This window comes from Pteropus vampyrus, unplaced genomic scaffold, assembly GCF_000151845.1.
Source record: "Pteropus vampyrus isolate Shadow unplaced genomic scaffold, Pvam_2.0 Scaffold327, whole genome shotgun sequence".
NCBI classification, from domain to species: Eukaryota; Metazoa; Chordata; class Mammalia; order Chiroptera; family Pteropodidae; genus Pteropus; species Pteropus vampyrus.
Genome location: NW_011889108.1, coordinates 156561 through 359135, shown reverse-complemented (window position 1 = coordinate 359135; position 202575 = coordinate 156561). Strand labels below are relative to the sequence as shown.

The window sequence follows — 202575 nt, the reverse complement described above, 5'->3', positions numbered from 1 at the left end:
ATCAGGAACAAGGCAAGGCTTCCACTATCGCCACTGTTATTCAGTTTGACATTGGAGGTCCTAGCGAGTGCAGTCAGACAAGAGAAAGATATAAAAGGCATCCAAATAGGAAACAAAGAAGTCAAGCTGTCACTATTTGCGAATGACGTATTTCTCTATACAGAAAACCCTAAAGACTCCACAAGAACACTACTAGAAACAATAAGCAAATGCAGTAAATTTTCTGTATACAAAAGAACATTCAAAAATCCATAGCATACCTATAATCTAATGATGAAGAGTCAGAAAAAGAAGTAGAAAAAATAATTCATTTTGCAATTACAACAAACAGAATAAAATAGCTAAGAATAAATTTAACGAAACGTGAAGGACCTGGATAATGAAAACTACAAGACCCTATTAAAAGAAATTGAAGAGGATACAAAGAAATGGAAAGATATTTTGTGTTCTTGGATTTGAAGAATCAACATAGTTAAAATGACCTTATAACGTAAAGCATTATACAGATTTAATGCAATCCCCATCAAAATCCCAGCAGCATATTTTAAAGAAATAGAACAAAAAATCATCAGATTTGTATGGAAGCACAAAAGACCCCGAATTGCCAAAGCCATCCTGAAAAAAAAGAATGACGCTAGAGTCATCACTCTGCCCAACTTCAAATTACACTACAAAGAGACAGTAATCAAAACAGCATGGTATTGGAAGCAAAACAGACACACAGACCAGTGGAACAGAATCGACAGTCTCAAAGTAAACCCATATTTATATGGGCAAATAATTTTTGACAAAAAAGCCAAAAACATACAGTGGAGAAAGGAAAACCTCTTCAATAAATGGTGCTGGGAAAACTGGAAAGCCACCTGCAGAAGAATGAAATTAGACTGTTGTCTATCACCACACACCAAAATTAACTCCAAATGAATTAAAGACCAGAATATAAGATCTGAAACAATAAAATGCATAGAAGAAAACATAGGAACAAAACTCAAGGACCTTGAACTTACAGAGGATTTTATGATTTGACCTCAAAGGCAAGGGAAGTAAAAGCAAAAATAAATGAATGGAACTACATCAAATCAAACAGCTTCTGATCAGCAGAAGAAATCGTCAACGAGGTAAAGAGACAACCATCCCAATGAGAAAATATATATGCAAGCAACGCTTCTGATAAGGACCTAATATCCAAAATACACAAAGAACTCATACAACTCAATAACAACAAAAACACAAATGATCCAATCAAAAAATGGGAAGTGGACCTGAACAGATACTTCTCCCTAGATGACATACAAACAGCCAACAAATATATGAAAAGATGCTCAACATTGCTAGCTATTAGGGAAATGCAAATCAAAACCATAATGTGATACCATCTCGCACCTGTTTGAATAGCTATAATCAACAGGACAAGTAATAACAAATGTTGGAGAGGATGTGGAGAAAAAGGAACACTCATACATTGTTGGTGGGACTGCAAATTGGTACAGCCACTGTGGAAAACAGTATGGAGCTTCCTCAAAAAACTAGAATTGATCTACCATATGATCCAGGAATCCCTCTCCTGGGTATTTACCGCAAAGACTTGAAAACTCATATCCAAAAAAATATTTGCATACTGATGTTCACAGCAGCATTATTCACAATGGCCAGGACATGGAAGCAACTGAAGTGTCCTACAATAGATGATTGGCTAAAGAAGCTGTAGTACACATACACAATGAAATATCACTCAGCCATAAGAAGAGTTGAAATACTGCCATTTGTGACTACATGGATGGACCTAGAGATAATCATGCTAAGCAAAATAAGCCAGACAGAAAAAGTTGAAAATCACATATCACTTATATGTGGGATATAAACCTAAAAACAACAAATGAACAGGACAAACAAACAAAGACTCATGGACATGGACAATGGACTAGTGGTTACCAGAGGATAGGGGGTAAGGGAGGAGGGGGTAGGTAGATAGTTATAGAGGGTCAAATATAGAGGTAGAGAAGAGTGAAGTGGGTAAAGGGGATCAAATATATGGTAGCTGAAGGAAATTGGACTTTGGGTGGTAAACGTACAATAGAATATACAGATATCAAATTATAATGTACACCTGAAAATTACGTAATTATATTAACCAATGTTACCCAAATAAACTTAATAAAAATAATAATAACTGACTCAATAAGGTTGAGGTTAAGCCATTTCATTAGGATTGAAAAATATATGAGAAAAAGTCTATAATATGTATATATGCTTATATATACAAAATACCTCTGGAAATTACAAACTAGCTGTTAATAGTAGTTGCCTAAAGAAAGAGGAACTGGGAGGCTGAAAAAGCTATCTGAGCTTTACCTTTTGGCAGTTTCAGTTACCCAGTCAACTGAGGTATAAAAATATTAAATGGAAAATTCTAAAAATAAACAGTTCAGAAATTTTAATCTACTCGCTGTTCTGAGTAGCAAATCTCACATAATCCTGCTCTGTCCAGCATATCCACACTGTATACCCTTCCAGCCCCAATACTGAATCGCTCTCCTATGCACAGTTCCCACTACTTCAGTTGGCTCTGGGACCTGGGGCTCTCCAACCCTGTGGAGCTGGTGTGTCAGGCTTAATACTTGTAGGTGTAGAGGAAGCCCATCCTCCCAAAATCACCCTGGGTTGTAGCTGCATATTGGCGACAGTCAGTCCTCTTTGGACTTTCTGCATGACAGAGCTCCCAGGTGTGTTTTTTGGGAAGAAATCCCTGCTCGCCTTCTTTACTCTGTACAGGCAAGGCAGTCCAGTAACCTGGAGTGCTGTGTTCTGTTTGAATACCATTGTCCACCTTTATCCTTGGTTTTGTTTTCTGAGGTTTCAGTTATCCCAGTTCAACCTTGGTCTGAAAGTATTAAATGAAAAGTTTTAGAAATAAACAATTTATAAGTTTTTAATTGTTAAGAGTAGCATGCTGAAATCTTGTGCTTTCCCACTCTGTCCCACATGGGTTGTGAATCATTCCTTTGTTTAGTATATCCATACTATGTATGCTATCTATCCATTAGTCAGTGGTCCTCTCAGTTATCACATCAACTGTCTGGTATTGCAGTACTTGTGTTCAAGTAACCCTCTTTAACAAATTGTCATGTAATTTTTATTACAGTATATAATTGTTCTATTTTATTATCAGTTGTTAATCTCTTGCTGCATCTAATTTATAATTAAATTTTATCATAGGTATGTATGTACAGGAGAAAACATAATATATGTAGGGTTTGGTACTATCCATGGTTCCAGGCATTCATTGGAACATATCCACCAGGGATAAGGGGCAGACTACTGTATATTATTTTGTATCTTTTAATTTTTGAGCCATAAATGTATTACTGATTGAAAAGATTACGAAAAATTTAAAGAAAAAATTATGTTAAATTTTTTTTGATACATTGACTAGGAGACCATCTTTTCTTCATTCATTGATTCACGTACTTAACAAATATTTATGGAATGCTTATTATATGCTGGGCACTGTCTGGAGGAATAAGAGTTAAGAAACAGGAACTTAAACTCTACAGCACATGTAGGTTGAAGTTTGCACAGCCCCATGAACCTGGATCTTAGGATGACTGACAATGTGGAGTAGAGCCCCTAGGTTTCTGCCAATAAGAAGGGGAGCAATAGTCTTCAATTTGCTTTAGGCCTATGGTGAGGTCTCATTGTTTGAGCACTTTAACTTTATTCTAATTAATATGACACTTCACTAATGTGATCTAATGAATATTTCATTAACCCAAGAGCTGAAACACACACATTCTTCTCAAATATACATGGTAAATTTACAAAAAGTAGCCACAAATGGGGCCGCAAGGCTAGTCTCAACAAATTTCAACAAATGGGTATTACAGAGATTACATTCCTAGATCACAAGGTATTTAAGTGAGAATTTACTGAGTAAAAGGTTAACTTAAAAAATTAATTCAGAGCCCTAGCCCATCCTGCCTCCCTGGCTTGGCATGTGCTATGCCTGTTGCAGGCCCTGTCATTGGATGGGCAGGTGGTAGGAGGGGACACGGAGCGGGCTTGGGTGAACAGAAGGACCGCTCTCACTAGAGCCACAGCTGCTATGATTGGGGACCCACCAGGCCATGGCACCTCAGAACAATTATACTCAGTGCCTGCTAGGTGGCTGGGCAGTGTTCATCATGGGGGTGCTGCTGGTGCTAAGCGCTACTGAAGGCCATCCTGGACTGAGAAGTCTCGACAGGGTCTTCAAGCAGAAGGCCTTCCATGCCTCTGGAAAGCCCCACTACTAAACCAACAGGAAATATCCTTCATGTGCCTTTCAGCCATACAAGTGAATCTTCCAAAAGCACTTCGAAACCATTTGCCACTCCGGTTTACAAAATCTCAAAATATGTTACAGTCACCACCTAGAAACCCATAGCAACATCTAAAATGACAACACCAGGGGTCTCAGCAAATATGACTTTCACCACCTTAAAGTCTACACCCAAAATGACAAGTGTTTCACAAAACGCATCCCAGATGTCAACATCCACAATGACTACAACCCACAGTGGTTCAGTGACATCTGTTTTTTTATCAGTAATAATCACAGTAACTATAAATTCTAAAGAAAATAAAAGATCAAAATTTGATATAGGTAGCTTTGTTGGTGGTAATGCATTAATACTGGGAATTTTAGCCTTTACATTAGATGCAAAATATATTATTCAAGAAGAGCTTTTCAATATAGAATCATTGATGAACATGATGCCATCATTTAAGGAAATCCAAGGACCGATGGAAAGAATATTGATTCAACCATATCAATTAGTTTAAGACAGTATTCTCTTTTTGAAAATCATATAAACAGGCCATGCATATAATGTACAATATAATATAACTGCAAATGCCACAAAGCAGAAATTTTATGAGTAAACCAGATCTTAAGCATAATTTTAGTTTGTGTCCTTTCAGAAAGCATCAATATTTTATATGTTTTAAATCTTAGTACTTGCTTCAGAAACAAAATGCACCCTTTCCGCCCCCCAAAATAAAGAAACAATACTTGGGTTTAGCCCTGTTAGAGAATCACTGGAGAGCCTGTGTTTTTATTAATAACTTCTTCCAAGGTTTCAATGGCAGATGATATAATTTTCCTCCATGTAATTTCAGTAAATTGCAATGTTTAACACGATAATGTTTTAAAGACTTAGTTGTTAGAATTAAGAAGTTAGGTTATTTGCTAGATTATTTGCTACTGTGAGAATATTGTCACCACTGGAAATTGCTTTATTTCATATTTAGCTATTAATTATATATTTAGTGAATATTTTAAGAGATGTAGAGCTGCTTTCAATACCTAGAAATGTTCAGTGTAGTGTAAACACACCTAACTTCTAAAAAAGCCCTTTATATGATTTCCAAAACAACATTTAGAATGCTGTATAGTCAGAACTATAGATTAATGCTCTGTTTCTTAGGCCAAGGATTGTGGACTTCTCCTCAGGCTGCTAAACCTGCAGGATGAAAATGCTGTATTTTCCTGCACTGTCGATTTTACTTGAAAATTTGGAGAAACAGCATTTTAAAACTAAAACACCAATTTATTTTGGAATAAATTTTTATGAAGTTTTAAAACAGGGATTTTAAGACAGGAAACTTCCTGCTACTTCATTTGGATATTCTTCAGACCACTCCTTTTCCTCCTTCACTGAAGAAGAGGCACGTTCAGGTGTATTATGTTAATGGAGAGAAAAAGTACAGTATTGCAGAGACATGAATATTAGCCAACATATTTTGGAATATTTTCAATTTTACAGTTTACATGCCAGCACTCAAAACTCAAGGTCAAGTATTGACAAAAAAAAAAAAAATTAATCACGTTAAATACTGAGATAGTATTTCTATCTTAGATTGGTCAAAGAAAATCACACTAATTTCTAATAGTCTAAAATTGAGTTAATATGTCCTAATAAACATGTACCTTTTGATCACCTTTTGGTTTACAGAGATCATGTATCAAGAATTTTGATATAAAAGTGTCATTTCTACTCACTGTGCATTATAGCCAATTGTTAGGATGAATATAGATGATAAAAATTATCCAAAATATGGATATGATAGGAGGTATGTGGCACATGCAGTGTGAAGAAAATATTATAAAACACATATGTTTACATCAGTTTGCAAAAAGATGTTACTAACTTACCCCTAACTAGTCTTTTAGCTACTGCTTTCATATCTTTGCAAAATATACTTAAGATATATTTTATAGTAATGGTAGCCTTTTAAATTTAAGTTATTTTGGTGGCTCCATAGTGTAGTGGTTAACATGTCTGCTTTACATACAGAAGGTCCTGAGTTCACGCCCCAGGTGGAGCCACAGACCATACCCCAGGTGTGCCAGGACCCCCAAGTGCACCGGATGGGGGGCGGTGCCAGGCCCCAGGGGTACCAAGCCCCGGGGGCGCCAGGCCCCAAGTGCATGCTGAGAACGTGTTGGAGGAGAAACCCCACCTTCAGAGATCCAGTTCTTAAGGGGAAACAGCAACATCCATAGGTAAGGGGTGGAAGTGGTGGCGGGGGTTAGGGGGGGCATATTAAAGAGGAGAAATAAATAAATAAATAAATAAATAAATAAATAAATAAATTTAAGTTATTTTCTCCCCTGCATTCTTGATATTTCAGTGTTTCATATCAGTCAGAACTTTGTAAACAGGCCTGAAATTTTCTTGAGTGCTTGTTTCTTTAGAACTTTGAAGATATAAAACCACTTGTCAAGTACTAAATGTCATTATATGCCTTTAAACTTTCCTGTGCTTTGGATTTGAAATAATTTAGTTATGTCTTGTTTTTGTATATAAATTGTATAATTTGTTACTTTTAAATACTAGTACTTCAATATAGTTTTTTTATGTGCAAAAATTGAGTAAACGGGGATGCAAACAATATTTTGCTTTGAAGCACATTTCCTAAGCATAAATTTATCTTCTCAATTATGTTTACTTAAGTAAATGTTCGATTTTGTTGACATTTCTTGAGAATGTATCTACTTGAAGATAAAAGCAATGCAGATGGATAGCTATATTAGGCAGAATGCAATCAATGATTTTAAAATTTCCTTGGATAATCCATAAAATGAAAAATTCAAATACAGATAAATGAAAGTTGGTAGTATATTACAGTGATAATTTTGTATTTTATAGAAAAAAATTTGAAAGCAAATTTCTCTTTTTCCTTTTTATTATAATGACCAGCTTTTAACATTTCATTGTTACTGAGATCTATTTTCAGAATAAAATTTTGTTTAGAAAAGAATTAATTCAAAAATTTAAAAATACATGTTTAAATAACTCACAGGACAGAAAAACATTGTAATAATGGAATTTAGAAAATGTTTCAAATCGATATTATAAAATTTTAAACTAGCAAAATATGTGGACTAGAGCTAAAGTAGTACATACTTACATAACAGAGGTGTTCAAAACAGCCTGTTCTTGGGGTGGGGGCAAGTAATAAAATTTTAAATTTTCTAGAAATGTTGATTAAAAAAAAAAAAGAGGGCACAAATAAATATTATGACTGAAAGGTAGGTGTTGACCTGGAGAAAGGATATACCTACCACGAAGGGCTCCTGGTGGCTAACTGGGCTCAAATTTACAAACATGGCCTAGCAGCTATTTCTAAATAGGGGCCTCACATGCAAGCCATGCTTGAGGGAGAAGCCTGCACTAAACTTCTACCTGCTCTAAACTGTCTGCCTGCTCTGTGTTCCTGCTGTCTGAGCAAAACTTATAAAAGAGTTCCTGGAATCAAATTTCAAACAATACGTCTGAAACTTTGCCCATCCAATCAGAGCTGCCAAGCTATAGCTCTATTAGCATCTTCATTGACCAATCAGAGCAGCCTCACTCCAACCAATCAGGACAGTGCTTTTGGACCAATCAAACTGTGAGGATTTAGAGTTCTCATTTGCAGGAGGACAAACCAATCTGGGTGGGGGTCTTCTCTCTGTATAAGTCAGTCAGCTCCCCCGTAGCTCAGGAAGAGCACTTTCCCTTGGTACTGAAGACTGTATTTCCATGGCTGGAGCTGAAACACTGAACCAGAGCTGAGCAGGTAGAGTAGAGCATGGCAGAGCTGTCTAGCCAGAGAGGGACCTCCCTCAAGGGCCTTCCACACCTGAGGGCCATCTTGCGGCCATGCTGTTCCACAACTGTGCTGTCATAATTGAGCTATAACACCATTGAGCTGTCTCGCAGCTGTGCTGTATCACAATTGAACTGTTGGCGCTGAATAAAGTTTCCTTCTTCACCAAATCCAAAATTAGGGGTTCCTGTTGGCATTGAATTGGTGCCAATGCCCATCAGTTGACATTACATGGCACCCAATATGGGGCTCTGAAACCTGATTTCCTGACACTGTCCTGAAACCAACACATCTGGTACCTGCGTGAGCCCCTTGTGCTCGAGTTATCATCCCAGCAACTGAGGGTCAGGTAATGTCCCCTTAGATCCAAGATCTCTTATACTTACAAAGTCTTGAAAACTTTGGATTAGATATGGGATCCTCATCTGATGACCTCAGTTCATACATTTAGACTGAGAGGGCCCCTCCATTTGAATCGGCCTTGTTGCCTAGGAGGAATAGCTCTCATTCATGTTTGACACTAGGAAAGGTATCCCCAGTGAAGGCTTTCCTCCATCACATTTAGTACCTAGGGAGGATATCCTCCAGTCGAATTTGGTACTGGGAAGGGTATCCTACAAGTTGGGACTAGGCCTTATCCATAAGGTTTGTGGGGACACTCACGCTAACAGGCACCCCAAAAGATACTTTCTTAAGGAAGGTATGTGTGAGGATGCTCATGCTTAACAGGCACTGGGGAAGGGGGGGACACCAACCATAAAGAGGAGAGCAAAATGGGTAACCCATGCTCTAATACTCACAAGCTAATCAGCCACCTAATGACAGCAGGGAGGACTTTAGCTGTTGCATGTACAAAAATAGCATTCCAGAGAATTGTAATTGGCTAGGCCTCTGGACAAAAATCATGCAAGATCTCAAGCTTTTTTGGTCAAGATAAAGTTTCTGTAAAAACCCAAAGTTTCTCTATTTGTGTGCTCAATTAGAACAAAAAAAAGACTGTTCTTCCCAGAAACAATGGAAAGTCTTTTTTTTTAATTGGTAACTTGAGAGCTCTAAATGAAATCAAAAGGCTACTATTGCCTCCCTTAGGAAAAAATAATTCCAAATTGGGTAAATGCCTTGATAAATTAAAAAAGAAACTGGCATTTATGAAATTGAAACAAACCGGATCATTGGAAAACTTTTCCTCTGACCCTTGCGCTTGCAACTCTAAAGCCAGGTTTACTGGCTTTAAATCCCTCACCGCTGCCTTGTCCACTGCCCTGCCCTGCCTACCTTCTGCATAGAAACAAAGAGCCTAAACACAATGTTAGCAGTCACATCTAGCAACGTATAAAACATGCTTTCTATTGGGAATAAGGAATGATTCAACATTAGAATTTAATTTACCACATTAACAAATTAATGGAGAAAAATCATGTGATCATCTCAATAGATGAAGAAAATTCACAACATAAATTTCAACATGCATTAATGATTTTTAAAATTCTTATAGTAGAAATAGAAGGAAATTCTTAATCTGATAAAGGGCACCTTCATATTTAATGGAAAAATGTTAAGGGTCTCCATGGAGGGGAGGACAGCAAATAAATAGCTATTTAAGGAATTAAACAGAACACCAGTCCCTCTCTACTCTGTGTTAAGCAATCACCCAGAACATCACTCACCTTTGTTATAGTTGCACCCTCTTCTTGTCCCAACTAGATTGTCACTATGGTGCGGGTGGCCACTGTTGGACTGTCCATCAAGAAGCCAAAAGAGACCATGAAATGACCAAATAGGTAGCTAACCTCTTTAGGTAAAGGTAAGATTTTCTTGACATTATTTCATGTGTGAACTCAATTTTGGAAAATGGAAAGCTAGCCATGAGTCCAGAGGGTCTGACTTTTCTGGAGAGCTAAAGAGAAAGGATTTGAATGGGAAGGCAGTATTTTGTGGTTACAGACTTTAGGGAATCAGAGGAAGAAATGAGGGAGATGACTAAAATATTTTATTTGACACATTATCAAGGTCCCCTATGGGTATCTATGGGCAGATTTCTCCCAAAACATATTCTGGGAAAGGATTTGCGTGCAAGTAGTGTATTTGGGAAATGACCCCAGGAAACACCAGTAGAGTGGAAAAGTGAGACAGGGAAGGGGAGAAAGCCAATATAGGTTACCACTCTGGGCAACGAGGGCTCAATTCCACTGCAGAACATGCCAGAGATTGTCTCACTTGTGGAGCAAGGAAGAGAGAGGCAAAGGATCTAGAGTATTCATACCTATCATGGCTAAGGCCTTCCAGGAGCAGCATTACCTCCCTGGCACTTCCAGTTGTGGGCATGCTCAGGCTAAAAGAAAGCTCATGATTCTTAGAGAATCACGGATGGTTGCAGTAGAACAGATATGGGTGAGGGGGCAGAGGTACTATCTGCAACCAGGGCCCTGTGAAGTCCACATTATACTGCTTCATGTAACAGAGATTTGCAGACATACTCCTAGATTGGTGTGAGTAGATGGCAAATCTGAGCAAGCACCTCCATTTTGGGCTTAGTCACATTTGGTAAACTGAGGCAAGTTAGTAACTCATCTACCTCTTCTACAATTTTCTCAAACTCCCCCCCCCCGCCCCCCTAAAAGCAGGGCCAGTCACTCCTCTCTACTGTCAGAACACTTGCGTATTTTCTGGAGCATTTCCACAATAGGTGCCAATTAGCTTCCATCATCTTCCACTTGTAGGACTGATCTGCTGCTTCTGGCTGACTAATAAAAACTGAAGCACCATTATTAATTCATCCATTCCTTCAACAAATATTTACTGAATAGTGTCTTAGTTTGTGTTTCTCTAAAGGCAGACTGAGACGAGATAAGATGCAAGTAGTTTATTTCAGATAGGGGGCCAAGGAAGAAGGGAAACCCAACACAGGGTTTGGGCATGACTGAGCTGTTACCACTGTGGACAACTAAGGCTCAGTCCTGCTCCCATGAAGCATAGAAGGCTGAAGCATTCATCCCCAATTAGTTAAGGGTTGGCTTCCCTGAACTTCCAGGCTGTGCCTTCTCCCAGGGCTTCCAAAGTTCTGTCATCTCACAGTACCCTCATATGGCGCCCACACCTCCTTGGCCAGATGCTGTCTACGGGCAGCCCAGCCTCAAAGAAACTGGGGTTGGGGGGGTTTTGCTCTGGTGGGAAGGAGACATGGAGGAGACATCTGGGCAGCCCCTACCACCAGGATCCTTCAGTAAACTAGGGGTCTGCATCTATAACTAACACAAGTCGGGAGATGGCAAGATTGGTGGCTTCTAGTAAGGGATAGGAAAAATGGGAGTTGAGAATAGGAAAGATTTGATTGCACTGCCTATTTTGTTGTGGTTGCATTTTCTATCATATACCTTTCCAAAAAAGAGGAGGAGGGTGTTAACTTTATATGAGGACGCAAGGAAAATTCAAAAATTCCACAAGCTGGTCAAGGCTGTAAGTTGGGGTGGTAAAACTTCTCAGCCAAGCACAACAAAGGCCTGCTCCACCGCGCCGTGAGGAACCCCTATAAGCTGGAACAGGAGCTGAATCTAGCCGGCGAAGGCTGCACTGGGGCGCTGGAGGCCCACACAGGCCGAGGCCCCAATTCTTGGGCGACTCCAGCCAGGATCATGGTCGGAAGGTACCATCACGCAAACCCAAGAGGAAAGGCCACTGCGCCTGCGCAGCGGGGCCCGCGACGTCCCGCCTCTACGCCGTGCCTGCGCACTGGTCCCACGACGCCGCACCCGGTGGGGGAGCGACGTGCAAGTAGGCGGGGCCCAGGTCCCGGGATGCGCAGGCTGGCTGTTGTCCGTGAGTGGAGTCAGCAGTCTCGCCGGTCCCGACCCGAAAGCGGAGAGGCATCCTCAGTCGCCCGTCCGCTCCCCTGGGAACAGCACCTTCCGTGGGTGGGGCAGAGGGGCCCTTGCAGGGTAAGCGGCGGGCCGGGGGCGCGTGCAGGGCCGGGGGGCCTGCAGGCCTGGAATAAGTGACTGCACGTGGGCCTCCCGGCGCGCTGGTGCGCTGCGTCTGGGAGTCGCGGCCGGAGTGGATGAAGGTCGGGGGCCTCTGGGATGCAGCACCGTGCGTCTGGCAGCTCCCAGGTCTCCAACGACAGCGCCTGAAAGCGGCCTCGGGGTCACTCGCTCACCAGTCTTCCCTCCTGCCAATCTTCCTGTCCCGGCTCCGTTAGTTCTCCCTGGACTCTGGACGTCGCTGACCCATGAGAGGCGCATTCAGTGCTCTGGCAGCTGGGTGAGCCAGGCTGGTCTCTAGCCCCATGGAGCCTAGAGCCCTGCTGCGTCTATTTATTCAGCCAGCATTTGCTGATTCTCTTCCCTGCTCTGTGCCAGGTGCTGCAGCCTTGTGGGCCTCTGGTAATAGGATACAGTATATGTAAAGGTATATTTTTTAATGGGTAGACAAATTTAAAATAGGAGAAGGACAGGCAAGGCCCCTTCCCTCCTGGGCCTCACAGCCCATTTGGGAAACCCAGGGAACAGGTAAGATTATGCCATTCAGATAGTACTGAGGATGTGAGGACAGTTCATTCTGGCGTTGGAGTAGTGACCAGAAGAGCTCATGAGGTGGTCAGGGTGGTTCTGCCTGAGCTGATCTGTGAACCAGGAGTGCTCCAGGCTGCAGGAGGAAGAGGCCATAAGGTGGACAGCTGGACACCAGGCTGGACCCCATTGAGTAGAAAGCATTGGACAGTCCAGGAGAATGGAAGAGGAGGGAGAGATGGGCAGGGCACTGAGGAAAGAAGAGTGATTTTTATTTTAAGTGCAGCTGCAAGCCGTAGAATGGTTTTAAGGGTTGGAGAGAAGTCTGAATTGCTCTGTATATTATTATGGACACAGCCTCCCATCCTGGGTGTTCACGAAAAGGAATCAGTCACCTAAAAATATGTAGGCAGTTCCAAGTGTTCCTCCAGGCACTTACATACCAGGATTATGTGTATGGTACCACATATCCTCCATCCTCTGGAATGCGTGGGAGGTCTTAGCTCTGAGCCCCAGTGAGGGAATCTGAAACTTATAGGAAAGAAGGTCCTTAAGGATAGGTAGATGGTGACTGTGATTACAGGGAGTCTTTGACTCACTGTGTAAGAGCCATGATGTCTTGGGAGCTTTTCCTGTTGGTATGACCAAGTGTGAACAAGGCTCACGAAAAGTCTAGCAAACATAATGAAACAAATCCAGAAATTGTTTTTTGTCCCCCTACTCCTGCCCTCAGAAGGAGCATTTGGCTAACATGATGTGTATTCATCTGCCTCCTGGAACCTCATGTGAAGAACCAGAGAATTGGACAGCCGAGTGAAGAGGTCTGGAAGTACCTCCCTCCCACTGCATCCTATAAAAAGGAAACAACAGGTGGTATTGACATGGCGGAGTTACGTATAGGTTTTGCAAAGAAAAATCCATTTAAACCTACTAGGAGAATAAAAAGTGGTTTGTAATTGTGCTTTAATTTTGAATAGATTTTCAGCATGTGTGGCAGTCATTTACATACCTGGCTGTTATTAGTACTTTAACTGAAAACCTTGAAGTAACTGGCTAACAGATTAGGTGGCCACCATCCAAATCAGATAGAGCTTGTATTTCCAAGAGCCAACCTGCTGTCCCTAGCTCCTAGAAACCTAGCCAAGGGGATGGTGCAGACACCTACCTCCAACACCACTGCTCCATACTGATATTCTCCTCTCTGACTCCTATCTGCCCCTGACAGAGGGGTAGCCCCTGGCAGGAACCAGCTGGGAGCAAGGTTTGCTCAGCCAAAGCTTTCTGTTTGCCTTTGCTCACCCTACATCTTGCCCCACCTGTCAGCTTACTCTTCATTCCTTACAGCCTTGTTCTAGACTCTCTCCTTTAAAGAAAAAAACTAAAGTTGAATTATTTTCCTTGATGAACCTCTAGGGAGGCCTTAACACATTTACACTCTGGTGCCCATGGAAATGTGATTTGCCCCTCCTGCCGGTGTCTTAGCTCTGGACAAACACTTTAACCCACTAGAATGAAATTGACTTTTAGATTTGGCCTCAGGGTCTTGGAGGTGCCCTTGAGCTAGGCTGTTTCTGGTTCTGTGTTCCCGCACAATGTTAAATTTGGATTCTATTTATGTCATCCTGAACTTACTGGTATGTAACTTTAATGGTTGTGTACGTAATTTCATGTGTTTTTTGGTTGTCTAAAGTAGACTTGTATTAATAGGAAAAGTAAAGTGATGAAGCATATTTAAGTGGAAGCTAGAAAATCTTGTCTGTGCCTCACCATGTGCCAGCTGTGTGTTCCCAAGCAGTTCTGTTTACAAACATTCCCAGGGTCTTGGTGGGGTCATATGGAAATAAGTCATTGTATATTGTGTGATATAAGTGCCAGCCTGTGGGCCTCTGGTAATAGAATATAGCATATGTAAAGGTATTTTTTTAATGGGTAGACAAATTTAATAAGTAGCAACCTTTGCCTTGAAATATGATATACCATTTATTAATCTGATCATGTAGATCATAGTTCTTAGATTAATATAGACATGATAAAACTTGATTATGTAAAAGGATTATATAAAACTCTTTCAGTTGTAAGGTGTTAGTATTGCTTTTGTGTCCTCCCTGTTGATCATTGGAAATAACTGCTTTAGAACTTTTTCTATAAATACTTTTTAAATGTTTACTTAGCAATGGAAACTTAGGGTTACAGTAACCTAAGAAAAGGAGGCCTGTGAGAGGGCCAGTTGTGGATGAGTGTTGGCTGCCTGGGGATGGGCAGTCCCCAGGTTGTGTCTTAGCCTCTGCTCATTTCCGAGTCTTCTCTCTGTTGATTTCTTTACTCCTGAGCTCAGCTAACATCTCCTTAATGCAGGTAATTTCCCTGGCCCAACCCCACACCTGTCATCTGTCACAGCACCAATTCAGTTTCTGACTGATGTCCTGCTATCATTTTATTTATTTAGTTATTTTATTTGTTTGTTTGTTTGTTTTCGTGAGTATTGGCCAGTTCTTTTTTTTTTTTAAGTTTATTGGGGTAACATTGGTTAATACAATTATATAATTTTCAGGTGTACGTTATAATTTGACATTTTGTATATTCTGTTGTGTGTTTACCACCCAAAGTCCAGTTTCCGTCAGCTACCATATATTTGATCCCCTTTACCCACTTCACCCTCCCCTTATCCCCCTATATTTGACCCTCTTTACTCCATCTACCTCCCCCTTCCTCCCCCACCCCCTACCCTCTGTTAACCACTAGTCTATAGTCCATGTCCATGAGTCTCTGTTTGTTTGTCTTGTTCATTTGTTGCTTTTAGGCTTATATCCCACATATAAGTGATATGTGATTTTCAACTTTTTCTGTCTGGCTTATTTTGCTTAGCATGATTATTTCAAGGTCCATCTATGTTGTCACAAATGGCAGTATTTCATCTCTTCTTATGGCTGAGTAATATTCCATTGTATATGTGTACCACAGCTTCTTTAGCCAGTCATCTATCGTAGGACACTTCAGTTGCTTCCATGTCCTGGCCACTGTGAATAATGCTGCTGTGAACATCGGTGTGCAAATATCTTTTTGGATATGAGTTTTCAAATCTTTGGTGTAAATACCCAGGAGAGGGATTGCTGGATCATATGGTAGATTAATTCTTAGTTTTTTGAGGAGTTTGATCCTGCTCTCATTTTAAACTTGACATGTAGAAAACCTGGTCACTTTTGCCTCCTGTCAAGCAGCCCCTTCTCAAATGGCGTACTTCTATTGGTGGCCATCACCGAGTCCTGGAGCATCTTCTATGCCTCCATCTTTCTCTGCTGCCTGTTCTGCCTCAGTGAATTGCTAAGCTGTCAGCTAGCCTCCTTCACCCATAGGTATTGACTGAGCAGCTGCTGGGCTCTGGCCTTGTATTAGAGGTAGGAGATTTGAGATAAGTGGCCTAGTCCCTGCTCCAAGAGAAGCATTGTCTAACCAGAAGGAATAGCAGTACTTCACAAATAACTTACTCAGGGAGGGGAAGTGTATAAAACAAGGAGCCGAAAGAAGGAGCCTCCAGCTGCCAGGATTCAGGGCAGCAGTAAACCTCTTGGGTAGGTTTTGCAGAGGTGTAGAAAGAGGACCAAATGAACAGGGTGCTAAAAAGAAACAGCATTTAAGGCAGGAAGAATCTTTGCTGAATGAGGTGTAACTGCTTTGAATTTGATACAATAGGCAGGCCCAGCCCTCTTTATTTTCCTCTCCCTCCACTGCCTTTAGTCCTTTGTCCACAGAACTCATTTATGTTACCTGCTTTGCCTCATTAGAGGTTTTTTTTATAGTGATAAAAATATACATAACATAAAATTTGCCATTTCATCCATTTTTAAGTATACAGTTCAGTGGTATTAAGTACATTAACATTGTTATGCCCATCACCACGATCTATCTCCAGAACTTTTTCATATTCTCAAATTGAATCTCTGTACCCATTAAACAGTTTATCTCCTGCCTTCCCACAGCCCCTGGAACCACTATTCTACTTTCTGTCTGTATGAATTTGACTATTCTAGGTACCTCATATAAGTGGAATATTTGTCCTTGTGCAACTGGCTTATTTCACTTAGCATAGTGACTTTAAGATTCATCTATATTGTAACATATGTCAGAATTTCCTTCCTTTTTAAGGCTGAATAACATATGAATATACTACATTTTCTTTATCCACTTGTCTATGGATGGACATTGAGCTTTTTCCACGGCTCGGCTACTGTGAATAATGCTGCAGTAAATACTAGTGTGCAATAATGTCAAGACCCTGCTTTCAGTTATTTTGGAGATATACCCAGAAATAAGATTGTTGTATCATATAGTAATTCTATTTTTAGTTTTTTGAGGAACTATCATACTGTTTTACATAGTGGTTGCAATATTTTACATTGCTACAAGAGTTCTAATTTCTCCACATCTTTTGCAACATTTGTTATTTACTGTCCCTCCCGCCCCGCCCCCCATGGCTATCCTACTTGTGTGAGATGATGTCATTGTTGTTTTGCATATTTAATGATTAGTGATGTCGAGCATCTTTTCATCTGTTTGTTGGTCATTTGTGTATCTTCTTTAGAGAAATATCTATATAGGTCCTTTTTTAGATCCGTTTGTTTTTTGTTGTTGAGTTTTTAGAGCTCTCTGTATATTTCAGATATTAATCCCTCATCAGATATGTGATTTGCAGATTTTCTCCCATTCTGTGGGTTGCCTTTTCTCACTGTTTTTAGTGTTCTTTGATGCTCAAAGATTTTTAATTTTGATGTAGTCCCCTTTGTCTTTTTTTGCTTTTCTTGCCCGTGCTTTGCTGTCTTATCTAAGAAGTCATTGCCATATTTAATATCATGAAACTTTTCTCCTATGATTTCTTCTAGGAGTTTTATAGTTTTAAGTTTCACATGTAACTATTTAATCCATTTTGAGTTCATTTATGTATATGATGTAAGATAAAGATCCAATTTCATTCTTTTGTATGTAGATATCCAGTTTTCCCAATATCATTTATTAAAGAGACTGTTTTTTCCCCAGTGAATGGTGTTGGTACCCTTGTTGAAGATCATTTGGCCATACACATGAGGGTTTATTTCTGGGCTCTTATTCTACTACATTGGTCTATATGTCTATCTGTATACCGCTACTACAATGCGTTGATTACTGTAGTTTTATAATATGTTTTAAAATCATGAAATGTGAGGCCGCCAACTTTGTTATTCTTTTTCAAGATTGTTTTGGCAGTTTGGGGTCCCTAGAGATTCCATATGACTTTTAGGATGGGTTTTTTTCTATTTCTGCAAAAAAAAGTTGTTGGGATTTTGATAAGATTGCATTGAATCTGTAGATTTCTTTGGATAGTATTGACATCCTAACAATATTAAGTGTTCCAATCCATGAATATGGGATATCTTTTTATTGGACTCTTCTTTAATTTCTTTCAGCAATATTTTGTACTGTTCAGGGTACAAGTCTTTCATGTCCTTGGTTAACTGTATTGCTAAGTATTTTATTCTTCTTGATGCTATTGTAAATGAAATTGTTTGATAATATTGTAAATGGAATTATTTGATGCTATCGTAAATGGAATTGTTTTTTTAATTTTCTTTTTAGGTTATTCATTGTAATACATAGAAACAACCGTGTGTTGATTTTGTGTCCTTGTGACCTTGCTGAATTTGTTTAGTAGTTTTAACAGTTATTTTCCTCCCCCGTGGAATCCTTAGGGTTTCCTGTATATAAGATCTTGTCATCTACAGAGATAATTTTATTTCTTCCTTCCCACTTTAGATGCCTTTTATTTATATTTCTTTTCTAATTGGTCTGGCTAGAACTTCCAATACTATGTTAAATAGAAGTGGTGAAAACACACTTGTTCTCAGTCGTAGAGTAGAAGTTTTTAGTCTTCCCCACTGAGTATGATGTTAGCCATGGATTTTTCTTATATGACCTCTATTATGTTAAGATAGTTTTTTTCTTTTCCTAATTTGTTGGTTGTTTTTACTATGAAAATGTTTTGGATTTTATTAAATGCTTTTCTGCACAAATTGAGATTATCGTAGGGTTTTTTTCTCCCTTATTCTGTTAATGTGGTATATTACCTTGGAAGGTTTTTCATATGTTGAACCATCCTTGCTTTACAGGGATAAATCCCACTTGATCATGGTGTATTATACTTTTACTATGCTGTTGAATTTAGTTTGATATTATTTGTTTAGGATTTGTGCATCAATATTTATAAGGAATATTGGTCTTTATTTCCTCGTAGTGTCTTTGTCTGGCTGTGGTATTAGGGTAATGCTGGCCTCATAGAATGAGTTAAGAAGTAGGTGTTCCTCTTCAATTTTTGGAAAGATTATGAAAAGGATTGTTGTGAATTCTTTAATGTTTGGTAGAATCAGTAGGGAAGCCATCTGGTCCAGGGATTTTCTTTGTTGGGAAGTGTTTGATTACCGATTCAATCCCTTTACTAGCTGTAAGTCTCTTCAGATTTTCTATTTCTTCATGATTCATCTTGGTAGTTTGTGTGTTTCTGAGAATTACTCGAGTTCATCCAGGTTATCCAATTTATTGGCATATAGTTGTTCATAGTACTCTCATAATCATTTTTATTCTATAAGATTAGTAGTAGTGTTTTTTTAATTTCTGATTTTAGTTATTTGAATCTTTTCCTTAGTCAATCTAACTAAAGGTTCATCAGTTATGTTGATATTTTCAAAAAACCAACTTCAGTTCATGGGTTTTTCTATTATTTGTCTATCCCTATTTTTATTTATCTTGCTCTAATTTCTGTTTCCTTCCCTCTAGTTTTGTGTTTAGTTTATTCTTTTTCTAGTTCATTAAGGATAAAGTTCGGTTGTTGGTTTGCGATCTTCTCAATATAAGCTTTACAGTTATAAATTTACCTCTTGGCACTGCTTCACTGCCTCCCAGAAGTTATGGAATATTGTGTTTTCATTTTCACTTATCACAAGATATTTTCTAATTTCTTTTGATTTTTTTGACCCATTTGTTGTTTAATAGTGTGATATTTAATTTCCACATATTTGAGGATTTTCCTTCTGCATTTGATTTCTAGTTTCATTCCATTGTGAATGAAAGAGACTTTGTTTGATTTAATCTTTATAAATTTAAGACATGTTTTGTAGCCTAACATATCATTTGTCCTGTACAGTGTTCCATGTGCACTCGAGAAAAATATGTATTATACTTTTGTTGGGTAGATTGCTCTGTATGTGTCTGTCAGGTCTAGTTGTTCAAATCCTCTGTTTCCTTATTGATCTTCAATATGATTTTTCTGTCCTTTATTGCAAGTGGGATATTGAAGCTCCCCACTATTATTATACGGTCTATTTTTACTTTCTAAATTGTGTTTGCTTCATATATTTAGGATTTGGTGTATATGTTTATAATTGTTTTTTCTTCTTGTTGAATTGGCCCTTTAATCATTACATAATGTCTTTCTTTGTCTTTTATGACAGTTCTAATTTAAAGTCTGTTTTGTCTGATATAATATAGCCATCACTGCTGTCTTTTGGTTACGATATTCATGGAATCTTTTTCCATTCTTTTGTTCTATGTGTGTCCTTATATCTAAAGTGAGTCTCTTGTAGAAGCATAGAGTTGGATCTTGTTTTTTTAGCCCATTCAGCTACTTTTATCTCTTAATTAAGAAGTTTAATCCATTTACGTTTAAATGACTGATGGGGAAAGACTTTTGCCATTTGTTTTCTGTCTGTCCTACAGCTTTTTTGTCCCTTATTTCCTCCATTATTGCTTTCCTTTATGTTCAGTTAATTTTTTGTAGCGACAAATTTGATTCTCTTCTCATTTCCTTTTGTGTATAATAAATAGAGATTTTCTTTGTGGTCACCATGTAACATCCTAAAGTTATAACAATTTATTTAAAATTTGATATCAACTTAACTTGAATCACACATAATAACTCTACTCCTTTACATCTCCCCCTCACTTTGTTTTTGATATCACAGATTACATTGTCGTATATATATTAACATAGACATAATTTTTTAAGTGCATTTATCTTCTAAATCCTGTAGTAAAAGGATAGTTGCAAATCAAATGTACACTAATACTATTTTTTATATTTTTCAATGTATTTAACTTTACTGGAGATCTTTATATTTTCTTATGGCTTTCAATGACTATCTGGCATTGAAGGTCTCTGGTTAGCATTTTTTTATAGAGCAGGACTACTGGTAATGAACTTCCTCAGCTTTTATTTATCTGGGAATGTCTTAATTTCTCATTTTTGAAGGACTGTTTTTGCCGAAACTGGAATTCTCAGTTGATAGAGTTTTTCTTCTCTCAAGCATTTTGAATATATCATCCCACTGCTTTCTGACCTCCAAAGTTTCTTCAGAGAAATTGATTGATAATCTCATTAAGTATTCTTTGTACATGGTGAGTCACTTTTCTCTTGCTGTTCTCAAGAGTCTCTCTTTATCTCTGGCTTTCAACAGCTGATTATAATGTGTCTTAGCATGAATCCCTGGGTTAATCCTACTTGGAGTTCATTGAGTTCGGATTTGTAGATCTGTGTCTTTCCTCAATTGAGAGGAAGTTTTTAGCCATTATTTCTTCAAATAGTCTCTTTGTTCTTTCTCTCTCTCCTCCTTTGGGACTCCCATAATGTGCATATTGGTCTTCTTATGGTATCCCATAAGTCCTTTGGGTTCTTTTCACTTTTCTTCAGACTTTTTCAGTGTCCTTTGTTGAAGTTCACTGATACTTCTGCCTGTTCAAATCTGCTGTTGAACCCCTATAGCAAATTTTTCCATTTGGGTATTGTATTTTTCAGCTCCACAGTTTGTTTGATTTCTTTTTACAATTTGTATGTCTGCTGATATTCTCATCCTATATCTATTTTTCTTCAGGGACAGTTTCTACCACTTTTTCTTTAAATGGGTTATGTTTTCCTGTTTCTTTGTATGCCTTGTAATTTTTTCTTTTTTTATCCTTTTTTTTTTTAATTGGGCATTTGAAAAAATAGCTACTTTTCCCAGTCTTTGCAGACCCACTCTGTGCCATGAAAGAGCTTCACTAATTAGCACATGTCTGAGGTTTAGAGTCAGCATGGGGCAAAGGATTAAACTCTTATCAGGATTTTTTTCTAAGCATGCATCTTCCCTGGGCTTCTGTGTGCACTATTTTCAAGTCCCCCATATACACAGCTGCTTTTAAATGTCTTAATTTCCCAAAGTGTCTCACCTGAACTCCTTGGGTCTTAGATGTTCTATTGTATCTCCCGCCACCCACCCAACCTCTTGCCCCAGGTGTGTGTGAGTCTTTAGTCACCTGTGGCTTTCACAAGAAGTACCCACAGCTCCTTTCCACAACTTCCCGATCTGAGCTCTAAGTCAAGCAAAACAAAGACCTGTCTCCCAGGCAGCCCCAACACAGGTTGGGATGTTTCTAGATGGTCTGCTCTGCTCCTTCCAATTTGAGAGAAAGAACTAGGAATTGGTGCTACTTTCAGATGGTTTCACATGAGAGGGAGTGGGGCAAGGGTGAGTAAACACCACAAAACATCTTGCCATCCAGAACATGACATTTTCTAGATTAAGCATTTGCCTGGTCGATGTAGATCTTTGCCTGTTTTTCAGAAGTCCTATAAAATATTTTAGCCAGTACCAATTTTTTTAAAAAAAAAATTCTATAGGAGAATGAGGGCCTAGAGCTGATGTCCTCTCTCCATTAAAGGATTTTAAATAGGGACTTTTATGTGTGTCTAGTGACATTATGGGAGATAGATGGGGTGGAGGAGTATCCTCTGCTCTTCTAGATTTTGGGTCCTGTGTTCCAGGCTGAGCAGCAGTGGGACAAGACAGGCTAAGTCTTTTCCTTGGGGCTTATGGCTTAGAGGGGACTAATCCTACAGATAGTAGCATCATTAGATTGTAGTGTTGCTAGGTCAGAAATAGGGCGCTCAGAGAGAGTATAACAGGGATGGAGGCTGTTCAAGTTGGGAGCAGTCAGAGAAGATGGGGTCAATGGCATTTTAGAGGCTTAGGGACAAGGATAAGGTTGGTCAGGTTGGCAGACAAGCATTCTGGGAATGCTTAACAGTGTGTACAGAGGGCCTGAGGCAGGGAGAATCTGAGTTCTAGGGACAAGAGGGAGGCACTGGTTTCTTAGAGCACCATGAGCAAGAGCAAGAGAGGTATGAGCTGAAGCTGCACGGGCTGATGGGCCAAGGCTGGGCAGCAGGTTCAATATAATTCTGAGAGCAGTGGGAAGCTACCAGGTGCAGTGAGATCCAAGAGAGGCCCCAAATAAGATAGGAGCAGGAGTTGGGGTGGAAGAGTCTTGGGGAAGGAGGTTTGCTCCTCGGTGCCTCTCAAGAGAGTTTTTCCCACAGCCTTTCATGGCAGCAGATGCTCAGGGGGTGATTTGTCCTGCCCCCTGCCCCAGCTGGAGTTGTGGGCTGCTGGGGAGGTCTCTCCCTTAGGCAGGGCACAGAGGCAGCTGTAGGTTTAGGTTGTGCTGGTCTGACCTCCAGGAGCCTGAGGGCATCCAGGTGTGACTGCAGGGCTAGACCCCAGAAAGGAGGGACCATAGAAGGCTTGGACTCCGTACTCCCCACCAAGGACCCACTTCTGCTTTGTTTCTTCTCCACACAGCCTTGAGGTTGGCATAAAGGCCACCACAGGCTTACCCCCTGTACTGCTAGCCCTGGCCCCCACTTTTACCCTCCTCTCACATTGTCTTCTAGCACTCCTGTCCATCACTGTCCCTAGTTCCAAGGGGACATTACCTCCCACTGCCCTTCTGTAAAGCCAGCATTCAGTATCTGTCTTCTCTGTATCCTATTCTGAGCACATCACACATCTCTTTGTAGCCTGAAACAGCAGCATGAAGCAGCTTTTCCTGTGAGCAGCCCCACCTTACAGATGAGACCAGTCTCATGTGAGGGCATAATTTGCCCACAACCGCACACTGCCGCAGGCATAACCTAAACCCACATCCTGCTCTCAAGCCAGCTCTTTCCTGTTTCCTTCCCACTAGGAGTGTCTTCTGTACTTCCCACAACTGACAGAGAGTAAAAGATGGACAGACAGACATTCCCCAAGAGTAGGAGTGCCCTGAGAAGCAGGCACCTGACTTCCTGTCCTTTGAAACTTCATGTTCCCACATAGCGCCTTGAGCTAGAAGCTGCTAATAAAACTTGAACAAATGCTTCCATTTTGGGGTGCATTGAACCAAAATTAATGGTGCTGAATTAGTTTGTTTTGCTGCTTGGGTATAACTTTTATAGACTTTGAAAGCACATGGTCATTATTTCTATCTTGGCAGGAATATGCTACATGAATAAAAAGCGGTATCTGTTGTGAAATTTCCTGGGAAACAAGCAGCGTTTCTCAGATTTGTCCAGGGCTCTCTGTAGTTCCCAAAGGACAGGATTTTAACACTTTTGAAAAGTAAATTACTATTTGGGAGAAAAAGTGGGAATTGAAAGAACAGATCAGATACAGGTTCCTCTTACCTTGAAAGGTTTTGGGCCACCATTTACACATGACCTTTTGAAATAGAATGAGTCCAAAAGCTGTTTATCTGGAACAGCGCTTAGAGGGAAACGTGCTCAGGCTGTGGGTCTGTGCTCCAGGTCAGCACCTGCAGGACCTACAACCTTGGACAAGTCACCTAGTCTTATAAACCTCAGTTCCTCTTCTGTAAAATGGGGATCACACCTTCCAGAATCATTTTGAGGACCACATGAAGCTTCTGATTCCACAGGAGAAAATGCAGATCAGTTTCTGGTTGAATGTTTTGTCCCTGAGGACAGGAATTTCTGACTTGCTCTGGAACTTCTCAGCGTAATGTGTTTTTCCTGCCTTTCCTCCCTTTCTCCCAGCAGGTGTGGCACAGTCCTCAGCAGACGAAGAAATGAGAAAAATACCAAATAATGGGAACCTCAAGATGACGAAGGTGGCGTATCCCATGGGGCTGTTTGTGTGCCTGTTCATCTACATTGCCTATATCAAGTGGCACTGGGCCTCAGCCACCCAGGCCTTCTTCAGCATCACTGAGGCAGCTGCGGGGGCCAGGAGGGGCCAGCAGGCCCAAGGTCCCTTGGGGACTACTGCACATGGTCACAAGGTTTTCTACGGCATCATGTTTGACGCAGGAAGCACTGGCACCCGAGTGCATGTCTTCCAGTTCACCTGGCAGCCTGGAGGTATTTCAGCAACAGCAGAAAGCCTTGGCCATGTGCTGCTTTTTCTCTGTCTCTCACAGCAGAGCTCTTGGGATCACCTCCCCTTAAAGACGGTGGTTTCTCAGGGTATGGGCTAGACTCCCTGCCTTAGCCTCACATGGGAGTTTCTCAAAAATTCAGTGTCCCAGCAATGCTGGCTCAGTAGGGATTGGGGCCCAGGAATCTCAATTTCCCAGGAGTCCCAGCTTGACCTTACTTGTAATAGCATCTGATGACCACCTGAGGGCAGCTGAGATCCCAATGTGTATTTGGTGGCCTGTTCCCTTGCAACATTCACAGGCAGATTGGGTGGCTAGGACAGTGACTTAGGCCAGAAGTCATGTTGGATGAATTTTAAGGCAGGCAGTAACCCCAGATTCAGGCCAGTGGAGCCAGGAGAATAGGAAAGTGAGATAAATTGCAAAGACCCAGGACCCAAGCTGACACAGAGCTGCCAGTGGGGCCAGGCAGCGAAGGGATTACAGATGCAAGTGGCCTCAGCAGTGAGAGTGGAGCTGGAACCAGAGCCCTGTCAGCTCTGCTTCCCAGGGTAAGGGCTTTGGACAAGAGGGAAGGTGGGCCTTTGGGCATCTTCATTTGTTGGCTTCTCCTGTAGGGAGACCCCCATTACTATCTAGCTCTGCGCTGTTCCTCCTCCCTTTGATCTCCTTTCCTAGCACCTCTTTGTGCCCATTGGCTGTGAAGGTCACCTCTCTAGCCAGTAAGTGTTTTCTGCTGATTGCTCAACAGGCCCACTACTCATGCTGGGGTCCCCCCAATGCCTTATGAGTTTACACCATTCTGTGCATTTAACTGAGCTGGTGGTACTAGACACCTTTAGTAGCTCTCTCCAAAGCCATTGTGGCATATTTTATTTACTTTTTATCTGCTTTATTTTTAAACTTAACTATAATACTTAAATATTTATATGCTGGACCTGTCTACTTCTAAAAATGGTTTCGAAGCTAAGTTTAAGATAACACATGTCAGCATGTAATCCTTTAACAGCCATATTCCAGTGTTTTATCTTTAGAGATAAGTCTTTACAAAAGGTTTTCTTATTTTTCCTCATGGGTCTTCATGTCTGAATTCGACTGGCATCCCTTGGCCACCGTGTGTTCTGAACACTCACCCTGCTGTATGCACATGAGTCCAGCCTCCAAATAATTTAAAACACTCAATTTTTAAGATATATAGAACCCTATAATGCATTCATCCAAAAATCAAGGAAATGACTTTCATATTTGCAATTTGGAATCATCTGCTCTGCTCTTCTGTTTGTTGAATTAGCAGTTATTAACTGACAAATTTAACTTTAAATGGATAGTTTTTGTTTGCTAATTATATCTGAATAAAGTTGATTTTTTTAAAAAAGAAAGTTCTAGCCAAAACATTAGGTATAATATCTTGTTTAGCCCAACTAAAGAGGCAGAATTTAAATGAGAAACATTAAAGGAGCTCCATGTCACTCTGGGATTGGTCTGTTTTCAGATCAGCCTTTAAAGAGTATGGCTACTCCTAGTTGTATAGTTTTGTATATTTATGTACGGATTCATCGTTGTACCTTTTTTAAAACATGTTTTTCTCTTAGAAACTCCCACCTTGACCCATGAAACCTTCAAAGCACTGCAGCCGGGTCTTTCTGCTTATGCTGATGATGTTGAAAAGGTAACCATTTTCCTTCATGTCTATTTGTTCATCACGTTTGTTATCTAACTGTGATTTGTTAAAGCCAGCTTTCTTTCCCTTGAGTACAGTTGGCCATTTTCACAGAAGAGCATTTTTTGATAGTGCTGACCTGGGATATTTCGTACTGTTTAACATGATCAGGAAATGGGGAAACCGGTACAGCACATAAGTATCCCCAGGCCCCTACTCCCTCACACATACACCCTGTCCAACCAGGCCCTTCCCCCAACCAGTAAACATGCCACCAGAATTCTTGATGCATTTCAAAAGCACAAATGCTACAAACTTACAAAAAGCATTATTTGAAAGTTTCATTTTTTTATTGTTTCAGTTACTCTGCAGATGACAAACCTTGACTAAAACAAAAAATCAAAGTAGAAAATGTGTTATGCAAAATTCACAAAACCAAATAAGTATAAAAGAAATTAAACTGTCAAATGATGATTTTTGTAAGTTTATACCATTTGTACTTTTGAAGTCCTGAAAGCTTACAACTGCACCAATCCAGGATACTGTATTTCCTCTAAGGCTCTCATAAAGCTAGTCACTAATATAATTAGCTATAAGTTCCTTTTGGTTCAAACGTGTCTTAAATTAAAAACTAACACATGGTTCTTGCCCACAGATGCATCCTGATCTCAGACAGTGAAGTCATATCCTTGTTTTCCTGTAGTTTGGTTAAAAAAACAAAATCAAAATTAGTGATTCTAGAGTGACCGTAGTTTAAACCTGATTAAATTAGATGTCTTTAGAATGAGCTCTAGGTTTTTTAAAATCGTACTTACTTGCTTCAGAAGGCAGCACACATTCAAGTGGGATAAATTTCAGTGTCCTTAGTTATTTACCTTCAGGAGCAAGTTTGCATGTTTATGAACAAATGCATCTAAATTTTTCTTCTGGCTTTTTTCTTTTACACACAATAGAATACTATGCACATTTTTATTCACTTTGCTTTTGTCGCTAAACAGTATCACTTGGAGATCAAGTACTATCAGGATGTGAAGAGCTTCTTTGATTTTTCTGGCTGGATGGTATTGTAGTTAAGCATGCATATTGAATTTATAGAACCAGTCCCCCTCCTGAAGTACATTTAGGTAATGGCCAATCTTTTCCTCTTAATAGTATAAGAAAGGGTGTAGTATGTCACCTTATGTGCACTTCATTACCCACGTGTGCAAGGACAGTTCTCCAATGAATTCTTAGACTGGGATTTCTGAGTACAAAGAATGTATGTTTTCCCCTTGCACAGACATTGCCAAATTGCCCCCATCACATTGTACCTGTTGACACACCCAGTGATACTTAAGTCTTTACCCATCCCAGCAGACATAGGGCCTTATCCAATTTTTGGTTCTTAAGCATTTCCGAAGGTGAAAATGATTCCTTGATGTAGTTATTCATGGGGTTTTAGCACCATGAGGGACCCCAGTATGCACTCAGTGTGTCCAGGGTAGTTGCGAATCATCTGAGGTCATGAGGGTTTTGGTGGCCAAGCTTGTGGAACAGCAGGAGCCTCTCCCATGTGCTCTTGTTCCACTGCCAAAGACATTTCTCTGTGCTTACTTGGTCCTTGTGCCCAAAACACCTGCCAGTACCACTGGAGTTGCTATTTTCTAGCAATTTGAAAAATTAGGTAAAAACATTTATAAATTATTAAAACCAAAAGTGTGGGGAGAGTATCTTTGACTTTGTATGCCAAGCTTTGACAGATCCTATTTTACTCTGTGTTCACAGAGCACTCCAGGTATTCAGGAATTACTGGACGTTGCTAAACAAGACATTCCTTTTGACTTCTGGAAAGCCACCCCCTTGGTCCTCAAGGCCACAGCCGGCTTACGTCTGTTACCAGGAGAAAAAGCTCAGAATTTGCTACAAAAGGTGATCTTATCCATCTCCTGCTTGGGGGTGGCTTATAGTAATGGAAAATGCTCATATTCAGCCACGTTCAAGCAGTCAAGATGCTAGGTGTATGGGTCCTGAAGAGGAAAACATTAAAGTATTAATAGCTCACCTTTAGGTGGAGGGATTGTGGAAGAATTATAATTTTCTTCCTCATGACATTTAAAGCCATTTATGTTTTCTAGAATGACTCTTTTTATAATAAGAACAACTTTGTTTTAAAAATAACATTGTGCTTTTGAAGGGCTTCCGTCCATCCAAGGACTTTGAATGTGCCAGAGGGCTGTTGGGAACTGAGTTCCTGACCTTCAGCTCAAGCTCGCTTGTTCTCGAAAAACTGCTAGTCCTGCTCTTGGTTTGATACCCAGGTGAAACTACTGAAGAGGCCCCCGAGGACTGGCTCTCATGGGGCCAGGGGGTGTCTCCAGCCCCTAGGGAGGGGCTGCAAGAACCCATCTTTAACAGGTGCTTGGAGGGTTACTTTTCATCGGGCAAGTCAAGGAAACTGTTATAAGCAAAATGGTCCTCCTAACCTTCTCTACTGTTTTAAAGTAGCTGGTAAATGATAAATTGTTGCACATCTATCAAGGTCCCTTAAAAAAATTACCTCTATACACTCAAATCGGATTGTGGGACACAAGTGCAGTTGGGGTGTGCAAATGTACTAAAGTTCCTTGTATCAATACTTGCTTTCAAAAATGGAGAAAAATATATACCCAAACGGAGCTGCTCACTCCCTTCACTTCCCCTCTGCTTGATCATTTCCTGGGAGCAGTGCCCACCAGGCCTTGCCGTAGTCCCACGTCTGAGCTCTGCCTTATAAGCCTTCTGTTCTCTTCATCTTTCATCCTAAAGCAGGGCAGCATTTGTGGGCCCAGCAGAGTCAGTGTACCCCAGAGCTTTTCCAGTCCAGAGTGGCTTAACATGGGGCTCTCCAGGGCAGCATCTACCTCAGCTACCCCAGGGAGTAGATTAACATGATGAAAAGCGCTTGCAGAGGATTAGAAAGCTAAAAACAAAACCAGAACTGTTATACTTTGCAGCACCAGTGGACGCCTCTGTTGTTGTTTGACCTGCTGAAAGCACAGCCTGACTGGGAACTATGAGTTTAGATTCTAAAGGATAAAGACATGTCTCTCTTTACATTTAGGTGAAAGAAGTGTTTAAGGCATCACCTTTCCTTGTAGGGGATGACTGCGTTTCCATCATGAACGGAACAGACGAAGGTAGAGTTCCCAGAAACGCTCTGTGTGGGAAGGCTGTCCCAGCGAGACGGGCTGTGCGCAGGGCTGCGGGAGCATGCTGAGCGCTCTCCCTATCAGATGTGCGGGTGAACAGGGCTGAGTGAATTCCAGTTCACAGTATAACTATCTCACAGGGTCTTCTCGGAGCCCATATTAGATTCTCATCTTGACCCACTCCCAACTTGACACTGATGAAGTTTCTGAAAATAATCATTCTTTTAGTTTTAAGGATATTTAGAATCTGCAGCTGCTACCATGTTTAGAGTGTTGTCGTTGCATTGTCATTCCTGAGACACTTAATATGGTTCCTCATTGGCCTCTGAATTTTAAGTATGATCTTAAGGGTTGGTTTGTATGTAGGGAAGGGAGGGGAACATTTGGTTCTTTTCTGGTCTCTTCCAAAAGAGGAAGTTCATGATAAAGAAGAGATATGACATTTGGCAGAGTATTCTAGTTTTTTAGTATGGTATCTTCTAGAACAATCTGCCAGAAGCCACTGGATGACGTTACGAATAAATCTTTCTGTAGCTGATCTGAAGGCTGGGAATAGTGAGAAGTGGTCACTTTGTGCTCCTGAAACCTGAAAGTAGTCATCTGTGTCCTGTATGTTTACTACATCTGAAGTGATTCAGATGCTGTTTTGTGACTCTCTCGTAGGCATTTCAGCCTGGATCACGGTCAACTTCCTAATAGGTATGTTCACGTCATCATGAAGGCAAACAATTAAGATACCATTCTTGTGAGCAGGAGCCTCATTTTTACTCTTTAAAATACCCCCTTGGGGTTTTGCAGTGTTCTGGCCCAAAGTAGGGTGTTGGAATGGGTGGGTGTGTCCACCGGGCTTGTCAGGGTGAGCACTGAGCTCGTAGCTATAAGGTGCTAGGAAAGGGGTACTTCTCTCCAGTCCTGGAGTGGTTTCTACCAGCACAGCTCCCACCCTTCTCCCGCAGCAACAACCATCAGTGCCCTTGTCTTCTCATTTCCGAAAGAAATAAAACTAATCATGTCTTCAACTATTAAATATGATATGAATGCTAACCACCTTATAATTGAATTCCTCTGCTGTAGGTAGAACAGAGAGAAAAAACATCTGTTCTTGGAAATAGCAACAAGAAATAATTTTTCTTAGATTAACTCAGTGCATGTGGATTTTTGCCCTTGTAACGATGGTAAAGACCAGTGTGGCTGACACAAGTATGAAAAAGAAAGTTTTCTGGCAGAATTTGCTCCTTAGAGAATGGAGAGCCATGTTAGGTAACAACAGATCAGGAGCCTGAACCTCAGGAGAGCTGAGGTGGGGGAAGGCGTGCCTAGGGCATGAAAGAATATCAGAGAAGTCAGAGTCCCTGAGCAGTAGATATGGCAAGCCCAGTATCTCTGCTATAGGTCAGTGTTGTCTTCTTTTTGTTCAAATTAAAGCTACAGCCAGTGGAACCATTGTTCATGTCCCTTAAACATACAGTATGTCTTTACATGGAGAGTTTTAAATAGCTATAGCTATTTCTCTATCTTGTTGTTTCCACTGAAGGGCCTGGCTTCTAACCTCTCCTTACTTTTTCTGCTGTTCTCATCTGTTTACTAACATGACAGTGCTGTGTTGGTTTTTACTTCCTGTGCTCCAGGCAGTTTGAAAACCGCGGGAAGCAGCAGTGTGGGCATGCTGGATTTGGGCGGAGGGTCCACTCAGATCACTTTCCTTCCAAGAGTCCAGGTAACCAACTCCACCCTCCAAGGCCTGTGGGAAGGCTGGTAGACCTGGTAACTCTGGGCCCTTACCGTCAGTTCTTCTCCTGAGGGCCAGACCCACTCACAGTTTAATGCTTCTTAGTTTAATTTTTAACTCTTCCTGGGGAAAAAAAAATAGAAATTTGGTCTGCAGTGGAATGATAAATTAGATACTACCTGGAGCCATTTGGGCCAGGGAATGTGAAGTAGGCCCTCTCCTCCCCTCCCTTGACAGTACCTCACCTACCATTTTATTTTATTTTTTTTTAGTTTTAAATGGAAGAGCACTTAAGAAAATTTACTCGTAATTGTCTTGGTTGGGCCATATTTGTCTATATAGGTAAATGTTACTCATAAGGAAGAGAAACTTGGTTTCTTTCATTTTGGACGTTTTATTTTTTTTCTTGCTCTAATGAAAAGCTAAATGTGACTTAATGAAAAGCTAATTTAATTGAATACATCTGTGAATATCCCTGTTCTTTCAAATGAATTGAGGGAATGGAGGATAGTTTTCCAGAAAGACCAGCAAGAAAGGTAGTAACCCTCATGTTCTTCCCCAGGGCACCCTTCAGACCTCCCCACCTGGCTACCTGACGTCACTGCAGATTTTTAATAGGACCTACAAGCTCTATTCTTACAGGTGTGTCTTCGGGAATGAGGGTGAAGAGATTGACCATCTGGGCATATGGCTCAGCTAGGGCTACTCGGCCTCCTCCTTGCTACTGACTCCTGCCTTGTGTGGTGACTGGAGCATTCGGTCACAGACACACTAGATCCCAGAAACCCCTGTTGTGGACTCACCTAGAGACTTCTTTCCACTGTTCCTTCCTCCTCTTCCCTTCTTTCTCCCTTTTCAGTTTTCCTACAGTAAAATTACATTTCTTCTTTTGTTCTTATTCTTTTCTGTTTTGGGGGAAGTTTTTGAAAAAGTGGGGAAGAGCCCATGGATTGTGCAGGAATTTTCCAGGCCATTTTTTTGCCATGCGGCACCTTCAGTAAATTCTTACTGTGCAGCACACGTGCGCCATTAAGATCAGTGGTGCATTCACCGGTGTTCACAGCTCCTATGCAAGCTCCCGTCAAATAATAGGCCTTCATTTGTTGAACTAATTAGCTGAATGCCCTAACCTCCCCAGAAGGAGCTTCTAGAAGCAGAAAAGCCTGCTGCTTTGCCACAAGTTTCCTCCCTTCCTTTCTCATTTTAGATCCAGGCCAGGTGAATGTACTGAAATCAGAGCTGAGGACGGCAGCTAGCACTTCCTATGGCAGGCCAGCCCCTCACCCAGGCTCTCTTTCCACAGCTACCTGGGGCTCGGATTGATGTCAGCGCGGCTGGCGATTCTCGGTGGTGTAGAGGGGAAACCTGGTGAGTGGAATGCAGTGCTGAGAGCCCTCCTTGCTCAGCAGGCATGAGGAGTCCCTTCAGGTGAGGTGCCCCTTCTCTCTGTGCCTCCATCGTCACAGCAGCTTGCTGGCCCCTGGCCTGCCCTCCCTGCCAGCATGACTCAGGGAGCCCAGGAGGGACGTGTGTGGAAGAATGTGCTCTGGATCTTGTTGGTGGCACCCAGGTGGGGACACAGGCTAATGTGTTTTACCTGTGTACATTATAAGTTATTTTTTTAAAAGAGATACTAGTGAAGTCATTTCTGATACACCAAGCTGGGGGATTTTAGGAACCCGAATAACTGTGTACAGTCATCACCTACATTTGGAGTCTGCTTGTTTTCAAGGATTTGAAGAGAACCTTAATCTTTAATATAGTGCAAGAAGAGGCCACAAGGAGGTGATTCTGAGTTATTGCCATGGGGCTGGGGAACCTGTTCTCTCATTCACAGTGATTCTAGCCTTGTCAGAATGTCCTTCCATCTTCTCTTGCTCTAACATAAAACAGGGGCTTGGCCTTTTCTCCAGACTTAGTGTTGGACTGTAGATGAAGCCTGTGGTCAGGTTATTAAAAGTCTCATTTACTCCCAGGCCTTTTCTGCTCTTTACTGATGGACCTGGCTAAAGAGAAGCCTCCCATTGACCAGCAGTGCACCTGAATTTTTAGGAGATCTTAGAGGAACACTGTGTCCTGATTCAGGTATCAGGGGACACTACTCTGAGGCTGGTATCTCCCTATCTATCCTAATGACATCAGCTAGGGCCCCAAAGGCTTTGACTCATGACTCCCATCCAGACATGAGCATGTGAGCCCACACACATTTCCCTCAATCCTGCCTCTCCCTGCCCCTTCTTCCTGGCCTTTTCCCTAGAAGCCTAGTACTTCTACCCACTTCTTCCAAGATCCTGATTGTTCTGACAGTGTAGGAATATTCAACTGAAATTTTTGTTTTTCATGTATATCCTATTTCTGTTCATTTCTTTCAAATTCTGGTGTTTAACCTCAATAATATCCCTTCTGCTGCAAACCAAAAATACATCCATGTCTCAGAATCACCTGTAATTTTCACTCTGGAGCCAGAAAACACTTATTTAGCCAACAAGAAGAAGGCAAGCACCTGTTTGCCTATCTGTGGCAGGCCTCACAGTCCTATCAGCTTCTGTGCCCTCTCCTCTCAGCAGAGTAGCTGGAGGGCCACTGGTATTCTTGTCAGGCCACACAAGTGCCCGATTGAGACACCAAGAGGACAAATTGTGGCACGGCAGATCACCCACCAAACTGAGTGGTTGCAAACAGCAGTCATTTTATTGTATCTCATGATTCTGTAGGCTTTAGTTGGGTGGTATACTAGGATCTCTAAATGTGGTAGCATTTAGGGTGTTGGGCTATACGTCTGCACCTCGGCACTCCACATGACTTCTTCCCCAGTGGAGCAGCCTGCACTTTTCCCTGGCAGCTCAGAGGAAGAAAGATTGCCTGAAGTCATAGGACTTCATGTCCTGCACATTCCATTAGTGAAAGCAGCAGGCCCAGGCCAGAATCTAGGGCAGGGGACAGGGACCCACTTTTTGGTGGGAGACCAGCACACGCACCCTGAAGGGGTGGTATTGTTGGGCCAGCCTTGAAGGCCAAACACCCCATTTTCTTTACTAAGTATGGGGCCCCAGCTTTTGTGGAGCAGCACAGATTTGTGGCATGGTGGCACTTGGTAGCATCATCCTGACCCAGACTCACTAGCCTATAAAATCGGAGAGTGATGGCTCTCCTCCTATTAGGGTCCTTGTTACAATTCACTGAGCAGCACTTGGCCCTGAAGCCCCTTAGTGAAAGAACTGGGAGTGGCCATGCTTCCAGAGCAGATGAGGCTCTGCTGCAGCCTCAGTGATAAAGGCTTTACCTCCTGCAGCTGACCTAGACTGCTTCCATGAGTTGGATCCCACCTGGCAAAAAGGAATTGTGTTCCCTTAACCATCCAGTGCCTTTAGTACTAGCCTAAAATGCTCTGTGCTATAGACCTCCCCTCAGTGGAATCGTGTGTCTCAGCTACATGCAATGCCCTAGTCTTACAGTGACATTGTGCTTTGCTTTTTTATCTTTTTATTTCAGCAGAGGATGGAAAGGAGTTGGTCAGCCCTTGTTTGTCTCCGAGTTTCAAAGGAGAGTGGGAACATGCCGAAATAACATACAGAATTTCAGGACAGAAAGCAGGTATGGTAGATTTATCCTCCATCAGTGGTTTATAAGGGTTAACAGTGGCAGCCTGCCCTTTACAAGGACCTCTGAAAATCAGGGAGACTGTCACCAAACCTCTTTTACAGGCCCATACTTGTCCATGAAATGGAGGTTCTCTGTAAACTTCATCAGGGCAGAGGTACCCTTGCTAGCCTGCTGGTATCCTTCAGTTCACACAAGGTCTCTGCATAAGGCTTCCTTGTCTGGTAATGAATACTTTCTTCCAAAGGGCCAGATTTCCCAGCAAGTCCCCAGTGAGGAAGGATCTGAACATCCCAAGGCTCTAAGATAATTAGCAAGCCCGTTTCTGAACAAATGGAGAAATGGCTTCTCCTTCTCCTTCCTTCTGCCCATCACCCCATGCTGCCTTCAGGAGGAGAGGCTACTCCAGACTCCAGAGCCCCTGAAGCCTTGTGAAAGGGTCTCACCAGCCTGGCCCTTATCACCCCACGTGATCTTTGTCACTCTGTGCACTTTTATGTCTTCTAAAAGAAATACACGTTGTTCCCAGGATTGACATGTGGGCATGAGGTTTGTCTGCCTTTGGTGACAGAGCTGTTTCTAGTCATACTTCTGATACCAAATATGTGGATTTTTCACACCAACCAGTTCCTCAAACAATTGATTAAGTTATTAGCCATGGGTGATTCAATGACTAATCCCTCACCCCTCCCTGGAGGTTGAGTATGAGTAGTTCCAACCCTCTTATCAGATGGTTGGTTCTTCTAACAACCAGCCCCCACCCATAGCCATCTAGGGACCCACCAAAAGTCACCTCATTAGCATAAACTCATGTCTGCTTGAAAGGGGCTTATTATGAGTAATAGGAGATGCACCTCTCACCCCTATTACTCAAGATCTTATAAGGGATTTAGAAGTTCTGTGTCAGAAACAAGGAGCAAAGACCGAATCTGTTTCATATTATTCAGTGACCATGTAGGTCACTCTGACTCAGCCACTTGAAAACATACTGTGCATCAGGCCCTGTTACAGCCACTGAGCACATAGCAGTGCACAGTGCAGAAAAGATCTGTGCCCAGGTGGAGTGAGAGAAGTCAGGCAGTAAAACACTTGAGAAACTGCTTTGAAAGAAAATAAAATGGAAGGGGAGGAAATGGAAAGGGAGATTGCAGTTTTAGATAAGAACCAGGGAAAGCCTCATGAGGTGATATTTAAGATAAGATATGAAGAGATGCAGAATGAGCCACAGAGATCTAAAGCAGGAGTTCTCTAAGCTTTGGGAGCAGCATATGCAAAGGCCTTGAAGTAGCCATTGTGTTTAAGGAACAAGGAGGAGGTAGTGTGGCTGATCAAACAGAACAGTAGAGGGAAATGAGGTCCAAAGGGCAAGGGCATGGCTCTGTGAGCCACAGAGAGAACTGGATGGGGCTGCCCTTGCATGGTGGAACAGGTTTGGGGGAAGGAAAATGGGAACCTGGGTCCAGGCATGGGCTATAGGACATCCATATCCCTTAATTCTGGGGCCTGTGTTCTTCCAAGCAGGGAGTTAATGGCCAACCCTATGAGCTTGGCAAGCTGCCTGTTAGGCCTCAGTTTCCTCATCTGTGACATAAGGAGAGTGCAGGCCACACTTCCAATGTGGCTGATGAGATGGAGTAAGATGCCACATGTTCAGAGCTCAGCACAGGGCTGACAGAGGGTGAATGTGGGGTAAACAGCACAGACATGAGCCCATTGGACTGTGTCAGAACAGCTGCACAGGGCCCATCTGGAAGCTGTTGTCCTTCAGAGTTGGGGGCCATGCTCTCCAGCCACGTTCATTCTCAGCGTTTCTTTCCCTTGATGTGTGTCAGCAGTGCTATGGCTCCTGAAAGGTGCTATTGATATGTGTGGTACTGGTGAGCACCTGACATGGTGTGGGGTCTACACAGGTTCTGGTCCTGCCTCACTCTCCATGTCAGGGTCTCAAGTCACTGGGGAAGGACCCCAAGGGCTGTGTGGCCTGGGTGCTTGGAGCCCACTAATCACTGGCCCCGCTTTTGCTTTGCCCAGCAGTGAACCTCCACCAGCTGTGTGCCAGCAGAGTGTCGGAAATCCTTCAAAACAAAGTGCACAGAACGGAAGAAGTGAAGGATGTGGATTTTTATGCTTTTTCCTACTATTATGACCTTGCAGCAAATGTTGGCTTTATAGGTAAGAATGGGCTGGGCTAGGAACTTGGGTGTGGACCCCTGGGCAGAGAGCCTGTGTCAGGGAGCAGCTCTGCTGTCAGTCACCTCAGGGCAAGAGAAGTGGACTGACTATGGAGGGCAGATGTCTTGTCATCAAATAGGAAGTAATAAGCCCCCTTTTTAATAAATCAGTTCTTTGAGACCCTTAGCAAAGTTTATATTGTTGGTATAGGAGCAGTCATTCACTGTTGATTCTGTCTTCTGCTCTGAGGCAGGAATGACTCAGGTGTGCGACTCAGACCCTCGCCCTCTTGCCTTGGCCCCTGAGTCTCTGGCTGAGGGAGCCATTTGCAATGCAGCCATGTGGCTGTCCCCAGTTGGCATCCAGGCTGGCTTGGGGAGAGGTCAGCCCACTCCACTGGTTACCCTCAGAAGCACATGGGGTCTGTGTGACTCCTCCACACCCCCGAGTACGGTCAGGGCAGGAGGTGACATTTGCGTTTTCCAAGGCTGGTGGTGTTCAGACCGAGAGTGGAAACTCTTGAAGGTGTGAAGTCACTTTAGTAGGTCATGACCAGAAATTTTGCTAATGAAATACTTGAGACTACCAGAATGCATTGCCTGTGGTAAAGGTAAGAGCATTAATGTAAATAAAAAGATGCCCAGAAGAAACCAATGATGTCAGGTTCTGGCTCCTGGGGACCCAAACCTCCAGCTAAGTCTCCTTTCTGAGCTGCCCACTGTCAGGGCCCAGAGTGGAAGGTAGCCAGTGGAGTTGCAGGGGTGGGAAGAGGCGATCTGAGTGGAAGGGGACCTCTCTCACCCCTCACTCAGGCCCGGGTCCCTCTCTCTGGCACATGGTCTCTGGGGTGCCCCCTGAAGCTAAATCTGTGGCTAATGGGCCTGAGGGGCTCCTTCTGGCTCTGTGAAGCTGAAGCAAGGGCATACTCATGTGCAATTCCTGACCATCCTGCTAGCTCTGGATGTTGCAATGCCTAGGGCCCACCAAACCCCAACTTGGCCTGGCAGCCTGCTGGGGGCCTTACCTTAATATCCCCTCGTCAATCTGAGACTCTTCATCCTGGCCACAGACTGTCCTTTCCCTAGGGGACCAACATCTTCCCAGGTGGCCTCAGGAGATGGTGAGTGTTCAGAAAAGCTCTTTTAACTCGCTCTGTGGTCACACAGGGCTCTGAAAGAACCACTTGGGTTTGCATTCAGAAATAGAATCCACCCTTAATGGTGACATTTGTTGACTGACTTGGCAAACATCCAAAGTCAAGGAGAAGTCAGGAGATTTCCTTTCAACACATTGAATAACTGCCTCATACCATACATAAGTGTGCAGGACACCTGAGGACCCTCTTTTGAATGTGGAGGTTTTGGGGGGCATTTAAGAAACCAGTTGCTGTCCTTGAGAATTTGGGACACAGCTCTTGGTGCCTCCCTCCCCAGGAATGGCACAGAAGCCTGGGGCCCCACCTTCCTGGAGAGCCCCATAAAGGTTCTGCCCATTTGTTCTAAGACCTAACAAACCACTCTTCACTTTTTTTTCCAGAATTTTTTCCCTACATTTAGGAAATTGATACCAGAATATCATTGCTGAACTCAGGGCCACAGCTTTAGGAAACATTTCCAGTTTACTTTTTATAACTTAAAATTAAGAGTTTGCTCTGTCTGGGGTCCAGGGATCCTGGTAAGCTTCCTCTGGGAACCCCCTCTAAAGTCCTTGATGAACTGACCACCCCCTTGTAGTCCTGCATGGAACACTTGCCCACCCCAAGCTGTGTCAGTTACCTCAAAAACCATGGTCAGTACACGTGGGACCACTGCCCTACTTATAACCATGCTTGCAGCCAGCCCTTAAATACAGCCTGCTTCTCCAGGCTCCCCAGGGGTCAGCCTGAGGGCCTCAGTGGCATTAAGACTCCTGCAGTTCTGATATAGACTAGACACTTGGTCTTGCTCCACAGATGCAGAGAAGGGAGGCAGCCTAGTCGTCGGAGACTTTGAGATTGCAGCCAAGTATGGTAAGTGGCAACTGTGCTTACCCAGGTGAGAAGGACCAGGGCATGGGGGCAGGAACACTGTCCCAGCCATAATAGACTGCCGTGGTACTTGTGACTCAGGCAGGCACTGGCACCAGAATTCCTGGGTTTAGTTCCTAATTCTGTCAATCAGATGAGCATTCAGAGGTGTGAGTGTGGAGTTGAGAGTATGCTTGGGGTCACCAGGCTGGACCCAGATCACAGGTTCACCACATCATGTGGCCACAAGCAGTGCAGAGGTAACCTTTGGTGTCCCCAGCTGTAAAGGGTCCTATTTTTAGTTCTTGGGTTATGGGGAATGGACTCCTTTGATTTCATTTTTCCGGATGCCTTTTCACTGTGACTCAGGGAACCCTACAAGTGATTTCCCTTGAAAATATTCCACTAAGTTCACAATTGTCACCCGATCTGAAGAAACCACGGACCCCTGCAAAGCAGAGCCTGGTATGTGAGGGTATATGACATTCCCTTAGGGTGTCAGAGGTGGTTGACCCAGCAGTCCTGGGCCATGCCGCCCTCCTCATCACCTCACACTCAACCCAACCAACCAGGATGTAAAGCGAAGGCTTGTGAATATTCTGTTCTTTGGTTGCTGTTCCCAACTTTAGGTCGAAAGAGTTAACCTTAGTGTGTTTCTCCATAGAATGTCTTTTCTATGGAGATCCCAAAAATGGCTTTGAGCTTCTCATTTTTGGGTTCTTCTCATGGGTGTTTATGACTCTTCAGTAGGAAAAAGTTCTTAGCAGAATTATGGGAAAGCTGTTGGCGGGTTTGGCCATCCCCCTTCAGAATAAGAGTGGATTGTTCTGGATCAGCTTTGTTGCTGTTTTCATTCCCGAGAAAGCCCAAGTCCATGCCTGGGAAAGGTATCCAGGGTCATGGGTGCAGAGATATGGCCTTCTACTTATGACACTGAAATGGGAGGCCTGGCCTGGTGGAGACTGGGCTGGCCTTGAGGCCCTGCCTCTTAATGTGGTCTTGGCAGGTCGCTGTCCTGCTCTGAGCTTCAGGCTTGTTTAAATTAGCAGAGAAGACCTGGGGCCAGCATAGAGCCTGGCTCAGGGTTGCACCTGGAGTGGGTGGAGTTGGGTCTGCAGGCAACACACCTCCAGGGAGCGAACCACCAGGAACCTGACTGGGAACCAGCTGTCTCACCCCCAGTATGCCGGACAGTGGAGAACCAGCCACAGAGCAACCCCTTCATGTGCATGGATCTCACTTATATCAGCTTGCTGCTCCAAAATTTTGGCTTCCCAGAGAACAAAGTGCTGAAGGTAAGGACTCCCCTCTTCAGTGCTCCTGTGCCCTTCATGGCCTGAGGGGCTGGAATGCCACCTCCTGCCTCCCACGTGGTCTCTGGCCTTTCACCCATGTGCCTGGTCCTCTCTGCTCCTTCTGTGTCTTTTCCAGCTGACTCGGAAAATCGACAGTGTTGAGACCAGCTGGGCTCTGGGAGCCATTTTTCATTATATCGACTCCCTGAATAGACAGAAGAGTTGGGCCACGTAGTGGCTGAGCTGCCTGCTGTCCTCAACAACAGTGGCTCTGTCTCTGCAAGAACAGACCCTTTGGGATCCTTTGATGTGTTGGGAGGAGGCCACAACTCGAGCTGAGACTACTCCGCTTCCTTGCAGCCTTGCAGACCTGCCCTTGGACGGGCAGAGGCCTGGAACTTGACTCAGACCCAACACCTCATCGTACCTGCCTCAGCTCCAGGTGGAAAATTAACTAGACAGGGAGAGGACACATGCCAAGGCCAGGACGATGCATTCCCATTGTTCCTATCTTTCCCATCTGCAGGGTTGGGCAGCTATGACATGCATCCCTGTGAATAGAGTCTTGTTTTGTGTCCCCACACCTATCTACCCTCTACCTCCTCCCCCTAGGGCAGACCTTCACCTTCTTCCCAAGAGTCGGTGGGGAGGTTGTGCAGGCTGTCCTGGCTACCCTCAGGGTGAGCTGAGTGGGAATCATCATGCCCTCTGGAGTGGTGGGTCGGGCAGGATGCTGTAAACTCTGGACTTGAAGGTGTTCATTCTTCCTTGGGTGTGGACAGGTGAAGTCATCCAAAGGCCTGTTTCCTCAGTCCTTGGATGGCTCAGGGTTAACTGCCGGAATTGAAACTATGAATAGGAGGAGGGGCTGAGGGAAATACCTCTTTATGGCCCTCATGTGCCCCAGCTCTTCAAGAAAGCCTGAATGTGAGTGTGAACTGTAAAATATTTATGGCTGTGCTGCATGAGTGACGTCTGTCGTGCAGTGCTTGTGTGGCCACTGTGTTCTGAGCCCCAGTATATGTCTTGCTGCTGTGAGCTGTGTACAGCCGAGCAATATAGGAGACACAACCCCCCTCAGGTCAGCTGGCACCGCAGTTCCCAGAACTGCCCTCTTGGAACTGCTTTCTCATGGCTCTTCCCCCTTTAGCTCCACAGGACACTGACTTGGCCCTCCAGTGTCTATGTTGCAGGATCCGTCGAGGGGAGACGTGGGCTGAATGCTGTGCACAGTGTGGTCCCAGATTCACAGTCATCTGTGGTGAATGTACCAATATGCAGGATAAGCCAACCTCATATGTTTCACTCAAAATAAAGGTTTACAAGGATTATTCCTCCTCTGTGATTCCTTTCAGTGAGCTTCAATGATGTTCGTCCACCCAGCACTGGTGGAAAAGCACCTGAGGTCCCTATTTACTAAAGTTTAAACAAAAAACTGCACAAACGGGGTGATAGGTGGTGGCACAATTAATTCCTGTCAGTATATCAAGACCACAAAACACATGGAGGTCCCCATCAGGCCTTCCTGGCATCCCCTGTGCGTGATTAGCCCTGTAGAGGCCCAGGCTGTTCTAGAGTCAGGGCAGAGCCCCTCCTTCCTGGGAGTCTGTTGAAGCAGAGCTTTCCCTCCTGTCAGACTATGACCACAGCACATGCCAGGTAAGTCTTCACACACATCACCAGTGGCATGGTGGTCTTGAGAGAGTGCCAAGCTCCAGGTTGCAGTGTGTTCAGTGAGGACCTGGCTTTAATATATGGGTCAGTCAGAAAGGGGTTTGCATGTCAGGCAAAGATTGGGCGGACTCCTCACCCCAAGTGCTAGGTGCTCACATGTCTCATGCCTCTCTAGGGACCTGATGGGAGGGAGCACAGCGAGGCTACAGCAGGATTAAAGCAGGCATAACTACTGAATAATTACATATGGTAGAGGCCTGTGGGGAGAGAAAAGGCTTCTGCAGAAAAAAAGGATTATCTTGCTCCTTACCTCACAGAGCCTTAAATTTCCAGCGGGCAGAGAAACAGGAGAGGGATCCAAATGGAAGCTTTTGATGTTTGAGAAGCTCTGTGCCTGCTAGACACTCAGATATGGAGGCTTCTACCCTTTTCTGAGTGTCATCTGGTCTGAGTTGGGTAATCATTACTACCCCAACTCCAGAAGGCTAGAGGGGGACCACCAGGACACAAACCACTAACACAATGAGCCAGCTCTCCTCTGCCCAGTGGTTTCCCCAGAATGTAGCCCCTAGAGCAAAGATCTAGAGCTCTGTGTATGACTCAAGTTGGGAAAGACAAAATAGGAGAGATGCTTCCCCCAAGTGAAAAGCCACATTAGAACTAAAGCTTAGAGGCTTTCGCTTGACAAGGGCACAAAAATTAACTTCTCCCCTGCACCTCACCATCCCTGCTTGAGGTCTCCCCAGCCCCTTCCACAATCTGAATTAACTCTGGAGTCAGGGAGTTAAAGATGTATGAAGATAAAAGTGAAAATCGACTTGGTCCATTTATAGATTAGTGATCTCACATCTGAAAAAGTGAACTACTGGAGCATTCCCAAAAGGTTGCCAAATAAGTCATGGAATATTTTTGAACCAGCAAAATATGCAAATCATGTCACTGAGTGCCTTTTCTGTTTATAAAGTATTTTTAAAAAGTAACTGCATGTGTATATCTTAACATGTAAAAGATACAAATCAGGGATACAGTGAGAATTTTGTCCCCATGTGTCCCAGAGGACATGTGCACCTGTGTGCTCTGATCTTTGCACACCCCACACACTATCTCCTGCCCATATGTCCCAAACCTTTCTGTTCCCACTTAGAGCGACCACCCCTGTTGGTGCACAATGAGCTGCCTCGGTCCTGCAGTGCATCCCCATGTCTGGATAACAAGACCTCACAGTGTCAAGTTGTTTCCAGTCCTACATTCACGTGCACAACATTTGTTTTGTCTTAGAAGCATATTTTAATAAGTAATTTAAAATCTATGTTAAACAGCTTAAATTGAATCATGAGATGAATCAATAAAAACTAGAAAATAATGGAATTAAACTGATTCTTACTCCCTCTCTGATATTCAGAATAATCCAACTTGCTTTCTCTTCCATCTTCATGGGGTTGTATCATTAAATAATGAGAAAATAGAAAAAGTGCCAATGACCTCTCCATCTTAGATGGAATCACTGAGGAGACCTTGTCTTGCTTGACTTCTAGGGTCAGATTCTGAGAAATTGTGTGGGGTTGGGGTCTACTTTTTCCTGCCTTAATGAAGAGCAGATGGGACTCTCAAGAATGAGATAAAGTAGTCAAAATGGCAGCCTTACCTATCCAAAGAACTACTACTGTTTTAGGCCGGTGGAGGTAATGAAAACCTTGTGAAGACAGGGGGTCCTTGTGGAAATACAGTCCTTTAAAAAGCTATACTTTTTACAGAAAACAAAGTTTTGAGACTACTAAAAGTTTAGGGAAAGACTTGCTTGAAACACTCCCAAGAGTTTACCCACTGTTTTTATCTGTCACACAGAGCAGAAATAAATTCACCTAGCCAAGATCTATGAAATCACATTTTGAAGTCTCATTGACCTTTTTTTATTGAGGTATAATGATATAAAACATTAGTTTCAAGCATAAAACATAATGATTTGATATTTGTATGTTACAAAATGATCACAAGAAATGTAGCTACCATCAATCCTCATAGTTATTTTTTTCTTGTGATGTGGACTTTTAAGATCTACTCTCGGCAACTTCCAAATATGCAATACAGTATTATTAATTATAGTCCCATGCTATACATTACATCCCCATGACTTATAACTGTAAGTTTGTACTGTATGACCCCCTTTACTTGTCCCCCCACCCCCATCTCTGGCAACCAACAGTCTGTGTTCTGTATTTATGAACGTGTTTTTTGGTTTTTTGTTTTTTCTAAGTTCCACATATAAGTGAGATGATTAAGTATTTGTCTTTCTCTATCTGACTTATTTCCCTTAGTGTAATGTCCTCAAGATGCACCCATATCGTCACAAATGGCAAATTTCATACCTTTTTATGGCTGAATAGTATTCCATTATGTATATATACCACAATTACATACCAATCATCAGTCAGTGGATACATGTTTCCATATCTCAGCTACTGTAAATTATGCTGCAGTGAACATGGGAGTGCATAATTTTTTGAATTCGTGTTTTTTGAATTAGTGTTTTCATTTTCTTTGGATGGATTCCCAGAAGTGGAATTACTGACTCATGCGGCAGTTCTATTTTTAATTTTTTAAGGAAACTCAATACTGTTTTTCATGGTGGCTGTACCAGTTTACATTCCCATTAGCAGTGCACAAGTATCCCCTTTTATACACATCCTCTCCATTACTTATTATTTCTTGTCTTCCTGATAATGGCCATTCTTCAGGTGTGAAGTGATATCTCATGCCTGTTGGCCATTTGTATGTCTTCTATGGAAAAGTGCCTATTCAGATCCTCTGCCCATTTTTTAAATCAGATAGGGTTTGGTTGTTTTGGGTTTGGAGGTTTTGTTTTTGCTATTGAGTTCTGTGAGCTCTTTATATATTTTGAATATTAACCCCTTATCAGATACATGGTTTGCAGATATTTTCTCCTATTTGGTATGTGGTTTCATTGCGTTGATGATTTCCTTTGTCAGGGAAGGAATGTTTAAAATTGTGACCACACTGACTTCCAGTTAAAGTAGTGGAATAGGTCAATGCTGTGCTGGCTTCCTCTCACAACCACATCAAAATTACAACTAAACTACAGAACAGCCATCATTAAGTCTGTTCACTTGAAGTCTAGCTGAATAGAAGTCCTATAACTAAGAATATATAGAAGAAGCCATGTCAAGACTGGTAGGAAGGGTGGAGATGCAGAAGGGTCGATCCCACACCCATGTGTGGTAGTAAAAATTTTGAAGGATATCTCAACTTCAGAGGTCCCCTTAAGAAAGGTTCCCCCTGAAGAGCAATGGGGCTCGGCCCCACATCAGGGTTCCAGTGCCAAGCAGAGAAGACCCCATAACTTCTGGCTTTGAAAACCAGTAGAGATTGTGGCTGAGTGAGACGGACGGGCTGCTGAAGTGCCAGGTGCTTCTCTTAAAGGACCTGTGCACAAACTAACTCACTGATGGATTCACTCGCTCTGAGCTCTAGCACTGGGGGCAGCCCCTCAAAGGTTCCAGGGACATACAGAGAGGAACTGAATTTTTTGGCTTCAGGGTGAGAGCTGGAGGGGCAGCTTTCTCTCAGACAGAAGTACTGGAAGAAGCTATTTTTCCTTTGTTGAGCCCTCTCCCTATCCATCATGCAGACACAGGCGGCCACCGTATCTGAGTCTCCATCATTCTGGCTAACACTGTTCATGCTGCCCTGGTGATTCCCTGAGACCTTGCCTCACCCAATTTCAGGTACACCTAAGTCACTTTTAGCGGCTTTTCCATACAAATGGCCTGTCTTGGCTCATGCAGCAGACTTTCCTAAAGTCTGTCAAAGGTTCACAAACCCCAAAGAAGCAGCATCTGCCTTGGCGTGCCCCATACCTCTTGCTAAGCAGCCCACGCCCGGCACTAGCAGCAGCCAGCCTCAGTTCACAGCTTAGCCTCTCCCAGGTACCTCTAAGCCCAGCACAAATGGCAAACACCTGCAAATCACTTTGTAGCTCATTCCAAGTGGCCCCAGACAGGGCATAGGCAATGGGTGACCTTGACCTGCAAAAGCCGCTTTCCCAAGAGGCCCCAGAACCAACATACCCAATGGCCAGCTTCAGACAACACCAGAAAACCACCCAACCACCTCTACAAAAGACACAACCAAAGGGCAGACCAGGAAGATATTACTGGAATCAAAGGGTTCATTTTATCTGCATGCATCAAACCAAAAGAGACAAGTTTACAGCAAAGAAAGTAGAGGTTTATTTAAGAAATGACACCAAGCCTGGAGACACAGATGAGCTAAAGCTCAAAGATCTGGCTCCCCAAAGGCATCTAGGGGATAGGTTATATAAGGGAAGACTCACATTTGCTGCCTCTAAGAGAGTCACTTCAGATTGAAAGACACACACAGAGTAAAAGTAAAAGGATGAAAAAAACATTTCATGAAAATGGAAACAACAACAAAAACTGGGTTACCAATACTTACACCAGACAAAAGTGACTTTAAAGGCTTTAACAAGAGACAAAGAAGGACCTAGTAATTCCACTTCTGGGTATCTAAAGAAACTCAAAACACTACTTCAAAGGGACATGTACATCCATATGTTCATGGCAGCATTATTTACAATAGCCAAGACATGGAAGCAAATTAAGTGTCCATCAGTAGATGAATGGATAAAGAATAAATGGTATATATGTACAATAGAACTTTACTCAGCCATAAAAAAGAAATGAAATCTTGCCATCTGCAACGACATGGATGGAACTAAAGAGTATTATGCTGAGTAAAATAAGTCAGACAGAAAAAGACATACCATATGATGTCACTTATGTGTGGAACCTAAAGAACAAAATAAACAAAACAAACTCATAGATACAGAGAACATTTTGATGGTTGTCAGCTCCTACCATAGGATGGAGCATATAATATAATAGTTTTGTTTAACCAATGATTTAATCAACACAGCAGCCCATGCAGCAGGTACCGATCATTGCCATTATCCAGCCGAGAAGGTGGGCCTGACAGCTAATGGTCAGTGAGTGAAGAGGTGAAGGGCCCCACCTGGATCCAGGTCTGGAGGCTGTCAAACCCCAAACTATGTGCTATGTGGCCTCCAAAGTTAAAAGTGTCTCCATACAAATTTTTCCTCATCACATCAGGCCTTTCACACAGCTTTTCATCAAAAGCAAGTCTTTCCACTAAAAGAAATCAATCATCACAGTGATAATGATCATTGTAGTATTTAGAAAAATAGCAGTCAAGAGAAATAAAAACTAGCTCTAGGCCTAACTGCCCTTTATCATTTTGACAGCCTGTGATTCTTACTTTTTGGTGTTATCGATTGGTAGATAAAGGTTTCCATGTAGGAGCTTAAGTGTAGCCCTGTTAGTGTCCGTCGGGATTCACACATCTCAGAAGCAGACATTCCCCTATAAGGTGTCCTTTCTTGAGAAGCCTCTCAGAAGGTCAGAAGAGCCTCAGAGCCACATTTCTATGGTATAGAACATAACTTCCAAAGTATGAGATGCTTAACAGATATGGCTGTGTGTTTCTTCCAGACCCACCTGTAGGATAGCTAAGGAGCAAATGGATTTGCAAATAAATATGCCAAAGCTCAGAGGCCTGCAAGGGCTTGTTCTGAAACAATAAGGAGAAATGGGAATATAAACCAGGATTTTTATCTTTCTGAGGATAAAGAGATTTCAAAGGATTTTTTAAATGTCTCTTCATGCATTGGAATATTATTTTGGAATAAAAAGGAAAAAAGTATTGACATATAGTACAACACGATGAACCTTGGAAACATTAGTCTAAGTGAAAGGAGCTAGGCACAAAAGATCTCATTGATGCCTGAGATCTTGACAGGGCAGGAGTTCAGAGGGACCTGGACTTGGAGCTCCAGTAACCAGGTTCTTACTTTATGCTACAAGAAAGAATTCAAGGGCATGATAAATAGCAAGCAGGAAAGTGTAAGTTTTAGTAAAGAGAAAGTATACTCAAGAAAAGTGCTGACAGCTCAGAGAGAGAGTCGGCCCAAGCTGTCTGAATTACGGGCTTTTGTTTTTGTAGGGGTCCGGGTGTCCCAAGGCTCTCCATCTTGCCTCCCAGTCTTGGATTGTTTCTCATGAAACCTGAAGGGAAGGAGGTGGCCCAAGGCCATCAATTTGTCTCTGGACCTTGGCTTGTTTCTCATGCTGGAGTCTCAAGCTGGAAATCAAAACAGGGAGAGGACTGAGTAAGAGACAAGAGAGAATTTCCAGAGCTGTTTCCTGGGGGTGGGGCATCCCTAGACTAACTGTCCTGCCTCAGCATTGCAGGATTCCATTTATGGGAGGTATCCACAACAGACCAGTCCACAGGGACAGCAAGTAGATTGGTGGTTGCCAGAGTGAGAGAGAGAATTGGGAGTGCTAATTAGTCTGGATACAGGGCTTTTAGGGGGTGATGAGAAGGTTCTAAACTTCGATTATGGTGATATTTACAAACTCTGTAAATATACTAAAATCCATTGAATCCTATGTTTTCAGTGAGTACAATAAAGTTATTGTATGTAAGTTATTTCTCAATAAAGCAATTTTAAAAAAGAAGACTGGAATTTCAGGAAAGCAGCAGCCTAAAATGGTAGATTTCCATCTTATCATTTTGTTTCAGTCTGAAAGCTTATGATCCTTTCTTCTTTTTTCAACCCTTAGACTTTTTCAGTCTTGTCATGGTCTCTTCATAGACCTGTGGGCTAAAAGAAGATTCTCTCCATGAGGGAGGGGTCAGGTCTACTCCTTCAGGGGGAACCCCTGGGTCCTACAGATGCCTGACTCATGGAGACTGGCCCTCAGCTGCCTATTGAATAATGAAAAGTTGTCTAAAAGAAAGCAGGAGAACTGAAAACTCTGAGAATGGAGACACTGACTTTTCCTCCTCACCCTCCGAATTTCCTCCTATCTTTCTCAATGGGAGTGTCTGGCCAGGACTCCACCCAAATCAAACAGTGAGGTTAGGGTTTGGGCAAAGCAAATATGCTTTGTGCAAGAAGGCTTCCTTCACTTCCCTCCTAGATGGACTCTTCACACTTGGCTCAGAGCTTCAGTGGAACTCCTCTGAACAAAATGAACCTCAGAAGGGACTTAGTGCTACTTCCTAGAGGCCTAGATTAGCAAAGGCTGCCTATTTGACAGAAGCTATGTCTGGTACTTTAGATCTTTCTGGCTTTTATTTCTGACCTAGTGACTTTTTAAAGAATATTTTTATCAAGGATATAATGTACAACTCTTATGTATACAGTTCAAACAATTTTAACAAATACATACACCGTGGAGCCTGCACACCTATTCTGTCACCCCAGGAAGTCCCTGGACAGTCTCCCCACACTTGGCCCTGGCAACAACTGCTCTGATTTCCATCAGAACACATTGCTTTGCTAGTTCTGGAATTTCAAACAAATGGAATTGTATGTGCTTTTTTGTATCTGGCTTTCAGCTCAGCATAATGTTTGTGAGAATCACCCATGTTGGTGTGCATATTAGTAGTTTATTCATTTTTAATGTTGAGTAGTATTCCATTATTTCAATATATTATTGTTGAGTAGTATTCCATTATTTCAATATATTTATTACGTATCGTTTCAGTATTTTCCTGTTGATAGTCACCTGGGGCTTTAATGACAAGCATTCTGTGAGTGTTCTTGCAAAAGTCTTTTTCATGGACATTATGTTTTTATTTCTCTTGTATGAATACCTAAAAGTGGAATGGCTAGGTCATATGGAGAGTGTATTTTTAACTACAAGAACCTACCAAACTGTTTTCCAACATGGCTTTGCCATTTTACACTCTCATTAATAGCGCCCCACATCCTCACCAACACTTGGTATTGTCAGTTATTATAATGTTAACCATTCAAGCAGTTGAGTGTCAGTACTCCATTGTGGTTTTAACGTGCATATCCTTGATATGATCTAATGGATTTTAAAAGAGACTTCAGAAATTCTCTTGCCCGGCCAGCCACTTTCCTGCTCCCCAATCCACCCTTGCCTGGCATGCTGCACATAGAAGTACTGGGATCTACTTTATTCAGTGTACTCCTGGAGCCTGCAAGTATGAGGCAGTGCTGGGCACACAGGAGCCTCTCCCTGAGGAGTGTGCACTCCGTGCACTCCAGATCGGGACAGCAAACTGTTTCTGTAAAGGGCAGAGAGTAAGTACTATAGGCTTTGCAGACCATATGGTTTCTGCCACAGTGCTCACTCTGTAGTGGAAGCGTGAAAGCAGCGTAGACAAAATGTAAACGTGTGAGTGTGGTTCCAATCACACTTGATTTATGGACACTGAAATTTGAATTTCATATAATTTTTACATATCATTTAAAAATGTAAAAAATATTTCTAGCTTGGGAGCTATACAATAACAGAGGGTGGGCCAGCTTGGGCTGAGGCCTCACTTTGCTGCCCCTGCATCTAAGTGAAGGCAGCCAGCTCAAATGTAGCTCTAAGCCAGCAGTGGGGAGGAACTTCACACCCACTCCTCCACTGAAAGGCTTCCTCTGGTTGAGGGGCAGGGATGCCTCCCACTAAAGAGAGCAGCAGAGGGCCAGAACTAGACTGGCAAGACTGGCTCTGAGTACTTTGCAGCCCCTCACAGCCCCATGGGTCCACAATGCTAGGGCTTCTTCCCTGCCCCTCTCCACCTTTGACAGCCCTCTCACTGACAGCTCTAACCACTCTCTCTTCTGCCTGGTTTCTTTGGAGTTAACATGTCAGAATGCCTATCCACCTTCACCTGCCACCTCCTCAAGTCCCCATTTGCCCAGCCCCTAGCCCGGCCTGAGGATCTGCCAGGGAAGGGCTGAGACTGGCTCAGGAAGCTTGCCTGTTTGGGTGGTAGATTGTAGGGACAGTGCTGGGCTCAGCCCTCCACAGAGGGAGTGCCCAACTTGCGGCCTGTGCAAGATGGTTCTGGAGAGCGTCCAGGAGACAAGAGAGATCATGAAGAAACTACCAAAGCACTCCTGGCCAGAGGACACAAAAGAGCAGCTGAGGATGAACAAAGGGGAGACTAGACCCACAGGGAACAAAATGCTGGAGGACCCGTTCCTGAGAAAATCCTTGGGAGCTTGGAGGAAAAGGCAGGCCCACCAGATCTGTCCATTGGTACCTGCTCTGGGAGATGCCAGGAAGCCACTGACCTAAAGAAGGATGTGGAGCTCTGTGGGGTATAGGGGAGGGCGAGGACACAGGCTAGTCTGGGGTAGAAGATGGTGTAAGGCCATGACTGCCCAATGTAACCCCAGTTAACCCCAGGTCTGTGCCTCCTCCACACCCACAGGAACACCTCACTTGGAGTGGCTCCTAAATGTGCATATGACAAACTTTCACACTTGTACACACCACATTGCAGTAAAGAGCTTTTCCAGACCCTGAGGAGTCACTCGTGCCCCTCCCTGCTCAACTGTATTCACCATTCATTTTCCACTCACATCCTTAGATCTGCCTGTCCTAGAAGCTCATGTAAACTGAATCCTATAGGGTGAGCTCTCCAGTGCCACCTACTCACTAGCATCGCCCATCTGCGTTGTTGGGTGTGGCTGATCATTCTCATGGCTGCAGACCATTCAGCTGTGGAAATGTACCACCAAGTATTTATCCACTCCAGTGCTGATGAGCATTTGCATGGTTTCCAGTTTGGGGTTGTTTTGAATAGGGCTGTTCTGAACATTTTATACATGACTTTTGGTCAGCATACGCATTCATATTTGTGGGGGTATCTTCTTTGTGGTAGAATTGCTGGGTCAGAGGTAAGTGTTTATTTAGCTTTAGTGAATATTGCCAGTTTTTCACAGTAGTTAGTTATATCAACCTGTAAGGACTCTTGATGTAGAACCTACAGAGGCCACCATGAGAACACTGTCAGTGGGAGCAGGACTGAAGCCAAAGACAGGGACCCAAAGACAGTCCTGAAAGACATCAGATGCGATGTCAATGAGTACAGACCTAGGCTTGCTGGTGTGAGTGAGCAAGGGAGACCCTCAGGGCCTGCAGGTAGGAACCAGGTGACTTCAGCTTTGGGAAGGAGGAGGAGCAAAAGGAGAAGCTGAGCTGAGTCCCATGGCAGGAAGAAGAAGAAAAATACTGGCAGGAGTGTGGATCACAAGTGCAGAACCTCGTCGTTGGCTCTACATGTTGAGAAACTCAAATGTATTCATTCATCCAGGAGTGAGCAGACAGCAGGAAATTGTCATGTAGCAAGTCTCAGGAGATACCAGTTAATTAACAGAAAGTATTTGATGTATTTATAGTTTGGCATACCTGATCCCCAAAATGGCATTGGTTGTCCCTAATGGCCCTGGGAGAAGCTCACTGGAAGTCACAGCACAGTCTGGAAACTCCAAGTTTAGAATCTCCAGAAGAGAGGGTTGGAGGGACACTTCCATTTAGCCCCGTTGCCTTGAGGAACTGCCCAGCTCAGGACTCTACAGCAGGGAGTATGGAAAAATATGGGTTCTTTAAAATCTCCTTTTCCAGTAATCTCTCTGTCATTAAAACTTTTGTCCGGTGCTTCTGCTTCAAGGCCTTGCCACTTACTCTGTGGTTCCACACCTGGGTGCTTGTTTAAAATGCAGACTAAGGGCCCACCTGCTGAATCTAAACCTTCTTCTAACAAGACCCACCAGGGGGTTCCTCTGAACTTACATGAAGCACCATCTAAGGGATTTGCTGTAACTGTAACCTAGGTGAAGCTGGGCCTCCTGGAGGCTTGCCCATGCCTGAAAATGCTTCCAAGAAGATAGAAATCTGATTCAAAGAGCCTTAAAGGATAATGGAGCTCTTTACCCTGGTTTTCTTCTGGGATTTTTACATAGCTCATCACACAGAAAGCTTCCTAAAATTCCTCTTTGGCCATCTCTCCATCTGCTTATATCCTGTATATCTTCCCCATCCTGATATCTCTGTGTTGTCTGTGGATATGGAGCATAGTAAGTGGCCCAAGTCATGCACAGCAAGTGTCTGTTGAATGCCAGAAACTTTCAGGTTCTTCTGTCCCCAAGAGCAGGTGTCCGGACCATATGCCTCCTTTTGCAGCCTGAGGGGTGCCTCAGTCTCACCAGCCCCATCCCACAGGAACTGCTGGTCCCACTGCTCCCAGCCCTCCTAGGATTGGAATAGGCACTTCGGTGGCACAGCGAGTAGATTCAAAAAAAGAGAAACTTTTTTTCCAGGGTTACTTCCACAGGTGGCCATTATCGTTCATTTTACATGAATTCAGGCTGTGCAGAGACACAGACTTTCTCACTATGAGTTTAACATATCCCCTGGAGAGATAGGGCGGCGCAGCAAACAGGCCTGCTTTGGGACTGGAACTTTCTGCTTCCTTCTGCTGCCAGGAAGTGTCCACTGAATTACAGAAGCAATACTGAGGAGCCCTGAGGAGTGCTTATTTCCTCACAGCACCTGACCCTGACTGAGCAGGAGATAGCAGGTGCAGGAGTGCACAGTAGACTTGCTCCCCTCACACCTGGCCCTCTGAGCCCTCCAGGCTGAGGGTTTGCCTTGCTCCTTGGATGAAACCATGATCCCCAGGTCACTATGGTACAGCAGAAAGTCCAGTTTAAGGGCCCACCTGCTGAATCTAAACCTTCTTCTAACAAGACCCACCAGGGGGTTCTTCTGAACTTACATGAAACAGCAGAAAGTCCGGTTTAATAACCAACTCCAAGGTAATCATCAAAACAGTTCAATCCTCACCGAAGTGAGGAAATGTTTTTGGCTTGGAGGACAGCATGGTGGTGGCCCTGGGTGGAAGGGAGGGCCTAAGTAAGTTGGCCATAAGGTGGACTTCCCAAGCTAACTCTTGCCACTTGGCTTTAGAACCCACCTCACAATCATTGAACAAGTAGCAGACTGTAGACCCAGCTAAGCATGGGACAGCATCCTACTTGAAAACACCTACAAGCTCTGGTGCACACTGGGAAACTCCTTGGTGCATCTGATAGGGTTCCTCCTACAACAGGTACCTGGGTGCTGGGGTAGAAAGGCTGCCTGTGGCAGAGAGTCCCAGATTTGCACAATAAAAATAAAATAAAATAAAATAAAATAAAATTAAATTAAAAGTACTGGAAATTAGGCAATTGAAATCCTAGATTCGGGGCTTTGGGATTTGTGCTTACAGCAAGCCCTACAGGGAAACTGCCTTAGATAATATCTGCACCTCTATATGCTGGGTCCTAGGTGTCTTTCCTATATTATGATGGTGTATACAGTGTGCTACATTGTATTACTATAAGTAATGTTGTGTCCTTCTCAGTGCATTAAATCAGGAGGCATATAGCATTGGTTTGTCCCTTTACTGGTAATGCTAGGTTGGATCACTTCATGAGGCTGGATTCTCTTTCTGTTGTAAAGTGCCTTTTTCCTTTTAGAACTAATAAGGTAATCTGTGGAGTGGTACTTTGAGATTGTGAATATCCTGTTCCCCTAAAGCCTTTGTCCAATAGTTCTAACATTAACTCCTACATTTACTTGGCATCTTTCTATAGAGAAAAGCTTCTTTCTTTCCTCTCCACCCTGCTTTTATTGCCTTTTATTATCACTCTGGTCTCATGGATTTTTTTTTTTTAATATCAGCGTGTAAAAATACATGTTACTAAGAATATCTGGTTACCTTCCCCAGTCTAGGGAGAGCCCCAATCCCACAATGTCATTCTAGCTAGTGGTCTTCATTCTACTGAGCTTTACAATTACCAACCTCTCAGAAACAATGCTTTTGTTATTTGCCTCCTGGTTCCAGAAAGGCCAGGTCTGTGTTCACTTGCAAATACTTAATTGACCAGCACAGATCAGCCAGCAGCATTGCTGAGATCCCAGACAGTCTTTACTCTAGGCACACGCAGTCTCAGTGATGCTTCTGAGTCACTCTCTTAACCAATATTTATTGAACCCTTATGATCAATGAGACACTCATTAGGTCCTCAAGAAGCTTAAGCCTAGCCCACCAAAAATGTCTGTTTTCCACACCCAATTTCTTTTAGCTCCCACAGCATTTCATTCCACACACAAGACATCTTTCATCTTTGTTTCTGAAGCACATGACTAGCTACAGAGTCTTAAATACCTATGTAAAAGAACTTTAAAGGTAATTTATTATCTCCAACAACACAGAATAGCTCAGTACAATAGTAACTGAACCTGGATCAATATCTATCACTTCTTAGTAAATTAATTTTTTAAAATGATCTCCCCAAAAGAGGAGAAAGAGATTAAAGAGAACCAATCAGTATGTAACAAGGCAGCCTGGCTGAGCTCACAATGAGCCAGGCTGTCAGAAAAACAATTTTTTTCTTGGAGGGCCAAATCTGAGCTCACTTTCTTTTCATGTTGCCTGTTCTGAAGCCATATAGTTTTATTGTTAAAATGGAAAATAAGATCCAGATTCCTCACCAGGGCTGACCTGGCCCCTACACTTGGCTCCCCACCTCCGCTCTGAATCCACCTGCTGGCTGTATAGGGGAGGAAAAAATTCTTCTTTTCTACCTATCTCAAATTCTCCAACTGGGGCACCGTAAATTCGACTGGCCAAGGCAGATTAACAAGAGGAAAACAAACATGCTTGTTGTTGCCCATACACATGGGAGTACCCACAGATGAGAGTAACTCAAACGGGTGGTTAGAACTTGGCTTTATGTATTATCTTAGGCTAAAACAAAGAAAAAGCATTTTGGGGTCTTTTGGGCAGGGAAGGCAAGTTATGAGAAGGTGACCAGGAAAAGCATGGTAAGCAAAGGTCGTTTAGTTTTTTAAACTTATTTTTCAATTATAATTGACATACTATATTACATTAGTTTTAGGTGTACAACAAGACATTTACATACCTTATGAAGTGATCATCCCGATAAGTCTAGTACTCATCTGACACTAAACATAGTTATTACAATATTATTGACTATTAGTAAAGTTTTATATGCAGACTTAAGTTGGGAGAGGCAAACATCTCTACAAATGTAAATTTGCTTTATAAATATAATTTTTCTTTACGAAAGGAAAACTCATATCTTGATTTTAAAGATTTTCCTGCTTCTACTGTTTCTCAATGTCCTATATCAAAATAATTCATATACCAAAGTGGCATTTTCAGGGTGGCAAATTCTGGTAGCCCTCAGGTATTCTCTTTGCTCCACCTACACTGGACTTTCTGTTCTATGAACTGTCCAAATGGGTTCCCAGCTCAGGGCCTTTGCACTTGCGTCTCCCAGATTCATTCATTCATTAATATCTTTAAGCCTCAATTCAAACATCAGCTCCCACTAGCCACTCAGCCTGCTTTTCTTCTTCACAGCACATATAACCAACTCAAAATTATTTATCTGAAAATGGCTGAGGTACTCATGAGCTCACTTATCCGTTCCAGTGATACAGCGGCCAGAGAGAAATGAGGGGACACAATTGTGAAAAGACTCCTCCCTGCTTCAACCACACACATTATGAAGATTCAAGACTGGACTAAATGACATAACAGAGAGGATGATCATGGAGTTCTCAGGAGAAAGAACTTACATCTGCGTAGGAGGATCTTGGAAAATTTCATAAAAGAAGATTAGCCATGAAGGATGGATAGAATGACTTAAATTTTACTTAACCAGGAGTAACAAAAAAAGAACTAAAAGTCAATTTGACTAAGAGAGAACATATAGTTCTTAAATCAGCAACCATTAATAAAGTCTATGGCCTCTAATTTTTCTTACATTTATTCTAATTATAAAATATGTTATAGAAAAAACAGGTAATACAAAAAGTATGAGAAAAATAATAACTCCTCCTGATAATTCTGCCATTCAGCAATAACCAGTGCTTATGTTTTGGTATAAATTTGTGTTTCCAACACAGTTGCCAATTTAAATGAAATAAAATTAAAAACATTACTCTCATTTCTGCATCACATCCTTCTTATTTCTGTCTTTCCATTTATCCTTACTGTACCGTCCTTTACACCTTCCTAGTTAGTTATGAAAATTGTCATTCCCTTTCTAACACAATAGTTTGATATTAACTTTGAGTAAAGAGAAATTGTGGAGGGCTTGTGCAGTGAAGCAGTATGTGGCTTAGGAGCGAATCTTGGTGGTATCCTTTACTAGCTGTGTGAGCTTAGGGAAGCATTTTAACTTTTCTGCAGTTCTGCTTCTGCATCACCAAGTGGGGACATAGGAGGCTATTTGTGGGGGTTAAGAGTTAATACATCTACAGAGCACAGTAAGGATCAATAAACATTAACTCTCCCAATTCTTGCTCATTGTGCTCCATAGCTGGGCAGTCAAACCTTTGCCAGGTTTTAAGTATAACCTATAGCACAGCAGAAAACATCTTTGTACAACTTGCTTTTGTTTTTTGAAACTTTCCTTGAAAACTATGCCCCAAAGTGATACAACCAATCATAGGGCACAATCATTTTTATAACCCTTCTCATGAACTGCCAGATAACTCTCCAAGAGATTGCATTAGTCTGCAGATTCTCTATTCAAGCTGGGCAGCATCACTGAGACCCTCACAGTCCTGCCATTGGTGACAGAAATTTCATCATGCTGGCTTAAATCCTGAGGGAATAGTTAATGCAAGATAGAATTCAAGAGCTGGAGTAGGTGGGTATGTGCAAATGTGGAGCACAGAGGGCATTCCAGGTGTATTGTCTACTGAGAAGTCTGCAGCTGGAAAAGTGTCCAGGTAAGAAGATAACTTTGAAAGTAATGTAGGGAGGAGGCAAGAGAATTAAAAATGTTAATCAAGCCACAATCAGAGACTGCAATAAGCTGATCAGCCCTGCAGCCAGGCCAGGAGGACATCTTCAGAACAGAGGAAGATTTCTGCTGGGTTACTAATAGCCCATTCTCCACACCTGAGAAGGAGAAACAGGAACCGAGAGTCATTCTCTATGACCAAAACTATGGAGAACCTATGGATTACAGGCTAGGAACTGCCAGCAGGCCTTTCACGCTACGTATTCTTACTTTTTCATGCTACATACTCTTCCCCTTCTTCACTGTATGTCAATATCAAAGGAAATGGGTTAACAAAGTCTTTTAGATAATAACACACAGGAATTAAGAATGATATATAAACTGAATTCCCAGAACACTCAGGGTCCCTCTCAGTGCCTTTTCTCTCTGTTCTTCTCATTGTCCCTCTCCCTCTCTGCCTCTGAGAGGAGACTACACTCTGTGGAGTGTTACCCCTTTTCTAATAAACTTTCCTTTTGACTCTAACTTTGGCATGGGTGTTGAATTCTTTCCACACTCTCCGCCAAAGGACCCTCTTCTTCTCTCTGTGCAGGACTTGGTCTCCCCCCAACTTGGAGAAATTTGCCTGTCCTACATCAGAAGCATCACACCAGGAAAACTCCTTGCACCTGGCCTTTGATAACATCTCTTGTGGGCAATTTTGACCTCACTATAAGTTAGGAACCTTGAGGCCCATCAGTCTAAAACCATCGGGGCAAACCTGCGGTCGCACTAATTTGGATTTACTGACCCACTGCAATGAGGGAGCAGGTATGCCGGGGAACAAAGGAAAAGGCTAAGTTCAGGGAAGTGGGGCTCTAGGTGAAACTTATATGAAGCTGTATTCCTACAGGCTCAGAGAGATGCAGGGCTGGGTGCGAAGTGGGCCCTGTTTCCTTGGAACCACCATATTAAGCAGATGTTGGAAGCTCTGCCCAGAAACCCATTCTAAAGCTCAGAATGGAAGGGGCAGCACCTGTCTGAGTGAGGCCAGAGGTGGATGTGTCCTTCTTCTTGATTTAATTTAAAGGGCAAAGTGTCTGAAGGCCAGTGATTTAGGGAACAAGGTTTCTCAATAGATAAAGAAGCAGTGGTTCGTCAGAGGAGGAGTCATTGTGACACTTCAGGGCCACAGCATGCCCTGAGGAAAGCTATCATCTCCTATTCACTACCAGTGTCTGTTAGCCTAGCCTGAGGATCACAGGCAGATTGGCACTTTCTCAGTACAAACTAAGTTTTGCTTTCTTAGGTGGTGTTTTCAGAGCCACCCGGGACCTCAAGATGAATCTGCGCTGCGCCACTAAGTGTTGGTGGCTGCCTTTCAAGTGTGTACTGTTTCCCTTAACGGCCTCACCCCAGCACCCAGAGCACTCCAATCTGGTGCTCCTGGGAAGGGCATGGGACACAGGCCCCAGAAATCCCAAAAGCCGGGGTGGGGGCGTGGCGGGGCAGCGTCTTTTCCTTGTTTGCCCTTGGAGGGATAGGGACAAACAGGACTGCAGCATTGATTTCCAAGTCGTCCAGCTTCTCCAGGCTCCACACACTTCTGCCAGGCTTGGCCATCTTGGAGTCAGCTCTTGGGTGGCCGTGTGCAGGCCACTTCAGCTTATCTATGAAATGGGAAGCCACCGCCAATGTCCAAAGATTAAAGCCACGCCCCGCGGACCCGCCTCTCCGGGAGGCCCCACCCCGCCCCGCCCCCGGCGCAGAGCGCAGGCGCGGCCCGAGCCAGCGGGAGTCGCCGCAGCCCTTGGCTCCAGAACTGCTTCAGCATCCTCGGTGTTCGCGTCTCCTATCTGCTCTCCTTCTCCTCTTCCTTCTCCTCTGCCGGCGCGATGGCTAAGCCGCTAACGGACAGTGAGAAACGGAAGCAGATCAGTGTGCGCGGGATCGCGGGACTGGGCGACGTGGCCGAGGTGCGGAAGAGCTTCAACCGGCACCTGCACTTCACGCTGGTCAAGGACCGCAACGTGGCCACGCCCCGCGACTACTTCTTCGCCCTGGCGCATACCGTGCGCGACCACTTGGTGGGCCGCTGGATCCGCACGCAGCAGCACTACTACGAGCGCGACCCCAAGGTGAGGCGGCTGCCGGAGGCCCGGTGCCCTGCCTGGGTCCCCCCTCTCATCCTCCTGCGCCCGCTGCTTCACCCCGAAAAAGGGTGCCCTGTCTCTTGAGCCACAGGCCCACGAGAAGTGACAGCAAAACGCTGCACGGCGCCCCAGAAAGAGGCACGTTAGGCCCGTGCCTACCGAATGTATCAGTTGAGCACGATCACCCCAGTCCGCCCCCAGTCCGCAGCCCAGCAGTGGCCCATACACCGACCTGTCGCCGAAGAATAGCCTTGGGTGGGGCCTCACCTTTTCGCCTCCCTTCCAGCCGCCGCAGTTCTCTGGGAGTTAGCCAGCTTTGCACAGGCCTGGCCCGGTACTTCCTTCCACGCCAGCCAGGGCGCAGAGCGCGTTCGGGCTGTCTCTATCTGTGGCTTGCAGGCGGGGCCCCAGGGGGTTTGGCCTTAGCCCCCCTCCTCTGTGGGCTGAGCAGCAGCAGAACCCTTGCGCGAGGAGCCTGGCCTTGCAGAGGTCCGTTGCTCCTCGCAATTTCCGAGCCCTGGATCCTGGCGGAATTTTCTGGCCTGTCACTAGCTGTGGCTGCAGAGTCGGGGCTTCCTCCTTCCCCTACCCCCGCCCCCTCCCCCAGCCTTTGTTTTTCTGCACGAGCATGTGGGAGAAAAGGGTACTGGAACCAGGCCTGGGTTCATGTGTTGTTAGGGGGCGAACTCAGTCATCTGCAGGGAATTGTGGGGCTTTTTTTGGCTAAGTAGTGATTAGAAGAAAATCTTTGGAGGTTTCTAAAGCAGGATGGGTTAGAGCTCAGAAAAAAGAGCCCATAAAGAAGTCTCTGTCTTTGAGGTTTCCACATTTTTTTTAAACAGCTTTACTTACCTTAAAGTTCATGGAGGTTAAGTAATTATTACTTTTTATATTTTGCAAAAAATTATGCTTACGGTAGAAAAATACAAAATACATAAAAGTCACTGATAGTCTCCATTACTATCAATTAGTATGTAGATATTTTAACTATCTATGTTAAAATATAGGTGTATGTCTTTTCAGATCTTTTTCTACTCCTAAATATATATACATAGTTCTAAAAAGCATATTTTGTATACAAGTTTGTGGCTTTTCTGTTTCATTCAACATTTGTAACTTTTTCAGCAGCTCCAAATCAGTAAGTATGCTTCTCCAATATCATTGGTAGTTTTCAGTTTGATAGGTATATCATAGGCTTGGCCAGCCCCCTGCTGCCAGGTCTTTCTGTCGTTGTTATACTTGACCATGGATTTTGTCCTTTCTGCTATACTAAGTGTGAAAACTGGCAAGGAAAGGACACACCTGTAGGCCTGAAGTCAGTTTGCAAAGATTTGACTTGCAGTGTACACCTGGGCACTGGGCAGTAGCTTTGTATTTTAGAGGATTTTCATTGGGCATTAAAAAGGTTTAATAATTGCTAAGAGAGATTGCTTTTCCAAACTTATTCTAGGGCACTCTTTTTTCTAAAAGATGGTTAAAAGGACAGGTTTGTTGGAATACCAATTAGGCTTCTTCATATTTAGTATGCAAGACAGTGTAGAAAGAAGTGTTACCAAATGGCTAAAACAGGTTATTGCAACAAAGGATGACTTTGCCAGGGAAACTGGCCAGGAGGCAGTTGCTCCCCCAGAATTCCCTGGTGATGGCAGAGCTCTGCTTCACAACATCATTTTTATTGTCCATGTAGCAGATGACAAGGGTATGGCTTTGACCGCATATTCAAGGACATGTCCTTGGAGCTGGAGCTGGAGCAGGACACACCCCAACACCTTAGGGCTCTGCTTAGAGTTTATATATCTTTAGGTCCTGAAAAGGCCAATGATGGGCTCAAGGATTACAGAAATGACCTTTTACAAACAGAATTAATCTTTCTCACAAACCAGGTTTGCTGATCCTCAGTGAGTGGTCTGAGTTTTGGTTGTCTGCTATGGTGGCTACAAGTAGAAACCTTTTTCTCTTTAAAGAAACCACACAGCCTGTAAATGGAAAGATGTTTGCCTATTCTGGACAGGAAGGCCATTTTAAAAAAGAAAATTAGAATTTAAGTGCTTCAGGCTGGCTAATTCATGTTGAAAATAAGCTCCTCATCTCCCTTTTCTGCCAAAGTTACACGTTTGCATGTAATGGACCTGAAACAAGCCCCACAAGGGTGGGAGTGCAGGAGAGTTGGGCTCCCAATAAAAATCCTGCAGAGGCATACCCGCCAGCCCCAGGAATAGCCTCAAAGACTTGCGCCATCCTACTTCAGACTGGGGTAGACTCCCTATCTATTCTTAATAGCGTGCTTTTATTTATTATTTTTGTCTTTTACACACATCCAAATCCTTATGATTACCGGAGGGAAAATTAGAAACTATAGGTAAGCCAAAAGAAAAAAATTAACTGTAATCTCACCACCTAGTAATAACACTGTAAATGCTACAAACATTTTGTTTATCTTTTTTCTATACAAGTAGAAGTATTTGTTTTTGCTACACTAAATAGTATTGTGCTCTACCTATTGTTTTGTAACTTTTTTAGCACTCTTTATTTGGTAACAGCAGAAACAATTGAAACTCAGGCCTTGGTAGCAGATTTTTCACGCAGCCTGCCAGGCAAATTAGCAAGTAAAAAATCTGACTAAAATTGAGAGGTGTGTGCTTGGTAGGAGGCAGGACCTAGTTCTAAAGACTGTTGAGGAATTCTCTGAAGTGATGGCAAGTTTGAACTCCACTCTAAACTCAGGAATGGAATAGAACTGGATGGTGAGAGATGACTCACATGAGTCAAGTTCTTTTAGTCCTGGCTTTGCAGTTCAGCCTATATGACTTCTGAGCTCTTAACCTTTCTTGGCTTCAGTTTTTCATCTTTAAAATGAGGGGGATCGAGTTAGGTAATCTATTTCTGAGTCCCCTTGCCATTCTAAAGCATGATTTTGTGTTTGCGTATAAAATGTGTCCATTTTATATTGACATTTCATCTTTATCCAAAAAGAATTTCAGAATGCTTAAGCAAGATATAAGACAAAAGCTTCAAATTAATAGAAATATCTCAAAGAGAACATTGGGGCAGAACAGTCAAGGTAGGAAAATAGTTTTAATTCAGGATACAAGGTCAGGAGACAAAATGGAGACATAAGATCAGGCAACCAGAACAAATGGTGGCAGATCATACCCAGTATTAGAATCATGGAATCTCTGTGATAAATTCTACAATGAGTAGGTATGAGATTTCTTCCATGGGTCTTTAAAGCAGATATTGTGCAGTGTGGACAATTGGCCTAACTACATCCCTGTAGTGAGTGGATGGAATAGCCAGTTTACTATGTGATGGGCCAACTGCATTCCTGCAGTGAGTGGGTGGAATAGTCAGTTTACTCTGTAACAGGCCTGCTGCATCCTTGTAGTTAGTAGAAGGAATTTAATATATAATCGACTTCCGAAATCCCTTCAGTGAGTGGATGGAATAGTGAGTTTATTATATACCCTGTCTATCACCCTTGCAGTGAGTGGATGGAATAGTCAGTTTACTATGTTAACAGCCTAGTGTATACTGTGGTGATGGAATGGCATAGCCACTTTACTATGTAACCAATCTACTGCATTCCTGCAGTGAGTGGATGGAATAGCTGGGATACTACGTAACTGGCCTACTATGTTTCTGCAGTGAGTGGGTAGAAGCCAGTTTACTTTGTAACTGGGCTGCTGCATCCCTGCAGTGATTGGATGGAGCAGCCAGTTTACTTTGTAACTGGCCTAGTACATCCTTGCAGTGAGGGTGGAAGAGCCATTTTACTACATGACTGACCTATTGCATCCCTGAATTGAGTGGTTGAAATAGCCAGTTTACTATATAACTGGCATATATCTCCCCTTCAGTGGGTGCATTGAGTAGCCAGTTTACTGTATAACTGGCCTTTATCCCTGCAGTGAAGGATGGACTAGTCAGTTTACTACTTAACGGGCTGCTGCATCCCTGGATGGAATTGTCAGTTTATTATATAACCGACCCATATCATCCCTGCAGTGGGTGGATAGACTAGTCAGTTTAGTATATAATCAGCCTACTTTATCCCTGCAGTGTTTGAAATAATGTTTCCTATGGCTCTTATAAACTTATGGCATAATTTCAATGGTAGATTAATGAAAAAGAGCTCTACCACAGGATCTAAACTGTCTTAAATATTTCTAATAATGTAATTATAGTGAATACAAATAATTTTTTGGTTTGGCTGGACCTGGGAGTTAAAGGAACATAATCTACATCAGTGTTTTATAGTCGTCACTGCCTACAACCCCATTTCGAGATTTTGTTTTAGGTGGTGGTTGGATCAACCACTGGAATCCTGTTAACACACCGATCATTTCAGTGTGTTTCTATGTGTGTGTGTGAAGTTGACCTTGTATCCTGTGGGCTGGCTTCCCTGACAGCAGATAGCTCAGTTATTTTCTCTGGCTAAAAGCTGATGATGGGCAGGTGTTTTGTGTCGTTGATTACCCTGACAGCTTGCCAAGTGGAAGGTGGGTGAAGCCATCCTTAATGAGATTAAGAAACCTCTCAGAGTTTTGTAGAAGACAATATGGCCTCTTTCAGGCTGTAATGGTTAATGTTCTGTTTCAACTTGGCTGGACCAAGGTGTCCAGATAATTGGTTTTCGAGATGATATTAACATTTAAATCAACATACTTTGAATAAAGCAGTTACCCTCCCTAATGTGGGTGGACCTCCAATCAGTTGAAAACCTCAATAGAGCAAAGACTAAACCTCCACCCCTCCCCATCAAGAAGGAATTCTGCCAGCAGACTGCCTCTGGACTCCAAATGTAACTTCCTTGGGTCTCCAGCCTGCCTGCCCACCCCATCAGATTTTGGACTCTGACCTCCACCATGAAGTGAGCCAGTTCCTTAAATCTCTATATACGCATCTTTTTCTCTGGATAACCCTAACACCCAGGTTCTATGGATTGCTGCAAGGACCCTATGTATCTTTATGAAATATTGTAATTTCACTTCTGCATCCCAGCCCTTTTAAAATTATTTTTTAAGACTGTATTTTACATGCTTTCACATTTTAAAAGTTGCAAGAGTAATACATAGAATTCCCACATACCCTTCATTCAGATTCCCCAAACATTAAACATTTTAACACATTTGTTATGTCCTTTTCTATGTATGTGCATAAATAAATACATTTTTTTTCTCTAAACCATTTGAAAGTAAGTTGCAGACTTGATGCTCCTTTACCCCTACAAACTTGTGTGTGCTTCTGCAAATCATGGAGACTCTCTTATAGAACCACAATGCATCATTAAACTTGGGACTTTCACAATGACATGTGCTGTCTATTATCCACAGATATCAGCTTTGCCAGTTATCCACTAATAAATACAAATAAGAAAATTGGGAGAACTTTATAAGTCTTTTCAGATTATACCTAATTTTCTTTTCATTACACAAAGCAAGGCTTTAAGCCCTTTAGAAGTCCACACATTCTAAAACATGAAGCAAATTAACAGCAGACAATAGGTGGCTTTTTGTCTACCTGTGCAGAACTGGGTTCTTAGGATACTGTGAAGAACATAAGAGTTTAGAAAGATAATTGGGTAACAGCAGAGTTTGGTTCACGGTTTTTCAATAGGGCCTTCTGGGGGTAGGAATTATATGTAATTTCAGTTTTGGCTGAGTATCTGTTCTCAGCCTTAAAACCTTGTTTAAAATAAAAAGTGAAAGCTGTTTAAAAAGCTGACTAGTACTAGACAAATCCATACCCCACCCCTGGCCCAGTGGGGACTCAAGTTCTGCACCAAGGCTCCTAGGGGCCTTGACTACATGCAGAAAAGAATTCAAGCATATGCCAGAGTTAGAGACAAATGGTAAGTTTATTAGAGAAGGAATAATGTTCGATAGACAGAATGTAGTCTCTGCTCAGACACAGAGATTGAGAGACAGACCCTGAGTGTTTGAGGAATTCAGTTCACATGTGGTTCTTAGTTTCTATGAATTACAGTTTAAAGACTTTGTTTCCCAATTTCCTTTGACAATATGGGTATGTGGTGTGAAAGGCATGCTACCAGTCTCAGCTTTTGTTTTATAGGTTCCCCATGATCTGGCTGAAGGGAATAAACATTGGGTTAATTTGTGTAGGGTACGACTTAAAGACTGTTTTCCTGTTTTCCCTTCACAGTATGGGTAAATAGTTTGTTGGTAATTCCAGCAGGAATCTTCTTTTGTTCTGTAGGTTCCTCATGATCTGGCCATAGGGCTGATAAGCACCTGTTTTAACATTTAGTCCATTTATGTAGTTCTCATGCCTCTTTCCTACATCACTACCATACTAGTTGCTAGTTGTAAATATCATGACATAGTCCAGATCACATAATAGAAATTGCTTAGGCTCTGGCTTATCTGTCAGTGATAAAGAGACTTCCATGATTGTCCTTGAGGCAGGAGTGGGTAGACATTTTGTGGAGCTCAATAGCATGGAAAGCAGAAGGCAGAGAATTGTAAAAATGTGATGTCAAAGAGTACAAAATAAACTTGTTTTCTGAAGAGCTAAGTGATCTCTAAAATCTCTGAGTTTTAAAATTCTATAGTTTTATTATATTTTACATCTTCCAAATTGACTTTGAGCAAAGAGACCCGTGTTCCAGACCTTGTTACTGCTACCTGAAATGCAAAAGTAAATAATGATCTGTTGAGACAAAACCCCCTAGTTGGGGATGGAAAGCTGAGTTTCTCTGGCACTTAATTCTAAAAGAAAGTGCTTAAATGTGACTTCATAGGTTGGGGTTAGGAGATGTGGTGGGTAATGTTAGCTCAGCATCTTTACACAATACAGTGGTGATTTTTTAAAACTGTTTGTTCTTGCTGTGACCCTCCAAAAAGCACCTTAGACGCAGCAGAGTGCACGCTGTGGAGGTGAGGGTGAGTCTCAGCTGTCTATTAGGTGGAAATACTGTCCCTCCTCCTAGCATTTCTCTCCTTGTTGGGCTGGGAGGGTGGCAGAAGGGAGGTGGCCCCCCCCATGTATTTGGAGAGGCCAGGAGCAGACCAGAGTGGAATAGCAGAATGCTGTGTTCACAGCCTCTGTGTTGGGTCAGTGGTCAGTGTCCCTGCATCATGCCAGGGCCAGCTCTGCCGTGTCCAGTAGAGAGGCAGCAGTCTGCCATGGGATCCCCTCTGTTCCCACTTTGCCACAGTGAGATGACAGCTGGTGTGTTAAGACTGGGGGCACGGAAAGAATCTAATAGACAAGATGAGCATTGCTGCATTTTCCTGGCACAAGATGACACGTCTTTAGCCAGCTCTGCCTGTAGAATCCTGTTCTTCCTCTTGGTGAAAGCAATTGGCCCAATCTTTGTTTTGTTGGCCTGAATGTTGGAAAGTTTTCTTTCCTTTTCCTGCAGGGTATTCAGACCTTTCTGTTTAAGACTCTGAAAATCCTTTTAGGAAAGGGAAAATAAATTGGAGATCTCAGAGTTCAGCTTAATTAATCTCAATGTATAAAGAGCAAAACAAGGCTCTGCCTATTGATATTAAACGCCATTACCACAGTTAGAGTTCATTAATGCCTAAGATATCTTTAGAAGAGTACTTTGTTATGTAATATTTGTGTTTATCTTTTTTTCATCTATTTGTGCTGAAGAGCTTTTATGCTTTTCTGTGATGTCGCCTGTTGGTATGGGATTTGTTTCTAATAAATAAACCTAATTTTAAAAATTAGGGCTGTCTCTAGGCCATTTAACACTTGTTATAGTTGTATTGCCAAGAAGGGACCATTTAAGAAAGATCGATGGCCCACTTCAACACCCCAGGGGGCCGCCCCCCCAGAGCTGCTTGTAGGGAGGTTAAGGGATCCTTATTGTTCTCACGGTGAAGCAGGTGAGTGAGTGATTCTCTGACCAGCACTCCTTGAGCAGGGAGGCCCTATCCAAGGTTGCATAGGTGGCAACTGTGGAGGCCACAGGGGCTGGAGGGGTGGAGAGAGGCTAGGCCTGGACTAGAATGGCCTAGGGCCTGCCGCAGCAGAGTTTGAGGCTACCAAGGGTCTTGCCCTTTGCACGCAAGTTCCCTAGCCTGTGCCTTCAAGTGTTTTTTTTTTTTTCTAGAACTGCCAACTCTCCCTGATTATCTGGCCTGGTGAGGGGACCAATGTTGTCCTGAGTCCAAGCCCAGCCCTGTATTAAACCCTGGGATAGGTGTGGTGTTCTCAGAGAGATGAAGTGACCTAGTTCACCTTGCTGCCTGGGGCCAGGTTCAGGGGATTGGACACCAGTCTGCACAATTCAAAAGTCTGTGCATCTTCTTGTCTGGCTCCTCCAGCAAGCTTTCTTCAGTTTTGTGGTTTTTACTCCAAATCATCTTAAGACAACTGGGGAAAACAAGAGCAATGCATTTGCAGAAACTAAAAACATTCTTAAAACAAATACAAAAACAGCAACAAACAAGGCACAATTCCAGAGTCCAGAGCTCCATCTGAGCAGGCCCGCAGCAGTGCCTGGCTTAGAGCTGACCTAGTGAGTCTTTTCTGAGTGGTGGTGTTTGGGGGCCTGGATGCTGTGGTGCTTCTGTTCTCTTCTTAGTTGAAGGTGCAGCAGGAGGCTGCCCCATGCTATTTACAGAATTAAACAAACAGCTGAACCCTTGACATCTGCACTCAACATGGGAGGAAAATGAAAGAGATTCAAATGTTTTAAGTCTTGGCCCAACATTTTATGCTTCAGTATCCATCCCTTACAAAAAGATAAGCTATTGGAAGAACTTTTTTTTTTCCCATAGTGCTAGTTAAAAGTTAAGAATTTTAGCAGAAAGATCGAACTAACTTTAAAAATACATATTTATAGTTAAAGTCAAAATAAAAACATCTTGATCATATTCCTGACCTTCCAGCTTTTTATGAAACTTCTTGGAGAGAACCCTAAAAGTAGGTGTATATGAGAGAAATGAGCCTTTGCATCTAGGAAAAAGGACATGATTGTGCTCAAAACCTTCACTCACACTCTTCTCAGACTACTGAGTTTTGTTGGACTCAGTGTGTTTTCATACTGGTTACTAAGGCCTGTCTGGAAGGAGGGGAGGTGCAGTGCTATGGAAACCCCATATAATAATAAATCAGTTCAAGTGTAGTGTAAATAAAGCCCAAGCTGATGAAAAGTAAGGAAGATGAAATGGACCATGAGCAGTAGTGACAGCAGTGGTACTTAGAGTGGCTGTGTGGATTTATTCATTACATTGCTATGTGTTTGTGATTTAAAGGGTATTGGAATTTGTATAGTAATTTAGAAGTCATACATGCAAATAAAGTTTTAAAAGGCAAAGACTGAACTCAGTGTGACTTTTTAAATATGTGTGCATGTTCTTTCAATTTGTAGATTTTAATATGTATAGAAAGTTTTCTTAAATTACCTATTAAAATTTTTTTAATGTTTTATTCACTTTCTTTCAGGGACACATATGCAGATGTTAAGTATCTTTTGTATTCATATTGCTATTTTTCTCTTCAATCCTTTTGATGCTTTCCCCCCATTTCGTTCATTTTTTCTCATCAAGTTTTTGCTTTCGGCTTTGCCCTTGTTTTGTATTCAGTGGTGCCTTCATTTCTGTGATGGTTTTAGTTCTTATTTTACTTCTTTCTCATGCTTGGTCAGGTCCTTTCGTTACCTTATCAGTGTTGCTTGGCTTCTTAGATGAATCTGTTTTTACGAATTTCATTTGCCCCTTGGCAAATGCTGGGTGTTCTTTGCATATCCTATTTCCCATCTGTCTTCCTGGTTTTATTTTTAGTTTGTAGATCCTGAGCTCCATCTCTTTGAGTGGAGGGAGTTCTTCCTGAGCCAGCTGTTTGTAGCTGGATAATGGGGCAGGGGCCTGGTATGTGCAGCCTGAAGGAAGCAGACTTTCCCTGGTTTCCAGGTTTGTGTGTGTGTGTGTGTGTGTGTGTGTGTGTTTTACTATGTGCGTGCACACATGTGTGAGTGTACATGAACACATGTGTGAGACTGGGTGTACAAGTGCAAGCATGCATGTGAGCATATGTGATTGCATATGTGTGCACATGAGTGCATGCATGAGTGTATTTTCGTGTGTGTGCACATATATGAGTGTACATATGTGAATATGAAGGGCTTTTCCTTTCCCCATCTTCAGAAAGCAGAGACTTGCAGTGGACAGTTAGCCTTGCCTCCACCCTGCTGGAGGCCTGCTTCTAGTTTAGTTCTACTAGCTTTGACTTTCCACCTCTGTTTTCTTTCTTTCTTTTTTTAACTCTTGTGACTACCCAGTGGTACAGCTTTTATTTTGACTCATGACAAATAATAAATTTTTTAGCTTCTTTTCAATTCTGCAGATTTAAAAAGTCATTAAACATTTTTGAGGTTACTGAAAACTTCCGAATAATGTTTTCACATAATTATGTCTCCACAAAAAATAAAATCAATGTAATTTATATAAGCCATTGTCACCTTTCTATATTCCCATTTTTCTTCAAAAGTAGAAAATTTTAATTCTAAAATTATAGTTCATGAGATTTATACTCATGTATTAAGCAAATATTTAATTTAGTAAAAAAAAATATATATATGTATATGTCTCAAACAAAAACAAAAAATCCATACAATACCATGAGACAGTTTAAACGTTTATGGTGATTACAGATTTGAAATGTATATCAATAAACTCGAAAGATGACATTGTAAAAGGAAAATGATAGTTCTGAAGTAAAAGTGACTGTTCCCCTCATTTCAAAAACAGAATTTTTCTAAAATGTCAAGTAGAAAGGGTAAATACGTATAAAAAAACACTTCACACCTTAACTGAACAAACTTGAAAAAAAATCTTATATACAGAACTAAAAGGAATCCATGTAGATTTTAAAAAATTACAACTATTTTATCCTTTATCTTCTTTATTAAATATATATTTCCTAATATATGTTCCAAAAAGGTAAAGTTTTTAAGATATATAAAGCAAGATAATTTTTATCAGTAATATCTCTTACAGGAGGGGGAACAAAACTGAAGGTACAACCCCACAGAGAAACAAAGCAAACTGTGAAGCAAACAATAATCACAATGTTCTCCAAGTAGAAATGTGTGACTTTAGAATAGCAGGCTGCCTAATTAATCCAAGCAGTGGGGAAAGCAGGATGAGGCAGGAAATAACAACTAGAACTAAACAGAATAAACTGCTAAGGTATTTACCTTATTTTAAGTTTCTCTTTTGACTTCTTACAAAGTGTAAAGGTAAAGAAAGATTACTCATTCCCAATGTAGAGTCAATAAAGAATAAACTGGAAAAACTTACCTTCACTATATGTTCCACTAACATTTTATCTATAAAAATGAGAAGTGTATCCACCTTCGTTTTGTTATAGTCTGTGAGTTTTAGGCAGAAGTGGGCAAAGGTATTTTGTTCCACCGTTTTTACAATTGAATGTATTCTATTTTATATACAACATTTATTTTTCTGTGACCTGTCAAACTTTTGCACTTTTTTTTTTTGGTAACAGCTTTAATGACATAAAATTCACATACAATACAGTTCACTGAAAGTGTACAATTCAGTGGTTTCGGTATAGTCACAGAATTTTGCAACCATCATCACAATCAATTTTAGAACATTTTCATTATTCCCAAAAGAAACCCCACACTTTTCAGCTATCACCCCTAACTCCCTATTCCCTCAGCCCTACTGCTAATCTACTTTCTGTTTCTTTAGAGTTACCTATATTCCATTTAAATGGAATCATGTAATATGTGGTCTTTTGTGATGGGCTTTTTTCATTTAGTGTAATGTTTTCTAGGTTTATTCTTGTAGCATAAAGCAGTATGTGGTTCCTTTTTATGGCAGAATAATATTCCATTGTGTGAATACACCATATTTTATCTATCCATTTATCAAGTAATGGACATTTGAGTTGTTTTTACCTTTTGGCTGTTATGTACAAATTTTTGAATAGACAGAGGTTTTCATTTCTTTTGGGTATATGCCTAGGAGTGGATTGCTGGGCCAAATGGTAACTGTTTAAGAGGAATTGCCAGATTGGTTTCCAAAGTAGCTGCACCATTTTACAATCTTACCAGTAGTGTATGAGGGTTCTGATTTTTCTGATTATAGCCATCCTAGAGGATGTAAAGTGACATCTCACTGTGGTTTTGATTTGCATTTCCCTTATGATTGGTGATGTTATGCATCTTTTCATGTACTTATTGGCAATTTGTATTTTCTTCGAAGAAATGTCTGTTAAGATCCTTTGCCTAATCAAGCATTGGGTTGTCTTTTTATTATTGAATTGTATATATATATTCTAGATAACAAATCTCTTATCACTTATGTGATTTGCAAATATTTTCTCCAATTCTGTGAGTTATCTTTTTTACTTTCTTAATGGTATCAAAAGATTTTAATTTTGATGAAGTCCATTTTGTCTTTTTTTTGTTATTTGCACTTTTGATCAGAAGAAACCATCACCTAATCCAAGGTCATGTAGATTTACTTCTATGTTTTCCTCTAAAAGTTTTATAACTTTGGCTTTTAAATTTGGGTCTTTGATCCATTTGAAATTAATTTTTGTAGTGTGAGGTAGGGGTCCTACCTCATTCTTTTGCATGTAGATAACCATTTGTCTCAACACTATTTGTTAAAGAGACTGTTCTTCCCTCCTGAATTATCTGGGCACCTTATTGAAAAATCATTTGACTGTAAATGTGAAAGTTTATTTCATGACTCTCTGTTCTATTTCTTATGCCATTACAACACAATCTTGATGAATGTTGTTATGAAGGTTTGAGAACAGGAAGTGTGAGTCCTCCAACTTTTTTCTTCTTTTTCAAGATTGTTTTCACTATTCCAGATTTATGCATTTCCATCTGAATATTAGGATCAGCTTGTCAACCTGCAAGAGAGCAAGCTGGAATTTTGACAGGGTTTGTGTTGAATCTGTAGATCTGTTTTGAGAATATTGTGTCTTAACAATGTTAAACTATCCTGTCCACTGACATGGGATGTCTTTCCATTTACTTAGGTCTCTTGCCTATGTGTTTTAAAAGTTGGGAGTCCCTTTCTACCCTGCCCACCCTTTGAGGCTACTACTTGGTTCTGAGGAAAGTGGTTTAAAAGGTGCTGCAGTAAAGTGTGAAGTAATGGTATAAATGCTGCTGTGAAAACCCAGAGGATGCAGCTGCTGAAACAGCTGTTGGCTGGTGGGTGGCCACTGGGTTTTATCATTTCTCAAAATGTTTTGGTCAGCTGCTGGTCAAAATTCTAAACAGGGTATAAAAAAGACACTTTAAGAGCACACTGTATGGAACGTGGGTTTCGAAGCTGATGGTGCAGTGGCAAGGGCCACTCCTGTTTAGTTAGGCTGCCCTCCGTGGGCATTCCAGGTAAGTCCACAGGCTTCAGGAACCCTCCCTATGGTCTAAGAAGAATGAATCTAGGCCTTTTATCTTCCTGCATTCTGCAACCCATAGCAAAATAGATTTATTTAAATTGTGTTTCATAAATTTTAACCCACAGGAAACATAAAACCATAGTTCAGTCAGTACTCTCATCTGAATCTGAGATGTGCACTCTCTCATCATCATGCACGTGTACACTCTCACCAAGTGTGAGCCTGGTTTTGTTTTGTAACTTTTTATTTTGAAGCAATATTATTTGTAAGAGGGTTGCAGAGATAGTGTAGAGTACCCATGTACCCTTCACTAATGTCCTTTCTTTGTCCCTGGATCTAATCCAAGATCCTCATTGCCTTTAGTTGTCATGTCTTTTGAGTCTCCTTCTATCTGCAACGATTTATTGATCTCTTCTTATTCTTCACGACCTTGAAAAATCTGGTGAATACTGGTCAGGCATTTCATAGAATGTCCCTCAATTTGGGTTCATCTGATCTTTTCTCACAATTAGTCTGGGGTTAAGAAGTTTGGGAAAGAATACAGGCAAACTGCCCTTCACCATCACTTGTTATTGGTGAATTAACCTCAATCATTGAGGGAAGGTAGCTTCAGCTGGCTTTCTCCATTGTGACGTTACAGTTTTCCCTTTTCAGATTCTATTTATTAGAAGGGAGTCACTGAGTCTAGCCCACCCTCAAGAGGAGGGGAGTTGAGTGCCAACTCCTAGAGTGAAGTATATCAGAGAATTTTTGGACATTTGTTAAAACCACTGTGGTAATTAATAAATGGGTGGAGAGAGTTGGAGGCTGTGCAGATATCCTGTTAATCCTCGAAGCTCTGCACACTGGTTTCAGTGTTTGGTACTGGCTATTATTATCTGTTGCAGTTATCACTGTGGTGTTCCTGTGGTGAGTTTCTGTTCCTCTTATTTCTTCTACATTTATTAATTGGAATTCTTCTGTAAGGAAGATTTCTCCCTTCCTCCCACTTATTCTTCCCAGGCCTTACTTTTGATGGCACAGCAGGAGTCAGCATGGAGTCCTGTGGGAACAGGACTCTAATCCACTGCCAGGATTGGATCTTGGGTCTGCCACTACCATCCTCACCTATTGGGTGATTATGAGAAGTAAATGTTACCAGGCAAAGGAAGTACATAGAACCCTGCTCGGAGCCCAGTATGTGTGGGTGGTGGTTTTCCTCGTTTATATACAGCTGTCACAGACATCAATCCCTCAAAGCCAGTGAACAGACAGCAGGTAAAACCCAGACTTATACCTGGTAGAATGGATGTGTCCATTCATCCATCCCATCATGTTGACCGTGCTGTTTATTGAATACTCAACATGGATAGAATTTGTTGATACCTGAAAATACCCTGCCTTGCTCCCTTACAGGGCTGTTTTATCCCATGTAGAGATATGCAGAGGTCATTTGCTCAAGAGCACCCAGCTGGAAAGAGGCTGAGCTAAGCTTAGACCTGGCTCTGTCCAGTTCTGTGAATCTCGTTCTCTACCATCAGGCTAGTTTATATCCCCCTGGACATCCAGAAGGGCAGTAACCAAAGGCTCTGCTTTAGAAGGGTCCCCAGTGTGGCTGAGTGGATAAGGACACAAGACCCATACATATGCTGCCCCAAAGAGACACGTCAGATCAAAAGAAACATGCAGACTGAAAGTAAAGAGATGGAAAAAGATATTTTATGCAAATGGAAATGAAAAAGATCTGAGGTAGCAATACTTATATCAGAAAAATAGACTTCCAAACAAAGGCTGTAACAAGAGACAAGGATATTTCATAGTGACGAAGAGAACAATCCAGCAAGAGGATGTAACTCTCGTAAACATTTACACACCCAACATAGGAGTACCTAACTATATAAAGCAGATATTGACTGACATAAAGGGAATGTTGACAGTAACACAGTAATAGTAGGGGACTTTAATACTCTATTGACATCAATGGATAAATTTTCTAGACAGGCTATTAACAAGGAAACGGCAGCCTTAAATGACACATTAGACCATATGGATTTAATTGATATTTTTAGAACATTTTACCGCAGAGAAGCAGAATATAGATTCTATTCAAGTGCACATGAAACGTTTTCCAGGATAGACCACATGTTAGGTCACAAAATAAGTCTCAATAAATTTAAGAAGACTGAACATATCAAACATCTTCTTCAGTGATGTGAAACTAAAAATCAAGTACAAGAAAATACAGCTGAAAAACACACAAACCCATGAAGGCTAAATAACATGCTAGTAAACAATGAATGAGTTAACAAGAGATCAAGTTAGAAATCAAAAGATACCTTGAGACAAATGAAAATGAAAACACAAATGACCAAAAATCTATGGGACACAGCCAAAACAATTCTAAGAGAGAAATTCATAGCAATACAGTTCTACTTTAAGAAACAGGAAAAATCTTACCTTACACCTAAAGGAACTAGAAAAAGAACAAAGCTCAAAGTGAGTAGAAGGAAGGAAATGATAAAGATCAGGGTGGAAATAAATGAAATAGAGTCTAAAAAAAAAAAACAATACAAAAGATCAGTGAAACCAAGAGCTAGTTCTTTGAAAAGATAAACAAAATTGATAAACCTTTAACCAGACTCATCGAGAAAAAGAAGACCCAAATAAATCAGAAATAGAAGTGACAACGGACACCACAGAAATACAAAGGATTATAAGAAAACACTATGAACAATTATATGCCAACAAATTGGACAATCTGGAAGAAATGGATAAATTCCTAGAAACATAGTCTTCCAAAACTGAATCAAGAAGAAATAGAAAATTTAAATAGACCAATAACTACTAGTGAAATCAAATCACTACTCAAAAAACTTCCAAGAGACAAAATTCCTGGACCAGATGGCTTTACAGGTGAATTTACCAAGCATTCAAAGAAGCATTAACACCTATCCTTCTCAAACTGTTCCAAAAATTCAAGAGTAGGGAAGTGTCCCAAGCCCATTTTATGAGGCCAGCATTACCCTGATTCTAAAACCAGTCAAGGAAAGACATTTTGAAAAAAGAGAAAATTATAGGCCAGTAACCCTGATGAACATAGATGCAAAAATTCTCAACAAAATATTAGCAAATGAAATTCAGCAATACATTAAAAAGATCATATACCATGATCGAGGGAGATATATTCCTGTGATACAAGGTTGGTTCAATATCCACAAATCAATTATCGTGATACACTATATTAACAAAATGAAGGATAAAAATTACATGATCAAGTCAATAGATACAGAAAAAACATTTAACAAAATCCAGCATCTATGAGAAAAACTCAGCAAAGTGGGAGTAGAGGGAGCATAACTCAACATTATAATGGTTGTATATGACAGACCCACAGCTAACATCATACTCAGTGGTATAAAGCTAAAAGTGTTTTCCTTAAGATCAGGAAGAAGACAAAGATGTTCACATTCACCACTTTTATTTGACAAGTATTAGAAATCCTAGCCACAGCAGTCAGACAAGAAAAAGAAGTAAAAGGCATTTGAATTGGAAAGGAAGAAGTAAAACTGTCATTATTTGCAGTTGGCATGGTACAGAGAGAATCATGGTAGAGATCAGCGTAATTCCTGTTATAATACCAATGGCATTTTTCACAGAAATAGAATAATTCTAAAGCAATCTTGAGAAAGAAGAGCCAAGTTGGAGGTATCATGCTACCTGATACCTATCAAACTATACTACAAGGCTATAGTAATTAAAACAGCATGGTACTGGCATAAAAACAGACACATAGATCAATGGAACAGAATAGAGAGCCCGGAGATAAATCTGTGCCTATATGGTCAATTATGACAAAGGAGGCAAGAATATACAATGGGTGAAGACAGTCTCTTCAATAATTGGTGTTGAGAAAACTGGAGAGAGACATAGAAATCATGAAACTAGATCACTTATGCCATATACAAGAAAAACTCAAAATGCATTAAAAACTTAAAGGTAAAACTCGAAACCATAATACTAGAAGAAAACATAGATAATAAACTCTTTGACATTGTTCTTAGTAATACATATATTTTGAATATTTCCTTGTGCAAGGAAAATAAAAGAAAAAATAAAAAAATGGGACCACATCAAACTAAAAATCTTTTGTATAACAAAGAAAACCAACAAAACAAAAAGACAACCCACTGAATGGGAGAAGTTACTCACCAATAATACATCTGATAAGGAGCTAATATCCAAAATATATAAAGAACTCAACAGCAAAAGAAAAACAATCTGATTAAAAAATGAGTAGAGGACCTGAATAGATATTTCTCCATAGAGGACATACTGATGGCCAATAGACATGTGAAAGATGTTCAACATCACTAATCATCAGAGAAATGCAAATTAAACCCCAAGGAGATATCGCCTCACACCAATAAACTAACAACAAATATTGGGGAGGATGTGGTGAAAAGGGAACCCTCTTGCACTGGGGATAGGGTTGCAAATTGGTGCAGGCACTGTGGAAAACAGTATGGAGGGTCCTCAAAAATTAGAAATAATGTATGACCCAGCTGTCCTACTTCTGGATATATATCCAAATAAATCCAAAATACTAATTTGAAAAGATATATGCATCCCCGTGTTCATTGCAGCATTATTTACAGTAACCAAGATGTGATAGCAACTTAAGTGTTCATCAATAGATGATGGGATAAAGAAGATGTGGGGTGTGTGTGTGTGTGTGTGTATGTGTGTAATGGAATATCATTCAGCCATAAAAAAGAATGAAATGTTACCATTTGCGACAATGTGGATGGATGTAGAGGGTACTATGCTAAATGAAATAAGTCAGAGAAAGACAAACACCATATGATTTCACTTATACGAGGAATCTAAAAAACAAACAAAACAGAAACAAACTCATAGATACAGAGAATAATCTGATGGTTGCCAGATGGGAGGGGGCTTGGGGGACTGAGTGAAAAGGGTAAAAGGATTCAGAAGTACAAATTGGCAATTACAAAATAGTCATGGGGATGTAAAGTACAGCACATGGAATATAGACAATAATATTGTAATTACTAGGTATGTTGCCAGGTAAGTAATAGACTTATTGGGGAGATCACTTTATAAGTTATATAAATGTCTAACCATTATGTTATATACCTGAATCTAATATAATATTGAATGTCAAAAGTAATTGAAAAAAAGTATAAAAACTATAAAGTCAAAAAAAAAAAAAAAAAGAGGAGGAGGAGGAGAAAGATTCCCCAGTGACATGCTCTTGGAAGGCTGAGGATGGCCAAAGCCCAGTGAAGGGAGTGAGCCCATTTTGGGGTGTGCTGGAAAGTGCAAGTTAACATAGATGAAACCACAAAGTAGGTGTTTTTAGGAATACACTTTTCATCGTCATCTGTGTGTGTGTAGAGATAGAATAAGAGATCTAAGATGGTTTCTTTTGTTCCCTCAGCGCATTTATTATCTTTCCCTGGAGTTCTACATGGGCCGTACACTGCAGAACACGATGGTGAACCTAGGCCTTCAGAATGCTTGTGATGAAGCCATCTATCAGGTATGGGTCCTTGGGGCCACGCTACCAGATATCCTCTCATGATTCACTGAGGTTTTAATCCAGGTTCCTCAGAGGTGAGCACTGGCAGAGATGAGTACTGATGTTAGGATTCACAGCCCTCTAGGACTAAGGAAATGTCTTATGGTGTACCCTATGTGGGATGAGAATGAGTTGGTGGGTGACACTCCTCTATTTCAAGAGAAAGTAAAGACTAGATGGGAAGCTAATACACTGGAGTACAAGGACTGAGTTGCATTGTAATGCTAAGGTTTGGAGGCTTCTAGAAATCATTGTACTCCTCACCTCCACTCCAGGGGCATATTTACCAAGTGGCAGAATTGTTTGGTATTGTCCCATTTCTCTTTGCTTCATTACACTAGTAACTTACCTCTAGTAACTTACCTCTACCCCTAAGATAACCTCTTGTGCTCATCCTAGCCCCTAGTTACAAAATTGCCCTTTTCTCCCTAATCAGAATGGAAACTGCTTTTGCTTAAGTGTTCTTCATTAACAGTTATTCACTTGAAGATCTTTCACAGTTCATTCACAGTTTTAGAGCAGAGCTGGAATCATGTCTGCTTTCTGTTTCTGTCCCCTTTCCCTAAATAGCGCCTTCCCCCTTCACCCAGATGCTTGGTGTAGAATTTCTGGAGTGTGAGTATGTATCACTTCAGCCTTTTGCACGTAGTAGAAGGGTCCCTGCCAGAGCCATCCTACCGGCTAGCACCTTTCAATGTGTTTTGGTTTCGGAGTAGGAGGTACTCAGGGGCTTTCTTGAAGGCGCTTTGTGAGCTTTGCATGGCTGTCAGGCAGCCCAGCATTGTGAGAGATCATGTCTTCCCCTTTAGGACTTAATGAAAGGGAGCATCTGGGGCAGATAGTTTAAGTTCACACAATAAAATTTTGGAACAAAAATTTGACTCCCCTAAACAGGAATCATATGCTCAACATTATCTCAAAATATAGAGGTTATCCTGGTAAGTGATTTGTCATTTCAGCTCCATTTACTGAATATGAGCATTAGAGCATGTTTTCAAGGACTACAGAACATATAATCTCTTAGATCTTGTGTAGATTTTACAGTTATATTAAGCTTTTTTTCCCCCCAAACCATTTTCTCTTTATACAATTCTTACAGATAGTAAAGATTTTAGGGAATGTTTATACCATAAATATGTGATATCTGTTTATATTTTTATTGCAGAAATAATGCGTTAAATATAGAAACTTAGAAAATATAGGGAAGCATGTATCATTTTAAACATTGTACATATTTTTCCTTAAAAGTTGTGTTTCCCTTGCTGTTTAGCTTGTGTTTGAAAAGTTTCCAGGATGATCAAACTCTCAGTGTCTCATTTGCTGGGCCCTTCCTAGTCCTATGTTGGGTGTCAGATGCTTTGGGAACAAAACGGTGATGCAGAGCTGAGATAGGCCTTCTTCTCCATTTGTAATGTAATGTCAAAAATAAAACATGACACAATTGCATCAGACAGGGTTGGAAAGTAATTCTGGGGAGAAGTTTACACTAAAAACTAGAATTTCAAAAGAAGCCACTCTCTCCTGATTGAGCTATCAAGGAGCTAAAAATGTTTTCATTATAGAAAAATTTAAATATATATAAAAATGAGTGACCGTTATAGTGAACTTCTTCCACATACCCATAAGCTGGCTTCCCAGTCATCAAGCCCAACTCATGACCACTCTTGTTTCACTTATACCCCCACCACTCCCAGATTATTTACACAGCATCAGGCAGTATAATATTTTACTTGTAAATATTTCAACAGGTATCTCTAAAAGATAAGGTCATGTTACTATGATCCTTGACATATTGACAGTAATTCTTTAACACCAGTTTTTCAGGCAGTGTACAAATTTCTGATTGCCTTATAATTTTTAAACAATATGTTCAGAAAATAAATTGTATTTGCTTGATATGTCTCTTAAATATCTCTTAATCTATAGACTTCCCTTCTTTTTTATTTTTATGCCTTGTCATTTATTTGTTGAAACTGGGTTTGTTTGGTAGAGTGTCCTGCTGTCTGCATTTGACTGATTGCATCCCCAGCTGGCAGTTAACTTGCTTCTGTGTCCCAAGGATGTCATTCTCACCACTTCTTCTCAACATTGTACTAATGGTGCTAGCCAGGGTATTTCGGCAAGAACATGAAATGAAGCATCCGGATTGGAAAGAAAGAAGGAAAACTATCTCTATTTGCAAATGACATGATCTAGAAAATCCTAAAGAATCCAGTAAAAATATATTAGAACAAATGAATGAGTTCAGCAAGGTTACAGGAAATGTGATCAATATACAGAAATCAACTATTTTGATATACTTGCAATGAATAATCAAAAGATGAAATTAAGAAAACAGTTTCACTTAAAATAGCATGGCAAAGAATAAAATACTTAGGAATAAATTTCCAAAAGAGGTGCAAATTTATATTCTGAAAACTATAAAACATTGTTGAAGAAATTAAAGAAGACCTAAAACTGGAAAGACATCCTGTGTTAATGGTTTAGAAGACTTAATGTTGATAAGATGCCAAACTCCCCAATTTGATCTACAGGTTCAATGCAATCCTCACTAGAATTCCAGTTTGCTTCTTTGCAGAGATTGACAAGCTGATCATAAAATCCAGATGGAAGTGCAACAGACCAGGAACAATTAAAACAGTCTTGAAAAAGAACAAAGTTGAGGACTCATACTTCCCAATTTCAAAACTCACTACAAAGCTACAATCATTAAGACTGTGATACTGGCAGAATATAGACATATAGAGCAATGGAGTAGAGTTCAGAAGTAAACCTTAAAATTTATAGTCAATTAGCTTTTCCTCCAATTTTTTTTTTTTTTTTAGGTGAGGCAACCCTTGATTGACCTCACAGATTGCAAGGACCTTGTCAGCTTACAATCCCTTATTTTATTTTTTATTTTTTACACCTACAGCACCTGGTATTCCTAGGTGGTCTCTCATCCAAGTACTAACCAGGCCTGACCTTGCTTAGCTTCCGAGATCAGATGGGATCGGGCTTGTCCAGCGTAGCAATTTCCTCCAATTTTTAAAAATTATGGTAAAGTATATACAACATAAATTTTACCATCTTAACCATTTTTAAATATACAGTTCAGTGATATTAAATACATTCATATTGTACAACCATCATCACCATCCATTCCTAGGACTTTTTTCATCTTGCAGAATTGAGACTACCCATTAAACACTAACTCCCATTTCTCCCCTCCCCCAGCTACTGACAACCACCATTCTACTTTCTCATACAATATTTGTCTTTTTCTGACTGAATTAATATCTTCAAGTTTTATCCATGTTGTAGCATATGTCAGAATCTCCTTTTTTCTAAGACTGAATAATATTCCATTGTATGTATATACCACATTTTGTTTATCCATTCATCTGTTGATGGACACTTGCATTGCTTCTACTTTTAGCTATTATAAATAGTGCTGTTATGAACAAGAGTGTATGACTGTCTCTAAGATCTTGCTTTCAGTTATTTTGGGTATATACCTAGATGTGGCATTACTAGACCATATGGTAATTCTGTGTAACTTTTTGAGGAACCGCCATACTGTTTTCTGCAGTGGCTGCACAGTTTTACATTCCCACCAACAGTACACAGGGGTTCCAGTTTCTCCACATCCTCTCCAATACTTATTGCTTTCTGGTTTTTGTTTGTTTGTTTGTTTTTGATAGTAGCCATTCTAATGGCAATGAGGTGGTATCATTGTGGTTTTAGTTAGTATTTCTCTAATGATTAGTGACAATGAGCATCTTTTCATGTAATTATTGAACTATTTATATATCTTCTTTTGGAGAAATGCCTGTTTAAGTCTTTTGCCTGTTTATGGATTGGGTTCTTTGTTTTTTTTTGTTGTTGAGTTTTAGGAGTTCTTTATCCTGGATATTAATCCCTTATCAGATAAGTGATTTGCAAATATTTTCTCTCATTCTGTAGGTTGCATTTTTACTCTGTTGTGAGTGTCCTTTGATGTACAAAAGTTTTTAATTTTCGTGAAGTCCAGTTTGTCTATTTTTTCCATTGGTTTTGGTGTTTTATATGGTCAGTTGATTTTTTTTTTAAAGGAAAAGAGTGCCAAGATAATTTATTGGAGAATAGTCTTTTCAGTAAATGGTGCTAGGACATTTGGATATCCATATGCAGATAAATGAAGTTGGAGCCCTACCTCACACTCCATGTAAAAATTAACTAAAAATGGATCAAAGACCTACATGTAAGAGCTAAAATCATAAAACTTTTAGAATATATAGGGGTAAATCTCATAATTTGGCAGTGGATTCTCAGAGATGATACCGAAAGCATAAGCAATAAAGAAAAAATAGATAAATTGGAAAACATTAAAAACTTTTGTACATTAAAAGACATTATGAAGAAAGTGAAGACAACCTATAAATTGGGAGAAAATATTTGTAAATCATAAATCTGATAAGGGCCTAGTATCCAGAATGTGTTAAGAACTCTTATAACTCAACAACAATACCAAAAATACCCAACCAGATAACCCAATTTAATAACGGGCAAAGGACTTGAATAGACCTTTTTTTCCAAATAAGATATACAAATAGCCAACAAGCATATGAAAAAATGTTCAGCATCATTAGTCATCAGGAAAATGCAAATCAAACCATAATTACATACAACTTCGCACCCAATAAAACAGCTATTATCATAAAGATAGAGAACAAGTGTCAGGGAGGATGTGGAGAAATTGGAACCCTCATATACTGTTGTGGGAAGGTAAAATTGTGGAGTCACTTTGGAAAATATTTTTGCAATTACTCAAAAAGTTAAACATAGAATTACTATGTAACCCAGCAATTCTACTCCACAGTTTATATCCTAGAAAAAAAAACACACATTTATGTAAAAAAAAATTATACATGAATGCTCATAGTAGCATTTTTCATAATAGCCAAACAGTGGAAACACAAATGTCCATAAATTAATAAATGGATAAACAAATGTGGTATAGCATGCAATGGGATACTACACAGTGTTAAAAGGAATGAAGAACTGATGCATGCTTCAGCATGGATGAATCTGGAAGACATTATCCTAATTAAAAGAAGCCAGATACAAAAGCCACATACTGTATATTTCCATTTATATAAAATGTCCAGAATAGGTCAGTTTATGGAGACAGAAAGTAGAAAAGTGATTGCCGGGGCTGAGAGAAGGGGGGAATAGGGAGTGACTGCTAATTAGTGTTGGGTTTATTTTGGGGGTGATGAAGTTCTTGCATTAGATAGTGGTGATGGTTGCACAACTTTGTGAATATGGCAAACACATGGAATCGTTCACTTTAAAAAGATGGATTTTATGATACGTGAATTATATCTTAGTAAAGAAAAAACAGGTTGTTAAGAGTGCTCTATCATGTTCTTTTTCTGTCTTCAGTTCAGAAGGTTTTAGATTTTCTGTTAATTGTGCCTCTTTCTAATGCTCTCAGAATCTAAGTAAAATTTGCCCTATCAGGCTGAGGTGTGCCTATAACATTCAAGGTGAAAATGTAAAGGAACAAAACATCTTTCCTGTATTTACTCTTAAACTGTCTTTATTTAGTGTGCTAGACTCTCAGTTGAATAAATGTTTCATGAGTAAGAGTTTCCATTGTCAATAAGTTTGGAAAATGTTATAGTTAAACATGTTTCTTAACTTTGCACTGGTAATGTATTATTGGATAAATCCCCCACATACTCTAGACATTTTTGGTGAAATACACTCTCTGAAATTGCTATGGGAATTAAGTCAATATTTTGAAATCTCACTCTGAATCAGATTGCTATATATGTTAGTACCATTCAGTTTATCCTAGAAAAATAAAACATACATCTATATAAAAAAATTATACATGAACGCTCATAGCAGCATTATTCATAATAGCTTCAACAAGGTTTTAGACTTTCTGTTAATTAGCTAAACCATTTCTTTGTGACTTTTATATTTTTATTTTCTCATGACTTTTCTTCCACTCTTCATAATTTATTAGATTCTCAAAGTATGCTCCAGAGACCCCCAGGTTCCCCAAGACCTTTTCGAGGGGTCTGTTAAAGTCAGAACTATTTTCGTAACACTAAGATGTTGTCTGTTATACTCTTATTCTCTTATTAGTATATGATGGAGGCAGTGTGATGTGTGTTATCTCAACAGATTAAGTATTGAAGCAGAAATTCATTAAAGAGATTTATAAAAATATGAAACACTGCCACTCTTTGTTTTAAAAACACTTTTTATTAAATTGTGTTGTTTATGTTAACTGGTAATGAGTTTTGTCAAGTTTAAGATTAATAGGATAATTATCCATACACCATAATTTAGAGTCCCCAAATCTACATTCTGGAATGGTTTTCAGTTGGATGAAGTAGCTGTGACTTTGTTGCTTTCTCTCTAATTTTTAATATGTCATTTCTGTTTCACAAGATTGTTTGAATATAATTGGGATGCCACAGGAAAGGTGCTTTTAGGTTTGGGTTTAAAAAAATGTCACATAACTGTCCCTAGACCATGCAAAATTAGAGAATTACTAAAACAATTGGTTTTATTTTTAAGATACATATTATAATATGTTGCACTGTAAGTAAATAACCTGGTAGTAAATATCTTTGGCTGTTAAACCATGTCTCATTTTGACTGTAATTCTTAAATAGTCCATTTTGACTGTAATTCTTAAATAGTGTAATTCTTTTAAAATACCTGGAAACTTTTCTTTTTGTGCATTGATTGAATGTCAGATTTGAACATTGGATTTTCAAGACTAAAAGAAAGCAGACACTAACTTTTGATATAAGCTCATGGGATTTAAATATTTTTCCATCTGTTGCTTTAGTGAAAATATTAAAAAATATTAAAATGTTACCTCTGTTTTTATTTACAGTTAGGGTTGGACTTGGAAGAACTGGAGGAAATAGAAGAGGATGCTGGCCTTGGCAATGGAGGCCTGGGGAGGCTGGCAGGTAATCCCAGGCACCTGTCTAGGACAAGCCTTTCCTGACATGGTGCCTTGTCAGTGATCCCATGATGAGGCCAAGGTCAGCTGTGCTCCTGACATTGTTCTGTCAGGGTAAATTGGTCCCCCAGAGTGGATGAGAGAGTGTGTTCCCCAGGTCAAAATCTGCCACCAGCAGGGAAAAAATGCAAGATGTATGTTCTCTTTCATACAAGGGGCACTTGATAATGATCACGAAGACCAGGCTTGCCAAAGTTAGGTGACTGGTCCTGGAGTGGATTCCAATATACCAACCACTCTCCTTGGTCCAAAAGCCAATAACTGGGAGAAAGATAGATAGAAACACACACACACGCGCGCACGCACACACACACATACACACACACACACACGCACACACACACACACACACGCACGTGCTCACACGCACACGCACGTGCTCACACGCACACATACGTGCTCACACGCACACATACACACAGCTTATGCAATTTATTCCTGCTTAATGGTAGTATGCAGATTGTTTTGACATAACAGAGCCATTCCTTTGAGGGATGTTGCTCTTTTGGTCCACCTTATTTAAGAGCATACTCAGGTTTTTTGTTCTGTTTTAAATTATTTTTGCCAGCCTTTTTGAGAAGAGGGAGCTGGGTTAAGAACATGAAAGTGGAAATAACAGTCACAGTGAGATCTGATTTTACTATGCATGTCAGAGTGCTTGGGCACAGTGTTTCTGGAGCAGAGATGAGTCAGGTTTTGTGCTGCCTTCGTAGGGGCCACGGGAGGGTGGGCTTAGGCCCCTACCACATGGCATCACTGCCCCTTTTGAGAGTTATCATTTTGTAAAGGGAGCAAACACATTAAAATTTATCTGGAAGGGAGTATGTGTGTTTGTATTTTTGAATTTTAAATTAAATTCTTCACAAAGTAGAAATGTTAAATACGTTTATCTCAAATAAGACAGTACATGGATCTATTTAAAGAAACAATTGGCAAGGGTTGCCCACTCCTACCTCTTAGAGTGAAAAGCCTGTTTGTGTCCTATGTATCTTACTTTCCAGGGCAGGGCTCCGTTTTAGTGTATGAAAGTCAGATCATATTAGACAGTAAGCTGGAGCTTACTTCCTCAGCAGCCCCACTGCACCCCCAGTGTCCTTGAGACCAAGGGTTTCAGTCCACCCCAGTCTCCTTCACTCTGTCAATCATAAAAACAGAACCTGTTTCCCAAGCTCAAGGGAAGCTCCAGGCCCTTTGGTATCTCACTGGAGTGGCTGCCTAACCCTCCCTATTACCCCAAAGCTGAGGACTGTCAGCCAGGCAGTCCCATGCCCTGACCTTCCAGATGTACTTCCATTCAGGGCATTTTCAGGCCTTTCTCAGTCAAGTTCTGTTGACTTCACTGTCACTTGTCCTGCCACTTCTGTGGTACCTATGGTCTTCCCTGTGGGCTAGTGTGATGGCACTTCCTCCTTGGACCCCTCTGGTTCCACAGATTCCTGTAACCAAGTACATCTGGGCAGCACCAGTCCACTGTAGCTTGATATGTGCTGTGTCCCTCCTACAAGAATGATTTCTTCAAAAAGAAAGCTCAGATCTTACATTTTTGGATCTTCCTCATGCCCATCCCTCAATAAAGGGCCCCACTCCCAGGGGTCTGCGTGTGTTTGGTGAATTGGGCATGGATTCTATTTGCTGGTGTTTTGTATACATTCTTTTCCTTTCCCTCCCCTTTCTTTTTTAATCCACAAGATTAATTAATAAGGCTACTTTCTGGATCTTTATTCAAAACATGTGTTTTTTTCCCCCTCTAAGACATTTTGATTGGAACAAGGGATCAATTTGGTGACATACTACTCCAGCCACCTTCCAGGCTCCCTGGTAGCACTTGGCACTTTGGTATTTGGCATTGTGGACAGTGAAATGTGCATTCCCGGCTCCTATTTCTGTGCCATCTCCACTAACATATAGAGATATTTTATGATATTCCCCTACTATCCAAACAGCTTGGATTTGAAGTAGACCGCGCAGAGTATGGAGAAGCCCTCAGCTTGAGTGAGGTTCTCTAGGAGGAAATTGGCAGTGGGGCCGGTGCATTTAGAGATGCACCGAGTATGGTCATGTTCCCTCTCTTCCCTTCCCATCTTCCCACACTCCCAAATCTTTCCACGTTGGTATCTTCTTGGCATGGCCCTCGGCTCTCAAGCTGAAGGAAGCAAGGGGGAAGTTCAGCTTTCCTTTTTATAAAACCTCAAGCTGACTATAGTTACCACTGAATCACTGATGCCCCTGAGGCCAGCATCCCAGCAACTGCTTAACTTAGGCATTTGGGCCTTTCTTCCAATGGGCCTCAAACATGCTGATCTGCCTTTGGTCAGAAGAGGTTCTTTGTGTTTGGAATTTTCAGCCTGCTTCCTTGACTCGATGGCCACCTTGGGCCTGGCAGCATACGGTTATGGAATCCGCTATGAGTTTGGGATTTTTAACCAGAAGATTGTCAATGGCTGGCAGGTGGGTGAGATTTGGTTCCTTCACTCATTTCTATCTCTTGTTCACACAAGAAAATAAACAAGGGCACTTTCAGTTCAGCTTTTTATACTTTAAACTCCTTTCTGAAGAGACTATATGCCAGTCCTAGGCAAGCAGAGGTGGTACAGGTCATGGTAATCCTATGAGTTTCACGTTTTCTTCATAGTTCAGCGTGGGCCAGCAGACACTGGTCTCCTGTGTGAACTCATTGCAGGTCTAATGAGGTGGGGCCTCGAGCCTGCTGGGCCTTATAGGAGGGGCGGGGTAGGGAGCGGAGCAGCACAACGGTGAGAATACTGAGGACTATGTGCTGGTTTCCTGTTATATCTCACCACAGAGCAGAGTGTAGGTGGCCCTACGGTCAATTGACCTGGAGTAGTTAAAAACAGTTGTAGTTGTTTTTTTCCCACCTTCTGCCTTCTCTCCCTGACACCGGTGACAGGACAGCATCATGTAGGGTTAGAGGCCAGACTTTGCAAAGCAAAGTGGCCCTTAGGAATAGTGAGTCTTGATTCTAGAGCATCAAACCACAGCTATGTAAGGTGGTCAAGACCCCATCAGTGAAAAGTGTAATCTCAAAATGCAGTTTCACTGTCCTCCACTAGGCGAGGTGGTGATTTCTATTCATTTGGTATTTCTAACTGGAAGTCATAGCTATACCACTTAGGTGGAGAATAGTTTTTTTAAATATAATTTGGCACCTAAAAGTTACAGATAAAGCAGGGTCGTGGTTAGAAAAAGTTTTGTGATTTGAGAATAGTATTATCTAAATGAAATCGTGGATGACTGGAGTAGTAGACATGCACTTTATCTTGATTGGGTTTAGGTTACACGGATATGCAATTGTCCAGACTCATCAATGGTATCCTCAGGATTTATGCATTTCACCATATATATATGTATTAACCTAAAATATAAACACATGATGAGCTATCGTTAATGATGTGCATGCCGAAGTGTTCAGAGGAGGAGTGTACAGATTTCTGCAACTTACTTTGAAATGCATCCAAAAATTAATGGATCGGTGTGGATGGATATGCAATAAATCAAGTATAATGTTAACAGTTATAGAACCCGGGTGGTGGATGTGTGCGTGTTCACTGCCAATTATTTTTTAACATTTCTTTATGTTTGAAATGCTCATAATAAAATATTGGCAAAGAAAATTATGGCTACATGTAAAAGAAAACTTAAAATAGATTCGTATCCATTGCTTCATTTATAGAAATACATTCTCTAATCTTAAAAGAAATGCAGCTTTTCTTCAGGTACCTTCTGGATGATTTTATTCATGTGAGTGGGTTTGTCAGATGTATTCCAGCTCTTGTAAACATATGTGTGTTTTTTATTGAAGAAATGATCGAAGATTTTTGTTTTCTATTTTTGAATTTTTTTGTATTTTTCTTTTTATTAAAGCATAGTTAGCATGCAATATTGTATTAGTTTCAGGTGTACAAGTGATTCAACATTATATACCTGGTAATGTGATCACCATGGTAAGTCTAGTAACCATCTGTCACCATGCAAAGTTATTACGATGTTATTGACTATACTCTCTGTGCTGTACATTGTATCCCCATGACTTATTTATATTACAACTGGAGGTTATAAAATAACCTTTATTCCCCTTCACCTTTTCACTCATCTCCCACCCCTCTCCCCTCTGGCAACCATCAGTTTATTCTCTATATCTATGAGTTTCTGGATTTTTTGGGGGGAGGGAGGTTAGATTCCACATTTGAGTGAAATTATATATATTTGTCTTTCTCTGTCTGATTTCACTTAGCATAATATTCTCTAGCTCTATTTATGTTGTTGAAAATGGCAAGATCTCATCCTTATTATTACTGCGTAATATTCCTGTGTGTGTATGTACGTGTGAGATATATATATATATATATATATATATATTTATTCATCTATTGATGGATGCCTAGATTACTTCCATATCTATTGTGAATAATGCTGCAATGAACATAGCTTTTCAAATTAGTGTTTTCATTTTCTTTAGATAGATAGCCAGAAGTAGAATTGCTGGGTTATATGTCCTGTTTTTGATTTTTTAAGGAATCTCCATACCATTTTCCATAGTGGCTGCATCAATTTACACATGTGTTCTTTGATCTATTCTAGCTTGCTTTTTTACAGTTGAGGTAATATGTATGTTTGTAAGTCAAAGTCTGAGTCTCTTTCTTGCCTAATAGGTTCTATTATTATAAGCAGGAAGGGTTTTTGGTGGTGAGTGTTTCTTTGATCACAGACATTTCTTTCTTCTGGTTTTTCATTCCTATACCTCTTGCCATCTTGCAAAACATTTTAAAGATACTCTTAGGATGATGGATGAGTGGTAAACTCAGCTTCCTCCCACCCTGTTTTCATGGGTGCCAGTTCGTTAGAATGGTTTTTAGTTGAGTTTAGGTGGAGCAGAATTAAAGGAGAGCAGTGATTACATAGCAACATGGTGGCTGACAGGGCCACAAGTCAGCCTGCCTGTCAGGGAGAGGGACTCCAGAGGAGAGACCCATTGCCTCTTGTATTTGGGAAGACATTGCTTCTGCAGATGACTCATGGAGCTACTTTACGAGAGATGGCCAGGCTCTGGTGTTGGAGAAAATCATTAATGTACGAGGACATACTGCCAGGAGATCAAAAGGCAGGACTGGTCCTATGATGAATATCTGCCTGCACCAGACCAGAAGTGTCTTGCCAGGAGCACTATGGAGAAGTGCATATTGAAGTAGTCATCTCGGCTACGTCACCTTCCTAAAATCACAACCCAAGTAGTGCTCTCCATTAAAAAAACAAACCTCAAAGTAGCACACATAGGTTTGCTTGTTCAATTTGAAGGAAGAAACTTGATCTCATTTAAATTTTAGGTAATTTGTGATTCTTTATTTATTGCCCTACCAAATGAATTTATTCCATTACTTGTGAACAGAATAAATTTCACAGGGTAATGTGCAAAGCAACTACACCAGTCAAAAGTTAGAGTCTGTGGGACTACTTTTAATTTTATTTGTGGGAGTGGTTTTTGCATATTTACTGATTTTGGGTGCCACTGGGTGCAATTTTTTTGAAAATAAGCAGAAAAGAAGGTGTTTTCCAGTGGAGTGTCCAACCTGCGCACTGCAAGTGCTTCCAGGGAGGCAGCTTGGCCCCTGGTACCTGTGGGTTTGTGATATTATTTTCAAAGCAGTAGGTTTCCTGTGATTGTTTTTTTCTTTTCTTTTCTTTACTTTTAATAATAGCTATTGAGATAGCAAATGGTTTTTAATATATTCACAAAGTTGGGCAGCTATCACCGCTATATTTCCAGAACATTTTCATCACCCCAAAAATAAACCCAGCACCTATTTGCAGTCACTCCTCAGTGCCTGACAACCATCTCTTTCTGACTCTGTGGATTTGGCTGTTCCAGACATTTCATATAAATGGAATCATATAATATGTGGGCTTCTTTGACTCAGCGTAATATTTTCAAGGTTCATTCATGTTGTAGCATGCATAGGACCTCTTTTTATTGCTTTTTATTCCTGAATTCAGGTGATTCCTAATGTTTTCACTTTGATGGATTTTTCTGAATTTTGTTTGTTTCTTTAATAGTCCAAAGTATTAGTTTTCAAACATGTGGCCTTAAATGTGATTGGAAATCTTTGCATTGTAAATAGGCTGCAGTTTTGTTTCAGTGCTGGGTAGTATCATCTTGACAGTGTGGTCAGTGCAGGCCAAGGACGAGGTCAGCCCAGCGCCCAGGACTCTCTCTTCTCTTGAGAACTAACCTTGCTGCCGGTCCCTTTCCAGGTAGAGGAGGCTGATGACTGGCTGCGGTATGGCAACCCCTGGGAGAAGGCCCGGCCTGAGTACATGCTTCCTGTGCACTTTTATGGGAGAGTGGAGCACACCCCTGAGGGTGTGAGGTGGCTGGACACACAGGTACCCACCCCAGCATTTCCCAGGAAGCGTGGGCTGAGCATGGCGACCACTTGGGTATCATCGCCACACTGGCTTGCTTTTGGGAGTAGGAGACATGCACTAGTATGAGCCACCGTAAGCTTCCCCAGAGGACTGAACTGAAGGTAGAAGCCTGGGAGGTTTTCTTCTGCTCATAAATCCAGTTTTTTACATTTTATCAGGAACTGTCCACACAGTGAAAAAGACTGAACAAGAAGCCACACGCTGTAGTTTACCAGGAGCTGTGTTAGGGTGGAGACCAGCAGTTGTTTAATGGCAAGCAAGACAGCATTGTGACAGAAACAAGGGCATTGATCCCCTGGGGGATGGAAACAGCTCCCAGCAGGTGCTCAGTGAACTCCCTCACCACACGCTATTGGTCCCAGGTGTGGCCCACAGCACTCAGTAGTGCCCCAGGTGCAGCTCACCAATTACTCTGAGCCCTCAGAAATATGGGGAAGCTTAGGTGGATGTCCTGGAATGGTGCACAGGCTATCCCTCTCAGCAGGGCCCTGATGGTGGGACCACAGCAAAAGCATGGAGTGCTTGGCAGAACATGGTGCCAGCTATAGTGGGGTGCAGTTGCAGAGAGTCCATTCTGGGCTCAGAGATGGCAGAGAGCATGCATCTTGGTGGTTTTAGAATGCAGAAGGGGTAAAGGAGAGATTTCATGAGAGGAGAATAGTTGCTGTAAGACACAGTCATCTAGTGTTATGGTAGGATAAACAAAAACAGGGTGAGCTGGGAGACTGGGTAGTTGCAGGCATGCAAAAATGAGTCATCCAGATTTTCTGCAATGTAAGTTTTAAAAAGGGTACATGGAGCTAGAGCTAGCTGAAGGCCTATAATGCCATAATAAGTAATATTTAATTTGAAAAAATAAAGAAGGGGTCTGGTTTTCTGAATTCATGTGACTATAGAAGATAAACATGTCAGTGTATGTAAAGAGGTCCGGAGTCTGCGGGGGCCTCCCAGAGTGCATGGGATGAGGGCCTTATCCCCCAGGGCTGGCTATGGAGAACGAAGAGGGGAGTTGGAGATGCTTTGCAGGGCTTGTCACTGGCTTGGACAAGGCCATGGGTGCAAGAGAGCAGGGGACAGGCAGGATGAAGGTTGTGGGGAGTTTGGGAGGGAAAGATGACACTGGGGCTTTAACTTGGTGGTACCCTTACACAGTCCTTTGTGGCTTCCAGGGATGACTTCATCTTGTAAAGCCACACAATTGAACTCGTATGAGTCACACATAAACGTGTCTGAGTGTGAGAAGCCTCATCAGAGGGTCCAAAGGTTGGAAGTGACCTGGAGGCTTATACACTTCTTCCTGTGCTTCCCAAGAGCAAAGCTGATACTTTTGGGCAGATGGGTATTGGGAGGGGGTGTGGCAGCCTCTGTGGGCAGAGAATAGGCTTTATGTTTTCTTTTGGGTATGGAGTGTGCGGGCTGGTTTGATTCCCTTGAGAGTTAGAGATCAAGGTATTCAACAGAAGGAGCCTTGCTGTGAATGTGGGAATGGATGGCAGAAATGGAAATTGTGTATTAGGGGAAATTAGTCGAGTCCTGCAATTGTTCAAGCAGAGTGAGTGAAAAGAGGTGTGGAGGGCAGAGGACGATGACATGGGAGGAATGGCTGCTGAGGGAGCATGAGCCAGGTTAACACATTGGCCCCCCAGCTGAGGTGGGAGTTCTTAAGTCTGTGCCATTACTGAAGCAGGTAAATCTAGAAAGACAGTGTGACCTCTGGAGTGTATTTAGTGACTTGCCTGACAGACCTTAACAGGTGGTCCTAGCTTAGGACATCTGTGAGCTGGGGCTGCAGGTACAGATACGCACTGGGGCAGGGAGAGGATCGAGACTATGGCCTGGTGTAGGGCAGGTTGGGTGTGTTTTAGGGAGAAGGAGAAAAGCCAGAAGAGGGTGAGTAGGTGGCCCCCTGGCAGGGAGGCAGAACACTGCTTCCTGTGAGGCTGATGCTGCCCTGTAAGGCTGGTGAACCCAGGACTGGGGACCATGTCTCTGGCTGACTTTATCCTGACTGTCTCTCCCTTGGCCAGGTGGTGCTGGCCATGCCATATGACACGCCGGTGCCGGGCTACAAGAACAACACTGTCAACACCATGAGGCTGTGGTCCGCCAAGGCCCCCAACGACTTCAAGCTCCACGACTGTGTGTTGCACCCTTTTGTCTCTGTTGGGTGACTTATCCACTTTTGTCCCATCTCTGTGCTCTCATTGCTATGGGCAGAGGGCAGGTTCTTTGTGGTCAGGACACTTCCCAGGGAGGGTCCACTGGCAGGTCCAGCGCTCCAGGCCCTGGGCAGTCAGAAGAAAGTGAGGGGCTTGGGGCCCTGCAGGGCACATGGGCCAATGCGCGTCCAGCATGGCTCTGAGGCGTCTCACATGAGGCAGGCAAAGCGGTAGCTCTGGGGGTACCTTCTGTTCAGACTGCTCAGGGAAGCAAGCACAACACCACAGTATGAGGGCTCATGGGGAGTCTCAGAAGGTGTGCAGGTCCCAACTTGGCCATCTCTGCTCTTAGTTAATGTAGGTGGCTACATCGAGGCAGTCCTTGACAGGAACCTGGCCGAGAACATCTCCAGAGTTCTGTACCCCAACGACAACGTGAGTAGCGCCCGTGGTTGGTTCTTGTCTGCACTGTATCTCTCCAAGTGTAGGCTGGGTCTCTCTACAAGGACCTGTTTGCTGGCCTCATATTTGTCAGGTGAGACCACCTAAGTGATGTCCGGGTGGTTTCGGCTCTTCTAATGCCAATTTCCCAAGAAGTAGGTGACCTATTTGTCAAGTAGGGACAGCAGTCCCTTTTTTGCAGTGACATCTTGAGACATATGACAATTATGCTTTGAAAAGCTCTTAGCAGACCTCCACCTCAAACTAGATAAAAGTAGCAGCCACATTCTCCATTGCCCCTGAATTTAGTGTCTGCTGGCATTTTTGTTGTTGCCAGAGAGCCCTTGAAATTTGCCTGTCTTAGTGGGCCATGTGTTTCTTCATTTTATCAAATATGTACACATAGTAACAAAGGCCATTGGTCCTGCAAGGCTCAGAGTAAAATGCCCCATATGCCCTCCAGAGATTATGAACGGATTCTAAAGCTTCAGGCACAAGGCATTTTTAGAATGAAGTTTGGAGATTGCATTACTGGGTGGCTCTGGTATTCCTGGTGCTCAGCTTCTCACTGTTAAGGGACTAGACCTTCTTGCCCAGTGCCCTCATGCAGGACAATGTGACTTTTTGCTGGCTGCTCTTGTGTGTGCTCCTCCCCTGTCTGATGATTATAAGCAGGTTAGACCACTTTGACCCTCTGTCTATGCCTTGAGCAAGTCATCTGACATCTGGGCCCCCAGGATTGTGGGGGCTGGGGCATTAGCACCATGTTGGCACTCAAGGCTCTCCTTTCATCCACACATACATTTCTGCAATCCCTGGGGCAGGACCCTGCCACCCAAGCCTAGTGCCTTATCCTGGGTCCTGTGTGTGTGTGTGAGGGGGTGGGGGGAGTCCCTGAGGGCCTGTGGTGACTCTAATAGCTGAATTGTTGCAAAAGCTGTCCTGTGTCTGCAGTTTTTTGAGGGGAAGGAGCTCCGCCTGAAGCAGGAGTACTTCGTGGTGGCTGCCACTCTGCAAGACATTATCCGCCGCTTTAAGTCCTCTAAGTTCGGCTGCCGGGACCCAGTGAGAACCTGTTTTGAGTCATTCCCGGACAAGGTTTGTTGATTTGGAGATTGAGCTCAGTGTGGAAGGACATGATTCTCTCAGGCTTGGTTTCTTCCACAAGGCTGGGGCATGGGCAGGAGGGGCATGGGTGGGATATCAGCACCCCCTCATCTTGGTCTCCTTGTTATGGGGTGGTGGTGGGCCCCCTTCTTCCCTAAACAGGGCCACATTGGGCCTCATTAGGAGTCAAGGCAGCAAGGACACTGTAAAAGGCTCCGTGGGCATAGGCGGATGTGTTTGGCAGGCTCAGTTCAATGATATTAAACAAAGTCAACATATCCTAGAGGAGAGGGCCTCAGGCAGTGGGGCCAAGGGTCCTGCAGCTACAGAGCCAGCCCATGGGTTCTCCTGGTCCCTCTCTATGGTCCCTTGGGCCCTGCTCCTGTTCCTTGGCTGGTTTTCAAGCTGGGCCCAGTGCCTGTGTGGTGCTGTCTACTCCCTGCTGTTGGCCCTGTAGACCAGACTCCTTGGCGGGAGGCTGAGGACCCTAGGCCTCCACACACTGACCATGTGAGCCCACTCCATGGGTATGAGGCCATTGAAAATGTCACCCTGTGTGAACTTCAGGTTGCCATTCAACTGAATGACACCCACCCGGCCCTCGCCATCCCTGAGCTCATGCGGATCCTGGTAGATGTGGAGAAAGTGGACTGGGACAAGGTGAGCACTGAGGACAAGGGCGTGGAGTGACTGTTGCCTGCAGATGTAGGTGTAGGGGTGACAGCATCCGCAGCAGAGCTGGGCATATGGAGTGGTGGTGCCCCCTGCAGACCTGGTGTAGGAGTGATAGCACCCTGCAGAGCTGGGCACGTGGGGTGACGATTTTTCCTGCAGAACTGGATACATAGAGGTGATAGTGTCACCTGCAGAACTGGGCACATGGGGGTGATGGTGTCCCCTGCAGAGCTGGGCACAAGGTGTGGCAATACCCCCTGACCTTATTGTCTGTCCCAGCAATGGTTGTGAGTACTGAGCTAGTCCTACAACACTGAGGGAGGCCTCTCCCCTATGACTTTGGCAAAATGGAGGGACATTGTCCCTGAGAAGCCAGGGGCTGTGGGGAGGAGAACAAAGTTGCAAGAGTGGGTCTAGGGTTTCTCTCAAGGGAACTGGGGCACAAGGATACAGAACAGCAATTTTTTGGAAGATAAGAAGAGGATTCTGACACTTTTTAGGGCTTCTCGTCTGTATTTTATCTTGGAAATCATGGTTAAAAAAAAAAACCAGAAGTATTAAGTTTTAAAAAATAAGTTGTTTACATTTTCATAGGTTTGTTTTCTTTAGTTAGTGGTGTATTCTTTACCTAGTCTAATTAAATCAACATGCGAAACCATAAAACAAATATTACCCCACTTATAGAACCCAGAGCTCCTCTGTGGTCCTGGGGTGTACCTGATGGGGCTGGGCAGCCCCACCTGGGTCCTTTCCACTCCTGGCCAGGAAAGGGCAGGGCCACACAGTTTATGAGTGTTCTCCAGACTGTGGTGTGAATCAGTTTAGTGGAAATAAAATAGAAAACTGTTCAGCACTGTGTTTTGTTTACTAGTAAAAAATTGTTTACAAAAAAAGGAAACAGGTGATTCTAGGTAGTAGGGTAAGCTTTATTCGTTTGTGTGTGTGTGCGTGTGTGCGTGTGTGCATGTGTGTGTGTGTGCGTGTGTGCGCGCGCGCTGGTTCAGGATGTAAAATGTATGTGGGTCGTGTCGGGAAAGTTAAGGGTATGGGGCTCATCTGCAGGTTTTGAGGAATGTTCTCCACATACCCTAGAGAGCAGAGGCATGTGGCTGGCTGGGCCCTTTTCTTGAGGTGAATGTCTGCCTTTGATCCTAGACTTTCCCTTTGCTTAGGCATCTGGCAAAAGAGCTACTTGTTTCTAAACAAAGCACACTGAAATGTTCTGTAATATTCCAGGCCTGGGAAATCACAAAGAACACTTGTGCATACACCAACCATACTGTGCTGCCAGAGGCCTTGGAGCGCTGGCCTGTGTCCATGTTTGAGAAACTACTACCACGGCACCTGGAGATCATTTATGCCATTAACCAGAGGCATCTGGACGTGAGCACCAGTCATGTTGGGGTGGGGGCAGGGATGGTAGGCTACACTTGCACCAAGGGGCCATCCTCTGTCCTCCATGTTACTTCTTGAACAGAATAGCCTCTGTGTAGAGGACATTGCGGTCTGCGGGCTGTCACCTGGCAGAGCTGTTGGCTAGTCTGCACACCTAAATCCCTGCTGTGTACATGGGAGTCGTAGATTCAGGTCTTTTTAAAACATCCCTGTTCCTTATTGGGGTTAGGTTTAAGTGTCTGTTCCTGGAATGCCAGAGACCTTTATCCTGAGAGGACAGAGCAGCAACTGGGTGCTTTGGAAATGAAGCCCCATTTGTCTTTGTTACCTGCGGAGAGATTAAGGGTACAAGAACGAGGGGAACTTAGAATTCAGCTGTGATTATAGTTCATTTTTTAACTGTTTAGTGAAAAGGCAGCTATTTCCACTGTCAAAATGTGGTTACACCCCACCTAGGCCAACAGAGACAACATTCTTGTCTTTTCCTTGTAAGTCACATGGCATGACCTTAGCACCGCTGGTCCTCATCTGCTACTGACAGAGCCACTCTGTTGAGTCCTCAGGCCAGGTCCAGGCTTTTCCCTGGGCTGAGGCAGTGTGGAAGGAGTGGCTCACAGAGGTGCGTCCAGGGTACTTGAGTGCAGGTCTAGGGTACAACAGCTCTGGGATTTTCTTGGAGGAAACATAACTTTTCACAGGGAGCCTCTGGGCCACTGTGGGATATCCTGCATTCCTGCTCACAGCTCTCTTTCTTGGCAATAGCATGTGGCTTCCCTGTTTCCTGGAGATGTGGACCGCATGCGGAGGATGTCTGTGATTGAGGAAGGAGACTGCAAGCGGATTAACATGGCCCACCTGTGTGTGATTGGGTCCCATGCTGTCAATGGCGTGGCGAGGATCCACTCAGAGATCGTGAAGCAGTCAGTGTGAGTGGGAAGAGTGTTTGCCCCGAGCCAGGGCGTACCTCCTTTCTGACCCCAGACCTGCTTCTAGGGACTGTTGGCTGCCCATATGCACAGGGGCTGAGGCATATGGAACATGCTCTACACCAGGGGTCCCCAATCCCCAGGCCATGGACTAGTATTGGTCCATGGCCTGTTAGGAACTTGGCCACACAGCAGGAGGTGAGCAGTGGGTGGGCGAGCAAGCGAAGCTTCATCTGTATTTGCAGAGGCCCCCCTGTGTTAGTATCACCGCCTCAACTCCACCTCAGATCATCAGACATTAGATTCTCATAGGAGCACTGGTGTCTGGTGCCAGAAGGGTTGGGGACCACTGCTCTACCATTATTGTGTTGCCCTCGTGGGCAATGGCTGAACTGTCCAAAGCACACCAGCCAGCAGGTGATGTTGGGTTGCTGAGCCTTCTCCTTATCACCAATGGCTACTCTTATTTTCTACATTCTTGATCTGTTCAGGCAGAGCCTCTGCTCCTAGAGCCGTCTGCCACTGGCCCCGTGCCATGAGCACCTCACCTGGGGATATGTGTCCTGACTTAGGTAAGGGGGAAGTTAGGGTGTGGGCTAGAGCTCATCACTGTGAGAATGGAGGAATTCTTAGATCAGATCTTGTGCTTTCCATCCCCTCTTGGTGGGATGTGATTGTGGAGTTCCTTCCATTCCTGTATCTCCGTGAGCGCTAGGCAGGCCTAGACCAGGTCTATCCATGAGGAGGCCTGTGTGTTCCCAGGGCCTGCCCAAGGGCTTTAACCCTACAATAGACTTATCAGTGGAGGATCCCCATTTTACAGATGAGGAAACTGAGCCCTGATTTCTCTACTGTCATGATCACGCTGGTCAAGTCCTGCTACTTATGCAGTGATAGCTAGCCCTGGGGTGCATTAAAAAGCATGTGTTTCATGCCCATGGTTCTGAGAGCATGAAATATGCTGACTGCTCTGTGTTCTTTAGAAAACAAAACAGGAAAACTGAGCTTAGTTTTGGGAGCTTCCAGGAATTTCCTTACAAGGTCCTTCTGTTCTTGCTCACCTTGTTCAGAACACAGCATTTGTGACTGTTGCCTGTTTTCAATGGTTTTAGTTTTAAGGATTTTTATGAGCTGGAGCCAGAGAAGTTCCAGAATAAGACAAATGGCATCACGCCCCGACGGTGGCTGCTACTGTGTAACCCAGGGCTGGCTGACACCATTGTGGAGGTGAGATTGGCTCACTGAGTCAGTGGGGAGCTTTGGGCACAGTTAGAGCCACAGCTACTGCCTGCCTTGTGTCAGAGGGTACAGAGTAGGCAGTAACGTGCTTCTTTGTGTGTGGACCAGGAGTGGCTCCTGGATGAGAGTAGGTGGGGTCCAGCTGCTGCCCTGGGACATGAGAGTGCTGGGCTAGGCTGGACAGTCGGTCAGTGGCCTCTGGGGCCTGTGGAGGACTTCAGAAGCGAAGTCCTGGGCTTTGAGAAGGGCTGAGGTAGGGCCGTCTGACCGAGCGGCAGCCATAGACCCACAGCTAGAGCGATTTTGTGAGCCAGAAACATGGTAGTTGATTGACTTGTTCATATATGCTCACTCAGGACAAAAGGAAATGAGCCTTCGTACATACCAGGAGGTGCGCTAGGCTTGAGGATGCTACTGGGGGTATGGTGTCGGGGGTGAGGACCTGTCATAGGGACGCTGCCTGGGTGGGAAGGCACAGGGGGGCTGAGATTGGCAGAGTGAGTAGAAGGGAGCTGAAGGCAGAGGCGTGGGTGAGAAGACAGGAGGATGTGTCAGAAACGGAGAGAAACATTTCCTTTATGATTCTCCAGAAAATCGGGGAGGGTTTCCTGACCGACCTGAGCCAGCTGAGGAAGCTGCTGCCCTTCGCCAGTGACGAGGCGCTCATCAGAGACGTGGCCAAGGCCAAGCAGGTGGGCCCGTGCGCAGACCGCAGCAACTGGCCCTGCTGCCTCCGACTGGGGGCTGGGCAGCGGCCCTGCCTGTTCCAGGTGTTGGGGCCCAGGAGCTACACAGTCCATCTACTCCACTCAGCTTTTCACATGGGGACCTAGCTGACCTCAGGTCATGCAGCAGGCAGGCAGGCAGGTGGTGGGCAGGTGAGTGTAGACCCTCAAAGTGGCCTTGAGAACACCTTCACCCGAAGTTCCATAGGAAAAGCTTGTCTAGAGGGAAGTGCTAGGAAAGCTGATTTACGTCTGTGCACCCGAGCCTCTCAGCACTGCAGCCAGCCTCGCAGCTCCACAGGCTGGGATCACTGAGACCTTTCAGACCAAATGTGGCAGCCTTGTTGGAGAACGAGGACTGACCCGAGACACCATGTGCTCCCCAACCTGCCTCTGCACCATGCCCAGAAATAGCCCTTCAGTTTTGAAGTGTCTCACTCCTCAGTCATTTCTCTCCTTGACTGCACCCATCTGTCTCCTGGTATGCCACACTCACTGGTTTCCTTTTATTCTGCTTTTCTTATCGTTTGCTTTTCTTCAGGTTTGCTTTTTGGTCTAGTTTTCCGTTTATTTCTGTCAGTGGTGGTGCATATCCACTTTAAAGATCACGCTTTCCCCACCCCCACTTCTCACATGGCCACCACCCCTCAGCCCCTCAGCTCTGGTCTTCCAATCTCCATGTTCTTCCTGTGGGGCAGCAGCGAACATCCTGGGAGCCCCCTCCCTGCCACGTTTCTGACATAGGGACAGAGAGACCTCAGCCCAGGTGGAAAGCTGAGCATTAGTTGGACGCTGGGGAGTTATTGGGATTCGTTCCTGTGAACCGTCCAACTGTCCTTTCCCTTTATTCTCCCCAGGAAAATAAGTTGAAGTTCTCTGCCTTCCTGGAGAAGGAGTACAGGGTGAGAATCAACCCTTCTTCCATGTTCGACGTCCATGTGAAGAGGATCCACGAGTATAAGCGGCAGCTGCTGAACTGCTTGCACATCATCACCCTGTACAACCGTGAGTGCAACTGCTCGCTCTCACTAGCTCGCCCCGGGGCCTTTTCCTCACACATTTGGGAGAAGAGAGGACTGTGTGTGACATCACACATTTATTTTAAGCAATAGTTTTATGTTTTTCTATGTACTCAGTGCCAGAGTACTTACAAAGGAGTGAAAGGTGAGCTCTGTCTCCAGCCTGGTTGGGGTACAGACCTGAGCTACATGAGGCAGGCAAACAGTTAAATGCCTCAGAAGGGGCCTCAGGTAGTCAGCGTGGGGCCCGATGTGAGGGAGCTTCATGAGACTTGAAGGCTAGGCTTTATGTTCAGTTCAGCTTTTATTTTAAATTTACTTGCCATCTTTATTAGACTTGTCTTGAGTTATTTAGAAAGATTTTACTTATTAGAGGCATTTAACATATACTTATAGAAAGCAAAATAGTATGTTAAATTTATATATGTACCTTAAATATTTAAGTAGCATTTAAACATGAGAGCAAATGTGAATCAAAGACCCTCTAAAAGTAAATATGAAGAATTGTCGGGTTTACAAACATAATAATAAAACCTTAAAGGAATAGCTTAATTTTTAAGGTTTTTGTAATATAATAAAGTAAACATTAATTTTGAATACCGAAGGAACCACAGATACTGTTTTCAAAATAGAAAGCTCCTCTTAAGAACATTACAGCGCCTGTTATCAGTAAGGCTCCATCAGGTAGAGGCATCCAGTCCCTTGTGAGATAGTTGAGTAACAGGATAGATAACATTTAGGCTTGAGTGTTTTTGATGCTTCTGACCCCAAACCTTCAGAGAAGGCTGCAGGTGAGGACCCTCCTGTGTGTGGCTGAAAGAGGCACTTCACTACATTTCGCTGGCCAGAAAGTCATTCACAGAGACCTTGTTCAGTTTTATTTGCTATGTTTTCCTTTTGCAGTCATGATTTTCTGTATTTTCTTCATCATTTCCCCAGTGGTATCCCTGAGTCCCCTCCTTGAACACAGTTTATGAACAGCAATGAATCACTGGGTGCCCTTTCCTTCCTCTCTCTGTGGCCTACCTCACGTCAGTAGTCTCTCTGTCACCTCTTGGTATGTGCCTTTGTACTTCATCATGCACTCCTCCTGCTGGGCTTGTCGGCGGTAAATGACACCCTGTGATCCCCAGTTGTTCCAGTGAGGCAGTCAGGGGCTTGTGCTCAGTTCCTCCTCGTTCACCTCCCACTGCCTCTGCGCATGTGCGCATGTGCGTGCAGGTGCTTTCTCCATGGTCAGTCATATGATATTGACACTGCTTTGCCATCCTCATCCTCAACGTGTTTTTGTCTTAGTGTGTGGATGAACACATTCAGTTCTCACCAGTGAAATTGCAAAGCAGTCCTGCTTGGATTAACTAGTTCGTGACGTCTCTCCCATGAACCTCACTCTCTGAGTTTTTCCTTGTTGAGGACAGTCTTTGGCCTTTCAGTATGAAGGATGGTTTGAAGGTGACATTCTCAGTTCATTTTCTTTCCTTGAGCATCTTTTAGATCCCTGTGCTCCTCTGTCTAGAGAGTGGGTTCTGGTGTGTTTTGGTCTCACAAATGAGCTGGTCTCACTGTCTGTGCTAATTTTACTGTCCTGTGTGGATGCTGGCTGCTGTTGGTCAGTTTCCCTGATGCTGAGGGCGCTCTTTGAATATGTCGATTGCTGTCTTGCGTTATTTCATGGAAGTTTTCTTGAGATATGTTTAAAACATTTGTTGGTGCCATTATTTGGGTTTTCTTCTTCTAAGAGTCTGGCGAGGGGGGCGGGAAGGTTTCTTCTACCTACCTCTCCTTGCCTGTCGATTTCTCTCTGAATATTTCTAAAGGTCTTTCCTTTTCTGTTAGGTTCTCTGGTCTTTTTGTTTCCATTCTCTGAGTGTCTGCTATGCCTTCGGTGAGTCTACTCTCTCTCTTAGCTTCTGTAATTAGGTTTTATTTACATGTGGCAGTTTTGCTTTTGTGTTCTGCCAATTCTCACTTCACGTGCTTCCATGTTTTGCCCTCTTCTGAGGTCTTGTATTTTGGCTTTTTGGTCCCCTTTCCACATTGACAGTCATTGTAGGTTGGATGACAGGGAGGTTGGTTCTACTTCCCCCTGTCTGAAGAGAAGCTGTGTTCATGATTATCACTCCTAGATGAGTGAGCTATACTGCCCAGGATGACCATCAGGAGCTGCACGGGACTCCAGGCAGCTGCAGGGTTCCCCGGGGCCTGGTGCCTCTTTGTGGCTGCATCTCCTCTGTATCTTCTGAGACCAGCTGGCTCGGGATGCTCCTCTTCCTGGCTCCCTTGGTTTCTGCCCTGTGGGCCTCTGTCCACCAGGATGTCAGATCCTCTTCCCGCAATTTCCCTATAGGAGAGGTGCTGATGAGGTTGGCCTCCCTAGCCCTTTGAGCCTCCTTCCCTGTCATGCTCATGGCCCCTCTGGGGAGGTCAGCTCCCAAGACCCTTGTATTTGTAGCCCGGTACCCCACCCACCCTCATGACCTGACACTACTTGTTTAATGGTCTAGGGTTCACATGTTTTTCCTCTTTTCTACTTTTGGTGAAAATGTAGTTTGTGTTTTTATTTTTCCCTGTTATTCTGATTTCTGGAAGTGGGAAGATTCAGAAGTAAGGGACAGCCATGTTCCTACTGGAACCTAAAAATCAGATGCTAAAGGTCAGCCACAACTCTATATTGCTTATGACTGGTTCCTGGCTCTCCAGTGAATGATATCTAGGGCTGCCTCTCACCCATGAGTAGATACCTCCCAAACACACTGAAATTGAAAACCAGTGGCCTGGCTAGGACACCCTCAGTTTGCTGAGACTGAAGGTGAGCTGGCCATTGTAGCCTGACCCTCTGTCTGCCCCAGTGCAGGAGAGCTTCAGGAAAGGAGTGGGGGGGAACTTGGGGTCTTGCCTGACACCCTTGAGGACTGACAGTGACATTACCACAATCCTGAAGTCACCTCTTTTTCGAGTGCTCACCATGTGCAAGGGCCTTGAGTACTAGTGACCAGACCCAAACCAGGCTCCTCTGTTGGGCTGTTCTGGAAATAGAGGTGCAGCTTTTCCTGTTAGACTTTGGAAGAGTCTGCTCCTGGTGGCCTTTCTCACCACCCTGGGACATAAGTGCAGAATCTAGGGGCCTCGTCCCTCTTCTGGTGGGTGTGTGGGGCCCAGTGGCTACTACCTACCACCTGTGTCGAGGTTGACCTCTGAGGATACTGGTGTGTAATAGGGCAGGGGATTTTCTGGCTCCAGTTGCCTCACTTGAATCTCTTATTTGTCCTGCAGGAATAAAGAAGGACCCTGCCAAGGCCTTTGTGCCCAGGACTGTCATGATCGGAGGCAAGGTAGAGATGATGTCCTCTTTGCTTGTTATTTGTTCAGAATGCACAAATCACCATGCTTTTCAGCAGTGTCACTGTGTTCTGACTTGGGCACCAGTTGCCCACTGGGCTGGACACTGCAGTAGCTTAGAGCCAGCATTCACACAGAATGCTGGAGGTTTCTTGGCCTCTGGGTGTGACTGTGGGCCAAGTCAGTTTAATTTTCATCAGCTCAGCAATATGAAGGAGCTGGATGTGACCCGCACCTGCTCAGTGCATCAGATTGGGGGTCCCCAGCCTTGAGGGCAGCCCCCCGTGGGCTTGCTGGCCCCTCTATTTGGTGGGGTGGTACCTTTTCTCTGCATAACCACCACCCTTCCACACTGTGCCCAGCTTTTGGTCCTCAGCTTGCACCCCGCCTCCCACTCATGTGTTGAGAGGATGCTGGTCACTGGCTGCTTCGTTGACCAAATGTGAGCCTACCCTAGGCTCAGCCTGGCCTTATTTCATTTTGTTTACAGTAGCATATATTTTACACATACTATTGTGGAGTCTAGCGTATTGCCATCAAGGCATTGGCAGGTCTCACCATCACACTCTGCTGTCTTGGGCTGGTGGCCCAGCCTCTACCACTTTTCCCCAGCAGGCTGGTGTCATTAGAGAGTGTGAATTGCTCTGGGGAGTGTCTTCTTTATGGGGGCCACGGGATGGAGCCAGGCTCCTCTACTCTGATTGGAGCATGTGTGGAGGTGGATGGGAGGTTTGTGCCCCTCATTAAGCTCACCAGCTTTGGACAGCAGCGCCCACCCACGCAGTCTGGTCTCGGGCCCTCACCCAACTCCTGCCATTTCTGGAGCACGTTCTACACATCACCTTGTTTCATGTGTCAGTATTTCAGTGTGTATGTCTTCAAGATATGGACTTTCAAACAATTTTAAAAATTCTAATTATTAAAAATGTCAAGCCTAGAGAAAAGCAGGAAAATCTGTAGAACATCCACTTCTGCTGGGCTGTTCCACAGTGAACCACAGACATTAGGACATTTTACCCCTCAGGACTCCACACGTCCTCACAGTCTTTTCCCCCTAAACTGCAGTACATACAGACTCTTGAACACCACCACACAAGATCATTGTCATACCTAGATATTAGAATTACAAATATATTCAGCAGTTCATTTGAATCAGGACCATGGTTAGGGCTAGCATAATGATTGCTGGCTGTCTTTTAAATCTCTCCATCTGTACGTTTTCTCCATGTCTCTTTTTTTGCACCCTGTAGTTATCTTTGTTATAAAAATTGAGTGGCGTGTTGTCCCCAACTGGCTTTTTCTGACTGTATCCTTCCAGTATGGTACAGTTTGTTCCTTAGTTCTCTGTATTTCTGAAAGTTGGTAGTCAGTTATAACAGTCCTGTTCCTTTTATTTCTGAAAACTGATTAGAATCAGAAAACAAGCTTAAAACTGACAGATTTTTGCACATGATGAGGTGGTCTTCATGGGATGCACTCCATCAGAGCCGAGGGAGAGCAGGTGGGGTGTCGCACTGGGTAGAGTTACAGGTTCTTTTGTCATGAGTCCTGTCTCCCAGATTATATGGAGGACATGTAAGGATCCTATGGCCTCAGTCCCTCTGGAGAGCCACTCCTCACTGATACCAGGGGGCCGCTCTGTGAGGTGTGACCTCAGCATGTCCAGCACCAGGCTCTGACGAACGGTAATGATGCCAGTCCCCAAGCACAGGCGTGTTCATACTGAACCTTCCTCCCCCTTTCTAGGCAGCCCCTGGTTACCACATGGCCAAGATGATCATCAAGCTGGTCACGTCCATCAGTGATGTTGTCAACCACGATCCAATTGTGGGCGACAGGCTCAAAGTGATCTTCCTAGAGAACTACCGAGTGTCGTTGGCCGAAAAAGGTAGCCCCGGGGAGGCTGCATTACATGGGAAAGCCTGCCCTTGCCTGGGTGCAATGTGGATGGTCGTTGCTCGTTAGGGGTTAATTCTGCCCTGGATACCAGGCTCCCCAGCCAAAGGGGTGCCTTGGTCTAGCATTGACAGGCTATGGGGAGCTCTCTATCCATCCTCAAGTGTGGAGAATTACTCTCAGCCTTGGATGTCCTTTGTCTCTGTACTTTCTCACTCCTATCCTGATCTCATTGTCTCTCCCCTTTCCTCTCTCCATGGCCTCTCAGTTTTGCCTTTCTGCTGCTGGGTTTGCTCTTGCTGGCAGGATGCACTTCCACATGGCTTCCCCTTCTCTCCCCCATCCTTCCCACATCCTCATAGGATGCTTCTGCTCATCACCACCCACTCTCAAGAGCATTGCCTGCTTCTCACCTGGGCCAGCACCTGCCTCTTCTGTCCTTTCCAAGGGCAGCTCAGGGCCTGAAGTCTCTCCCTGCTCTATTGAGAGTTCAGTCTGGGGCCACTCCAGCTTGGGGAGTTTTGGGGAGACTCGCCTAGGATGTGTGCTACTGCTTGGAGAAGGTTCTGAAGAAGGTTCTAGAGCCAAATGTGCCTTGGAGCATGCTTTCCTGATCTGGATGGCCCTTTCAAAACTGGTTGCTTTCTGGAGACCCTGGTGGGGAAGTGTCTGTCTAACCTTATGGCAGAAAGCTGAGCCTGAAATTCTGGCACCAAGGAGCAGGCACTTCTGTGATTCAGACAGACCACTTGCTGCTTCCTGTGCTTTGGCTGAGTAAAGATGTGTAGGCTGATGTGTTCCCTCCTCCTGCCAGCTTGGCCGGTTCATCAGAACCATCCCTGTGGTCCCCACTGCCGTGGACCATGTGTGGTTCAGTTGGTGTTGTGGTTAGTCCTTCACTGAGTTTCTAACACGTCTTACAGCCATTGCTGCTTGGAACTGCCCTTACACTGTTATTTGGGGCAGGCTTCTTTATAACCGACCTTTGGGGTGCCCAGTCTGGGGCCTCAGACTTAGGATCAGGGCCCCTACATTCTCCCCCAGCTCTTGGACTTGCTGTGGCAACATGTCCACTGTCACATTTACTGTGTCCCTCTGCGCATGGGGCAGGCCTATATGAAGGCTGAGATGTCTGTGTCTGACATCTGCCCTGACACCTGGGCTTGACCTTTAAGAAGAGCTGGGCTCTGGTCTTGCTGGCTTTGAGTGCCAGCCATTGGGTCAGGGAAGCATCAGCTCCACAGATGAGCTGAGGATGTGGGAGCAGGGATGCCAGGGCAGGTAGGACAGGGAACCGGTGCTCTGCAGAAGGTGCAGGGCTCTCTCTGCATACAGCACAGAGTAACTCCTGTGCATGTTAACACAAGGAAATTGCTGCCCCCCGTTTTTAGTCTTCTGGTTCCATAAGAGTCCAGATTCCTCTTGAAGTGATCTAAAGAGCCTTATGGGCCGGCTTATATAAGACAAAAGTGGTATTGGGATGAATCAGAATGATAACACCAACAGGCCAGGACCAGGGACCCCAGCAGGCTTTGATTGGGTCCTAGTCCCTGGAAGTTTCCAGAACATAGGTCCTTTGCCATCTGCGGGGCTTCTCAGGAGACCCCTCTTGGGCCCTCTGCCTCAGGTCGCCGTGGATCAAGGAGAGCTTTTACAGGGAGCAAAGTGTTTCTTGCTGTCCCATGGCTCATGTTTGAGTAGTTGGTGGCTGACATACCTTCTTGTGTTATCTCCCTCAGTGATCCCTGCTGCTGACCTGTCACAGCAGATCTCCACTGCGGGCACTGAGGCCTCGGGCACAGGCAACATGAAGTTCATGCTCAATGGGGCCCTCACCATCGGCACCATGGATGGTGCCAACGTGGAGATGGCTGAGGAAGCTGGGGCCGAGAACCTCTTCATCTTTGGCCTGCAGGTGGAAGATATCGAGGCCCTAGACCAGAAAGGGTGTGTGCCCCTCCCCATGGCAGCATCCTGCCTAGAGCCCCACGGAGGGCCAAGAAGGGCTCTCAGGCCAGGCTTCTGCTTGCTGGGGTGAATGCCCACCCAGAGAGTGGGGGATGGATGGCTGTGGGCACACTGGCCTTGTCTGCTCACTTCCAGAGCACCAAGTAGGCTGTCCAGGGAGGCCTGTTTGGGCGAGAGCTGGCTGCTCTGTGCTTCTTCATGGTCCAGTCTGAAAGGTCCAGACCAAGCGTTTTCAAAAGAGTGAAAGGCTCTGGTTTCTGAGGGGATCCCTCATGGACAGGGCCCTGAACACTCTTGACTGATTTGGGGATTTGAGACTGGCTCACTGCTGAGATTCCCTGGCCTAATTTCTAAAATAACCTTTTTTTTTCTAGAAATAGTTTTAAATTTACAGAAATGTTGCAAAGACAATACAGAGAATTCCACATATTCTTCCAATATTCCCTGTTGCTTACACCTTACTAATTAGTGTGGAACACTGTCAAAATTAATCAACCAATAGTATTATGCTTTTATTTATTAAAGTCCATACTTTATTTCACCTTTTCCCCATAAATGTCTTATTATTTTCTGTCCCAGGATCTGAGAATCCAAGGCACCCCCTCTGGTCTCTGACAGTTTCTCAACCTTTCCTCATTTTTCATGACCTTGGATACTCTTGAGTCCTGGCCCTGGCCTAATTCTGAGCAATAATTAAAAGAAAAGGTAGTGATGCCTAATTGCCTAAAAGCCCTCAGGGGAGATGGTGAGGCCTCAGGCACCAGATGAATAAAAACAAAATGTTACCCAAGAAGTCAGAACTATGTCCTTATCAACCTGAGAGCATATACCTGCCCTTTTCTACCCACCTCATTTGGGCTCTTTGTGCCCCATCCCTATGTCCTGGGATGTACACATCTGCCAGATTCCTCCCTTTCCCAGACTTCCTGATGGCCATGGACTTGCTGGGTCCACAGAGTTGGGGCCAGGAGTGGGAAGGGCAACAGGGAGGGTGTTGGGGGCAGGGGCAGGAGGGCAGGGTGGAGATGCAGAACACTGTAAGTTCTTAAGGAGCCCTCTCTCATGGGAATATGATGGAGCCATTTGTGTCATTGTGTGTATTCAGGGACTACAGTTCTATAAACAGTAAAGGGAGCAGGTGGGATTTGCACTCATAGCACATCACTCCCCCTCCAGGGCCTAGCAGCCCACATGGCTAGCAGCCGCCTTGCCAGGCCAGCTGGAGCCTGGGGCAGTGCTGGGCCAGGGGTGTGCCCATCGCCTGTCATGAGGCTGCAGCTTGGAGATACTGAGCTGGCAGCTAACTTGACCCACCTCCCCACAGGTACCATGCCCAAGAGTACTATGACCGTCTGCCAGAGCTGAGACAGGCTGTGGACCAGATCAGCAGTGGCTTCTTCTCTCCCAAGGAGCCAGACTGCTTCAAGGATGTTGTCAATATGCTGATGAACCATGACAGGTAGGACTGGCCTCCCTTTGGTCCCTATGTCCCTCCCTACCAACGAGTCAGATAGATGAGTTCGTTGGTGGGCTGAAGCCTGCCTTTGTTGGGAGTGAAATCTTACCTTGGTGAGGCTTGTTCCCACCCTTCCCCAACCTCAGCCCATGGGCAGATCCTGAGGCCATGGACCTGGAGAAGTTCTGCTACGCCCAGGGCCAAAGCTTGCAGTGGCCACTGATGGTGCTTGGTGGGCTCTGGGGGGGGTCTTAGTGGTGGGAATTACCAGCTGCATGGTCTAGCCCCAGGCCCCCAGCACCAGCTGACCACCCGGATTGGTGCAATAAGCAGGAAGTGGTATCACATGGGCTGATTGGAGGTGATTCTTGAGCCCTCTCCAATAAGAGGGGGAGTGTGGACAGGACACAGAAACCTCTGGGAGGCAAGTAGGGGTTGAGTATGACCTTGGAGCAAATGTGGGTTCATAGTGACACAAAGTGGTTAAAATGATGAAAATAACTTATAGCATAAATTGCAGTGTAGTGTTTTATTACAATTAAATTGATACATGAATATAACTCACCTTCAGTTACAGACTTACTAACTTGGAACAGGTTGGCAGTGCCATTTGCCATCTTCACAGTTCTTTGCTCCACTCTGTTGGTAAAAATTGAGTCTGGTGAATGCTGAGAATTGACCCCTGTTCCACTTTCAGTTAGTTGTGTCTGGGTTAGTTTCATCTGTTTCATTTTAATGAATGCTGTCCTCTGGCTTCAGCCAAATCAGATCATAACCACATAGGTGCTGGAGCTGGGAGTTTGGCTCTGGCTGAGGTCTGTGATCAGGGAAAGACTTTTAATAGTTTTATGAATTGTGTTTCTGACTCAATTGTAAACAAAAATGCATTTCTGTATTCATAAATCCTACATTTTTTTTCCAGAACATACTTTTCCTACATCACCAGTTCTCAGCCCAGTTAGACCTGAAAACAGACAGGCACATAGAGCCTGTTTGTTGCCTGCCATTCCTGTCCCCCTCCCACAGGAGGTGAAAGGCAGGAAGCCTCTCAGCTGTGCAGCTCTAACCCATGTGCATGAGGAGAGTGCATTATAAACAGCAGTTTCTTTAAAGGACCATTGGGTTAAAATAAGACTTTTTGAGAAGTGTCCTCAAGACAAAAGTGTTGCTCACAGTGCAGCCTCTGTGGCCAGGTGGGCTCCATCACCCCAGAGCGTGAGGATACAGACAACTGCGGCCTGGTTTCCTGATCTCCTGTCTCCTGTTTCAGGTTCAAGGTTTTTGCAGATTATGAAGCATACATGGCATGCCAGGCCCAGGTGGACCAGCTGTACCAGGTAAGGTTCTCGGGCCCCAGAACTGGTGGAGGTGGCCCTAGTGGGGAAACAGTGAGGCACATCTGCATCCTACTGTCTTGGGCTAGTCTTGGGAGGTCACAGTTCACCTTGTGGCCTAGAGTGGGGTGGCTGGGAGCCTGGCAAGCTGAGCTGCATCCTGGGTTCAAGCCGTCCTGTGCCCGTGCTTCTTTATCATCTTCCACTCAGGGGCTGTCTGTCTTAGCTGTCCCCTTGCTCCTGTCTGCCATGCTGTACCTCATGACTCCTTGGGGCCAGGCTGCTGTTCACCCAAGTTTTCCCTGCAGAGGGGTTGGGGATGGGCTGTGCCCCAGCCTGCAGTCTGACCACCCCATGCAGGTGTGATTAGGGGGACATGGAGGAGTGGGTGCAGAGACTGGTCCAAAATAAGAGATAGGCCTGGTGCGCACACAGAAAGCATGTTTAAGTGAGACCATGAACGATTTGGAAAGGTAAAAGCTTCAGTATTCAGTAGAGGGACTTGTAGCTACCTGTAAGGAGCAGAGTTTCCAAGGCAGGGATGCTGGAGCCAGATCTCTACTTGGTAGTTAAGGACAAGGAGAGAACATGAATCTCAGGCTTCTGTGTGGAGTATATTCCTGGCTGCACATGGCAACCCTGTGAGACTGGTGTCTCATCTTAGTGTGGCCCACAGGGAGTCCACATGGGATCTCATGGGAAGACCCAGGTCCTAAGCTGGGGGAGGTGAAGGAGGTTGGCCCTTGGTGCCTGCTTCCTTCCCCTTTCTGGGATTTCCTGGGTGTCCTACCTGTGCACCCCATGGAGGATGCAGTGGGAGAGGACACTGGTGACAGTGGTGTGACAGTACAGAATCTTGGGTCAAGATAGTTTATTTCCCCAAACTATTTAAGCAGGTTCTTCTTGGATGAGGCCTCAGGGATTTGTGCATCTGATTTGTTGCAAGTTTGGGGCCCCTGTCCTTAGGAAGCTGCTGTCACAGCCTGCACTTGGGGAAACAGCTCCTGATGTTCCCTTCTGAGAAAGAACAGGGTAGGGTGTGGAAAAAGAGTGACTGGTGGGGCTCTGGATGGAACCTTTGCTTCCCTTAAACTGGGCCTCAAGGAGAGTGGCCCTTTCGGGGAGGCCTCTCCAGGTGTGGGTGCTGAGGACAGCTGCCAACCTCTGGGAGGCTCTGGGCAGAAGGAGTCTTCTTGGCCATTTCCAAGAGGAATTGGATCTGCCTGGTGGCAAATACCTGGTGGCATTTCTCTCTTTGTTGTGTGGGCCATACTCTAGTGGGAGATGGAGCATTTTAAGGGCCAGGACCTTCTCAGGTTCCTGGTCTCTTCTGCCTAGTCATTTGGTAGCTTTTCTGGTAGTCGGGGCCCCTCTTCAGTGAGCTATGATGGTCATTTTCTCCTCTTCCATCTAGACTACCCAGAAGGAGAGCTAAGAGTTCATCTGGGAATATCCTCAAGTTCTGGAAGCATAGGCTCTATTGTGCTTGAGGTTACTCAGCATCTTCTTTTCTTTGCAGAATCCCAAGGAGTGGACCAAGAAGGTCATCAAGAACATTGCCTGCTCGGGCAAGTTCTCCAGTGACCGGACCATCACGGAGTACGCCCGGGACATTTGGGGTGTGGAGCCCTGTGACCTGCAGATCCCACCCCCCAACCTCCCCAAAGACTAGGTACTAGCACAGTGGGGACCAGTAGGCTTTTGTTTTCTTGTTGACTGTACCTCATGCCATTTTCTAAGCACTTAGCCAGCAGCCAGTGGTCCCTGCTTTTTTTAGTGCTGTGTTCAGGGTGGGATATGGGGATTATGGTAGTAGTTTAGGATTGAGGAAGTGCAGGGATGGATGGACAAGGAAGGAAAAGTGCTAAGAGTGAGATGCTGCCTGGTCTGTGGTAGGAAAGCAGAGCTCACAGCACTGACTAGCGGGCCCCACAGCTGTAGCCCACCATCCCCACAGAACTGGGGAAGGTGGAGCTGCCTGCTAAGCTCTTCTGAGACCTTACAGACACCTTGTTGGGAGCTTGTTTTAAGTTTTGAACCTCTGGATCCTGGGGTCTGGGCAAATGGCCATGGCAAAGCCTGGAGAAGTGTGTTTCTGCAGCACTTGGGTGGCCCCTCAAGTCCTCCCTGGCCCAGCTCTGCCTCCTAGCATTGCTGGGAGGGTCCAATGCTCCAGATCGTGTCTTTACAGCTGCCCTGGGGATGCTCTGACCCAGGGCTTCTGCACTGATCAGATAAAGGGGCCCCAGGATGACTAAGGGCGACATTGGGGAAGACACCTGTGTCTAGGCTTTAAGGGGCTTTGGTTAGGATAACACTGGCTGACAAAAAGTTAGCTTCACAAGGAAATGAAACTAACTGAAGCTTTTTTTTGTTTTAGCAACTAAAAATTATACTTTTGGAATTTCAAATCAGAGGAAGGAATTCTGGTTTTTTCACCTGGCTGTGGGGGCTTGGGGCAGGGTCGCTGCCTCTGCTGAGGGAGGCTGGATGCCCAGCCCCTGCTGCAGACCTGCACCCTGTGCCCCTGCTCTGTTCTGGAGGGTTCATTTTCTGTCTTACACACAAGGCTGGCCTCCCTTCTCCCTCCTTTTCCACCAGTGCGACAACCTGCTCTGGAAAAGGACTGAGTGGGCCCAGAGGACAGCCCACTTTCCACTCTGCCTGGACAGCAGGCTGGTACCAGGAAGGGCGAGTGAGCTCCTCAGCTGCCCAGAGGGGAGAGCAAGGAGCACCAGGTGGCACCCTTCATCATGGGGTAATTGGCGATGTTGGACAGAAGTGCCCTTCCAGGGGCTCTGCCTCCTTGCATACTGCGTCTGGGCATCACAGGCTCTGCCCTCATCCCTGACTGTTCACAGAATCAGGCCATGAAGGACTTGCTTAAGTACACACTTTACCAAAGCCACTGGGCTCTGTGGTTGCACCCCCAACACCCTCCGCTCTCCAATCCCTTAGGCTGTGTGTGACCGTCACTGTGCCTGCCATTCGCTGTTACTGCCCATTGTTTGAGAAACTGATTAAACCTTCTTGCCCATGCTTGGTTGACCCAGCCTCTGCGTTTCTCTCTGTGCTGGCCTGGGGAGGCCTCAGTGTTTCCCTGGTAATGAAGGGCTGGGCTAAATTATGGCCCATCGTTCTGGGATTGAGGACAGAAAATTCTCTCATCCCAGCTGTTGTGGGGCTTAAGAGTTAGCTCTTCAAAGAATTGTGAAATCTAGCCACTTGGCATTTTTTGCTATTAATTTTATTGGTTCCTTTTCGCACCCATCTTCTGCTACTCACTCTTGGCTCTGGAAGGTAGAATGCCCTAGGGACTAAAATATTTCCTCCCAAATTATATAGCTTGCAAGTTGAATCAAAAACCAGGAGGAACATGAACTTGGGGCTGTAACCTAAAGACACTGAGAACTATGGGACCTTGTAGCACAGTAGACCCCTGCTGGGGGTGGTGACATTGAGATGCTCTCCTGGGGACTGGGGGGCCATGAGATGTGCTCTGGGAATGTAAGCTCCCTGTCCCTATCCTGCAGCTCCCAGGATGCTTAAATGTAACCACTTTACAGCTATTGCCACCTTTTTTTTTTTAAAGGACTGGTCCTGACCACACATTGATTTCGTAACACATCAAAGATGGGCCCTAACCCACATTTTAAGCTTAGTTGCTTGGACCAAGGTTTATAATAAACTAAGAAATCACTAGTTAAGGGCCTTTGGACCTGATTAACTGACAATGACCCAGCAACTTCCTGCTCACTGTTCTCTTTTTATGCTTCTTCTTAAATCAGCCTCTCAGGCACCTATAAAAAAAATTAAAAGTGTGTATTTTTTACTTTAAATCCTATCTCATTCCCCTCCAAAGGGATCTGAAGCAACTCAAATAGATTACAGGTTATAAAGAAAAAAAACAAACAAACGCTGAGACTTGAGCACAGGCAGAGCAGGCAGGTCTGAAGCAGTATGAGCAAGTCACACCCACTTCTTTGGCTGAAATGGTGTGGGAACTTGACTTTGAGCCTCCGTGACAAAGCCAGAAGAGCACGCCAGTCTCATGAAGGCTTCCCAGGCCAGGCAGGCACGTGATGTTTTAGTGTTACTCAGAGCCTCTGACACACAGCAGTTACACAGACAGACACGACTGGGCTGGGCCTGTACAGGTGTCCCAGCTCTGACAGATGTGTAGCCTGGGATGGTGGTGTCTTATAGGCAGTGATCACATTTGAAACACCCATTGACCTCAAGACCAGAGTCTGTTCACATTTCAACCTGTTTTAAGAAAGATATATCTCTCAGATGTGAGAATCACCATAGGCAGCTCTGAAGTGCCTCAGAGAGGTGGTGGTATAAACAGCTTTGGCCTCTGAGCCCCAAGCTCGCCCTAGCTGCTAACACTGACCATAACAACTTGGAGAACAGGCAGGCAGGTATAAGAGTGCCCCTGCTACCCCTAGAAAATTTCCAAGCTTCTGAGACTGATAAGTTCCAGAGCTGTAAGATATGGGGGAGGAAGGCCAGCCTTCTGGAGAGGCTACCCTCTGAGGTGGGACATACCCTTGTACCTATACAGCAGGGCAAGAAAGCCACCTGTGGGGGCAGCTCAAGGACCATTCTTATTAAGCCACAGTTCTCTGAGAGGTTGCTTAATCAGAATGTAAGCCTCTGGCCTGTCACCAGAGCCAGGAGAGGGAAGAAGTGGGGTTGTTAGTGGGTCCTGGGTCCCAGGCTGGAGCACCAGAATTACAGGAAAGGCTGGCTTGACAAAAAGCCAAACAACACAAAGGTCACCACTAGCGAGTAAACGAGGTGATGCTCATTGGCCAGAACTTGAGTGTCCTGTCCTTTCAGTCATCAGGGGTTTATGTTTATCTAGGGTGTGTAGTGAAACCCCAATGCCCATCCATTGACACAGACATAAAATAGGCTTCCTAAGAAGAGATTGAAAGGGTTACCTAAATAGGCCTATATTTTAGGAAAATGCCATCTGCTACATCTGGAGAAGGCCCCTCCCTGGAAGGAGGGAGGAAAGAAAGGCCCACTTCCTTACCCTAATAGTCACCCCTCCTCCCACAAGGCGAGGCTGTGAGAGTGGCCTGGGGCTGTGGGCAGGGCCTGTGTAGGGCTAGAGGCAGCACTGAGAAAGCAACAGACAGACCACCACTAGGATTTTATTAAATAAACGCTCAGGTGAACAGGTGGGTGGAAAGTGGAGGAAGTGCAGATCGTGGGCACCTCCCTCTCTGTGAGTGGTGGGCCTGCCAAGGGAGGCAGGGACACCAAGGAAGGCAAGTGGGGGTGCAGAGGGCAGGAAGGGGCTATGGAACCAACAGAGTCCATTCTGCATGTGCTGGGAAGGGACAGAAGAACCCAAGTCTCCTCACATTCTCATGGGTGGTACCGGATAGCTCAGTGTGGTCCCAAGACTTCATACTTCCTGCCTCATTCTCCATACCCAGCTCAAGAAGTGTGGGATCGACCTGCTGGTTGCTGCCTGCTATGTCACTGTCTTTCCAAGAACTCAGGTTGAGTGGGCAGCAAGAGGGAGAGAGGGCCACATGCCTGCCACTCGCGTTTTCCACAAAGATCTATGCTCCTGGCCACCAGTCTGCCGTGGCCTCCTCTTCCTGCCCTAGATGGCATCCGAGTCCTCTCTCCAGGTGCATCACAGACGCTGGTACCCTTGCTCCACGGTGCTGGGTTGGCTGGAGGAATGGGGAGGAGGGCAAAGGTCTTCATGCTCCTTCAAGCAGTGAGCTCAGTGCTGGTGCTCAGGTTCCGAATTCCCCAGGAATTCCCTAGACCAGAGGACAACCATCAGCCAAATCCGAGCCCAAACCAGAGATCCTGCCTCCCGTAGTTCTCACACAGCAGTCTGAGGACGAGAAGGAGCATGGAGGACCACATTCCCACTCGGAAAACAGTCACTGAGTTAAAGAAGCAAGGGCACCATTGGCATCTCGTAGTCAAATCCTGACACGCAGGAAGAAAGATCAGGTTATGGGCTACTCTTCTTTATTCTAACCTGTAGAGTTATACTCTGGCCCATATTTTCTATAATATGTTCCTTTTATGATGGGGAAAAATTTACAACTCCAGAACAAACCCATACTTTTTCAGCTCACTGTTCCCTCTCAGCAACCCAGGTCCGTGTGGCAAGGAACGGCAACATGCTAAAGAAACGTAGCTTTGCCTCTGGAACTTTCAAGGTAGCCAAAGGAGAAAGGAAGTGTGAAGTAGAATTATACAAGGGATGAAGCATAATGAGGGCCAATTTGAGCACCCCCAGACCCAGCAGGCCCAGGAAGGTGAATTCACAGCCAGGAGCACACCTTCTTCCAAGAAGCAGCTGGGGACAAACAGGCTTGAGGAGCTAGCTGGCCCAGGCCAGAGGGCCCATGTGCATGCTGTGTGTGCAGGGGCAGGACCTGACAGGTATGTGGGAAGGGACCAAGGCCTTACCCACAGTAGCAGGGGAGTGTGTGGAGTGATGAGCCCCTGCATGGGGTGTTTGTGTGGGCCTCCACAACCTGTACCACAGGGAGATCATGGGAACAGTCTAGGAGGGAGGGGCGATAAAACACTCTTCAGCCCCTATGGGTGGAAATGAAAGGCTGCTGAATTATGGTGACTCTTGACCCCACTAGAGCAGCTTTAGCAGCTGAGCCTGCTGTATGTCTGCTCTGAGCTGTTGCCATCCAGGACAACGTCCCTGGTGAGAAGAGAACACCTCACCTTAGTATTCGAGGAAGCTCAGGGCTCTTGTAGATGTACTTGTGCCTGTAGCCGAGGTCTGAGTGAAAGGGAATAAACTGAACTTTGAAGTCTCGGAAGCTCTGAGAGGGTGCAGCAATGTTGTAGAGCTGAGGAGGGAAAGATGGGTCAGTGCTCAGAGATGGGAGCCTTGTGAGTGACCTGCTTGATGTTTTCTTCAACAGAGGCCAGTCAGTGGCTGCTGCTTCTGCAGGGCAGACCATATCCCGCTCTAATAGCACTGCTAGCCCTGCAGTTTGCCATGGCTAGGGCCGGAGGTGCTGGCAGGAATCCGGCTAAGGCTCAGCCCTTAGGCCTGCCGTTGAAGACCCTCTCTATCCCCATGCCTGTCTCTTAGAGCTCCCCATTCCTCAGGGAGCAGCAAAGTGGATGAGCCAGCACCACAAAAAGAGCCACCTGCTAAGAAATGGTGTAGTGGCCTGAGAGACTGGAGAAGCCCTGATGTCTTAGCCTTGGGGGCTGGAATAGGTTATGTGCCTCAGACTTTGCTGTGTGCCTGGGTCAAGGCCAGTCAACAAGCTGGCTCAGTATCTATCCTGCCCTCAGCCCCTCCCTCCTCCTACCCCTGGGATAGCCAGGCAGTGTGCTTAGACCTGCTGGAGGGAAGGGACCTGGTCCTGGTGGATCTATCTGTACCTCGGGCCTATTCTGAGGCAGAAGTAGCACAGTCATCGCTTCCTCCCTGCCATCACCATGGTCAGGTAGTGCTATCTCCTAACCTACACTCGCCTACAAATCTAATCTTGCTTCTCGGGAGCAAAGGGAAAGCAAATTCAGCAAAAGCAAATGCAAAGGTCCCACGACAACACAGTACTCCTCTGACATCGGTCCAATCCTAAAGGCAAGAGAACAAAAGAGAACGATGCTACTGGAACTCTTGCATTGGGGATTGAGGATCCTCATCATTGATGGGTCCTACACTCCAGCCAGTAACTGGCAAGCCCTCCCAGCTAAGTCCCCTACAGTCAGAGTTAGGCCAGGACCTTTGTACAGGGACCTGAGAGACATCTGCTTATTTTTCATGTTTCCTCTATAGATGGCCTTGCTGTCTGGCCCCCCACCCCCTTCCTGCCAATAGCAGGCCCCTCTTCCACCTCTGCCTATGCCCAGCCTGAACATGGGCCTGTTAGATGCCTGCTGGCACCAGGGGCTGCACTGACACCTACCTTTCTGCCAAGCTGGAAGGGCACAACTGGGTCATCCTCAGCGTGCAAGATGAGCAGGGAGCAGGAGATGTGCTTCACACTGTGGGGATGAAAAAGGACTAGACTAAGACCCCAGGGAGATGGCTGGGGCCTCCTAGTCCCCTGGCTGTGCCCTTATCAGGGACTAAGTTCAGGGAGTGTTTCACCATGGTGCTTAACAGCTAAAATTCTTCTGGGCTGCTGTTTAGCAGAGAACTAAAAGTTGATTTCTCAGATGTTTCTATCAACACCTATTCAAAGTGATAGGTATCAATCAAATCTAGAGGTCAATTCATTCACCAAATCTGGCACCTGCATATTTTCTGAAAATTGAAAATGATTATTTTTGCTAGTAGACATATTCTTTAAAAATTACAAAACAATATTTACAAATCGAATAATTTAGGTGAGCCAAGAAACTTACTGAAAATGACTGTTACTAGGAATCCATTGGTAACAAGTCGATACCCTCTAATTTTTCTTTGGTTAAGGTCATTCCTGAATGTTTACAAATGAATTAACATTTTCAATAGGTTCATTCAATCCAAGCCTTCAGCAAACCATATAACACAAGAACAGACCAAGTGTCTCTTGGCTGCCTCACTGAGGTCTCATGGTAAAGCTGGTGGACTCGGCACCCACCTGCTCTTGGCGATTTCATACTGATCTGGGGGCTCTGTATGGGCAGTGCTGGGCAAGCTTGGCACCTGGCAAGACCTGGGCCAGGGGGCTCGTCACCCCAAAGATACTCAGCCTATCTGGAAGTCCACATTTCTGCTAGTGTTGCACAAGCACACACGCTCTTGCCTCATTTTGCTTCTAGGCTGGAGTGTTTCTTGTCACACTTTGAACTGCTCACTTTTCAGATTTCCTACGGTAGGCAGTTTGTCTTACCTGTGTCTGCTCTGGAAGAGGCCTAGTTCACATGCTGTCACCTTGGCAGTATTTGGCAACAGACCTGCCGACCAGGAGGGGCCTCCTTACTTCCAGTGGGGGGAGGGCTGGGCTACATGGGGTGATGTGCTATGGGCCCCCACTGCTCAGCTGGAGAGCAGGACCAAAGGTGGCCTGGGTTGGAGGGCAGGGAACAGCATTCACTGTTGTTGCTGAGAAGGAATCCAGTTTATTCAAGTTCCAAAACAACAATATTTATAAACAAGCATGGTCTTTCGCTTATAATGTTAGGTAAAATTTCAGTTTGTTCTATTTTTTGAACCAAAAACCATAATTAAGGCGAAAAATACTCCATTTTTCTAAATTGTTTCAAACTGCAGATTTTTAAATGTTAACCAAATAGATAAGGATTTTTCCTTTGAAGAAATTAAAACCCATAAAATATATCACAAAGACAATGTCAACAGACTATGAATGTTGTTCAAAGAAAGAGTCTTTAACCAGAATATTTATTTTTGGTTTACTTAATAGAAATATTTTTAATAATAAACTTTGTAACATCTTTTCACAACCAAATATCAATCAAATTGCTGAGGAAAGTCATTTTTGAATGACAGTTACTACTACTACTTTAATACCTATTCAAGAGTTCTGGTTTTGCCGTGCTATTTTAAAATAAAAATGGTATGAACAAAAATACTTTGTTTTCATATAGCTTTAATTCTATAGTCTATTCACACTCCTTTTTCTCTCAGCTGCAGCACTATGCCTACCTTCCCTCTATAAAGATCTATTGCTTAAAGAAGAACCCTAGTCTTCAGAATTCCATTCTACTTGGTCAATGTGACTGAACAGGCTTACGCTGGGGATTCTTGGTGTTTTTCTAAATTGAAAAATTAGGTACTCTACCACAGTACTCACTTTTCATCATTTGCAAATTTAATTCCACTGCTTGTAATGGGATCAAGGAAGAACCAGTCAAATCCAGGGAAATATCGATATATCTGAAGGCAACATGGAAACAATGTACAGAAGCATCAATTAAAATAACCATGTGGAAGGCCAAGGTCAAGGGTTCAGACAGAGGGTGCTAAGTGCCCAGGATATACCCATACTTCTGAGCAAACTGATCTGCAGCCCCACCAGAGCTATGCTGGGGTGCCCCTAGCCCCCTGTGCCCTGACCACAGAGTTTCTATTAGAGAGGCTACCAGACTAGACTGGCTGCAGCAAGGGCTGCTTGCAAACAGGGCTCCCACACCTCAGAGCGGCAGCCAGGATCAGCCTGGAGACCAGACTTCCCACAGATTTCGAGGCCACCACCCCCAGTGAAATGGGGGTCTGTGTGACTTGAGAGAAAAGCAACATCAAAGAAGTAACACTATAGAGGAGTCTTATGTCTGCAACAGAGCAGTGTGAAGTCAGGCTCGGGGCTGACAGAGCTCCCCGAGAAAACACTGCCAGTCAGGAAGCAGTGGAATGAAGGAGGAAGTAACGGCACAGAGAAGCCCCTCTGGGCCAAGCTTGTAAAAGAATAGTCTAAGGCTTTGATTCAGTTAGTGAGGGCCCAACTCATCCTAGAATCCCCATCTGAGTTTACCCAGGGTATGACCCTGATATATGACCGTTAGAGGCTGGCTGCCAAGTACTGTCTATGGGGATGGAGAGTGAGGGTGCCCACTAGCTCACTCCTGAGAAGCAGCTGGGCTGAATCCCACGGGGCAACTGTGCCCGGTGGACAAACCGTGCCACGGGGGCAAGGCCTCCCATGGGTCCTGCTGCCCTAGACAACCCAGCTGTGAATCCGTCCTACCTGGCTGCAAAGTTATAACCTTCCTGGACAGCTCTGGAGTCAGGCTAATGCCTGGAACTAAACAAGGATTAATTTTTAATAACATCTATATTCACTGGAATATTTAAATAATAATTTTTATGATTGTTTTATTTTGTAAGTATTTACTATAATTATTTTTGTAGTAATTATTTTAATGAAAAGTCGTCAATTTTTAATAAGATCTGTACTTGCCACTGAGAACGGATGGCTCTTAGCTTCTTCACGAATATTGGTGAATGGAGATTCCAATATTAGGGCATCTGGAGGTGTCTCTAGGTAAGTAAAACAAACAGAAAAAACAACAGTGAGATGGGCAAAAAGCCCAGATAAAACACATGCTCCAGGGTCCCATGGGGGGGTTTGTGGGAGAGGCAGGCCACCAGACAAGAAAATGGAACCCAGGGTGCTAGACTGGCTGGCCCTCCCACATGATTGGTATCTGGGAAGGGTCCATGCAGGGGACCCTCAGGTGGTCTTGGGTCGCTCTTGAGAATGTCTGCTGAAGCTGCTTATTTGGATCCTGGCCCTTAGTGAGGCTGCGCCAGCTACTCAAAAATCCTTGGGGGAATGCAAGCTTAGATTAGCTGAGGTTTTGTCTGCCCAGGTCCTGGCCTCAATGCTCAACTCAAGGGGCTCCGTGAAGACACCAAGCACAGTCACTGTGCTGCTCACTCGCCAGCACCCACTTCACAGGAGCTCACAGCAGGGAGGGCCTGGAACGCAGTCAGAGCCCAAACACTGCTTGTCTTGAGAGAGCCCAGGACCAGGAGAAGCCCATGCCCACACACCAGGACTCACATGCCACATGAACCCCTACCTCGCTCACAGAGGCGCCGCACCAGATTTGTTGCCACTCTGAAAAAAGAAAAAAACAGTTCAGCTGAATTTCAACAAAAATTACTTTAGATGAGACTGTTCTAAATCCTGCAAAGTGAACAGAGAAGCCATGGGATCTGTGAAGTAATTAGTAGGGTTATAGGGAGGGATTCAGGGGCACAAAGATGCTCCAGGACCATGGGTGGGCCCAGCTGCCCCAACCATCAGCCAACCCTTCCAACAAGGATGGCGATGACAGCCACTCTTCAAGTCTCTGAGATATGTCCTACAGCCTCACCAGGAATAGCCTCCTTTAGGCTACACAGCACTGCCTCTCAGCTCACACTTGCCTGGAGTGGGTGCTGCTGAGACAGAGCAATAGTGGGAATCAGGGCTGCCGCATCAGCTGAGAAGAGGCTGTGGTTTATCTACACAATTCCTGGAGGAGGTAGAATTTGGAGTCTGTCAGGCCTGGGTGCAGTGTGGGTGGGGTGGGGGGGCGGGCAAGGGGAATAGGTGGAGTGTCTCAAGACCACACTGGGGGTCCTATGTGGACAGCCATGGCAGGATGGCCTACTCCTCTTCATCCAAGGCACCTCTCTCCAAGGGCACAAGGTTTACTCTCTCCACATGGGTGGGCCAAGAGTCCCTGTCTCAGACAATGCCTAGTCTGCAGTCCCCAGCCCAACTGTAGCATATGATGCAAGCTGAGCAGCAACAGGAGAAAGGGGATACAGTCACTATACTTAAAGGAAGAGCAGCAGGAAAGGGCAAGGCAGCTGAGGGTCTTGGGGCTCTAGGCACTGACATCAGCAGTTATTTTTAGAAATGCTCTGGTCTCATATCAGCAGAAGCAATTCAGATGGTCCCAAATGAAACATTAAAGTGCTTCCTGTCTTGGCATTGCTGCCTTCCCCAAGTTCTCTGGTAAGCCAAGTATAGGCTTATGTGGCCTAGTTTTTACAAATGTCCCTGGTTTGCAGTGATCAGAGCCCTGGCACTGGGACTTGCTGGACAGCACATGCAGCCCCAAAACAAGGGATGTGTAAGCCCAGGTACATCTTGAACTTGAACCCCATCTGGTATGCTTTGAAGATGTCTCCCCAGGGGTACAATCTTGGGCTGAGGAGAGTCTGCCCATCCTCCCTGTAGAGGGGGAGGTCATTTCCACAGCTGCCTATGTGTGTCTCAAGTGACTTCTTCAGTTGAGGAGTTAAAGTAGTTCAGACCCTTTTTGGGCTCTAGTGGTACTTCATCCCCTGCCCCTATGTAGAGACTGGAGACAAGGCTTGTTGGAATTAATAGTGCCACCGGATCCAGAGGCCATCAGGGTACCCTCAGAAAGCCCAGGATGGAAAGTTGCCCCATGAAAACCTACTCCCCCAAAGGCCAAGTCATGCTGGGAACTCTTACCCAGTGCCTAGGGAGTGGCCCCAAATATACACGGGGTTGTCTCCACTTCTCGCTTTAATCCAGTCAAAAACATGGAGTGCATCATAGGTCATGCCCCGCTCTGATGGCGTGCCTATTGAGTCACCCCAACCTAAGGGAGGGAAGCAAAAGAGGAGGAAGTCAAGCCCAGTTCATGGAACCTCTTGAGGGGCAGGCCCACCCCTACTCTCCTTTTCGACAGATAGGCCCAGGCCCTCAGAAGCAATACAAGTCTCTGCAATCACCACCATCACCATCCACAGCTCCATGCACAGGGTGTCCCAACAAGTCTGCTCCTGCTTCTTCTACCTCCTCATCCAATTATAATCCCCAAACCCAAAGGCCATCACAGGACCTCCCCAGATGAGCAGCAGTGCAGAAGGGGGAAGTGTTGCTGGGACATCAACCTACTCAACACTGGGGGTTTGCTAGTGGCTGGCCCAGGATGAAGGGCCCCGAGCCCAGTCTAGACTCCAGCTGTGGCCTAGCTACAGAAAGGCACAGGGAGTCAGGAAGCAAGGCTCTGGGAAACAGGGTGGGTGACGGAGTGGGTGGGTAGAATTTCAGATGCCAGGGAACTCTGACCCAGAAAGTGAAGGGGCTCTAAGCATCCTGTTTGCCTAACAGAAGAAAGCTAAACATCACTGCCCTCACACTGTGTCCTCTCCAAGGGCCCTTCCACCCAGTCTCCAGGAAAGGTCAAGTGCCCTAGTCATTTTGAGCAGCTCAGCAGTGAGTCATCATCAAGTGATCTGAAAGCACCACAGGCTGAAAAAGAGCAGGTTCTGCTGCATAAGCAAAAACTCAGAGTTAGTGGGCACAATAAGCCACCTCCCCTGAGCATCCCAGATTAGGGAAGGAGTCCTGCAAGAGACAAGGCCAGACTGAGAGGCTCGGGGCACGAGTGGGAGGCAGGGACACAGAGACATGGAGGGACAGAGAGACAGACAGACAGACACACACACACAGAGGCAGAAGAGGCAGAACTTTTGTCTCTTACAGGGCTTAGAAATGCAGAGACTCAATAACAACTGAAAAGAGGAAGTGCTATACTGGATTTCATTTCTTGGTAGAAGCACAGGGAGGTGAACAAGGAAGAAAGCTGTCCCTTCTCATTATCCTGAGGGCTCTAGCGTGCAGTAGGAACAGAAAAACTTTTTAGCATGAAGAAATACATGAATAGCTAAACTACTTGCCAGAACCTCATTTCAGAGTTTTCCCCAACCCAGAACTTTCATCCTGATGGAAGAGTCTTCCATGGAAGAATCATTCCTATAGTAAGCAGAATAATGGCCAGCAAAGAGGTCCAGGTCCTTATCCTTATCTCTAGAACCTGTGAATAGTGGTTGCAGAAGGAAGTGATGCTGCAAATGAGCTCACCTTGAGATGGGAGAGTATCCTGGCTTATCAGTGTGGGCCCAAAGTAAAGACAAGGGCCTTTATAGGTGAGAGAGAAAGACAAAAGTCAAGGTCAGTGAAGCAGATGCAAGGGGCCAAGAGCCAAGGAGTAAAGGCAGCCTCAAGAAGCTGGAAAAGGCAAGGAACTAGATTATCCCACGGAACTTCCTGAAGGAATCAACCCTGCTAACATTTTGATTTTAGCCCAGTGACTCAAGATTTTGGACTTCTGACTTTTAAAACTGCAAGATAATAAATTTGTGTTATTTCAAGACATTAAATTTGTGGTAATTTGTTACAGCAACAAGAGGAAAGTAACACAATATCCAGTCTGAGGATATGGATACCACTGCCCTCCAAGGTCAAGGTAAGCCAGCCAGGCGGCCTTCAGCCTTTGCTCTCTCCAACTGAGGACTGTGGAGGCACACACTTCTCACACAACTGCACAATGCTAATACACAGTATTTTTCTGACTCACTGAGGTAGAATGTTTTAGCTTACATCAAACTGCGGTTCTTTATCTCTTCAATGGGAAGCCCTCTGATTTATGTAAGAAAGAAGAAATATACTGAGGTGGCAAGAACAAGAATCTTTCTTCTCTCTCAGCAGTTCTTTTTCCTGTTTTCATAACTTCAACAAGACAAGCTCTCCTGAGGATCAAATGTGTCCGGTGTCTAGCTGCAGGGAAAGTCTGAGTCCAATAAAGAAAAAAGACAGAATCTTCCACAGTTAAAATGCTGCTGACGAAGGGCACATGCTGGATTCCGGTGCCTCCCTACAAGAGGGACACCTCTAGCATCTGCATGCAGGACACTTATCAAAGACTCTGCCCCCATCCACGACCTTAACACACTTGCAGTTGCCACAGATCAGGCACCTGCTAGCCATGTCTGGGCTTCTCAGAGTGATGCCTGCATACTGCACATTAACTAGAGGGAGTGGGAGGGCTCAGAGATGCACCAAAAGAACCCTCACCTCTATAGTCAAAAGTGACCACGTGGTAACCAAGGGAACTCAGCACCTGTAAAGTGAAAAATAAACATCTGGGCAACAAATCCATTCATTTTCGGTAGAGGGCACCTTGCCCCTTACTAAACCCACCCTGATTTCTGCCTTTATGCCCTGCACACAGGGGGAACTTAATAAAGACTTGTCATCATGTTGCCCTATTCCTGATGGGATCTAATAAAAGCCAATGTCCTCTGTCTCAGCACTCTGGGCAGGATGCCTCTCCTTCAGCTCAGAGCCTCAGAAGAGTGCCTTTGCATTCAGGGGCTCACAAGTGGCCCCATCTGGAGCAGACCATTCAGCAGCTGAGGAGGAGGGACTCTAGGTGCAGAGCCCACATCAGAGGACACTTACGGCAAGCTATCTCAGATTTTAAGCTTCCTTTAATTTTGTGTTATTAAAAAAAAAAATCCCTCTAGACTAGGTGATCTCTCTCATTAAATCTCTACTTACAGTCTCCCTCTTCAGCTGGAGTGTGCCCAGAGCCATGTGTGGAAGGTGCATTACCACATCACCCAAAGTCACTGCCTGGCCTGTGCTCCTTTCTCCTTCTGCCGCCCAAGTGCAGCCTGCTGCATTTCTTTTCAGCTCCTAGTCTCTCTCAGAGCCTACACCCTCCAGAATCACACCTGCTCCTAGTGTAAATCATTCCATGAACAGAAACCTCAACAGGGGACCTACAGTTTTCCGAGCATCCCCTTCCCTGACTTGATCTAATCCGCACACAAAACAGCTCCACAGCCCAGAGCAGCCCACTCAGTATACGACAGCCCACTCAGTATACGACAGAGCAGTGCTCTCACAGTACAGATGTTTCTACACATCTGCTTAAGTCCCCTTCTGCACTGTAGCAAATGCAGATACTCATCTGAGAGGAGGAAGAGGGAGACAGGCATGGTGGTCCCGGACACTGGCAGCAACTGCACACTTCAGGCTCTGAGCCACAAACACTCAATGATGACCAAGCAGAAGGGAAGGTCTGCACACCTGCCTGCGGCCTCCTTTCTCTGGGGACACCTCCTGGGCTTCCACTCATCGGGCCTGGAATCTGATTTAAATGTGACAGGTACCCAATTCCTGAGCCTGCAACTTGGGAATAAACTGTTAGCTCCCTGACCCTTCTGTTCTCTCCATTCTTTTTATATATGAATAATACGTTTACAAACAATTTCAAATGCCTTTTATGTAATCAGCTAATATCTGGCATAAATGCACAATGTCCATTCATCCTGATTTTGGAAACTATCCCTGGAGGCAGCATTGTAGGAAGCACTCCATGGTGGAGTCATCCATAGAGACAGTGTCAGAAAAACTATGATTTAGGATCGAAATTATTAGAAGGCTCCTTCTGTTCATGCTACCTGGAAAGAACACACAGGAAACACCCAGGCACTGCTCCCTCCATCATACACAGTGTAGACACCGCTTGGCCCATCATAGACCATGTGGATACTGCTTTCTCTGTGTGCCATCCTCACCTACCTTGTAAAGTTCCACTCGGTGGTCACCTCCTCTAGATTGTCAGAGAGAAGGAAACAAGAATGGGTGTTAGTGCATCTTCTCAAAGAGGCAGGCCTAGGATCAACACTGGAGCATCTTGGCCCTTAGAGACTCAGTACCCAATCCACACATGGAGGTTGATGGTAGACAGGTGACCTCCTCCTTGGGATACCCTAAGTGGCTCAGAGCTTGCCTCTGGCAGTGCTGTGCCAAGCAAGGAACACTCTTAGCACTTTAGGGGTATTTGTCAATTACTACTTTGCTTTTATTTTTGACTATGTGATGCATACATACAGTACAAAATCCAGAAGACACAAGAGGATACAGAGCACACTAGCCCTGCCCATTCCTGCCCCAGCATCCAGACCCCTCCCTCAGTCTCCTAGTTTCCAGGGACCACCTATAGACAGAAGCAAAGGCACTTCTCTACTTGCAGACACACACCTAAAGGGACCTGTGACACACACCTCTTCTGCCTCTCACTTTTCACTCAATAAATCACAGCCCGCTCTCAGTACACCCTTTATACTAGTGATCGTTTTGCTCATCTCATGGACATTTGGCTCTTTCCCACCTGGTGCTGACTTAAGTTTTGCTACTGTGGCCAGCCTGTTATGTCTTTTAACATATATGCGCCACATGTGTGGGACATGTTCCTATACATGAAACTGCTAGTTGAAGGTGTGCAATTATAATCTTGAGGGCCCTCGCCTTTTACCCAGAATATGTGAGAATGGCCATCACCCAGCCCTTCACCAACAGACTATTGTTTTGGTGGGTATTTTATTAATGAAGCTGAACAGGCTTTCATATATCTGAACTGATTCGCGTGTCCATACTTCTTTGTTCAAGGACCTTTTCACTGTCTATCCAGTTGGTCAGCTATTGCTGTGGACAGACACCAAAGCGGGGACAGGGCAACCTCAGGACAGGAAAGTGTGTCAGCAGGCAGGATCACCCTCTTCAGGCTTCTCAGCTGTTTTCCTTTTTCATAATGAGCATTTTGGCCATTTCGGGTGTGTGTAGGGAGAGGTAAGGTAGAGGGAGGGAGTGTCCTTGGGAGAGACAAGGATGAGATGAAGGAGGGAACCATATAATGCAGACACAAAAATAAAAAGAAATACAAAAGGAAATATTGTACAATGTTTTCCATTATCTTTGAAAGAGTTCATGGTGGTGTTATCTAAATTTTCCAAATTCTCTACCCTGAGAAAAAAGAAGGATTTAGAGCATAACACAAGAGCGACTGTAACCCAGGGGTCTGGATCTCAGGTTGCCTCATGAGTCTTGACAAAGAGCAGGGGCTGGCAAGATCTGCAACACAGACAGTCTCTGGGGCAGTGGGAGGGAGCAGCAAACCTTTCAAAGTCACAATATTCCTTTAAACCTACAGTTATAGGCAGATTTTATCTTTTTTACCATGTGATTGTCATTGCTTAACTGAACCTGATTCACAGTAACCTACAAAATCCTCTCATTTATAGAAAAATGCTACAGAGCTGTTTGTAGTCACTTGCTCTTTGAAAAGAGAAGAGAAACCCTCTGTAACACGTCCCAAAGAAGCAAGCAAGCAGCCAAATACACACATGATTCAGTAGCTAGGCACTCTACACCCTTGGCTCAGAAACCATCTTTTTGGGCCATACTTCCTGAACTTCCTACATGTCCTCTGTGCAGCCCCTCTGCCCAGATATCCACTGTGGCCTGCTTTTCCCTCCAGAAAGGCCCATGCATTTTTCTCCTTGCTGGTTCTGCCTATAAAATGACCACCCCACCAGCCCACCACCATGGCCAAGGTACCAGGAGGTGGCCTTGCCTCCTGCCAGCTCCTTGCTAGCACACTCTCTCTCAGATGACCTATGGCAGCTGCAGCAATAGTGACCTTCCTAGGGATTTCAGGCAATGCTTTCTTCAAAAGATGTACTTCCTCCTTTGCCTCTGCTGGCTATCTCACAGAGACTCTTCTGAGCAAGGCTGACCACATGAGTGGAAGGAGCCTTCTTTAAACCAAGTATGGTAGCTCCAATCTCAATTAGTTTGAAGGACATGCCATCAAAGCCGCTCCTGAAAAGAACCTGGGATAAACCCGGGAAAGGGTTTTTACCTGCTATAGACAGTTGTGCTTCATCATTGGCCCAGCAAGATGCACTGGCACTGCTGGCTTACAGGTGGAAGCAGAGAACTCACCCAAATAACCCTGACCTGACAATATGGTGGGGCCACCTCAGAGGACAAGCCTGTCTATGCACACTCAGCTGGGGTCTCTTTGCTGGCCTCCCTCTGCTTTTAGCCATCCCTCTTTCAATGTCACCCCTGCCCTTTCTCGGCACTTGCTGCCCTTTCCAGGAATTGCTCTTCCTCCTCCAGCAAGGTACGCCTGCCAGAAAGTGCATGCCAACAAGCTTGTAATCCTCGGACAGGACTGACAGACGCTGCTATTGAACAAGAGACAACTTTCCTCGGGGCATGCTGTGGCCCTGAAGGGTCACAATGACCCCTCCTCTGAGGGACCACCATTTCCTTACCCATTGAGAAAACCTGTTTCCTAAATCATGGGACCTCAGACACTTTGCTTTTTAAAATAAGTCAGGAAGAAAGACACATCTCCCTTCAGGCAAGGATCTGGGTCACAATGACAGATGCAGCCTCCTTCATTCTACCCCAGCACAAGCTTCAGATAAGGGGTTTCTGTGCAAAGCTTCCTACATCTGCTTAACATGGTGGTTCCCAAGAAAACAGGGCCTGGGCCCACTTTGCACACAGTCCTGGCTTTGCTCTGAGCCTGTGGGAACACTGCTTCATGTAAGTTTTACTTAAACTCCTTTCCATAAACCCCATAGGAACTTTGTCTTTTCCTCTATTCCCCCTCCTGCTCACTCCCTCATTGCAGAGGGTCAGTAAACCCTACTGGGCTAGGTCACTCCCACCCACAAAGGAGATAGCAGTGCAGGGAGACCATACATGGGCTCTTGTTCCTCACCTGGTACCTGCATTCCCATGCAGGTACAGGATGATAGGGTAACTGGAAGCCAAGGCATCCTCGTACCACATCTGGTCCTTCCCTTGGGCAGTCTTCCACCAGATAGTGGGGACAGTGTGCCTGAAAACAGGAGCAGAAGGAAATGCACAATCACATGATGATGTCCAAGAAACAAATGTGGAGCTGAAGTCACAACTGAGCAGAGAGCAGGAGGACAGGTGTGCTGGAAAGGCAAACTATCCCTATTACCAGAATAAATAACTACGGAATGTTAAGCTGTAGAAATGGCTCTGACAACTTAAGTAGATTTCCAGCCTTGCAAATGGGCCTCCACTGGGCTACAGAGGCTTACACTGGTAGCAGTTACCAGGGGTAGGAGCTGGCTATTTCTCCAGTAGGAACTGGAAGCTCTGTGAGGGATCAGACACCAGGCCTTTACCTGGACTAGCACAGAATGAGCATTTAATAAATACTAGCTGAGCAAACAGCACTTCCTCTTATACATACCCATATTTTTAAGCAGCACACAATTTAAGCCACAGCGTACCTAAGACAGCATTATGCTGTCACATGTGCTAATTTAGCAACAGCGATCTTTGTGAGCTGCACTAGAAGCCTGGCCACCCTGACACCATTTCTAATATAGGGCACATTCCAGAGCCTGCTTGTAAGTCACCCTGGAGCCTGCTCGTAAGTCACTCATGCCTGCAGGAGGAGGTGTCACAGGCCGTCCCACTGTGTGGGTGAGCTCATGCAGCATATTCCACAGCTGAAGACTCAGTCTATGTTGCCAAACCCTTCTTCAAAGAGATGCTCCATTAATCTTAACTCAGGCCACACCAAATACTGTTAATCTACTACGAGGCTCTGAATTAATAAGGTTGTTCTGTAAAATTTATTTAAATTAATTAGCAATAATCCTTAAAATACTACAATAAATGGCCAATTTCTTATTTTCTAGCTCTTAATTTTCGGCACTTCAGTTCTAATGTATCTTTCTGACCTGTTCCAGAGGATCACATTTTGGGTGGTTCTGATCCCTGTAATTATTACTCTCCTACAATTACAAACCTATGGGACTGAAGGTATATTTTAAAGTTACTGGGGGCTGATGTGCTTCCAGTAGCCAGCCTACCCCAAACTTTGGGCACTTGACAAAGGCCCAGGAAGCTCCCAGATAGAGGGGTAGGGACCTATCCCGGGGCTCTCCTCTCTACTGCCAGGTGGACAACTATGCCCACAGACAAGCAGCTGAGAATAAGCTGATGGCCAAGCAAACCCTCAGCTTTCCTCCAAACCTTTGCTGTTACGTGGATCTGATGAGGTACCTGCCAGGTGGAGGCAGCTGGTGAACAGAGCCTACTACTGCCCAAGGGCCCACATCATCCTCACAACAGCACACGACACAGACGTGGGCAGATGCCTACCAGCACAAAGCATGGCTATCACTATCTTGAGACTCGCTATTATTGTCACTAAATACAACTTTCTTGGGTAACTGCTATGAAAGAAGTACTGACTAAACTCCCATGTCTTCAAAGCACACAGACTCTCATTAAGTACCAGGCGGGCCAACCAATTCCCACCAAATGGCCCTAAGCAAAACATGTCAAGCTTCTGACTAAAGATGGAAACGCAAGGTGTCCCGCATGTCACAGCGGTTAGCAAATACTAGATTAAATCAAATTGAAAATGACAAAAGACTCTAGAGTCCCAAGCATCAACTCCTATGAATAAAAATCTTCCTTCTCATTTTATGTTCTTTACCCAGGACCATTATTAGAAATGCCCAAACTTCCTCGCAATCTACACTGGGAAGCTATTCATAGCATTTCATTTAGAAGCTTCTCACATACTCAGTGGTTTTGAGAGACTTTATGGCTACTGAAAAAGAAACCAAGCTAGATTAAGAGGCAGTGATTCAGAGTGATTCTGAGAGAAAAAAGAAAACATCACAGAAAGGTTGGTCAATTTTGATTTAGTTGTTCAAAAACATCCATTTGTTCATGGGGGTGGGGGGAAACATTAAAACATATTCTAGGGACAAAGAAGTCACAGAGCTTAATTCAAATTTAAGGCTATGAAAAGTAAATACTAAGAAGATAGCAAACACCACCATTATCAAATGCCAAAAATGCTGTATGTGAAAAGAAATCAAGCTGTTTTCATTTAGACATTCCTTTCTCTGGAAAGAAATGATATATTTCAAACCTGTGCTCACAATTCTGTGCTTATATTCTTTTTTTTCCTAGCTTTTTCTTTCTCCCTGGAAATAAGGCTTTGTACAAAAAGCAATCTAGTTCACAAGGCTATTTGAAAACCTCAGAATTGTTTGGTGCCATCACATCATGCTCCATTAGGATCGAATTTAGCGGAGCTCTTTGCTTTTGAAATAAAGTGAATAAAGATAAAAATGGACAGGGAACAGTTTCAGAGACTGCTGTCAAGGACAACACTGGCCATGCGAAACAGGGCCCTTCCTGCTTCCTGGAGAGTTCACAGAGTGGGTACCTTGGCTATGAGGCACTTGGCCAAATACTCACCAGACTCCAATGGTTGTATCTTCCTCTGGCTGGAGGTAGTAATTGCAGGTATGATTCAAACCTTGATCCTGTGGTTTTTTCAAGTCAATGAAATAGGGAACCCTCACTGTGGGGGACAAAGAGATGGAAACCAGGATTAATGGGGGTGGATGGACAGACACACGGACACACGGACACGGACACACACACACACACACACACACGGCAGAGGCAAAGCTCTCAAAAAGTGCCAAGTCTTTTCCAACACAATATTTCCAGGTGTGCCAGGGCCCTCCAGCCTCAGGTAAGGTTGTATGCAAGCCTGCTCTGGGACACTGTCATATACCTACAGATCCTCCAGCAAGGGTGAGGTCTGAGTAGAGACTGACCCACCGAAGGTTGTTCATGGTGTGAAAAGATACAAATGAAGAAATGAAAGATCCATGAAAGGCTTGAAGGTCAGCCTGGCCATGAGACAGGCTGGAGATAAGGAGCCAGTGAGGCCTCTAGAAGCAGCTCAGGTAAGCTGTGACTGAAGGCTGGAGCCAGGGTGTTGGTGGGAGGGATGGTGAGAAAGGTGACAGATGGTATGTTCTGGATCTGCAGCCACAGGACTTGACAATCAACTGAATGTGGGTGTGCACCAGTTAAGTGGGATCCTAAAGTTCTGTCACTTAATGTTGTCACTAGTGTTGTCACTTAATGAAGAAAGGATGGCAGAAGATAAGGCATGGGTGCAGGGAAGCGGACGAATCCACAGAACCCATCCAGAGCTGAATACAGTTAAGTGAAGCAATACAGCAGGAACCCTAAATGTAACAAGTGATCTGTCAATAGGGCAGAGTTCTGTGGTGCACCCACACTATGGACAATCCTGTGGTCATCAGACAGAGACTGATTGAGATCCACTGACCGGAGGATTACAGGTAGGTAAGAAGAGCAGGTAAGAAGCAATAAGATCACAGTGTTTGCTGCAAAATCCCATACTGTTATTAAAAAACAAGCAAAGAACATCAACATCAATAACAAAAACATCCATGTGTGGCTTGAAAGAAATACAGAAAGACACAGGCCAGGCTGTTAACGAAAGTGTGTGTGTATGTATGTGTGTGTGTGTGTGTGTGGGGGGGGGTGATGCTTAATATTCCCCTTATATATCACTGAATTTTATTGCTTGTGGTAAACATAATATTCGAAGATATATTCAGTTGAAAACTGAAAAACTTAAAACCCAAAATCCAAAACCTTGAGGTGGAATGTATTCATTTTATAAAATGGCACCTCCCAAAGAATAGTATGGTCCTGACTTCTAGCTGATTCCACCTTCTATATGGAAGCCACACACATCTTTATAGTTTTCTTTGGTGAAGAGAATTATTTCATTAAATAACCTCAAACATCTATGTGGTGTAAAAAGCCAAGTGTGCTCATCTTCCACCCCTGTCCCCTTCCTGAGCTACTCATCAACATCCTGTTCCAGGGCCTTTGCATTTGTTATCCCCTCTCTGCCTGAATGCTCTCTGCCCTACATACCTGCACATCTAGCTGTCACTTCCTGAAATATCACCTTGGCTCAGTACACATTTGCTGAAGAAATGAAATATCCAATTCCTAAGAACATACTCTTTTTCCTCCGAAATTCTCTGAGCAAATATTTCAGACCACATACGGAGACAAATCCTCCCACTAGGGCTGTTGTTCGTACCTCCAGCTTTTTATTCCATCTCATCCCCAAGAAACAGGCTAAATTTTTAAAACTTTAATTATTTTCTCTCAAAAGAAAAATGGCAAAGGAGGTGGCATCGCGTTTCCTGGTGCACCCACCATGCTGGCACCGTGCTGTTCATGCCCTCCCACAGTGCTGCCTATAATCTGCGCACCTTCCCTAAAATAGGCTGGTATCACTGCCCTTTCATAGTTCTTGTTACATCATCAGCTCACATGCGACAGAACTGGAATTTGCACCCAGGCAGCCCGACTCCATGATCTACACTCTTGACTAATCAGACAGGAAGTCAGAAAGGTAATCTCGCTCTAATTCTTGTTGGTATCAAATGCCTTGTTATGGGTTGACTTGTGCTCCCCATCTCCAAAAATACACTGAAGTCCTCAGAATGTGATCTTATTTGGAAATAGGATCTTTACAGAGGTAATCAATCTTAAATGAGGTCATTAGGTAGACTCCAATCCAATGTAACTGGCATCCTTATCAAAAGCCAAGGAACACCATGGATTGCTGGCTACCACCAGAAGCTGAGAAGAGGCAAAGAAGGAGCCCACCCAGAGTCCCAGGAAGCATGACACTGTCGACACTCTTTTCAGACTTCTAGCCTCTAGAACTGGGAGAAAATAGATTTCTGTTGTTTTAAGTCCACCAGTTTGTGGTATTTGTTATTACACCCTGGGACCAAATGTAGCCATGCTATGGAGTTCAGATTTTACTCTGGCCTGTTATACTATAGATCTCTGAGAAGGCTTCTGACCACAGAGAAGGACTGGGAAGGGCTTTTGTATCTTGTGCTGTTTCAGACACAGGCACCTACTTTTGTGGTCTCCATTCTGTGACTTTGTTCCATACTATGGAAGGTGAAGGCTCTAACTGGATATGCCTGTTCCTCATATGACAAATGTGAAGTGAAATGACTTCCTCATTAAAGCTCTGAATATCCAAACTTGGTGCCCGCTGTCAACCCCACACCCAGATTCACTCAATCAATTCTGCTCTTAAGTCTGGAATTACCCACTACTCCTCAGCCCCAGTGCCAAACAGAAGGGCTGAGGGCACTTGGCTTTTGCTGGCTCAGCTTTTAGGCCTTGGCTGGTTCTGTGTCTGGAGAGAAGGCGGCCAGTTATGTACACACTATCTCAGAGCTCAGGACTCCACTCATGAAAAGAGTTTATGAAGATTAGTAGCTAATCCTGAAAGCATCCAAACCCCAGAAATCTAGGAACTGAGAAACCAGTTTCCATATGCCAAGATAGGCTCATTGCACAAAGGTTGTCTTCCAGTTCACTTTTATTTCTGTTTTACAAACAATGGTAAAAAAAAAGGAGGCAGTGAATGTGTCAAGTCCTGCAGATGCTACCCATGAGTCAGTCTTTCCTTCTAGCTAATGGGAGGCCCCTGGTCAGTCCTGGGGTCAGACAGCCCCAGAGAGCAGGCGCCAGAGAAACCACTTGGCCACTAATGGTGTAAGTGAGCAGAAATGCCACAGAGCAAAGGAATGGGATACAGGAGATCCAGGGTGACCTGAGAGGGGTCACAGGAGGGAACACAGCTCACTCCTGCTGGCTAGGAACAGGTGGGCCGAGGCACCTCTGACCTACCATGTAGTCATATCCCTTCGTCCTACTGACTGTGGGATGCTGGCTAGAGCCCACTCTCTGGGCCCCTGCATTATCCACAGGGTTGGAGTGGGAACAGAGCACATGGCCTACTGGCAGCCCACTGTGAGTACAAGTTCCACTTCACACAGAGCTTGACTGTATGACTAAGGAATGCAATACACAGGCCTCCCATGCCAGTGGGTCAGCAAGGCCCATCCAGCTGCGCGGATCTAGACCTCAGGCTTCTCCTTCTTCTCAGTTTGCATTATCTACCCTCTGGCTACATCTACCAATTATAAGCAACCACAATCATCAATGGGCATAATTTAGAAAGGATCCTGCACAAATGATTCTCAGTGAATTAATACATGAATGAAAACAATCTACTCTGTCATCCTTTCTTTAATCAATCTGGAAAATATTTGATAGTGTGAGAGGCTGAAACTACTTAACTGCTTTTCTGATTGCCTGAAGATTTTAAATACTGGGGCTATACCTCATCCCAGTCACTGAGCAAGGAACAGCTCTGAAACTCTGGATGATGTGTAGTACCAACAAGGGGAGGGCTGAGAGGGCTCTCTGGGTTTTATCAAATTCCAATTCCATGATGTGGGCTGTAGGGGTTTCCATAAGAAGAAAAGGGATAGAAAAGAAAGCTATCAGAGGTTAACAGAAACTGCTACAAGGAAGGAGAAAGAGGAGGCTTAAGGATTGTTCTGGCAACTGCTGAGGTTAGTTGGCTGGCCTTTTGCTTTTAATTCAAATGTCTACATAATTAATATGTCTAACCTATTTCCAAAAAGACCCAAGGCAATGTGCAGAGAGGAGAAGTTCATTGCCGGCCTCTGAACCAAAACATTCCTTTTCGCCAGGAGATAGTTCTATATCTGAGGGCAAAAGAACTACTGCAAGTAATGAAAAGCACAAACGTTTATCTTTATTAGTAAGACTCGGACAAAAGATCAGCAGGAAATAAATGACAATCTTAACAATTTACTCAGAATGATTTTCACTTTCTTCTTCATTGCCGTTCAGGGACTTACAGTTAATCGTTTGGTTTTAGAATGATCATGTATTTTTTTTTTTCGTATGAAAATATATTTAAAGTAGAATAATGCCTTAAATCACAGGTGCTAAGCTTCTTCTAAAGCTTATCTAATTTATATATCTGGTTTCAGACAGATTTACTGTGAACTTTAGGATACATTCTTTAACCACGTTTTGAGGCCCAAAAGGTTGTTACACTTCCTTTAATGTCCAAAAAAAAATCCACAGGCTCATGATTCACATCTTGAGGAGACAAGAAAAGAGGTGCCACCCCAGAAGTGTGATGCAAAACTGCCATGTCACTGCAGGGCAGCACTGAAGACCGCCATCTCCTCTGCAGGGAAAAGGGGGCACAGACAATTAACTAAATATCTCCTTTAAAAACACTGTCATAGATGATCCAACTCCCATGCAGCAAACACGTGGAAGAAAGATTTAGGGACCAGCATATCCCTGGAGGGCACGGGGAGGTCCCACTGCCCAAGCCATAGCCCACCTCTTCTGTGCCATGGGGGATGGAATAGGAGAACTCAAAGTTATGCTCCTGTAGAACATCCTGCCATTTCATTAGGAAATCAACAGAGCAAAATCTGTGGGCTGTGTCTAAAGTAGCCCAAATAACTGATCTGAAGAAAGCCAATTTAATTCAAATATTTGCTGGGACTCCACCATGTAGCAGGCCTCACAGAGCAGCATGCCACACACACCAGCTGCCACAAAGGCATCAGCCCAAGGTACCTGGAGGCCTGCAAAGTTGGAAAAGCCACACAGGGTCAATTCTAAGCTCTCTGCTTTCAGGAAATCTGCAGCCCTAAGCTTCATATTTATATGCAAACTCAATCTCTCTTCTGTGCTGGAATGACTATGAACATTTAAGGGACAATAAATGTCAGAAAAACAAAACAAAATTCCCTTGATTTTTAAATTTGTGCTTCTTACAAGTGGCAAAAACTTAGAGATGACAAATTCCTAGGCATTCAGTTATGTTTCTGTTAGAAAAATCAAATGCCTCTTAGTATACTACATGTATTTTACAGTTAATTTAAGAAACCAAATAAAAAACTTATTTTGGATTTATGAAATATTAAATATTGACCTTATAATTGTTGTTCCTCTTCCTACTGTTCCTCTTTAGAACAGAAATTACCTTTTAACCAGTGACCTCCAAGTTTTGGTCAATAAATCAATTATACACTTAACAACCCAAACTTGTATGCCCAGACACCTACAGAGCTGGGAGCACTTGTGTAACTATAGATGAGGGGCTCAGAGCCTTATGACACACCCACTCCCAGTGCCACCCACAGACCATCTGAACACCTCTTGTCTGTCCTCCACTTGGTCTTCAGGCTCTTCCTCCTCCCTCCTCTCTACCAGCTCCCCTGCTACCCCCACAGCATTGGCCCAAGCTTCCCAAGCCTCTAAGCTCCCAAACACATAAGGTTCAAATCTACTCTTTTCAAACCGGCATAGCCAAAGCACATGTACAGAGATCGCCTCATCCGGTTCAAATGCTACCTGTACCCAAGACCATCATTTAGAGAGCGCCATGTTCTACCCTCAAACCGCTAACACCTGCACATATACTCCCAGCCCTCTTAACCTCACCTTGTAGGTGTGAAATGGTGCTCCTTAAAAAAGAAATACTCCCAGGAATCATATACCTTTTATTTCATATGCTTGATACTTCTGCGCCTTTCTCCTCCTACTTGTAAAAAAGTAAATATAAAGCACGAAAAAGAAAGAAACCCACCTTTGGAATATATGAGGTCCAAGATAACTCAAGGAGACTACAACACCTACAAAGCCAGTATATAATTCCACAGAAACCAAAATATGTCAGGCTTTTTTAAGTGAAAAGAAAATCAGATTTTTTAAAAGAAAAAGGCCTAATTACTATTTGTTAAAAGTGGTCATCTTTTCCAAGACAGTTAACTCTCTAGACTGCACAACTGACAAAGAATCTTCTATATAACAGCTTCAGGAGGCTTTCCATTTTGTGAACTTCACCTAAAGAAAACCCCCCACCAAGCAATAGTCATCTGTGTATACGAATGCCAGCCCTGAAAAGCAATGCACTCCTTATAAACAGCCTTTAACTGGGAGGAGGTGCAAGGGAACTTTCTGGGTAAAGAAATGTTCTATCTCTTGATCTGGGTGGTGAGTATATAAATATATAAACCACTGTAAAAATAAACTCTTACTAAAATTAAAGAAAAAATGGACACATGGCACTTACCAAAATTCAAGAAAATCAGTTTGGCCTGTATCCCAGGACATAGTTTGATGAGAAATGGAATGGCAATGTATAACCCCAAAACATAGAGAAGTATCTTCCTCAGTCGGAACCACAGGCCCTTTCGCCTGCAAGAGAAAGGCAATTAACAGGTCAAAGGCAATAGATGAATTTTGCTACAGTTTATTAATAATATTATCAAAATCACTAAGATCCACACATCTTTTCCCACAAGAAAACTGCCAGTAATAAGAATAGTCTAACACCTGCTTTTGTTAATTATTTTAAGTAGTCTTTTAATTTGATCTTAGAACACTACTGTAGAGGTAAAATTTTTTTCCTGCAAGCCAAAGAAACAGTCCTGATGATTTCCTATGCTCATCCTGGGATGAAAACACAGCACAGACATCGGATATTCAGAAAGTGCCCAACCTGATATCACACTATGGCTGCAACTTCATCTCATAAGAGAGTGGCTGCCTGTGGGCCTTGTGATCAATTGCCCTCCTACAAGGCAGCCACTGGCATGTGTTACCCATTAGGTCCTTGAAAAAAGAGCATACATCAGCAGCACCTGCCCAACTAGGTCCTGGGAGGGAACAAGGGACTGAGAACAAGACTGCATGGCCATCACTGCATGTCCTGCCACTTCTGCCCTTGTTGCCCCTGGCCCCTTCTTCAGGCACCTCAGGCCAGGTCATCATCCCAGGGTCTCAAGATGCTCTTCTAATCTCTACCCAGCTCTGAGCCTTCCTCATCCTGTTCCCAATCCCCTTTCAAAAATGTCCTTAGCCCAGAGATTCTTCGTCTTAGACTAAGGGCCTCTCTATAATGAAAAAATTGAGGACCCCAAAGAGCTTCTGTTTATATGTTTATATGTATTACTATTTGTCATAAGAGAAGTTAAAACAAAGAAAATTTGAAAATATCTATTCATGAATCTAATAATAACAATAAACAACCCATTACATTAATATAATTAACATTTGTTATGAAAAGTGATTATATTTTCCAATACAAAAACTTTTAGTGAGAAGAGTGGCATTAATATTTTTACAAATTTCTTTTAGGCAGACAGCTTAAGAGAAGACAGATGGATTCTTGTATTTGTTTTCGCACTCAATCTTGTTGCAATACTATACTATACTATACACATCATGTAGTATCTGGAAGACTCCATAGTGCTCCATGAGAGAATGAGAGTGAAAAAGGCAAATAACATCTTAGTATTATTATGAAAATCATTTTGACCTTACAGACACTCTAAAATGATTTCGTGGACCCTCATAAGCCCCTAGTGCAGTCTTGGGAACTACTATTCTAACTTACCATATCAAGTAAAATCTTAGTGGGACTAGTTATTTCTGGACTATTTCAAAAAAAATTTTTAAGGTAGTTTTAAAAACATACCTGAAACTGCTGATACATGCAATAGAGATGCATTGCAAAGGGAGCTCCCATAAGACTGTCAGCTGATTTCTCAAAAGAAGGCCAGAAGGGCTTGGTACAAAATATTCAATGTGATGAAAACCCAGGATTTACAACCAAGAATTCTTTATCCAGCAAAACTATCATTTAGAGTCGAAAGACAGATAAAGAGCTTCCCAGGCAAAAATAAGCTAAAGGAATTCATCAACTCCAAGATAGTATTACAGAAAATGTTGGAGGGACTTCTTTAAGAAGAAAAAACATGTATTGAAACATGAAGAATGGTAATAACTACATATCCATCAACAAGTACCTCAAATGGAAAAGAATTAAGTGTTCCAACCAAAAGATAGAGTGGCTGAATGGATAAGAAAACAAGACCCCTATATATGCTGCCGACAAGAGACTCACTTCAGATTAAAAGACACACACAGACTGAAAGGAAGGAGATGGAAAAAGATATTGCCTTGATGGACCTAGATGGTAATGTGCTGAATGAAGTAAGTCAGATAAAGACAACTACCACATGATTTCACATGCATGTGGAATCTAAAGAACAAAATAAACAACAACAACAAAAAATAAAAACAAACTCATAGATAAAGAGAATATTTTGAGAGATACTAGATGGGAGGGGGATTGGGGAAACAGTAAAAAAGGGGAAAGGGACTAAGAAGTAAAATGGATAGATATAAAATAGTCATGGAGATATAATAAGTGGCATAAGGAAAATAGTCAGCAATGTTGTAAAAAATGTGTAAGGGGGAAGAGGGGTACTAGATGGGATGACCACTTCGTGAGTTATATAGATCTCAAATCACTATGCTGTAAAACTGAAACATATATTATTGTATGCAAACTATAATTGAAAAAATAAACCTCATTGAATTGTACAATGTAAATATGAACACCTAATTGTCTATTATACTTCAATAAAGCTGGAGGAAAAAAGTTTAGACATAAGAAATGCAAAATTGATTAAGAAATCCAAGAGCTGTTTATTCAAGAAAAAGCAAGAAATAGATTGTTTGGGGCTAGGAAGAGAATATAGAAAATTAAGGATCAGGTAGGTGAGATAACTACAAAAGAAAATTTTTCTTCTTTAATAGAGAATATCATGTACTTTGCTAAACTAATAAAATTTTATAATTCAACAATACACATCATTTTGTAAGAAAATATAAATGGTGAAAATTCACTCAAAGTTTTAGGGGAAAAAATTGAATAAAACCTATATCCAAAGGAGGTACTGGATAAAGCTACCAAAGAATTACATCCCTGAAGGACACTAAGCCCCAAAAGATTGACAGGCATTTCCCCCTAACTTTTAAGAAACAGATAATTATCATATCATACCATCTGTGGCAGAACACGGACAACAAGGCAGAATGTTCAAAGTCAAAGCTGGTTTTAGTATAATGGACAAATAGAATCAATCCAGCACCACACACACCAAGAAAAAACTACCAATGAATTTCAAATATGAATAGAGATACAATAATCCTGAAAGTATAAAAGCAAATTCGGTAGGAATGTAAAATAATGCAGCTACTATGGAAAACAGTTTGGTGGTTCCTCAAAAAGATAAACACAGAATTACCATATGATCCAGTTATTCTAATCCTAAGTAAATATTCAAAAGAATTCAAAGCAGTGATTCAAACAAGATACCTCCAGACAAATGTTCATGGTTGTATTCACAACAGCCAAAAAGTGGAAACAATGAATAAACAAAATGTGACATACACATACAGTGGAATATTATTCAGCCATAAAAATGAAATTCTGATACATGCTACAACATAGATGAACCTTAAAAACATTATGCTGATTGAATAAGCCAGACACAAAAGGCCAAAGACTTAGTGATTTCACTTACATGAGGTACCTTGACTAGGCAAATTCATACAGAAAGAAAGTAAAATATTGTTTACTTTATTTTAAACATAAAATAAAGTAAATTATTTTATTTTTTTAATAAAATAAAATAATTTACTTTTAATTAAGTAAATTAATTAAATTAATTAAAATTTACTTAATTAAAAGGGGGTGGAATGGGAAGAAGGAGTTAATGTTTAATGGAAACAGAGATTGTTTGGAATGACCAAAAAGTTCTAGAAATGAATAGTGGTGATGTTGCACAATGTGAATGTATTTAGTGTCACTGAATTATACACTTAAAAGTGGTTAAATGGTAAAATTTATATTATGTTTTATTCCAATTAAAGAAAAATCAAATTCAGGGAACATAAAAGATTAACATAATATGACCACATACATTTTACCCCAGGAGCATAAGGATCAACCATGGGAGTAGCCAGAGGTTACTAAAGAGGTTAATAAAGTTCAATATGTAGTCCTAATAATAAATACTTAATAAAATAGGAATAGAGGACATTCCCTTAAGATGATAATATTCACACATATCTCAAATCAATAATCAAAACCAAGCAGTACTCAGGGTAAACCACTAGACAGAGATAGGATGTTCACTATCATCAGCATGATTTAACATTATTCTGAAATGTAATTTAAAACAATAAGGCAAGAGAAAATACAAATTATAACTATAAAATTGAAAGAGAAAAAGTAGTTGATAGTTTGTCTATTTAAAAAAAAATCCAAAAGACTCAACTGAAAAACTGTTTAAAATTAATGACTAAGAAAGTGACTACTTGTCAAATAAATTCCATTAGCTTTCCTACATACCAGGATTTACAAATTAAAATATGCTGTGGGAAAAGGTCCATATCACAATAGAAAAAAAATTTTTTAATTCCCCAAAAACCAGCTTAACAAGAAACGAGAAAACTACAGTACTCAAGTCAGGATTATGAAGTAACATTTGGTATAATGATAAAATGCTATGTTCTTTGGTGAAAAGATTTAATATTTCAAGATGTCTTTTCTCTTTTTGATGCTATCGTACATGGAATTGGGTTCTTTTTATTTTTGGACTGTTCATTGCAAATGTGTAGAAATACTATTGATTTTGTATATTGACCCTGTATCCTAAAAACTTGCTTAACTTTGTTTATGAATTCTAATAGTCTTTTAGTAGATTCTTTAGGATTTTCTATATATAAGATTATTTCACCTGCAAATATAGTTTTATATCTTCCCTTCCAATCCAGATGCCTTTTACTTCTTGCCTAACTGCCCTAGCTAGAATCTCCAATAGTTTGAATAGAAGTGGTAAAAATAGACATCCTTGTCTTATTCCTGATATTAGGAGAAACCATTCATTCTCTCATTGTTATGTATGTTAGCTATGAGGTTTTTGTAGATGTCCTTTATCAGGCTAAGGAAGTTCCCTTCTATTCCTAGTTTGAGTGTTTTTATTATGAAAGGGTATTAAATTTTGTCAAATTGTTTTTCTGTATCTATCGAGATGACTGTGTGGTTTTTCTCCTTTATTCTATCAATATGATGTATTTCATTGATTGATTTTTGGATGTTAAACTGACCTCGCATTCCTGAAATAAATCTCATTTGTTCATGGTGTATAGTACTTTTTATATATTTCTGGATTTGGTTTGCAAGTATTTTGTTGAAGATATTTGTACCTATATTTATAAGAGATACTGACTGTAGCTTTGTTTTCTTGTGATGACTTTGGGGATTGAGAAGTGTTTCCTCTTTTTTTTTTTTTTTGGAAGAGTTTGTGAAGAACTGGTATTAATTTTTCTATAAACTTTTGGCAGAATTTACCAGGCATGGGTTTTTCTTTGTATTTTTTTTTTTTAAACTAATTTAATCTCCTTACTTGTTATAGGTCCATTCAGAGTTCCTGTTTCTTAAGTCAGTTTCAGCAGTTTGTGTTTTAGGACTTTGCCCATTTCATCTAAATTATCTAATTTAGTGGCATACAATTGTTTAAAGTATTCTCTTATGATCCTTTTATTTCCGTAAGGTTGGTAGTGATGTCCCAACTTTTATTTCTGATTTTAGTTATTTGCATCTTCTTTCTTTTTCTCTTGGTCAGTCTAGCTAAAGGTTTGTCAATTTTGGTTTTCTTTTCAGAGAACTAACTTTTTGTTTCACTGATTTTCTCTATTGTTTTTCTATTCTTTATTTCATTAATTTCCACTTGACTCTATTATTTCCTTCATCCTACTTATTTTAGATTTAGTTTGTTTTTCTTTTTCCAGTGTTTTAAGGTAGGTTAGCTTTTTGATTTGAGATCTTTTTAAAATATTGGTATTTACAGTTATAAATTTCTAAGTACTGATTTAGCTACATCCCATAAGTTTTGATATGTTGTGTCTTCATTGTTTTCATTCATCTCAAAGCAGTTTCTAACTTCCCTTGTGATTTCTTCCTTGATCTATTTGGTTATAAGGTGCCTATTCTCAAGAAATTAATGACCCTTAATATAGGGGAGGCAGTTTAAATATATGAAACCCTAGTTGCTAGCACTGACATTGGGATGCTGAAAAAAAAATTCACTGAATTGGCTTTAGTATGTACTAAGAGCTAAAACCTTCAGTTTGAATGATTTCAATATGGGGCAGGGCAGAAGAAGGGGAAGACTGGAGAGAAAGCTAGAAGGTAACAGCTGCTCCTGGGGAACAGAAGGAAGTCTTATATAGTGATGCAAACTCAGATGCTACCAGGGACCAAGTAGGTTAATGGAAATACAGGAAGTAGTCTCCTCTCAGATGATAGGAGATCTAAGGCAGATGTTTTCACTTTGAAGTAATCTTTATACCATTTCTGGTGGGTTATCAGTCCCCACAGTGAGGATCCTGAAGCTACTGTGCCCACCCACTAGCAGAGGGCTAGTATGTAGCATAGGTGTAGGGAAGTTGGGCGGGCTTCCATTCCTGAAGTGACTGGCAGTCATGCGAGAACTTGAGGATCAGACTTTTCCCCTTTAAACATGTTTTTGGATAATACTGAACCAGTATTCTTCAATTTCTTTTGTGTTTGGCCCTGGTAAGAATTTTAAAACTGTGTATCTCTTTGCACAACTTCAAACTGACATCTAAGATTTAAGTTTAAATAGTTGCAAAAGACATAATTTTGCTACACAGTAAATACTGATAATTTTAAATATATAACTCTTAAATGTATGCAACAAAATCAAAATACCACAGCGACTTAATACCTACCAGCATCCTTTTGAAAATAGATGAATAAGCCATTTATTAGGTCAGAAAATTTTAGCGGTTTTTCTCCTTAAATTTGTATTCCCATTTTATTTCACAAATAGAATAGTAACCTACTGTAGCATATTTTATGCTTCAAACTATTTGTTGATATTCCTGTCATATCCTATGAACAAAAATATGTATATAAATAGAAATGGAAAAAATTTAAATATCTGCAGAAAATTTTTCTCCCAACAGTGGCATCACTGGGTCTGGCCATTTTTCTTCTCCAACGTGAACTCCTTCCAGCAAGGACCTTGTTTGTCATTTTTGTCCCTGAGAAACTTAACTCAATGCTGCACCTATAATTTGTGCTCAGTGGATCTTTGAACAAAGAATTATGGTCTCATGATTATTAAAGCAGATAAATTATCACAACCATAACCATCTTTTCTGGCTCCCACTGCACTTAAAGAGTTCCACATTTTTTTTTTTCTGTTTCAGTTTGTCTCAAAAACTGGGAAGAAAGTTACTCTGGTTGACAGTCACTTGGCTGTGTATTAGAATCTTCTGGGAAGTTTACAAAATACCAATGCCTGGGCCCTGCCTCCGATATTCTAGTTTTATTGACCTTGAGTGTAATATGGCCATTAGTCTCTATCTCATGACTTCTATTATCTTTAAAAAAGTTATCCACAGTATCTAACAAGTAAACAAACACATTTATTAAATTGATAGGCTAAATGAAGATACTACTAAGAAACAAATTGTATCTCTCAAGTTCAGGATACAGTTTTCTAAAACTGGTTTTTTATTCATTGCAATATCTATACAAAATATTTCTCAAAATTAAAATTAATTTTAATTAAAAAATATGTAGCCTTCAAAATTGGTAATTTTAAATTAGCAGCTCTATCATCCTGTAGTTCTCCCATAACCAAGTATACAGGATAAATTTAAAGAATTTGTAGATGAAAATGAGCTGGTTTTAAAACTGAACTATCACTAAGTAAGACAAAAACAATAATCAAAATAAGTCAGACCTATCATATGTTTTTAATGCTTTTCCCTATTCTAGAGCTGAAAGCAAGCCTCATTTTCTTTCTGGAAAACAGATGCCATTTTTAATATACCTTTAAAGTTAACTCCCAAAGTTTGAACAAGTACCTGTAAATTAAAGAACTCAAAGAGGAAATTTAAAAAAAAAGCAAATTTATAAGCAGAATATGCAACCTTATTTTCTACTTGTTCTAAAACACATGCTTGAGAATATGGTGACTTCTTCCTGCACATTCAGAAGTACACAAATAAAGAGTCCAGAGCGGAAAATACAGCCAAACCAAAGCCTATCCCATCCATCCTCTGTACAGGGTAGGTGGCCACTGGGTCCACTTTACAGCAGGACTGGGAACATTATTTTCTATCCCTAGTAATCAAACCTAGAACTCTTGCTGGAGAATAACTGTGATTTCATGAAGGCTGAGGAAAGAAGCAAGTGGCAGAGGTGTAGAAAAATCAAATTTGTCCTGGGCCTAGAGACCGCAGCTTGCCCACCCAGCCAGCAGCTCCCTGTGTACCTCAGGAGTCACCACCCACTTCACCTTCAGGGTCTTTCCATTTATTTCTGAAGAGCCAAACTCAATGCCAATGGTGCTTTGTGCTCACTTAATACTTCACACCCAGGAAAAACAGGCTGTGTACAAGACATACTATTCACGTGGGAATGAACACAGCCCATCTTTCCTGATGTCTAAGATGAGGACCTTCTTGTATCACACTATTCAAACAGACAGACAGGATCCCAAGTAGCCTGGGGAATGTAGCAATACCACAGAAACCCAGCAGCCAAACTACTGAGTACACAAAATCTAATGCAAGACAGGATTGTATTTCAGAAAAAAAAATTAAGGTTATACAGTATTAGGAAAAAAATTAATTTGTCTGGTCTGCTCAGCTTTTGCCCATCCCTTCCATTTTCTTAGAATGCCAGTGTTCAGACTCCCTCTGGCAGTTCAGAATTAGAAAACTGCCCTAATTGCAAGTCTGTATGTTCTCTTATCTGACTTTGCTTTCTCTTTCATCTCTTTCTTCTGCTTCTGTGCCTTCTAAAGAGATATTCAAATATAATTAAACTGCTTTGAACAATGAAGAGATCTTTTCTAAGAAATCTAAATCATCAAAGACTTTGTACTTGGAACAGGAAATGGAAAAAATAATGGTCTGGTCATTCCCAAAATGCCCTAACCCTCAAATAAATGCTATCACATCCTTGCTAAGCTACAGCTGGATCTTCTGGGTATGATACTGAACCAACCGGTGTAATGAAGTGAATTGTTTTCTATCCTGTCCACCCACAAACTGGAAAACACAATGCAGATGTCAAGACTAGCAGAGATTCACTTTCATTCTCTGCTGTCACATATCAACAAACAGACAAACAAACAAACAAACAGGTAGACAACAAATGAAGATTTTAAAACATATATCCCTGTCCTTGATTTTAAGGGAAATATAGAAAAAAGAATGAGGCTGAGCCTATCAAGCTTAAGGAGAAATGCTGTGACTCTGAACTCAAACTAAGAAAGCTTCCTATCAGATGAAATTGTTACTTCATTTTTATTTTTACCATTTCCTGCTAAAAGAGAAAAACATTTTCTTTGAATGAATTTAAAAGGTATATTTTTAAAAAGATTTTTCAATGCATGTCACCAAATAAAATTTGTCACTTACACTTTAAGGAGTCTATCTTCTTTTTCACTACTTTGACTGTGAAACTAGGGCAATAATATGAAGCAATGATAGGCACATTTGCTAGAGAACAGAAGCCAAAACTAGAGCACGGAAGCCCAAAAGATAATCTTTATTAAGGAAACCTTCAGTAAATGAGGTTGTTTATATAAATGTAGTTCCTGAACTTGGAGCTGAAAAAGAAAAGTATACCTTAAGTGTGTTATCTAGAACTTTTCAGTAAAATAGCATCTGAAAAACTCTAAAGGAAAAACAACATCCAAGGTCAGGCCCCCACAGTAACTCCTGCTTGTTGTCTCTACACCTGAAACTGCTAAGGTTTCACTTTTCAAGCTTCCTCTGAGAGGCAGCTGGCACAAGCGCTCAGAGTCCCCTTAAATTGCCATATATCGATAAACATTCGGTGCTTGTGAGATTCTCTATTCAACTGAAGCCTGTCTGCTTCCATACAGTGGCTTTCCCATGCCTTGATTTGGCACCCAAGGTTTACAACTGTCGAGAACGGGCCACCTTCACTTTCCTAGGGGTGTGATCTCAGCCAGCACGCCCCCTGCTGCCGGGAACATTGTCACCTCTCCATCATCAGGACCAGAGCCTTTCATGTGCCAACCTGGGGACCAACTCTGCTTGCACAGCATCTCCATCAGACTCCCTCAAATGGGCCACAGACGAGAGACACACAACTCAGTAAAAGTGAAGAAGGACCAGAGGCAAGGACCCCCATATTATGAGCTTCACAGCATTTCCAGCTTCACTTCTTCTTACCCTATAGATTACAACCACAGACAAACATAATTTCTTTAATAAAGTTTTTTCTTTTTACCTTGATTCAAGTTAGTTTTGCCCAGATAAAGGCTTTATGACTTGTTTGCTTTCTTCCCCATCCTTGTCTTCTGCCTGCTCTTTAAATCATTAAGCTTTAGGGCATGATTAATTGAGCCTCCAGTCTATAACCATTACGGCACATAGACTTCAATTAAACTTTAGACCAACTGTTTTAGCCAAGATATTGTGTTCTAGCTCTCAGTTCCATCAAGGCAGAAGGTCATGGGATCAGATGGGATGGCGCCATGGCTGATTCCAGAACTAGACATAATGAATGATCAACTACATCAACCCCCCTTTAGTTGTCCAATCAGCAGCACCCATCACCCCAACTCTCTTATGAGTTTCCATGACCAATGATTTTTTTCCCTATATAATCTGTACTCCAGAGATATTGGGGTAGCGATAGCCCACCTGTTCTCCAGGAATTGCAATTCTCTAATGAACACTTATTCTAAATAGCCCGACTCCTGTGTCAGTCTATTGGCTGGACAGCAGGCAGGTAGAAGGAGCTCCAGACTCATTTGCCCTCTAGTAACAAAAGGGCTGGAGCTAAGGGAAAACTGGTGAGAATAAGGAGCAGGCCTTGCTGAGTAGGGAGATGCAGGACTGGTGCCTGCTTCCTCTCTGATTTACAATTTGATAGTGATTTGCTTTTCATCTTACTGTTTCTGGGATAGATGATTCCTCCACCAGGGGAGGGAACAGAGTGCTGGGCAAAAACCCAATCTGGAAATACAGCCCCCTCAGGCAGTTGGGGCCTCAATGTGTGATTCCCTCTAGAGTGAGAACTGGGTGGAGGAAGTGTGCAGCACAGCACTCCCAACCCTAGGCTTCTGTGTGAGAGCAAGGGGCTGAGCTGAGCTCCCAAACCCCTGGGCATACTGACTCCCAGAGCCTGTTTCTTCTGTAATGGCATCTGTGTGAAGGCCGTTCGTTGTGCAGAGTAAATGAACAAGGAAGTGAAATGCTCAGTACTGAGTCTTGCATATGGAGCAGGCAACACTGAACTGAAAGGGCCTCCGCCAGGGCTGGGAGAGAGGCAAACACATCCTGGCTTTGTCCAGCTCTCACTGACACTGGCCCCTTTCTTGGCTAAACTATCCAGCTGAGCTATAATTTCTTGCTCTGGTATCTTAAATTACAATTACTCTTCAACCACATTAGTGCTTTAAAAGCAGTTTGATGCTTTAGAAATGACTCCAGTAATGCCGTGTGCAGCATGAGAAGGGAAGCTAGGCTGCAAGCAGGTGCAGGGCTGCTGTGGGGCTGCCAGCCAACTCAGGGAACTCCACTCAGCCCTGGTAGCTCACTTCAGTCCTGAGGACAATGACACCTCATAGCCAAGTTAAAAGACCTTCCTGGAGAAGATGTGCTTGAACAGCTTCTGCCCAAGGTCCCCCAGGGCATGCCCAAAACTAAGAAAAGGAGGGCTCAGTTTCTGTGCTGCACAAGCGCAGTGCTGCTCCACTGTCATCAGCTACAAATAGCAGAGTCTGTCAGTTCCACAGAACTATGTAGCTTGCCAGTGCCACGTACCAGTTATCTCTTGTTCTCTTTGGGCCCGTGATAGAATGGCACATCCCCTCCCCCTTTAAAGTCAGGGGCAGCCAAGTGACTCAACTTTGGTCAAGGAAACAGAAAAGCAGTGAGTATAAAAGCAGAAGAGATTGTATCACTTCTGGGTGGACATTTCAGGAGCAGTCACTGCTAATGAGATGGAGGACCCACTGGGCTGGCTCCCTGAGTGACCACAACGAGCAGGGCGGAAGCAGGACACGTTATGGGACCAAGAAACACTTCCGTGAGCGGGGGGTTCTGCAGCATGACCTGCTCTACCCTGACCTATACCTGTTTCTTTACCTGAACTGAGGGCCCTCAGGTAAGATTAACAATGTGAAGACCTGAAAGGACTGGGCTGCAGGTCCATACTTCTATCTATCTCTTTGGCGTCTCCATTTGGAGTTCCACAGGTGAGTCAAAAATAATTTGTCTAGTATATGTGCTGCCAAAGTGAGCACCAAAAATAACTTGTCTAAAACCAAATTCTTGATCTTTCATGCTTTCCCACCCCTAAACCTACTTCTCCTCTGAATTTTCCATCTCAGCAAACACAATTTGCCCCAGAAGTCATCCTGACATGCCCTTCCTACACATCATTTTTGTCCCTATCTCCACTTCCAATCCATACCAAGTCTCTAAAACATATTTCAAATCCATCTACCTCTTGTCATTTCAACTGCTGTCTCTCCAGTCCAGGACAGCAGCATGTCTTGCCCAGACCACAGAGCAGTCTCAAACCTTTTTGATTATATGTTTGATTAGTAACATTTTGAAGCAAACCTTCAATACATACTTATTAAATTATACATATGCATAATCGGTCTGTATGTGTATGTTAGTTCATTTCTAAATATGAATATATTCAGAAATCCCACTATTTCCTTCACATATCCCAGTGACTGTGTCTCATATATCCCTGGGTGAACCCACCCTACTTTGGAGACCAATACCTAGGCCTTCTGAAAAAACCTCCTAAATGGACCCCCATCTCAATGCCCACCCACTTGAGAATCTCTAATCTCTGGGGTTCCTTGTGCTGAGAATGGAGTGGAAAAGCCTACCCTGCTGAACTCCGCAGGCCAGGTAACAAGGACAAACCAGATGCCCCAGAACCATGCCATCCAGCCCTCTGAGTTAAGGTCACCCTGAGATTGTCCTGAAACATCTCTTTAAATCATTCTCCTTCCATTGTAACAAAACAAAAACTCATGATGAGGCAATGATCTTGGAATTTATCTCTCGATATAAAGAGCTACAGAGCTACATTGAGATATCTCCTGTTACCAAAACACGTGGCATTAAGTTGACATGTAGAAATACAAATTAAACAACAAAGTTCCATCTTTACTCACATTATTGGCAAAGAATAAGAATACTGACAGACAGTATGAGTAAACACTCTCCTACTGCCAGTGAGACATGCTCTCTGACCAAGCAATTCCACTCTGAAAGACTGATCACAAAGATGCAATCATCCCAGTATGTCAGGAAGGCTCTGCACAAATGTCCCCTCTGTAACATGGTCTGTGAGAGGAAAATGGTATACATTCACAATTGTCATCAAGGGTTACATTTTCATAGCTTTAAACTCTCCCCAATAACAGATAAATGTAGAAAATTTGCATGTTGCAAAAAGGCACTAAAAAGAAAATAAAATCACCTCAAATTATATGATCCTAAACAAGCCACTGTTAGTTAATATACTAGTGTAGTATGTCTTTATAAGTTCTATTATATATTGACTATATCTTATAAAGTTAAGAACTGTGGTTGAGATGGCTAGCAGACCTCCAAGTTTATACTCACCCTTCCCGAGGGTAGAGCTGGTGATGAGAAGTAGCTGCGCAGTTGAGACTACATTTCCAGCCCAACAGGGAGCAGGTGGGGCCATGTAAGTCAGATGATGTATGCCTGATCATTGGTACTGATTTGGTAAAGCAGCTAGTGTTATCCTAACTAATATGAGATTATACTCTATGTGTTCGTTTTTGTTTTTAGCTTATCAACAATTCTTTTAGAAGGTCCTATGTTTACACAGTTCAAAAAAATACAGTCTCACTGCCAATTTGTGTCTATGTGTTCTGTCACCCTAGTGCCCATGTAACCATTTTTATTAGCTACTTACTTATCCTTCCAATATTTCCTTATGCAAATACATGTACATGTTCTCATTCCTTCCTTCTTCTCATACAAAAAGAAGCAAATTATGCATTGCAAACTGTTTTACACCTTGATTTTTTTCTCTCAATAATATATCCAGGCAATTTCACCACATCAATTCACAGCCTTTTTGCAGTTCCATAGCACTTCTTTGGGTTGATATAGCATAGGTTTATTAAACCAGTTTCCTATGGCTGGACATCCATGTTGTTTCCAATAATCAGCGCTAAATTGAATCATTCTGTACATATATAATTTTTTATGTGCAAGTGCTCACAGGATAGTCCTAGAATGGAAACTGTTGGATCTAAGAGATCACTCTCTCAAACCCCTGGTTCCCTGAAAGCCTCACTAACACAGTGGTTGTTGAAGATGCCTCAACATGGCAAACAGATGTCTGCCCATCTGATAGGTGAGAAATAGCATTGTGGTGTAGTTTTAATTTGATTTCTCTAATTATTAATTCGTGTGGTTGACTACCCTTTTACATACTGAAAGATTATGGAATTTTTTCCAATGAATTATACATGTCCTTTGCACATTTTTCATTGGGTTTTGATTTTTTTTTTCAATTCTTAGAAACTCTTTTATCTATTAAAGAAAGTAGCTCCTTATCTATGCCTGAGTTGCAAATATTTTTTCTTTTGTCATTAGTTATGTCACAGATGTTTTTCATGTTTATGAAATCAAATTGACTCTAAAACTTTTAAACTTTGCGTTTAGAATTTCAACTTTGCGTTTAGAAAGGCCTCTTCCATCTCTAGACTATAAAGAATTTCACTCAAGTTTTCTTCTAGTACTTTTTAGTTTCATTTTTACATTTAACTCTTTGATCCATTTGGACTTTGATCCTGGTACAAGATATGAATGCCAATTTATTTTATCCCAGATGGCTACCAGTCATCTCAAGACCTTGTATGGAAAATCTAAATCAATATCTACCCCAACACATTTATGATTCCACCTTTATCCTATATTAAATTCCCAAATGTATTTGGGTAGATTCCTGGAATTTCTGTACTGTCTCATCGGCTTATTACTAAAAGTTATTGCCACACTGCCTACACTGAGCATTGCAGCATGGACTACTCTCCACTCACAACTCTTCTTTCTCCAGAGGCTTCTGGTACATCCACATGCCATGTTTTCATTGAACTTCAGAATCAACTTGTGTAGAACTCAAAACAAACAGGCTGGCATTTGTATTTAGAATTATGTTAAATAATCTAACTTAGGGAGATTAGGCAATTCATGATGTTGAGCTTTCCTATTCAAGAACACTTGTTTCCTTATATTTATTCAAGTTTACTTTTGTGCCCTTCGGGAGTGTTTTAAAGTTTTCCTCTCAACAGATTTTGCATATTTCTTTCTAAGCATCCTTATAAGCATTATTTCAGGTTATTAATTTTTTTGGGTTTCCCCTTCCATTATACCTTGCAACCAGCAGATGTCTGTATATATAAAAGCTATGGATTACAGTATACACAGTATACTTTCTATCTCCCTAACATGAAGTGCATCCACACACTGGATGACATGCAGTTAAGCACAAAGGTTGCATGGCTATGTGGTGACATGGTTGGAGGTAGAAGGACTTACAGTCTTGCAAGGGGGAGGAATTGTTCATGTCTGGGAAGAGGAGTGGGGACAGAGAATTCACATATGCTTCCATACATTAAAATTTTTTACATATATTTCTTTTAAAATAAAAAAGATTTCAAAAATTGGGTGTTGTATTAACATGAACAGGCTACACCATGCTGCAGTAACAAACTGCCACCAAATCCAGTGGCATACTTTACTTTTTATTCTCGCTACATGTCCAGCACAGGTTAGCGGGGGCTTCTACTAATCCTAGTCACTCAGGAACCTGTCAGGAAGCTCCATCACTTTGTGATGTTGGCATCTCCACAAATGGCTTTAGGAAAGAAGGCAAGGAGAACCACACACCTATGAAGTGCTTCTATCTAGAGAGTCACATGTCACATGTCCCTCTTCCCTCAGATCATGATACCATGTTTCACTTCAGTTGGGAAAGGCCCTGAACTGGAAATTCGGTGAGCAGTTGTGATGCGCCCACAGGGTCAAAGAGCTACATGTGTGTGCACAGCATTTACAAAGTTGGTATGAAAGGAATACATGCTGGCACTGCAGAAATCCCTACTTAAATTTATTACAGTACATCTGGACACATTCACCCTTCAATGTGCACGGTCCCTCCTGTTGATGACTTGAGGTCCCCATGATTCACAATGACATATCAGAAAGCCACAGAAGGCTGACAAGACTGGCTTCCCCAAGGCATCTGTAGCAGGTGCACAGACCTTGCCAGCCACTCCAAAGCTTTGACAAGGTGGGAGGTACCAGCCAATGAGGAGGTCCCAGAGGAGGCCACCAACCCCAAGGGAAGGATCTGTGGCAGGGTTCTGACCTCAGAAACCTACACCTCATCACTGTGCTGTACTCACTGTGGTCAGAGAAGGAAAGAAACATCCTAGTTAGCTCACCAGTTTCCCTCAAGTGACACTGGCACAATATTTTAAACCTATATTTCCTTCTTCTAATAGTCAGGATGTATAAGAGAGACAGCCCTACCATAGGTAGGAAAGTATAGTGATTAGAGTGCAGACCCTAGAGCCTGCCCAGCTCTGTCTGATGGCTGTGTGACCTATCTGTGCCTTGGTTTCCTCATCTGTGATATGGAGATAATAGTACCTACGTCATAAAGTAGCTGTAAGCATTTAATAAGTTAAAATATGTTAAATGGTACAAAGTATTCAACATTATTTTTAATTCTTCCTGTGCCTACTTTTATTGACTCTTCCCTTTTTCTTCTTTTCATTTCTTTTTGATTGTTTGCCTCTATCACCCTCCTTTGCTTTGCTTCCTTCCCAACATTAGCAAACACCAACTTGCCAGATGCCATATTGGTGGGGCGGGGGGTCTGGGATACAAGAGATATAGGCTAAACAGGCTACTACTGCTTTACACACTCAGCAAACTCTTGAGGGACCGAGACCTAGAGTGGTAGCCTCAGCTCCTACACACAAAGGTCCCCTTGGGCAACATAGGCATTTAAGTGCGGTGGATCTGTACCAAGCCAATACACCTAAGTGGCAATTATGTACCAGATATTATTGTGACCAGCTCTCATAAGCCCAATCACAACCTGGAGTCAGCAGCAGGCTCAAAGGTCTGATTTCTAAAAATCTAATACTCCATTATAAAATACCTAGCAATCATCTTGACTGCTTCATCTTTAACCCTTTTCATCTCTCTCCAGAAGTAGTTCCTCCGAATCTTCTCCCTCCCCTCCCTGACCCCCAAAAAGAACTGATTCCCAGATTTTTGTATTTCATGTACTGGTAAAATTCTCCACCAAATGGGGACTGACATAATGTTGCCAGTTATTTTACCAAGTAAAGATTTCGAAAACTAGCTAATTTGATTAAAGAACATTTAACACCAGAAAAGATAGAAAGGACATTGTCTCAGGATCCAAACATGTAAATTTACCTTTATGAGAGATTCTTTACACTGTCCATATATTTTAATTTCTCTTCCAGACAGTAAAAATTGAGTCCAAAAATGCCATGGAATCCAAGCCAGTATTTGGCACTCCCACTCCTCAGGAATAGCATCACAGTCTTTCTCTCTCTCTCCCTTCTTCCTCTTTAGCACCTGAGCTCCTATTTTCTGTCCACTTTGGTGTCCAAGAAGGACCTGGCTTCAGGACAAATCTAGTTCCAGAAACCCCCAGATCCCATTTAGGGGTTCTTGGTCCTGTACTCCCCTGTTAATTTTATGGAAGGAGTACTGATGACAGGCTAGAAGTAAAACTGGCTTCATCCTCCTTTAAAGGAGGCCAGGGTAATGACAATATCTTTTTAGCATTTCATGTGGGGTTTTGCCCTTCCTGGTCCAGGTAAGGACAGCTCAGGTCTTGGATTTTCAGTGACGTAACAGACAGATGCACAAATGATAGGAATATATACACTGAAGAAAAGCAATACACTGTCTTTCTATTCTATCAACAAGTACGGAAAGTGATTATTTTTTATTTTCCGTATCCTTAATAAAAATAAGGCCACCTCAATGAATAGATTAACAAAATGTGGTATATACATACAATGGAATATTATTCAGTTGTAAAAAGGGAAGGAAATTCTGACGCACTCTACATAGATGAACCTTGAAGATATTATGCTAAGTAAAATAAGCCAGATACAAAAGGACAAATACTCTATGATTCCACTCATATCAGGTACCAAAGTATTAAATTCACAGAGACAGAAGGTCTAACAGTGGTTATCAGGAGCTAGAGGTGAGTGTAGAGAGTTAGTGTTTAACAAGGATAGAATTTTAGTTTGGGAAAATGAAAAGGATGATTGCACAAGTTAATGCCAGCAAACTATATATTTAAAAAAGGTTAAAATGATAAATCTTGTTATATATATTTTACCACAGTAAAAAACAAATAGTTTTGAATCCTTTACTTTTTAATTGAGGTAAATTACATATAACATTATGTTAGTTTCAGGTGTACAACGTAATGATTCAATATTTGCATATATTTGCAAAGTGATCACAATTTCTAGTTAACATCTGTCACCATAGACATTTGTTTCTCTTATAAATTTTAAGTTTTTAACATACTTTTAGTGTTTTTGTTTTCTTTACTGAAGGTTGGGATGGGGGGATGGGAGCAGAATTCTCACTCTTACAGGTTTCAACACAAAGATAATAGCCTCAGATTGCCTGTATGTGAAGAGAGGGAGTAATTAAATCCAAATGTAATCTTCAGGGATTGTAAGAAGGCAGCTCCTTTTGCATGCCAAATAGACTTCTTAGGTAATGTTAGGTAGCAAACTTATCTTAAGACTGCACAGAAACTTTTAAACCTTAAAGTATTTCTTCAAAAACCTAAAATCCTCAGTATTTTTTACTATAATAATTTTTTATTTTTCAGTTATAGTTGGCATACAATACTAGTTTCAGGTGTACAACATAGTGATCAGACATCTATATAACTCACAAAGTGATCAGTACACCTTTAATACCATACAGTTATTACAATATTATTGGCTATATTCTTTGTTACACTTTCTATCTCCATGACTACTAGTAACTACCAATTTGTACTTCTTAGTCTTCTTTCCCCTTTTCACTGACCCCTGCAAACACCCTCCCATCCAGTAACCCTCAAAATGTTCTCTGTATCTATGAGTTTATTTTGTTCTTTAGATTCCACATATACATGCAGTCATATGGCATTTGTCTTCCCCTATATGACTTACTCCACTCAGCACACTACCCTCTAGGTCCATCATGCAATATCTTTTCCCATCCCATTACTTTTAGTCTGTGAATGTCTTTTAATCTGAAGTGAGTCTCTTGTAGACAGCATACGTAAGGCTCTTGTTTTCTTATCCATTCAGCCACCCTCTGTATTGACTGAAGCACTTAATTCTTTTTCATTTGAAGTACTTAATAGATAGTTAATAGATATGTAGTTATTGCCATCCTTTATTCATATATTGCTATATATTTTTTCTTCTTCTTAAAGAAGCCTCTCCAACATTTCCTGTAATGTTGATTGGTGATGATGAACTTCTTTAGTTTTTCTTGTCTGGGAAGCTCTTTATCTGTCCTTCAACTCTAAAAGATAGCTTTGCTGGATAAAGTAATCTTGGTTGTAGATCCTGGGTTTCCATCATGTCGAATATTAGTTGCCAGTCTTATGGGAGCTCCCTTGTAGGTAACTAACTGCTTTTCTCTTGCTGCTTTTAAGATTCTCTCTTTGTATTTAACATTTTAGTTATGATGTGTCTTGGTGTGGGCTTCTTCGGGTTCATCTTATTTGAGACTCTCTAAGCTTCCTGGGGTTGTATGTCTTTTTCCTTCACCAGGTTAGGGAAGACTTCCATCATTATTTCTTCAAATAGGTTTTCAACTTCTTGCTCTTCTTCTCCTTCTGGTACCCCTATGATGCAAATGTTACAAGTGATGCAATCCCATAGGTTTCTCATATTATCTTCATTATTTTGGATTTTTTTTTCTTGCCATTCTGATTGAGTGTTCTCTGCTACCCCATCTTCTGTATCGGTGATTCGATCCTCTGCTTCCTCCACTCTGTTGAGTCCCTCTAATATACTCTTTATCTCAGATATTGTATTCTTCATTTCTGACTGGTTCTTTTATTATCTCCACCTCCGTTTTGTTTTGTTTTTTTAATAATCTCTTCATTGAAGTTCTGAGTTCATCTACCCTTCCCCTAAGTTCCTTGAGCATCGTTATAACCAGTGTTTTGATCTCTCCAACTGGTATACTGTTTGTCTCCATTTTGGTGAATTCTTTCTGAAGCTCTGTTCTGTTTTTTGAAGTGGGACATGTTTGTCTCCCCATTTTGGCCGCCTCTCTGTGTCTGTTTCTGTGATTCAAGTAGGGCTCCTAAGTCTGCCAGTTTTAGCAGAATGACCTGACCTGAGAGGGGTCCATCTGTAGGCCAAGTTCAGCTGCAGCTTGTGCACCTCTGAGGCCACTTGGTAAGTCACCAAGCAATCCACATATGGCTGCCACCTGTGCTGGGCTTATAGGTGCTTCAAGGAGTCAAGCCCAAAACCTAGGCTGGCTGCCATTAGTGAAGGGTTTGGGGCTGCTTCTTTGGGTTTTGTGAGTCTTCGAGAGATTTTTTTTTTTTAAGCCGAGGCTACCCTTGGTTGACCTCACAGATTGCAAGGACCTTGTCAGCTTACAATCCCTTATTTTTAAAATTTTTTACACCTACAACATCTGGTCTTCCTAGGTGGTCTCCCATCCAAGTACTAACCAGGCCTGACCCTGCTTAGCTTCTGAGATCAGACGAGATTGGGCTTGTTCAGGGTAGCATGGCCATAGACCTTTGAGAAATTTTATTAAAGTTCACAGCAGGAGCCAAGACAGCCCATTTGTATGGAATAAAATCATTGGAAGTGGCTTGTGTGTGTGGGCCTACAAGTTGGGAGAGGTGGAGTCTCAGGGATTCCCCTGGGCAAAGCAACCTGTGTTTTCCAAGTGGATGGCACCTGTGTGAAACAATGGCTTCTACCTACACCTCTATCTGGGAGCAAACTGCCCCCTCCAGCCCTCACCGTGAAGCCCGACAACTCGGCGACTCCTCATATGTCCCTGGTACTCCTCTAGCAGCTGCCCCAGAGCTGGAGTTCAGAACGAGTGAGCCTGTCGGTGAGTAAAGCCAAGTGTGGGCCTTTTAAGAGGAAGGTCTCTGCTTCTCGCAACCCTCTATCTTACTCAGCTGCAACTTTTGCTGGTTTTCATAGCCAGAGGTTGTAAGAACTTCTCTTCCTGGCACTGGAACCCTGAGCCGGGGAGCGCAGTGTGTGGCCAGGACTCCCTGCTCCTCAGGTCGGAGAGAGGCCTCTGTAGTCAACATGGCCCTCCAATTCTTGTGGGACCAGCTGTTTTGCATCTCTTCCCCACCTACCGTTTTGAAGTGACCTGTTATTTTAGGTGATCCAGTTGTAAGGCTTCTGTTCAGCTAGACCTCTGGTGACTCCATGTACTAGCTGCTCTTTAGTTTTATAATTTTGGTGTGGTGGCTAGAGGAAGCATGTACAATCTTTACCTTCTATGCCATCTTGAATCTCTTCTAAAAAAATATTTTTTAAAAGGCTGTCTCATTTGGGAAATTATTATAGCTCCCTTTTCATTTAGTTTGTTCAAGCAGCATTCTTTTGTGTAGCTCTAGAATTGTTTATAAGAGATGTGAATCTCTAAGAAAAGAACTAGGTACCCTTTACCAACTAGAATAAGAAACTACCTGCTCTTCAGTGCTATTTTTACAGGAATAAAAGTATCTGAGAAAATCCTGAAACTTGTAGCAATGCAAAGCAAAATCATTAAGGACTTAACATATATTAGCAATATAGGTAATTTAATCTCTCCAAGAAAAGTATAAAAGCTAGGAAGAAAATTAACATGTAAAATAGATGTCTTCTGCGAATTTCTTAAGTTAATAGAACAAGTAGACAGAAAAAAAAGCGATATACCACTTTATACTTGTACAATGCTGATATGATCTTGTTGAAAACTTAGTACAACTCTGTGAAGCAGGCAGAACAGATAACATGCCCATTACAGAGATATGGAAACTAAGCTCACAGCTATTAAGTAATTTGCTAAGGCCTCAGCTAGGGATGAGCTTATGTCCTGGGCCTCTAAGTTTGGCCCACTCTTCCCATTCCACCAAATTCTCATCGGGAATGAAGGAAACATTGCCAGAAATCCAGAAAAAAAAATTGGAGAATAAAAGCCGGAGAAAAAAACACTTTTTTTCTAAATCCTCAGGTAAAAGCCCTATAATATTTTATTTTTTAAACTGCTTTACTGAAGTATAATTGATGTGAACTGCACATATTTTAAGCGTATAATTTGATAAGTTTTAACATTTGTGAAACCATCAAGATAGTGAACATATTCATCATCCAAATTCCTTCTGTTTTAATTCCTTCCCCCTGCCCCTCTCTGGTTCTCATTCCCCACTCCCAAGCAACCACAGATCTACTTTCTGTTACTACAGATTAGTTTGAATTTGTGAGTTTAAATAAGTAGATTTCTTTTGTCTGGCTTCTTTAACTCAACAAAGTTATTTTGAGATTCATTTTTTCATTCATTGCTGAATGAAAAAAATAGTTTATTTTTCAATAGTTTATTCCTCAACAAAAAGAAAACATTTTAGAATAGTTTTAGTTTCACAGCAAAACTGAGCAAAAGGTACAGAGATTATCATATACCTCTACCCCAAGGACATATAAAACCTCTCCCACTACCAACAATCCTGTACCAGAGTGGTACATTTGAGTTGTTTCCAGATTTTGTCTATTACAGATTAAACCTATTAACATTATTTTCTATTTTGATTTCTGATTTGATCTTTATTATATACTTTTTTTTCTGCTTACTTTGGGTTTAATTTGTTCATTTTTTTTTTTTTTTTAGTTTCTTAATATGGCAGCTGAAGCTATAGGCATTTAGTGCTATAAATTCCCCAAGGATGCTTTAGTGGAGGCATACACGTCTTTATTCTCATTCAGTTCAAACTTTCTAATTTACTCATTGATCAAATTCTTCCTTAATCCATAGTTTATTCAAGTGTTATTCAGTTCTCAAATGTGTTGGGAACTTTCTATTACTGATTTCTCATTTAATTCTCTGTGGTCAGAGAACAGAATTTACATGAGTTAAGTTCTTTTAAATTACTGAGATTTGTTTTATGGCTTAGAATGTTCTATCTGGTAAATGTTCCATACATGCTTCAGGAGAATATCTATCTGCTGTTGTTCCAGGGGCCGTTAATCAAGTTAAGTTGGTGGATAGTATTGGTCAAGTCCTAATCATCTGCCTCCTACTTCTGTGAGTTATTGAAATCTCTGACTATAATTGTAGATATCTTTATTTTCCTTGCAGTTCTATTTTTGCATTATGTATTTTGAAACTCCATCAATTATGTACATAAATGTTTAGGATTGTTATGTCCTCTCGATTAATTCATCCCTTTGTCATTATGACATTATCTTCTTTATCTCTGGTTATATCTTTGCTCTGAAATCTACTTGGTGTGATATTAATATGGCCACACCAGCTACCTTTTGACCAGTGTTATCGCAGTGTGTGTAAGTGTATTTTTACCCATTCTTTTACTATTAACCTTTCTGTGTTATACTTAAAATGTCTTTTTTGGTAGGTATTTAGTTGGCTATTGTTTACCCAATCTGATAATCTCTGCCTTTTAATAGGGTATGTAGACTATCTTGCTATTCGTTTTCTATTTGTTCCATCTTCTTTGTTCCCCTTTTCCTCTTTTTCTGCCTTCCTTTGAGTTAATCAAGCATTTAAAATTCCATTTTATTTCTTTGGTTGGGTTATTAATTTTTTCTAATATTTTAGTGGTTGCTTTGATGTTTATAGTATCCATCTCTATCATAGTTTACTTCCAAGTAAAATTATATCATTTCACATATAAGAACCATACAAGAGTGTACTGCCATTTATTCCCTCCTGGGTTAAATGTATTTGTTGTCAGGAATTTTATATATGAACTTCATGAAGCAGTTATATTAATAAAAATAGCTTATATATATTTTCACGGTCATTTCCAGTGTTCTTCATTTGTGAAGATTCAGATTTTCATCTAATTTTTCTTCTGCCTGAAGGACATTCTTCTTTGCAGTGTGGGTCTACTGGTAATGAATTCTCTCAGCTTTCATATGGGTGAAAACTTCTTTTAAGTCTCTGTGGTAAAGAATTCTAGGTGGACAGTGTTTTGGGGGTGGGGGGAGGGTTGTGTGTGTTGGGTGGCAGGGAGGTCCAGTGCTTGAAAGATGTTGCTCCATCTTGCTTGCTTTTTTTTTTCTGACAAGAAGTCTGCTCTTGCCTGCATCTTTGTTGCTGACATCTTGCTTGCTTTTTTTTTTCTGACAAGAAGTCTGCTCTTGCCTGCATCTTTGTTCCTCCATACATATCTTTTTTTCCTCTGGCTGCTGTTTAAGATTTTTTTCTTTATTACTGGTTTTGAGCAAACTGATTATGATGTGCCTTGATGCAATTTCTTCATTTTGTGTGAGTGTGTGTGTGTGTGTGTGTGTGTGTGTGTGTGTGTGTGTGTGTGTGTGTGTTGGGGGGTGATTCACTGACCTTAGTGAGTTTATAGTTTTCATCAAGCTTGGAAAGTTTCTGACCATTATTTCTTCAACTATTTTCTCTCTCTCTCCTCTGCTTCTTTAGGGATCGAATTATCCACATATTAGGCTGCCTGAAGTTGTTCCACAGCTCAGTGCTGCTTCTGAAAATTTTTTAAATTATTTTTTCTGTGTTTCATGTTGGATCGTTGAATCTTTTCTTCTAGTGTCTAATTTGCCATTAATGCCCTTCAGCGTATCTTTCATATTACACATTGTAGTTTTCATCTTTAGAAGTCTGATTTGGGTAATTTTCCTATCTTCCACGGCTACTCAACTTTTGAACATAGGGAATATAGTTGTAATAACTGTTTCAATGTTCTTCTTTACTAACTCTGGAATTTGTGTCAGTTCTGGGTTGGTTTCCACTGATGGATTATTCTTTGTACTATAGGTCATATTTTTCTGTCTCTTTGAATGCTTGGTGTTATAGACTAAACTGTGTCCTCCCACCCCAAACTCATATGTTAAAGCCCTAACTCCTAGTACTTCAGAATGTGGCTGTATTTAGAGATAGTCTTTGAAGAGGTAAATAAGTTAAAATTTGGTCATTACAGTAAACATACACACAGAGGAAAGACCAAAGATTCAGGAAGAAGATGGCCATCTACAAGCCTAGGCAAGTGGCCTCAGAAGAAACCAATGGTGTCAACGACTTCACCTCAGACTTCTAGCCTCCAAAACTATGAAACAATTTCTGTTGTTTCAGCCATTCAGTCTGTGGTACTTTGTTATGGCAGCCTGAACAAACTAATACATCTGGTAATCTTTGATTTGATGCTAAACATGTGATTTGATGCCTTACTTTTTTGGGTGCTGAATATTTTTATATTCCTATAAATATTATTGAATCTTATTCTAAATTGCAGTTAAGTTACTTGAAAACAGTTTGATTCTTCTGGGTCTCGTTAGGTGGGTCCAGGGCAGTGCTCATTCTAGGAGCCATTACTGAAGCATGATGTTCCTGAGTGTTTTATGCAGTGTCCTGGGAATTATGGTCTTCTTAGAGAGCCCTGGAACTGTCCCATCCAAACCTTACAGAAAGTTCTTTCCCCAGCCTCAGGCAGCTTCCTCATATACATGTGCTGGGCAGTGCTCTGAATATGCAAGGTGGCCCCTCTACAGCTGTCTCTGTGCCTGTCTCCTCTCTGGTCCTCTGTTCTATAAACCATAGGCACATTGGTTTCCCTAGACTCTCAGCTCCTTATCCACAACTCAGGGAGTGTACCAGGCTCCACATCAATTTCCCCCATCCTGTGTTGCTGTGGGGAAACTCTCTCCCTGAAGTAAGCTAGGGTCATCGCAGGGCTCACCTTATTTGCCACCTCTTGGAGATTACTGTCTCTTGTTGCTGCTACCCAGTGTTTTGAAAACTTTTGTTTCATGAATTTTGTCTGTTTTTTGTTGTTTTGATTATTTCAGGGTAAATTTAGTCCCTGTTATTCCATCTTGGCCAGAAGTGGAAGTTCTATACTTTTTAAAATGTATCTATATCAGGTGTTTACTAATTCCTCCATTACTGTAGCCATCAAAATTATTAAGGAAGAGTGTTTTTGGTTTTATGCCATTATATTAACGGATATATTCCATAATATGTATTTTATGTAATATTTTTATATAATATATATTTCATTATATCATATATATGTGTATAGATATATATATTCCATTATAGTATCTCGTTATATTCTCTCAGAAGGTAAAAAGAGTAATGCCAAGATTCATTCCCTGAGACTAAAAGTTAGATTAAATTCTTCTTAGGTTATAACCTTAAGAACAATCTTCAAAATCTTATTTGAACAGCCAGTATTGGGAATATAATTTCACTCAACAGAAATGAAAACTTTAACGCCTTAATAAAATATTCATTAGCAATTCATAAATGTCTCTGTTCCCAGAAGGGGGAAAAAAAACAGAAAATCATAGGGACATTGACATGGTTGAACAGCTCGTGTCCTGCCAGAGACAAGAATGCTTGACCACTATAGTACAGCTCATTTTCAAGTGCTTTACACACAACTGCATTACCTACTGTTAAAAAATAAAAATTCAGCTCAGGACATTTTGAAGACTTATTGGCTTTATTCAGCAATTCATGAATCAGGCACCATCCAATCTAGCAGATAGAAAGGAGCTCTGAGAAGCTGCACAAAATGAGAGATTTTATAGACAGAAGGGAGTGGGAACAATGAAGTTGTACTAGGCAAAAAGGTTGATTGGTTGTTGCAAGGTTACTTTCCTTTAGGGGATGATAGGGGTCTGTCAGGCAGATTACTTGACTGGTTTAAGATTCCATTTCTGGGAGAGCCCAAACTAAGACTCGGTTTGGTGACACAGGGACATTTTGGGCGTGTTGTCTTGTTTTAACACTAGTTTGTTTTATTTTTCTTCATAGCACTGTACTATCCCTTGAAATTTTACTGTATATTTACCTGCTACCTTTTTGCTGTCTCTCTCCTTCATGAGAATGTAAGCTCCATAAGGCTGACTTTTCCAACTCGTGTGTGTGTGTGTGTGTGTGTGTGTGTGTGTGTGTGTGTGTGTGTGTGTTTTAATGCCTACAGCACCTGGTATTCCTAGATGGTCTCCCATTCAAGTACTAACCAGGCCCGACCCTGCTTAGCTTCTGAGATCAGACAAGATAGGGCACGTTCAGGGTGGCATGGCCATAGACAACTCTTGTATTTTAGTCATATCGCACAGTAGGCCCTCAACTAGTTTTTGCTAGATGAATGAAAGAACAAATATGCAACCAATATCCTTGATATCTGCCACAACGTAAACAGTAATTATTCAGGGGAATTCCATCTTCTTAATTATCTTCTCTGTTTTAAATTTTGATTAAGAAATCTTTTTTACTTTCACAATCAGAAAAAAATTAAAATGAGAGAGAAGCAGAGGGAGCCAGAGAGGGTGCCTCAGGGGCCACTTTCACCATGGCAACTGATTCCCCAAGGGTGGCCTCACAACTGGAGATCCCTGCCTTGATCCCTGCAGAACCTCCCTGGAGCTTTCTCTTGAGGCCCTGGGGCTATACTAGCAGGCTCCCAGCTGGCCTACACTTGTGTAACAGTCCCTTCCTTCTGGACCTCTAAGCCAAATATCGAATGTCCTAGAATGGTGGTCTTATTTTCCTTTTTGTAGGTCCTGCTATGACATGCCTTGTTGAAGTGTTCTATATCCCTAAACTCTTGAGTTTTTCTTATATCTACAGATACTTCAGTACTCTAGAGATGTACTGACAGGCTGCATTACATCCTGTAATGAAGTGAGAGCCTAAAATATGAGCTACTCTGAAGATGAATCAGCATAAAATAAAACGTCAGAGCAACAAAGGATGAAAGTGAGATCAGACTAACCATCTCCAGCCATCCCTGTACTTTTTCTCTACTATAGATGTCAAAAAAATATTTGCGCATTAAGAGCTGATGGCTGCCATGCATAAAAATGGATAGCCAACAAACTCCCTGGGAATAGGTACTGTCTTCTTTCATCTTTATGTCCCCAGTGCCTCCTTGCATGGCCTTTGTTGGTATGACAACTGCTTACTGAGTAAATAACTTATGGCCACTTTTGGGTAAAAATGACAAGGTATTTCAGGACCAGAATGGCACAAGTCAGGATAAAAGGGTAGGGAGTCTCTGTCCTTTACACTATAGGAGAAAAAAACGGATGAAGCCATGTATCTCTTTTAGGGCCCTGAACTATAGCACCAAAACGAACTGAACATTTTCCCCTTCCCGTTATGAATAATTCAGTCAATATATCTAAATCTTACATGGCGATCCCACAAGTCTGACAAGAACTGAAAATAATATGACCTTTCTTTTCTTCACCTTAAAGCTCAGGGGAACTTCTCTCAAGCTTCAAGAATAAATTCTAAATTCTAGCATTTCTGAGATGTGCTTGTATTCCTTCATTGATACCCCTTCTCTGCCTTCATCTTTGCAAAATGAAGAGTCTTAAACTTCTGAAACTCCTCACACTGACAGCCACCTACCTACTCTCTCCTTTTTTACTTTCTCAGGACATTTCCATACCTGGTAAACAGATCACAGCTGATTAAAACAACTGAAGTCTACATGTACCATCTCAAGACAAATTCTGTTTAGAAACTTAGCTATTTTGCATATTAGCAAAACCAGAGAGATAAGAATTTTGCCTAGGTCCCCATAATCACTCTATCTTTTTAAAATTTAATTTTATTTATAAATACTTTAAATAATTTTTAATTATAATTAGCATACAATATTAGTTTCAAGTGTACAACAGTGATTAGACATTTATAAAATTTACGAAGTGATCATCCAGATAAATCTAGTACCCATCTGACACCATACATAGTTATTACAATATTACTGACTATATTCCTTATGCTATACTTTACATCCCCATGACTATTTTGTAACTACCAATTTGTACTTCTTAGTCCCTTCCCCTGCCCCCATAATCCCTCTACCTTGACCTCAGTTATGTTGATCCCACCTGCACCTCAAACCCAGCTCTAAACCCTCTCTTCTCACTGGGATGTGTGCTGGAGCTACTGCCTTCCTTCTCAGGCCCTCCAGAAACAGATAGCACTATGCAAAACACACAAAGTTTCTTACACACACAGCAAGTCACATCTGAAGTGACTTCCTGTGAGAAGCATTCTGTCATCAGTTTTTGAAACATTACATGACAGAAAGAAGAGTCCTTGCTAAGCAGTTTGATTGTTCATGTTAATGAGAATTTAGCAAATATGGTAGGAAATGCCTGATCAGATTGAGGACAGAGAGCTAAGACTGGGTCCAGGTAGAGAACTGAAAGGGAAAGACCTGCAGCAATTCCTCTCCCCTTAGCAAGTGACCTTGCTCTGACTTCACAGAGAAAACAGAAGTACCCAGAAGACAACTTCTAGTGCTCCCCCAACAAATCTCTGAACCATCACAGCACCCTTGGCCTGCCTTCCTATCTGAGAACACTTCACTTGACCTTAGGGCACTGGGTCCCATAGACATCACACCCAAAGCACTTGCAGAGCCAGTCAGTCTTTTCCCTACTGGACTGGCCCCATGAACATACCCAGGCCTGTAGCAGCACTGGTCAGAAACTTCCTCCCACTCTAGCTACCTCTTCGTTTCTGCGCCCCTTTATGGTAAAACTCCTTGAAAAAGCTATACTTCTCCCTGCCTCTCCCTTGAGCTACTCCATCAGGCTCTTGCTCCCACCACTCTAATTAACTACACTTGTCACCCACTGATCTGCATGTCACCAAATCCAGTGGCAGATCTTGCTTTCCTCTGCAACAGGCTTTCTTCAAGTGGCTGCCTTGACTCCATCCTCTTAGCTCACTCCCTCCAGGTCTCCTTGGCTTAAGCCTTCTTTTCTCCCAGTCCCTCACCATGCAGGAACCAGCACCCAGCCTGTGACCCCTGTCATGACCCTGAACACCATATTGCCCTAACTCTCCCCTGTACTCCAACTCCTATCTACTCCACTTATGTGTTTAAAAGCACCTCACTATGCCCAAACAAAATTAATTACCTCCTAAAGCACTCTCTCTTCCCACAATCGCTCCATTTCAGCATATAGTAGCTCCACTCTTCTGGCTGCTTAGAGGAGAACTGATGAACCTCCTCTGACTCTCCTAGCTCTTTCATACTGATCATTCAGCAACTCCTGTTGATACCTGCTTCCAATCAGATCCAGAATGCAACACTTCTCACCTCCACAGCTAACCCAAGCCCAAGCCCCCATCATCTGTTGCCTGGATGACTCCTAACTGGTCCCCTGCTCCAACTATCCCTCTAGTCTGTCCTCATCAGAGCAGTCAGTGACATGGTAATGACATATAACATGTCAAGGCATTCCTCTTCTCTAAAGTACCCACCCAGTGGCTTCCATTCATATGTCCCCTATTAGAGGTCTCCTGCCACCCAGATCGTACACACACCACAGCTGCTCCTTATTGGCCCTACTCTTCTCCTCAGGGTCCCGAGTCCTTGAGGTAGCACGTACTTATTTGTTCTTCGTCTGTCTTCCCCGCCAGAATGTAAAGTCCACATGACATAACCTGCATCCATTGCTACAGCCTCAGCACTTAGAAGAGTTACTGTACATGACAGAGACTCAAACTCTGCTAAATGAATACGTGAAAAAAAGTGTTGAATAACCAAAGAGTATTGTTTAAAATGTTCTAATACCAACAGTATTTATGTACAAATTAAGTAATTATGCACAAAAACTGACTAAGAAGACATACTATAAGTTAGGGGGCAAAAAAAAGGATGAGGGGTAAATGTTTCTTAACCTAAGTTAACAGAGCTTTCTCAATATTCCAACTCATAATATTGGTAATAATCATGGGGTGACCATAATCGAAGATGCCGTTGATTGAGTGCTCATTGTGTGCCCAACTCTTTCATACACCTGAGACTTACCTCAATCCTACAGGATATTTTTATCCCCACATCACAGAGGAAGTTACAAACTCAGAAAGTTAAGCAATTCACTTCAAGCCATAGAACCTGAAAACACTCACTTAGGGCTCAGTTATCTAAGCAAGCTTTCCTCTAAAATATCAAATGATACTACAATGGAGACCAAGCTTAAATTATGGGTCTTACTGCTAACGGTACATCTTAGTTAAGGCTTCCTGGCTATCGCTCTTCCCCATGTTGGCACGCACTGTCCTCAATGCCACGCCACAGTTTAGTTCAGGACGAGACAAATGACTTACTCATTCTCCATGCTGAAAGAACTCCCTGGCAAAGCACAAATCCACTGACACCCAAATTCTGTAGGCACCATCTCTGGGTGAAGACTGTTTACTTAATTTGTCAGTTTTCAAGATCATATTACAGTAAAATTTTCCCTATAGACTTCATTTTGGCAAGGGAAATGCTCTAATGGGATAAGGAGGAGGATCATGAGTCTGGAACAACATCCTGTTTTCATCACTGTCAGCATAACCCTGAAAAGATGACCCATCTTCTATACCTCTTTCTAAGGCCATCTCCACGATAGTGTTTAAGGAGCTTTTAATCTACCCAAAAATATCTCCCGCATGTGAGTAGTGTCTGCCCAAAGTTAGAAGACAGACACTCCCTTGAGAAGGGAGAGTACATACTGGCTGAAAGGAACTAGAAAGCAAGCAGAGATACAAGACACAAAGTCCCACGAAAGATGGAGACACAAATAAAGAGCCAAGTACCAGGGTCCTGGGTCCAGGGCGGGAATGGGGCCTTGATAAGATAAACCACAATTAGAAAAAGAAGGCCCCTGCTAAGGCTCCATAATAAAGCCTGCCCCCTTGTTTGTCACAGTCCAGGTGCAGACTGTACTCTGGGGGAGTAGAAAGAGAAGGGGAATGCAAAAGAGCAGACTGTAACTATAAAAGCTAGCTCAGAACACACTCTCATCTTTTCAATGTGTAAAGAAAGGATAAAGAAATGCCATGCAAAGGCTTAAAGGGTGAACTTAATATTCACCCTCAGGAAGGCTGATGTTAAAGGAGAAAGATGTTAACCTCAGCCACCCACCTTTCTGGGTAATGGTGAAGCCATGAGCAGCCCTAGATGAAGTCCCTTCCTTTGGGTTAAGGAGGAAGCAGGGTGATGTCTCAGTTCTTCTGTATTTACATCCGAGGGTCATCAGCTATGACACCTCCCATGTAGCCCACTGATCTCAGTCATCCAGCAGATCTGGCCTGAGAGCTGGAAGTGGAAGAATAAAAGACTAGTTGACTGAAACACACAGACCTGTACATCTCATTACTGCCTTTGTGGGTCCAATTTAGACCACTTAAGACTTTAATGTATATTCCCAAGAACTCCAGGGATACTGAAAAGAACATGAAAGGTCCACAAAAACTATCATTTGCCAAGCCCCTTCTCATACCAGACAACACGCAAAGCAAAATTAATACCTAGTTCCTCCTCTTGTGGAGTGCAGCAGGGTTGATGTATGAGTTAGATAAACATTTACCTTTATAAATGACACTTTAGTCCAGAAGTTAAAAAAAAAAAGCACCTGGATTTTCTTTTATCTTCCAAAGTTGTTGTTTTCATCTGAATTAGTTGCCAATGTTTAAAAAGTTAGAGATCTCACACACACACACACACACACACACACACACACACCCAGCCACTTTTCTAGAAAGACTGGAAGATCCCGCCACCCTGGTCCCACATTCCTGCCAGGCAACAATAGGAGAGAGTGCAGTAGCTGCTGCCTCCTTCAGACAAAACATGTTCTCACATCTCTGGAGTCCTCAGTATCATCCTGGTCTCCCAGAATTAATAAACAAAATATATTTTCTTTGGAAAAAAACTTTTTCTTTGAAAAAAATCCACTCCAATGCATGTGTATTAGATATATCATTGGCTTGATTAAATCAAGAAAAAAACAGGGGGGAAAAAACTATACGCAAAATAAGGAACAAGTCTAGGGAAATAGCTCCATGTACAGAGGAAAAAGCTAGATATAATAAATGGTTTTCTATGAACATATAAATGAGCAAAACTGAACCTACAAAGAGATAACAAATGTAAGAATCTGTAATAGTTATTAAAGTGCTATTTCTAAACAAACAAACAAAAAATAAACAAACAAAAAAAAAAACCAGGCTCAGTTGGTTTTATAGGGGAATCTTATCAAAATTTAAAGAAACAGATCATTTCAAAAGTAAACTGGCTAAAAAAGAGAAAGAGAACTCTTTTAATAAAGCTATAGAAAACACTAAAATAATTTGATAAAGATGGGATTAAAAAAATAAATTACAGACTTAATGGTGTTAAATTAGTAAATAAACTATTAATAAATACGATCTGACTACACGATAACAGAGGTACCACTGATGATTCAATAATGATGATTCAGTAATATAAAGTCCATTATTATAACTGAGGTCAAAGGAAAAAAATCTACGTGATCATTTCAGAGATGCTAAAACAGCATTTGATAAAATTCAACAACCATTTCTGATTAAAAATAAACAAATCGGTAGCAACACACCCCTTGGTAAAATAATTCATGTGGCAAAAACAACTAAAAGCAGTCTCATTAAAGTCAGGAACAAGACAAGAGTACCTAGTATCACCTCTATTATTTAACCTTGTTCTGAACATACAATCCAATCAGAAAAGAGAAACTAGAGACATAAATTAGAAAATAAAGGACAAAATTCTTATTATTTGCAGCCAACATGATGATATACCTGGAAAATCCAAGAGAACCAACTGCAAAAACTACTAGAAACTAAGATTACATAAGTTGCTAATTATAAAATTATTAAATATAACAATAAGAATATATAGGAAAGTATTCTATTTTTAATCAAAACAAAAAAGATAAAACAACAAGGAATAAACTTAAGAAAAGTACAAGATTTTGAAATAAATCAACTTAAAAAAGACATTTCTGAGAAAATTGGGGAGATGTATGTAGACTGGATATTAGATAATATTAAATTATTATAGATAATCAATTGTTAATTTTGATAAATACAATAGCATTAGGGTTATATATATTTCAAAAAGTCCTTATTTGTTCAAGACATATTATGAAATATTTATGGATGAAAACATTTATTTTAAAATAGCCTAGTCCCTCACCCTGAAAAAAAAATAATGGAGAGGAGAAGGGATAGATGATTCAAGATTGGCAAAACATGGAAAACTGTTGAAACAAAGTGATGGATACAAAGAGGTTCATTATATCATCTTCTCTACTTTTGTATATTCGAACATATACACAAGAGAGAGTTAAAAGAAATATGCAAGGAGGACCCAAACAAAAGGGGGTCATGAAAGATAAAAACAATCCCAAAGGTATATAACAGGCTTAAAAAGCATCACAATTAAGAAGTGCAAATTAAAGCTACAAATCAGATGTCATTTTCATCAATTAAACAGAAAAGATCAAAATATCCAATACTATTCAATATTGGAGGAGGCAGCTGACATTGCTGGAGGGAATACAAATCACAACTTCTGTGGAGGGCACTTTGGCACTACCTTTCAAAGTTATAAACACACAGCCTTGGCCTAGCAATTCCACTTCTGGGAATTTATCCTAGATAGTCATTCATTTAACAAGCATTTTCTCTCACCTACTATGTGCCAGGCACTAGAGAACAGAGGTGGAGAAAACAATGTCCCTACTCTCGTGGGGCTTCTATTCTTGTGGAAGAGGAGACAACCCATAAACAAGTCAAGTATGCAGGCAATTACAAGGTCAGGTAAGGGGATCAGTGCAATAAAGAAAAACTAACAGAATAAGGGATTGGGGGTGGCATGGAGGCTATTTTGGATGTAGGAAGGCTTCTCAGAGGAGGCGACATTTGGGCAGAAACCCAGATAAAGGAGAAAACAAAGCAGGAGCATGTACAAAAGAGCATTATACACAATAGGGAAGGAAGCCATTGTATAACACAAATTTGGCCTTTCTGTCCTCTGCTTTTCTTTAATTCCCCTAACAGCCTTTTGCTTATCCAAAGGATATGCGCATCACTGAAATGTCTGTCTCCCATATAAAAATAAAAATAATCAAATCTTTATAGGTCTTCTTTCAAGGAAGGTGTCAGGCCAGCATTGTTTCTCCAAACATTATTGTGCATTACAATTTGATTTCTTTAAAGAATTTCTCAATCTAAGTGTTATGCCAGGCCTGTTAATAAAAGTGCATTAAAGCTAATCATGAGTTTTTAATGCAAATAAACCTTTCCACAGAAAAGAGAACACATTAGTTTCACGAAAAGTATTGACCAGTTGCTAGATAATTTCATACAAAAACAAAAATACTGTCAGTTCCTGACTTTTGGGGAGGATTGTGGGAACCAATGACTTAGAGTCTATAGGTTAATTTCATGATCTTTTAAGAAATGAAATTGAAATTTTGAAGGAGCCATTCAGTTATTTATCCAAATACTCATGTTTTAAATTGAACGATCTTTTAGACAATGTAGTTGATATTTTTAGGGGTTATCTGGATAAATATTTTACACTGAAGTGGCCAGTGTCAATTAAGGGCATTCCAGCTGACCCTAAATAAAATGACTCAGTTACAACATTGAGAATATACTAACTTCTTCCGACGCCATAAAACATCAGGACTTCAAAATTCCAATGAATGATATGTTCTACAAACAGCCAGATAATTAAGAAACCAGCTTATCGAAAGAGAAATTTGCCCGTGTGAAATATACTCCTATTTCTATTTTGAAACCGGCTTTATATAAACGCGTTCATCTACATCTACGCAAAGGGAGCACACAAAATGATTTCCCAACATTACGGAGACTCTCAAGGAGACAACTCCTGTGGACAAATTCCAAGCGTCAGGAGCCACTCGCACAGCAAATGACAGGTTTCTCCCAAACAGCTGTGGATGCGGTGTAGCCTTCCGTTCCCTTGGACACAACAATTCATTTAACCATTCTCCCAAAGGTCTAGCAGTTCTGAGCAGAGAATGCCACTTCTGACAACTAGATACCCCAGAAGAATTTCCGAAGTGAGAAAGGAATACGAGTCAGTTTCCGCACACGCCAACCTAGTGAGAAGGGCGCTGGGTTTTGAGTCCAACGCAGAGAATATCCACCTGGAGCCAGAGCTCTCAGGGTCTGGCGACCGCCCTTCCGCGTTCCACCTCCCCAACCCCACCCTCTATTCTTCCACGCGGGGTTGTGACTTCCCCTCAGCTCCAAGTCCCTAGGAAAGACGCTTCTGCAGTCCGTTACTAAAGGGGCCCCCAATAGCTAACCTGGAAAAGGATAGGGGTACGGGGCTGAGTTCAGAGTGCTGAGTGAGTGGGTGCGGGGGCCAGAAGAGGACACTGGGGGCGTGAGGATGCAGGCAGGAGCGCTCCTGCGGGAGGGCAGGCATCAGGGGAAGGGATGTGGGGATTCAGAGAAAGGGGAGAATCCCGAGGGGAAGGCGTCCGGAGGTTGGAAGAAGATACCAGGGAAATGGAGGATAGGTGTAGGGCGCTCCCTCAGGCAGATAACTTATGGAAGGGTTGGGGGATTTCGGGGCGGCGTGTGGCCTCACCTGCAGGCCAGGTAAGGGGGCACCGCCCCTGCACCGCGCCTCACCTCACCTGCCTAGCGCCCGCTTCATGTCCGCGTCCGCGGCGCTGCGCGTCTCGCCCGGTCCCTTGCCCGCCAGGCACAGTTTCCGCTTCAGGCTGCAGTCGGTGTCCAGCACCGCGGCGGCCGAGCCGGAGGAAGACGAGCCCGAGGCGGCGCAGGGCTCATGCTCCAAGGCGACGGGCTCGGTCCGCTTCCTCATCCCGCGGCCGACACGGCCGGTCGCCAATGGCGCCCGCTGGCCTTGTCCACGCCGCCCTCGCCGCAGTCACCGCCGCTCAGGGAAGACGCCACTGACGGGACCAGCAGTCCGTCACATCCCAGCCCCAGGCCGCGGCAGCTGACTACCGACGTGCGCCAGGGCCGGACCGGCTGCGCTGGCCAATCAGAGCCTGGTTCCCGCCGGCCCCGCCTCCGGCCCACCTACTTCCTGGCTCCACCGGGAACGAGCCTGGCATCCTGGCGCCGACCCGTAGCCATCTTGGAGAAGGGCTTACGTAAGTGTACCGCGTCTTGTCGCGGCTGGGCTGGGCGAAAGAGTCTTGCTGAGCTAGAGACTGGGCGTGGTCCCAGGGGTGGGGCCGCCGCCTCCTGTGTGCTCAGCGTCGTACCCCACGTCTGAACAGAAGAGGATGTTGGCCAGAAAGGGAGCACCCTCTGAGCTGGAGCTGCAGCGTAAAGTTTGCTCCCTCCGCTCCCACCCCAGGTTTTCTGACTTTCTTCTAAGGCTGAGACCCATTCTGGATCATCCCTTGGAAATGTCCTTATAAAGGTCTATAAGAACAAAAAGAAAAAGGTAACGAGTCTCAATTCTTTTGTAATGATTTATAACAATTTTCTCACAAGAACTTTACCTAAAAGAATATGCTTTCCGGTAGCTTTTTTTTAATTTTTGCTTTTGGGCTGAACATTGGAAAACCGAGCTGCATAAACAATTTACTTTTTAAAAACCTGTATTAGATTTTAGATTTTTATAAGGCAGTTAGATCTAGCTGATGAGAAAATCCATTTCGGAGATAAATTCCCACTTGTGAAACAAATTAAATATTAATTCAACCTATACTAACAAGAGAAAAGAAAAAAAGCAGTTTCACAAATTTAGTTTTATAGCTTTGGCTTTCTTTAATATGCTCCCCCCTTTTTTTAACAAACGATCTACAACCAAGAGATTTGCTTACTTATTACAGAGTAACTTGAAATTTCAACATTTGCATTAGTGAAAACTTGGCAACTGATAATTTAAGACCAATTAGAAATGCCTTTAGAAATTCAGTAGCTCCTTATATTAGCGTTGTAATTATACTTAGAAAATGCAAAACAGTATCATTGACCATATTACTGAATATCACAACAAGCATTAATACTTATCCAAATACACTTGAAATTTAAATGGTAAATTCTTAAAGTGATGTAGTAACATACCGGAGGTTGGGAATCCAGCAACTAAACTGTAAAAAATATTTTTTACTCTAACACTGAATATTCTTTAATAGAAAAACAAAAACAAAAACAAAAAAAAAAAGGAAGAAAGGGCTGGAGAGAAGAGAGTAAGGGGTATTGTGGCTTTTTGCTGGTACTAGGCCTTGCCCATACAGTCCTCAACTCTTAGTCTACACAGAGTGGTCTTATCCAGGCTTTAAATACCACCCCACATTGGTAACACCTACATTTGTATCTCTAGACCACACTTCTTCCTTGAACTCTAAACTCCTCTATTTAATGGTCTACTCATCCACTCTGATATCCTACAGGCACCTAAAATTATGTTAAAAGCTGTGCTCCCAACTCTTCTCCCATTCCCAGGTCCAACCATACATAACCTTCCTCACCTCTTGTGAGAATGACAACTCCATCCTTGCAGTTCCTCAGACCAAACGCTGGGGTCATGATTGATTTCTCCCTTCTTATGCCACAGCAGGTCTTGTCAAATCTTTCAAAATCTATCCAAGATCTAACCACTTCTTAACACCTGGACGAAGCTGCCATCATCTCACACTTGGATTATTTTAATAGCCCAAGTGGTCTATATATGCCTCCACTTTTGCCTTTGTCTGCTTATCTCAGCTGCTGCAAATGTCTTTTTAAAAACCCAGGTCCAGTCCTGACACTTTTTTGTTCAAAATACTTCAGTGTCTCCCCATCTCACTGAAAATAAAACCAAAAGCTTATCTTTCATAAGCTTCTCTAGCCTTTGATCTAGTCTCAGCCACCAGCATTTCTATTGCTCACCCTGTTCCAGAGTCACTACCTCCTTGCTGATGCAAGAGGCCCCCAGGGGAGATGTGGGTGGCATGTGTGCCAGCCACCACACATCCCTCCTGGGGGCCTTTGCACTGCATTCTTACCTAGAATTCTCTGCCCACCCTGTAGCCCCATATCCACATGGCTTCCTCCCCACTTTAGGTTGTGCCGCCTTTGAACACTAAAACTCTTAGGCCCTCTCACCATTATTCAATTCACATTATTCTTCTCCGCGCTTTTCTGTTTATCATCACTGTATCTGTCTGTATATTGCTGTTTTCCCACACTAGAACATAGACTGAGAGCAAGGACTATGTTCACTGCTTTATCTTCAGTGTCAAGAACAATGCCTAGTACACAGTAGACACTTCATAAATATTTGCTGAAGGGATAATGAATCATCACAACCCCTCAGAAGTGGGTACTATCGTCCATACTGGACAGGTAAGGAAGTGAATCTCAGGCCTGGGGTTCGAAATTAAAAAGGTTTATGGTAAAGGAAGGTTGTGGATGCTGGTGCCCTTTGGCTCACAATCCTGTAGCATAGTCCACTATAGAATTGTGTATTTAATAAAAACACATAGCTAAATTATATCTTACTGTAGAGTTGAAAAGGAAATGTTGCTCAATGTAAGGATAAGAATCAGGCTTTGGTGGCCATTCCCATGCTCATTTCTCAGATCACACATCCACTATATCTGTTTTTGAGAAAGAGGAACCTAGATTCTAGGTTCAGCTAGAATGAATCCAAGTAATATTGCTTTTTAAAAATTATTTCTTAAAAAAAATAGCCAAGTAAAATGAATTTTCTATAGCAGTAATTTCCATCTTTGATTCTATATGGTTATGAAAATTTCTGTAATCCCGTAAACAAGAATATGACCATGTGAATTTGTGTTAATAGAGGGCATTTTTACCACTCTGTAGACCTTGTGACTATTGCTATTTTACAAATGTTTTTTAAATAACTTTTAAAATCAAAGGTAGTACTGTGGAATTGAAAGCTTAAATACAGAGTCTATGTGACCTTGGGCAAGTTATGAAACTTCTGTGTCCCAATCAGTACCAAGAGTCTTAATAACCACTTTAGGGTTAATTCTGAGAATTAAATGAAACATTTGTCACAGCCCCTATCACACAGGAGATAACCAATAAAAGTTGGTTTCCCTTAATTATAAAACAAAATACCCACACTGCAAAACTAAACAAAGGAAACGCTGTATCTTAACAATGCACACCAAGTTTCTGGGCCTTCTAAACCTCACAATGCGCACCCCTAAACAAAAATGAATGACTCAAATGGTAAAAGGAAGTTTGCGAGATATGCATTCTTCTCAAGCTGTGCTGGGCGCAAAGTTGCTAGGTTTGCGGTCTGGGGACTCGGAAAAGAATCTCTGCTCAGTTTACAGGGTCGCATCGAGGCCCGCCCACTCTCCTCCTGAAGCCGGGCCACCCTACTCCTCTTGTACTGCGTGCAGCACAGAGGAAATGTGTCCCTTTGCCGCTGCCGTAGGCCAGGAGGTCTAATAGCGCGTTCCTATTGGCTGGGCGTGTTTGGCGCCAAAGGCAGAGCGGAGGCGAAGGCGAGGATCGGGAGCTGTGGAACTGGGAACGGCAGGACCCGAGGACGGCGGCTGAGTCCGGCGACCGTTTGGCGTGAGAGCGGGCGGTCGACAGGGCCGCGGGACCGGGGTGTGTCCGTCATGTTATGCGAAAAGGCCATGGAGCTGGTCCGCGAGCTGTACCGTGCGCCGGAAGGGCAGCTGCCAGCCTTCAATGTGAGGAGGGACCGGGTAGACTGGATGGGCATGCTGCGGCCCGGACCTCAGGGCCGGGCCGGGCTGCGGGGCGGAGCGGAGCGGGGCGGAGCCGAGCCCTCGCGGTTTTTCCCTTGCATTTCTCCCGGAGGGTTTGCTTTCTTAATGGTGTCAGTTCCAAAGTCGCGAACCAAGATTTTGGAACGTTGCAGGAGAGTCTGGGAAGAAAAAGAATGTCTCCATGCTTATATCATCCAGCTATTAGGTGCATTTCCTTATATGAATGTATTTCCTTTAGTGTTTCCATGTATAGCTTTATTGCTCTACCTCTGTTTAACCAAACATTTGTTGAGTGCCTGATAAACTAGCATTTGTTGTAAACAGGCAAAAGCTAGGCCTCTGGAGCCAGGCTGAGATTCTGGCCTGTTACATGACTTTAGGTCAGTTACTCAAGCTTTCTGTGTGTTCAGTTTTCTCTCTTGCAAAAATAGGGAAGATAATAATAGTACCCAAGTCTTGGTATAGTGAGGGCTCAGTGAGATGGTGTATGCCAGGTTATCTGAACAATACTTGACATAATGACTAAGTCTTTTTACCAGTGCTGCTGCTATTAATCACTATTATGAGATTTCCTATTTTTCTGTTACTACTACCCCCAGTCAGGGTGGTAAACACGACCTACATTATCTCTTGTCCTCATAATAACACTTTGAGGTTAAAACTGTTTTTCCATTTTTTCCAGCTATGTATGCAGAGACTTGGGGAGATTATCTTGCACATAGTGACAGCCAGTAAGAAGTAGAGCTAAAGATTTAAGCCCTGGTGGTCTGGCTTCAGACTTACACTCTGAATTCTATGCTTGACTACATTCCTTGTCATAGGGCAGCTACTGTGTGGATGCCAGGACATGTTCTGCTGGGATAGGGGCATTAAACAGGTAATAGAATGTAACCTGTAAAGTTATACCAAAGAGGTATAGACAAGGAGCACAAAGGCGAAACTCCATTTGAGCTGGGTTAGAGGTGGGAGGCGTTTGAACCACACCTAGAAGGATGAGGTCACTACTCAGAAGGATGTGACCTGCCAAAGGATATAGCAGATAGCAGAGACACATGATCACATAGAAAGGATGACTGACAGAGTGTGTGTGGAGACTACAAAAGTGGGTTCTAGGTCTAGTAGAGTTTGATATTCACTCATAATATCATAAGGCATTTGGAAGACAAGAGTGATTGGGTCATTTTTTATGTTTTGAAGATATTTATGACAGCACTGTGGGGAATGTGTTGGAGAGAAGAAAGCATGGAGAGATGGTTCTGGGTGGTTATAATGGATCAAGTGAGAGATGGGTATAGTCCAAACTGTGTCTAGCTAATGTAGCCCTGAAATCAGTGTCTGGATTTTAGTGACTTAAAACAAACAAGACTTGTAACTATTAGAACAGGGGTAGAGATGGGATGGGTAAGGAATGAGGGGGTAGGAATCAAGATCTTGGGAGGCTTCTCAGGGAGCTGAGTAAACAACATCAGAATTCAGGAGATGTTTTGGGGAAGGTGATTTTTGAAATTAAGGACACCTGGTTTGAAAATTAGGGCATTTTACAGATGAGGAAGCTGAGCTGAGAGAAATTATGGATCAGGTAATGGCATATCGGAGGCAGAGCCTCACTTTGAACACAGATTTCCTAGATTCCAGTCTGTTATTCTTTCAACTTCAGGACAGTTACCTCCTTTAAAAAGTTAAGAGACAACAGTGAGAATTTCAGTAGCGATGATGGAATGAAGAGATGTGTAGATAAGTGTTGCTTTACTACTTTGGGAGAGCGAGACTAAGAAGTTGTAGAATCACTCCCTCTTAGGTACAAAAAGTTCTCCATCAAACTAAGACATAGTTTGATGGAGAACCTTTTGTACCTTTTGTTGGATTCTTGCCTTTCACTGACAAACCCACCTGCTAGTGAGGTGACTCAGCAGCCCGGAAGACTCAGCCTTCAGAATTTGGACACTGTGACACAGCTGAGCAGGGGCAGACTGAGAATTGATCTGATTGATCAGAGGGCCAGAGGCCTATGACTTGCACAGACTTTCAAGAATCATTCTTTCGAGAGAGGTGATAATCAGTGGGTGTAGAGCAGGGACTCTATCTTGTTCATTCCAGATTCCCTCATGGTTAGGTGCTGTGTTTAGCGACTTGAAATTATTACTCACTTTCTATATGCGGAACTGGTAATAGTTTGAGTTCCTAGGAAAATTATATTGGACTCCAAGGGCCTTACAGCCTGAGGTAGGGGCACAAAACAAGTACAATTCCCACTACAGATTAAAAAAAAATCTAAATCTGAAAGCTTGTGTATTTTTACGAAATTATTTCACACTCGTCTTTTGTATACCTACAGATCTATTAAATGTACAAGAGTTTCAACTATTCCTTAAAATAATATTTGCTGATAAAAAGCATATTTAACTGAGTTCTAATAAATCAAACTTTCCCATGATCTCTTTTTAACCAGCTGTTGAAAGGGAAGATAGAAGTCTTGCTTACATTTTTCATCAGGAAATACATCTATTTTATATTTGAGCTGGGTTAAGGGGTTGATTTTCTAATTGTATAAGTAGTGCCAAAGCATTTTTTGTTAATGCATGTATTTTGGTCCTAAAAATAGAATGAGAAAAGTAAATGGGTTACATATTTTTGGATTGTTGACAGACCTAGTGTGTAATATTTATGAATTTCAGAATTCTAGTCTTTTTATCCCTCCAAGATTATTTTTAAGTTTTTAAAAAATTTGTCCCAAGGTGGATAATAGAAAAACTTCTTTGACCTTTCTATTCTTGCAGTACAACCCAAAACACTGTTCCTTTTTTTTTTTTTTTTTTTGGTAGTAACCTTTTAAGAGCATTTTTCAGTAAATAATAATTTACAGTCATCATACATTGTTGCTTCTGTAGTATTTTTGGTTTTTGTCATCTGTTTTATTGATTTACACATTTTAACAGATTTTCGAGTTTTGACAAATATCATACATCCTTAAAACCAGCATCCCAATCAAGATTTCTGTTGCCCTAAGGATTCCCTTTTTCCTTTTGTAGCTACCTCCCACTTTCAGTCTTAAGTAACCACAGATTTACTTTTCCATGATTACAGATTATATTTGTCTTTTTCACCTATTTCTGGATTCAGTGTGCCAGGAGTTGCAGACTTTTTCTGTAAAGGACTGGTTGCAGTCATAAAGTACATACTATTTTGTGTCTGACTTTTGCTCAGCACAGTATATTCAAGATTATCCTTAATCAGTGTGTTGGTTGTGTAGTCAGTAATTCTTTCCTTTTTATTGTTAAATTTTCTATTTTTTCATTGTGGTAAAATATATATAACAAAATTTGCCATTTAACTATTTTTAAGTGTATATTTCAATAGCATTAATTACATTCACATTGTTGTGCAACCATCACTCCAATTTTCAAAACCTTTTCATCACCCCAAACAGAAACTCTATAACTATTAAGCAATAATTACACCTTCCCATCTCCCCTCCAGCCCCTAGTAACCTCTAATCTACTTTCTGTCTCTATGAATTTGCCTATATTTCAGGTAAGTGGACTCATACAATATTTGTCCTTTGTGTCTGGTTTGTTTCACTTAGAATAATGTTTTCAAGGTTCCTCCATGTTGATACATGTATCAGTATTGCATTGCTTTTTATGGCTGAATAATATTCCATCAAATGGATATACCATATTTGGTTTATCAGTTCATCAGTGCATGAACATTTGGGTTGTTTCCACTTTTTGGCTTTTGTGAATAATGCTGCTCTAAACGTTTGTGTACATGTTTTTATAAGAACGTATGTTTTCAGTTCTCTCGAGTATATGCCTAGGAGTCGAATTACTATATAAAATGGTAATATGTTTATCTTTTTGAGGAACCATCAGACCTTTTTCCCACAAGGCTGTACCATTTTACATTCCTACCTGCCCAATTTCTCCCCGTCCTTGCCAATACTTGTTATAGCCATCGTGGTAGGTGTGAAAGGACTGTTGCTTTTTGATAAGATGTAAATCAAAGGTAAACGTAGTAGAGATAGAATATTGCTACAGACTTAGTGAAGAGATTAATATCATTTTGTATGTTCTAGGAGGATGGACTCAGGCAAATTCTGGAGGAGATGAAAGCTTTATATGAACAAAACCAGTCAGATGTGTAAGTTTTGATAAGATTGATATTTTAAAACAATTTTAAAATATGATATCGACATCAGATAATTTTACATCAGTTTTTAGATGTAATTTGTTTTTATTTTTGTTTTCCTAATTCTCCATTAGCCTGATTTTACTCTAGGTATACAGGACTAAAGGGATTGGTATTGATCCCGGCTATATCTGCAGGGATTCAAGTAGTGTTTAGCATGTGGTGGAGTTTCAATAAATATTTGTCGTTTGACTGGTATGACTTGAAAGATATTAGGGTAAACCTAAAAGAGATGAGACATGAGCAAATAAAAACCAGAACAAAATGAAATGTATTGTTTCCACTGCTTGTTTTCATTGATAGACACCTTAGTGCATTGATGAGAAAATGGGCAATTAGTAAACTTAGCAGGAGCAGTAATGATTTGCAATAGCTTGAGTTCACTGAGAACTAGTGCTACAAAAGGCTATAGGTTGGTAGATGAGAGGACTCTAGATTTATAGAATATTTAGAGCTAAGCATGGTAGTTGGCACAATGGAGAATTAGGGCTATATGATAAACTTCATGAGTACTTGTGATTTGGGGAAGAGTAAGACACAAAAGAGTCTTAAAAACATCAACCTCTAAATCATAGGTCAGTTATTCAGATTTTGACCTAGAGAGAAGTTATCTGTGACATGAGGTTTCGTCTTTGGCCTTGTTAGGTACAATGTTTTTATCACTTATTTGGATATAGAAATCGGTAGCATGCTGATAAGATTTATAGAGTTCGTGAACTATAGGAGCATTTTCAACTACAGTGTTTAAGGATAGATACAGAAAAGTCTTTATAGATGGAATAAGGAACTGAATCACAACAAGTTTTCAGAAATGTAAGGCATATATAAAGTCCTAAACAAGTTCCCAAGCTATTCATTCGTTTATTCATTCATTCAACAAATATGTACTAAACAATTACGTGCTGACAAATGGCTCTGGTATTTCAATAGTAAACACAGTAACCAACATTTCTGCCCCTATGTCTAATGCGGAGGACAGATATTAAATACAGATAAACCAAATTGGGATACATGCTGTGAAGGAACACAGCAGAGTGCTAGGAAAGAGAATAATGAATTGAAAATATAATTAGTTTGAAGAATCAGAGAAGTTCTCGCCATGGAAGAGACATTTCAGCTGAGGCCTGAAGGTAAAACAGGTTTTTAGAGAGGCAGTAATTGTGGGCAGAGAGTATTCCAGGTGGAGGGAATAGCATATGCAAAGTCACTAAGTCATGAAAGAGGGTGAAATGCTCAAGAAACTGACACAGAAGGCCAATGTGGCTGAAGCTTAGAAAGCAGGCAAAACATGACACCAGATGAGATTTTTAAGTATGTGCGACAGGTGGTAGCACATTTATGTTTTGAAAGATCACACTGGTTGCTGTATGGACAGTGGACAGAGGAGCTGAAAGGAGAGGGAGACATACTGGTCATCCAGGTGACAAAAGAGGTGACTTAGACTCGGTAAAAAGTGAATAGTTTAAACACATTTTGAGATGACCTAACAGAGTTTGGTCCAGTAAGGGAATGATTTTCCTGTGTTCCCTGTATTTAGAAGTTTTTATAGACTTAATAAAGTAGTTTAATATTATCTTGGGTGTATTTTATTTGTACTATTTCTTTATAATCCAGAGCACATTGTAAACAATGTGGAGAATAAATTTGATTTTCACAGAGTGGCAGAAGTCTATAGAACAGATCTAGAAGACATGATTGGTTGGGGGCTTATATTTTGCCTCTGTTTTCAGGATATGGAGCACACACTGTATAAAGGAATTCTTTTCATATTCATCTGGTTCTTTTTAAAACTCCAAAGTAGATTTTCATTCTCTCTGTACATCTGGGTTTGTTTTTTTCCCCCAGTTTTTTAAAATTGTGGTAAAATACACATAACATAAAATTTGCCATCTTAACTTTTTAAGTATAGAGTTCAATAGTATTAAATACATACATAATGTGCAACTCACCATCATTCATTTTCATAACTCCTCATCTTATAATACTGAAACTCCGTACCCATTAAACAGTTATACAATTGGTTTTAAAATGTTATACTTGTCTAATATCTAAGGAGCTGTACATTTTATAGAGTAGAACCAAATTTTCTCCCTCTCAGTGTGAAGAACACATGTATATAGTTGAAGATCCACAAATATGATGAGTGAAGGATCATTTTAACTCCATTTTAACTCATTTTATTATAAGAAGGGGTACTACATAGAATAAAAACATGATATAGGACCATAACCTTATGAACCATGGTATTAGGTTTGTCTCTTATCCTAGCATGATAAAGGAATTCCAAAAAGTGAGTGAATACAATGTTTGTCTTTTGGAAATAATGGAGATAAATCATTGTGCAAAAAAGCAAAGTACTGAATAGTTAAGTGAAATGCTGATAGTATGATTTTAGACAAATTATTTGGTTTTTGGCTTTTTTTTATTTTTTAACATATTTAAAAAAGCCCTGATATAGAGGCAGGTATTATTTGGTTAGGGTAACTGCTAATAATAATAAAACAAGCATGTAAGTCAATTGTTAGTTGGCTTCGAAATTTTTATTTATATTGAAATATACGTATTTGCTCTTTTCCTTTTAAAATATTCTTAACTAGGAATGAAACAAAGACAGGTGGACGAAGTGATTTGATACCAACCATCAAATTTCGACACTGTTCATTGTTAAGAAATCGACGTTGCACTATAGCTTACCTGTAAGCCTTTCAGTTCTTGATTGGGGTGGCAGGGAACAATGAAGCATTTTCCATGTGGTTTCCTAATTAACCATTTCAAATGGAAAACAGAAATTCTTAGATTTGTCTCTCTTTAAAGGGATTCTAAATTCTTCCCTTCTTTTTATTTTAAAACTTTTTCTTATGAAAAGCTGTAATATTAATAAAATTAGGGAGGATAGTGTTCTGAACCCCACCATGGAGCCATCATATAGTTGTAACGATTTTTAACATTTTGCCATATTTGCTTCATGTTGTTTTATTTATGCTACACTATTGTAGAACATCCATGACATTTTACTACTGAATACTTTAGTATGTATCTCTAATAAATAGCACCTCTATCCAATCCATATTCATGTTTTCTCCATTGTCCCAAAGATGTCTTCTTACAGTTGGTTTATTTGCCTCAGGAGCCAAATAAACATTTAGGTTGTTTTGAGTCTTAACTTTCTCCTGATATCCCTTTTGTTAAGCCATCTAATACCTTCTTAATGTCCTAGGTATGACCGATTGCTTCGGATTAGAGCACTTAGGTGGGAATATGGCAGTGTTTTGCCAAATGATTTACGATTTCACATGTCTGCTGAAGAAGTAAGTTAGCACTGTTGTTCAACTTTATGAATTTGGAAAATACTGAGGTTCTGGCATTGTTTTATAATAGTATTTATCTTTTTGTTTTTAACACCTGTTTTTTAGCAGTTTTTGGTCTGTATTTATTTAGTATACTGTGATGAGAATGGTGGGAGCTAAATGCTATAAACTAGTATTACTTAACAAAGGGTCCCATTATATTACTTATTAATCTATAAGTCAAACTGGAATTATTTTAAATTACTTAAAACACAAATTGATTATATATTGCTAGTGAGTATGTTCTAAGGATGAAAAGAATTACAAAGATCTTAATCTTTTTTTGCAATCATGTTATTAGTAATAATATTATTGCCGTTATTTTGAAACAGTTTATATATTGAAGAGTAGAGCAAAAAAGTATAACACTAAGATTAAAAAGTATGACAATAGGATTAAAAAGCTGGCATTTTTATTAGAGGATTTTCATAAAATGTGTGTGTGTGTGTGTGTGTGTGTGTGTGTGTGTGTGTACACTTTTCTAATCAACATGAATATTTGTAGTGAAACTTGATTTGTTCAGTCAGTGAGGCAGAAAGCTAGCTCAATATTTGAGGACTCAGGATTGGAGTCAGGCAGACTTGGGTTCAAATCTTGGCTCTGCCACTGCCTAATCTTGGGCAAGTAACTTGAGCTTTCTCTATGCCTGATTCCCTCAGTTACAGCCACCAGCCATAAATTCAGGCATTCCCAGGGCCACCCTCTTTTCTAATCAACTGGCTACACATTTGAGGGGGGAGTCCCACTGTCCCCTCAGGTTGGGACCTTGAGCATCTTGATATCAGTCCAACTTTCCAGAGAGGAGTAGGGAGTTAGAGATCAAGCTTAATCACTTGGCCAGTGATTCAATTAATTGTGCCTATGAAATGAAACCTCAATAAAAGTTCTGGACCCCAAAGCTTGTGTGAGCTTCCCTGCTTGACAATATTCTGTGTGTATTGTTACACAGCAGGGTGCGAGGAGAGTGATGTGTCCTGATTCCACTGATAGAGAACAGCAGAAGCTTTGTGTTTGGGACTCTTGCATATCTTATCCTGTGTGTCTCTTCCTTTGTCTGGTACCGATTTTTACCCCTTTCACTGTAACAGTAAAGCTATAATTGTAAGTGTAGTGTTTTTCTGAGTTCTGTGTCATTCTGGCAAATTGAACCTGAGGGTTTGTGTGTGTGTGTGTTTTCCTAATTAAGATTACGAATAATTTTTCTATGTAGTCTTTTAGGAACTATATTGTTTTACTTTTCACAAGGAGGTCTACAGTACTAGGATTGATTTTTGTGTTCACTGTAGGAGTCAAGTCACATTTGAATATGGATATTGAGATGACATCACCATTTATTGAAAAAATTCTCCTTTCCCCACTGCTCTGTGCATGGTGCCACTTTTGTCATAAATTGAGTGTCTCTGGATTTTGGTTTGGGGTTTTCTCTTCTGTTTTCTTTGTTTGTCTGTTCTTGCATCAATTCCACACTGTTACAATATTGTAAATTTAAAATAAGTCTTGTGCAAGTATTTCCATCTTGATCTTTTTCAAGAATGTTTCAACTATTTTTGACCCTTTGCATTTCCATGTAAATTTTAGACTCAATTTGTCAAGTTCCATTTTTTAAAAAAAATAAGATTTTTATTGAGATTGAATTGAATCTATAGATCTAGTAGCATTATTACATTACTAAATCATCCAATCTATGAACATGGTATATCCTTCCATATATTTAGATCTTTTTAAATTTCTCAATAAAGTGCTCGCTTCGGCAGCACATATACTAAAATTGGAACGACACAGAGAAGGTTAGCATGGCCCCTGTGCAAGGATGACACGCAAATCCGTGAAACATTCCACATTTTAAAAAAAATTTCTCAGTAAAAAATCTGAGATATAATTCAAATGCCATAAATGTTACCCTTTTAAAGTAAACAATTTGGTATTTTTAAAGTGTATTCATAGAATTATGTATCCATTACCACTGTCTTATTCCAGAACATTTTCATCACCCCAAAAGAAACCCTGTAACCATTATCAGTTTTACTACATATTCTTTTCCCTCTTCCCAGCCCCTAGAAGTCACTAATCTACTTTCTGTCTCTATATATTTTCCTATTATGGAATGTTTATGTAAGTAGAAATATGCATATGTGGTCTTCTGTGTCTGTCATTTAGCATGTTTAGCGAGTTTTCAAGGTTCCTTTATATGTTATCATGCATCAGAACTTCATTTCGATTTGTGGCTGAATAATATTCCATTGTATGGATATACATATCTAATCCGTTCATTAGTTGATGGACATTTGGATGTTTTCTCAACAATGTCTTAGAGTTTTCAGAAAAATCAATGCAGAAATTGAAGAAATTATAATTCTGAAATGGCATATTTTTCATCGTTCTGTTTCTGCGAAATGTTCCTTAGGTCTGTGATTAGGTATGCTGGGATGTAATTTCTGAGAGAACAGAGATTTTTGTTCATTTTGTTAAATTATTCATCCTAAGTACCTATACCAGTGCCTGGTTCATAGCAGGCAATCAATATTTGTATAGGTATACCTTGGAAATAGTTACAGACCTTTAATTTGCAAAAAAAAAAAAAAATCAAAAACAAAAAAACCCCAAAAACTATCTGTGAAGTGTAATAAAGCAAGATATGTCTATAATTTAAATGAATGAATGGTTATAGCAATGATCCATTTGGGGATATGTGCTATTTTTGAAACGGTAAGTATACAGTTTCTGCAAGTTTGTTTTCTTATAACTTTTCAAATGACCATCTTTATATTTGCAGATGGAGTGGTTTAATCATTATAAAAAGTCCCTTGCTACTTATATGAGGTCATTGGGAGGAGATGAAGGTTTAGATATTACACAGGATATGAAACCTCCAAAAAGCCTATATATTGAAGTAAGTATACCTCTTAAAAGTGGATTTTTCTTTAATGTATAGATTATGCTGCCATTTGTCTAAGAAAGGGAGTATATGAATAGTGGCTTATATTAAAAAGGAAAGGAAACTTAAACCAAAACCAAAAAATACTGTCTAAAGGAGGATGATGGGAATAGGATCCAAGAGCTAAAATTTACTGATTAGAACTGTTTTAATAGTTTTGACTTTGGAACCATGTAAACATTTTACATATTATTAAATCAGAGTGGTAAACCAACCCACAAAGTTTGAAAGCAAAATGAAACAAACCTATGTTTTAAATTTTTGGATTAGTCAAACTGGAATTATTTTAAATTACCTTAAAACATAAATTGATTATATATTTATAGTGGGTATGTTCTAAGGATGAAAAGAATTATAAAGAAGTTTTAACCTGTTTTTTTTGTAATCATATTATTGGTAATAATTGTTGCCATTATTTTGAAACAGTTTATATATTGAAAAATAGAGCAAGAAAGTATGACACTAGGATCCAAGATTTTCAAAATAAGAGAAGAGATTCATATATTAAAATGAAAAAGCTAAGTGAAAATCCTATATTCCCAAACTCGAGTTTGAAATATCAGCATGGACTCAGGTTGAATCATTTCTTTTTTTAAAAAAGAATTTCCTAGCTTTATCCACTGACAAAGCCTAGAAACAACAACCAGACCACTAGCCATGACCGTCCAAATTTTGGAGTCTAAATGCCATTTCCCACTAAAGGAAACCAGAACTCCTTGGAAAAATAAAAATAAGAAAAGTTAATTCTAGGTCTAAGATAAAAAATATACAGGCTGAGCATGAAACACCTTATCTTCCTAGAAAGCAAAGAAAGTATCAAGGACTACATGGGGAGTGCTCAAAAGACTTGGGAACTGGTTTGAGGGTGCTCCCACTGGACAAAGAAGGGATAATTTGAGCATCAAAATGAATGGTAACTGGAGTGAATTGATTCACATCAGTTATGTTAGCAGTATGAATGTATAACGACACCAAGCAACAACAATTAGAAGAATTTAAAAAACTTTGGGTCCCCCTGGAGAATATAAGGCATGCAACTCATTTTGAAAAGCAGCAAATAAAAGAACGTAATCAAGCGTTCATCTGCCTTTGCTTTACAGACTATCTCGGGGTAGCCAAATTATTTATAAAGGAAATTTCTTCTTTATAAAATTCCCACTGATAAATGCAATAAGAATAAAAGCACTAGATTAATGACATTTCGTAACCCTAACACATGGAGGCTAATAGCTACTAAAACAGGTGGAAAGGTAATGGAGACCTTAATAGTGGATGGATATGAATGGGTCTGGATAACACCTGTACCTACTGATCAATCTTAACATCTGTAAACAAATCCAAAGGGCACTGGAGTGAAAAAGAGGAGACTTTATTTAGGTAATAGTTTGCAAACCAGGGAGAGGCGGTGTATCTGGCAGAAACTGAAAGTTTGCTCCACTGAGACAACTGAGACCTCTCCACTGAGAGGTCACCTTTTATAGAGAATATTCTTGCCCACAGTTCCTGTTTTGGTTTGTTTCGTGTAATTGAGCTTTCCAAATTGTACAGTTCTGTTTGGTCCAAATCATGCAGTTCTGGTTGGTCGGTATAGATGCAAATGAGGATATAATTTGTGTAGTTATAGACAGGGCAGGTCTTAGTCCATTGGTCAAAAGATGAAACCAGGGCTTCCCTGCTGTGGTTGGCTCGTAGTGTAAACAAGTGGGACATAATGAATGAAGCAGAGTTCAGTTGAGATTCTTCTTGGTATACAGTGTATGTGAGAAGAAGTCCCTGTCAGCAAATGGCTGCTAGGCTCTTATTATTTATCAAATTTGGGCCCTTAGTTGACCATGGGGAATCCACTTCAGCGGGTAAAATTTTCTTGGATACGTCAAATGAACCTTTCTTCTTGGGGTCCACATATCCAAAAAGGGACAGACAGCTAGCTAGACATTGTGCTGTGTGAGGTCTTGCAACAGGACATACATAACACCATTTGCTGGAAAACTGGACCAGATCTGATCCAGTCTCTAGAAATTCAGGGACAGAGGAACATGTTAAATGACCCCACAGGAATCCACAAGAAAATCTACCAAACAAACTACTCAGTTCCTTCAACAGATTGCCAAGGAGAAGTGAAAAGGGAGAAGGAACTCTTTAGATTAAAAAAGACTGAGACGTATCAGAAACATGTAATGTGCAGCTTTGGTTGGCCTCTGATTTGAGCAGGGCAACTTGTAAAAAAATTCATGGGATAAATTAGAAAATTTGGATACTAACTGGATATTTCATAATTTCATTTTTTTAATAAGAGAATAGTATTGAGATCGTATTTTTAAAAAGAATCTAATTTTGTAGAAATAGATACTAAAATAGTCATAGATGAAATTGTCTGTGTCTAGGATTAGCTTCAAAATCTAGAAGTGGGTGAGGGAACAAGATCAGCCAGATGTTAATTGTTGAAGCCAATTGATGGGACATTGAGTTTCATAATCTTAGCCTATTTACTTTTACTTTTGAATATGTTTGAGATTTTCAGTAATATGTTTAAGGAAGTAAAAAGGTAGTAGTGGTGGTAGGGATTTTTCTAAAATAGTATTTCTTGAACTCAGTTAAAATACTTTGGGGAGTCATGGTAAGGTTCTGGATGAATTATATGACATGAGGAAATTATCTAGGAAAAGTAAATGACTGAAACTTGCTGCTGGAGTCGGCCTTACTAATACCAACACTATTACTCAGGAAAATAAAATCCAGTCTTGAGTTCTGAAAAACAAAAACATCCTGGTTTCCTGTAGCAACTCCTGGAGCTATAGCTAGTTCTGTAACCTCTCTAGGGACATTCCTTCTTTGCAGTTGCAGAAGTCGTCATTAAAAGGCTTCTTTATACTTCCTACCTTCTGAGTAAAAATCTCTCAAATCTTATAACACGAGTCTGCATCTGCTCTTTCATGATGTACTTCTAACTATTTTTGGGAAGGAGTCTGAATAAAGAGATTGGAAAAATCTTTTTAAAACAAATTTTGGAGACTTACCTATGACCTGTTCTCAGATATTGTTATCTCATGGGAGGGATCTATAGGAGGCAGGTTGGAGTGGATCTAAAACATTCTCATTTCTTTGTAAATATATATTTCAACTGCTTGATATTTCAGGATTTGCAGAGGGGAAACAATGCAATGATATCTCCCCTTAGCAGCTGGTTTTCCTTGCTGTCAGTGTGACATACACATACACATTCTGAGATTTTGCCCTTTTCTTCCTCCCCATCAAAACAAGACAGCTGGAACCACTAAAATAACCCAGTAGGAGTACTAGGCCTGTGTACACAGAGAAGGAACAAACTGAAAGAAAGCCTAGTACTTTACTTTGTGGGTATTTATATAATCCTTATTTATTTTATGGTCACTACATATTAAAAATAATTTAGATAAAACATCAGTTTTTCCTTCCAGGTGCGATGTCTAAAAGACTATGGAGAATTTGAAGTTGACGATGGTACTTCAGTCCTATTAAAAAAAAATACCCAGGTATTTTTGTCTTAAGATACTTTAAACCTTATAAGAGTGTTGATATCAGTAGCAAAATAAACTTCACCTTATGTTGATCATTTATATCTAGGCATTATGTTTATGTTTAGACTACTTTTCTAAATATAAAGACATGTTGAGGCAAATGTTGCATATAGTAAGAAAAGGTTCATTTACTGGAATATTACTTGTGTTTAACACTAAGCATTTTCCAGGGAAATTATCACAGTGGGCCTTATTCCAGTTAAGGCACTATTCGATACTGGATTTAGCTCTTTTCTTCAAATTATAATTAATTAAAAAGGTGATAAGTACTCATTTTCAACTTATACTTATAAATCCTAGTTCTTTAGCAAACATAGTGATATGGATCAAAAATTTCTAAGTAATATATAAACATAATTTAATAGGAAAGACTGAAATTGTGAAGTTGTAACTTTAACTGTTTTTCTTACTAAGAATCTCAATATATTGTTTCCTTAGAAATATTCAAGTTCTCATTAGATTAATTCACATCAGCTAAATTTGTTTTAATCTTATCTTAATTTTCTGTAGTCACAGTACAGGAGGAAAGATGACCTAATGAAACCTACTCTTTCTCTCTTTGCCTCCTATCTTGTTATCAGCTGTGACAAAAACATATAACCGTGGCAAAAAACATAAAGTCTGTTTATGCTGCGGAGTAAAAGAATGCTTCAGGTCATGTGGTTCTTGGGCTTATTTCCCTAAGCGGATGAGTACCCTCAGAGCTTTTAGAAGTTTGTAAAACAAATGTTAAATATTTTAAAGACAGATTTTCAAGGTACTCTAAAATCTTTGGTAATTAAAGCAAAATTTCCTTCCCAGTGCCCTTTTAGAAGTAGTATGCTTAATGAATTGAATAATATTAATGAATTAATACTAATATAAATTAATGTTCTCATAAAAATCTGTATTCCTGGAGGACCTAATGTGAAGCTTTGGTCCACGAGATAAAGCAAGATGTAAGAAAATGTCACTTCTTCCTAAATCACATCTCGTGATTGAATCTCTTTCTCAAGCTTTATGGCTAATCTTCCCACCCAGTATGTGCTCAGACTAAATGTGGTGTGATTCCTCAGCAGCAGGGAGTACCTAGGTAGGGCTGGGGCAGGTGGAAACCCAGCTGAGCCCCTCCTCTGCTAATAGTTGTTTTCTGTGTGGACCATGCCTTCCTCTTGATGATGCTTGTGACTTTGTTTCTCAGTATCACCCTACCCTCAATTTAAAAGGGGGGAAATTTTTAAAAACATGTAATCTACTATAGTTGATATTAAGGGGCTTCTAAAATGTCTGACCACATCTAAAATGTTTTCTATGGAATCTATAATAAACATTAATAGCGAGACATTTTCTTATCATACATTCATTTATGCTTGTCAATATGGCAAACTAGAAATCGGAAACTTTTTAGAAGACATTGGAATAACTGTTAAATAAACAACTCAATATGCTTCCTGCCCTTTTTTTTTTTTTTTTAACATTTTATGTTCTCAAGGCTTTCTAAGAATTCAATAAGTTAGGTAGTAATCCTTGCACCATGTGTCTTGATGACTGGCTTGGATGCATTTATTTGGTCACAGGTCTCACATAAGGCCTTTGAATTTTTGAGGAAAGACTTTTAGGTGCACAGTGCCGCTGAAGTTACTTTTGAATTTTGCTTTCTTGAATACTTTTGGTAATCTCTTCTTTTACAGTGATTTTCTAAAGCTATTTGCTCTGTACCTTCTAATATACTGCTTTTCATTTTCACCCAAGTATGTCTGTCTTTTCCTTGACATTACTTTGGTCACCCATTTGTTTGGAAAGCCTTTCTGCCTTGCTTCCTGTACCTCTACACTCCAAAGTTTAGGAAATGTTCACTTCTGTTTTACGGCCCCATGTGTTGAGAGAGCATCGGACAAGGAGATTCCACTTCAGGATGAGAATGGTATCCTCTCAGGATATGGAGGACCATTGTTAGTTGGGTACAGGTGTCTTCTTGTACTGCACGAAAAGTATATACTTCATAGGTTGCAAATACTTTAATCCTTGAAAAGTACAGGAAAAAAGTTGCCAATGTTATTAGAATAGATGTTAGACAAAATCCTAGAAAAGGTTTAATGGAGATATTCCTTCATTGGTCTTACAGCAAATATACTTTAAGTTTAGCTTTTAACTATATATATAACTATTGGAATTTGAAAAATGTGTAATCAGTTGCTGCTTTTAAATGATGTAAAATGTAATTTGAAATTCTTTTCCAATCATTTCTCTTTCTCTCCTCCATCTGTTCCCCTTAGCACTTTCTACCTCGGTGGAAGTGTGAACAGCTGATTAGACAAGGTGTTCTGGAACATGTCCTGTCATGACCTCACGCCGAGGGACTAAAAAGCTTCCCTGTGGTGCAAGGCTGAACACATCCACAGAAACTTCTACACTTCTTTCTCTACCCTCCCTCGCCCCACCCGTCTTTGGTTTTAAAAGTTACATTTTTTAATATAACCAGGACTAAACTTGGCTAAAGAGTATGGTTTGTTTTTATATTGTACATGATTCCTCTTTTTTGTAATCTGTATCTATAATCATAACATCCCTACAGTTACTACAGTGTGTATATGTGTTTTTTTTTTAAAGAAAGTAAACATTTATTACATTAGAATCTTTTAAACAAAAAGTTTCACTTGGCTGTTTAGGGAGAGAGTAGGTCCTGATACATCTTGTGTTGTTTCTGGTAGTGTGCACTGTGTACCAGGGAACTGATTTTCTAGAATATGTTTCCAAATCAGAAGGGCAGGTGGAGATGATGGTCTATAAAAATTTTCAGCATATTTAATGACAATTGTGTGACTATTTGGGAAGGAAAAAAGGAAGGACACAGTGTTTTGCCCATTACCAACAGTGGTAGCTGTTCTGCCTCATGCCTGTCTGTGAGCTCGTAGGGTTAACACCAGTATCACCAGTTTAGTTTAGAAAGGGAAATAGAAATTAGGGCTAGGAAAGAAAGTTGGTACAGTTTTCCTCCAGATTCATGTTGACAGAAAAGTCACATGAAGAGTCGGTCAGCTAAGTGGAAGGCAGTTTCATTGCCCAATGAACTGTGAATGGTAAGCATTTGGAGAGGCAGAGTGCTCCTGCCTAGTGATTAGTGGCCTTTCCCAACTAGTCCCCTCTGTGACCAGGCCAGTAATCTGAAATAGGCATTCAAATTTAAGACTAGATAGCCTGGTACCTCATACACACTGTATACACAGTTTCATTTTTATATAGGGGAATGTTTCTAGCCAAAATCAAGTTATAGAGACACTTTACCTAGTATATGGATCTGTATGTTTTTATAATAGACCTACTTAGATCAGTAGGCTGCCCTTTGCAGATTATTTTCATCATTGAAAATAATTTCTCCCCAGAGAGCCAGAGAAGTGACAGGAAAGCTACAAGTTATAACAGATTTGTGAACTTGGCCAACCACAGTGGTGGCAGGGCCTAGCTGCTACAAAGAAGACATGTTTTGGACAATACTCATGTGTGTGGGCAAAAACCTTGGAGTATATTTGTGACTATAATTGTATAACAGGTTATTTTCGTTTCTGTTCTGTGCAAAGTATAAAAACATTCCTACAAAGTGTTTTAATTTTTTCTTTTGCACCTATGCTCTTGATTGCTAAATGTGATAGTCTGATCATGACGCTGAATAAATGGGTTTTTTTTTGTAAAAAAAGAAAAAATAATGTCTTCCCATACTTTTCATAGACAGATCAGATTTTCTTCTAAATCTCTGCTGATAAAGTAAGGAAAATTTCCTAGTGAATGGGATGGATGATGTTGATATTTTAACTGTGGGTCTGTAGTCACTTCCTATTTACTCCTAAGAGCACATGGAACTATGCACATAGGTGAGCCCTCAAGTCCACGTGAGTCACCTGAGAGAATAAATGACTGTGAAGGCCAATACCATGTTGCCAGCTCACCATCATTTCTAACCTTAAATTATACGATGTTCTTTTGTGTTTAATTCCCCAAATAAAGTATATTTCTTATTTGAAGTTAATGTGTACTAGTTGAAAATTTGAAATTTTAGAGGTTTTATTGATTTACATTGACAGGCTATTTAGAATTGTGGCTAGAATTTTAAACATACCATTTTTTTCTTATTGTGATTGTAATATGTGTAGTTAAAAAAATATACAATGTAGAAAATGAAAGTGAAGTCCCCCCTTTACCTGCTAAATACCACCATCCCATGTGCTGTTAAGCTGGTTACATACATAAAGTACAATCCTATATCTTTTGAGTGGTTTCCCAGTTATTTTCTAGTTTTTGTTGATAATATCAATGGAATCTTTTTTTCTATTATATTTTCTAGCTGGCTTTGGCTGATGTATGAAAGTTGCAAATTATGATATCACTTGACCACATTCTATTTATATAAACTCGTTTCTTTTTCACATTGATTTTGTTGTCTAGAACGTTCAGAAAAATGTTGACTGCTGCTGCTAATAGCTGGCAGCTTATCTTGTTTTTAAATGCCAGTTTATTATTTTTATACTATATATACATGATTTTTTTAACATTTTATTTTTTTATTTTTCCCCTTCCCCCTCCCTTCGGTAACCACTAGTCCAAGGTCCATGTCCATGATTCTCTGTCCTGTTCATTTGTTGCTTTTCAGTTTATATCCCACATACTAGTGCTATCATGTGATTTTCTACCTTTTCAGTTTGGCTTATTTCGCTTAGTATGATTATTTCAAGGTCCATCCATGTTGTTGCAAATGGCAGTATTTCATCTCTTCTTATAGCTGAGTAATATTCCATTGTAAATATGTACCACAGCTTCTTTAGCCAATCTTTAGACACTTCGGTTGCTTCCATGTCTTGGCCACTGTGAATAAATGCTGCTATGAATATCAGTGTAAAATATAACTTTTCAAATATGAGTTTTCAAGTCTTTGGGGTAAATACCCAATAGAGAGATTGCCGGATCATAATATGGTGGGTAAATTACGAGTTTTGTGAGGAACCTCCATACTGCTTTCCATACCAATTTTCAGTCCCACCAGCAATGTATGAGGGTTCCTATTTCTCCACATCCTCTCCAACATTTGTTATTACTTTTCCTGTTGAGTATAGCCATTCTAACAGGTGTGAGATGGTATCTCATTGTGGTTTTGATTTGCATTTCCGTAATAGCTAGCGATGTTGAGCATCTTTTCATATAGTTGGTGGTCATTTGTATGTCCTCTAGGGAGAAGTGTCTGTTCAGGTCCTCTGCCCATTTTTTGATTGGATCGTTTGTTTTTGGTTGTTATTGAGTTGTATGAGTTCTTTGTATATTTTGGATATTAGGCCCTTATTGAAGGCATTGCTTTCAAATATATTTTGCCATTCGGATGGTTCTCTCTTTACCTCGTTGATGATTTCTTTTGCTGAGTAGAAGCTTCTTAGTTTGATGTAGTCTTATTCATTTATTTTTGCTCTTACTTCCCTTGCCTTTGAGGTCAAAGTCATAAAATCCTCTTTAAGTCCAAGGTCCTTGAGTTTAGTTCCTGTTTTCTTTTATGCATTTTGTTGTTTCAGGTCTTACATTCAGGTCCTTAATCCATCTGGAGTTAATTTTGGTGTGTAGTGATAGATAACAGTCTAGTTTCATTCTTCTGCAGGTGGCTTACCAGTTTTCCCAGCACCACTTATTGATTGAAGAGGCTTTCCTTTCTCCAGTGTATATTTTTGGCATTTTTCTCAAAATTATTTGCCCATATAAATATGAGTTTACTTCGGGACTGTCGATTCTGTTCCACTGGTCTGTGTGTCTGTTTTTCTGCCAATACCATGCCGTTTTGATTACTGTCGCTTTATAGTATAATTTGCAGTCGGGCAGAGTGATGCCTCCAGCCTCGCTCTTTTTTCTCAGGATGGCTTTGGCAATTCGGGGTCTTTTGTGCTTCCGTACATATCTGGTGATTTTTTGTTTTGTTTCCTTAAAAAATGCCGATGGGATTTTGAATAGGGATTGCATTAAATCTTTATAATGCTTTAGGTAATAAGGTCATTTTAACTATGTTGATTCTTCCAATCCAAGAACTCGGAACAACTTTCCATTTCTTTGTATCTTCTTCAATTTCTTTTAATAGGGTCTTACAGTTTCCATAATATAGGTCTTTCATATGTTTCATTAGATTTATTCCTAGGTATTTTTTGTGTGTGTGTCATTGCAAAACATATTATCTTTTCCACTTTTTCTGACACTTCGTTATTAGAGTATAGGAATGCTATGGATTTTTGAACATTAATTTTGTATCCAGAGACTTTACTATATTTGCTTATTGTTTCTAGTAGTGTTCTTGTGGAATCTTTAGGGTTTTCTATATAGAGAATCATGTCATCCACAGATAGTGACAGTTTGACTCCTTCCTTTCCTGTATGAATGCCTTTTATATCTTTTTCTTGATTGCACTCAGTAGGACCTCCAATGTTACATTGAATAACAGTGGCAATACTGGACAGCCTTGCCTTGTTCCTGATCTTAAAGGGAAGGTTTTTAGTTTTTCACCATTAAGTAAAATGTTGGCTGAGGGCTTGTTATAGATAGCCTTTATTATGTTAAGGTACTTTCCTTCTATACCGATTTTGTTAAGTGTTTTGATGGATGCTATATCTTGTTGAAGGCTTTTTCTGCATCTATTGATATGATCATATGATTTTTATTTTTTAATTTGTTTATGTGGAGTATCACATTAATCGATTTGCTATGTTGAACCATCCCTGTGCCACTGGGATGAAGCCCACTTGATCATGGTGTATAATCTTTTTAATATGTTGCTGTATTCGGTTCGCTAGTATCTTATTAAGAATTTTTGCATCTGTGTTCATGAGAGATCTTGGTCTGTAGTTTTCTTTTTTTGTGTT

At 42.0% G+C, this 202575-nt stretch overlaps 4 protein-coding genes, 1 non-coding gene and 3 pseudogenes across 36 annotated transcripts; 5 read left to right on the top strand and 3 right to left on the bottom strand.

Annotated features, from left to right (window-relative positions):
- The first annotated feature begins 4124 nt into the window (after positions 1-4124).
- LOC111730674 lies at positions 4125-4810 on the top strand (annotated as a pseudogene).
- A 7093-nt stretch (positions 4811-11903) lies between these two features.
- Positions 11904-41807, top strand: ENTPD6 (ectonucleoside triphosphate diphosphohydrolase 6 (putative)). 23 transcript variants are annotated; one of them, XM_023522016.1, is made up of 16 exons: positions 11904-12068; positions 13430-13508; positions 24511-24831; positions 26441-26517; positions 27507-27569; positions 28273-28416; positions 29588-29663; positions 30339-30374; positions 31304-31392; positions 31967-32046; positions 32708-32772; positions 34897-34998; positions 37036-37176; positions 39128-39184; positions 40349-40476; positions 40613-41807. In XM_023522016.1, exons 1-16 carry the CDS (start codon positions 11928-11930, stop codon positions 40709-40711), a joined length of 1698 nt encoding a protein of 565 aa, XP_023377784.1. In that variant the 5' UTR covers positions 11904-11927; the 3' UTR covers positions 40712-41807. The 23 variants fall into 23 exon arrangements, with proteins under 23 accessions (XP_023377784.1, XP_023377788.1, XP_023377783.1 ...); XM_023522020.1 differs by having other exon boundaries at positions 24508-24831; positions 40364-40476; XM_023522015.1 differs by having other exon boundaries at positions 24508-24831.
- Positions 41808-59628: 17821 nt separating this feature from the next.
- PYGB (glycogen phosphorylase B) lies at positions 59629-115114 on the top strand. 3 transcript variants are annotated; one of them, XM_011378001.1, is made up of 21 exons: positions 59629-59967; positions 78791-78892; positions 85815-85893; positions 88291-88394; positions 92214-92345; positions 94415-94526; positions 94899-94981; positions 95942-96085; positions 96662-96754; positions 98006-98152; positions 98927-99090; positions 100203-100317; positions 100920-101021; positions 101912-102059; positions 105347-105405; positions 107159-107300; positions 109048-109255; positions 110601-110735; positions 112003-112069; positions 113586-113738; positions 114668-115114. In XM_011378001.1, exons 1-20 carry the CDS (start codon positions 59725-59727, stop codon positions 113736-113738), a joined length of 2532 nt encoding a protein of 843 aa, XP_011376303.1. In that variant the 5' UTR covers positions 59629-59724; the 3' UTR covers positions 114668-115114. The 3 variants fall into 3 exon arrangements, with proteins under 3 accessions (XP_011376303.1, XP_011376302.1, XP_023377807.1); XM_011378000.1 differs by having other exon boundaries at positions 114447-115114; XM_023522039.1 differs by lacking the exons at positions 59629-59967; positions 78791-78892; positions 85815-85893; positions 88291-88394 and adding an exon at positions 90443-91065 and having other exon boundaries at positions 113586-115114.
- Positions 115115-117211: 2097 nt separating this feature from the next.
- ABHD12 (abhydrolase domain containing 12) lies at positions 117212-178005 on the bottom strand. 3 transcript variants are annotated; one of them, XM_011377998.2, is made up of 13 exons: positions 177642-178004; positions 141014-141138; positions 134422-134527; positions 131879-131998; positions 128881-128911; positions 127366-127411; positions 124975-125104; positions 123563-123600; positions 122938-123017; positions 121834-121916; positions 120001-120079; positions 118796-118923; positions 117212-117858 (listed from the first exon to the last, which is right to left on the bottom strand). In XM_011377998.2, the coding sequence occupies exons 1-13, from the start codon at positions 177830-177832 to the stop codon at positions 117819-117821; spliced, it is 1197 nt and encodes a 398-aa protein (XP_011376300.1). In that variant the 5' UTR covers positions 177833-178004; the 3' UTR covers positions 117212-117818. The 3 variants fall into 3 exon arrangements, with proteins under 3 accessions (XP_011376300.1, XP_011376301.1, XP_023377808.1); XM_023522040.1 differs by lacking the exon at positions 117212-117858 and adding an exon at positions 117878-118033 and having other exon boundaries at positions 177642-178005; XM_011377999.2 differs by lacking the exons at positions 124975-125104; positions 127366-127411; positions 128881-128911 and having other exon boundaries at positions 177642-178005.
- LOC111730686 lies at positions 161608-161726 on the bottom strand (annotated as a pseudogene).
- On the bottom strand, positions 168119-168237 carry LOC111730684 (annotated as a pseudogene).
- Positions 178006-178241: 236 nt separating the features above from the next.
- GINS1 (GINS complex subunit 1) lies at positions 178242-199718 on the top strand. 6 transcript variants are annotated; one of them, XM_011377993.2, is made up of 9 exons: positions 178246-178426; positions 181274-181507; positions 182371-182565; positions 185764-185828; positions 188474-188572; positions 189094-189184; positions 191997-192113; positions 195596-195670; positions 197971-199718. In XM_011377993.2, exons 3-9 carry the CDS (start codon positions 182536-182538, stop codon positions 198037-198039), a joined length of 546 nt encoding a protein of 181 aa, XP_011376295.1. In that variant the 5' UTR covers positions 178246-178426; positions 181274-181507; positions 182371-182535; the 3' UTR covers positions 198040-199718. The 6 variants fall into 6 exon arrangements, with proteins under 6 accessions (XP_011376296.1, XP_011376295.1, XP_011376293.1 ...); XM_011377991.2 differs by lacking the exon at positions 182371-182565 and having other exon boundaries at positions 178247-178426; positions 181274-181649; XM_011377995.2 differs by lacking the exon at positions 182371-182565 and having other exon boundaries at positions 178248-178426; positions 181274-181563.
- On the top strand, positions 190962-191068 carry LOC111730681. The gene has a single exon (XR_002776783.1). It is a non-coding gene; the product is annotated as a U6 spliceosomal RNA (small nuclear RNA).
- Positions 199719-202575: the final 2857 nt, after the last annotated feature.

Excerpts from the sequence above, each read along its gene's own strand:
- ENTPD6 (XM_023522015.1), top strand. The coding sequence starts at position 11,928 with ATGCGCAGGCTGGCTGTTGTCCGTGAGTGGAGTCAGCAGTCTCGCCGG. Across the intron at positions 24,832-26,440 it reads GTTCACCTGGCAGCCTGGAG|AAACTCCCACCTTGACCCAT; the intron begins GTATTTCAGCAA and ends TTTTTCTCTTAG. Across the intron at positions 27,570-28,272 it reads TTGATTTTTCTGGCTGGATG|AGCACTCCAGGTATTCAGGA; the intron begins GTATTGTAGTTA and ends CTGTGTTCACAG.
- PYGB (XM_011378001.1), top strand. The coding sequence starts at position 59,725 with ATGGCTAAGCCGCTAACGGACAGTGAGAAACGGAAGCAGATCAGTGTG. Across the intron at positions 99,091-100,202 it reads GAGATCGTGAAGCAGTCAGT|TTTTAAGGATTTTTATGAGC; the intron begins GTGAGTGGGAAG and ends CAATGGTTTTAG. Across the intron at positions 101,022-101,911 it reads ACGTGGCCAAGGCCAAGCAG|GAAAATAAGTTGAAGTTCTC; the intron begins GTGGGCCCGTGC and ends TATTCTCCCCAG.
- ABHD12 (XM_011377998.2), bottom strand. The coding sequence starts at position 177,832 with ATGAGGAAGCGGACCGAGCCCGTCGCCTTGGAGCATGAGCCCTGCGCC. Across the intron at positions 127,412-128,880 it reads ACCGAGTGGAACTTTACAAG|GTGCTGAGTTCCCTTGGTTA; the intron begins GTAGGTGAGGAT and ends TTCACTTTACAG. Across the intron at positions 123,601-124,974 it reads GGCCACTCCCTAGGCACTGG|AGTGGCAACAAATCTGGTGC; the intron begins GTAAGAGTTCCC and ends TTCTTTTTTCAG.
- GINS1 (XM_011377991.2), top strand. The coding sequence starts at position 181,575 with ATGTTATGCGAAAAGGCCATGGAGCTGGTCCGCGAGCTGTACCGTGCG. Across the intron at positions 181,650-185,763 it reads GGCAGCTGCCAGCCTTCAAT|GAGGATGGACTCAGGCAAAT; the intron begins GTGAGGAGGGAC and ends TGTATGTTCTAG. Across the intron at positions 192,114-195,595 it reads CAAAAAGCCTATATATTGAA|GTGCGATGTCTAAAAGACTA; the intron begins GTAAGTATACCT and ends TTTTCCTTCCAG.